General features: G+C 44.5%; 3 protein-coding genes across 14 annotated transcripts; 2 read left to right on the top strand and 1 right to left on the bottom strand.

Moving 5' to 3' along the window:
• Positions 1 to 86,044: 86,044 nt before the first annotated feature.
• RREB1 (ras responsive element binding protein 1) lies at positions 86,045 to 210,239 on the top strand. 11 transcript variants are annotated; one of them, XM_080639574.1, is made up of 14 exons: positions 86,304 to 87,105; positions 127,256 to 127,384; positions 130,135 to 130,507; positions 131,157 to 131,228; positions 141,521 to 141,640; positions 142,972 to 143,180; positions 147,805 to 147,894; positions 149,136 to 149,299; positions 167,737 to 167,881; positions 169,047 to 169,186; positions 182,993 to 183,182; positions 184,933 to 187,675; positions 202,567 to 203,310; positions 206,324 to 210,239. In XM_080639574.1, exons 3-14 carry the CDS (start codon positions 130,477 to 130,479, stop codon positions 206,848 to 206,850), a joined length of 5,175 nt encoding a protein of 1,724 aa, XP_080495700.1. In that variant the 5' UTR covers positions 86,304 to 87,105; positions 127,256 to 127,384; positions 130,135 to 130,476; the 3' UTR covers positions 206,851 to 210,239. The 11 variants fall into 11 exon arrangements, with proteins under 11 accessions (XP_080495701.1, XP_080495705.1, XP_080495700.1 ...); XM_080639575.1 differs by lacking the exons at positions 86,304 to 87,105; positions 127,256 to 127,384 and adding an exon at positions 86,045 to 86,292; XM_080639576.1 differs by lacking the exon at positions 127,256 to 127,384.
• An 8,064-nt stretch (positions 210,240 to 218,303) lies between these two features.
• Positions 218,304 to 232,449, bottom strand: SSR1 (signal sequence receptor subunit 1). Its single transcript, XM_080612019.1, has 8 exons — positions 232,223 to 232,449; positions 229,965 to 230,083; positions 229,012 to 229,099; positions 228,569 to 228,831; positions 227,867 to 227,943; positions 226,916 to 226,994; positions 225,806 to 225,899; positions 218,304 to 223,156 (listed from the first exon to the last, which is right to left on the bottom strand). The coding sequence occupies exons 1-8, from the start codon at positions 232,305 to 232,307 to the stop codon at positions 223,089 to 223,091; spliced, it is 873 nt and encodes a 290-aa protein (XP_080468145.1). The 5' UTR covers positions 232,308 to 232,449; the 3' UTR covers positions 218,304 to 223,088.
• A 3,468-nt stretch (positions 232,450 to 235,917) lies between these two features.
• RIOK1 (RIO kinase 1) lies at positions 235,918 to 252,271 on the top strand (the record flags this gene model as incomplete). 2 transcript variants are annotated; one of them, XM_080611124.1, is made up of 17 exons in its annotated part: positions 235,918 to 236,029; positions 237,181 to 237,376; positions 238,116 to 238,206; positions 238,933 to 239,002; positions 239,695 to 239,737; positions 240,949 to 241,041; positions 242,038 to 242,150; positions 242,276 to 242,356; positions 242,919 to 243,005; positions 243,541 to 243,678; positions 244,294 to 244,397; positions 246,179 to 246,285; positions 247,394 to 247,459; positions 249,139 to 249,258; positions 249,450 to 249,503; positions 250,506 to 250,646; positions 252,161 to 252,271. In XM_080611124.1, the coding sequence occupies exons 1-17, from the start codon at positions 235,959 to 235,961 to the stop codon at positions 252,269 to 252,271; spliced, it is 1,686 nt and encodes a 561-aa protein (XP_080467250.1). In that variant the 5' UTR covers positions 235,918 to 235,958. The 2 variants fall into 2 exon arrangements, with proteins under 2 accessions (XP_080467250.1, XP_080467251.1); XM_080611125.1 differs by lacking the exons at positions 250,506 to 250,646; positions 252,161 to 252,271 and adding an exon at positions 249,583 to 249,676.
• Between the last annotated feature and the right edge of the window lie 36,087 nt (positions 252,272 to 288,358).

Genomic DNA, 288,358 nt, shown 5'->3' with positions numbered 1-288,358 from the left:
TTCTAGCCAGATCCTCAGACAGAGGATATTTTTGTCCATCCTTATACCATTCTGGGGGCTGTAATTGGTGCCTGGTTCATCCTGCCCCTTATAACAGCCATGTTTCACTGAGGCAGATAGCCATCAGGCCCATTGCATGCATCTCCTTTATGACTGAATTGGTCCAGAGCAGAGAGGATGCTTTAACTCGTGCTTCTTTTTGCAGCTTTATTCTAACTGCTTCCCTTTATGCTTGGTTTAGTCTGGCTCCCAATCGCCCAGGACCACTTCCCTTTCTGTTCAGGAGCAGTTCCACTTTCTTGCTCTCATCTGCTGGCACGCTGTGAGTGTATTTAGGCTTCCATCTCTCTACAAAGAAGAGATTTAAAGATGGTAAGGTGTTCCTGTGGAAACTGTGCCACTTTTCAAACACAAGAGGACGCCAGTATTCATAGGAGGCAGGGAATCCCTTTCTAAAAAAGAAAAATCCACTGCATTTTTGTTCCTTCTTCTTGAAGGTGTTCCTTTAATAGCACTCAACAGCTGTTAAATGGGATAATCGCCTGTTATCCTCATGTCGCTAATTCAAATGCTAATGGCTGTCAGTGCATGACGGGTTATTCAGCCATCCAGCACCCCAGGTACACTTTGCATAAGGAGGATGCTGAAGCAATTAAGCTCCCTTCTGGGATTCTAGAAACATGAGAAAGAAATGCTTCCAGATGAACGCAGAGAGGAGATGTCCAGGACAGTGAACTTGGTTTGCGTGGCAAGGTTTTGGTAGCGGAGGGCAGCTACAGGGATGAATTCTGTGAGAAGCTGCCAGAATCTTTGTCTGCAACAGATAGAGCCAGCGCAGCCGGCTCCGAGATGGACCCACCACTGGCAAAGGCCGAGCCCATCAACGATGGTGCTAACACCTCTGGGATAACACAGCTAAGAAGCCGGGGGAGGAAGTAAGAGGGAGGAAAGGACCCACACTGGAGCAGTTCATGGGGGACTGTCTGCCATGTGAGGGACCCGACACTGGAGCAGGGGAAGAGCATGAGGAATCCTCCCCCTGAGGAGGAAGGAGCGGCAGGGACAAAGTGTGATGAACAGACTTCATCCCCCATTCCTTTTCACCCTGTGCTGCTGTTGGGGGAGAAGGCAGAGAAATTGGCAGTGAAGTTCAGCCCGGGAAGAAGGGAGGTGGGGGGAAGGTGGTTTAAGATTTGGTTTTTGTTTTCTCATTACCGTGCTCTGACTTGATCAGTAATAAATTAAATACTTTCCCCAACTCCAGTCTGTTTTGCCCGTGACAGTAATTGGTGAGTGAGCGAGCTCTTCCTGTCCTTATCTCGGCCCATGAGCCTTTCATTGTGTTTTCTGTCCTCCATCCAGTTGAGGAGGGGAGTGACTGAGCGGCTTTGGTGGGCACCTGGCGTCCAGCCAGGGTCAACCCACCACAGACAGAAAGGAAAACTGGACAGGAAGAAGGCTGGCAGGAAGGATTTGTGTGTTCTGATGCCTCAGAGGGGCTCCATCCCCATGCTGATTGACCCTCAGCCGAGCCCAGACTCTGTGCCAGCAGATTCAGCCAGGGCTCAGTTTGATCCCGAGTAACTATTACTTGTACTTCTGTATCCTGGGCTGCATCAAAAGGAGCGTGACCAGCAGGTCAAGAGAGGTGACTCTCCTTTAGTCTGCTCTTGTGAAACCCCACCTGCAGTCCTGTGTCCCACTCTGGGGGCAACAACATAAGAGGCACATCAACCTGGTGGAGTGAGTCCAGAGGAGCGCTACTAAGGTGATCTGAGGGCTGGAGCACCTCTGCTATGAAGACAGGCTGAGAGAATTGGGGTTGTTCAGCCTGGGGAGGAGAAGGTTCCAGGAGCACCTTAGAGCAGCCTTCCAGTACCTAAAGGAGGCCTAGAAGAAACGTGGAGAAGGACTTTTTACAAGGGCATGTAGGGATAGGACAAGGGGGAATGGCTTTAGGCTGACAGAGGGGAGATTTAGATTAGATTTTGGGAAGAAGTTCTTCCCTGTGAGGGTGATCAGGCACTGAAACATATCCCTCCCCCCTCCGCCCCCCACCCCCCACCCCCCGAGAAGCTGTGGCTGCCCCATCCTGGCAGTGTTCAAGGCCAGGTTAGATGGGGATTGGAGCAACATCGTCTAATGGAAGGTGTTCCTGCCCATGTCAGGGGGTTGTGAGACAACGAGTCACGAAAGCACAAAATGTAATCACTTCTAAGTAAGGTTAAGTTTGATGGCTTTGTAATGGAAAATAACTGAGGTGCTTGAAGGTAATTGACATAGTTTTAGGTCCTTAGGACCTTAGTACAAAAAGTGTAAGAAAAACAGCATAGAAAAACAGGACCTGGGGATGAGAAGTATCTGGGACTAGCAGATGTGCAGGATGGGCACAGCTAAACTAACTGATAGGTAGAAGGACAGGATGATTGCTATGTTTGTGGTGTTAATGAACCCATTAAGCTGGTGTAAACATCTACTGGGGAGTATCAGGGACTAGCAGATGTCCAGGATGGAAGTAGTTAAACTAACGGATAAGTAGAAGGATAGGATTATTGCTATGTCTGTAATGTTAATTGAGTTGGTGCTTCAAAGACTGCCAGAAGTGATGAAGGTTGTTGGGAGAAATAAATGACCCTCAAAGACCACTGCCACATTTTTGTATGCATGTGGGAAACTTTCTGGAAAATGATGTAATCCATGTGTAGCCTCATGAATATGTATATCTGCCCAGTGACTATGTAAGGATGGCCTGTGTAGCAATTCGGGGATACACGTTAGGAGGAGCTATCCCCCGTGTCTCCCGGCGCCGCAATAAAGAATACCTGCTTGTCAGCTTGAAAACCGTGTTGGCGAGTTTGTGCCTGGAGTTTTCTCTGAATCAGTTGGAACTGGATGATCTTTAAGGTCCTTTCCAACCCAAACCATTCTATTGTTCTATGTACAGTAGTAGTGCTCAGCAAGGCCAAACAAGGGTCATCTTTTCACTGTTCCTAGCTGGGGCACTATCCCAGCAGTGCAATATTTGCTATCTACATGGAAACTGAAGCACCTCTTCCTAAGGGCAGGTTCACTACCACAAGGTTGCCAGCAGCAAAGGAGCAACTCTGCTCCTGGCCAGATGACAGCAGGCTCAGAGACCCTCTGGCCATGTAACACGAAGTGCAAGCTGTTGGTGTGCTGTGGGCAAACTCTCTGGTGCTCCTCACCCCTGTGACAGGAAAGAGGCTGCAGAAAGCACCAGCAAAATCCTTAAAGATCAACATGGCTCTTGTGGAGCAGAGCTGGTAACTAGGTCCACTCTTCTGCGCATGTGTGCATGTGTGCGCATGTGTGCATGTGTGCACATGTGTGTGTACCAAAATGCGCTTCAATGCACTCGTTTACGTTTCACACACGCAATTTCCCCGAGTCTCTACAAAACTATGTCCTGGCTGTTACACAGCAATCCACTGATTGTATAGTCACACTGTTAGACAGGTCACACTATCACCTACCAGTTGTATCAACATAAAAGTAGAGCTGGAGTCAAGTCTAAAACAACTCTTTTGTTACGATACTGCTGATAATACACGACCCTCAGGAGCTAGGCTACCAGTGTCTGTCCTTCCTTTGCACAGAGACAAGAGGACAGTGTTACAGGTGATGCCAAAGGAAAAGAAGAGCAATGGCTTCAGTTTCCATCACAGGCACTGGTGGATGTGCCTCACTCATCCCTCCTGTTCTCCAAGGAGGGTACTCAGCTCCCAGACATTGGTGTCATTTGTATAGAAAGTGGCAAGTAGGAGGAGAAAAGGGGAATTAATAGGTCAGTGTAATACTCTGTAGGAGAAGATGAGGAGGGTAAATGGCTGGACAAATAAAGGATAGTTCTTCCACAGCTCTCACCTGTGATCACCTGAAACACTTGTGACCGCATTTTCCAAAAGGATCAATAGTCAATGAACACCCAGTTTTCTCATTTGAAAAACCTACTTTGATGTCAAAACATCAAAATGTGTTTCTAAACCCGGTCTTCAGCCCGCCGAGGCCACTATCGTTTAAGGAAATTCACTGGCCAAAGCACCTTCTCAGCCTCAGTGTCCATCCTTGGCTTATCTTTTTATCTTTGAAACGATCCTGCATTCAACTGTGCTGGCCTGGTGTCTCCAGTCCCCTCAGTATTTCATTCTTAAGTCTACTTCCTCAGTATTTTCTCCTCTGAAGATTACTTATGGGCAAGAAAAGTGAACACGCAATGAGAGAAACTGTTCTTATTGCATGTTCAGGAAAAAAACACATGTGTATCTCCGTTGCCATGGCAGTGGTGTGGATTACATCCAACCATTTTAGCCACACTAAGTTTAAAATGGTAACCAAGTTAACAACTCTTTTGTTTCCTCCTGGGAAGTAAAGAATCCATGCAGCCAGCTCAATAACAACTGCTGGGACGTGTTTGCTCTTGTGGGCTTAGGGGTGACCACCAGGCAGCCACGGCCGGTCCCCTCCACGGGCTGCAAGGCTGACCCAGTTTCTCCTCTGAGCTGTCATGGCAACCCCCAAGGTTGTGTTTGCCACTTTGCATGGCGAAACCTTCAATTTCTGGCTACAGCAAAGCAGGAACACAAAGCCAGTGGCGGTGTGAGCGGGAGGGCAGATCAGTTTTTCACCCCATGTCCTGCTCCCAACAAAACCTGTGTCCATGCGATAGCGAAAAAGTCAGACACAGCAAGCTGTCACTTACTCTTTCCCATTCTGGTGTGGCTTTATTCCTCATCAGGATGTATGTTCAGCCTGGCTTGATAAAGAAATGAGGTGCATGCAGTCATTTCATGTGCGTGCAGCATGGGCAGAGCCTGCCTCTCTTCTCTTCCAGTTCCCCCTTACCTCAAGGCCATTGCCCACACAGACCAAAGTCAGCAGTGAGTCAGTACCCTCAGATCTGTGAAATCCATGGGAAGAAGGACAAACAGGGTAGAGTGGCAGGGGGAGCTCAGCCCATGTTTGATATCAGAGAGTCTGCACACAGCAGCTGTGGCTGAGGGATGCCTGCCAGGGCTGCTCTCAGGACCTCTGGCTCAAAGGTGGTTGTGCATTCACCCATCCCCAGCCATTTGTTACCCAGAGAGCTGGCTGCCTACACCCACAAAGAAACATCAGCACTTCACACTGAAAACCTTGTCAGTCTAAAGGAGAGAGATAGTTGTTCCACACTGTGGGGCAGACACCCCAAAATCACTTGTGTGTTGTAGGAAGGAGAGAAAAGGAGAAAAAGAGAAAAAAAAAAAAAAAAAAGAAAAAAAAAGAAAAAAGAAAGGCTGGGAGGTTTGATTTATAGAAGGAAATGAGCTGTAGGATAATGTTCCAGGACTGGCTAAGCTGAGGTGGGCGCAGAGAGAGAAAAGCATCAGCCTGCTTGGAGGGAGCAAGAAGCACAGGAAGCGCATGCTAAGTAGGAGTACCAGGGTGACATTTGAAAAGGGGAGAATTTAGACTGAGCGGCAGGAAAAGCTTCCTGACAGTGAGATGCCTGCGCTGGAGCCATCCCGCGGGAGAAGCCCTGGAAGCCTCATCACTTGGCATGCAAAGACTGAGCTGGAGGAAAGCTGCAAGTCCTGGAAAGGCTTTATCCAAAGCTCGCTGGAAGTCAACAGAGAGGCTTGCATTAATTACTGGAGGCTTGGCTCAGAGACCAACTCCACGGCCAGGAAGCAGGGAACTCCCAGCAAGTGACTGGGTGGTGGCAGGTCCGTGCCATGAGCATCCCCACCCCAGGGGAGCTGGGAAACAAATGGGAGACCACGATGGGGAAATGGATGGGGAAGTAAAAACTCCCTTCTCCTTTAAGGCAACGTTGTCTGTCGGCAAGGAGCTGCTCCGCTCTGGCCAAGGCACAGCAGAGTCAGGGCTCAGGCTTCTGCTAGTCTGGGCCCCTGGGAAGGCCAGCTGCCAAAAAAAGAGGGCAATTTAGCTTTAGTCAGGGGGTAGGGCATGGGTACATGGGGAGGGGAATGAGGGACAGAGAACGGGAGAGTGAGGGAGATGGGACATATGCACCGCGTCCCTAGACGTGCAGAAAGAAGCCCAGGAGGACGGGGTCTAGGACTAGGGGAAGGAGGCAACGGCTGCAGGCGGAAGCCAAGGCAGAGGCAGAGGCACTCCAGGGACGATGCTGTTTCCCTCCTATCAAGAAGGAGCCTTGGCTGAAGAAAACCATGTTAAAAACAGCTGGGTCGCTGACTCCTTTCCCAGAGCTCACTGACCCACCAGCCCTCCTGTCACAAGAGGCAGGAGGCAAGTTCCCCTGTGAAGAGGCAAATGAAGCATTTTCTCTTGCAGGAGACTACCCCTGTGTCCCCATCCCTGGGTATGCTGTGCCCAACCAGGTGAGATGGAGCCTCTCCACATCATGGCTCATGGAGAGCTACAGCACATAGCCCCAGAGCTGCGGATGAGCTCACAGGTACTGGATGAGCTCACAGGTGGTGTGAGCTGAGCATCATCCCACTGATTCCAGTGGCCTTACTGGGAGCTGGCATCATGGCACCACCTCCACTGCATGAAATTGAATTTCAACCTCCGATCCCACATGGGTTCCTTCTATACCCAACAAAAGCATCTGTGCGCAAAGGGCATCCACACATTCACGTAAGAGAGAGCCAGGCATGGGCAGTTAAAGCAGTAACTGTGCTGTGCACACAGCATCCTTGGAAGCGCTGCTTGTGTCTGCAACATCTCCCGTCCACGCTGTTACTGCTGTGTTCCTTTATTCGGATACACGGCCTTCTCCATTTCAACAGTAAACTCGTGAGGGCAGGAAATGATAGTCCATGCTATTGCCAAGCCAATAGAAATGGAGCTAAAGTGGGAAGCCTAATCTGAGAGTAAAGTATGATGTAAAGAGGTTGCACTTATTTCCAGACCAGGCATTGCAAACCCAGGGAATTCAGAGTTAAAGTTATGCTTAAAATAAATCTGAACTTGTTGAAGTGTGGCAATGTGCAACCAAGGCATACAAATAGCCTTAATTCTGCCCTGAAGTGACACATAACCATATGACTGTGATTAAAATGTTTTAGTGCTTGTGCTCCTAGACTAGATTACCCTGATAAACACAGTATTTTTTCATATTCCCTTGCTTTGCCCCTCTCCCAACAACCCTGTGCCCCAGATATTGCCACTAGCACCAATTTCACTGCTTACCAGGAAAAAAAGATTTATATCACGGGTCCTTCGCATCGGTAATGGGAGCCCCAGGCTAAGCATTGTCTTGGAAATACCCTCCCTCCTACAGCCACCCATTCCACAGGCTCCGGAGAGCGCAACTTAAGCATGCACCAAAGGAGCATTTACTCCTGCTTGAGGAGAAGGGAAGGGCTTTCCTCACACCTTTTATACCACTAATCTACACTCACATATTTGTTTTACAAGAGCATTAAAACCTTGGGTTTAAAGTGTAGAGAAAATGGGAGACAAAGAAAAATCATCTGGATAAACAATTATGGCTTTTTGTCAAGGATTCAGGAGCTAATCGAGTCCAGACCTGTTCCACATTCACATTTACATGCAAAATTGTACTTACTGATCGAGAAAAAGTCAGATTAGCATCAAGAGTCAGATCTGCCCTCAGCTGTGTAGTACAAACTCCATGGAATGCATGGGGCTCCCAGGGTGTTACAGAGGGCAGAAGTTTGGCCCCAAATACCAAAGGACTGTTTGGCCTAGGTGAGCAGGAAAGTGGATGCTCTGCACTTCAGCCTGAAATGACTCCCCAGAAGTTGTGTTTAGTTAAGAGTGTGGGTGGCCTGAATTGTCACGATGTGATTAAATATTTGGCAGTAAATCACAGCTGTCCACTTATTTGCACTTTTGCTGCCGGGCAGCAGGAACACCCCTGGAATTAGTCAGCATCAGACACATTAATGAGTTAACAGATATATCATAGTTTACAGTTCAGACTTCTTTTGTTCACATAAATACACACCCCATCTCCTCTTCTTTCCCAGAACAGCCTTTCTTTTCAACCATGTTGACTTTCTGTGCTTTATTATATTTGGCCATTATTAATGAGCTTGCAAAGTTTTCTGTTATGTGGAAAAGCACCTTGCCCCTAGCAGGCTTTCTGCGCCTTACGCCCCATCCTGAGGAGACTCATTGTGCGAGGGGAAACGGTCCAGCCCCAGAGAAGTTCCTCTTCACAAGCCAAAAGCCATCCTCTGCATGCAAAGATCCAAAGTTAAATACGGAACCAATAACAACCACGGGCAAAGACCTTTGCACATGGAAAATATTTACAAAGCCTGTGTTACAAATCACAGTGGCTGGAGGAAAATGTACCTTTGCTGTGCAGAAAGCAGGCAATTTGTGTCACAAAAGGAAAGGAAATCTTGTTCTCTGGGTTAACACTCCCATATCTCATTCATTCCACTTCCCCACTGCCAGTAACCTTTTATAAATCACAGGCATAGCGTAGATCATGATTTAATAACTCACCGACAAACTGCATCCAGTGAGGGAGGACTGCGGTGTTGGTATCAGTTCTTTGTGACTTGTATGCCTAACGGATGCTAATTGCAAATCATTAGTTTTGATTAAACAAAACACTAGAGATTTTACCAGGGTAATGCTCTAGCATGGAATCAATGGGAGCCAGTTTTTTGTGTATGTGAATAAAACAGTTTTTCATCAAAAAGAAAAAAAAAATGCTTATTTGCTGACACTGAAGTTTCTTGTGGGAATACATCACTTTTGTAATTAAATTTTCATCTGGAAGATTTTTCAGGTCAAAAATGGAATTTCTAGTCAAAATCATAGCAGGGAGGAACGCACAGGAAGCCCGGCTCTGAACTGAGGGAAGTCAAGCCTCTCACATCCCAAGCACTTGGCTTAATTACAGAGCTAACAGCTCGTCTGCCACATGGGCACTCCTCGCCCGGTCATGCTCACTTTTGGCCATCCTGCTCCAGCGCCATTTCCCAGTTCTCCCTCCGGCCCCTCCCAGGAGCAGAAGGTGCAAAGCCATGGGCTGGAAGCATCTGCCCACTCTGCAGTTGTATTCACCGGGAAGCCTGCCTGAGCGGGTGGTTGCCTCCAGCTGGAAAAGCACGGAGGAGCAACCTCACCACCAGCAGCCACTCTCACCCGCACAGCAGGATCTGGGAAAGGATGTCTGGCCGTATCTGCCTTCCCCTCCGTGCGCAGGAATGCACCGTATCAGCAGAAAGCATCTTCTCTAAGGGTGGCTGCCCAGCTTTATCTGCAGCAGTGCAAGGAACGGGGAGAGCTGGGCTGCCGGCAAGCCTTCCTGCCCTCACAGCCTGATGCACCGCAACTGCCTGGCTGCTCTGTGCCACCAAGATGATGACACACCAGAGCTGCAAAACTGGTTTAACCGGCCAATTTATGACACTCTTGTGTCCACAGAGTGGTACAGAGTAGCTGGCGAGCCCCAGCATGAGCTCCCCTGCATCGCATACCTCAGCCAGGCTGCTGCAGCAGAGGTGGGGACCGAGCTGTCACCAGCCGCAGCACACATCCTCATCCTCGGTTCACCTGAAGGAGGGTGAAGTGGTTCAGCTCAGCCACGGCAGTCAAATGAGTTTGAAGCACTGCTAGGAGGGATCAGAATCACGAGTGTGTGTCTGTGTGTGTGTGTGGTTTCACAACACCTCCCTCTCCCCACTACCAGGCACACTAGTTTCCTCAAAGAAAAGCAGAACGGTAGAGCTCAGACCCAAAGCTACGCCGTGATGTATTAAAGCCTTGTTTTTCCCACTGCTTAAAGAACTGACCCAGCCCCCTCAAATGTTCCCAGCATACTTGAATTGTGAGTCAGAAACCACAATGGAGATACTCGCCTAGCTTGACAAAGTTTTAGTATCTCCTGCCAAAGAGTAATCGCTGATTTTTTGCTCTGTCACTCGTGAGTCCTGTTCCTGCCGCCTTAGCAATGCAAAGCGCACTCATAGAGGAAGTGAGGATTACTTCTCAGGTGCTTCCCTGTAGCATCCTCAACTTCGCGTGGTCCCTTTTGTGCAGATCCCAGCTAATAAACAGGATGGAAACCTGCAGGTATTGAAATCTCATGTCTCTGTACCCACAGTGGAAGCAATGGAGATAGAGGATGGAAAGAATAGCAGCAATATTGAAAAGTGAGGCCAGGAAAAACTTCATCTTTGCAGGCAGGGTCTAATATTTGAAAGAAATAGTAATTCAAGACCAAAATTTCCAAAGACTGGACTAGCACATCACTTAGTAAAACATCTTAAGGCTTAGGAGTTAATCTGTAATGGGCTGTCATACCCACCACAATAAACTTTGGAAAAAAGGGAGCAGCCAGGAGTAGGAAGCACCAACCCTGTCATTCACCATAGCTCGAGTCACTGCCTGTCATGAGTTAGCATCCAACGTGGCAAAGTTAATTTTCACTGCTTTCTCTTCTGGAGCAGCAGCAGGGCTGCAGCACGGAGCAGGGCTCTGTTTTCTTCCCCCCATCGTTAGAACAATTCACAGGGCCTTGCTCAGGGCAAAAAGACAGAATACAATTTTGATTATTATTTTTGTATAGGTCATGCTCATTTCTCAATTTTAAATATCTCCACACAAATATAAGTGCTAGAAACTTGGGAGTTTTAATTAGCTTTGTCTGTCATCCCCCCCCCTTTCTTCAGTTGAAAGCCAAGGTGCACTGGCATCAACTCTGGCAAAGAGGCACAAGGGCTTCAATAAATCCCTGAGTATCACAGTTCAAGGCTTGATCTGCAGCAAAGAGAGCTGGCAGCACCATGCAGCACTTCAGCGCTCCGGCTGTTGCTCCAGTGTAGTCATGTAGGGAGGATTCAGAGGACCAGCAGCTGAGAAAAACGCAGACACAACCAAACTATTCAGCGTTACACGAAGCCAAGGTCATGTGTGTGTGTGCTTGCTTTCTTTTTGTATTTCCACCGCAGCTAGACTTAATATTTCTTCAGAGGATTCATGCTCGTACTTGTACCAAGAAATCCTTCCCATTATCTTCTCCATCGCCCAAGCTGCAGTGCAAGAGCAGCCTGCTGTTCTCCATCCCTGCTGCCTGGGGTTTGGGACAGCAGGGCTGCAGGGCTGGAGAGATGGGGGAGTTTCCAGGCTCTGAGGTGCACCAAGGGAAGAGAGATCATTTTGTGCACTGCTAATCTTGCTCTGCAGGCACGGTGCCTTTTGCCTCCTTAGCACCTGCTATGGAGAGCTTGGGGGTGCAACATGGGGGCAGCAAGGAAACAAACTTCAAGCAGGATTTACTCCCTTCTTAACTAGTAACTTCTTTATTAGTTAATTGTTGCCTACAAAAAATGATGCAAAGGCAGGGGGGTGAATAGGTCTGAGTGGACGGCACATGGAAAATGCAAACATCACACTTCATCCCTCTGCTTTCAGGAAGGGGAAGTCTGTGACAGAAGCTGTGTCCAAAGCCCTTAGACAGCGACTTAGAAGGATGTTCCTCCCAGCTCCGCCTCAGGCTTGAAATTTCAGGACTGTGGTTCTTGATGACAAACCTGAGCCCTGCTAAACTGAAGATAAAATACCACTGATCCTTTTAAACTTCCCATCCCCCAGAGCACGCATTGCTCTGAGCTGTGCACATGTACTGACCTCTCCCAGCGCAGTCCTGGCGACAGGGTGATGCACAGCCCAGACCTGCACTCCCTGAATGCCCCACGGGCTTTTGTCTAGCATGGAGCTAATGCTGGAGGTACTCGAGAGGGAGCAAGAGAGTAAAATAAGTTGTTGCATTGTGCAACAAATACAGATCCTAGTATGCATCTTAGGATCCTAAACCAATATGGATCATAAGGCCATTCAAATCCATCAGTGAGGGTTTCCAATACCTTTACTGGGCTTTGTCTGAAAACACTAAAACCAGTGGTAAGTGTCATGGCAGTAGGAATAGATTTTACAGCTCATGGTTTAAACTATGAGCGAAACACTGAACTCATCCATACAGGTGATTCCTCCAGGACAACTGCACTCACAAAGCTATGGGAAGTGGGAGAAGGGTGGGAGAAGGGCGCTTGTTCTCCCACCCACTGCCAGTTGGTAGATGACCAGGTTACTAGATGTCCAAGCTTGTTAATCTTACATCATCTGTGAGCAATAAAATATGTCCATTAAAAAACACCTACACCAGCTAGAGCTATCGATGGGAGACAGACCAAACCAGCAGGCAAACAGTTGGAGCGAGAGGCCTCAAAGCCCCTTGCCTCACACAGTTCAGATGATGTTGAGCTAACCAAGCTTGGAAGGGGGGATGCTCTTGCAAGGAGGTCTTCTGCAACCAGCTGCATGAGACCACCATCATCTGAACTGAAAGAAAAACCCTGTTGTACGGCCATGGTAAGAGATTGGACCAGCTAGTGCAGAGGGATGTGATGTGTCTTTAAAGCATGCTGTTCTGGACAACACGTTTTGGACAGTGTTTCTGGAGGCTGAGCCAGCCTCACAGCACTGGCCGCAAAACTATGGAGCATGTGCCCTTCTCAAAAAAAGGCATTTTAAAGAAACCTGGATTGCAATCTGAATGCAAGCAGCTTCTTTCAGCTCTCCATCCTTAGAGGTAATGCATGCAGATGAAGCAGTTTGAGGGGCAGAAACTGGTGCTGGTAGAGTCTCAGCACAACATCTGGGCTTGCTCCTTCAGTCCAGAAAGAAAGAAGGCGGCTGCAAAACCATTGTGTATTCACCTGGAAAGTTTCAAATGCTGTTTGTCTCCCACCAGCAGCACACTGTGGTTGGTCCCCAGTAGTGTGCTGCCATGGAGCCATGGGCTGGGCTGGGCTGGGCTGGGCTGGGCTGGGATTGTCAGCTGTTAGTTAGCAGCCCAGGCTACTTGCATTACGAACTCTGGGAGACAGATAGGAGCTGAAACCAGAGGAGCTGCAAACAACAGGCAGCAGCCTCCCGCAGCAGAGCACTGCAGGGGTACCTCCATCACTTGGGACAGCACAGACTTAGTTCTGAGGACCCAGAGATGCTACATGTGCATTTGTACAAGGTACAATGAACCGCTGGCTCTGGGCAGATGACATTCAGACACAAGGGTTTCAGAGGCCTACAGCAGGGATGCACCTCCCTCCTGCTCCTGTTAACTCACCACAGTTGCAAGGAAGACCACTGCAAATGCCTCCCTTCCAACCCACTGCTGGCACCTCCATCCCCAGCCATGTGCCAGGTTGTTATGCCCTCACACATGGACTTGGCAGGGCACCCTCCCCAGCCAAAGGAAGGTTTGCATCAGGGGCTAAAGATCAAACTGTATCTATCTCTGAACACACCTTTGTTAGTTTTGGCTGCGCCCTTTCAGGTATCACTTGCCTCCCCGGGCAAACAACGTTCCTGTCCTGAGCACCACAAGCCTGCTGCGCTCCTCCGAGGACTGCTTTCTCCTGGAAGGTATCTGCGCACCTACCACATCCACAACAGCACAGGAGGAAGAGTGAGCCCCAGGACTAATGCAGCTGCAGCGAGCACAGTGCAGGGAGTGGAGGAAGGAGCTGGAAGCAGATTCACCGTCAGGCTGCTGTTTGGCTCTGCTGGAAACGAGAGTGGAAAGCTGGCACTGACATCCAGCCGCCCCAACAAACATTGCATTCATATGCAGAGCTACGGAGCAAATGATCTGTCAGTTGTTCATCTGGAGAACAGGTTTCACCAGCCTGGATTAAATGATTACATTGCTGCAGCATGTGCTTCTAGCTGCTCTGGGAGATAAAGGAAGTAAGGCGAAAGTACTGCAGAGGGAGGCCTGACCCTGAAACCCAGCTCCAAGCACCTTTATGCTGGAGAAGGTTTGGACCGGAGCAGGGCATGCAGTGCAAGTGCATTTAAAAGGCAGGACTTCGGTGCTGATGAGCTGGAATTGCTAAGCAGGAAAGCACCCCTTTCGAGTACAAGAGGTGTATACTTTGCCTCACGTTACTGCCTCCAGATGTGCACCAGACTGGCTGTATTTCTGAGCCTTCTGCTCCTTGTTCCCACAAAGCTGAAGGCAGGGTGAGTGCAGTTGGAGGTCTAACAGCACATGTGCAGCAGTGACAGGCTCCACCAAAGCCTGCGTCCTGCCTTCACAAAACCCCCGTTGAGTGACTCCCTTAGGATGTAATTGCAGTCGACTTCATTCCAGGCCGTGAGCATATGTCTGGCTACGGACATTACTGAGAGCACAGAAGGAAAAAAAAACAGAAAGGAGAAAGTGCAAAACAAGACCCTTGAAATCCAAGCCCTGTTAGGATAACGGGTGTTTTCCTCTATAGGAGAGCGTTACTTCGCTACCTTCAGTGGTCCGGCCAGCCTCCCTGCATTAGCTTTTTGCAAGGCAGAAAAGAAAGGCTGCCATCAGCTTAGCAGACTCAGAAACACAACATTGCAGCAAACCCATGGCCCCTGGCAGCACCCCCTGAGCCCTCCGCAGACCATGTGGGCAAAAAGTAGACACCCAAACAGCTGACACAGTAACTTTAGGACTCTCACAGACCTCAGGGGACCCTGAACCCTTGTATCAGGGAGCCCACAGCATCTATCTCTGCTCCATGGCCTTTGGCAGGTCACTGGAGCTTGCCCCTTGGCCCCGTGTCTCAGGTGAGGATGCATGTGTGGTGGGGGCAGTGAAGGACATAGGGATGCAGCTGCAGCACGCTGTGGGCAGCAGGCACCACCACCCTCTGCCACCACCTCTTGTATTTCGCAAGCGGAGTGGTAGCAGCGGCGCTATCGCTTTTCTGTTTGCCTTTCTCTCGGCCAGAACGAGCAGACCCATGTGTTGGTCCATAGCTCACCCAAGGGAGCTGTGCAAACACTGCTCTGCAGGAAGCTCCCCACAAATAGCCCATGGCAAGCACCCACCGCTTCCAGTCCAAGCAGTTGCAGGCTGGCAAATCTTTAAGTAAGGCCTTATCAATGGGAAGTGTCAGACAGGCCGAAGCAAAGCTGAGCTGCCCTCCCCACATCGAGTGAAAACACACAGGATTTGTCCAGCTGGGATGGCTCCCAGTCAGGCATTTACGTTTGTGACTCGAGTCTTTAAAAATACATCCCAGTGCACGTACGGATGTACTCCAAGATACACTTAATTCACAAGCACATGACCTAGGAGGTGGGTTCAAGCTAAAGTGACTCAGCCTCCCGGTTACAGGAACAAAATTAGCAGCCACTCATACACGTCTTATGTCTCAGATGGGGCTAGATGGCACTGTAAGTTAGTTAATGTGCAAGGCCTTTGCCTCAGGAGACTTCACTTTGGCATTATGATGAGTGGAAAACCAGGAAAACTGGTGCTCCTTAGGGTATGTTTTCCAGAGCTGGGCTAGTAATTCATACTGACAGCCTGATTCAACACATTTTCTAGGTGCCTAGTTAGGAGCTGTGTCCAATAATTTAGTCATTCCCTGGAATTTACTTGTTGGGGTTTTTTTTGAGCAAATAATTCTTGGCTTGCAAGCATTTAAACATATGTTTTCCCCCCAATACTTGGCCTGCATTTTTTCCTGCTTTGATTTATCCCATTTCTTCTCATTAACCCTTGTCCCCCACCCCCGTTGTTCCCATGCTGGATCCCTCTACCTCTCCCAGGAGAACAGTGATGAAATGACATTCGCCTCCCAGACCTCCTGGCACATCACCCCTTCTCTTTGGGATCAGCTTGGCAAGGCAGAGAGCCCTCTGGCCGGGAGCCCCTGATCCACTTAAGGATACACAGCTGAAACAGAGCAAGGCAAAGTGGCAGAGGGAGACAAGGAAGGAAGCGAGGACCCGGCTCACAGTGCAAGCATCTGGCTGTATTCAGGTCAGAGCATTCAGGTCCCATGTCCCTAGGCCTCCGCCTGAGCTGGTTAGGAGCAGAATGAGTAAGGATCTGCCCGAATCTCACACCCAGACCTTCCAGAGCCTCTGCACTCAAGCAATCACACCACAGCTAATGGCATTGTGCCACTGCAAGGGTATGGCATCCACATGCCTGGGGGGGCAGGAAGGGGGGATGCAGCACATCTGCCCCCCGGGGCTGGGAAGAAGATGGCCACCTCTTTAACTGAGGCTGTACCCATCACATCAAGTACTCAGATGAATATTTCTCTCCCATCACTTAGCAAGGAGAGCAGCCCTCTGAAAATAAACTTTTCCCAGCAAGGAATCCCATCAGCTTCCTGACAGCCTGGGTCATCCGTGCCTGTGAATCTGCCTCCCTGTTCCTCAAGTAACAGATTAGTCACGTACATTTGCAATGGCAGCAATCCTGCCAAATAGCTGAGGAGCAGGGCAGGAGGAGGAGAACGGCAGCGTAAGAACAGGCAGAGGAGAGGAGAAACGAAACGTTTCTTCCTCTTCGCCCATGCCCCTTTGGTTTTCAACAGCGTTTGCATGCACAAGCTGCAAACCAGCTGCATCACGTGCTGGAGGTGACATCCAGACGTTATCTAGCCCAGAGACTTGGGCAGCCCTGTGTCTCCTCTTTCACCCACAGGCTGGCAGAAGCATCTCGCAGCAGCCAGAACGCTGACAGCTACTCTGAGGCTGGGACCAGAAGCCTCCCTAAGTACGGGTGACATTTGGCAACTGGGAAAACCTCTCGCTTGAGCTCCCATCTTCCAAGTGACTGACAAATGCCAGATCCCTCCTGGCAGGGCTGGAAAAGGCTCAGGGCTGCAAAGTGTCCCTGCTCAGAGACAAGTCACTTGGAAAGGAAAACAAACAGGCAAAAAGTCCCCAAAAACCTTACTGCAAACAGTTACTTCTTTCTTCCACTAACATGCATGAAAAATCACCGTTGTCATTAGAACACCAGCGCATGGAGCCTGTCGGCAGGTCAGGCTGCTCCTCTGCCCTGTACATGCTGGTGTCACACTGTCCCTGTCCCAATATGCTTGCAGCTGCAAATGCCCTGGTGGGTAACAAAGGGGCAGGTTCAAAGCAAGAGCACCTGAGTGATCTAGTAACAGGAGACAACAAAAAAAAAAGGATGTTTCGGGTCATCTGGTGTGTGCATACATTCCCAGACGCTCAGTCTGTCACCTGTAGCTTGGGGAAATGCTAAATGGGGTGCATGGCCTGCAGGAACTGTAAAGAAGGGGAAAGTAGACAAGTGCCTGCGGGAAAGCAGATGAGCAGGTTTTCAAGACAAGAGTTGCTACTGCAGTAACAGATAGAGGCATACGTAGGCGGTCCCTATCCTGGTAATAAATAACAGCTACAAACCTCTTATTAACCTCTGTAAAACGTGGTTCTGCCAGTGTGTCCATCACAAAGCTCTGTCACATATTAGCACTGCAGTACTTACTTAGCTGTCCCAGAGAAAGACAGAATATTGATGGCAGGCTGGTCACAGCATCCCATATGCCAGTCAGCAGGAGTCACAATCTCAGAGGACACATCCTTGTTAGCATGAAAATGATGCTCTCTTCCTGTATCCTTCACCTTATGGGGCACAGCTGAAAAAGGAAAACAAAATACAAACATCACATTTGAGACAGGAACCTCACCATAATGTGAAATCATAGAATTATAGAATGGAAGGGACCTTTTCCCTGCCACAGGCAGGGCCACCTCGCACTAGACCAGGCTGTTCCAAGCCCACTCCAACCTGACCTTGAACACTGCCAGGGATGGGGCAGCCACAGCTTCTCTGGGCAACCTGTGCCAGGGCCTCACCACCCTCATAGAGAAGAATTTCTTCCTAATATCTAATCTAAATTTACTGTCTTTCAGTTTAAAGCCATTCCCCCTGTCATACCCCTACACAATCCTGTCCCTCTCCAGCTTTCTTGTAGGCCCCCTTTAAGTACTGGAAGGCTGTTATAAGGTCTCCCTGGAGCCCTCTCTTCTCCAGGCTGAACAACCCCAGCTTTCTCAGACTATCTTCACAGGAGAGGTGCTCCAGCCCTCTCATCACTGTGGCCTTCCTCTGGACTTGTGTTGTTGCCCCCCAGACTGGATGCAGTACTGTAGAGCAGAGCAGAGGTGCAGAATAACCTCCCTCAACCTGCTGAACACAGTCCTTTTGATGCAGCACAGGACACAGTTGGCTTTCTGGGCTGCAAGTGCACACTGATGGGTCATGTTGAACTTCTTGTCAATCAATAGCCCCAAGTCCTTGTCAGGGCTGCTATCAATCCGTTCTTCCCCCAGCATGTATTTGTGTATATTGTGTGAAATACCGAAGAAAACCTCAGAAATCTTCTAGCTTTCCTTCCTAGAAAAAAGCAGGCATGGGGCTAGGTGTAAGCATCTGGTCTGGCGCACTCATCTGCAGTCCAGTGCAAAACCGGCCCCATTCACCAGCGGGGATGGGAAGCGCATCTAAACACTGTCCCATTTCAGAAGCTGCATGCGCAAGAGGAGGAAGTACATAAACCAAGGGTCTGATACCTGGCACTACACCAGGACATAGATTAGACTAGACAGCACGTTAATTGCTATCCAACAGTAATAATCTATTTGTGCAGTTTACTCTAAAACATACACAGTGCTATGGTCTGTTTACAGTGCCATTTGGGGCAGTCCTGAACCAAACAGCCACCCTGGGTAGCACAGCTGTGTATCTGGGGGGTATTTTTCTGTTAACACATACTTGCCAGGCATCACAGGGTTATTCTCCCAAGGCACCCATGTCCTTTTCCTGTGCTGCGTATGTATTTTTGTACTCCTGCGAGGCCTTGAACGCTCAGGAAAGATGCCATTTTCAGAATTACTGGACCTAAGTAGCTGGAGGTACATAAATGAGCAGTATGCTGAGACTCGAGGGGAGCCAATGGCTTTACTAGCTCATCAGCTAACCCACACAGCCAGGAGTGCAGGATGTCAGTGAAGGAGATAAGCCAGCTCTAGGACAGACCCCAGCATGCCTCTGCAGGAGTTCTGTGCTCCACAGGAGCACTTTGCTCTCCCTTAAGGAAGATGGGACATCAAGAGATTTCCTCCCCCTCCATCCACACTGTTAACGCCTCTCTTACTGCACTGGGAAGGATATGTTGGGTACGAAGATGCTATTCCCTGCCACATACTAAGCAAAGCCACAGGGAAAAGGATAGAGCAGCCTCTCTTTTGGCTGTGTCCATCCCACATGTCAGTGGACAATAAAAACAGAGCACTGCAAAATAAAACCCAGTGCTTTAAAAAGTCCCCAGGAGCGTATCTTCAATGGTATATTTTTTTTTCTGTTTCTTTCTGATCCTTTTTTTTCTGCTGTTGAAGTTGACATCTTTTCCTCTTGCTGAACCAGCATTTCCTGACAGCAAACAATTGGCAGAAATTTTCCATCCAGCTCTCAATGGATTTCAACACTCGGTGCTTGTGCATGCTTATGAGAAGAGGTTAATGTCAATCTCAGAGAATTATCTACAGGATGTGCAAAAGGATGCCACCAGTGAGGAACAGTGCCTTTGTTTGGAGAAGTTCAGACAGTAGCTGGTTTCTTTGCCTCAAAACCGGGGTCAGTGCTTCTCTGCTCACTTACATCTGTAATGGCAATCCTCCTTCACGTGTTTACTGCCCGACTGACCTGTCGCTGGAAAGAATCCTCCCATGGGGAACACTGCCTTTCGTGACACAGCACATCCCCTTCCAAATGCCCTGGGGATATTTTGATGGTTTTAAACCCAAACATCTCGAAGAATAGCATTGCTCTCCCAATAAACAGCAGTACAGACAGCCTCAGAAGCCAAACAAGCAAGGCAGGAGCTTGTGGGAGGAGATGGTAATAAATGCAATAGCCAGCTTGTTAATCACTGCCCCTAGTGCCTGATAACCATTACCTTGTCACAGCTGCCCTGTGCATAGTCATGGTAGGACAGCTCTCCATGTTTGGTGGACTTTACCCAGGGATGAGCGTGCACTGAAGCGTAAGCACACACAAGGAACTTGTGAAGAAGTTGGAAAAGAAAAAGCTGGTGCCAGATCTGAGCCATGAGGCAGCCTGTGAAGGACAGCCCCCAGTCTGCAGCAGCAGCAGCCCCAACAGCCAGGGCTTTTTTGGGAGTGAGGAGGGATGCAGTGGAAACCAGCCGGTCCCCATCCAGAATTTCTGCCTGCAGGGCACTCAAGCCAAAGCTGCCTTAGTGTGCTTTTAAAGTGAGGTAAATGACAAGCAAGGCATCTTCCCTTTCAAAGCCCAGCGCTCCTCCTCCACTGAGACATCTATGACTGCTATCATCAGCTTAAGGGGCAATAACTTCACCAGCAGGTGAAGCTGGTTTATGAGGGGGAGGGAAAGGAGTTAACCCAAATTAACCAATCCACCCACTGTCACCGGCCAGCAGCTCTGAGCACACTCACAGGGAGAGGACGTGACATCCCGGCACATCCAAGAGAGGATGCCTTTCCTAAAGGACACAGCTGATTCACCGCCCTGCTGGAGTACCACGGGCAGTTTCAGCTCAGAGGGCTGACCTGTTTGGCACGTGGCCACTCAGCATCAGCTGCCATTGGAAAAGGGAAAGAAAACATAAAACCTTTGAAATCACAGAGTGAGAAGAGAAATGGGGGGGAGAAGAAGGAGGGGGCAGGTGGAAGAGTTGGACTTGCAGTCTCTGGTTGGGTAACAGGCTAATTCTCGCCTGCTCCCTGCCCACGACTCCATCTAATTACCCTGTTTCCTCTGAGCTGATTGGAAAGCGGCCTTGTGTCTGAAAAAGGCTGTAAGCATCTTACATGCATCTGTTCCACCTAATCCCTAATAACTAGTGCCTGTGTGCTCGGGGAGAGGAGGAGGAGGAGGAGGGGGAGGATGAGCTGGGAAGGGCCGGGAAGGGTTTCCCATGTGCACTGGCTGCCATGTGGCGGTGGGCAGGGCTGCCCTGCTGCCGGGGCTAGGGGCTGTCAGGGAACTGACGCTGTTCCTCTTCTGCCCGTTTCACAATCTGGAGCCCTTTCCTCCTTCCCCTTGCAAGAAATGAAAACCTACTCAAAAGAACAGAGAGGGACAGGGGTGGGAAGAAGGACACGTTTTGCTGAGCCTTGCTGCAGCTCAGATCTGTTTAAGCCACTCTTTTTCCCCTTGTCCTAATCCTGCCTTATCCTTTAGGAATGACGTTCAATTCCTGAAGGGGGGTGGGAAGTGCTCTCCAGGGCCCTGCCTGGTTTGCCCAGGAATTTGGATTGCACTTTTTATGTGCAGCTCCGGGAAGGGGCTGCGGGACAATTATGCAGCCGTTTAGTAGCAAGGCAGGCACATTTTCAGCAAGCTCTTCCTAGCGGGAGCTAATTCAAGGCGAGGAGAGCGCAGGGATAAACAGCTCCATTTGCCAGTAAAAGGATTGTCACATCTGGAATTTACACAAGTTACGAGGAGCCAGGAGCCACTATTTTGTTTCCCTCACACCGCGTCGTAAAACATGTTAGCACTTTCAAAGTGTTGCGAGGCAGACACACGCAGGACGATGTCTCGCACGACTCCGCCATGCCCTCACCCTTCCTTGCCATCAGTGGGGGACACTGGACTCAGCCCCACATCTTGCTCAACACCCTCAACTTTGCTCCAGCCCCTGGGAAGGGAGGCTTTTGGCTTCCGGCACAACCACATCGCATCTCTACGTGACCGCCCCGCAGGGCTCCCAGCTGGAAGGGGACCCATTGTTCCACTGCACACCTCGAACGGGACATCAGCCTCTCCCACCCCGGCTCAGCCCACATGGAGGAAGATTCAGTCACTGATCGCTTTAAAGTGGTTTCGAAAAGCTTGGCTGCGCCTCCACGGGGTGTTTATTTCCAAGCACTTTCTGCATTTATCCAGCCAGTTTTCCGCTGTTTTGCTTTGGGATTTCTGTAGTTGCAAGCCATGAACACTCCTCCTGCAAGAGCCTCCTCGCTCATCCCTCAGCAGGCTAACGATGCCAGAGGTGGTAATGAGTCCCATGGGCTGAGCCGCACCAGGTTCTCCATAGGAAGCCCATGTCCTCACAGCAACGCAGATGCTGGGAAACATCCTGTGAATGAATGGTGGGATACAGGCTGGAGAAGTCCTGTCCATTGACAGAGGAAATAAAGAACAGAGGGGAAGAAAGCTGAAGTCAATGGCATTAGCTATTGCTAATGGCATTAGCTGAGGTTTTCACCTTTGGTGCTTCAGACCTGCACGCACCCCTTAAGAACAAGCAAGGCAAAACCCAACGGCCTGCCTTTTCCAATTTGTTTTTCTCTCCTTTTGTGTCACTGAGCAGCGATTACTCAAGAAACCTGCTGCCTACTGCCTACTGCCTTTCGTGAAGGACTGAGCCAGCCTGGGTGGGAAAAGAAGTATGAGCACAGAAGTCATCTTTTGGCCTGCCGTGCCAGTTGTGAAACATTGTGCATAGGTAAAGGCCTGTAGGTTACTGTGTAGAAACCTGGCCCTGATTTACACCTCCTCCTCCTCATCCTCCCACCAAGAGATGAAGGGATGCCTCGGGGAGCATCACGTCACCCTGTGGAGGACCAGAAGCATCGCTGCTTGCTTTGCTGCCTACCAGCGAGGTGGAAACTCAGCTTTTGTAAGCTGTCTGCCTGGTGCATCCTGCAGCAGCTCCACTGCCCAGAGTCCCACCAGCACTCACACATGTCTGTTGGGGAGCAAAACTCACGCCAGGAAGAGGTTCCCCACACTGGGACACGCAGCACCAGCCCCGCGAGGGCAGTGCGAGATGAGGAGGGTTGGCTGCCTTCTGCTTGAGCTCTCGTGACAAGCTGGAAAAGTGAAGTGAAAGAGCACGACAGGAAGCTGCAAGGTCGCACTTCGCCTGTAGCGACATCCTCCCTCCCGCTTCACAGGCTTTCCTTTTTTGTTGTCTTTTAATCATAAAATGTTAGGTTTTATTTTCTCATCAAGATAATAATTTGTTGTCTTGATGAGAAAGATGATACAGTTGAACTTCAGCTTTGTTAGCGTGATGCAGAAGGCATCCCACATCACTCTAACTAGAATTTAAAACCCCTTGAGGTAACTTGGTGCAACTTTCCCATGAGGACAGGCTCCTGCCACTTCAAGATTAGCAGCTGGGGAAAAAAAAGTCTTCAAAACATCCATCTTTAGGTAACAGATAAGTAGTATAAACACTCAAATGTAGTGTGCCCAGAACCACCGTTCATTTTCTGTTAATTCAGCCTGGAGTGCTGTGAAAACGGAGGCCACCTTCCTCCCAGGCTGCAAAGATGGCTTCAGTGAGGAGTGCTCAAGGCTTCTGAAAGTCAGGCCATGCGCCTGGAGCCCTGCAGAATCTTTCAGAGCCTGCTTAGACACTTTCTTTTCCCCCATTCTTAAAAAAGAGAAAAGTAACTGTGAAGCATGAGCCCCTCAGCTGCAGAGGAACACCTGAAACAGGCAGGCAAACGCAGGTTCTTTTCCCCACCTCTGCCTGCTTTGGTTTGTCAGTGCCTGGAAGTCACTTTTTGCTCTCCTGGTCTCTGAGGCTGACCTTGTTCTGGCTATGACCGTGGGTATCCCAGTAGCACGGACTTCCCTGAATGTGCATGGGTTGGCATGGAATATCAACAGCAGAAAACAGATGGTGTTTTAGGACAAGGAAACATCCAGCTGATCAAGTTTACGGCCAGAGATTATGCTTCCAATTACAACTGCAATTTCATTCCCTCCGCCTCAATATCCCACTAGTTCCAGGGAGGAAGAGACCAGCCATGCCACAATGGCTCCAGCCCGCTGAACACCTTTACCACAGCCTGGTCATCATACCTATCTGCTGAAAAAACAACAGAACAACCCAAGCTGTTCCTCAAAAGGCACACTGGCAAGGGCTTCACCCCTGCTACACCTCCGAATGACAGGAGCTGCAGAGGGGTAATGAGGAAGAATCTTAAGCTTGAACAGATCTCCTCTATTAAAAAGTCAGCGCAGCAGGACATTTACTTGCACCAAAATACCAAAGATAAGGTGGGTATCCAAGTACCTCTGAAGACTCAGGTTTGTCCAGCTGGTCAAAACTTACTTGTAGCCCTAGGAGGAGACCATGGAGGCATAGCCATCTATGCTTGCCACACTTAGTGACTATAGCAAGTGACCACAGTTCAGAAGCTGTGTCTCCTGGTCCCATGCTCTACACAGAAATCTGCAATCAGTCCTTCAATGTCTTGCATTCTTTGAGATCCCTTTCAAGCCCTTTACAATGGTGTTTAAAAAACCAGAAGTCTTTACATGACAAATTCCACACGCTGCATGCACAGACATGTGATGGTTTTAAAAACTGCTGAAGGAATAAATCCCAATTCATGCTCTGCATGTGGAATGGTGCTCCCAGCCTAGATCCATGAGATAGAACAATAGCTATATTGTATGAAGAGGTTTAGCATGAAGCGGGCCTCTATTTTCTCCTCTGCTTTCACTGAGGTCTTATCATTTCAGGATGAAACCTTCACAAATTTCAGTTTGGGGACACTGAGCAGATTTACTCTGACACCTGTCTCTGGGGAAAGTCTGCAGCTTCCAAAAGATAGGCCATGGATGCAGCATCAGTAGGGTCACAGCCTACTGAAGGGCATTCATAATCACCCATCCCAACTGAGCTGATTAGTTCTCAAAAGCAATGGCTTATTTTAATGGTCTGAACTTTGTTAAGGCAGGACCGAATCCCCTTAACTCCTCTAATTCTAGGAGCTGGATTTTCAGCTCACTTCACGGTCTGTTTTTTCCTTTCAGTCTTGCATTGTCTTTGCACTAAGTCACACACTGCAGACCGTACTTTGGAAAAACACGTTTGTGCAGATACCTGTCCTGGCCAGGAAAAAGGCTGATCTAACTTAAAAGATGGCCATGCTTTGAAGGTGCCCCTCCAGAGGTCCTTTCCAACCAAAATGTCTCTGAGATGAGGGCATTATACTACTGAAACAGGGAGAAGCAGAGCTGAAGCATCATGGAACTGGGCTGACTCAGAGCACGGCTGGTGCATCAGGCTCTCCCATAAGCCTGGAGATACCTGACTGGGAGGACATCACCCGGCAGAGACACTCAGTCTCCTTCAGGGCTGCTTATGCTCAGCAATGGTTTAAAAGCCCATAATGCCGGGCCAGGAGGCTTCAGGACTGGGTGACTGCCTCTGAAAATCTCAGCTGAAAGAGCTTGCCCATTGCTAGGCAGTGACTGAACTGGCAGAAGCACAAATGGTGTCTCCATCATCCTCACTCCCAGGACTCTCAGGTGGTAAAACCTTAACTCTTGCAACTTTATATAACTATTGTGTCACCATTAGATTTCAGAAAGCACCTGCAAAATCCAGTTAGCTTACCGCACCAAGAACAAAAAGAGAAAGCTAAGGTCCTTCAGATGAAACAGTGGCACTATTTTCAAGGGTGAAGCCTTTATGGTTTGTATTTAAATATAACCCCTCATTTAAGTTATTAACACAAAACTTAAATGCAAATCCTTGAGAACTTATTCTGTAATGGGAAAATGTAAATGAGAAATTTCCAAAGCAGATAACAAACTGCTTTTATAAACAGCAGAAAGCATTTCACCCACACTCAAACATTACAGGCAATGCAAGTGAGGGGCTGAGCAGACACAAACCATACACATTTCTATTTCCTGGTGTAAATCAGGAAGAATTCGACTGGTCATCAAGCACAACAGAGATCTAGGGTCTTACTCTGGCTGTAGCTTATTGAACCTACAGGCTTTATATTTAAATGTTTTTACAGTACCTTTCACACTGGGGTTTTGGGGCTCCCAAGCAGTGATACAATTAGATAAAAGGTCAATTTAAGGGCTGTTTGACTTCTCATCCTTACTTCTTACTGCCTTGCATTTTGTGGGTTTAAAGCATCATCTTTTGACAAATTAAATACATATGAATATTTGTTGCCTGTGCAATGAATGCATAATTAGACACAAGAGAAAGATTATGTGTTCTCTAGCTGATACTAACACTTCAGCATAAAGGTACTCCAGACATCACTAAATGTAACCTATGAGCTTCTGCTAATAACATGCTGCCTCTGATCTCCAGAGGATTATCTTACTCTGGAGGTCTTATAGGAACAGTACATTGAAAGGAGCCTGAAACAGATACCCTGTAATTTATGACTTTGCTTACTGCCTGGGTGAGAAAAGGCAGCCTTTGCTTCAAATTGTGTTTCTTTCCTTCTCTTTTTTGAGGGGTCTGAAGTTAACATGTATGATCTGGAGGGAGCAGGAGGCTGTAAAGAACCTCTGTGTGGTTTCAGGGAAGAAAGCATATTTTGTCGACCAAGTTCCATCCTTTTGGGTTTTTTTTTCATGTCCAGAACCACTTTTTCACTTTAGAAACACAAAGAAACCTCTTAAATTTTATTAGGCAGGGCCCTTTCTCTCTGCTCCAAAATTGAAGTATGTCTGCTGCTTTATCCTCACTAAGCACATACTTTGTAAGCAGTACTACCTCCCAGTGCTAGTATTTGCTATACCTCATAAATATCGGAGTCCTTTTCCTTTCCTCTACTTGGCACTTTTCCCATCACTTTTAGGTTGCTGGGGTTTTTGTTGATGTTGTTGTTGTTGTTTTTTAGCAGAGGTTACCCTCCCAGCCACCCCATGATAATGCTTCCTCCTTCCCCGTGGTTAGACCAGCTCAGACAACTAGATAAATATTGTGGGGAACTGACCCTTAAATATCAGGTTTGCCTATATTTTTTCAAGGAGGTCTTTATTTCTTTAAATTGTAGGTGGTCTCCTTAAGACAGCAGGGAGACGAGCCTGATGTATCGAAGGCGGGGGGAAAGAAGAAGCAGAAAAATCCCCTCAGGATGTTTCTTGTGGTAAAAGAGAGCAAGGAATATTTCAGGAACGGTAAGAAGTATTTCAGGGCAGCTCCAGACAACTTCAAACCCAAATCTTCTGTGAGGTTCAGTGAACTCTGCGAATTGCGCGTTTCCTCCGACACCAGGCAACTTGAACCTGGTTTTGGAGTGAGCAGAGGGGACGCTGGCATTTCTGTACCCCTTGGCAGCTGTGGAGAAGGTTGGGTGGGCTTTTTTAAGATGTCTGTATTTTCAGAGCAAAGTTTGCTTAAAAAAACAGTGGGCCAGCTACTGGAAATGAGCCTCTATCAACTAGTGTCAATCAAAGATTCAGACAAGGAGAGGAAAAAGCTCCTTTACTAGAAGAATGGTCTCAGTGTAAGTGATCTGCAAATTACCCTCAAGTTAACACAGCGAATCATGGGGTAGCGCTGGCATTCTGTCACTTTTCTGTGGGGTCCAACTCCCTAAATAACTTCCTTTAGCAGGAGACTGGCTTACATTTGTTTTTGTTATTTACATTGTCAATAAAATATATCCTCTGCTGGCATTGACAAGAACTGTACCAGGGAAGACACAGGACCTCTATCAGTGTGCTTGATCTCCAGATTTCATCACACATAACATGCTTCACTGCAATTGCTTTACTTGCTCAATACAAAGAGGTACCTGAACTTCAGAGTCACATATCCATGCTTAAACTTCAAGGTTGACATTTCTGATTATGAAGAATGAAGCGTGGTTCTCCTTTATAGCCCCAAAAGCAAGCAACTTGGAAAGTTTGGGGATGAAGCAGGTACTTGGCTGTAGAGTGCTGTGTGTGGTCCCAGATTATCAACCAACTCAAAGTAACTCCGGGGGCCACAGGCAATCAGGTCAGCCCCAGTGCCACCCTTCTGCAGCACACCCTCAGACACTCATCACACTCTGCTTGCAAGGCCTTGATGGTTGCAGGTATCTGACATAAGCAGGCATTTGCTGGGACCCTTCATTCACTTTTCTAAAAGCCCTTTCCTTTTGCTGGGAAGCAAAACCCCAAGTGTCTGCCTACTCACATGGAAGCATACCAGGTATCTCAATCAGGGCTGCTCAGGCAGATTGCTAAACTTAATTACCAGTTCCAAGGGCTGAGACTTTGAATGACAGGTCAATTCATGCAGTGAGCTAGCAAAGATTGCTGATAAATGCTTTCTAATTGAAAGGATGATAAAACATCTATTAGTCACTGAAGAGTTTGAAGAATGAGTTAGTCCTGGGGTTTTTTTACACTACAGAGATCAAGAGGTGCTAATCTCATCAGCACTCTGCCATCATTTCCTACCAGCCTAGTCACTCAAAAGGTTCAGGAGGGATCTTGACATTGCAGCTGGGTGACCAGTCACAGCTTCCTCACTCCTATTAAGGAGATAATAATAGAAATAAGCATTAACAGCATAGACGAATTTGGTTGTACTCTGGAGAACATAGAATATTTTTGTGAGTTAGGAAGACAACAAAGAAGTAAAATAACCTCTAGCACACAGCTCCTTTGGAAAACTAGCTGTATTAACAACATGACGTATCCTCTGCACAACGCCTTTTAGCCTAAAGCATACGGTGGAGGCTAGTGGGCATTAGGAGTTAGGGTACTTAAGGCCCACCTGCAGCAATACCAATGATCTGCTGTATGCAAGCAGTTTGAAATGTGAAGGCTGGATTTTGCCCTAGAAAAACACTACCTAGGCACCAGTACCTGGCTTTCACTGACTCAGGCATCAGGCAGTCCTTCTGGCATTAGGACGCAGCAGTCATACAGGATGAGATACGCTTTTAAATGTCACAGTGGGAAAAGCTGCCAGAGCTGCCCTGCAAAAGCCCTGTGCGTAGATGTGACCCAAAAGTTACCTTCTGCAGCATCAAGTGACATGACACTCGCTGCTGGGAAGCATGAAAACAGCCACCACCCATTAGCAGGAACCTCTGCTGCCTTCCACGCTGTGCAACCCTAGGTGAATTTTTTTTTCAGCTGATTCTCTTTCCCCTCTTGCTCTTTTGCCAGTCTGCTTAGGCCATGAGATGTTCAGAATGAGACTGCCACTCACCATGTATTTGACCTGTGCCTAACACAATGGGTTACAGCTCCAGCTTGAGCCCTCAGGTACTGCTGTCATATAAATAATAATTCATGACACTTACACACACCACACTGCTGAAATGTAGCCACACTAGAGTTAGGGTTGGGATGTGGCCAAGTGACACAAGCCACAGAGCACGTATAAAGTGAAGTTTTGCCAAAGACAGAATGTCTACATCCTTGAGGAGCAGACATCACCTTATGTGTTAGGATGTGCCTTACTTTCCCCTTTCTCTCCATGCAGAATTCTCACTATATGGTATTTAATATCTACATTGTAAAGTTTGTCCAGGAGGCTGGAGCACTCCTGAAACTGTGCTTTACATGTTGAACTAGTGACAGATCTACTGTCTCTGCATCAAAAATTGTGCAAGTAAATTCTTTACACAAAGAAGAGCATTTGCTATGGAAACAAGTGTGCCTGGCTGGTGTGTCTCAGTAGAAACTGGCATGAGGGAAGAGGGAAAACAGTTGTACTAACCAGTGTGTGAAAGTAATCCAATGATGGCTTGATTAGTGGTGTTGTATTTATCAATTCCAATAGTGCAGAAACTTGTAAAACGGTAACACCCCATTCTTTTAATTTCAAATCCCCAAACTCAAGAAAGTACAGATCAGTCTTGGTTATCTTATTCTTTTTGTACTTGATATGGTTTGTCTCAAGCCTACAAAGGCTACAGACAGCTGTCCTTCATAATCAGATGCACAGGTATGTTTTTTGAGTGAAGTGCATGAGGTAAATCAGATCAGCAGCTCAGCCAGTAAATCTTAGAGATTCAAGACTTGAGAGAAGAGACAGTGATAAGCAACTGTGGGCAAAAGTTTCTTCCAGCAGCTGGGACCAGAACATGCATTATCCAGTACAGTAGAGCCTACAGTTTTACACTAGCATATAAAACAGCCTTACTTAGTGCCTGACCATGAACAAAGGTCATCTCATGTCACTTACTTTACAGCACATGTCTCAGACCTGCCTCCATACACTCCCCACATGTTATAATTATGTACCAAATATAGGTGGATGCTACTATATATATTTTTTTAATTTATGTGGTCTCTAAGTGTACTATCCCTGTTGTGCAGGTACCTATGCTATATATAACCGCTTTTTACTGACTTAGTATATTATCTTTCTAACTTGGATATAGGCCATGCCACTCTGTGTACATATGAACTACTACAGTCCCATTCTCACTGCAAGATTTCCTACTAGGTATTTGGAAAAATACACCTGCTGAAGTTGTGGTGGTTACACGCAAAACTTCAACATACATCCCAATAAAGGCTCCCTAGCCATTTTCATACATACAGTGAAATAAAACCCACGTATTTCAATGAAGCAGAACCTTTTCTCCCTCCATCCATGTTCTCGCCATTGGTGAATATCCTTTGGATCAGAAATTGTTGTTTGATCCCCAGGAGAGGCTAACAGTGACTGCAATACTTAGGCAGTTGCTCCAACAACTATTGGTGGGGCCACACTGCAAATCAGATCAGGCAACTGATCTTTTTTAGATACATACATATATATATGTATATATATATAAATCTCTTTAATTTTTCAAGGTGTTTTTTTTTTTCTTAAAAGTCTTTCTCAAGCCAGCTGCAGCTATAGCTGCAGCCTCCATCTCAGCAAGACACAGACTGAATTAGCATCCATTCAAATGAATAAGACAGATACCCCAAGTTCTATGTTTCATACTTACTGCAAAGATGAGCAGATGTGAAGCATGTTTACAAATGCAAAGACATCTTGGGAGTTGCGCTGTTTGATGTCTGGACTTGTTTTGTACACACTCCTTATATTGCTGCAAGTTCGTGGAGGAGGATCCTTCCATGGTGACCTTACTAAAGAAATAAAATGAAGCCTCCTTCTGTGCAAGCCAAAGGGAACTTGGCTTAAAGCTTTTCGTTGCAGTTGCAAGATAGCTCTTTAGCTTATATCTTACTGTGTCATCAGTAATTAGGCATGTACAGGAAATCGATCTTACAGGGATGTAAGATTCAAAACCTGCCAGTAAGCATTAGATAACAATTCTTTCAAACACAAGCTCTACAAAATGATGCTTATTAGTGAAATACAGTGTCTGAGTCAAACTCCTAGATAACCTAACAATAATTAATTTTGTTCAAAAGAGTAAGCCTGAACTGTGTTTTGGTGACCATAGGAATACAGACCACTAAGATAAAGTCGGAGTTCCTCTAGGCTGAGAAGTACGAATAGGCAGCATGACAATTGCTAGGAGAGATGCCAATGTGGAAAAAAAAAGAGACTCCGAACAGAAATTTAGGCCTGGAAAGTGCATGTCAGCCAGTAAGGAGCTCTGTTCCTGTTAGCATCTCCAGGCTAACAGGACGTCCTTACCAGGTGCAAACCACAAGGGGTGCTTCAAAGGCATTTGTTTCCTCCAGTGGTGGTTTGTGTCAGAAAGTTGACTCTGATGATAGTTACTACAGCTAAGATTTCCCACTTAAGCAGACAGGAAAACATGGTAAAGCACAGATATTTTGTGTTCATATATGTACTTTCATACCTCTAGACTCACAAGCGCATACAAACACACAAACACAGAGAAGGTCAAATGTTGGGCTGAAGGGACGCAGTGTCACTCCTCTGATTACACGTCTGCACAGGTAACATCAGGTTCAAACACTGAGATGATGTAAAATGGAAATGTTATGTTTAAGTGAGTAGAGCTAGGCCATTTGATGCTTATCCAAATTTTCTGCTTTAAGTACATAGGTAGGGCATGCCTTCCTGAATCTGAGCAGATCCACAGTGTCAGAGGTAGTTTGCAAAGAGTGAAAGCTACCCTTTTTTCCTTCCACCTGCAGCCTATTGATCCATAAAAGTTGGAAAATCATGAAAACCCATTGCAGCCTATTATTAGATTGTGAAAGGTCCTGCGGTCCGTTGGAGTTACTTGCAGGAGCTACATTAGCAAAGTCACTCTAGCAATACAATTCTCCAGATGCAGTCAGCAAGCCAAGACTAAAAGAAACAAAGAACCCACAAATCAAGCCCACAAGGACACACAGCTTGTTTCATTGCTTCTGACAGCAAGGTAGTTTAAGCCTCAGTTTCTTTTGAGCATGTGTCCTTAGTGATTTTGTGGCTGGAAAGGACCTATTAGATATGTTGAATTGGGGTACTGCCAGTAGCTATTGCTTTCAAGACCTTTACACACCGAAATGGGAAGAATGCGTCAATGAAATAGATACTGGACCATGTGTGCATGTGTGTGTCAGCTTCAGAGGCAAAAAGGCCTGAATGAGTTAGACCTGTAAACTTAGCTCCCTTTGGGAAAACTCCTTGTCCAGAAACCTTCTACTTTTTTGGAAAATACACATTCTTGTTACTCCAGCTCTCCTCATTTTATATACTTTGTAATTCAAACATGCAGTGAGATCAGTGTTTACACTGGCATAAAGGATTTCTGCAATTATGAATTGCACAAATGGGGAATAAAATACCAAGACTGCCCCACAGATACACAAACTGATCTATAGTAAGGCTTAACATGCTGCTTAACATTCATGAATAATAGTGCATAGGTACCTGTGTACATCTTCATCCTTGCACATAATAGTTTTCACTTCATTATTTAGTCAAAATTCTTCTGTAACATAGAAAGAGGCACTGGAAGACACTTTGAATGGATATCACAACACTTTACTTCTCTGTTTCCATCTTGCATCCATATCCTGTGGTTTCACTTCCATGTCCAAGTTGGAAAGAGACAGGAATGAAGTGGAAGATAAACCAGCAGCCCCTCCACAGAGTCAGTCTGATGGGGAGAGAAGGACGTGGGTGGGATGGGGAGCGACTCAGAGGATGATGCATAGCTGACTACGGTTGCTCTGCTGCACACCTTGATTCTGTGTCCAGAATCTTCCACACTTTCACTTTAGCTGTGGACCATGGGCCCTTTCATCAGCCCTAACTCACAGCAACTGTCTGTCTTCAGGATTTTAGAGCTACCTGCTCGCTCACAGCTAGCAAAGGAAGCAGCCAGCTGGATGGAGGGATAGACAAGTCCCCGTCACCCTCCCATAGGGTGGGATATGCTTTTCCATCCACTTGCAGAGCTGTCTGGACCAGGAGTATAAGAAGGGATGATGTCCTTCCCCACATCCAGCCACGGCAGCTGAAATCAGCTGGGAGGCGCCTGCAGGCAGCTCCCAGGTTCGACCCCTCCACATCCTGCAACCAGCATTTTGCAGATGAATGGTCCCGCCCTGGAGCTCACTCCCCTTGGCAGCCACTCAGACCTTGAGTCTAACGACCTTCAGGGCACCATACAAGCCTCATTCATTCTGCTTAACATTTGATTAACTGTTTCTGGGTTTCTCCTATAATATACTCTGAGACTGAGGCCTCCATGGCAAACAGGAATGAGGAATAAGCTTCGTAAATTTTTCTGCACATGACAGCATGGCAGCAAAATAAATACAGTTACTCCATAAAACCTAAACCAAAACCCAATGCTGAAGTGTATACAAGAAAACCACCTTAAAAACGATAAACCTAAAACCACTTTAAGGGGTCTTCAAAGAGTTGACTGCCTCTGCTTGTCTCCTTGGTAAAGAAAACGCTTCAGACACAGAATGGAGATACAGTAAAGGGCCAAATGAAAACACATAATTAATTTGTTTGGTTTGTTGGGGTTTTTTAAAGCACCTGTTATGCTAAGGATGCAAGAAAAGATTTTCTATTTCTTTTATCTCTGAGCAATTTCTAGAGCTGCTGCAGAGATATTTTGCAATTGTGAATACAAAAGGAGGTGGTTTATCTGGCAGTCAAATTGTGGTTCCCATGATGAAAGAGTCCGAGGACTCTGGCACAGGCATGCACATACCAGCTACTCCCTCCTGTGATCCTCTGTACTGCAGCTCACCCGTTCTCCCTTTTTTCCCATGTCAGGACTTTGTCCTAAAGTTTCTGAATGCCTCGACAGTGGCTTCAGATCCTCTTCCATCACAAATGAAGTAACTGCATCAGAGAAAGACAGCCTAGCTAAAGGTTCATGTGCAAGTTCCTAAGACAAAGTAGGGGAGGGGAGAGATTTAAGGGATTTAAGGGATTTAAAAGTATTCCGTGTGATTTGGCAGTTATTCGTCATGCTCTCTAAATGCCCCCAGCTCCTTCATAGCTTGGTATGTACCTGCAGAACTCAAAAGGTTTCTACAGAGCTGCATAAGGTGAAAAGAAAAAGTACTGAACGCTTCACAAAATTAATTGGGTAGATTATGCCATTGAGGTTTTCCAATAATCCTGACAATTTACATGGGACAAATCAGGGCAGAGCTGGCTTTCAGTCAGCAGGGTTGGAGCACATTGCGTTTCCTCAAAGATAAGAGGGAGAATCATTTCACACTTAGCCCAGATTTGCAGTAACACTGGAGGTACATGAATCATGATGAAAAGTGTTGCAATGCACAGCACACTCCTCATTCAAGGTCTTCTCTTTATGAAGTTTTCCTGTTTCTAACAGAGCGTGATGTAGCTCTTGGGTAGATCCCAGATGGTGAGAACCCACTTCAGCACAAACCCCACAGAGACCTTTCTGGCTGAGACAAGTCCTCTCTTCCTGGGCGGACAGTACAAACACAGCTCAAACATGCTCATCCTCTGTGGGTTTTTCCAGGTAAGACGTGGAAAAAAGAAGACACCAGGGCTACACTTTTTGTGCCTCAGCTGTAGAAAATGACAATCCATTGCATGACTAACACCTATTTAACCCAGCCGTTAATGGTGCATCCATTGAGCTTTCAGCTCTGCAGATTTTCAGTTTGATCCCTGGTATGGCAAGTTAGCATTCAGCACACATTCCCCTCTCACAGTTCTGGTGGAACCAAGCAAAACCCTGCACCTTCAAAACCTAGATCTGCACCCATATTTTGCAGCTTTTGCCCTGCCCTGCTTTTCATTAATAGTTTTGGAAAACACCATTACAAGCAGAAGGGAAAATCAATAGTTTCCTACTATTCCTGCAGACAAGATGCCAGGCATTTCACCCAGCTGAACACAAATATAGATCCCTCTAGTAAGCCTGCAGCTCCAAACACATACAGGCTTAAATGAAGAGAGGCCAAAAACAAACTGCAGCAAGCATGAGTAGGCACACTGCTGGGGAGCGTAGGGAAGCAGAGGTGCAAATCATTTAGCAAGAGTCCGTGGTGGGAATCTGAGTGACTCACAGGAGTAGCAGCTTTCATTATTTCCGACCACTGAAAAACACTCTTGGTTCCCACACCACGGTGTGGCTGCACATACCAGCGGTGTCTTAGGTGCCAAGTAGGAGCAGTGACTGTGGGGCGCTCAGGCACCCCCGGGTCTTCTCCTTGCCCCTTTGATTCCAAGGCACAGTAGCAGGACCCACGCAGGCTCTGAAGGGCTGCCTGCATCCCCACTGCTTCGGGCAGGCCAACACGGCTGGGGGTGCAGGTGCCCCACACAGGGGCGCGCTCCTGAAAGGGAATGCTGGCAAGGGGATCAGGGCCTGCATGTTGCTGTGAAGATAACTTTGATCTTCCATCTTCTGGAAGTAAGGTGGTGGGAAGGACAGAGGGGGAAGAGGAGATCACGGAGCATTTGAGCACCCAGATGTATTGCCCACCCCCTGGGAATCCCCCTAACATGGGAGAGAGCTTTCTTTGCCAGAAAGATCAGCCAGCTGTTTTCCCAAAGGGCTCTTTGAAGCTGCAAGTATCTATGCGTAACAAGGAGCATCTTTTAGCCTGCTCTGCTTTTTATTAAGGACATAGTAAGCAATTTCTTAATTTGTTTAATGACATCTTCCCTTCAAATCCCAGACTCAGTCATGCACTGAGATCAGACTGACCTTAGTTTAAAAGAAAAAAAGAGTATCACTCTTTTCATGGAAAAGCTTCGCATTATTTCCCAGTAACAAATGCAGATTCCTTGTGGAAGAAGCCAATTAAGCAATAAAGCGCAATAAAGCACAATAAAGTGCAGCCTATTACGTTAACATAACAATTCACACCTACAGTATTGCTACTAGAATCACACCTGCAGTGTTACATAAAGCCAAAAGCCAGGAACTATTAAAACAAGTTAGCCAGTTTATTATTACAACATAATTTGTGCCTGGGGATACACTGCAGAATTTATAAAATATTGATATGTATTTTTATTTGAGTGTGAACAAAAATCTGAATTTTAACAGGGAAATGATCCAGTGGTTTAAGGGTAAAATCAGATGGAGCTTGATTCATTTAGAACTACACAAGAAAAAATGCTGACAAGTAGCCAGTGGGGTGGGGGTCTGCAGCGGAACGGGGAAGGAGTGAATGAGGTGATACCATGGCATCTCACATCTGCTCTGTGGCCTGCTCTCATGGGGCAGGTACTCAGCTGACCTTAGCTGGAGGACCTCATTGGGGCCAACAGAGCTATTATGTGCATACAGCTAGCTGCTGGGCTGGAAGTAATTTGATGGAAAAAAAATTAAGCGCTTCGTCAGAGTATCTAAGCATGAATTCCCTTTGAAACATCCCCCAGTGATAACTATCATAATTACACTTCCTTGCTCAGATTGGTTACAAACGAATTAGGCTGCCATCATCCATTCTTGCTCTGCAAAGTGTTTCAGCTGAGTTCAAGGCATGGGACACGGCATTACTCAGCTGTGTCAGCAGCGGGTCTCCCCATCCTAAATCACTGCCGAGCAACAAAGACCTAAAACCAACAGATCTAGTCAAGACTACCTCTGTTATGACACTCCCCAGATCATTCAGAAAATGAAAACTGTGCTGTTTTCTTACACTTGCGGCATGAATGGGGCTGGATGTTTCCATTTCACTTGGTTATGACCCTAACTGAACCAGTTGCAGTATGTAAATGAGGGAGGGAGTTGAGTGGTGGTGCTCTGGCACTTGGGATGTAGCTTTTCCATTCCAACTTTTGGCAAGCCAGAGAGCAGATGTAGCCTGCTCCTGCTCTAACACCTGGTGGGTACTGGGGGGCATGGGGGAGTTGCATGCCAGCGTTCATTGTTAGTGCACCTGTAACACAGTGCCTGAAGGCATCCCTGGAATTACAGGCAAAATGAAGGCATTGCCCGTTCCTAAGCAATGTCTAAGAAACCATATTCATTACTGTCAGCTCCTTTGGCAGGCTGGGACCCTGACTAACAAGCCCCACAGCTTCTGTGTCTCCTCATCAACCTGATGGCCTGAGGCTGGTCACCTCAGCTGGCTATCACATCCTCGTCCTGCCTGACCTCCCATGCCTTCTCTTTCCCTTCTACCTACAGAGCTGCCACAGAAATAACCTTCCCCTCCTGCGTCTCTGACCTTGTCCCCAGGTGCCCCTGGGAGGCAACAGGCACACCAGGTCTGCGGTGTAAAGCCTGCAGCCACCTTCGCTGGTAACACTTTAACTCCAAGCAGCCAGGCAGCCAAGTGAAAGGTCAGAGTGGTCCCTGCATCACTGCTGCCGACTGAGTCCATTTCTCCAGGTCCCTTGTACAGTCAGCTTCCCCACACTGTTGTAAACCTGTCCATCCTGCCCTTGTCCTGGCCTGCACTCCGGATACCCTGCCCCAGGTGCCTTCAGGACAATGGCCAGTGATGGGTCTGGCCCCTCAGCCAGAGCAGAGGGCTGCAGGGCAATCTGCTTCAAACCATGTCCCTGTGCCCTAGGTGGCTCCTCTGAGATCTTCAGATCGTGCCAAACAGTGTCCAGGAGTCTATGTGCTAGAACGTCCAGGGGCCCACAGTCTCCATGAGGAGCTGAACACAGAACCCGGTGGAAACACCATAAATTACAGCCCACAGAGTTACTCAAAATTACCACTCATTAGTTAAACCTTAACCGCTGTGATTTCTATGGAGACTCAGTAGCCCCAGCCTCTGCTGCTTTAGTAAAGGTGCTGAGAAGTTATCAGGGGCACTTGGCTCAAAACTGGCCTGTCTTGCAACATGTTTCTGAAGTACTACTGCTTGTTTTGGCCTGCGGATTTGTGTGTGCAAAACAAAAACCAAACCAAGAAACAACACAACGAGCAAGTAGGTAATTTCTAGGAACAAACTAATGGCCGTAGGGATCAAGTTGGTGGAAGGGGGAAAGGAGAAAAACAATAGAGCTGAGGAACTTAGGAAATGCCTGAAGTATACCCAGAGTTTGTGCTAAAGTGAAACAGGGTGAAAATGGATCAGACCTGTTTCTTTTAAATTTGTATTCTACCTGTTTAAGGGGCTCCTTGAAAAGTTGCAACAGCCAGAAGTGTGTTTCACAGCTTTGAACGCTGAAAGGAAGTAGAAGAAATCTTGTCTTTCTCTGCCTGTGTGAAATAGCATCCCTTTGCAAAGGCACAGCGCTGTGCCCAAGCTGCACTATTAAACTACCACACATACATAAAACTAATTCTAAAACCTAGAAATATAGGGGAAGGGGGAGGAACACTCTGTTTTCTTAAAGAAGCCATTTCTAAACATGTGGCAAGGGGAAAAAAGAAAAAAAGCAGAAAGACACATTTTATATTAGGACCAGATGTGGAAAGGGGGAAAAAGTCAGGTTTGTGCCAACCAGCATTGAGGCGAACTCTTTAAGTTTCAGCTTCGAAGTTGAATCTGCAGCATGCAGCACCACATACTGATATCCGTCAGTCTAATGACTGTGGTGTATTAGCATCATAGCAGTCCTGCCAGCAGAGAGAAGGGAGTTGGTAAACTAAAAGCAACCTCTTCTCTCTATTACGGTATAAGCTTTTGGACAGTTAGTGAAAACCGCCTCAAACTCTGCTGTCGTCCAAACTTCAGACCCGTTGAAAAGCTTGCCTTGGCCCCAGGCCAAAGTCCAGTGTTTCATTACCAGTCTCATGTCTTTCTGCCCCTCGTCTTCCATTATCCACTTATTTTCTTAGCTTTTTAGAAAAGAAAGAAAAAAAGAAAATAAAAGAAAAAGCATCCTTATAGTACAGCAACTATCTTAACAAATCCTGGTACATGTCGTGGACCTCGTTAATTGATTCCACATCCAAAACACAAGACTTTGGGCTATTTTTGTTGTTCAAAGCTGTACATTGGCCAACATCCTCTGAATATAATTAACCCCCTATTTCCATGGAATCTCTGCATTAACTTATTACAGACTTGGCTGGTAATGAACTCCCGGGAGAAGTCCACATATAAACACTGGCCATTGGCTTCTCTGCCCACGTGGATTAAACAAAAATTAATCTCATCTATTTGGTTATTCATTTGGTGTCTTTAAATTGGAGGCATTTTTCTGCTTCGTTTGATGCACACAAAGAAAGAGGGATCTGGCTACTGAACTTTATCCAGAAACATCCATGTGTGGAGCAGATTAATGGGAACTTTTCATACCCATAATAGCTTTACAGCAGTGAAGTAGAACACACGGTTCTCCTTAGGTGACTATAATGCTCTGGGAGACCAGGAAAACAAATGTGGCTAAAAGATAGTAATGTTTTGCTCATCAAGTGCTGCTTAGTTTAGACATCGTTAAAGTGACATGTTTAGAACCAAACCTGTGTGGAAACTCAGCTACGGGGGGGGGGGGCGGCAGAGTTTAATGCTTTGAGGAGGTTTTGTGGATCACTGAAGCTTTTGGACACTGAAATAAAAAGAAAGATGTGACAGAGAAAGATGTCCCAAAGCAGCTGCTGGTGTCAAGTGACCACATGTAAAACGGCGAAAGGGAACTGACAGGCAGGCTAGTAAGGAAAAGCAGCAGCAGGGCTTACTGATTCCCCCTCTACCTGCTTCCCGCTGGAAATGGGGATTTCTAAATACAGAGAGCAGAACACTTATTTTTATGTATCTCACTTATAACTTAACTTGTAGCAAGCACCTGGCTGGAATCCAAGAGAGCAAACCCTTTCTGGGCCTTGCACCAACCACGGATCAGTCGCCTTACTGTTGCATGCCTCAGTTTCCGCATGGGTTAAGCCAGGGTAAGAATAACAGCATCCCCTGGAAAACACTCTGAGAGTTACTAGGGCTGAAGACTGTAAGTGGATAACTCTAAATGAACTCATTTCTCCTCTCCCTCTCATCAAACTCCTCAAAAAGAGCAAGGCTCCCGGGTCTTGGGGTTACAGTTCTCAACAGCAACCTTCTTCATACTGTGTAGGCATCCCTCTGGTCCATCAGGCTCACACTGAGGTGTCCTGAAAAGGTGACGCAGGGCTTCACGGTCTCTTCTCCCTGCCACAGACACAGAGGCTGCTTCTTAGCATGAATTGACTTTGTCAGGTTAAAAATACCAAAAAGTCAATCCAACTGTGATAAGGAGCTTCCTCAACTACACCTTTCCAAATCCATGGTCTAACTTTAGTAAACAGTACTAGTCCAATTTCTCACATGAGGTCCCAGCGCAGCAGAGCTGCCTCTCCCGTAAACACCCCTTCCCTGCTTCTCTTGTGATTTTGGTGTGATTTAGAAAGAATCTGTTACTTGGAAAGGTTGGAGGTGGGGGGCCATGTTCCGTAAAAGCCCACAATCCTGCCTAAGTTACCTCCTTGTATGATATTCCTTTTGTTATAGGAGCTTCTGGAAGAGAAGCAGACATGGACACATGCTTCTGGGTCCTTGGGATTTCCAATGGCTCTTCCTCCTCCAAGCCAAGGATGGAGCCCCTCAAAGATCAGGACCTTGAATCCACCTCCAGGGTGCAGCCTGGAGGACCCTCCGCAAGGCAGCCCATCTGTCACAAGGGAGCTGCCAGCCAGGATCAGAGCTGAACAAAACCTCTGCCTTGCTCTGCAAAAGGCTCATGTGGTACTCACTCAGGTGATTAAAGATTGGAGCAGCAATTCCCTGCCTACCAGGACCCGAGCCATCTGGATTAAACGTCACTGGTGTCTGCTGCCTACATGCATCAAAACCTTGGGCAGCCGTGCAGACATCGCCTTTGACAAGCAGTGAGAGATGGGCTAGAAGGAAGGTGAGCATGGTGGCCCAGCTCCATGGAGGCATTTCTTCCCTCCTGCTCCTAACTTACATCAGTAGGAAAGCTGCCAGACTTCACTGATGTATGGCGAGAAGCAAAAATGGTCAACATGCCACCCCTGCAAACAGCCTGGAGCCTCCAAAACACATGGAGCACACATGGGTGAAGCCCCTCGCAGAGGAGGGTGCTACCTGCCCTGCACCCCAGCCTTACTGAAGAAGAGCAACAGCAGCTGTGTACCCCTATAATACCCCTTTTAGATGTACCTGAACAGAAAGTGTTAAAAACTGCCGAAGTGCTCAGGAAAAGGGGGCTTAGAGAAAGTGCTCACATCCATGGCCTTAAGTGCTCTTCATCTGAAAACCACCAGATGACCCCCAGGTCATGATACCATGGGTCTCACAGTAATGCCTCCAGGGCAGTATGTCCTGGGGTGCCATGAACATTCATCTGCAGATTGAGAGATGAGCCACAGGATCATGACCGGGCTTTCTATGCCTTCTGCTAGGTTTTCAGGCTGGGTAGAGAACAGGCAGGCTTTGTTGATCCAACACATGTGTCAGCCCACTTCTGACAGCCTGTCACAACGCAATGCCAGTGTCTCCTGCCAAACAGCAGAAAGCAAAGGGTGTCCAGAAAATAGAAATCAGGGTTAAGACAACACAAAAGCCAGTGACCAAGACCCACCCACTTCTTCAAAGCAGCTCTGCAAGTTCTTTTGCCACCAATATTTAACCAGTCAACCAGTTCATCTAGTCATCTACGTCAGCAAACATCTCCGCTCCAACCACACTGTTCTTGTCCTCCACACAGTTGCTGCAGGGACATGAGCAGTGCTCAGGAGCACCCCAGCCAGCTGGAAACACACTTGCTCAGGTACTGAAGCTCTGCGAATGGGCAGCAAAGCACAGGGATGGACTAACTGCTGGAAGGCTGACTCAAGCTCTCCAATGAAGCTGCCCTACTCCTTTTTTCTAGATGGAAGGTGTCTCTGGACAGGTAACAGAAAGTGGAGCACAGCTACAATCACCCCAGCACACAACAAGAAGCAGCAAGGCAGAAGTGGCACTTACATTTACTGCATCAAAGCCAACATTTGAAGAACATTGCTGCTGTTGACTGTAAATAGTGCAAGATGGTTTCTGTGGCAAACAAATCAGTTGGACGTGTCCAGGCCCATGCTTATTATCAGTTGGAGACGAAGTTGGTGGGATGCTTGTAGTGCCAAATTACTTGGCTTGTCACAAGCATACATTCTCACACACGGGTTTTTGCACCAAACTGCAAGAATCAGTGTGCATGTATTGTGACTTTAGGAGCAGGATTGTGTCTAATCTAGCAGTCTTACTTCCTTTCACATCTCCCATGAAAACAACAGTGTGATTGCCCTTTATTCAACATTTACTAATGGTTCTAAAATACTGGGAAGAATTTTGCTAATCATCCATTTCCTTACACTTCACAAAGGAGCTGAAATAAACCCTTAAAAATTACAAGACATGCAACGACTAGCGGAGGTCTGTGAGCAGCACCAGTTAAATAACCAGCCAGCAGATCACAGCACAAAAACCTTTCAAAGGGAACTCGACAGCATTGCGCTGCCAAAGATGCAATGAATGAAGATTGCAGAGCTGTCTCTGAAGGATTTTGCTGCCACTGAAGTCAATGAGACCCTAGGGGAGAGATTTAAGGAATTTGCTTCTCATTCAGCCTGAAGTGTTCTCAAAGCAACTTGGATATCCACACTGATATCAAAAGCTTCCAGATCAAGCACCCAAAATTCAGACCACCCACAGCTCTCACACATGTGGAGGCCCCCCTAGCAGAGTCAAGGGGATCCTGATGGATACTGAGTTTCCCATTTCTCTGCTTCTCATATTCCCTGACCCCATGGAAACTACCCTCAGCACAGGAGGAAGCTGCCTGTATTAGCAGGGAGCATGGGCTAGAGAAGAAGAGGAGAAACCAACTGCTCTTCAGTTGACTTGACCACCCTGTGAGCCCATACAGCTTTGCAAAGCTCTGTGAGGAAGAAGATGAACCTAGGGTAATCCCCCAGTCACAGTAGTGACAAGCTGCCACAAAGGAGTCAGACATCCCACACATAGATGAGTCTTGACCTTGGCGGGTCCCTCAGAAGAGAAAGCACACTCTGGAGGGAGGTCAAGCTGTAGTTGCTCCACGGTAAGGTGCAGTGCAGTACATCTTCCTTGCCACCACCTTCCTGGCAGTCCATTAAAGAGAGAGCCAATGGAAACAGTGACTAGGCAGTGCACTAGTCACTTGGGAAACTTTGGGATTTCAAACACTTCCAGACAGTTTAAAGCTTGATGGCAACCATGACACATGCCCAAATCAGGCATCCCACGATCCTCATCCATTTTATCTTTACTCTCTCTCTGATGCTCTGGATGGAAGATACAAGTCCATCTGTAATAAAACACACAAAAAATGCTGTAAAAATCCTGATAAGCTGCTAGAACCCAGTAGTTTCTATAGATCACATTCACTGTTTAAAATCAGGGAAGCTAAAAAGAAAGTTGATCTACAGTAAAAGCAGACAATGCTGTATCAGGCAAGACTATAACTTCCTGATTTATCAGAGCAGTGTCAGATAGGGTTTTAAAACCCAACCTTTACATGTCACAAATGTAAAATTTACGGCAAAGACAGGTTTTAACAATTTTAAACCTTGCTTTCAGTCATGGAAAGCAACTCTCCCACAAAACAGAGGACAGGACAAGTTTTAATTCACAGCTTTGCTTATTTGAGAATTTCTGTGTGTAGCTATTCTTATTTTGGAATAAAAGCACTCATGCAGGGACCCAAATAATAAGAGAGTTAGAGCCCATATAATTATTTCCAAACATTTTGTGTGTACCCCAGCTTTGTGTCACAACACCAGCTCTGGATGCCAGTCCTGATGCAATGACATAACACATTGCAATAGATTCTTTGGTGATTAAAAACAAAACAAACAGGTATTATAAGGAAAAAATATTGCCACATGAGGGCATGCTTCATCTCTTTCAAAAGCTTGCCTTTTTGACTCAGATATTTAAGGCAAGATATATTTTAAGACATAGTTTTAAGAAGAGGAAAACTCAGGTTTTAATTATGATTTGCCAGGTTGCTTACATACCAATTAAGTGCAAAATTATCACAAACTTTGGAAAGAAATATTCCTTATTCCCATTCGTGGACATACTATTTTCCTGTGCTGACAGCAGCATACACTTCAGTCTTTGGGCAAAAGAGATGAGCTATCTGTAGTTTCAGTGAGTAATATTCGGTATTTGTACCATTTGTATTTGTATATATGCATGTATATATTTGTATTTGTATATATACAAATACCAATGGTATTTGTACCATTTGGTACAAAATAACCACAGGACACAAAATCGAACACAAAGCTATGAAAGACATAAATTTCACCTTTTGCCCAATGGGAACAGATTCCTGGCAATGAGCCACACCAAGGCAAAGGGTGGCACCTCTTCTTGTCTTCTTGCAAAAGAAGGGCACAGTTGCAGGGTTCCCGGGGTTCCCCACCTCTAGTGCATGGCTAGATCCCTCTCTACCCAGGAATGATCACTCATGCATCCCCCACATCCTCAGGCCACAAGATTGCTGCCAAACCTACAATGTACCTTTGTGGGATTCCTCAAATTACATGGTTACCCCAAAAAAGTCCAAGTGTCCCCACCAAAGTCCACCTTTTAGGCAAAACTACCCCCATCAGGCTTTCAGAGCCTGCCAGGTCATTTGTGGTAACAGCCCAGAAATCAATTGTGTCTGCAGGAATAACTGATGAGCAGCAAGAGGTTAATCTTTCCACTCAGTGAGCTGCACCAGAGCAGGAAGGATCCTCAAGGCCACAAACTTTCTCTGGTCTTCAAAGGAGGATTTTGGAGCGACACTGAAGCATGGTGATTAACTAGGAAACAGCAGCATCCAAGGCTTTGAGTCACTAGAGCTAACTTTTCTTCTTGTGAGTCAGAGTATCTGCACATCCCTTGCTTCCTGGAAACTTGAGTATTTAAACACACAACATCCCACTTGAGTATCATGTACGTATCATGGAAATGATTCTCCAAAACATTAGGCATCTCCCAGCTCTAGCCAATATCCACAGATGCTAGCAAGTTGCAAGACCTAGCCTCAGAGTGATTGTTAAAACCAAACAGGAAGGTGTTTTCCCAAATTCCAGAGGAGCAGAGTCACACACCAAGTTGCAGAGGCTTTCCACTCGCCTGACTTGGGCTTGGCAGCCGCTGCCAGAGGAGCACCATCTCCCGCTCCTTCATCCTTGACTGATCCTGGGAACCAGGAAGCTGCAGAAGCCTTAGCCCTAGCAACAGCCAGCTGCAGAATTGTGGCAGTTGAGGCTTGCACTAAGACGTTTGCACTTATGATAAGAGCCACCTTATGAGGGAATCTTTATTCAGCTTCTCTCTTTATCCCAGAGATTTAAATCCACTACGTGCATCTTTCACATACTCCAAGATGATTTCATCTGGACATGGAAAAGACAAAACATGAATGCTCTGATGCTTGTGGAAAAAGGTGCAGTAAAAGCCATAGCTGGAGAGGTAAGTAAGTTGAAAGACAGGCTTTTAATCCAATGACCCAGAGAATACTGAATTCCCACATATTTTTGTCATTGTAAACATGTTTTGCTTATCAAATTGGAAGACGCCAGGCTTTAAATTCTCACTGTAAAATGTAACAGGAAAATGCACTGTTTTATTGGATGGGAACATCGCTGGTATTCTGTGCTAATGGTGACCAAAATTCTGCTTGCTCTTCTGTGATTTTGCCAGTAGTAGTTTTAAATTTATGCTTCAGCACGTAAGTGAATGGATATTTATAAGCATGCACAGGCCAGGTACATTGTGATGATGAGTAGACATGAAGAAATGAGAACCCTGAATCACAGAATACCAGGTTGGAAAGGACCTCAAGGGCCCAACCTTTCCAGGCAAAGCATGACCTAGACTAGATGTCCCAGCACAAGTACGCACTTGTGGTTTAGGGAGGAATCATATTTCCCCCTAACTCCTTTGCCAGGCCATAAACTGGGTTTTTGCACATGGCCTGGTTTCCCTGCCAGCTTTTGGGCCACAGCTTGAACCCATCCATCCACTCAAGGCCACCAAGGCCCCACTGAGCCCTGCAGCCCCCAGTGGGGCAGCAGCCAGCCACTGCTGCCACTTCCCTGAGGGCCTTACCCAGCCACCTTGCTTCCAGAACCTGGAAGGGCCATGCTGCAGTTTGCTAATAGGGCAGAAACAGCAGCAGGATCCTTCTCTGCCCACCAGAAATAAAAGCAAGGGCAAGGAGATGCCCCAAGCATACACAGTGGTCATGTTATCTGCACCTCTGAGCATCCCAGACTTGCCTGGTGACAGAAGATAAAGGAATCATATTGTGTCTTTAAAGAGGGACAGGGCTGCAGGAGAGGCAGCCTCTGGCCCCATCTCAGACCTGGCAGGAAAAGGTCAGCAATCATACAGAAGCAGGAGCCCTGGACAATTGAGTCACACATGGTGAAGACCAGCCTGGTACAGGCACTGCCACCCAGTCAGAACAGTGGGATGGCCTTCTTAGCCAAATGATGGACTACACGCAGGGACAAGCTCCAGCACTCAAGGAACAACCTTCCCATCCAGCAGCAAGAAAGGGAGGTGCAGAGCGGGGTGAGAGGGACTGTCGGCCCAAAGCCCACTCAGGCAGGGAATTAAACGCAAAAGAACAAAGCAAAAATAAATATTTTTTTAATAGGATAAGATGAAGTAAAATAAAGTAAATACATTTTGAATGTAAAATAAAATGTGTTCCAGCTCATGGAAAGACAAGGGTGGGTCCCCAAGGCTTTATCCCTACCACTGGCGTATAGCCCCCACTGCAGTGGTGGGAATCCTCTCTATAGTGGGGAGCTGGCCACCACCCACCGCAGCCAAGGAGGCTGCCCGGTGCCCAGGTGGGTGGTGAAGGGGCCTCCCCTGTGCCCCAGCTCCCTGTGCCACCTCACCATGACTCACAGCGCTGTTTCGCAGGCAGCTCTGGCTGGCAGTCAACAGGAACCTGATGGCCCGGTCAAAGGCTGGAGCAGCTCGCAGGCCACAGCAGGCTTCCTGGCAGAGCCAGTGCCACAGGTGCTCCCAGGAAAACATGAGCAGATTTTGGTGGCAGAGGAGGGAAAAGTGCTTCCTTTTTAAGGTCATGCCCTCCTGCATTAGGGCTGCCCAGCATGAAATTTCCAGTGAACACAAAGGGCATGGATGTCCCCTTTCCCAGGACCACAATGTCAAAGGCAAAGGATGGCTTACCAGCTTCCCCAAAAGCTGCTGGCAGGATGCGCAGCTGGGGCAGCCTGGGAAATCTACAAGCCCTTGGCCTCACCCAAGCTTAGGTGGTGTTTCTGCCCAGCCACTGCTTCAGCAAGCGGCACTTGAGCTTGTGGGCAGTGTACGCACTTAGAGACCTCTCTGCTGAAACTTGCTGTTACTTCACATCACTGCAAGTGTAGCCTGTCTGGCAGGATTCCCCAGTGGCTGTAGAGGATGAGAAATGACAGCGTTCCAAAAGCTTACAAGGCAAAACCTTAGCAGGAGTCAGGTACTGAAGTTCCTTTGGTACCACTGGAAATCACGTCCTCAGGCCCAGCACAGGCAGGTTAGACAAGCTCACCTGCCCATACACAGGCACCACTATCACTAGGAATTTTGCCTCATTCACAATGAGTCTATTTATAAAGTACCAGCTACAGCAGCAGCGCTCACAGCATCAACAGCTGCAAGGGTGCTCCTTACCATTCACTCCTTGCTCCCACCAGGAGCCAGCAGGACAAAAAGCCTGCTCTGGTGAAGCCACTGTGCTCTGCATGGACACAGCCAAGGTTTTGGTTGCTTGATGGCTGGTAACCTGTGGCGGAAAGGTAATGAACAGCTGGGTTGAGAAAGATGCTTGTTCTTGCCAAGTGGACATGGTCACCGTAAGAGAAAAGTGAGAGGCTTTCCATGGAGTAAAAGCTAAGTTTGAGCCTCCACATCAGCCCAGAGACAACTGCGCCGGCTTCTCTCTCCACAGAGAATTTCCCTTTGACCGGGGAACAAAACAGGGAACAGGCATAAGGAAAACAGCACATGGCAGCAATCACGGGAGAGTGGCAAACAGCCATCCTAACTGGTGGTCACAAAGCTGTCCAGCAGCTGCAGAGAGGAGCCGGGGGGGTGGGGAAGAAATGAGCCTGAGGGAGATGGAGTGGAGGAGGAGAGGAGGAAGCTTTAAAGACAAGCAGATTGAGGGCAGCTTCTCAAACAAGTCAAAACTCACTGAGACATGGTCACAACTCCTGTTTAGCAGGAGGCATTCACAAATGAATAAAAAGGAATAAAATCTGGTCAAAAAATAACCCCAAACCTGGATGAGTAGGAAGTCAAAGTCAATCGGATTCATGCATACTTAACAGGAGCATTCATCCCAATAGAGGCCTGCCTGTAGCGTGTTGGAAACAAGTCACACTGCCTGGGAGGCTCACACAGAAAACCTCACTCCCAGCCAGAACAGGACAGAAAGGCAGGGGATTGCTCTCTGTGCTTGGGCAAAAAGCAGCCCCTGTGTGAATGGAGGAGAAGATGAAGGAGTGATGAAGTATCTCCTGCACTGGTGAGATGCTGGGGAAAGGGCACACCCTCTGGACCCCAACCCAAGGAGGGCAGGATAGACCATGCTCTATTTTGCAACTGAAACCCGCCTCCTGGCACATGCTGCAGGGAACAGGCAGGGCTTCTGCTTGTGGACTGGAGCAGCTGAGCTGCGGCCCAGGAGACAGCACAGCTGCGCAGGCTGGGATAGCCTCAGGAAAAAGTTTTAGCTCTCATTTTCTGATCCAGAGCTCCTGCTCTTAGTGCAGCAGCACGGTTTTGACAAGAGCCCCAGAAAGGTGGAAGAACAAGTGCCAGGATCATGACTGACATCAGGAAGACAAGGGATTGAGGGATCACATCTCCTTGTCTCTCTGGCAATGGCCTGGATCCAGGCATGGACCTGGGTTATAAACCTGTTGTCACACATCCCAGTGGGTCTTTTCAGACACAGATTAGTGGGAATTTAAGCCTAAGAGACCCACACCACACCAAACCACATTGCTTCTGCTTCACCTCTGCATGGACACTGGCTGAACCGATGCCTTTGGATAGGGCTCTGCAATGTCATGTCCTGTATCAGGGCAGTCTCCACAGCAGCCCTCAGTAACCCCTTGGCATTTGATGTGAACCCCATTAGTACACAATGGGAAGTCACCTTTGGTACTACTGGCCTGGGAAGCATCATCATGGGATTTCCCCTCCTTACTGTCCTCCATTGGCATCCCTGTTAAACACAAAACCAATTCCTACCAAGACAAGCTTCCTCTGTCCGGCACAGGCTGTCATAGGAATTCTGCAACCCAGGCTGTGTCCTTGCTGACACCTGCTCAGCCTCAGAGCCCTCCAGGGGTTTGCACAAGCACAACTGGCTGAACTCTCTGATGAGGCACAGGAACACGAGCACTCATCCCACAGGAATTGCTATGGCCATGTTGACACAGAGGCTGCTAGATGGTGTTTCCAGAACACATCTCCCTCTCTCCTAGATCCAGAGGCTCTCCCTTGGGGCAGAAGTAATGGCTTTGGTCCACCCTGTCACCAGTGGCAAACTAGCAGCAGTCAGACAAGGAGTGGATCCCATCTGGCAGATGGGAAGCAGGACATAGCTGCGGAAAAAAGGGGAGCACACCTACAGCACATGACAGTAGTACGTGATACGTTCCAGAGATATGTGAAAATGACGGTTATGAAAGAGACAGGAGGGGAAGGGAAAGAAAATAGTCTTTTGGCCCGTGTCCAGGGGGAAAGGTTCATTTCTGTCATTAGACTTAATGGTTCAGCTTAGGGAGAAATGCAAACGGCACTGGGTCCTCCCTTCCCAGAGAGGGAGAGCAGGGTCAAAGGCAGCACCACCTTTCCTCTCCCAGTGCGTGCCATCTGTCTCAGCCTGACCCGAGGCAGGAGGCTGTCCTGAACTGCCATTGTGGCTGGGTTTAAGGAGAACAGCAGTGGTCTGCTGACGGCTGCATCATGTGGGGAATCAGAAGTACTTTTGCCTCAGGCACCACGGTAAGCTCAGTAGGAACCAGTTTTCACGCATCAGATATATTACATGGATGCCACACATCCCATTTGGCAGCTCCCTCAAGTATCGCAAGCTTCTGGACAAAGGGACTCCAAACTCCCTGAATCTGGCACAGCACTCCCTGGACTTGAATTTAGACTTACATTCTTGGCTGGCAGCCCCGTGCGCTGGGAAGGAAGCATCCTCACCCCCCCTCTCCTCCCTCCTTCCCCCTCCTGCCCCCGGATGGAAAGCGTATTGGATTGCTCCTCTCTGCGGGTGAGGGAGAGCTCTCCTGGAATAACACCCTCTGCATGGGGAGCTCTGCTGGTCCTGCTCTTCTTCATCCACCAGGAAAAAATCTCTGCTGGAATCCTGTTCTGCTGGAATCAAAGCATATCACAAAATCCAGCTGATTTCAACAAGATTTTCCTTAAGAAAATCAGGAAAACAAAGAGTTCCATCAGTGCTATAACAATTTTAAGCATGTTTGAAATGCAACATAGCTGTCTTTTTTATTTCAAAATTACTTTCATTTTACTTTTGTGTCCGTATTGCAACAGGTAAACTGCAAAGCTCCAAACCAAAGCTTCCGACTGGTTCAAAACAAAAAAAAAAAAAAAAAAAAAAACACAAAACAACAAAAAACAAAACAAAACCAACAAAAAAAACCCACCCACACACAAAAAAATATTTTAAAAAAAGGAATAAAATAATAGAAAAAGGATTTTAAAATTTGCCAAATCAAATTCTGAAAAGTAAAAATCCTTTACAAAACTGAACCTAAATCTCAGTTTCGACCCTTTGTACAAATGTTCACTATTATGTGAATTCAATTCTCAATCCAGGTAGATTAGGCTGTAGATAAGCCTTTAGTACTAAACAGGAGGGAGAAAGAACTGTATTGTGTAAAAAGCTGTTATAAAATTGTTATAAGGCAAGACAGAAGCTATCTGTACATCAGGATTGACAGACTTAGGAATTACATAATCCTAAATGACACCTCCCAGCATCAGTCCTCTAGACCATGACTTTTCAAAACAGGGAAACAACTTCAGCATCATATTAACTGTGACCTCACGTGCATGTGTGCAACTTCATCGGTCTTACAGCTGTAAATTAGGGCAGGATTTAGTCTATTACATCCATAGCCATAAAGAACAATTGCAAATCCTTAAAGGAGAGGGGAAAAAAAAGAGACAATAGCCCTGAAAAAAATTAATGAGATTAGAGACAAAAGAAAAATAATAATGTTGACAAAAGCAATGCTATATGTTAACTTGATCCTAAATAAAACCTTGGAGACTGGCTAGTATGTTGTTGAGATCACTGAGCTGAACACTAAAATAAGGCCACTTTAGAGGAGGCAGCAGCTTTACATACCAACCGCAAGCAGCAAGTAAAGAACCTTGTGTTTAAGCAGAAATTGCAGGAAGCATGTGGGTGGCAACAGCCATCCTCCATGGTAGGTTTAGTGGAGGACACCACGACCATTCCTGTGTCTGGTTCAGGGAAATCTCCATGCCATGGTGAGGTACACTGCTAAGGCGCACCATGCTTTCTAAGGTGCACCCTCCTTTCCAAGTTGCACCCTCCTTTCCAAGTGTTTGGCAGCCAGGCTTGGGATGAACCGCCTGGAATCGCCAGGGACTGAAGCTGAATTAGAAGAGCCAGAAATTAATGGTGAGACCTTGGACCACATACAATAGATCTTGGATGCTGTACAAAAGTCACAGAGATCAGATGTTGCCCAGCGATTAGGGGAAGATAGGATAATATCAAAGAGAAGGTAAGCCAGATATGTTAAGAGGAAGAAACTCCTTCAATTATAGCCCAGACCTACAAGTCAGAAGATCTAGTTTATACCCTTGGCAAAGCTGAAAACTTCCTGTGACAACTTAAGCAAACTAGTTTGCCCTGAAATACAACAGGATAATAATTTACACAGTCCAGAGCTGTAAATTAACTGAAGACTGCAGACTTCTTGGAACTCCTGAGGTGAAAAGTGCTCTTACCTTTTTTAGCACTTGCTACTTAATGCCATTGACTATAAGGTCCCAGCACACTGCTTCCTCCTTTGCTTCCTTCCCTTTATAAGCAGCTATATCCCACCACAGTCTTCATGAATGGAAACTATTCATATCCTTATACTAGGTGTAGCCAAGTAAATAGAAAAAAACCAAAAGATTTGCTAGCAGGTGCTAGGAGAAGGGAGGAGGTAATGGCCATCAGAAGCTTTGGCAGCTATGTAAATGGTACCAGGCGTGGCAAATTTGTTAACCACCTCCCTGCCAAGAAAGCCGGAACTGTGGGGATTCCTATTTAGAGAAGGCTTTCCAACATGCTGTTGGCTCTTATCTTGACCCAGCGTTGCATATGCTACACATCACAGGTCATGACAGAAATTATATCAGCATCAGCAGCAACTAGAGGAGCAGAATATTCTGTATGGAAAAACACAATCACCAAAAAAACACCAGTGTTTACCACGAATAATGTCAGTTGTTCTAAAGTTTCTACCTTCCAGTTGGGGTTATTTGACTCTGAGCTGAAGAAAGCACTTTCAGAATATAGTCTGGAAGGCGGACAGCATCCAGATGTATTTGACAGGAGTAAAAACCTATGCAAGGGCTACATTTCTTGTCTAAAAGTCACCACCCCAAAATAGCTTGTGATCTAGTTATTTTTATTTAGAGAAGAGCCTGTGCCTTGAGTTTGGATCTGAGTTCAAATTCCACTAGAGTTTCAGACAGTTGTTAAGGTAGGATGCTCCATTCTGGCCCCATTTGGAAACAGGATGAGCAGTAAGTTAGGGATCTCAGTTAGAGCCAGAGTCAGAAATTAAGGTGGACCATTTTTACAGGTTTGTGTTGCACTATAAATCAGCAGCTTTACACAAAAGAGCAGGTTTGTTTCTTGATGAAAGGAGAATTTGAAAATTGTATGTTCGTTTCCATGTTTCAGAAAGCCTGCAGGTTCTTTTTGGGCTGCTGGGAAGACTCATGAGTCTCACCAGTCCTCAGAGGGGACCATGAAATAATAGAAAGCATGTTTCACTACCTGCAAATCATCAGCTCTCCATATTTAAGTGCTACTTAAGCACTACCAGCACATAGACATGTTTACCATGAGGCCACACAAAGTATTATAACTTACTCCATTTTGTCTCTGCATGCATCAAGGATTCTTTGACAGTTCAGTATTTTTTGATCTGGAAACCCTGTAGGAATTCCAGGATCTCTTAAAAAACACCTGCACCCACTTTTCTTCCCACCTCCTCCAATTTTTGAATGATCCCTTGAGCACAGGGGCTTTCTTCTTTGCCCCAGCTGGATATGGTTAAAGATTTTATTATAACTTGCTTCAACCACAGTGGTACTAACGTAATAATTAATACCAATTTCTTATGAACACTCTGTTGGTAAACTTGGATAATAATGATCTCTTAGTTACCTGAGCTTCTACCAGACTCCGTACCCATTGTAGAGGTCTTATTTACACAGGAGGCTGACACAGCTCCTAATACTCCATTTTAGTTGCTCCTGTAACAAACAAGTATTTCACATGTGCTTGGCACAAAATATCCAACTACATACTCACACAAATGAGGAGTAACATAGTCTATTCCAGTAGGTGCATCCGGTCCCACAAGCATGCCTTACCCATCTTTAGACCTGTAGAAGCAGTCTGGGGCTGGGAACTTGTTCTGTGGGAAAGGCTGTGTATGCAGCCACCTTCTCTCCCTCCTTTCTAAAACTCAGGGTAAGACTATACTTTCTTAAAGCTCTCTCTCAAAGGTGAAGCAATGCTATCTGGGTTAACTATCTGGTGATCATAGAATCACAGAATCATAGCTGGTTGAGCTGTCTGGTGTCCTCAACATAGAAAGGACATGGAACTGTTGGAACAAGTTCAGAGGAGGGCCACGAGGATGATCAGGGAACTGGAGCACCTACCCTATGAGGATAGACTGAGAAAGTTGGGGCTGTTGAGCCTGGAGAAGAGAAGGCTGCGTGGAGACCTCATAGCAGCCTTCCAGTACCTGAAGGGGGCCTACAGGAATGCTGGGGATGGACTATTCATCAGGGACTGTAGTGATAGGACAAGGCGTAAAGGGTTAAAACTTAAATAGGGGAAGTTTAGATTGGATATAAGGAAGAAATTCTTGACTGTTAGGGTGGTGGAAGAGGCACTGGAATGGGTTGCCCAGGGAGGTTGTGAATGCTCCATCCTTGGTGGTGTTCAAGGCCAGGTTGGACAGAGCCTTGGGTGGCATGGTTTAGTGTGAGGTGTCAATGCCCATGACAGGGGGATTGGAACTAGATGATCTTAAGGTCCTTTCCAACCTTAACTATTCTATGATTCTAACTACCACCATTTTTGTCAGCACTTAAAACTCTGTGAGGCTTCACCTGACAGGTTAGGAAGACTGTGGACCACCTTGTCTAATAGCAGAGCAAGAGGTACAAATGTCATCAGCAGAGAATTGGTAGCAAGGATCTGGAATGGCTCTAAGATCTCCAACCAGCTCAGCTGTTTGAAAATAAATGTCTGTCCAGAGCCTTATGGAACTGAGCTGGTACATCTTCAGACACCCCTTACATAAATCTCTTGTACACTCAAGAGATTTATAGTAAACACTTGTTCTTTCCTTAACCTCCAAAACCTTTTCCACCTGCTGAATAACACAAGATTCTTTCCCCTCAGCCAGCCTGTTCTATATCTATATAAAGCCTCTAGAGAAGATTCAGTGGCACCATGGACTGACTTGTCAGCAGGACACATGTGACAGCCATCTCTACATCACCTTCCATGCAAATAACACCATTAGCCAGCTCTTCAAGGGCTTGGCTGAGATCAGCAAATGAATGAAGAGAAGCTGGCAGAAGCTGAATTGTTGTAAGATGCTGAGCTGGCAATGGTATAGGAAAGTATTTCACATTTCCATAATGTCTCATCCGTTCTCTGTTGTTGGCATTAAGACTAATTGAAGATTTAATGTTCATCTGGACCCACTGATCCTGGAAACCCCAATAACTTGCTGCAACCCTTGATCTTCCAGCATCATTTCCAATCAGATGACTTGCTAGATTGAAGTTGGCTCTTATGCTTGATTTTTAAAACCTAGCGGGTTTAGAAATGACATCCTGTACAAGAACGCTTCAGTCCATTTACTCAGCAGCACAAAACCACCAAACAAGCTTAAGGTTTGTTCTGTGCTCTGGTGACAACTCAGGCCCACCTTAAATTCAAGGTTTCACCCTTATTTTCAAAGCCTTCATGAGCTTAGCAAAAGTAGGTTGAAGGGCATCCACACTTTTAGTCTAATATTGAAATCTGACAGTTATATTGCTCTGAAACAAAATGAATACCCAATTTGAAGGGTGTATGCACCAGGGACAGAGATTCCCTACTGACTAGGATACAACTATGGACTCCTGATCACCTGCAGGAGACAACTGTAAATCTCGAAAGTGCAGAACAAAGGAGAAACTCCAGATTTTCAACCCATCCTTCCCCTCTCTGTTCTAACCATACCAAAACCACCAGTATGAACAAGATGTCCATGACTGACAGAGAGGATGAAGTCTGATTTCCAAGGGCACACTCCAGTGGGGGTTCTCTTGTGCCTGATACAACATGAGCTGATCTGGCAATGCAAACAGGCTGTCTCACATACAAATCAGCCTCTCTCTTTCAGCCTTAAAGGAACTTCACTTTCAGATCTGTATTCTTTTGCCAAATTAATTGCCAACAGGCTCACACTTCTGGGGAGGTGGGAGGTAGGGCAACGGAATCATATACAGACAGACATACACACAGAGCATGAATTCAGAGGCATTGTTTTGCTATCAAATATTCTTTTGGCAAAAGTGCCCTTTGTATAAAATATGAAGGAAGAGAGAGAGGAATGTTGAAGATGCCTCATGTTCATTTTCATGAGCTCATAAAGTAATTTGAGGCAGATACATAAAGGTATCCAGGAACATCTGAGCAGTTTTTGCTTTCCAACACACCATTTGACAGTCAGGGACTCAGAACCTGGACAGACTCACACAAACATTTTCAAATGACAAATGAGTCACTAATGATAATCAGATCAGAAATTTATTTCCTTCTAAAACAAACACAAAAGCTACTTTTCAATTATATGAGATGCAAGATAAGTCAAAAAGTCTAGAAGATACCATTGAAATACACCTGAATCTATGCCCATAACTCACTGCTACTCATGAAGGGGAGTATGTTTTGAGGTTGCATTTCCATGTTACTTTTGAATTTCCTGACTGCTGCACAGTTGCAGTGTATTTACGTTTAAATTGTCTGTCAAGGAAAGTAAACCAGAAGTACCTCAATAGGGGAGCCAACCAGCTGTGTATCTATACAGTGTTCAGAATAAATGCTCTGATGATGCAGAATCCTCATGATGCATGTAGCATTGCATGAACCTCCCAGCTGGTTTTGCCTGGAAGGAAGTATATGTGTGTATGAGCAAGGATACAATTCAGAGACACTGAAACAGGTTTATAATATTCCATCCTGTTTTTCTCAGCACAAAAATAAGCCCTGAAGAATACGTCACATATTTATTTCTGACAACAACTGTCAATAACTGGGCAACTGTGCATTTCAAATGCCAGTTGGGCAGCTTTTCAAAGGCTTAAAAGGTGTGTGAAGGTTGAAAAGTTTGGAAGTCTTGCCAAGGATGTAAAACTTTGCTGAATTTGTTAAACTTATGTTTCCATGAAGTTTTCACCTCAAGAACCATTCAACTTGACATCTGCTTAAATTTGTGCAGACCTCTGGGCTAATCTGACAAGAAACAAGTGACCAAGCAAACCACCAGAAGAGGAGCTTGGAATCACTGAGGAGGCCTACTCCAAGCCTATACTGTGGTGGGGTCATATCTCATCACGCTCTTCCAGTGGTTGATTCCAGCAGCAACATTTGGGTTGGCACACCGTGCCAGTGAGTCAGCATTTTTAAGTTGCAACTGAGAAAATAAGCAAAAAAAAAAAAAAAAAGCTGGATTAATTATTTGGCAATGCAGCTAGCATCATCATAAAAGTGTCCAAATTTTGGTGCAAATCAACCTCCTCCCCATTCACTCCCAAAACCCCATCTCCTTTTCTTAAACTGACAATTCAGAAAACAGCCAGGGTGCTGCTTCTTTCTGCTTAGTATCCTCTGTCCTGCTTGCACATGTGCTTATCCAGTAACAGGCATCAATAGTGAAACGGGATTAAGTTCCACTGGTTTAGAGCATGAGCACAGCCCAGGGTGGGGCTGCTGGAGGATCAGCTCTTAATAAGGTGTCCAATTTATAATCTAGCAGGGTGAGGAGCAACTGGCTTTCAGAATGAATAGCTCTTCTGTGTTACCATCTCCTGAGGCTGGCTGCCTGGCCAGCCTGCTTCATCATTTTCTCTCTCTCTCACACACAGATGTTACTCTTTTCGCTAATATCTTTTGCTGTTTCCCAGACTGGAAATATAAAAGAGGAAGGAAGACAAGAAGTTTCCACCCGTATCTGGTTGGACGCTGCAAACTGCAGCAAAATGAACAAACTATCTGCTGGCTTAATAGGAAACAAACCCCTGGGATTTACTCATTTCAAGGAGGTTTCATTTCCACCTAGGACCCTACTCCCAGGGACTCTCTTTGCGATGTTGTTATAAGCAATGCTCTGCACAACAACCCCATATCTGTGGGACACCAGGCACTACACACAGCACGCTGCCGGTGGGGTGAGGAGGAGTGGTCAAACGCTGTAGAGGGCAGGAGACGGGCAAAAGGATGTGACTCCCAGGGTGATGCTCTCTTTGGTTTTGCTTAAAACTCTTTTGTTAAATGACTCCCGGTGACTCTGCAGAGGAGTGCAAAGTTAATAAATTGTTACTTCTTAACCGCCAGATCGGTTCCCTCAGCCGTTACTTCCGACACACAAGTCCCCGAGATGCTACCACCGCCTCACCCACCGCGTAGGCTTTTTCCCCTCGCAGACCAACATGGCCACAGGCACTTTCCTCAGGGGCAGCCGACCCGTACCCAACAGACACGGCTAGCCTGCAGGCCAGCTGGGTATCACCTCAGCGGGCTGCGGCGGGAGGTGAGGGGAGCTCGGCGAGGGCGGCGGTGGCGGCCTGGCCCCCGCACAGCGCCGTGCACTGCGCAGCACCCTCTGGTGGCGCGCCCGAAGCCGGCCGCTGCCGCCCGTCCGTTCACCCGCCCGCAGAGCGAGCGGTCTTGCAGGGACCGGGCCGGGTCCCGCCTCAGGATACACCTGCCACAGCACCCCGGGAGGCCAGGAGTTACCCCAGGCAGTGGTTTAAAGAAGCACCGTGACTTACCGGGCAGGTCGATGGACGAGTACCCGACTTCAGCTGCGCATAAACCTGCAGGGAGACATAGCGATGTACTGCGAAGACTGGCAGCACAGTTGGGCATCTCCCTGTCATGTTTCTCTGATCTCCAAAGCAGTTCTCTCGCCAAAGATTAACGCTGCTCCAGGAAACGTGTTGCAAAGCCTCACATACCTCCAGGAGATACATTTAATAGATTCCCTTTCCATATAATCCAGCCTCTCAAAAAGTATACATCTGCAGCATGCTGCATTCAGGAATGACTATAGTCCTCCTTTCTGTCTGCTGGCATTGCATTGTGTAGAATGACTCTTTCCTATCTGCAGCATTTAAAAAATACAACTCCACCCGAAAACTTGCCATCATCCTGTGCTTCCCCTCTTGCCAAAGCAAAGTGAAAGGTGATACAACCAGCCACATGATCAATCTTTGTGAGGGTCAGGGGCATCTGGCTCCTGTAGGATTTTTATGATGGGAGCCTGTTTCTAGGACCATTGGCCTTCTGCAGCAGGATGCTGTTTTCAGGATCTGATTTAAGCTGAACTCCAAAAGACCACAGAGAAAGAAGAAGCAGGGAGCGTGCCCTTGACTTCCTGGAAAAGACACCCGAGCTGGTCTTACAGCCTCCTGAAACCGCAGTTCATCCTCCCAGGCTCTACAGCTCATCCCGGCCATTGCCAGTACTGTGGGCTCAGAGGGCACAGGAAGCAGCCCACGGCTGGCCCAGGGAGCCTGCCTAATCTGAGCAGTGTTTTCAATTAATAGCCTGCTCAGCAGCCACATCATGGTCTCTGAGAAATGCTATGTGTCATTAGCAGCCTCTTGGTTCAAAATGTTTTGGAGAGCCACTGCTCTGTCCCATCCTCACAAGATCGTTGCATTTGGGAGGAATGCCTGGGATGGAAAACACAAAAGGACAAGCTGGACTGGAGTACCCGTTACACCATTGAAAAAAAATGAAAATAAGATGTCAACAACTTCTATAGGCCTAATTGTTTCTTCTCAAACAGATTGTTAGCTTATGTGAATCAGGGTAGCTCTACTGAGTAAACCAAAGAATGGCAAGGGGGAGGGGGATAGCCTTGGGATCAGAAAGGCACAATATGGGTCTTTATCCCCACTGCTTGCTGGCTACTGAGTAACATTAACTTATTGCCACCACCCCACCACCACAAAGAGATAGCGACACTAAGAGAGATGAAGAGACACAGGGTGGCAAATAGTAAGGCTGCATAACTTTCTGCAAATAAGACCATGCAAGGCTGCCTGAAGGACTGGGCCTTGACTCTCTGCGGCTCGTGCTCTTGCCCTGCTGCTCAGCTCTATTGTGAAACTGAACTGCACAAAACTGAGCTGATTAAAAGTCAGAAATGGTATTTTTTCTAAGCCAGATTGCTTCCCTGCTCTGGTCCATCTTACAGCTGCATGCACTCTAGACCAGTTATAAAGAAAATACAACTGCTTCTTTCAACATCAGTGCCAGCTTGAAGAATTCATCAAACTGCAGCCTGCTGAAACACTGGGAAATCCCACAGAAAGCGAAAGAGAAGGAAGCTGTACTTTAATTTCAGCAGAACACTGAAACAAAGAGCAGGCAGGCAGTGAGTGATGCAAATGCACCTAGTCAGATTTCTCCACTGGACCTTCAAGAGAAAAAGAGGTAAAACATCAGGCACAAAGGGCAGCCTGAGTCCTCCAAACACAAAATCAGGACAAGCCAAATCCTGCCCAATTGCACAACATTAAAGAGTGATTCTGCACTGCCTTACCTTGCGCTAAGGGAACAGCAATGTTCTGACCTGCAGTGATTTATGTGTAGCAAATTCGTGCTCATAAACAAGTGAGAGGAACCAAAATCTCATGCCCTAACCCTTCCAAGCAAAACCAAATTCTTTATGGGGAGCAAGCTTGCTGTTGAAGGAGGCAATGTTTATCCTTATTTGAATCCAATAAAAACACCAAAACAAGAGAAACAATGTTCAAAGAGCTCTTCTCCATTACATTTGCAAATAATGCTCAAAAAAAAAAAAACAACAACCAAAAAAAAAAAAAAAAGAAATTGCTTCACATGCTTTACAAACATTAATTAATTTAGCCTGATGTCTCCCCAGCTGGACAGGTGTTATAATCTCCACTGAACATATGAGCAAGCTGAGTAAGACACAACTGGCCCTGTTTTTTCTAAGTATCATCTAATTTTCAGTGCACTTCTGTGTTCAGGCTGCTTCTGTTAATTTTGGCTAGAGCTGTAAATGATTAATACATGTGCAAGACAGATTCTGCGTATCTCAGGCTACAAGGCTAAAATTAAAACCCATGCTTGAAAATGTGAACCTAAAGGATTTGCCCATGGCTGGGCAAGACAGGAAATATGTTGCCTGATCAGGAAAATAAGCCAAGCCTTCAGATTCCTTGGGGCTTGTCTCCACAAGAAGCGTAGGGAAGCAATGTAAAATTGCAGCACACTAGAAATATCCTCCACAAGTGGACCCTTTGGTGTTCACTACTTTCAAAGAGCAAACTTTAACCCCTCCGTAAATTCACCACTTCTACGCAAGCGTAGAGAGACCCACATCTTATTTACTGCTCAATACCATATCTTGTTGCCACTTTCTAAACTGAAAGGTGATAGTGACAAGAGAAGGATGTGGTGACTCGAGAGGCAGCAATAAGAACACCAAGTTTCACTTTGGTTTCAGCAGAAAGCTTCCCCATGAAGATGCTCTTGGTTTGCAATCAGTGATGAAATAGCTTACCTGCATTTCAAAAAGGGGTGAGCTACCCCCTACTTAGCATACATAAAGATTATGTCTACCCATGTTAAGCAGACACAGACTATCTGAATAACTGCCCCCAATTAGCTGGAGCACAATGTCAGCCCAAAGGAGGAGATATGTGGTTTCATGCTAGAAATAATCAGCAGGCCTCTCTGCAATAAACTCTGTCAAGATAATCTAACAGTGTTCACGCAGGGGGTTGGCCTACAGATGCACATCCGCCCAAGCAAAGGTGCTGGTGGAAAAGGCTATCCTCCCAGTCTGAGCTTACCAGCCCTTCAGGTCTGCTTTGTTGAACTAAGCTTGAATGCTTCTCACATTTTTTCAGTCTGAATGACGTAGGTTAGCAGAGGTTATTAAGTACCACTAATCCAAGATGGGAAGTGGTCACCCCACAGCCTCCTCCCTGCATCTGAAGCAGCAGGAACCTCCAGCGCCAGGGGAAGAGCTGGAGACAGTAACTTCTGTCAAGCCTACATGAACATCTACAGCCTAAGTGTGAGGTGACAGTGTCCAAGAAGTTCATACTTTGACTTGTCCCATGCCAGCTTTCACATGGACATGAGCCTGGTGCTAATGCATTAGGCATGGCTAGCATTTTAAACAGTGCAGGCATAGCTTCGCCATTGTTTACATTGTCAAATTGGTATGATACAGCTGAACAGTGTATACAGTGTATGCTAGGCCTACAAAAAACAGTGGGTCCACAGGAAGACACTGTGCTGCAGCGGGTACCCTACGGTGAATATGGCAGCCAGTAGGATGACCACCTAGTAGGTGAATACACTGTGGGGGCAGGTGTCAGGGTGCTTTATGGTCTTGACGGACTTGAGAAGAGTAGGAACACCAGAACAGATGTAACACTCTTTTTGCCACTTTGAGTTACAGACATACGTCTGTTCAGACTAGAGAGCCCCTTGGTGTAGCTCCCCTCATCCCTCACATACCCACAGAGACACACCTGCTGCCCATGCCCCCAATCAAGTGTTTGTGTAGCTGAGCTCTAAAGATTTTTTTAAGGACTTTTGGGTTAAAAAAAATATAACAAAAGACCATAGATGCTCCTTGAAAAGCACGTCTTCTCTTTTAAGTGGATCGTTTCACCGAACCAGCCCAAAGGGCAGCTAGACAAACAGCCGAATCAGCACAGCCGATAAAGCAGTAACCTAGAGCAGCGCAGAAGGAGCGGACCAGAGCAGCCAGAGCTGCAAGCTGAAGCAGGACACTTGACTGCAGCTCAGCTCCAAAAATGTGTGTTTGGGTTCGGATTTTTGTTGGAGCTTTTTGTTGTGGATTTTTTTTCCTTAGGTGATAGCCAGTGCTACCAGTTAGCTGACACACAACTCTGGCCTACAGTTTTGGGGGGACATGGAGGGAGCTGAGGTGGTGAATCTGATGCTCACATGAGGCCAGGCTTTATCACTTTGATTGCTTATGCACAGCCTGCTTTAATCCAGACTTTTAAATTCATGGTGTGTAGGCTGCAGTGTGTACTTGTGTCAGAAGTTCCTTCTGTAAGTCATTAAGATGTAGTTAATACTTTTAACTCTATCCAGTGATTTCTGTATCGAGCTATTGTAAGTTTAATTATATTAACAACACAAGTATTAACAGATACCCTTAGTGCAAAAAAGGGTGATATTTACTCCCGTGCAGGGGCTTGAATGTAGCATTTGCGCAATATGATGCCTGATGCTGTATTTATATTGCTAAAATGCATTTTCTGAAGGTAGCTCAACGTTGAGATGAACTCCATCTAACATGAGAGGAAAGAAATAACTTGTCTGCCGGATAGGTTACTCACTGATCTACAAATCAGAGAGGATAACAATGTATACTGTATTTCTGCCTGTTCCCACACACTTCTTCTTGTCATCACAAGAGGTCTTTAGTACCCTGAAATATAGCTTGACAATAAAAATTAATTGAAAGTGCGCTAGAATCATTAACTTTTGGAGCTTCACAGTTTGCCCATCCTTAAATAACACTGGTTATAAAATCCTGTTTGTTCTACAATTCCTTGGCTCTTTGCCATGTAGCATGTACAGAAATCAGCAATATGTGCAGCAGGGACTTAGCTGGCTATAATGTGAGTGCACATTACAGACCTTCTTCTTTAGCTCAGCAGCAATACACTGACTCAGATCTAGAGACCAGTTATAGTCCCAGCAGCTTTTACTCCATGTAATTAGCAGTATCAAGTGTGTTGTCTTTTGGGTAGCCTGATTGTTTCCATATGCACAAGTACCTCCTGTGAACGTAGACAGGGCAAGAAGCAGACAGCATTCAAAGCACACACAGTGCTATCGGAAGCACATATGTTTTAAATACATTATCTCTAGAATTAAGAAGAGTTTATAAATTGGACATATAAATCTTCAAGAAAGTGGCCAGCAGAGAGAGAAAAAGACTTTCTTTCCAAGCATGAACTTTGCCTGGGTAATTACTCGCACCCAGGTCCCCCAGATGGAGCAGACATCTCCCTGCTTGCTGATCGGAGAGCAGCATGAATCAGTAACTCCAGCAGAGCCTTTCTCCAAAGCCGGTGTGCATTGCTCCAGGCGAGAGAAGGCTGTTGGTGCTGTGTTAGGGCCTGGAGGAATATCAGGCTGGTGTTCGTGGTGGGGCGTGCCTGGGAATGCTGCACAACATTCATCTTAGGGGCAGGTACTTGCTGAAATTCCAATTACCGAGAGAGAAGGCTGAGGCAGAGTGAGGCCTTACCTTCGCTGTGTAAAGAGGTGCAGCTTTTTTACCTCAGGGTAATGTTTCTGACCTGTCCCAAGGTAAAAAAGCAGTGAAGCCAAGTAACTTCAGCCTCACTGTAAGGCAAACCAGGCAAGGTTCACCCCAAATGGGGGTGTGCTGCTGGCCTCGCCTACTTTGCCATATTAGTAGCAGTTACAGCAAGTTGTTTGGGCTTTTTTAAAGATCCTTGAGAGCAGGAAAGACAGGCCCTAATGTCTGTTTTGACATAAAGGGTATAAAAAAAGGGTTTGTTTGGGGTTATTTGCCTCTTGCTCTCCCTCTCCCTTCCATGTGCCGCCCTGCTGCCACGTCTGATGGGCTCTCTCACCTCCAGCCCTCAGGCCTTCACCCCACAGCTGGCAGCATGGCTGAAGGTTATGGGGAAGCAGGGAGGAGACAAGGAAGAGATGGCTGGAGGTGATGGGGAAGTGCTGAAGCTTGGATCCTTCTGCTCCACACTGTTCTCGGGATCCTCCACGCACCTCTCATTACAGCAGGGCCTCCACACCTCACCCTTCATGGTGGTGCGCCTCGAGGCATACCTTGCTGTTTGGGAAAGGCCCTCCCAGGATATTCCCTCACACGCCTATTTTTATGGTTGCAGTAGGTGCTTGAATAAAGGCCGTCTTCAGTAACTGACTCGGCCTCCTGCCCTTGGCGTGCTCCCTTGTACCATTCAGAGTTCCAGGACAGCCTAAAGAGCCTCCCCGGCACGCTCTTCTGAGCCTTTCAAAACCTCCTACATACGCATCTTCTTTATCACTTCGCTAATGATATTTCAGTATCTGTTCTGTAGCAAACCACTCTATCCAGAACATGAACTCACCAAAGGAGAGTACTTGTGCGGAGTATTACAGCTATCATCTTTACTACAGCAGATATGGTAAAGATTTAACCTTGCAATGCAGAAAATACACCCCTGCAAAGCACCTTTAAATCTGAGCAGCTGGGGCTGGGCTCTGTGTCTGTACCAACTTGAATGATACAATTTCACTTCCCTTTCTCCTCTATCTCTAGGGACTGTCTCAAGAAGCTCCCCAAATAAGCTGTTTATTTAATAAATCTTCACTATAAAGTACTGCAAAGCAATATGTTATGTAACAAATCCAGACAATCCATTTTTCTGTACAGTTCTTGGAAATATCTTGCAGTTTGTGATTTAGAGAGGAACTTTGCAAGCCTATTGAGAACTAAAAATCCTTTATAGGAAAAGGCACACGCTGCTCATTGACAATCATTCTTTAAACAGCCTAGCAGTTTTTTTGAAACGTCTCTTCTGACATTAGGAATGGGGATGCTACCATTTTAATAATAAGCTATCAGTGTTGGAAATAGTCACTGTCCTTTCATTTGTAGAAAAGCTCTGAAAAGTTGAAAAATGCCCTTGCAGCGCAGCTACTGCTGTCTACTGAGCCGTGTGCTTTATCTCTACCAAAAGATTTGGTTATCTCAGTGAAAAATACTGCACTCAAAATTAGTTTAGCAGCTTTTACATCTGTCACTGTTGTTGTTTTGCATTTATTATTTTCTTGGTGCTTTCTCCTGGCTCTTTTCTAGTTTTTATTTGCTCATTTCCACCTAAACGTCTGTCACTGACAAATGTACTTCGCAGCATGCAGTTGCTGTCATAGTCACAACAGACACATTGCCAGGGAGGGAAATAATCTGTGTGCAGCCCTGTGTCCTCACATACACCCCTGCAGGTGTGTAAGTCTCCCCTAGTGCATGGCTAGCTATAGGTGTCAACTCACTGTTGTGCAGAAATACCTGAGGAAAGTTTAAAGATGCTTGAGCTACCAGCTTAGTACTGGCAACACACAGGAGAGTGCATGCTAATTTAAAGCTTATGTAAATAATAAATATGGTTTAGGGTCCTTTTATGTTAGGTTAAATGAGACGTATGAACATTTAGCTCAACTATAATAATTAAAAATATATATGTCCTACATAGTACCTAGAACTCTGCTACATGAGCATTTATAGAGAGAGTGTCTGGAAAACCACCTTTTCTGTCATGATGGAAATAATGTACTGCTTGTGTGTCATGTTGTTTTGAGTCATTATTAACTCGACTAGTTTTGTAAAAGTGGTAGAAGGCTAAAGATTTAGGGTGACATTGAAGATTCAGGCCCCCTACTCTGCAGACATAAGCATGTGTGTAACATGTGCTGAAGTGCTTACAGAATGGAGCAGAAATATGTATCAAGCCCAAACTTGAAAACAGGTGGTTTTAAGTTATACAAGCACAAAGAACAGTGAACAGTTTCTTAAGCAGCCGCTTTTTGCGTTCAGAAATTAAAGAGTGATCTTTATTCCTGTTTCCACCACCCAAAAGAAAGCCCCCAGCTGAGATAGCAGCACATCAAATCTAAGACATAGATTTAGTTGAGGCTCAGGCTCCTTCCCACCACGGAGAAGGGGGTCAAGATCATTTTTTCTGCCCTCTTATTTTCCCAGGGACCTCCCAGCCTGTGTCAGGGGCAGAGGATATCCAACACTGTGGGATGTGGGACTGGGATGGGAGTACTTCCCTGGCTGGAACCAGGGCACACTCACAGGGTCACCCTCCGTGTCACAGCTGGAGGACAACCTGCTCATGGTCATAACCGGTGTTTTGCAATAACTGAACAAAAAGAACCCAACCCGAAATGATTCTATTAACACCTCTCACAGCTGCTGCAGTAGGATGCCACATGTCCCAGGAGCAGGGCTTTCCCCATAGTCCCAGAAGGTGTTCCGCTTGGTTCCTGGCACACCTGCCTCCTCAGGCACTGCTCCCCCGCAGGTCCGGGTGAGGAGGGAGCTCTGAAGCCTGCCACCTGCCCAGGGACCGGGTGCCACACTCCAAACGTTGGTACCCCCAGGGTGGCACATAGACCCCCACGCCATGCCTGCACCCCTCCAGGCAGCAAGGCACACCCCGACTTATCTGCACGTCCCCTCCCAAGCAGCAATGGCCTCCTGCGGCCTGGCTAGGCCTGTGGATTCCTGTGGCATAAGGCAGGGCACATATGGGCAGCCTTGGTGGCAAGGTGAGGTGAGGTGAGGTGTGGCACAGGGGTTAATGTCTGCCCCCAGCATGGAGTGAAATCCCTCTCAGCTGCCTGCCCGGGAAGGGAGTGTCCGTCCCAGGGTGACAGACGGGTGCTGTGAGCAGCGGCCAGGATGCAAAACCAGTCAGGAGCTCCCTCCTCTTACTCACCTACCTGCCTGCCTGCCTGCCACGGTGGGAGGAGGGAGGAGGTTTTGCAATATCTGGGCAAAGGGATGAGCCCCAGGAGCATGAGTGGGAGAGGAATGGCAGGGTTACATAAAGGAGGTGGGCGAGGAGGGGAACAGGCCAGCCAGATGCACGCACCCAGGCTAATCCGGAGGCGAGGGGATGGTGGATGGGGTGTTGGGAGAGGAAACTAATGCTTGTCCAAGCATGGCTGGCCAGCTGGGCAGTAGAGGGAAGGGAAACAACTTTACACTGCATTTGGTGGGGGTGCGTGCTCTAAAGAGAGTGCATGAAAGTGCCGGACGAAAGACAAAAGACAGAAACACCATCACTGCACATAAAGGGTGGCGAGAGGGAAGACCTCCTTTCCGGGAGGTTTGTGGTTCCCCCTCCCGTTCCCCAGGCGCTGCTGAGGAAACCTGCGCTTCTGGTGCTTGCTAGGAGACAGCACACAGCTTGGTGGCTGCGGGTGTGTGAGGCTTGCTAAATGGAGGCTCCTGCTGCCCTGCTGGTTGCTGCTGTGTTCAGGGAGGGAGGAGAAGATGGAGGAGGAGGAGGGAGGGATGTGAAAGTGGGTCAGGAATGTAACTAGACTCTGCCCCCCTTGTTGCAGGCGCAGGCGGCGCTGCCTTAGCGATGGAAAGCAGGCATTTCACTGTTGATGTTCCCCAGTCCTACCGGCTGACGGTTACTAGGGGATCCTGAAGGATGTGTTTCCCTGTGACCCTTGGAGAAGAAAAACTTAGTTGCCGGAGTAACCGAGTTTGGCTTGGATGCAATGATGCAGTAAATTTCATAGGTGAGCATTGCTAATGGAGGAGGAGGAAGCTGAAACTGTATAGGCTGGGTAACTCTTGCAGTCAGGTCAGGAAACATTTTAAAAAATGTCCCGACAAAATGCATTAGTTAAGTACTCCATGTTTACATTTCCTGATGCAATAAAACGCTTCAGGATCCATCCCCTATGTATTGTGAACTACTAAGAAAACAGAGATACAAATAAACTGCCTTACAGATACAGCATGAGGTGCAGCGCTGATGCGCAACTCTGTAGTAGCTCTGTGCAGCTCTTTTGCATGAAAGTAATTTTTTTTTGATGGCCTGAATTTTTGAAAGTGAAGGGGTGTGAAAGAAGTTGAACACTGACTCTAAACCTAAAGTTTGCATCCATCTTAATTTTCAATATTGTTAGTTAGATTAAAAGAGACCTCATGAACTCCGCTCCTACGAGAAATCCCCAAACTAAATACTTTCAAGGTGGAAAACAAACTAAAAGAACAAGTAAAAAAATGTTCAACTTGAGGCCCAGTCATGCATCATTTCTCCTTGCTCCCTCCAGTTCTTATCATCTGATTTCCATCTTGCTCTTACAGTGAAATAAACCTTTATTCACAGGGGTGGGGCATCACTTTTCAGAATTAGAATGAAGGATTGCATTAAAAACACAGAAGACAGATACCATGATATATCTGTTTCTCCTTTAGCTTTCTGCCAGAGTCATGTTTTTAATAAAGCACTGGCATTCTGAAGAAAAAATGGGTTGCTGTACATGGGACTGATTCTACTCCCAGCCTGAGGATTGCCACTGAGCTATCAGGCTGACAGATGCAGTAGGAGTGAGAGAACACACCGAGTGTGTCAGTGCAGGCCATGCAGCAGATAGGTATGCATCCAGTCGATGGATGTGGGTATGCGCGTGCATTTCATTAAGGGAACAAAAGTCACTGGAGTAAACCGTGCAGCTATTCCTTTTACTGCTTTGAATTATGTGTCAAGGAGGTATTGCTATAAATAAACATCCCTTTAGCTTCTTTCATCTCTGAAAGCTACTCTCTGTTTAGAAGCAACCGTGCCCTTTAATTCAAGGACATTCAAGGATGTAAAACGAATGTTACAATTTTGACTTTTTATGTGAGATAAATTGTCAATTTCCAAAATAATTTGCTACTAAAAGCCAAATTTAATAATAAAAGTTACATGGACATGAGCAAATTGTGTTGAAATATAACTAATTTATTGTACCACTACTCCTATTTGAAGAAAAAATTAGAAACCAATAATGGTTTAAGTGCTGTGGGCCACAAGGCTTTTCTTAAAACAAACTCAACAGAGGGCCTCGGTGACACCTCATAGATAAATGTAGCCCATTGCCTTCAGTTATTTAGAAATTATTTAGAAAATATCTAGAAAAAAATTAGAAAATATTTAGACAGTCTTTATCCACGGTTTTAAGATCAATAATTGTTTGGGCATGTGATGCTTATATTTTGTGGAACAACATTACTTCGGTTTGTGAACTCTCCTGGCAGTACAGACCAATCAGTGGACACAGTCTGTCATGCCATCTGCTTGCATGGGCCTCTGTTGCTGTGCAGTCTTGCAGATCAGGGGAGGGGGGACCCCACAAGTCTCTCTCATTATTGGGTGAAAAAGCCAGGTTAGAAAGCTTCCTCTTCTGGGACTGCCACAGAAAGTCTTGATAGTCCCACCTATTATCAGCATACTTCCACGTGTGTTAAGGCAATCCATTGAGCTGGGAAAACTAAACATTACAGAGAAGAAGCACTTGTGTTAGCAACCATTCCTCCACTTGCTGGCAGGGAGGGTCTGATTTCATTGTTAGGCTGGGCCAGTTTTATGCCCCTCTGGACAAGCAAAGGGCATGTTAAGCCTTAAGCCTCACGAGAAAACCCTCCTGTGCCCTGTAGAAGCATGGTGTTTCCTATCTATTCCCCCCGCCCTTTTCTGCAGGGAAGATGTGAGGAAGGAGGCGTGGCCAGAAAGTTGCTGCTTTCTAGTTATTCTTGGCTCTGGCAAAGGCCTTTCTATTCAAGGGTAAACGGCAAGGACCTTGACACAGCTCTAAATCTGTATTGATATCTTAGAGGTCCCCAGAAGGACCAGCTAATATGACTAGGCACAAAGCACAGCTTAGGTATAATGGAGAATTAAACCTAAAACCTGTGGCTGCTTTCTACAGGAGTTGATTACGGCATCTTAGACTAGTCCTTTACTGCCAAGCTTTGGGCATGGACATAGTCTGCAGTGGGAGGCTAGTTAATGCGAAAGTATGGAAAAGGAAACATGGAAAAGTTCCAGCTCTGGTACCCGAGCCCACCTGCAGGAGTGTTTTTGTTTTGTTTTCACTTTAACTTGTACACTGGAAAGTTAGGAGATAAAATACACCAACTATTTAAATAAGGCTTTTCCTAGCTGTGTCCAGTAGCATCACCCGGTTATTAGAGAGAAAAAAGATGTATAAACTTTTAACAAATCATGTTAGCAGGCTAGTAAAATTACTTCAATGAAATACTTGTTTCCTGAGTAATTTCAGTGTGTTTTGGCTTTTAAAATAATCATTTCCAACATAGATAATAATATTTAATTTTTTTTTTTTTAAAAAGTTACTAGTTTATCTTGTTTCCACCTTGCAGGGGAACTATTTTGCATCTCACTAAAGTGGCTGACTGGCTTCAGGGAGAGGATGGACCCTATTAGGATAGATGTAAAGATTCAGCCACATGCTATTTTGGAAATTTATTTCCTTGGTTAATATCTTGTTCTTACCAGACTGAATTGCAGAAACTTCTGTGTAAGCAGGATGAAATAACAGCAGCAAAGGTGTGATGCCATACCATGCTGCATAGGGACCTCAAAGCTAATTACCATTTTAATGATGGCATTGTTAAGCAAAGTAGTCTCATATGAAATCGTTTACTTCGTTAAGAAAAACCATGCTATCTATTGAGTGTTTTACCTTTAGCAACCAAAATACAGCAATGTCTGTCTTGTGTCTGAAACAAGCTCGTGTAGTTTCAAAGCTGTTTGCAGCTGGAGACTGTCTGCTACTCACTGTACTTACAAAACAGCTTTAAAAGCAGACACGGTTAACAGGATGTGACATAGATTCTCTTCAGCACAGTATGATGTGATGCATCCCTGTATTTTTCTAATAACTTTGAAAGAGGCTGCTTAAGCTTAGAATGCAACAGGTCTCCTTAAAGATTGAATTCAACACAAAAGCCTTAAGAAAGGTATATTCCACATGTGTCTTACTGAGAATTATAACAATGAACTTTTGCTTATCAGTACTGAAAAGATGTGTTAAAACCAGTCTGACAACTTTTTTTTTCTCGTAACGCCATGTGCTGGAGGGCCTTGAGAAAACAGTTTTGAAACAATATCAGAGTCGAACTCCTGAGACGCTTTGAACAAGAAGAATGTTCATTAAACAGATTTCCCTGGTTTTTGTAGTGTCCCAAACAACAAAAGTGAAGTATTTCATGATTTGTAGTCCCTCTCCAGTGGGATGGTTCAGAAGGAGCTCGGAAGATTTGCATCTTGAAAGTAAGAACATGGTGGATTTAAAATGCTTAGCCTACACTATTTTTTCAGAATTTTAGCTGTGTATTTACCGGATCCTGTTTCAAAACATGCATATGAAAGTCTTAATTACCCACCCAGTTCCCCTTATCTTAATTCACTGTAATTCAGCCAACACCCACGGGAGAGGCTATGCAGTGACTGGACCATGGGAGATGCAGGCATCTTGTACTTCATTGGAAGCAGTCACTGGGGTATAATCCTGCTTCTTCTGAGTTCACATTAACTAGAACTCCTTGGAGGGAAATTAGGTTTCATTGCCCAAGGCTGTACTCTCTTCTCTCCTGCAGAAGGGCTGTGCTTCAGGTCACAGGACTCTGCATGGGTCTCCCACCCAACCCCAGGGCATAGTCAAGAGTGCCTGACATATCAGATCCCCTGCAGACACCTGGCAGTGCTTGCTCTGTGCTGGAGGTCTGAGGGGAAAAGATGTGGATAAGGACTTTGCAAAGCACACCAGCTTCCTGTTTGGTTCTCCCTTTCCAACTGCAGATTTCTTAGTACTTCTCAGCACCTCTTTCTTCGATGTGTAGCAAAGCGTTTCAGGTCAGAAAGGGTTATTCAGCACCTCTGAAAAACACAGTCTCATTGTATACAACTTGCTCTGAAAAATCAGAAGTGAGTGGCACCAAAATGCAAAATAAGATTTAGAAGAAATTGTAGGTGTCATTTTTCAGGATATGCTTCCTAACACAAAAGATGATGCAAAGAGTAGCATCACGTTAGAGCAAATGGAACTGGATTTGAACTATACCAGCTCAGACTAAAAACTAAATTCAGCTAAAGCGGAAGGACCTTCTAGTACAGCTGGTTAGCAGCATAAGAATGTAAGAAAAATCACAATAGTGAGAGAAACGTACATGTTGTAATACAAAAATGTAGGCCCTGACTCTAGAAATGTACATGAGTCACTGGGGATGCTACCCAGCAGGGAATGGTAAAGGAAGAATTGTATTTACATCTAGGGCTGTTTTGAAGAGCTGTTGATGGTACTTCCTTCTAGGCATTCCCAGGAGCTGTGTCTGCTTTGGCAAGTAGAGAATAGATAGAGGATCCTGGTATTGGCAGGACCATTCACACATCCGTCTTGGTATTTTCTTTGAAGTCTTGGGTAATAGCAAACAAGAGTCTCTGTAGAGATGATTTTTGCAACACAGGAAACACCTGTACACCCTCCTCAAATTATTTCTCTGCATGACAAACGCACTCCAGCTCTGCTGTGTCACAAGGCCTTTTTACCCTAAAAGTTAGGGTCAGGAGTGACCTCACAGAAAAGTACTGGAAAAGCAAACTCCTTCCCCTAAACCTTCCATCCTCTCACCTCCTAATCTATGTTTTGACTCTGCTCTTTTCCTCGCTATTCCTCAACCCACAGATTGCCTTCCTAAAAGCATCAATCCATCATTCCCTATATTTATTTCTGTGTCTGTTCCTGAGTTGTCAAGGACTAGCAGACTCTTTTTTATTACCAGTGTGTGTAGAACAGAGGTCCAGCTACAGGCTGGTTTGCATTCAAAAGCTGTAAAGGTAGAACTCCATCAGTCAGTGATAGGATTTCTGCTATTTCTAAATTTTTTCTTTAAACATGGCTATAGAGCTGACACATCTCTTCCTCTTTTAATGTGAGCCTATTTCATGCATGTTTGAATGCATGAAAGTGCGCATGGTTGATATAAGCAGGCCTAGAGCTAGGAGAGGGGGCTTCTGTTCCTGGCCTTTCTACATCGTGCTGATTAGTTCTCCTCTCACTGCCTGTTCCTTCAGCTGTGCAATGGGGCTCACAAAACTGTCCTTTTTATTATAAAGTGATTTGACTGGTCAAGAACATGACATGAAATTAGACAGCAATAGCTGTTGCAGAAATATTACATACCACCACTACTGTGTGGGGAGTTCTCCAACACCGTGTTGCTATATACAAAGCAGCAAAACTTTTTTCAAGGTTAGCATCTTCTACTCTTTGGCCTGGCTATGGTACAACAGCATTGTAGATAAGAAAATGTTTGCCAAGCGCGATGTCATTACTGTGGTCTTCTTAAGATCCTGTCAGGATCCTGTCAGAAGTTATTTGCAATAAGGAGAAGGGGAAAAAAAAGGCAGTTTCTCTTTTAACCAGTTACTAACCTTGAGACAGTCTGTATTTACAAGGAGGTAGTAAATATCATACACACAGTATTTATTGTATTTATTCCTTTGTTCTCTGAAATCAGGATGGTTTCTAATCATTTAAGTGTTGTTATTTTATTACTAGAGTGCTACTGTGTATCTCTTACAGAAAACCTACAGTAGGTGAATCACACAGTTCTGCAATTCCTTACAGTTGGGTATATCAGCATTTCTGTGGCTTCATCTTTTCTCGGAGCAGGCCTCAAGAACTAGTCTTAGGATATGTAGGAAACACCAGAAGAGTTTTGTAAGCATTCAGACCTGCCAGTTACACTGCCTTATTTTCTTGCTGATGAATATGCCCAGCATGGCATTGGGTTTGTTTTATGAGAAACTCAAAGTAACTTGGAATGAAAATCCTTCCAATTAAAAAATAAAAATAAAAATAAATAATAAAATAATTCTTCATTGCACTGAATGGTGAACACAACTTTGATACCAGAGGCACTGTTCCTCAATCAGGTATCTCAATTTACTGATGGATAGATTTTAATTTTGTTTATAAAGTAACTGAAATGCACATGCAGATTTAGGGTTATGTTGGTCCTTGAGCAGGGAAGAAAGTAATTGCATTGTATCTATACCCTCCTCTGACTCATCCTCTAAAATAAAAATTCTCCACCAAAGCAACAGGCTACATAAGCTGTGCAAAGGTGTATTTGTTGTACATTTTATTAATGTGAAGCTGAGCCTTTTCATCTTTACTCCATTTTGTCTCCAAGTCCTGTAACAGCCTTGCATGGGATCTGGCACACGTTTTCCAAAGAACACCCCAGAAAGCACCGTGTGGGTGATATTCTAATTCTGTATATTCCTACAATGGAGCAGTGTGTCTGTGTAATGGGATCAGGAATTTTCTTTGGACAGTTAATGTGAATGCCAAATGATAAATAAAATGTTGAAATGAAAAATAGGCCCCAAAGAATGGTAAGCATTGTAGTAAGACAACATTTATCTTTCTAACTGTGGGCCCTCTGAAGTCTGCAGAAAGGGTTTATGGATGAGACATGACCAGCAGAGAGCATGCAGGATCATTGCTAAGAGCAGATCACCAGCATTCTGCGGAGTCACAAAACACACAGTTATTTAATGTTCAAGTTAATAACTCATAGAACCTTGTGTAGTATTACTGGATTGCTTAAAGATGTTTGCAGGTCACATTTACAGGGGGGTGTCTGTTATCTGGCATTATTATGTGCAGTATTTTTAACAGCTCTTTTTGCTATTATCTGCACACTAACTTTGCACTGTACCAGGAAACTGTATTCCATTCCTATATAGCTGACTCCATCCTCCCGTTTTTAATGCATAAAAGGCTATAGCAGAATATCTCTTCAAATCATTTTGTTATCCTGTTTCCAAATCCCTATTAGGAGTGCGTGATAATCAAAGAAAACCTTATTAATCATATACATTTTCAAATTATCTATATAAACAGTCTTATGTTACCTTTCTTTAAAGTTCAATATATTCATTCATTAGTATGCCTAAAAGCACTTTTTTTGTGTGTGTTCATAGCAACCTTCCTATCTCCCTTTAATCACAGTAGCCTCCACCACTTTTCCCAGCTGCTTAGAATTCGTTGGGAAGAATTTAACCTGTTTTCTTAGCAACAGTTTTTCAAGTGTTTCAACATGCTGCAGCATATTTGACAAACGGTAGAGGTTTCCAAATGAATATTTCTTACTGAGTTTCACTTTTAAACTAACTTCCTGGTATTATACAGAGAACAGGCTATTGGTAAGAAGATTTGCTCTGGAATTTTTCCACAAATTTCTGAGATGCGATTTTAGTTTTACATCCCATTTTTTTTTCAGTCAAATATTTGAGTGTTGATTAAGCCTTTCTTCAAGAGTTTATTGAGTCAAAGGTGACCATTCAACACCCCAGTAGCTTGGGCAATTACCTGAAATGCAGAAAAGCATTTCCATTCATTTCCATCAGAGACCACACAACTAGTTATGTACATTATGCTATTAATCTTTAAAATGGGATGAATACAATTCAGCATCTAATTCATACTCAAGTGCTTAAGTTTCAGGGTTGCTCAGCAGCCATAGAAGTAATGAACATGCTCTGAGGATCAGGCTATGTAGGTGCCTAGAAAATACAAAATCAAATATCCAACTGCAGGCATCCTAACTGGGATTTTTAATTTGTTGGACATGAATGAAGTATGGGTTCCTAGCAGAAGCAGAGCATATGGATTAATAGATCTTTTGCTCATTCAGATGTGGTAAATCTGATACGTACATTTATGACGTTTAGCAGATGTAGTGATTTTTCTGTTTAAAAATTAAAATGTAGTTATTAATTCTGTAGCCTGATTTTCAACATATTTGTTTCATTTCCTAAATTTGAAAAAAAGGTAGTGTTATGTTCTGTAAAATTTGGGGAGAAAACAGCTGGCAGTGTGAATTGTGACATAATGTATTTTACTGATCATGAAAGCTTAATTTAGGCCTTCCTAATTACATGAAATGCCCTCTTCTCACACAGCTCTGGGATAATTGGATGGTATGGCAGCCCAAAGCCTTTGGGATGCTAAAATAATCATGCATTAACCCTATAAACATACTTTTGCTTTGATGTTATCACCACTAGCTGCTAGCTGAATAATTACAGTTCCCTTGTGATCAACTTTCATATGATAAGAGTGATAGCAATAGTAGAGAATGAAAAAAGTTGCAAGGCAGTTGACATGTAGTTTTAGTTTGTATGAAGAAAGGACATCAATTTATAGGAATTGATGTGGAGCATGCCATGTAATTAAAGCTTTTGGTCCCCATTTTATTACTGCAGCCAAATAGGGCTTGCACTCAGTGGTGGGGAGCAGCTACAGGAACTGGTTGTGGCTCTCTGGCTGAGATAAGTTTATGCTGTTCCCTTTGGCAAATTATTGTCTTTTAAATTCCTCAACACTTTGTTCAAAGTACAGCTGTGTTTCAATAATAACTTATTTCTGTATAATTCCAGTTCGGTGGTTTTTGTTACATATGCTGCTAACATTTTCACACGAGTACTCCAGCTGTACAGCGGTTCTTTGCAGTCATAACTACTTCCAAATCATGCCAGGAATTGTCTCTATTAGTTTCCATGTTACCAAACTTCTGTATGCTGAACTATTATACACCATTCTCATCTTACTTTCTCTTCACCCCTCTGTTGTCCTAGCATTCAAAACCTCTCCATTTTTATGATTAGCTCCAATTTGCTGCCACAAGATGACAAGATTTTGCTGTAGCTCCTATTTACATGCAACATTACCAAGTTTTCCAGATATGAAATCTGAGCCCATTTGTTCTTTTCCAGTATCGTTGGGTAATACGGTGTTCATCATAGGACAGGACTAATGATACGAGCTCTACTGAATCACCACATGCAAGTAAGCACAGGGAATGTTTCCTCCCTTTTGCAGTGTCAGTAACCTGGAGTCTAGACCAAAAACATCATCTTCGGATCTGTCTTTAAGATATCCCAAGAAAAGTGTGTGGACTGTGGTGAGACGTGTCCAATGGCTGGTGGATAAGGGCTTTAACAGCTAGCACAGAAACACCAGGGAGGGTTTTTACTGAGGAAGTCTGTGCCCGAGACTAGATCTTCTGAGGTGAATCATCCCCACTTACAGCAGAAACCACAGTTCCGAATTTCATGTCACTTACGAGACTGTTCACTACTCAGTTCTTTATTGCATGTAACTATAATCATAGCACAGCTCCTATAAATGCCAGGTAAAAATGAACAGGAAACAAAAGCAAGCTTACTTGTCAGGGAGTCCTTTCATGCCACTTTTTAGCCTTATTTAATGTGTGTGTATGTGTGTGTAGGGGATAAGTAATTGTGGCGGACATTGGTGTTCTTCACAGATAGTATTTTTACATGTGGACCACTGCTCAGAAGCCTTGAAGGTGAATTGTTCACATTCATTTTTATATGCATTTTAAATCAGGCTTTGCATCCAGATCTCTAGAGGTAGAAAGCCACTCCAATCCACTCTGCTACTGAGCACTTTAGCAGTGTTTTCCTCAGCCCTTCTCTTGGATTGCCTTCTGTACAACTCTTAATCTAGTGATGTTTAGAGCTCTACCCTCAGGCCTCTTCTTGGGTTTTGGTTTTGGGTTTTGGTTTGGTTTGTTTTTTTTTTTTTCCATTTCTTTGCATTTGACTATTTTGTAACTATTTTTTCTGTACTATTCAGGCTACTCATCTGCAGTCTAAGAATTACCTTTAGCCACTTCTGTGAGGAAAAGGACATAGAGTAAAACAGACAGCTTAATGAAACAAACTCAGAAGGTCTGTGTGAAGTGAGTACATAAGATTGTTCAGAAAATTATACCAGAAGATCATATTCGCAGTTGCCATTTCATCAAAATTCCTAGCTGAGATTACTCCACCACTGAGTTTAGGGAGCCGCAGTAGTCTATCATCAGTTCCCAAGGGGTTGCAGGGAAATATTTGCATGACTGTTAGGATGTTTTCATAGACATTAATGCCAAAGGATTTAATACTTTGCTGTAAACACATGGACCATTGATTGCAAGCTGAAAATTTTGAGTTTACGTGTTTTCTGCACTTTCCAGTTACCTGGAGTTCTTTTGAGGAAGATGCTGAGATCTGTGCACTGTTCTTAGAAAACACTTGTTTCAAGAGTCGAGATTTCCATTCAGTGAATCATTTCAGGTAACAGCTCTCTTATGCTCATTTTAATAACAGTGGCTTGGACTTCTTTTCCTTTTCAAGTTTCATTTTAGATAGAGCACAGTCTCATCTGACCACCAAAGTAATTGAAAGGAAAAAAACCAAGAAAGTTTAGTAGCACATCTACCCGATTTACCAAATCTTTCCTCTCTGAATGCTCATTAAGAGAGTTTTCACTTTCTTTGTATAGCACAGGAGGAAACAAGATTATAGAATGTGTTATCTATTACGCAAGTTGAAGACAGGAATGCAGAAAAATGTATGGAGAATATTTTATTCTCAAGAATCCTTTATTTAAAAATGAAAATAAGGGAATGGTGAAAGATAAATGAAGGTAGAAGTGTCACTATTAGGACTTAGGTGCTCTTATACACATTTTTCTAATATTCAGACACTTTACAACTACTGAGTTTTCTTTTTGTAGAAGCAAGTATTTTCTTATATGAAAGCCCCAGAAGTGATCTAAAATATGTCCCTATCTTACACCACTCTGGTCCACAGAGCTATCTTTTTCTGCCAGGAGAAACCTTCTGCTGGCAGTTTTTGCTGTTGTTGTGGAAGTCACTTTATTATGTCAGTGGAAGAATTCCTTTTACCTGTTTAAATCATGTCCCTGTAATACACTATCTGCTGATATTGTAAGGCTGACTTGACAATCAAAGAGCTCTGCTGGTGTAGTTACACTCCTGTACACTGCAGCAGAGGTTATGTGTACCCCTGATACAATTTACACCAGCAAAACTGTGCTTTTGCCAGTGTCACTTATCATCGTCTGAATGACACAAGCTGCACTGGTGAAAGTATAGTTGTGACTGCATAACTTTGAACATTTGCTGCTTTTTCATAGCGAGGTAGCTTTAACCTCAGTTGCAAATCATGTCCCTTTGTACATCTGACTAGCGTAAGTAGGCCTGCACAACTTTATATCCTATACCTTTCCCAAGGCAATTTTGCCTTTGATTTAGGGAGGCATACAGCACAATTTAAGCAGCTACAAAAGCACAGGTGACTATTTTCATGCCCATTTACCTGAGCCCTACCATTTTCTTGTGCTTTTCCCTTAATCTTTTGCCTACTACATCCACTGACCATTTCTTCCCTGGTAGCTTGGCTCCGTTCCTCTCTTCTCCAAATCCTGTCACTGCAGCCTCCCCCAGGTTACATTAATCTCTGCCCTCGAAAGTTGTCCTGCTTTTTTCTTCCCTGCAGGGTAACTGTTCCCTTGCATACTTTCTTCATGACTTCTGCCTCACTTCCTATTTCTTCACCTCTCTGCTGCTTGCTGGCCCTCTCTGCCTATTTTCTGCTGCTGTGTGGTTGCATCTCAAAGCACTGTCTACCATATTTTCCTTGGTTGGGGTTTCCTTAGTCCCCATCCCTTTTTCTAACTTGCACTTTTTGAGCTATAATTAGCTGTGACATGAAGAAAATAGAAATTTAGGCTGGAAAAATCAAGAGAAACATCCTAACAGCAGAATCTGCAGGTGTACAGACCAAAATTTGCGAGTATCCCAACAGTAGCTGTTGAATCCTCCACGACTGGGGAGATTTAAAAGTAAACCAAGGCAGTACCGAAAAGTACATTGCATAGAGAAATACAGTGGCAACCTTGGGGAATGAATAGCAGGTATTTTCTGTCTCTAGCCTATAATATTAAAAGATAGTAAGTAATGCTTCTGCTGGATATTGCTGCCTGCCTTTAGCTGCTGCTGTCTCTGCTGATGCTGCAGCAGTTCTTTGAATGACTGAACACGAAGGAGTCACCATTAGTGTGAGCATCTATTTTGTCTGTGAGACGCTTCAGATTGAGGTCTCCCTGGCAAACAGGACACAGGGAAACACACAGCTGGCTTAGTACTTGCCTTCAGGAGAGAAAATAATCACATTTAAACTAACTAGGTGTGAGAGGCTGGGTGGCCAGTAAGAATGAAACATGTCACGTTCAGTACCTAATCACATTAAACACTAACTTCTTTTTTTGCACACCTGTGTTTTTTGCATTACCTGGCAACAAAAGCTTCTGGGCAATGATGTAGAGTCTTAAAAGAAGTGAAAGTATTGCAGTGGGTGGTTTTGCTTGCCGTTGCTGTTTTTCCCACTTTGTCTCCACACAGACACACTTGCACATGGGCTGTACAACCTGTTTTTGAGGCTGTACAGTAGTGATCACAGAATTGTTTGAGAATGTAAATGTCAAACATCTGCTTGCTAAGTTTTTTTATGCTATGTTTTTAAACAGGCTGAGGAATAAGTAGGCTGTGCTGTTCCAAAATTTGCTAAGTATGCAGGGGCAATCTTAGTTTTATGCATGTAAAACATGCTATTTTAAAAAATTCTCCTGTTTTAGGAATTTTGGTAATAACGTTATTTTGTGCCCATTTTCTGTTTTGTTAAAAGGCTGAAAGACACGTCAGCTGCTTACGTATCACTTTAGCCGTTCTCTACAGTTACCATCATATGGCAACTTGAAAGAGTAGGTTTCAGTTGCCGATCTTCCCCAGAAAGGATTTAGAAACCTTGGTCATTGCTAAAATAGTTCAGGGGAATAGTTCATGCTACTTTTTACACCCCAAAAATTAGGGCTGTGGAAGTGACTAGGAAGAAGAAGATGGGGCCAGCAGTTACTGCAGGCAGAGACTTCAGGTAGTCCTGCAATATGCCCTACAAGCTGTGATCTACAGGGGGGGGAAAGTGATGTGAGTTTCCAAAATACTGTCTTCACATTGCCAGATAAATCCTTAGACAAGAGGTAGTCTTACCTGGCTGGGTGGGTCAGCTCAAGGTCTGATTTGCACTGTTGAAACGGCTCAGGGCAAACAGGGGCCAAATACTTAGTACCTGATCTTTTCTTTTTGCTGTGTGTTATCAGTACAATACAGTCTGGTTAGAACAGGTCACAAAGCAGAGTGGATGGCTTGGTACCTGAAGAACTACACCGGGATGTGGGGAGAAAGACAGGTTTTATTTCCAGCTTTGCCACTGCTAGCCTGTTGCGATGTGAGGGAAATTGCTTAAACACACTGTGTTACCTCAGCTTTTCTTTCACTCACTGAAGGCTGCTGTTAAGGTAAGTTTGGACTGAAGCTTTGGCCTTGACTTTCTCACCATCCAATGCTGCCCTTGGAGATAATGGGTGGGGTTGCTGCAGGAGCAAGTTCCACCACTGTGCTCATTTGCTCCCCAGCTGCCTGATTTCCAGAGGCTGAGCACGTAGCTGAGCACAGTGGTGCATCACATTCACTCACATGCAGAAAATGGGAATGCTGTATGATGCTGTGTCATCCGACAAATGCGCTGAGAGTTTGCATTTGGTCTTACGTGATGTGCTTTTCTGTGTGTTTTTCCACTGCACAAATTCATCAAGTTTAGTTTTCCAAGCATGTTTTAGGAAAAATATTTAATTGAATCTCCTCCCTTTTATTCTGTATAATTACCCTGCCTGTATGGTGGTCACCCTTGTCAGTTCTGCATTTGTTCTTGAGCAGTTTTTGATCCAAGAACCCTGTATCTCAGATGAAGGAAAAAAAACCCTCAAAAGAAAAACAAAACCCCAACCCACAAGAAGACCCGGCAGTGACATGTTTGTTCATTTCAAGAAGTACCTGGTTAAAATGTAAAGGAACTTTGAACATTTCTCTTGGTCTCAGGTTTTATAAAGACTTACTTTTCAAAGCCCTGAGGCTGTGTTCTCTGATCCTCCAAACAGGCTTTTCCCTGTCTTTGTATGTCAGCTGAGTTCTGCCTCTTGGCACAAGTGAGGACACCAGGAAAAGGATGGTGGTGAGAGGACTCCGGATGCTGCGCAGGCATAAGCTCCCACAGCAGATGGGGCCTCCAATGCCTCTGACATCCTCTGTGGCTGCACAGCCACGTGTCAGGATGAGGGAGCTGGCTCCTGGCAGCTGCCCTCACCCAGCAGTTGTGAGGTGTTAGAACGTCAGGGCCCAATGCTGCTTCTTATTGCATGATAAATAGTTCTGATTAGCAAGAGAACTGCCTTAACTCCAAACTGCTTTGGCTGAACAGGATGTGTAAGCACTGCAAGAAATCAAAGTAACTTCTAAGTACTATGATCTAAAGCAGAGGACATCGATAATGTCTAATAAGACAGAGGGAATATAGATTTTCTAGCTAACCTTCACCCCCTCTTTTAATGCCAATGTTAGCTTTAGTCTCTGCGTTTTAAGACATCAGTGTATCCTTGCGTTGTGGCCTTCATAAAAGATACACATCCTGTTTTTCTTCTCTCCTTGAATACCTTCAATCAGCATCTCTGATATATGAATTGTGGGTAGGGGCAGAGTTTTCCTTTTCTTGGGGCCGCAGCAGATGGCTTTTATGTCACCAAGACAACTACGTCACCCAGTGGTTTTAATGGAATTGGTAATGCACAAAATACCTCCACGAAACTATTGGGTTTATTTCGACTATTGTTCATTGCAGTTAACATCACTGTGTAGGATCAGAGAGGTCTGTGAGGGTTGCATAGAAGCTGGAAGTTATACAGAAATTAGAGATAAGCTTTCTTGCACCTTATCGTATCTGTTATATATGGATACATATACATATATATGTATAGCCCATCACTGTTAAGTTTTGATGTCACGATACCCAGAAAGTATACAAACCATGTGCAGTCCTAGGAAAAAAAAAAAGACTTAAACTGTCATAAATAGAGTGATCAGAGGAGATGGGATAAAAGAGCAATGCAGATGGTAGAAAATGCACAGTGAAAAGGATAGTTCTATCGTGAAAGCATTGCAGTAATTTTTGGAGAGTGATTTTATTCAAAAAGTGGTTTTTATTAGACAAAAATTATCTCCACTTTTACTGGAATAAAAAAAAATAAAACCATTTGCTCAGAATTTCACATTCAGCCTTAGACCACAGTTTTGACCTCTCTGGAGAATTATAAAAGTTGGGATGATGGAAAGTTTAGAAACCAAGTTATTTTAATTTCTCTTGCCCTGCGATAGCCCAGAATTAGAATTCGTTCCTAAACTGTTAGATACATCACTTTTTCTATTTCATGAACCCTTTTTTTAGTTACTACATAAGGGGGTTTTGTTTTGTTTGGGGGGGTTTTGTTTCATTTACAGCATTAACATAGCATATGCTGGCTCACCCTTCATTACATCTTACTAAAAGAATAGGGATGTTTAAAACAAAAACATAAATGCGATTAAAGTATACCTACATATTTTCTCCAGTCACTGAAATCCTGATTTAGTTCTTGAGTGTAAGCTTTACAATACCTATATTATTTGCGTTTTTATGCTTCTGGAGCAGATTTCAGATGCTGAATTGAATAATGCTGTTATCCTGTTCTGTCCACCCGCTTGATAAACTTCCCATGTGGAAGGCTGCTTACACACCTCTGAAGTTAGAAAATACAGCAAGGGGGATCTTCATGCAGAGGTGCCCCATGATGCCTCCAAGACTACTCCAGAGATACCAAGCACAGACCTGTGAGACATGGGTCCCCAGCCTCCAAAGATGATTATCCATACAGGAATTCGCACCAGTTTCAATTACAGCAATTCATGCAAATGTCTGTGCAAACACAGCCTGAGGTTGTAAACTCATAGGCCTAATCTCCACCAGTTTATATGGATGCGCCACACAGGCTTAAATCCCTGCAGCCTGCCAATGGGAATAACATGTTTCAAGGGCTGAGCTTGTGATGGGAAGCTGGTCAGGTTATTGTTTAATCTGATGCATGACCACCAGAGATAATGAAGTAAAGATGTAAGCTGGCTATAGAGCAGTTGGACTCACCGGCAGTTCTGTCTCTGTGGCTTGGCCAGGTGTAATGGGGACAGAGATGAAAAGGTTAAAGATACCTTGCAATGAATTTATTGTTAATGACTTCCCTTGATTGTTTGTTTTGTAAAATAAGAACATTGTAACATAACAATCAGAATGCACTTTCTAATGTTTGCCCCTAATATTGCGGGCAATATTAGCGGCAAACTTGGCTATTATGTAGCTCTTCTGTCAGTCAGCAGCCCTGCTTTAACAAAGCTGAATAGTGTTGAAATTTATACGCAAAGCTCATGTGTAATACCGCACAAAATCCAGCTGTCAGAAAATTCAGCCTGCAGAAACAACCACGACAACAAGCACACGTAAGTTAAAGCTGCAGCTTCGCGTCCTGAATACACGTGTGCACCTCTTGGGCTTGCAGGTTTGGCATTGCCAGGTTCCGTATCACCAGACCTGCAGGTGTTTCACTTGGAAGGGAAGAGGGTTATTCCTGACATGAAGCGTAGCTCATGTCTTTGAGACAGGTCCTGTGGGTTCCTGACCTTATGCCTTCATCCAGTATTTGAAAAGAATGGTTCAAAGGAAGTCAATAATGACACCTTAAAGACAAAAGACTGTGAAAAGAGCTGGTTGAGGGCTTGCTGCCACATACCAGGAATTTAGCCCTCCTTTCCATGTGAATCCCTTTTCAACCAGGAGATAGGATACCACGTAAGCTGGTACCAGCCTTTCACCTACAGGCCAGGACTTGATTTCTTTAAGAAACAGCCTGTGACTTCAGTTTCCATTTCACCAGTAACAGCTCTAAAAGGCCTGGGTTTTTAATAGCTCTGGAAATCGTGCAAGTAACCATTTATTTAAAGTGTAAACCGGTTCCTCCCATCCCCATCATCCCCACTCACCCTTGCTTTGCTCCCCCCCTCCCCCCCCCCCCCATCGAGCTTTAAGGACGGAGTATTTCCAGCTACTTTTTTTTCCCCGTACTGTTATTATTTGTCACATAACTCTAAACCGGTACGGGCTTTAAAGTGCAATCCCCGCGACTCTGAACACCTCTCCATCACTTGTTGAGCCTTCTACATCTTTGAGCTTCCCCTGCAGTGACGGTGCCGGGAAGGACCATACGTGCAGTGCCACACACCGCGCCTGTGCAGCTTCTTAACTACCTCTGGTTGCAAACGTCCCGGTCTCGCCTTTGATTAGCCACGGGGATATTTGGACCTCCGGTTCCTCTGCTGATGTGCCGGGTCTCTTTGGATTTCACGTCCTTCAGTTTCCGGCAGCCAGGTGGACGAGTGACCGCCGCAGGGACCCGAAACGCGCACGGACGAAAGTTTCCTAAGGAAACAAACAAACAAACCAGCCAACGCAGAAGCCGAGTTCTGCGCACGGAGCGGCGGGCTCCTGCCTGCGGCCGCTGTACCTGGTGAGGCGCCGGGCTGGCAGGAGGAGGAAGATGATGCAGACTCTTCCACGGCCAGCGGAGAGCCCCGATGAATTCTTACAGCCGGCAGCCGGCTGCGCGGCCGCTCCGGATGCGCTCCAGCGCCGAGCGCACGCCGGCTGCCGGGGGACACGCACGTTCGGGAGGGAGAGCAGCGGAGAGCCCCACGGGAGAGAGGGACGGAGCTGGGAGGGGGGGCGGAGGAGCCCCGCGGCGCGGAGCGGCGGGGAGGGGGGGGGTGTCACGGAGCGCCGCGTGGCACCTGGCCGCCCCCCCGCCGGCCTGGGGCATCCCGGCGCTGCGCTGCGCTGCCCTGCCGGGGGGGCCGGCGGAGGCCGGGCCGGTGCGGAGAGGGGGGGCCGGGGCCGTGCTCGCTGCTGTCTGTCCGGAGGGGCGCCCCTCCCCGCGGCGAGGGCGAGCGAGAGATGCTGCGTGCAACAGGCGGTCCCCGGGAGAGGAGCCGGAGCGACACGTGATGTGTCTCCTTATCAGGGTGCGCGGGGCAGCGCGGGGGGCGGGCAGGGGGCGGGCGCGGCGCGGCGGGGTCCCTAACCGTGCCCATCTCTCCCCTCCAGGGAGGCGCGGAGGACGGGAAGTTCGCGCGGAGTTGATGAACTTTGCACACATCCACAGAAACGCCATTTTGATTCCTTTTTCCGGAACAACTTTGCGGCTCCCTCCCGTGCGCGCTCCACACACACCCCGCACACCATCCCCCTCCCTCTCCGTTTCTCACCGGCGCGTCCCCGCGCCCCCCCCCCGGTGGCCCATCCTCCCGGCATGTCGCGGCGCAAGCAGCCCAGCCCCAGCAAAGTCCGGCGTAAGTACCGCGGGGGGACCGCCGCCGCGCTCCTTCTCTCTTTTCCTCTCTCCCTCCCTCACAAAGGGCAGGAGCTGACCGAGCTCCAGAGGGGTCTCTCTCTTTCCTTCTTTTTCTTGAGGAGGGTTGGGGGGTGGGGGGAGAGGGAAATATGCCCTCCCGGGCCGGGGCAGGCGCGGGATCGCGACGTGTCGGCCAGTCGTGAGAGTTCTTTAAACAACCGAAACGGTTTTTAGAGGAGGAAAAAGTTTCCTTAAAAAAAAAAAAAAAGAAAAAAAAAAGAAAAAGGAAAGAGGAGGAAAAAAGTTTGGCTGGCAGCGGTGGAGATGATGATGAGTTCGTGCAGCCTCCCTCTTCCCTTCCCCCGCTCCTCCCTCTCCTCTCCTCCCTCCGCGGCTCCTGGGGTTTTTTTTTTTTCCTCTTTTTTTTTCCTCTCTCCCCCTTCCCTGTTGCAGACTTTCTACCAACCAGCGGCACCAGCCGCGGCGTTTTGCCTTCAGGACCTGATGCTCATCCATATTAAACCGTCTGAGCTCAGGAATCCGGCCAGATCATCCCCCCCTCCTCCTGCTGCAAAGTTTATTTTTAACCAGCCACCGCCACAATTTGGATGGGGCTGCGAGGAAGCAACATCTTCTAGCCCGGCTCGCTCCAGAGCCCGCAGCCGCTTTGCCTTTTAAACTTTTCCTTTGGGCTGCTTTTCCTGCCGCCGGCAGCGGCGGCGGGTCCCGCGGCCGCCCCTGCCCGCTTTTCCCGGACGGGAGGGCCGCGCCGACGCTGGGAAGTTGGGATGAAGGCGACCCTTCGTCGCAGGTACAGCCGCCTTGCGCCGCGCATCTCTCCGCTGACTTTACGCCGCGAGGCCGGCCGGCCGTGCCTGCCCTTCCCCGGTGCCTATGCCGTCGCCTATATCCCCTTCTTCTTTATTTCACTCCATTTGATTCACTTTCCTTCGCTTTTTCCCCCAACTCCAAACTTCCCCCACCCACCCACCCCCGGTAGCGACGTGCGTGTCCTTTCCCCTCCCGGCCTGCTAGGAGGCGGGGGGAGCCAGGCCCTGGGGGGAGTAGAGGGGGTGGGGGGTCACTGCCCCCCGCGGGTCCCCCCTGTCCCGCTGCCTTTATGCGGTGCCAGTAGCACATCCCAACGCGGGGAGGCCAGCGGCGGGCAGGGACGCCTGGGCGGCGTCACCACTACAGGAAGAAGCTGGGCAGCATCCGAGGCGGATGGACGGCGGGGGGGGGGGTGTCCATCCCGGGGTCGCTCTTGCCCCCTTCATCCCCCATCCTGGCGGGGGGTCAGTGGAGTTACCCCCCGCAGCGCCGGAGTTTCGGGTGAAAACAAAGTTTCGGCCCCCCTGTTCCCCCCCCCGGCCTGTGCCGCGGTGCCCGTTGCGGACGGGCTCCAGCCGCGACCCGTCTCTCAGGCGACCCATCGCTGTTGCTACGGGCCCGGGGACACCCCCTCCTCTTTCCCCTCGTTGGCTCCGCGGTGAGGATGTGAGGCAAAGTCTCCCGCCCAGTTAATCGTGCACGGGGCTGGGATGTTCCCCCCCATCGCCCCGGTGCGGTGCGGGGCTCTGGGGTACCGGGCTGGGCCGGGCGCAGGGGCCGTGGGGCAGAGTCGGGCCGGGCCCGGAGCTGCGAGATGCTGCAACTTTTCTTTCGGCAGAGGAGGGAGGGCGGTGGATTGAACTTTGTCATGTCGCAGATAAGTTTCCTCTGGCTTCTTCTCCCTGCACTTCTCCCCGCCTCTCCCCTCCGCACGTACGCTTGAGTTTTTTCATTTTTTCTTCTTTTCCCTGCTTTTTCCCCCTCCCATCCTTCATGTTCCTTGTTTCACCTCCCCGTATCTTCTTCTGCTTGGCATCCTGGCCGCGTTACGCAGCAGCCCGAGGAGGAGGAGGAGAGCGCTTCTCCTGGCTCAGCACTTTTCCCTGCCTGCCCCGCTGAGCTTCCTACCCCACGGAGGCCCCCACTGGTCGCCTCCGTGCCTGCTGCCCTCCCGGCCCGGAGCTGATGCTCTGGTCCTGCCCACCTAGGAGCCAGCATCCTGCCCTGGAATCACCGATTTCTGGTGGGAAGGGGGAAACACACCAACCATCCAGTCTGGATTCCCGACTCCCTCTTTCCCCTCTCTGCTGTTGCAGATAAGATCTGGTGTGGTTACGCGTGTGAGAAGGTAGTTAAAACTCGTGGTTCAGTGTGATTTGGGAACAGTGGAGAGAAGGCAGATGCAGCTGATGTTTCTTGCCATTCCAACATCCAACCCTGTGCCTTGGAAGAAACAAAAATGCTTATTAACGACAGGAGCAGTTGCTAAATAACACCGCCTTGTCACCCCTGCAGTGCACAGTAGACAGCTGTTACGATGGCTGAAGTTTTTCGTTGAGCTCTGTCGTTTTGACATGAGCACCGAGTTTTGTTACTGCAGTTCCTGTTTTCCACAGGGTCAGCGTGCGTGAAAGGGATGCAGTGACTCAGGGTCATGCCAGCCATATTTGTTTTAGGTTTTAATTTTCTCTTTGAAGACTTAAGGGTATATAGTCTTTTCTTGGTGCGCCTGCATAATGCCGATTAGCCTTAACGGGAGCTGGGTACATCCAGGGAAGAATAGGCCCTTTTGTTTGTTAGAAACCCAGGAACAGCATGAATCCATCATCCAATCAATCAGAGTACCAGGGCTCTCCCTCACCTGCTGCAGAGGGACACATCCAGCCTCCTCTCATGCTCCGGGGCAGCTGTGCTTGGTGCGGTTTGGCCTCTTGTTACTCCCTCACCTTCCTCCTCCTCTCAGTCATATTTGGAACTCAGTTCATGTCATATAGTAAAAAATACCATCCTTCAAGTGTAATCAATTAAACTTTTGTTTTGCTCTAATTTTGCACCTTCTAGTTGTTAAGCTGTTGTATGTCCATCAGGAGTGACTGTTTATGTAGCCACTCTTACACATGTCTTTTAATAATGATAAAAACATGCATTTTTGGCTTGGTGTTGAGACAGAATGTAACAGGGTGTTTGCTGACTGGTTTTAGCAATTGTTGCTTTTTTGTTTGTTTGCACCCAGACCTGGGTGTTTGAAGCCTTATTTGCTTACAGGCTTCAGTGTAGTGAAACATCTTACTCTGGCTCAGCTCGCCCAGGTTGTGTGCCCGTTCTTCACTCTTTACAGTGTTTAGTGTCCCTCTGACCAAATGGCTTTTTGTTCTGATTTCGAGGGTCAGGAGATTCTTGAAGTTTCCAGACTGGGGAAACTGAATGTCTTCATTATCTGTTAGTAATATCTCTAATCTCCTTTGGTACCAAAAGCACGTGTAGTGTTCCCTAAGGCATACAAACACTGGCTTCTGTAGTGCTTTTTCCAATCCTTAAGGATTTTATCACTTTGCCTATGTCAGAGTTACACTGCAGTCGTAACAGTAGCTTGACTTTAGTCTGTGAAAGTTTCTTCTTAAGCAGAAGTAGTTTGGATTGCTCTCTGTTGGGTTTCTCATTTAAATAAAAACTTTTCATGTACTTACACTGTATAGATTAAAAACATATAGATAAATCCCTTTGATTATATTCATTATCCCCTGCAAAAGTAGGCGGTGCTTAGAAGGTCATAGGATAAGTGTTGCTAAGCAGCTAAACAGAAGGATGCTAAAATTAACCACAGCGTTTTTCTAAGGGACTCACTTTTTAAGTTGCAGTAATTTTTTAATTTACTTAAAATACATTTTTTGATACTGAAACATCTGGGAAAAAGTACTTAGATGCATGAATAAAACCTTCCAGGGGACCATGTTGAGTGTTAAAGTTATCGGCATACAGGAGAAATTCCACCCTCCCCTAGTATGCCTACATTTTACCAGCATTGGGCCCTCTATTTGTGCCCTTTGCAAGTGTCCTTCCAGAGTTATCTGTTGCTCCAGGAGCATCTGATATATGTTGGATAGCAGCCTGTAGGGACAGTCTTGGGAAAAAAAGAAACTGCAGAGGTTCCCCAGGAACAGGCAGAAAACAAGTAAATCCTGTTAGTCTGAAATCCATGCGTGTGCAGAAAAAGCCCCTTTTAACTTTTTGATGAATGATGCCTAAGTTTGGAAATCTGTGTTTTAGGTGTACACTCTTAAAACATGTGAAATCATGTCTTCTTCTTTCAGTGAAATAAAGGTTGTTCTGAAATGAGTGTATTATTGGACCATGTTACTGGACCAGTTTGAGAAGGCTGCCTTGATGATGTGGTAGCTTTTCCCTTGGGAGATAATTGTCTGTAGAGGAGGATGGTAGTGCTGCTTTCAGTTCTCCTGAAGGCAGTGGGAATGCCTGTTGCTCTCTGTCTTCTTCTTCTACCTCCTTTCTGAATCCAAGCAAGACGGTCAGTCATGGGATTGCAGCTTTAAAATGCATTTTTTTCAAGAGTATTCCTGCAGCTTGGAAAGAGGCCAGGAACTGCTTTGTGTTCTTTTGAGCACAGCTTCACAGTAGATGGGAGTGCTCAGGTACCCTGCAGCTTTGCTGGGAAGTGCCTCAAGGAGCAGATGTAAACTTTGGTGAGAAGGAGTCGCTTTCTGAGGCCATGCACCAGCTCGTTTCTTTTTTTTGGGGTGGGAGATCTGACTTGCCAATTTGTTCAGCAGTTAAAGCAGGTTTTCTTTAGCCAGAGGAATCCTTTCTCTGTGTGTTGAGGTATTTTGTTTTGCTTTTAGTATCCTACATAAAGCAGCACCTATGGGAGCTGCGGCTTTCCCCTCTCATCCCTCCCCCTCTATTTAGAAGCGTCTTTATAGGCAGTGATTTCAAAGGCAGGACTTTGGTATCTCTGGAAGTGCTGCTTTCTGGTCGTACACTGAAAAGTTAGCTATTTGTGTGGAGCCAGGAAGGGCTTGAAGCTTGCAGAGCTTTGCCAGGCCAGGTTTGGTTATCAGCGTTTGATTACAAGTGAAAATAGGTGAGGTTGGCTGAGGTGGGAAGTGCTGGCTTTGTTCTGGGGTACTTCTTCCGAACAGGAATTTCAAGAGCACTGGCTCTTTATTCTTCTTCGGTGCAAGAAATCTGATGATGGCTTATCTTTGATGTCTGCCAGTCATGATGTTTTTCCCACCTGAAGGTGTTCCCTCCACTCCACCCTATCCCTCTGTTTTGAATAGCAACATTTGAGGGCCAGGGACTTGGAAGAGTGTGGGCTTCCAAGGCAGCAGTACTAAAGCATCTCAACCCCCTTCCCTCAGGATTTTACTCAGAGCAGGGTGACAAAACTTACTTAGAGCTGGTACCAGTGCTGTATTATGTAATGTTAAAAGTACAAATAATTGCCAGCTAGGGCATATGCTGTGAACTCCTGCTGAATGACTTTTATGTGTTGTGCTGGAAAAGGGTCAGAACAAGGAAAAGAGCCTGGACTAAAGGGAGAAGATTCAGTGGGATATTTGGCTTGTGGCTGTGACGGTGTTAAACCTGTTAGAGCAGCCTCCTGCAGTGAGAAAGGAATTGCCCTGATGCAGCGCCTGGACCTGCTCTTCCTTCAGAAACAACACAGGCCTTCTGCTGTATCCTGCCTTTATTTTACTTTTTAATGGTGCCATTTCAGCTTAGCAATCAATAGAGGTGGTTGCCTTTGAATAGGTGCTTTACACAAAATAAGTAGTTGATGGGTGGAGACTGTTTATTCAGGGTGATTCAACTAAGTAAGACTAAGAAAATCTGAATACCTCTTTAAAGATGTAGAGAAAGGCAGCTGTTTTAACAGCAGGATTCACCTGCAGAGTCACAGCCACCCTCAAAGGTGCTACAGTCAGGGAAAAGAGAAACTGTCAAAATCCCCCACGGGCATTGTTAGGCTCTTGCACTAAAATAGGTATTCCAAGGACTATTAGAGAGGGAGGTCTTTCAGGCCTTGATTACCTCCCCCATCTTCTCTGCCGATCTTCCCATAGAAACATGCGGAATGCAACTTTCAAAGTCCACCGTTTTCCCGAACCTAACCTTCGTAAGCAAAAATGTTTTGTCTTTAAACTTACTTAATCTCAGGATTTCAAGAGATCCCTTTCCTTTTGAAGAAGACATCCCCTCATCCTGCTGCCTGAAGTTTCTTTGAAGATCCATTTGCAGGAGGGATGCTATTTGTGTAGAGCTCTCAGAAAGTGTGGGAAAGCTGCTTGCACACAATGGCCAATGACTTCCTAGTGTAATGTCTGCCAGCTTTGAAACACCAAATTTTTACTTTTAAGTGACTCTGGGTAAAAAGTATGTTTAGTATCTTGGACATTTTCTATGCTGATGTGCGTAAGTGACTTGTTAATTTGATTCTAAAGGAGAAATATATGTTGTGGTTAATAGTGGAATTGCCAGCCTCTGATACATGTAAGACTTCTCCATTTGCCATCTCCTGGTGGATATTTTAACAGGCGTTAGCATGTGCTTTCTTGAAACAGCACAAACGTGCTCGTAGGTGGTTTAGGAATGGGTGGCCTGCATCTTCTGCCCTTTGAAAATGGAGGATGATCAGCCGCTGACAGGCCTTTTTTTAGTTAATTTAGGTATGTGCTTCCTCTCTGAGGGTGACAGAAGCAGACTGTTCATGTTGGAAGCATAGCTGGCCTCTGCTGCTACCGTGTGTGGTTAGCTGGCTTTAACTTGAGCCCTTGTTAGTCCTGTTTCGTACAGCAGGTGATGTCAGTGTTCAGGTGTATTGGTACCTGGGAGTGCTTTGCTCAGAGCACTTGCATCACAGCAGTAAATTCCATTCCTCTGTTCAGGCTGTACTCCTTCACACTGATAACGTTACAGCTTGGTCAAGGGAGAACTGCTTTGGATTTTGCACCAATAAGCAGCAGTAGTTCCCTGTATTTCGTTTAGGGAGCAACATCCCTTTTAATTTGGACCACTCACAGCTTTGGGTAGGGGAAAGAGCCTAGTTCAAGTTCCTCTTTTTGTTACACAAAATGAATTCTCTCTGTTAATTTAAGTTCATTATGTACATTGTTCTCAGTGTTTTGAGAACATGAGAAGCAGCCAGGACATGAATACCTGTGTGCTGTTCTTGATTTGTGTGTGTATTTTTTTTCTGATGCTGGTGCAGTTGCCTGTGTATTGAGGGCAACAGGCGGCTGTGGTGTCTTGTGCATGTGCTTGCCTGCTTCGCCTCCTCTTCCTCCCCAAAAGCATTAAGGTATCGTGAATAGGTGTTTACCCGGATAATTTGCCACACAACTCAGGTATTTTGCTGTCTATACATCCTGATGCTTTTGGGTGGAAGGGAGGAGGCTTGCTTTTTAGGTGAGATGCTGAAGGTCCAGGAAGTGGAAGCGCGTGCCATAGAGGCTGGTGGTGGAAGAGATGTAGCTGGGTTACTAAGGGCTTCCATTTGTGAGGTTTGACTGTATTTTCCAGGGGAAGAAGTATGAGTACAATGACAAGTGCTTCTCTATAGAGATGTAACTTATGCCTTGTATTTAGTTGATTTGGAGGGTGTATTTCTTTTGGTCTGCTTTTCTAATGGCTGCAGGTACCATTTGTTCTTCCTCCTTATCTGATGGCCCAGCCAGGTGTTGCTTAGTACATCTTACTACATTTCCAAGTAAGGTTCAAAGCTGTGGTCCTTGGCAACTTCTGGAGCAAGCCTTGGAGCAACTTCCAGGTTTTACAGCAGATTGATGGCTTTTCTGCTTGGTAAGGTTTCCTGGCAGTCTTTGAACTGGCAGTAGCCTAGGTGTCCATGTTGCAAAAGGTGAAGAGAGCTATATCACAGTGCCCCTATTTCCCTTGTGTAAACTTGGTTCATTGTTGGAAACTGCGCTTTTCTTTAAATAGCAAAGAATTTATTTTAGTATCAGTGCTACCTGTACTTTGTGGGAGAAGTCTTCTCCATCCTCTGCCTTCATTCCTCCTTTTTGGGAAATGGCAGCATCTTTTAGCTGAGTGTGAAGTGGCCACCACATTCGCCCTCACCAGAGGGTGAATTTCTAGGGGTGAGTGAAATGATCTGTACCTCAGTGGATGCTGGTTACCTTGGGAGGAAGCCGTGCAGATTATAAACTCTGCAGGAAGGAACCGGTGGATTCTGTAAACTACGCAGCTGCACTAACTGCAGTTCGAGCAGCTCCCAGCCTTGACTTGCAAAGCTTTTGGAACGTACAAATTCTTTAAATCTATTGACTAAGGATTTTCCATGGCTTCCTTTTCCTCGAGAAAGAAGAGATAGAAATAAATGGTAAGCTATTCATTTTCAATGCTCAAAAATCAGTAAACAGGGTGTTCACAGAAAGGTGGGCCAAGCTGAACACAGATCGTGGCCCATCGTCATCGCTGTTATGTATTTAATAAATCAGTAGACGCGCAAATAGTATGTAGATGTGGAAAACATGGCTTCGTTTAAATCGACAGCAAAATTCTTCCAGGCTTCACTGGACTAAGATTACATGTGGGGTATATACAGCTGAAAGCTCTTGAGCATTCGCAGCATGAAAGATGCCAGGAAACTTTAAAAAAACTGAAGCACTGATAGTGTCTTTGTACTTTTCTGGTGCTTGAAATTCCTACAGGTGTAGTTACAAAGTCAGCGCATCTGTTCTAGGAGGTTGTTTGATAAACAGCAAACTGAATTTGCAGTGTAATAGCCTATGTGACTAAATTCTCTTCCATCCCAGTTTTGGGCATCACTAAAGCAGTGTGGCCATTGCTGCATCCCTTTTCTAAATCCTAGAAGCTGTGCTTTAACTTCCTTGAGTGTATTTGCTCTGGTGAGTGGGAGGAGGAGGGCTTGTCCTTCCCAGGCCTGTACTTCCCTGTAGGAAAAGGGGGAATGTAGAGAATTCTCCCCAAGGATGGATCTGGGGCAGAGATGGCCCCTGCATGTTTGGGGCCAGAGTTTTTATTTACACCATTGCATAACTCTTAATCTCCATAGAAAAAGATGCGGGTTAGTAGATCTGCAACACCACAGTCTCACATGCGGACTGCCTGATAGCCAGAGTGTGCTACTATTGCATAGTAGATGTACTGATGACTGCCTGGGGTGGTCCTGGAGTATTGGGTGACCCTGTGCCGAAGGATCTGCTGTTGCCTGACTTTCGACCTTGTGCGCTGGCAGCCTCTCTTGTGCCCGCACTGCCTGAATGGTCTTGACTTGCAGTAAACGTTTCAGTTTGTGTGCTCAAAACGATTGCTGAAAAGTAGTGCGGCCAAAAATAACGTACCGTGGACAAGAAGATGCCAGCAGCATGTGCAAATTGCGCGCTGTAGTTACTGTCCTGGCTAGTTATTCAAACGGACTGCACAGATGTGGGTTAGGAAAGTCCAGGCTGCTGATTTAAAAATTTCCACTATTTGTGGTAATGGCTGTTTATATGAGCTGCCTAGTCCAGAGACCCCAGAAATGAGCTGGTGGTGGTCTTTGTTTAATTCCCAGCATACAGATGCCAAGTGTTATGCTTTGATTTCCCACACTGTAAACTCTTCGGGGCAGCGATCAGCATTCAATTACCAAGTTTTGAAAAGCCACCTAACACATTGTGGAACTGACCTGCTCGGCACTACCTCACTATAAATGTTTAATTATAACTATCTTCTTACCCAATGGAGGAGTCTTTCCAGATACCAATGTTGAGGCATGCTGGGAACCTGTACTGCTGCTGAGGTGTCTGCTTATAAATAGAGAGCTTTGGTTGCCAGGCAGAATCTGTGGGAGGGTCTCAAAAATTCCTAGTTTGCAGTATAGTTGAAAATATATACATGTGTTCTAGGGTCTGTGTCTGGTTGTTTAGCTTAGAAGCAAATACACTCCTAGCATTGATACATGTTTTAAAGCATCACGGTCAGACTACATCCTTCTCTCTCCCTTTTGCTCCTTTTCCTTTAGGTCTGTATGTAAATGTGACATATGTAAAGGTTCTGAAATTGAGAAATTAGAAGAAGAAACTGGGAATAGAAAGATGTCACCCCTCAGTAGGTCACCTTGCCAAAACTGAAATGAAATACAATTGGTGGTTCTCACCACTCACAAAATAATCTAATTCTCTTGCCTTGAGTGACTTGTGTTGTAGCTTTAAACCGAATTCTTAAATCATCCCAACAGTGATGTATGTACTGTTTGTTATGTTTATACAACATGAAAGCATATGGAGTAATGGAAACATCTAGAAATTAGACCTCCAGAGAAGACTCCCATTTTAATCAGGTTACTTACTTGGATTAAACCAACCCAAATTTAAAACATGTGGGCTCATGTGCTAAACTAGTTGCATTTTCAGCACTCTGGGGGTCCATCTGGGAGTTTATCAGTGTGTTGTCTTGGTCTGTTCCAGACAGCTTTGTAAGAGCAGTTTGGTGTTACTAAGGTTGGAATAAGCTGATGTCAGATTTTTGTCCACAGTGCATAGCAAGTAGAGGTCAAACACTTGTACAGCCGGTGATACTATGACTTGTTAAGAATGTACGCAGCAGGTTGCTTTTCAAAACATCTTTTGAAAAGCAGCCTGAGAGAGCAGTGCCATGTAGCAGAGACATGCATCTTTCTCTGGCATCAGCAAATGGATGCATCCTATCACATTGGACTGCTGAGCATGTTTAGTCATGTTACTGTAATAAGCTCTGGGAACAGGAATGGGTTCTGCCCTGTTGCGCTTCGGGAAGATTTGAATGAATTTGACTGGTTTGTTCCAGGGAAACTCGTGTTTGTATCTACCTCTTTTGTGCTTGGTACGGAGAAGGAAGGTGTTGAGTTTGTTTCTTGGCCGAAGCAGGGTTTCTTTGCAGTGTAGGATTGCTAACGTGACTGAACTTAAATTCTTACTCCTTTAAAGAGGTAACATTAGAATGTGACTCCCAGAATCATCAGTGTTTTTGGTGCTGATAGTGCACGGATCTGCTTGGCTGTGAGACTCTTTGCCCAGATAAACCGAGTATTAGGGACCATTCTCTCACTTCCAGCCATAGCCTTCAGGCATCCCTGTTTCTCCTGCCCTGGTGAATCATTCTTCAACATACGCAGATGTAAATTTTACATGTGCTGTGGTGGGGGTTGTCGTCTTTATCCTTTTCTTTCTGTCTTAACACAGCTTAGCCTGGTGGCTCTGAGGGCATTTTTTTCAATTTGCATCCGTGTGTGTCTGTGTCAGAGGTAAGTCTGGTTGAAGCCAAGCACTGATCCTGCAGACACTTTAAATACAGGTATAATTCTGCTTGAGTAGGTTGTTCCATTTAAGTTAAAATACTGGCATGGGTGAAGTTGGAGGAAGCGTTTCGGGACTGGGGCCTGCATTTAACTTCCAGAAAAAGTATTCCTGACACAAGCCAGAATCTTTAACCCGTGTGAGCTGCAGCTCCAAACTCGTCTCACTGATTTCAGTTTCTGACCTACTTGAGCAGGTATTGCTCAGCCCAAGGAAGTGTCACAGGTCTGGCTGCCTGAGAAGAGCTGGCTTTGAAGGGAGATGGCAAGAAACGTGGCTGTGAAGCCAGACTCCTTCAATATACTGTGTGTGCAGGAGTTAAACCAAAGTACTGCAGCAGCTCATGTGCTCTCTGTGTGTGCATACTTTCCTAATCTTGACATGGGGTCTGAGCTGCAGGCTCCGAGGGCGTACGTGAAGTTGGCTCGGCTGTCACCTTTCACTCCCCGGATCTGGCTGTGGCTCAGTACAGGGACGCTCCCTGCCGCTGGGATTACTAGCTGCAGATACCCAGCTGCCTAAAACCAGCCTCCATGGGGCTGGCTGGGCCCAAAGGTGCCCTGGCACGCCTTGCCTGCCCTCGGGTTGCTTCATGCCCTTGTGGGGAGCAGCTGAGGGAGGAAGAAGTGCTGCGGTGGCCCCTTTGCTGCGCCTGGAAGATGTCTTGCACCCGCGCTGCGCTTTCGGGTGAGCTTTCTGCTGCTCTGCTATCATCATTTGGCTGGAGAGCAGCTGCCCCCAAGGATGGGTCTGCTTTAAAACAGGGCAACAGCTGTATGGAGTGGGGCCTGCTGCAGGGCTTGGTGAGATGGAGGACAGAGCATGTGTTTTTTTCCTTTCAGTGACAAAGTCCTAAGGGCGACTTGGGCCTTGGCTGCCCGGGAAGCCAGACTACATACAGCTCCTTCAACCCACAGCAGGCTGTCAGAAATCACTTGGGCGTTTCTGAGCAGGGGCTGCACACGAAGAGCCGCCTTCTTTTCCCTTTCCCTTCGCCTACGTTTCCTGGGAAGGACTGCCCCAGCCACCTCGCTGCACCCTGCAGACGTGTGGGAGGGAGCCGGGGTAGCCGGCAGGAGGGAACATCACCAAAACGGCAGAGCAGCTTGGCTCGGGGCCACGCACAGGAGCAGGAGCAGCTGCCGGGATGGCCCCCGGAGCCTCACTGATGTCAGCACAAGCCGCGCTCCTCCTCGGGACGCCGTGCCGCGTGCGGGGGGCCAGGGGAGCGCGGCTGGGAGCAAGGTAGCGGGGTAAGCAGCGCACAGAGCAACCTCCACGCTGCTTTTGTTGTCCCCCCCCTTCAAAACACCTCTGCTTTCTGTAGGAATGGGAAGGGTTTGGGTGAGTTGGAGTTACGAGAGATTCGTAAAAGTAGCATAAGTTACCGAAAGCAAGGAGCAGAAAGAATACGTGTTGTAAAATCCGTGTGTGCGCACGGTATGTCTGTTTGCTTGTTTTTATTCCTTTTCAGAGAAGTGTGGGTAGGAACAGTTCGGCGCTGTTGGATAAATCGGTCAGTGCCGTTCCCTTCTCTCTCCCCTGTGTTGTCTCTGAGAACCTGTCACACTGTGACAGATCACACTGTCAAACACCATACTGTGTTCAAAAAGTATCTGGCTTGCCTTGGGATGCCGCATGAAATACGGCAGGATGTGGCATCCTGCAGGGAGCATGTCATGTGTGCTCACTTGGCCTCCTGTGCTTGCTTAAGCAGAGGAAGGGAATGCACATCAGAAGAACACAATGGTTCGCAGTTCCTTTCCACTCCTCTGTTGTTCGAGAGAGATGGCACTTCCCGTTACCCATGAGGTTTACTGGAACTGGCTTTCCTCCTGTGTTGGTACCAAGGGTCCCTCACAGAGAGAGCCTCTGTTTGGTTAAGGATGGTGGGGCTCTCGGTCTTACCTCCGCGACGTGGGATTCACCCCGGTGGTAGGTACTGAACTGAATGGGTGCGAGTTCCTCTCAGGCCTGTGATGACTTCTTCCCATTTAATAGCTAATACAGTAGTTTCTAGAAGTCGCAAGAGGACATGTAGCTGGAAGTGCTGAGGGAGGAGGATACCAGCTTTTCCAGAACTGTGCAGCTCAGTCACAGAACGAGGTTGAACTGGACATGGAACTGGATTCCAGGGTGACGTGGTGATTGCAGCCTCCACTGGCTTTGCTGCTTCCCACAGCTGGGGAATTGATTTTCCCAGTAGGCCTGTGCCAGCATCATCCTGCTGCTAGTCTTGTGGTGTTACCCCAACACAGAAGTTGTGCTTGAATTGCTTGCAAGTGGTATGCAGTGCACAGATGGAGGCGACAGGGGTAAGCCAGCCTATCTGGGCTTGTTGCAAAGCTGAATTTGCAGAATGCTGTCTCCATCAAGGCCAGTGTAATAATAAGTTGCAGAGACTCCGTCTTGAAAAACAAACAGCGTAACACAGGCCTTTGGGGAGGAGGGTGTTGTGCTCCTTTATAAGGCTCTGCTTTTTGTTAGCTCAGGTTGCCTCTCTGTCAGATTAACATTTTGTGTATCATTCCAGAATTCTTGTAGTAATTAGCAAAAAATGACACAGGGTCACAGCAGTTGCATGGGCTGTAAGCATCTATTCACAGCTCTTTTCAACGGGGACAGTGGCATGAAGAATTTATTTACTGAAGGTCACAGAGGGAGACAGTAACAGAGGCAGAAAAAGAACCCAAATGCTCTAAATCCAGTCCTGTGTCCTTGCCATTAGATCATGCTTCCTGCCTAGGCAGATGAACCCACATAAAAACCTTGGTTCACAAACAGATGACATTCAAGTACTACCAGCATTGTAAAATATGGCTAGGGCTAATATATTTGCTCTGACTTTCATCTTGAGTGCCTGGTGGAACACCTGTAAGTATTTACATTTTAACATGAGCTTTTGTGCTTGTGAAAGCAGACAGTTTGACAGCAATGACCTCTCGCACAAAAGCCTGAATAAGTGATGAACTTCCAACAAATCCATGACCTGAACTCTGCTGGATGCATGTTGAAGGTGACAAGTTAATATGGCCTCTGGCAGTACCAACAAGAGGCCTGGCTCTGTGCTGGACTTTTCTGCTGGAGGTGGTCTGCAGACAAGCCTCTAACCACAGTCCACGCCCAAAGGCCCGAAAGTAAGTGTGCTTGTACTCGATGCCTAGGTGAGGGCCTCAGGCAGATGCCTGAGGCAGAAAAGACTTCGTTTTCTCTGGAGGTTTCTCATCCTGCTGCTCTGCTCTGACCCAGGGTGAAGGGCTTGGTTTGTGTTGCAGAGGTGGCAGAAGGGTGGATGTGACTCTCCCCTCCCAAGTGGTACACTTCAGAGCTCGCTGTGCTTAAGCTGAATTGCGTGGTAGTTAAAACTTCAATTATGGGCAGCTCTGGAGCTGGACGTGTCTCTGCTGCAAGCGTGGTAACCGCTGGCCGTCAGACAGGGAGGACAGCCGTAGTATGGTAACTAACCTCTGAAGTCACCCTGGCCTGAATCACGCTGAAGCTGCGGCTCTGGTGACATTTCCTCAGGACTGCCCTGTCCTGGAATGAGCAGTCCTTTCCCCACACCTCTCAGGACTTTGTGGGACTCTGCTCTATCACCGCTGTGGCCTTCCTTCCAGGTTGGACTCCCGATCTGAGTATTGGTTATTGTGCAGAAGTCGTTCCGTGCTTTTGATTACGTTGTCCACCGACACTTGTTAAAGCTTCAGTTGCCTTGTTAACATCTATCACAGGCACATGCCAAAAGTACTTTATTTGCCTGCATATTTATTGCTCTAAGACATATACTTGGACAGGCTTAAAGATTTCCAGGTGCTGCCAGAATTCTCCTCTTCAGCAGCTTTTTTGGGAAACTTTCTCAATGTTGGCAGGTTACAGGCAGAAGATGCTGTTTAGTGAGGGTGTTGGCAGGTCCAGCTCAGTTACTTCCATCCTGATTGCTTGAGAACTGCTTGTTTTAAATGGTGTTTCGCTCACTGCTTTTCTTCCCAGATACCCTACTGGTTTTGTAAGAGCAGTATGCATGTATCCCTCTGCTTAATATTCCCCCCCCTACAGATGGCAGCCTGAAGCATGCCCTGTGTATCTGAAACCTTAGTGAATGCAACTTATCCAGAGACAAGACAGCTCCACTCAAACCAGGGGATACTACCCACAAAAAAGTTTGCCTGCTTTCCAGTGCTAGCTTGCTTATTTGGGATACTGGTTTCAATTCACCCATCTGTTTGGTCTCAGCAGGTATTGAAGGAATTGTTTAGAGCTTTCTGAAGTAAATGTTTATTGATGTAACTCTACTGCATTCCCATCCCTTTTTTTCTTTTCTGGTAGTCCCACTTCTCCACCTGTAGGACTGCTCCATGTTCGTGGACTTGGAGATCTTAATTTTTGCAAACAAAAGAGGTTTTTTGCTTGCAGAAATTAACCGTAGAGCTTGTATTTATTTAGTTAAAGGATGCTTTACAAATCGGTGCCTGCACTGCTACTGAAATGCAGCCACTCCTGAAGTGGAGAGAAAGGAGAGGTTTAGATCAGGTCATGGTAACCCCTTTCTCCTCTGTGTAAAGTGCTGAGCATTCTTCAGTACTGACATAGCCTAAAAAGGAACCTTGGCTTTTAAAGCTCTACCTTAACTTGCCTATCAAATGATGCGTGCGACTTGGTTTGTGTTTAGCTTATGAAAAACTTAGTCCAACTTGCCAGAACTGGGAACGTAGTTGCAAGGGTGGTGCTAGCAATTTCAAACCTTTTGGTAAAAAAGAAACCCTTTTTCACAATGAGAACTCAGCTTTATCTAGGTTACTTATTCCTTTATTAAGCCTCTGGAGATTGGTGAAATACTGTAGTTTTAGGAGAAACCAGCCCTGTTCATCGTGTAGTACTGATTTATAATTAGAATCTCTCAGTGTCACTGCATATAAAACCATTCTAATAAGCTGTTCAGCATGTAGTGCTGGGCCCTGTGGGCTCTGTGAATTATATAGTGCTTGGAAGTAGCAAGCATGTATGTTTGGAGAAAGGAGGCAGGGGCTGTCCTTTTAAAGTATCAAACTGTGATTGTGGTTCTGATTGTTGAATCCAGAGCTTGTCTTGTATTGCTCTGCTGCTGCTTTACACATTTAGAATCCTGAATTTAAATTTAGTATCCTAAAGGCCGCGTGAGGACCAAGGAATGGAGTCCTGGCATGGCATAGGCTTTGCAGGTATCTCTGTGCTCCTGGGTGTAGATCAGGAAAACCTAAAAGCTAAAATAAAGTCATTGCATATGGAGGGCATGTTTATGTTGCTTTAATTAGAATATTTTTTAAACTGCCTTTTCTTTTTTTTTAGGGTATATAACCTAAATTTTAAAGATCTTAAATATCTTAAAGGTATGCCCAAAAGTGCTAGGCCAAGAAGCTGATAAGGACTGAAAGTTCCGTTTTGGCTGGATCAGTTCTCTGATCTGACTTGCTATGCAGCTAATTTTGCTGTGCTGGCACAAGGAGGCAGTGGAGAAGACATAGCAGAAGAGAATAGGACTTCTGATGGCAGTGCAGGTAGAACAGATTTTAAAAGTCCTTGCAACCATCATTAAAAAGACAGGTGCTCAAAACATCAAAACCACCATGTCTTTGTAGTGAAGCAGAGGCCAGGAGGAAAAGTGGAAGAAGCAGAATGCCTTTTTGCCAGTCCTTGCAGGGGGGCCTTGAATCAACCTTGGATGAAACAGGAGGCACTGCTTGCTGGGATGGGTCTTGGAATCCGTGCAGCAGTGTTGCTGGGTTGATTAATTCCTGCACACAGAGCCTAATCCAAGCTCTGCTCTGTGGGTCGGGGAGGTCATTAGCAATGTGTGTTCTGTCCTTGTATGTAGGAACTGCATCTGCTGTGGTGTTGGGCTTGGAATCTTTACTGGCTTGGAGTTGTGATGTTGAAAAACCAGCACAACCGTTTTTTCTTTTCTTTTGAAGATGCTTCATTTTTAACTTGTATATTCTTACATGCATTCTGGCTTCTAGCTTTGTTGAAGGCTGCGTGAGCCTCCACTCCATGGCTGCTTTCAGTTATCGGGTGTCTGTACCATGATGCTAGTAACTGTAAGAGTGGCAGGCTTACCTTAATAGAGTCACTTCCCCCTATATCCCTCCCCCTTTTGATTTTCCCACTTGCCCCTGTCTTTCAGGTCCATGGTGGTGTTTGCCTTCAAAGGCTGTATTTAACACCACTTGTATTTAAGGCTTTCCCCCACCACCACTTCAAGGCAAGTATTCTTCCAGGTATGTGACTACAAACAATACAAAGGGAGAAATCTCAATGGAGATCTATGTGAGATCTTTGAAGCTGCCTTTTTCTTAAGAGACTTCTGATTTCTAGGTGTTTCCTCCCAGCTTTCCCCTTTCTGGTGTGTCTTTGCCTGGGTAACTGAAAAAATTTGTCCTGATATTGAATTAGTGACTTCATAGTGCTCTACTGGGCAACCTGAATGTGTGTTTGACATCGTAGGATGCAGAAGCATTAAAACCAGCTTGCGGAGAGGGGGTTGTCTTTGTTTGCAATAATTTTTTTACCCTCTCACCTCTAGTAGTTCATTCCTGTTGTTGCAGTGTAACTCACTGCCCTTCAAAGATGCTGGTACAAGGGTTTGTGGGGTTTCTCTGTAAGCCTTTATCTCTCAAATTATCAGGGTAGCCAGTCTTCTTTTCATTGTTTGTGTCTTTCAACACTTATACCTCACCAACTTTTGTTCTGGTCACTAAAAGGAAACCAAAGTAGGCTTTCTCTGGCATAAGAATAAGCAGCTGAAGGAAGGTGAAGAAGTTCTGGAGAGGTGTTGACCCTCAGCACAAAAACTACTTTCTGTTTGTGTCAAGAGGCTTGATAGTTTCAGCTCTGAAAATGGTCTCATCTTCCCACCTTACCACACATTCTTGTCTGCTCTCTTGGTGCAAATCTCTTTGTTGCATTAGCCCTGCAAAAATTCTGTTGCTTCTGTACATCAGGTCTCCTTTAGCTGTTCTTTCTGCTCCCAAATTAATTCCCATCTTAAGAAAGTATCTTCCTTAATTACGCTTGATATTGTGTAAGGCAGTCATGTTTCATCATGTAAGACTGCGGTCCAGGTTCTGTTCTGGCTGAACAGGTACAAATCTGGTGCAACTTTGCCAGTGTGCAGCGTCTTTTGTAGAAGAAGTTGGTTTAAGTAGCCAGGAGCAGAGTGTCAATCACTGTGCGGGGATACCAGCTTAAAGACAATAATAATGAAGACTGATATAGGTTTTACTGGAATGCCCAGACTTCTGTTGTAAGATACGGAACTAAACATATTCTAATGGCTAAGTAGGCACAATAACTACAACAGCGGATTTCCAAGAAAAAAGTCTTGTTGCAAAGGAGCATGGTCTGTGAAGGGGCTTTATGGCATCTGCACACTTAATACAGTCTCTATCAGTAGTTGTCATCAGTTACAATAGTCCATTTGTTTGTAGATTTCTGAAGTTGTTTTTTATAACTCTTTGGGGGAGTAGCACGTAAAACAGGGCAGCATGCAGAAATCTAAAACTCCAGCCAAAAGACACCTCCTTTTTGTGTCTACGTGTTGCAGCTGTCTATCTCTTGGCAGCAGGCAGCCTGTGTAGAATGTGGGGTTTTAGCACTGAAGTGTGGAAGAGCAAATTAAGGAGTTCTGAACTTAAAGCATTCTTCTCTAGGGAATTTTAGTCCTCACCATTGCTTAGTTATTTGGAGACTATTTGTAGGATGTTGGTTTTTTTTTCTTTCAGTAACTCTTTATATTCACAATGTGGTAAACTGCAACAGGTCACTAACTCTTCAGTTTTCTTGGTTATTCTGCAGTTGAGTCGGAGTCAGTTGCATAGGTACACAGCTGTGAGGAAATACGAAAAAGAGCATGCATGTAGTTTTGGGGAGGGAAGGAGGGAGTTTTAGATCAGGTTTTGTTTCAGGGATGTCAGCACAGGACATGTTGTTTTTGCATAAACTGTGGATAGCATCATAACACCTGTGGTATAGTTACCTTTTATGGTACTTAATACACCTAGAAGGGCAGGGGATTCTGTGATATATGCCAGTGCAGCAGCTACCCTGCAACAACTTTACATACACTATGAGTGTTTGCGTTTTGGAGTAAGTAGATGCACACTTTTGTACCGTGCAAGCAAACTGACAAGGGAAAGGTGTAATAACACATTGTGTGGCTTTCCTTTAAAACCTGTATTTTTAACAGTACATCGTGCATTCAGTTCACAGAGGTGTTGTCAGAATAGAGGGTGGAAAATGCATCCTTAGCACTCTGGGAAATGGGATTTCGGTGATGACCTCCAGCTCCCTCACTGACTAAATCCTTGCCTTTTGCCCAGAGTTTTCATTATTCCAGGCTGGTCTGGGATACAGTTTTCCTTTCAGCTGAGACACTTGTACTGCTGTAGATGTTGCATCTCCGGTGAGGAGGGTGGAGGAAGCCAGCACAGTCAGTTATGTACACCAGTAGTACTGCCTTGCTGGCGAGGGCTGAGCTTCTCTGACTGAAAAGGTATGGTTAGAATGGATCAGCGTTTGTGTGCATGGATGAAATCTGACTTTTTGCTCCACAGAAGATGTTAAACCTTCCCAAAACATGTGTAAGTTGAAGTGTGTAAAGGCAGTATGGTGGTTCAGCAGGTTTCGGCCTTTCTGTTGTTGTTGTTGTTGTTCCTAACTTCTGCACAGCTTCTGAGCCCTTGGTTTTAGGGAGGCTGGCATTGAGAGGAGTGGAAATCATCCCGGGGAGAGGAAAAGGACAAGCTAACCTTGGCACCTGGGGCCTGCCTATTATGTTGCACTTCCTCTGCGGAGCGGCGCGGGGCCGGGGCCGGCCGGAGTGATGTTCTCACAGCAAATGGAGGAAGTTGCTCTAGCAGAAGCAGAGCTTCTGGATCTCCTCTCGCCTGGGGGATGGGGCAGGGTGGTGGAAGGGGAGGGGGGGGAACAACCACCCTGATCCCTCAGCTGAAGGGCAGAGCTCGACAAACTTTGTGGAGAGCTGAATGCTTCGTCGAGGCTGCTAGGGGTTGGGGAGCAGAGATTGTTTTTTCCCTGCCGGCCGCTGGCAGCAGGGAAGGTACCAGGGTAAGGAAGGAGCCGTGGAAGGATGGAGGGGGGCGGCTGCTCCTCTCCCTGGTTGCTGACTAAACAGTTATGTCAGCTGGCAGTCGGCGCGGCCTGGGGATTTGCGATAGAGCTCCTGGAGGGTGGGGGTGGCTGCGCAGGGGGAAGGGAGGGGAAGGGCTGGCCCTGCCGTAGCAACTGCTGCTCCTCCTGCTTCCCTGCCCCAGGGAGGCTTGGCCGCCGGTGCTGCAGCATGACCTCCGGAGGTGTTCGCGGTGATGCCCGAGCGAAGGTGCCTCATGGCAGCCCCAGCCGGCCGGGAGGCTGGCCTGCGCAGGAGAGCGTTCCCGTCTGACTGGTACCCGTGCCGTCCTCGCCCGCTGAGTCAGGGCCTCCCGAGCACGTGCCGCTGCCAAAATAGCCGGAGCCTGTGCTGAGGCTCCCGTCCGAGTTTGGTGCTGCTTCAAATGTGGGGGGAGAGGGGCAGTCCTGTGGGGCAGAGCTGCTGTGTGTTCATCCCTCTACCCGGCTCTGGCGGCAGCTCGTGTAGTGGTGCAGAGGCAGCAGCAGCCACGGTTGTCCAGTGCGCTGCTGCCACAGGTAGACACTTTCCCGTCTCAGCACAGCCCGGCGCTGTTTGAAAGCAGACAGTGCCTTCTGGCTGCTGTTCAAGTTCAGTGTTTCCTTTCTTGGCCTTGAAGGCAGATGGAGCCCAGGGTAGCCCTTACACAGAGCAGGAGGTATTTATAATGATCCTTTCAGGTCGGTAATGTTCAGATCCTATTTTTCTGTTCTTCTTGTTTTGTTTTCCATAAATCGTGTACTGTGAAGTTGGAACAGCCCTGGAACAGCTGCAGCTTTTCACCCGTGTGCTTTTCCTCCCCTCCACCCTCTACTAGGAGTAGGTGAAGGATGGGTTGCATGTGAATCACCTCCATACCTATTTCACTTCTCCTGTCCCAGCAGTGCAAGACAGAGAAGGACCCTGTCCTGACAGGCAGAAAGGGTGTGTGTCTCAATTGTCTGAGGTCAACCGAGTTAGCTGAACACAATTAAGGAAAAAAAAAAAAAAGAAGTTAAAGCTCTCCTGATGCTCCTTAAGGTACAGCCTGCTGTGTCCGAAGCCATGTCTGTGGGTGTCGAGACCAGTTAGTGTGTTAGCCTGCATCTTAATGAACATCAAGATAGATTTTTAGCAATATAATCTGACTCAACTGAGCTACCATGGTTGGAGTCGTGAGTGAACCTGTCTGGCCCACATGGACAAGCTTGCTGGAGGCTTTAGCTAGCAGGACAGCACCAGTCACTGTTTCTAATGGTCTAATTAAGATGCTTGCCTTCTCTCTTTCCCCCCCCCAAACTGAGTGCAGCATGAAAGAGGAGAGAAGGTTGTAGAAAAATGTTTATATTGCGATGTGGAAATCTACCAATCTTGCCCAGGAGTTGCTTTGTTGTACCTTTGTGCAGCTCTCATCACCTCAGCGCAGTTCTCAGCTGGGTGTGTTGTGCCTGGCACTCCTTCACAGCACACCTGGATGCTCTTTTATGCACGAATCAAGCGGTAGCATGATCTTGGAGGACCTCTCAATCCTCTGCTGAGCGGCCTTACAGACAAGCTGGGCAGCTGGACTTCTGTCAGCTTGTTCTCAGTGACGTAGATAGGTGTCTGCTAACTGGTGTGGGAAGGTTATAAAGCACTGAAGTGCTTGAGTGATGCCTCAGTCTCCCTTGTGCTTTAAACACTGTGCCTGGCCACAAAAGCAAGCGCCTTGCAGGAGGGTGTTAAAATTGATAAAGCCTGAATCCTTAAACATGTAGCTTTTTTCCCTGCTTGTTGCATGTAAGAAGATCTGTTTGGTGGTGGGTGTTTTGTGAGTGGAGAAAAAAGTCTCCAGGAGATAGGAAGCCACTCTGAAGTTATTGCTAAGCCAGGTGTACATCATCTGGCTTTTTTAAAGCAGTCAGATTGTCTGTTGCTCTGCGAGAATGGAGTTATTTTGGAAGGAGAGAGGGGTATGTGAGTGCTTGAGTGCTTAGACATAGGGTCTGAAATGCTCAATAACCACAATTCTCACAAACTTCACAAGGAGCGCTTCTGGAAACGGCTCTTGATGCGTTGGGTACAAAGCACTACAAGTGCGGGTAAACAGTTCTTTAAAATATTTTGGCACCCTGAGAAAACTTCACTGAGTGCTACTTGGAAGCTGAACACTTGACTTTCTGTGGATAAGATCAGTTTAAATAGGTGCGTTTTTCATCCCTCTGTGTGCATGAGAGAGGGGAACAGGAGGGCAAGTGAAAAAATGAGAGGAAAAGACCTCATTGCTGACTTGGGAGACTTGCTTGACCTTCTGAGCCCTGTGCGCTCGTCTGTGGTTTCCAGCCAAAGGCTCTCACTTTGAGAGTGCCCTGCTTCTTGTGCTGAACTATTTTTTGACGCAGTGAATGAATGCAATATGTTAACACTCCTGTAAGTCCCAGAATTGCTTGGCTGCCCCTTGCCCTGCCTGCCTTGCGCTGGCTGAAAAGGTACCATTGTTTGTTCTGCAAACAGTGGGTGATGGTTGTTTCCAAGGTGACTGTGGTGCTGTTGCTGCCCTCTAGTACAAAGGCAAAAATTGGCTTTAAGCACCTGAGCGCATCCGACTGTCACCAAAGAAGGTGGGAGGGAGGAAGGAGCTGTTTGGTAGTGCTCTCTGGGCTGGGTATTCGAATACAGGCAGGAAAGAATGCAGGTGAGCTGAGAAAGGGCAATGCATGAATTTGGTTTACGCTGCAGAACGTTCTCCTAAATAGTGCATGGTTACAGCTACTGAAACAGGTGATTATTTCTAAGGATGTGTCACTGGTGAGTGGAAATGATGGTGAATTTAAGGTCACAATCATAGTGATCTATTGTATGATCTATGCTATTGTAGTTTGAGTTTACAGTAGTAATAGTACGCTTTTTCCACTTAATTGAGAGGATGTTTTGAACACTGCTCAAGCAAGGGTATATGGATTTCCTACAATGAGCACCCAGCAGTTCTGCTAGACTCGTATGTTTTCGGATTGTTTTGGGAAACAGTTACTTAGGGATAAAGTATGCATCCCCCCACCCAAAAGAGAACCCAAATAGTCAGTTCATTGATCACTTTTGTGTGTTCTTGGAAGGCCTGTGGTACTCAGCACAGTGACTTATTTTGATGTGTCTAGGTGGATGGATGAGAAGCATTTTTTCAGCCAGAAGAATGTGCTGCCTGTCCGTCTACTGATGCAGCTGTTTCGGGGGGGGAGGGGGGGAGTTTAAAAAGAAAAACAACCATCACTTCTTTTCAATTGGTCATGGATGCTGCTAGCAGAACTTTGCCTTCCCCTGCATCAGGTTCAGTACAGTTCATACGCAGGTTTCAGTAAACATTAACCACTTTTATCAGGGCTCGCAGCATACTGAATGGTTAGCAAAGAGCATGTACTGAGAGAGACAGAGAAAACGAACAAGTCCAAGGTCAAAAGGATGGTAGGTTTTCCTTCATTAAAATGAGGGGTGGAGAAGATTGAAACAGCTTTGTGGAAAAAGTAGGCCCATGTGAAAACTGTGGTTCTTAAGCTTTCATCCAGGTAAGAGCACGTGGTGCCGCAAAGAGGATGTGCATCTTAAGTTTTTCTGCTGCTTTAGTGAGGCGATCAGAACACATCAGCTCTCCTCGTGCTCTTGCTCACTGACAGCATGAACTCCTCATGACTCAGATCAATCAAGAGCAGAGGATGATTTTTGTGATCGCTTGTCCCATCTTTATATGGGGCTGCTCCTACCCAGCATCCACAAAGCTCCCACTGATTTCAGCAGTGCACAGCCCAGAGCTGGCTGCAGGAGATCACAATGTCCCCCTCTCCCTGCCTGCATGAAGCAATGGTGCAAAGCCATCCTGGTTAGGAGGGGTTGGTTAAGGAACCGAGGTTTAGCAGTTTGCCTCACCTTTCTTTGTCTTGGGCAACCTGGATGTTTCTTTATTGCTTTTGAGGGATGCAGTGCTGCTAATTTTTTTGTGCAAAAGTAATTGTTGTAGTGATTGAAAAATAGTTGATGAGCTTAGGAGTGAAAATGAGATCATTTGCAGGTAAATTAGTGAAATGATTTTTAATGATTAGTTGATGTGGAAAAAAAGCATTTTGAGAAGTGCATATGACCTGCGCTAATTAAATCTGTTGAAGCATCTGATGCCAGAGTTCAAGTTATAAGTTATTTTTACTTGTGCAAGTCTGCATATCCTGTCCCTCCTAGCTCCATTCAAATGGTACTTTGCAAAAGAAAAGCAGTAGTGTTCACCTGCATGCTTCCTAGAAAACAGCATCACTGAAAGGTTGTACCTCAGTGGAAAAAACCACAGATTTACTTAAATGATACATCAAACACGGAAGAAATCCAAACCGTCTGTGGCTGATCTGACAGTAGTTTGAGAAACACCCTCCTCTGCATGCCCCTCAAATAAGAAACGTGTGCGCACATTTACAAATCTCATCTTTGTGGTGACACAGATGATTCAGTGCAGGAAGCGAAAGGAATCTCATTCAGCAGTTAAGCATTTGTGGGGCAGGGGTGTGAGGAGGTCATGGTGTTCAGCACACCCGCTTAGAAACCTGCGGGCTCCTTTCCTTACTGTCTTTTATACTGATTTAAATCGGGGCCGATACTGGGAGCATCACCACTAGGGCTGCAGTGGTGATCTGTGCTCTTCCTCCTACTGTGGCTGCATGGTCCTGGGGGTGGCAGAGGGAGATTCAGATGCAGGCTTGCAATCACAGCTTCTTGGAAGGTGCCATAGTTCATCTAAATATAAAATACGGACTGTGGTTTTGGTCTTAAATATTTGTGGGATTTTACCAAACCACTACAAACAAGCAAAAGTAAACAGTGAAAAGGGACACATTTCAGGCAGGATTTATTTTTTGTTTTCCTTTCACAAGGTGATGTGCAGACTTGTATTCTGTGACTCAGTGCTCAAGGGAAAGACATTGCTCAGATTGAGAACTTCTTTCTTTGTCTCTTATTCACAAACTTCCCAAAGTGCTTTATTTGAAAGCTTTTCAGGAGGCCGGGGTGTAATTTCCTTCTTAACTCTGATGTTCTCCCACAGCTTCCCAGGTGTTTTTGCCTTCTCCAAATTTAAAGCAAAAACAAACAAACAAAACTGGCTTTCCTAATAAGTTGACTCTGTGTTGTAGTAGAAGCCTTTGTAAAGTCTATGGAGGGAAACAACATCATGCCTGTTACTTGAATTCTGAAATACATCCACTTAGTTCTAAGGGCAAGTTTGATGGGAGCACGTACACAACATTTATGTGTATGAGTAAACTTTTGCCTTGCCTGGAAACTGATCAAGGAATAAAGTCAGAAGGACAATTTTTAGGTTGCTTTGATGTCACTGCAAAAGCATTTGCAGTTTCGTATTTGCTGTAGGTCTCTGACTGATAGCCGGTGCTAATGAAGCGGCTTTCCATACAGTTGTATTGAAACTATTTATGCAAATACAGTGCAAACTTTATTGCAAAAGCAGTCATTTACAGTGCACAGCAGGTAAACAAAAACATTACCATTCATTCTCCAGTGCTTCAACAGCTTCTGCTTGGTTCTCCCCGCTGTAGCTGGCTGTGTGTGCTCCCAGCATATATTCCTCGACTCCAGCAGTGCTCTACTAGCACTGAGGTGCAGGGATGGCACTCTCTCTTGTACTGCCAGTCTGTGCAACCACAGTCCTATCCCCCTCTGAAATTGCTTCATAAAAGGTTTCTAAAGGACCTTTAGGTGCACTGTGGGTGGGAAGAATTGCATGCATCCCTCTTTTAGAGACCTTTGCATAGGCTTCAGTGCAAGAGTACTCTCTTCAATCTGTAACACACAGAGTCTTTTGATAATATAGTGAAGAGACTCATTCTGTAAGCCATTACACAAAATTTCTGTCCTCCATCAGGAGGATGGTCTCATTGCTCCAAGCTATCATGGTCAGGTTTGGCAAGGCAAGATGTGAGAGACCTCTGTCCCATGTGAGTGTCAGGAGAAAATGAGGTGGATGTCCCATCACAACCTTGGGGCAGCAAGGAGTGATTGGGGAGACTTGGTTCTTGTTTCCTGTCAGTGTGCAGGTGGGTCTCAATTCGTTTCTCTTCTTACAGAAACTTTCACTGGCACTGAACTTCAGTTACAGTGTGTGATTTGGGTTTTTTTGGGGGGGGGTTTAATTACTGACCTCAGTAGAGCAGAGCAGGTGATGGGTGTTCATTAATAAGCCACGCTGCTTGGCAGTCATTTAGGGGCACTTTTGCGTCAACTTCTGTGGGTGTCTCCTGTATCTTGAGGGCAAGCAGGTTTGGCTTCAGCCATACAGATGCCAGGTGTGTTTGGGGCAGGCAGCAGTGCCTGGCATTTCAGCTTCCGGAGCCGTTGCTCCCTAGGCTGAGGGCAGGCCATATGGCACGCTCCCATCCTGCAGCATCCATAGACCTGTCTGGGCCCACCAGTGCTGACCAGACGAAGCATCTAGATGGGCTACACGTGGGCTGGTGGCCATGATCCGAGCATCCCCAGTGTGGGGTAGCACTGGAGCCTGGAGAGGTGGCCTGGCGCACACCGCAGTCACTGCTCTGCCTGGCTGAAAAGCCTGGATTGTTTCAGTCTTGCAGCTCTTGTGCGGGGTCTTAGATTCAAAGCACTAATGACTTCCTCGTTGGGACCCAGACTCTTTAAATTTTTATTAAAGGGATTGTCTGTGCTGACATTTAGCTAGCACCAGATGTTGGCTTTGAGTTACCAGTGTGGAGGTGGCATAGCTAATAAAGGCAAGGGTAAGAAACTTGTGAGAAACCGCCTGTCAGATGCAGCTTTGTGTGCTGCAGCCTGTGCGATGTCTATCGCTTCTTCATGGGCCAGCGTTCTGTAAGAAAGCTTTTTTCTTTCCTCCTTTTTCTTCTATACTCTTGACTGGCCGAGTGTTTTCTAAGCACATGTCTTTTTCAGGTGGCCTTGGTCTTTTGTTAGAGACTGGCTAATACAGGGAGAGTGCAGAGGGAACGGAGTGGCGTATCTGGGGGATTTCCTTTATATTTTGGTATTTCTTCTGTACATAACTTTCCTGTAGATCATACTTCTCCCCCTCAACCTCTTTTGGCCATACCCTCCCTCAGAAAATGTCAGCAAGCGATTGTTTCCTTTGCAGAACTGTGAGCCCCTAGACAGAGGCTTTTCCAGTTTTATGAATGCACCATTTGTTGCTGAGGGCACAACTGTTCGATATAACTGGCTGCATCCCACTCTGCTTGGGACCAGCATGCACTACAGCCAGGCTATGCATAAACCAGATTTTTGTATTAAATGGCACCATTTTGTCCACAGCAGCAGTCTGTCTGTCTTTTGTGTGTGCACGCGTGTGAGACTTGCAGTTTTCAGATGCAGAATACATAAAGAACAGCAGTTCTGCAGACGTACACGTTACTCAGTGTGCGTACCGTGCTGTTTTAAAGTTTATTTTTCTTAGGGAGCTCCTGATGAATGATATTTCTTCATTATCCTGTGGAGGCGGGCTGAGGCAAAAGCACATTTTAAAGTGTTTTATAAAATGGATGCATGGTGTAACACTACAAATGTAGTAGTTTCACTGGGGACATACTCAATTATAACTTCACTGAAAATACATGTAGCGCTTTGAAAGTATATGTTTTTATGTTTTATTGTATGTCATCAACCCAGAACCTTTTCTCCCTCTTTTTCCTGTTAAGTGCCACAGGGCTGGAGATGTAACCGCTTAAAGATGTGCTGTGCTTTATGTTCTTAACTACATCTAGGACATGTCATCTGATGTCAGACCTGCAGCTGGAGGGGCTACATGGCCATCGAGCATGACTCCCATCCTAGTTGAGATGCAGTGCGGTATTTCCCAGCACAGATTTCTACAGCACGCACACATCTGTGATGCTTGGCTTATACTTCAACTAACACGACTCAGGCCTTGCAGCAGATTGGGAGGTGCATGAGGAGGGGGCTGAGGAGCAGTTGGGGTTAGTGGGTACTGCGCTGTTTGCATGTTGTTTCTCTGTCATTTACCCCTTGGCCCTGAAAAGTAGCTTTGGGAAAGTGCCGTCCACATCGTCAGTTATGTGAGTGCAGACTGTGGAACAGGGAGGTTGCATGAGGCTCTGGTCCCAGCAAATGAATCACAGCTTAGGCTCATAGTCCACGCTGCCTGTCTCATTTGTCTCAATGCCAGGAGTTTCTCCTCCGAAGCACAGTGGACTCTTTTCCCCATCTCTCCTCTCTCATACCTGTTGAGTACCTCCAAGCAAATAAGAACACTTCCCAAGCAAACCCACCAGCTTAGAAATTGCCTGCTCACGCTTCAGTAAAGCCATTTTCTGTGCTCCATCATCCTTGTGTTTAAGAAATGGGGGAAACTGGAAGCATCTCTAATTTTCCCTCTTTAAAGAAGATGGTACTGAGTGGGGAAAAGGAGGATTCTCCACCTCATCTTGTTTTGGGTACCTGAACGAGTCTGAGCATTAGGCAGGCTTGCCTGAAATGTAATAATCCATATACCAAAAAGGAGTAATAAAGTCGAGCTTTGTAGCCTTTCTGTGGAGTTTCTCCCCCTAACTCACCCTATTCCTTCATATATTCACTGCCCACATAATGTTACCCGTGGGATGAGGGTGGGAGGGGGAAGCTTGTTCTCTTTCATGTGACTGCAGCACAGTTAATAATTGTACCAGACTTCAGGCGCTCGCGTGACCAAAGGGATTGATTGGATTCTGAATTGGACAGAAGTTTTTTCAGGCGCATCTTCATGCCTCAGCATCCCAGCAGAGTCAGAGAAGGAGCTAGATCTGCTTTTCTCCATGATTGCTCATTTGTTATGAGCTGGCTAGCATATAGCATGTGAGACAAAGGCTGTGCTGGCCTGAAAAGCCTCCCCAAAAAAGCCAGTATAGTAAATACATCTGTAAAACGGTGTTCAAGTTACAGACTGCATGCATGTCATGTGCTCTTGCTTGCTCCATCTCTCCCCACACTGCCTTAAAACAGGGATGGCAAAATAGTTTGATAGAATGCATCAAGTGCTATCCTGTTGGTATGATTTTTCTCAAGCACGTTTCCAACGCTTTAATCTTTTATGGACTGCATACTTGCTGTGGGAGTGGAAGGGGATGTTGCAGGCTTACTTTCAGTGTACTTGGAAATCTTTCCCACAGCATGAAAACTCCCCAGAAAACATATGAAATGATGGCCTGGAAACCAGGAAGTTCCTGATGCCTAACACTCATTGCTCTGAGGGATTTACTGTGCTCTGGAGGTCATGTAATAGTCTTCCTTCTTTGTTGGTTTAAGTTTATTTTATATGTGACGGATGGGTAGGTGTGTGTTGCTGAGCTTTTAGGGGTCCTCGTTTCTGTAGCATAGTTTTGCCCCTGGTTCTTTTTTACCAACACTCTCATGATTAATATGTCTGCTGCTTAAAATGGCTACTGAATCACCACCAAGTTCTTCTACCTGGTTACCAACTGCTTAACCCCTGTCAGAACCCACCCAGCACATCTTTGAGTTGATGCTTTTGTTGCTTAGCAAATACATTTCTGATCTTTGGTCTGTCCATTAACCCTGTGAATACTGTACACAATGAAGACATAAATCTGCTGTGGTGATGATGGTACATCCTGATGCAGTCAGTGATCACTGCTGCTGCTCCAACGTTGCACTCTGGTTAGATTAACGTGGCATGCAGTCTTCTGGGTGTATAGTTCTGGGTTTGGGCTTTTTCTTTTTGCTTTGTTTTCCCACCCCTTTACCACTTTGTGTAGTTTGGGGGTTTTTTTTGAGGAGCTGCAAAAGTTGGTAATGTGGAAAAGCAGTGACAGAGACAGGAAATCTGACACTTGAGGGCTGGCGGTCCTGGTAGGTTGGTAGGGAAGATCCAGTGATCTACAGAAATTGTGCATCCCGTTTCAATCTGTGATGGAGTCTTCTAGTGTCTCCTTTCCGTGTGCCTATGTTTGTGCTGGAGTGCAATGGAGCATGAAAGGAGTCAGAGAAGAGAAGGGCTGGAGCTTGGGTCTGGTTGCCAAAATTTAAAACAACCAACAAACTGGACCAAAAGAAGAGTTAACCGGAACATACCACAAAACAGGTTAGGCAGGACGCTGAACCCAGATAAGAATCTTCTCCGTGCTTTAAGGCATCTTCAGTACACCCTGCTCCCTCTATCCTTTCAGGGTTTCCCTCCATTCCTCCCCACTATGAAATAGTCCTGTGCCGACTGAGTTTGAAGGGGGGCAGGAGGACGGTTGCAGCACTTGCTTGCCTGCTGCCAGCTGTCTTAAGAAATAGAGGGTGCACTTGTCCGTGCCCATCATCCCTTAGCAGAGGCAGCACTCTGTGTGGCATGTGCCCATGTGCATGCCTTTATGCCCTCCGCTGAGTTGCCTTGTGAGCAGTCCCATCCCCGGAAAGTAGCGAGGGAGGAAGAGCAGCAAGGAGACAGGGAATGCTGGCAGGTGGAGCTTGGAGGGCTGATCCTCCACATAGTTAATCATTGCTTGCAGCATAACCTGTTCCTGTTTTCTAGAGGTTTCACTGGCACCCGCAGCGAGCAGCGTATGAGGAGTATGTGACAAGCTGCTTTCCAAGCAGGATGGTTTGCCTTGCAGCAGGAAGCCCAGAGTCTCAATACAAGACATCGTTTCTTCTGTAACTTGTTTATGCCCGATCCTTCAGTAAACATACCATATATAGTCTGGATTGTGCTCGCTATAACACCCTGCTGCAAGGCGACCTTGCTAGTACCACACAGATTCCTTAGCTCCTGGTAACCGGCTGACAAATAGGATGTTGCCATATGTAACATAAATATTCCACACAACTGGGGTCTTTTACACCCTGCTCGTAGTGCATAAAACACATGTTTCTGATCATGACATGTCTGGCACTTGGAAAATGAAGGGTATTCTACAAAGCAAGGTGCCTTACCAAAGGATGGACCAGGTCCCACATGTGCATTTTTGTTGCAGAATAAGGATTCTAGTCTTTCCATAAACAACAGATGAAGCTCGCATTTACGCATCAGTGTTTCAGGGACTTTTTTTTTTTTTTTTCCTTCCTTTCATTCCTCTCTCCACTTTTAATGCCAGTTGCCTCTTAGGTCCCAAGCTAGGGCTATGATTCACTGGGAACTTTCTCTTTTCATGTAGCATCTTCTGTAGAATTTCTTCCTTTCCTCTTTCTCTGCCTTCTTTTTGTTTATACCATGCTAGCAGGGTGCTGAGCATGGCAGAGGATGTGAGGAGCAGCACTGCGGCTGGATTCATAGCTTTCTTAATCAGCTGTTACATATGATTTGCCTTCAGCTTCTTTCTTTCATTTCACACCATGAAATGACTTCAGTAACATTCTGGTTCTTTAACAGAGATTCCTTTGCAGATTCTGTGCTAGCAGAAGTGGCTTCAGAGAAGGAGATGGAGTCTGCCTGCCTGGGCTGGGGTGGGGTATTCTTGCCTTTTTGTGCCTTCTACTTCTTGCCCTTGATGTGTGAGAAGACACCTTAGCGGTGTGGACTCCTGATGACCTTGCACAAAGCTTTCTGGCTGTCTGCTTGGTGAAGGGCTGTTAGCGCCTGGGTCCAGCAGTTTAGCGACTGGCAATGAGTCCTGTACCACTGAGGCAGTTGCTTAATCAGAGAAGGTGCTGGTTAGATGTAGATTCATAGAGGTGGATTTTCCTTTAGCGACTTGTTCCTTAGTTAGGCAATGCTTCCCTAAGGGAAAACTTTGCAGGGGGGAATGTTTGGGCATCACGTAAATGGACGAGACATGCATTTCTCTGACTTGTCTCTCATTGGCCTCGTCAGAGTGAATTATGTCTGACTGCTTGGCAGTTAATTGGACCATCCTTCCCATTTCCTAAGCTGATAAGCCCCTCACTGTCTGCCTCAATCAGGCTTCTTTGTTTGAGAAGTTACTAATGCTGCAGCAGGACAGAATAACTACTTTCCTATGTACTGTAACCAAAAGTGAGGTGCTCCAATCACTAAATCTTTGAAGATTGATCATATTTCGTCAGCAAAATCCTTTCACGAGACTTGTACCATAACACCAGTAGCAGTCGGCAGAAAAGGCACTGAAAAGTAGGTGTACTTAATACACGCCTCATCCCTTTTTGAAAGAATTGCATTTGTGTTTAAGTTACCTTGTGAGCAGCTTTATTCTGGCAGATCCTTGTAGCTGTGCGGAGTACCATGGGTGTCTGTAGTTGTCTGTCCATCAGGCTTGGGGCTCAGAAATGGCTCCCATTTACCACAAAGCCTTCAGACTGGGACTGTCTTTCTTGATGTGTCTGGAAGGTGCCTAGCTTAAAGTGGGTGTTGCCAGAAGGTGAGTAATAAATGATGATTAATCGTCTCTGAGCTATGGATGAGTTTGTATGAAAAAGCACTTGGCTAAAGGCTCTGCTTCAACAAGCTCATCAAAATCAACCACGCAGGAGACAGTGGCGCAGCATCCTAAAGGCCTGGTTGTCCTGGCTCTTGTCTGATTTTGTTTTGACTTCTGTGGATTTACTACATCTGATCGGTGGAGAAACATGGGTTCCTTTGTCTCCAGTTAGAGATTGCATATGGGCTGAGTGATACAGAATTGTACGCACTAAAAGTAAACACCCTTTTGTTAGATTGCTCAGTAATCTTTTTAGTGCAAAGGTGTGGTTATGAACCTTGCAGGTATGCATCCTTGTGTTTGCACCACTGAGTCTATGATATGAGGTATTGGAAAGATGCAAAGGTACTGATTCCTGTGTTAATTATATCTTGAGGTTGAAAAGTAATTTTATTCCACCACTTGTCCTTTGCTGTCAAATCTGTAAATAAATACAAGTAGAAAACCTAAAGCCATAATGATTTTTAAAATGATTTACCCTCTGAGTTTGCGTACTGATTTGAGCAGTGCATTGCACTTGTTTGATCATACAGTTATTTATAAAACCTTTTGAAAAGTCGGGTTCATCACAGAAATCTTCTCTCCCCATCCTTAGGCTATTTCTGGCAGCTTTCAGGGCCCTGAGCACACAAAGGGAGTACTGGAGGGTTTTCTTCTTGCACAAAAATCGGAAGGAGTGGGCTTTTTTGTTCTTAAAAAGCTTTCCAAAATGGAGTTTGTCTTGACTTAGGCATAGAGGATATTGTGCGTGCAAAGAAAATAAATGCATATCACATTGTGAGCCTACATTTGTAGGTACACTTTGACCTCAGGAGGTGACCACCGTTTTATTCTTCATTGTACCTCTGAGTTGGTGGTGTTGAGCCCCAGGATGTCTGTGGCATCACTGGAGGAGGAGGAGAGAACATGGATGCTGTTGAGTTCAAGCTGCTGTTAGTGGCATTCAGCTGTTATTTGTTTATATTTGTTTGTTATGTCTGGGAGATAGAGGAACTCCGATGAGCTGGACAGGGGCCTGCCAGTAGGGCAGGGTCTGGTGGAGAGGCTGAGGGGGGCAACTACCACTGGTGGCTGGATTGCTGTCCCTTCCTCCTGAGGATTTGTCAGCAGTCATCGAACCCCAGACAGGTTAGCTGATGGCCTTTCATAGTCTGCCTTATTTTATTAGCATTGTTACTGCCTGACATTGAAGGTGATGGGTGGAGAATTTGCATTTGGATTTTAAAGTTTGTAGAAGAGTGTTTGTACTCTGTATCTTGTCTGAACCTTACCCAAACTGGATCAAGACCAGCTAGCAGTCGCTGGTTCAAAGGCCTTGCCATCTACCATGCGATCCAGTGAGCTTCAGCCTTTCTGAGTGGAGGTGATGAGCAAAGAGGGGGAGGAGGTGTCTGTGTCTTGAAAGAAGAATTGAAAACTGGAAAAAAGGCAACTACTCGCTATGAAGTTCTTGGAAAGAAACATGCTGTGTATGTAGTAGTTAACGTGAATTGCATTCTGCATGCGTGGTAGCACTCTTACGTGGCTTATGGGAGAGCGGCTTGGTAGGTTGCAGTGGCGACTGAATGAAGGAAAGCAGGAAACACCTTGACTTCCCTGAAAGAGGTAAGGGAAATATCAAGGATGGAGAAGTTTAAGAATTGTTTAGCCTCAAAATTAGGGCAACTTGAAAATGAATTAACTGCTCGGCCTGTAGCAATCTGTGCGTTCATGTATGTATAGGACCTTAAGCACAGAACGGTTTGGGGTGAGTCTGGAAAGGGTCCATGTTTAAGGAATGTAGTTCTTCTGGCTTCCGAGATAGCTTTTTGTGTAGACAGCACGGAAAACAATTACAAAAACAAGTATTGCAAGACACTTAATGAGATGGGAAACTGGCAGTGCTGAGGTTATGGTTCTTGAGCTCGAGTGATTGTGAGAGAATTGCAGTTTTTTGATGCTTTCTTTTTCCAGGCAAGCATTTTCATACTTGTGAACAACCACGAGTGGAGTTTATCCTCCAGGCTTAAAGTCAGTAACCCCAAAAATGCATTGAAAATCTCTCCTGACTTTTGAAATGAGGGGCTATGACAGCAACTGTACTCAAGGAAGAAAATACACGTTAATGTTTGCTGGCAGTTCCACCAGCGTAGTCTGAGACTTACTCTGCTGAGATGTCAGACTGTCCTCTTCCACCATTTTGGAGCAGGGGTTACTGGGCCTGAGCATACCAGTTTTTAGAGAACATAGCTTCCTAATCTCCAGATATACTGGGAGATTCATCAGGGACAGAAAATGAGGCAGAAAGTCAGAGGTTCGTCTGCATGAAAGAAGCTGGACTGCCAGGAGGGTTTTCAGTTGGACATCACCAGGCAGCTTTGTTAGGGGTCCTTTCTTTTGCAGGCAGCTCTACCAAGCTTTGTGCTGAAACACGATGTCAGGTGTTTAGCTTCAGGACGCATTTGTTTGAGTTGAAAGAAAAATAAGTAATAAAAATTAATCTCCATCCATTTCTAAGAATGCAGCTAAGGAAGAAGGCACTTCAGGTTCATTTTTTTTTCTTTCCAATAAAAAAATCACAACAAACCTAGAATCCCTAAAAAAGGGGGGAGAGAGTCTAACTGGTTCTTCTCAAAGCTGTAATGCAGGGGCATTGAGACTTGGGAAGGGTGAAGCGAGTGGTGGGAGATTGCAGTTGCACCTATTGACTGAATAAGTTAGCTATTGATTATCATAGCTGATAATCATTGGCAATGATGATTTCTCCAGTGCATTCTGCTCTTAATGTCTGTTGCTGTATGGATGGTGAAAGGGGCTGTGCATGACCCAGTGAAAAGCCAAACATCCTCAAGTCCCTTTTACTCCAGACGAGGGTTCATTAGTTCAGCTCTGTCAGTAATGAAGTTGGCATCCTAGTGCCACATCTTAAAGTAGCAGTTTAGTGATCTTGTATACCTCTATTTGTCTGCTCTTCCACATGCAAAATACATGTGGGGAATGTGTGCCTGTTTCTTCTGGACTGTGATGTGCAGGTATAGGTAGAGGATGTGTTTCTGGTTGAGGGGTTTGTCAGCCTAAGATGAAAACACTGTTCTTGTGAATGTGCTTTACTTTGTAGGCACTTCTGTTCTGTATGGAGTAAGGGTACTTTGAAAGTTGTCTGACAAGATTTGCACACCTTGCCAAACATCTGGGTTTCCCAAATAAAAACAAAGGCCCAGAAGCTGGTAAATACCTGTGCATGTGATGCAAACAAACTTCCTCATGCAGGGGCTACATAGCAGTCCCTTGCAGACCACAGCTTGCACTGGGACCTTTGTAGCTTCTGTTGAAAGCTATGGGGTCTCTTCCATAGAATGCACCTGTAGGTATCAGTTTATTAGCTGGACTGAGGCCTTGATTTGTAATGAGCCCTGAAGTGTAATTTGCAATAGTCTCCTGACTGTATCTTACTAAGCTGCAGTGGGTACAAGGGGGAAACAGATTGAGGCTGGAGTAATATTTACCTTCGCTTCCAGTCAGGAGGAATACCTAGAGCAAAAAAGAATGTGCCACACCTAGGATCTCTGGAGCTGGCATTTCTGGGAACTTGGGCTGCAGAGAGCTAAATACCCCTGATGCTGTATACACTGGGCTGCTGTCTTTAAAAATGCGCATGTGAAAATGGAACTGGAAGTTACTGCAAAGCTGCATTTGCAGGTATCACAGCAAGGAAATGTGTAGAAACCAGACGTGAAAGGTTGTACAGCAGTGAGTATCTCACGATACTCCCTGACAGTTCTGATTTGCTTTGCTGAAGTGTTAAATCCTTAGTTATGGGTAGTAATTAATTAATTAATTCAGGCTTTTGTTTTGATTATACACAGTGTGTGTATATAATATGTATTTTAATATGCATTTAAAAACTGCTTTTTTTCTTGGTCATGGAAGGGGAGACTGTGGAAAGAGTATTTTAAGTTCTTTGAGAAGACATTTGATTGAAGTAATTTATTCCTGTTAAACACCCCAGAGCAATACTGAATAGCTGTGTCCCCCTCAGTTTCGACAGACTCCTCAAAATGAAAGGAAAATCCTTTCTTGGTTTGTTTTCCAAGAGAGAAAAACCTGAATTTCCAAGTGGATTAAACAGTTTAGCAATCCTTGTTCCATTTCTTGCAAGCTTCCCCCTCCCCACCCGAGCCAAATCACTCTTCCCCTCTGCTCTTGTCCACAGATTTACTATTCAGCTAACTTTAGAGGTGGGTTTAGGTGTTTGTTTTAAAAACGCTGCAGTCTCCATCTCTGGTAATCCACCAGGTGGAAGCAGATGTGTAGAATATCTGTACATGTATGTGTAAATCTGAGTTTGAGCAGAGGGTGTTTCTAGGAGGGCAGTGTATGTGCAAGGGTGAGGGAACCCTCAGCACTATAATGCCATGAGTAAGGCAGAAATTTGCAGTTAACTACCAGCTGGATTCGTTGGTGGTTTTTTGTTCATGTGGTGGGCCAGGTGACATTGTGTTAGCCAATTCCTCTGATGTATGGTTAGAGATCAGTTGCCCGGCTGTTCTGAATTACAGCAGGGAGAAGGCTACCGGGGAGGGGATGGAGAGAATAAGATAGGAAGTGGTTTCTTGGAGATGGGTGCTCTTCTGCTAACAGAAGTTTTGGTCTATTAGACTTCAGTGTGCTTTTCTGGCCTGCAGGCTTGTTCGTAGCTTACTGATATCTTCCTTTCTGCCTGCCTTCCCATTAACCACCTAGCATCCCTGTACCTCTCTGCTCTTGCAGAAAAATAGCATATTTGAAGTTTGGGGGTTATCCCTTTTGTATTCAGCCCTTACAACAATTTTGCATCTGAGTGCATCTTTGTCTGGAAGTATGCTAAAAGAGCTAGATTTTTATTCAGTTTGGTTGAGGGATGGGTGGAGGGCAGGGGGAGTCCACGTGGTGTCAAACAGGAAGCTTGAGGTAGCTCTGAGGGACCTCCTGAAAGCATCCCTCCATCCTGCAAATGCTCATGGTCTCTTAAAGGGAGTCATTTGGAAAGGGGCTGTGCCATACAGGTTTGCACTGCCTGCTCCGTTTCATGCAACAGAAATGCTGTGGCTGTGCACTGCTGCAGGATTTTGTGCTGTCCATTTACAGTTTTTGTCATATCTCCATTGACCTGTTGCACTAAAATTGTCACGCTGCCTGACAAACTATGCTCTTAACAACTTAAGCTTTGCTTACAGGGCAAAGCTAGGGCAGTAGGACATGTTGAATATACACTGGCTTAAATTGTTTCCTTATTGACTTGTCCTCTTTGAGCTTTGCTTAATTCTGAACATGTTACAGAAGCAATCAGGGTGCCTAGAAGTGAAGTGTTCCTTTCCAGCTCCGTCAGTGAGGATGTTTGCATTTTAAGCCCAGAGTTGCAACGCTTAGTCCTGTACTTGTACTTGATGCATGTTAGGACAAAAATAAAATGGAGGAAGAGCTGAAAGAGACCATTTGCATCACTTGAGGCCCAGTGGGAGCTGAGGGTCAGGATCACTCTGAGAATCAGTTCACTAGAGAATATGATAATACGAGGAAATGATGGTATTGCAATATGGTTTTCTTTTTTTTTTTTTTTATTGGTAGCAGAAACTTTAAAAATAAAAAGAGAGCAAGAGAAAGCCTGGGAGCAGAAGTAGCCTGAAGGGGAAGTGACCAAGACCAGCTTAGAAGTGCAGCGAATGGTGGTTCCAAGAGTACTGTTTTGCTGTGTCTTTGTGGGAAACTCCTTTCTATCTTGTGGAGGGAGGAGAGAGCAATCACAGCCCTATGAAACCTGACTGCTTAATGCTGCTTTGAAAAAGTGCAATAGTTCTGGGCCTTCTGCTTTTCTTGCGGATTGAGGATTTTAAACAGGGAAAGATGGGCCTGCAGAAAAGCGAGTGTAATCACAAAGCTGAAAGCGGTGTCTGGCCTTTCTTGTCATTTTTAACAAGCCAAAACGTTGCAGAAATCTGCCCAGGCAAACTTTTGGTCCTGCTGTGCCCCAGTGCAATAATTATAATGCAGAAACAGCTGATGGGTCACGTCTCCAGCCCTGCGCAGTGTTATGACTTGCTACCTACATTCCATGTTTAGCTTTGAGCGATCAGATGGTGCAAGCAACGTGAGCTAGCAGCGCCTGAGGACATGCAGCCAGGCAACACGTCCTTTCCAGCAGCTTTGGTTTCTTTTCTCTACTTGTGTCTCATCCTGTCCCCTTAAGGTGATGCATTTTACAATAGAGGCTGCTCTCTGGAGAGGGTCAGCCGCCCATGCAGGAGCATGTGTGCCATTCCCACTGTGCTCTCTGTTAAGTCCAAGGGCCCAAGGTTTGTAAATATTGTTTCTAAAGTACCTGAGAACTCCAGGTGAGCTGCTTGCCCTACTTACCAGGGAATCTGGAGCTGTGGTTGGTACATGTGGTGGCACATGGTGGCAGACTGCGTCAGCCCTGTTACTGATGTGACTTAATGAAGCATGAGTTGTGTTGGAGGGATAAATTTTCTCTCTGTGCATGGGGAAAGGGTCATTTACAGATGTTTACAGACAGACAAAAAAGTTGAAAATGATGCTTTCATAAAGAGCGAGGGAGGCAGGGAGGGAAGAGGGATAGCTTGGACTAGTGTTTTGTATTGTGCTTAGCACTGTGCAAAAGGTACACACAGTCCTTGAGCTAGGAAAACTGAATAAGTAAGCAGTAAGCATTCATTGTCTGGGACTGCTCTTGCTCTCTTGAACTCCTCCTCCAGGGATGCTATGGGAGAGGTGCAATGCAGACATGTTGCTTGTTGTAGTTTATATTATTATGAACTTACATTCATGTAAATGGGTTTAATTGAAGAACTGAACTTCAGATTGACTTTTAAATGATAGGAGTGTTCTTTATGGCAGAGGGGGTGCAAGCAAGCTCTGAGCTGGAGAGAAGGGAGCGACAGGGAGCAGGAGGAGGGAGTCAGGAGATGGAGTCGGCTGTGGGTACGTTCCACTACATCTTTTCATCTTTCACCGGTACTGCAGCACCACGGGAGTAGAGTTACCAGCAACATTCTTGCTCAGGTCTCTCATCCCTCACTCAAATAGAGGGTGTAATTTGACGATGTCTCAGCTCCCCTGTGTGAAGGCTGTCGATGAAACTATATGTACATACATTTTTAAGTGAAAAACAAAACAAACGCCAACAAACGTAAATCCCAAACCAGATCAGTTCTGTGATTCTGGATCACTGTGTAGTTGTTCAAACACCAGGACTGGCACAAGGCTGGAGGGGGAACTGTGGCTGGAGCTGTGGGGTGAAGTGAGGACTGCCAGCCTGTCCTTCTGAATGACAGCCGTGGCTTACATCAGGTTGAATCAGTCTGTGCACCGCAGGCTGAGGCGAAGCAGAATGGATTAAACCCAGGATTTCAGTTCTAGCCTTCAGTTCCCTTGTGACTGCAATTCTGCGTCAGCTTGTGGGGGTGCATGTATTTCTGCATCTCTGCTGCCATGGAATATGAGAGGCATCTTTTTACAGGGCAGTTCTCGCAGCCGGTGTTCACTAAAGTTTTCTTTATTCAGACTGCTGTTCCACAACTTTTACAAATAGGTTGTGAATCTGGGCTTTTATCTGCTCCTTCTCCATCCGTATCAGCTGTTATCGGCTGCAAACAGGTTAACAGTGAGGCCTGCCGGGCTGCTGAATGGGTGGCCGCCTGACGCTGCCTTTGGCTGATGCAGATCATTTCTATTGGCCAAGGTTATCTCCCTGCTGACCTTGTAGCCAGAACTCAGCCTCTGGTGGCACGGTAATTGAGGGGAGCTTCTGAAAGAATTCGTAAAGGGTGGAATATCCTTTCTGCTTTTGTAAAAGCTGTGTTTTATTTTCATCATTGCTCTGAACAAGGAAAGAAAGTGCCTTGATGTTAAGTTTGTAAATTCAGAGAAGGTTGTATTTGAAGGTTCTTTTCTTCTAAAATCCACTGTGAATACTCCCCTAATTTAGCATGGCAGGAGGCTGCTGCACCTTCGTCATTTTAAAGGCCTGCTTTTGCTACTGTACTTTCTCAGTTTGCTCGCTGAGCACTGCTAGCTTGCTGTACGTGATGCACAGCATCTGATTTCTTCCCAGCTGTAGCCTTTTGTACCCGAATGTCTTTTCCTTGCTTGCAATTGGTTCAGTTTAGTGGACTAAATATGTTTTCATGGTTTTGGGATGAAGAGGGACTTCTGTTAGCTGTGTAATGGAATGAGGCACAGGGATTAATGGGGAGATGGGGAGAGAGGGAGGAGTCTGGTGGGTTTTCTTTTTGGTTCTTCCAGAGGCATCAGGCTCCTCCCGTAGCAAGGGAGAGCATAGTACATCGAACCTAAAGACCTTTAAAGTACATGCTGAAATGGATGCTGGGAAGATACAGTACAGTGCTTGGGCACAACTCCAAGGCTCCCAAGGCAAGTAATATTTAAACAGGCTGAACAGCCCCTTTCGGCAAGCAGCAGGAAATCCAGCACTGAGCTTTGTGTTGTTGCATGGTCAGCAGAAGATAAAAGCTCAGGCTATGCAGCTGGGGTTCCCTCCTATCACTGGATGGCAAACTGTTAAGAAAAGATAAAAGGAAAGAAAAGAACAGGGGGTCGTCTAACTGAAAAGCATTCCTTCGTATATTAAGCCGTCAAAGTACTTTGAAATACATTGGGCCTGATGTTAGTCAGAAACAGCACCATCGGCAGCTCTGGTGCGTGCTGGAGCTTTTACATCAGTTGGCAAGCGAAAGGTGAATTCATCTTTCTGCTTCACCAGAGATAAATGTTTAATGTGGGTATGACTGTGATGCGCATAGGTGCCTTGCTGCAAGCCTCACAGCAGGCAGGAGCTTCCCAGAACTATTTTAGGAACAGGGTGTGTAACGGTGGGGCTGCTGCTGACTGGGAGTTTGGTGCTGAAATGCAACCAACATTCAGCCGTAGATAGCCTTTCCAGGTCCCCCTTTCTGCAGCTGATCCCCTGGTTAGGGGCCATTTTAACAATGAGGAAGAGAACTTACATGAACGAGATTGATTGCTAATTCAAGTCCTCTTAATTATCTACTGTATTCCTCCCGTCTGTCCCTCCTCCTTTTTTCCTGCATCACAGCACTGGTGTCTTGGGAAAGAGAATGCTTCAGAGCATTTGTTACCAATTTAGCAGCAAGTACGTGCTCAAATTTGGGATTCTGAGATCTGTGTGTGCCATATGTAGGCAAAATGTAATATTTGCTAGTTCCAGTAGAAGGGAACAAACACAAATTTGCTGTTCTGCAGATAGTGTTTCTTTAATCTAGTGAGACTTACATTTGTGCAGCCTTTTTGTTTTGGTAAGACGGTTAACCGTCCTCCCTAGGGTGCCTAATTGCTTATCATGAACTAATCAGTCCCCTGGGTATATGAAGGAATGGAACACTGCCAAGATAGAGCCTGTGACTTCCCCCAGAGTTGTGATAACCCTCCCAGTTACCCCACCCTTCAGGGAGCTCCCTTACTGCTATTTTAAAGTCCTCATTACTTCAGAAGTTATCCATGTTTAGAGATTTTAGGAAGTTCTAAAGGGGTGTATTTGCTGAGAAACCTTTGAATTTTTCAGCTTCCATATTTTTATGTCAAATCTGTATTGAATAATGTTTCAAGTTTGGTGTGAAATATGCTGAACATGGTGCTGCTGCCATTTCTGTTTATGAGAGTGCCTACCTCCATAGCCTTTGTGGCATGCCAGACACTAATAGATGAGGAAGAGGCCAGTTTCTGTCTTCAGTTCCCAGTAAGTAGGGATGGTGAAATCTTCGAGCTTCAGAAATCCCATTTGAAGTCTAGATGAAGGAATGAGTGAAACAAATCTGGTGGTAACTCTTCTAATTTTTGTTTGAATGATAGTTGCACATTACCATGTGTGAAATGAGTGGGTAGGTTAAGAAAAATTTTCACCTTACAGTGAGAAATAATTTATTTAGCTGGTGGTTTTCCTTGCTTTTTCCTCTTAGTTTCGTGTTTTAACTCATTTAAATACATGCTTGTCTGCTCTACAGGTGAGATGGCTACCTATTCCTTGAATTCTCTTGATTCTCTTTATATTGAATGGTTGAGCTCCATAAGGCATATAAAACTTGCTACAAAACAATGATGTCTGAACTGGAAGTGGAAGATAGCTCCTGCTATTTAGTACCTGAGTGAAAGTATGAGTTCTGGTGTAAAGGTTTTCTTTTTTCCTTTCCTTTTGCTCTGAAAGAGCGTAATTTTTTATTTGAAGTTTGGAGGATGGGATCTGTCAGTTGGGTAAAAATAGTTTGTTCCTTTAGAGGACTGTAACCTGATCAGAGAACAATAAAAAATTTGTCTTTTTTTAATTATTTTTCCTTTCGTGGCTCTTTTAAAACACTTCAGATTTTGTTCACCTCTGGTCATAGAGTAGATTCTACACAACCTCAGCAAAATTAATGTAAATGTGTATATATAAAATATATGTGTGTATATGTATATATATATTGCACGTACTGGTTTAAAACTGTAAAGCAAGGTGGTTTCATTTTCAGGATTAAAAGAAAGTGTCTGTGTGGGTGTGTATGTATATATGACTGAGAAAATGTTCACATGGAAATACCACTCCTCAAAAGAACATGAATTTCAGTATTGTAGGTCTGATTATGATACTTCAGTGTTGCTTTGCTATGTGGGCATATATGAAAGTGATTAGTCAAGGTCCCACTGGCAAACTTTTGCTGTCCTGCTGCAGAAACTGGGGCGGGTGTGTGTGGGTGCACAGGCCACTTGGTTTATTTTTTTGTTGTCATTCATTTTTCTCTATGCAACTTGCAACTAGTGTTTTACCCAGGGTTGGGTTGAACCTATGCATAATTCATATGAGTTTGTTTCAGGCTAACTTTATGGTATATTACATGTCAATGGGAGTCAGCAGAAGGAAATGAGTTTGCCTTTTCATACATGAATTGTGGGAAGAATTGTCTGTGTCATGTGTTTGATGGCAGTGTGTGAAGTGCTAGTGGTGGAATTGTTTTGTTGGAAGAGGAGGGTGGTTTTGGACTAGCAGCAGACGTTTTTGGCTGGAGAATTAGCAACTTGAAACTTCATTTACTGAAGAAACCTGTTCACAATTTTGTCTGTTTTTTTTTTTTTTTTTTTTTTTTTTTTCTTTTTTTTTTTTTTTTCCCCAGCGTTCCTGAAATAAACTTCCTGCAATTCTTTGCAGTGTGCAGGTGTCCAGACTCCCCTTTACTCATGGTCGCCTGTGCAGCCCGTCAGGCGACTGAAGGCTGTACCTAAAATTCTGCCGGCAGTGCAGCACACACTGCAATGGTCCTGATATAGTTACGGTGGACACCTTGCACACCTACTGGTTGTAGCATCCCCTCCTAGTCCGAACGACTGAGTGTTGAGTTCCAGGAGTCTACACGTGTGGAGTACTGCCTGGACTAGAAAAAGGAAAGCTGCAGAGATTGTAAGCTGCTGCTTGATCCGTGTGGCTGTTGTGCCGAAGAGCATCAAAACTTTGCTGGATGGATCCGACAGCTCGTTGCAGAGTAGAGGGTCAGTCTCGCTGGTTACTTACAGTTATTAACATTAGTGGATTGTAATTTTTTTTGTTGTTTGCATTGTCTTTATATTTTTCTCTGCGTGCGTAAGAGGATTGTGGCCTCGCAACCAGAATGCTCATGTTCAGGAAACTTAAGGCTGTTCCTTCTGACGGGCTTTGAAGATCAGCAGGCGTTTCCTCCAGGGTTTACAGCATTGTTGGAGGAGCCAGTCACTGCAGAAGTCTTCAGGCCTGTCGGCCTGACTTTGGTCATTCCTTACCTCCCCAGCATGTGGATTATGCTGTTTGCAAACTGTCCAAGCTCCACGATGACCTCCGTGGATTCCTTATGAGCTTTAACAAGGCTGGGCCTGTGTACTTTGTAAAATCCTTTAGAAACGCCTGCTAGGCTTTAAAGTCCCAGAGCTAAGGCTGTGCTATAAGGAACATGGAAGGTCAGCAGCTGGATGTGGTTGTGGATGAAGGGGGATTTGTGTGTATGTTTGTGTGTATGCAGTTCTTGTTTTGAAAATGCATCCTTTCTCAAATCAGATAGAGATATGTCATTTCTGAGGCTTCTTCTACTTATTTGATAAAGCTGAGGCGCTTCTGAATTCCATGAGAAGCTGCTGAACTGGATCCCTGTGCCCCATCTTTTTGCAGGAATGTTGAAGTCTATGAAAACTAACAGATGCTGTTTCATTTTGTCAAGTGTGCAGGAAGCACCTCCCACAGGTTAGTTTCACTGTGTGTTCTTCAAAATAGAAAGAAAACTCGTACTGAAGAATACCACGGGCAAGTAGCATTGCTGTTTAAAATTTTCCTAGTGGCTTTCCTGTGAGGATCTCAACTTGGAGAGGCTTGCCAGCACCATCTGCTGCTGTAATTAATTTACCTAACTAAAACCAAGAAAGAACTTTGTATTTCAGAGTTCAGAGCTCTGCAAACAACCCTGAAGGCTACATGTCCAGCTGGTATAAGCCAGTGGGCATGCTCACAAGACTGATCATCAGTGACAGCTTGATCATCAGTGATGGGAGAGAGATGTTTTTCTAGGGCTGAGTTCTCCTTTTACCTAGAGGAAGCAATAAACATCAGTTTGAGTGATTTGTGGTACTCTAGTATCTATAACAGATAGATATTACCCCAGGTAAAATTAAACTTCCAGCTTGTATCTTTTAACTCTGGTTCAAAATAAGAGGAGAATAGCAACCAATGGTCATATATGCTGAATATCACATGGAGATGATGTTGATGGTGTATATCTGTTCCTGGTCCTTAGCAGACTGTAGGAGATGGTTGACTTGAGACGTGTTTGTGCCTCATAAGGTGCAGGCAGGGGTTGGCTTTGGCTTATGGGTCTGCAGAGAGTTTGCCTGGTGTGGAGATGTAAGCTAGGAAGAATTGCTACAGGTTACCTTGTTCATGAAAAAGCTGTGTAGCCGCTTTGGATATTGCAGTTGGAGGCTGGCATCACAAATGCCAGTGAATGGGAGAGAAAGGGTTGTACAGCATGCTTCTGAATCCCTTTGCTCCAGCACAACTGTCTTTCCTCCCTGTGGCATGTGGTTTCCCCTCTTAAAATTTCAAGCTAAAAATAATTGAAAAATCTATTTTGGGGGGTATGTGCGTTTCTGAATGTTTTAGATTGTCTTGATTGTAAATTTTTGTTGCTGTTGTTGTTTGGGGAGTGTGATAGGGGGAGTAGTTCCTGTGCTGACCAGAAACAGAAGACAGGAAGGTAATGATGTTAACAAGGTGGGGGAGAAAAGGAGATGTTTGTTTAGGAAAAGCCTAGTCACTAAAGCCTGTGGAGCAGAGGAACCCTGCTGATAACACAGACGAAATAGTCTGCCTCTCTCCTAACTTTAGAGAAGTGGAGCTTTGTAGTAAATGGCTGCCATGTGGCAGCTGTCTCCCAGCTTCGTGACCCTGGCAGTAGTTAATCCTGTCAGCAAGTCATGCTCCCTGGAAAACAGCAGTGAGAAAAGCTGCAAACTCTCAAATCATTCTCTCTGCAAAATATTTGCATGTTGAGTCTCCTTCTGCTGAAAATGAGTTTGGTAATGTGGCAGAGGTTCTCATCTTTAAGTAGCATTAAAGTGCAGCTGTGCTGGCTTTTAACTAAAACACTTGAAATGTGCCGAAATGCAGCGATTCTTTTCCCTCTTTAAAAAATAAAAAAAGCCATTTCAGTTTTGGAAGTTGTATGTTCCAGGGTACAAAACGTGCTGCAATAAAGATGGGACACTGTCTTGCTGTTGGTGTGTTAAGAAATTACAGGTTGAGCATCTGAGATGATGATTATCCTTAAAAGCTGGAGGCTTTAAAATTAATCTGTTCACTTCCATTTGCTTTTTGTATTCTGTTGAGCATGGAATGTTTCTGTCTTTTCTCCACAACACTGAAATCTAGAAGTTTTAGTTAAAAAAGAAAAAAAAAAGTTTGAGATTTTTGTGCAGTAATGTAATACCATCAGATTTTTACAGGGCTTGTGATAAAATCATGGTGGTTGACAGCGCTAGCACCAGGAAATGAGTTTTAATCCCTGTAATTTCTACTCTTCTCAAGTTGTGCATCATTTTACTACATTATCTTGCAAGGTGTAAAGTGCTTCAGCATGCTACCTGGTACTGGCTTCAAGCACAGAGTGGTCTGACACATCCTGCAAACACAGTGCAGTTGGGATGTAAAGGATGTGTTGGGGGCTCTGTGGTAAGCAACTCCATGCTCTCTCCGTTGGGCTTGCCTGTGCAAGGAAATTTGCTAGCATGTGGATGCAGTTACAGTGGTGAAACACCATGTGGGACATCGCTACTCCAAAAGGAGAGTCTTGGTTTGGATTACCCTGTTTTGTAAAATTGCATGTGCATTCAGGCCCTCTGTGAAGCTCTCTCTAAATCCATCCTGGAGGAAAAGGATTGCAGCCAGGGTGCCGCACGAGAAACAGGGCACTAGCACAGGAGATTTTCTGTATCTTCCTTGGCATGATTTGTCCTGCCTCTCTAATCCCTGCTCAACTCATCCTGCTGCACACACAGAGCTCTGACTGCGTGTGAAGAGCAAGCATGAAGGGGGTGAAACGTTTCTTGTTTCTCCCAACAGAGACTAACTTTAAACCTGCACTTCAGGTCCTGGGTCTGAAGCTGCTCTTGGCTGAGCTGCTGGCCGTCAAGGCGAGGGACAGGGAAGGTGATGAGGACAGGGACAGGCCCTCCCTTTTTCCCTCCCTCCCTCCCTGACAGCTGCAGGCACCAATTGCCAGCAAGCAGGGCAGCCTGCATGGTTTCGTGGCTTTTCTTCCTCTGGCCACTGCTGTTCCTTCTTGTTTCCATGATGCTGCGCAGAGGAACAACCGGATGGATTGTATCCTCTTGGGGTGGGTGCCTGGGCATCTGCACAGCCAGTTGGTATGGCACAGAAGCCCCTGTTTTTTCAGTGACACCAGCAGCTATTGATGGCAGGCTAGGACTGTGCTGCTGCTGCTGCACAGATGCTTGCTCTTGGCCCACCTTAAAAGGACAAGATATCCCGTGGTTTAGACTGGCCATATATTCTCGGGGCTCTCCGTCACAGCTACCCAGCCAAGCCCAGTGTCCCACTTTGCCCGCCCCATGTCCCTGCAGCCTCTCCTCCAGGGGAGCCAAGGGATGCTGTAATTCAGACTGTTTGGAGGGGAGGTCGCTTTTCTTCTCTGTTACTCAGAAATGTTTTCCATTTGGCTTTCCCAAGTGCAATCCATCCAGCTCACCCCTCAGGCTCTTGGACAAGTATCTGGTTCCCCCAGCACAGTGCTTGCTTAGCCATGTAGGTGATGAGATGTCAAGCTATAGCTTCCCCTCCTCCAGTGTTTTAAGTTAACTGGGTTTGGCAGGGCAAAGCAAAAATGAAAAAAAAACCCCAAAACCCAAAACACCAAGCAAGCCCAAACCCACACAGCTACGTTTTAGATTGTTTCCTCATTTTGCATCTCTCATTCCCTCTCTCTGATCTGAGGCAGCAGCACCAGCAGATGAGGTTTTGTTTCGTGGGCTGGGGCTCCCCTCGACAGGCACGCCTCCCCTTCCTCGGCTTGTTCCGCAGGGAGACATGCGTGATAGAGATGGCACTCACTTTGGCTTCCCCTTGTCCCTCTGCTCTCTCCCCTTGTCCTTGGCTCCATCAGGGCCATGCTGTGGTTTTGGCAGGCAGCGTGATGCCGCTTGCCTGACCCATTCCCACCTTCCCAAGTCACCTCCATCCTGCCTGCCAAGAGAAGAGCCTTCAGGGCCTGCTCCCTCTGGTCCTGGCTCTTTTCCAGGCTCCCACCCTCTCCCACGCTGTGTCCCAGGGCTGTCCCCTTGCCAGGTGGGGAGCGAGCCAGCCCTGGCCCCAGGGAGACATGTGGCGGCTGTACTGGGGAAGGCCAGTGGGTGTGGGGAGAGACCCCTGGCCATGTCTCAACGAGCTGTGGCCAGTGCCAGCTCAGGGGGGACGCGAAGGGACTTTCTCGGGTCGCCACTTCATCTAAGGCAAATAAACTGGATTCAAAGCCAAGAAACACATCGACTTCCTGGAACTCTGTGAGCCGTCCGCACAGCTGTCCCTGCTCCCTGAACACATGCAAAGCAGAGCTTATAAGGACAGACAGTATTGCTTTTGTGTCACTCCTCAGCCAGTGGGGAGGGCGCAAGGGAGGGGATGTGCCCAGTAAGGCCCAAGGCCCATCCTGTCCTCTCTTGCCACTGCATTGCTGGGGTGCCCGGTGACGGGGGGAGATGCAGGCCCCCTCCACACTGGCCTCCTGGCAGCGGCTGCGCAGGCAGGCAAGGGTGGGGATGGAAGGGTGTTTGCAGTTGTCTGCATGGGAAGGAGTGCAGGGATGTCTGCTTACAGCCACTCTGCTGTTGCTCTGACTTTAGTTCTTTTGCCTGTTTTAAGGTAGTGCTCATGGTCCCAGGTTTGTTAAGCTGTCTTCAAATCTCAGAATCCTTTTTGCTTGAACAAGCTCTCAAAGCTGCCTGCAGTTTGGTGACAGAGGCTTCCTGGTGGGCCAGATGCTCACCCACAAGCTGATGCGAACAGCGAGGATGAGGAACAGCTTGTAGATACTTCTTCGGTCAAGGGGGCAGGAGGGCTAAGGCGTTAGAAAAATCTCAAGTTTATCATCAGCTGTTGAGCCTAAATGTGGCCGCAGGTTTTTGCAGTGCTGATCAGGAGCTCAGTGCAGGCTCAGATCAAGCTCTCTGCCCAGTGTGATGGCAGAGACCTAGGCTTTCCTGTTGGGAGCCTGGGGGCTATTGGGTTTTACTTTCGCTCTCAGTGCTGGAGCAGTATGTTCCTCAGTTCTCCTTTCTACCATAGTAAGACCACGGGCTCCTGCATGAGGGCTGTTCCCACAGCACACCTCTCGTGAAAGGAGCAAACATGTTAGTTTGCTAACTGACAAGCAAGCAAACTGCGCGCAGGGCCCAGAAGATAGGTACAACTGCATCTTATATTAAAGTTGTCTGGTGTCTCTGTGCATTGCTGTAAAACTGTTGGACCATATAAGTGAATTTAATCCAGGAAACGCCTGCCTGCATGGCATCTCACTGTTACGTTGTTTACCCTTGTTTCCAGTGTATTACATCAATGTAATACCAGAGTATCATGATGATTCAAAGTTGTTGTTTGCTTAAGACGTTAACGAAGTTCATATTCTGGTATGCTTTGTAGAGAGGTGCTTTTGGTCATCTGAGCCAAGATCCTGAGGATCATTAGTGGTCCATAAGTCATGAGGATGTGATTTTCAAAACCTACATAAAACCTACATAAAACCCAAATGCACACACTTATCCCATCATGCAGTCAAGGAAGTAGAACAGGAGGAGTAAATATGTTTTGAATATTTAAAATGTAGCCTGTTAGATGTTATAACAACGGCATACAAAATAATCTAGAAATATAGGGATCATCTTGTTCTTGTTTGGCGTTTCTTCCCCTGCACCACTCCCAAAACAGAAGGTGATCACTAGCTCAGTTTTAAGGGATGGCCATGAGCATGGGCTTCACTTGTTTATTCTGTGTCTGGGTGTGCTTGTCTGTGTACATGCTAGGTATGAAAAGGCATGTGGATGTTGTGGACACATAGGGTTATTTTAGAAAGCAGAGTATTACACGTGCTCTAGCACGGATAAAGCAGTTCTAACAGTGGTAGCTCAGAGAGTTCATAGCAAGAGGAGCAGTCTGGTTTTTGATGCTTGGAGAGCACCTTTCAAGGGGTGCTGCTCCTTTTGGTTGTTACCTTTCTTTTGATTGGTTTTGGTTTTCCCTAGAGGAAAACATTAGTTACAGGTACAAGTTCAAAACCTTAGCGGTAACATTCTTGGCTTTTACCGAACTACCACCAGATACTCCTGAGCAACTGTCTTTTGTTTTATGCTTGCCCTCCTTTCCCCATAGGCTGCTCTGTGCTGATGCTCCAGCAGTAGTGACAGTGAGGTGACGCTGCCAGTATAATTCTCTACCACTGGGGTGCCGAGTCAGCACCAGCACTTCAGTAGCAAGGGCAGAGTTGGTATTAAAAAGGTCAGTCGGGAAAACATTTTTCTTTGCCTTGAGGCAGTGCTTTGATTAGTGTTAACCCTTTTTTCTTCCCACATGTTGCCTTCTCACTCGCTTTCCTTCCTGACAGCTTTGATGCAAAATCACGTTCAAAATGGAGTGCGAGTGATCATGTGCATCTCTTGGGGTGGTAGTGACCATTTGTGCTTGGCACCGTGTGCTCTGAGAGTAAAATCTCTGTGTAGAAGCTTAGTAGGAAACCAGTGCATCAGAAATGGTTTGGAGTGCGGTGTAGCAATCCTTAGGTATTACAGTCTCAAGGGGAAACGGTAAAGTTTGTTTATTCAAATGCGATACCCTCTTTGAAGTTCTGTTCTCATCTAAATTTGTATACTAGAAGGTCTGGCCTCCATTTAAATGATCCTTGGGTTTTTTTCCTACCACTTAAAAAAAAAAACAAAACCGAACAGTGGGAAAGCCTTGAATAAGCTAATAGCGTTGCTAAGATGGAAATGATGAAGGCAGCTCAGGATTCCTGTTTGGTCCTCACGGGAAAAAGTGGTTTGAAATGCATGTGTGTGGGGGTGCACATTCCTAAAACTGTCATTTGTTTCCCCTGTTCCTCCTCCCTCCTCCGTGTTCTGTAATATGTACTACGGCATGTTTAATGAAACCAATAGAAGTATTTGGCTGAGAGTGTTAATCTTTCCCTGGCCCAATTAGTGCATGGCTTCTACTTTAACGTTAATGTGGATTTTTTTCGGAAGGCAGAACAATGAGCAGCTTTGTGCTACACATCAGGTTTTTCCCCTCCTTGCTTGTATTGTGTGTTTCTTCCTATCTATTCCAAAGGGAGAGCTCATGTGCAAAGACAGTGGAGCAATCTGGAGCAGAGACTTATACCAGCTCCCAGGGGCCAGGACATGCTGCTCTGTGCTTGTGTAGCCGCCTCTCGGCAGCAAGTCAAGTGACTGTGACTCTGAAGACTCATCATTTCTTCTTTCTTCTTCCTTCCCCTGTGGCCAGTGTTCTTCCTTTTTGCTTCATCCCTGATGCTCCCCATTAGAAAGAGAAGCACCTATAACTGTTGAGAGTAGTCTTAAAACAAGAAAATTAAATACAAATAAATACACTTGAGTTAAGGAGGGAAGTAACTGTTGATGGGCTCAGCTTTAACGTTCAGTGGAGTCACACTTTATCCCAAAGGAGGAAATAGGTCTAGCAAGTGTCTTCCTGTACAGACTGAATGGGAAGCAACAAGGCTTTTTTTTCTTGTTTTAGCTCTCTGCTTTCTCAGTAATTCTCCCATTAGCTGGTTATGTGGGGCATCAGGAGTGGGCCTCTGTCAGAAACAAGAGCTAAAGCCCCTCGGGTTTCTCTCTAGGATCAAGGTTGCCCCGGTTTCATAGTTTCAGCAACATCATCAGGTAGAGGAGACACCTTCCTGCAGAAGAACCAGATCTCTTGGTGTTGTCTGTGAAAATAGGACTGCTGCATTGTTTTGTTTGGTCCTGTTGTTTATGTCCCCCCCACTCCATATATTAGTGCTCTTGCTCTGTCACTTGCTCTCTGCTTTTCCTCCTTTTCACAGAGGATAACTGTGTCACTGGAGGGTTTCTTCAAAGTGGAAGATGACTTGAATGCTTGTGACTACTTCCCTGTTTCCTAGAGGCTTTGGTCCAGTGTTGAATGCAACCTGAGGCTGCACTGTTTACCAGCTTATTTCTTCTTTGTCCTCTTTCCTGGAGGTCTTTGTTTTCTTTTGGAGGGAAGGAGGAAGAAGGCTCCATCAGCATGATCTCCAAGCAGGGACATCTGGTGTGAGCTGAGAAGGCTTGCAGTCCTGAAGGCCCCATGGCAGAGGGCATCCGTGTTGGTTGCTGCCTGTCTGATTCCCTGAGTTTCTTAGGTGCTGTGGGAAAAAACCCACTTCCCCATCCTTAGTGATGCATTTATTTAAAGGAAAATAATAAAAAAAAAAAAAGCCCGCAAGAGAAATCTCTCAGTATGTTCCTGCCTAAAGGCACTCTGCCATGGGTTTTCCCACAGGAAGGAGTGATTTGGCCCAGTATTCTTATTGTTTCTATATCCTATTGCAAATAGAAAGTTATGCTTCTGAAATCAGTGTGTGCTGCTCATGTAGTTGTCTTTGTTTCAGTGGTGCATTTCTGCTTCATGCAAGAGATTAAAAGAAAAGCATGCAACAGTAATAATACCTATTAAGGCTTTTGACTGCTTCCAAAATAGGAGATTTTTGATGTACAAAAAATGGTTTTAAAAACAAGATCTGTGACTATACATCTTGGTTTGCATTATCAGGAAGATTGTAAAATCACTGTTAAGTTCGTAGGAAATATGAAAGGCTGTAATAGCACAATACATAGTTTTCTTCCTGGAAGAATGGAGAACAAGCTGGCAGATGTTCTTAAACCAGGAGGTAGGTTTGTTAATGTGTTCATGTATTCATTCCTCTTCTCTGTGATAACAGTTCCCATTTTCACTGTTGCTAAATGCAGCACTAGGAATTCTGACTCTAGTTCTCTGGGAAGCTCCTCAGCTACCTCGGCCAACACAGGAGTCTTCACAGTTGCACAATAGATTTTCTTCCTGGATGAATCAGTGGTGACGTTAGTGTCCTAGGTATTGACTGAAAGAGGAATGAATAGGTCTGCTTTGGAAAGAAGAGTTATTTTGTTTGGTTGGGGTTTTTTTAAGCACTTAGTTGCATTGTTTTAGCGGAAATCCCTCCAAATAATTTAAACTGGTCCTTTATATTTGGTGGTACTAAGAAGATACAGCAAGCAACTTAGAAGATTTGGCCACTCTTGAAAGTGACTCTGTTTATTCTGTTCAAAATTAAGTCAGCTACCACATAAATGGCTAAAAGAAGATACGGGGTGGAGGGGGAGAAAGAGAAGAAATGACTGTGTTGCTCTTCAGTGAGATGGACCTTTCTCTTCAAGGACAAAAAAATAAAATAAACATGCCCCATGATTACTGAAGAAAATAGTAAAGGATGGGTGCTTGGCCTTGCCTTGGATCAGAAAGTCCCTGTGTCACAGGGACCACTAGTGTTCTTTCAGAAGAAAAGTAGAAAAAATACAAGGGAAGAGTTACTTTGAGTTGTTCAGGGTAGCATAAAAGTAGTCTTTCTGCCTGTTTTTGAAGATGCAGGATGAAAGCAGTGTTAGCAAGTTGGTGTTGTTAGCCTTAGACACTGGGCTTAGTTGGATCCTAGGTTTTGTCTCTTGACTGTCCTAGCTCTCTATGTCAAATCATCTGTGTGCTGCTTCTAGGAGGGTCAGCAGTTAAATGTAGGAAGCTTGAATCTGCTGCTTTGTCTGGCATTGTGTGAAATAAGGAGCTGCTTGACACAAGCTGGGCCCTTTCTCTTTGTCTGCCGTTTCTTGTGTGCTTTAAAATGTCAGTAGTTGGGATGATGTAGTCATTTATTGTTTGCAAATGCTGTTCAAACAGCATTTGAAGATGTGTTATGTGACTGATTTGCATGTCATCCTTGAGAATATGGGGTTTTTTAAAGGAAGAAACCCTGTTGAGTTAACCACAGTTTGAGGCTGATGGCCTCTGCTTTCAGAAAAAAGGAAAACCTGTATTAAGTTTGCTGAATTTATAAATCTGAGGTGATGAAATGTCCCCAGTGTCTTCATTTCCATAACTATTTTACTTCTAAGGTTATACAGGTATATTTCTCCATTAAAATGTATCAGTAGTTTTCCATATTACAAGTAACTTTTTCCAGAGGCTATTACTGTGGGTGCCCTGGGCAGAGAACTCCTTTCTTCCTCATGGTTGATCATTCCCCGTCACCTCTAAAAATGATGTTTAACTGCCCTGTCACTCAGCAGCCAGAACAGGCATCCTTCCTGAAACCCCAGCGATAGCATGATAAGTCTGTGGTTTCAGAAAGGGGTGTGGAGAAATTCTGTTGGCACATATGGTGGTTGCTTATGTCTTCAGTTCATCTGGAAGCCTTGGGCAGTGGGTGCAAGCAATGTGCCAAATGGCCCCAGAAACCTCGGTAGTCGTTTCACCAGTGCTAGAAGGAAGAAAAAGGACACCATGAATTCATGTATTGGAGTAAATGTTCATCCTCCGAGAAGGGGGGAGGAGCGTGTGTGTGCGTGCGTGTGTGTGTGTGTGAAACTGAACTACTTAAATTCTCTAGCTGCATATTCTTCCAACTTCTTAACCAAATGTCATGACCGTCAGTGATTTTACTGGCTGAATACTGGGGACCAAGCCAGTAAGGGTTTCCTTTCTTTGTCTGCCCAGGTTTCATCACTGGCAGAGGCAGCAGCATCTCCCAGCCCAGTGCCTGGCCACTTGCGGGAGTAGGCTGCGCTGGTACTGTTTATATGCTTCATCAGACTTAATGTAGCAGTCAGGGGAGCCCTCAAACTGAAGCCTGTAGTCTTATTTTTGCTAAAATGGCTTCCAGAAAAACTTAACTCCCTTTTTCTTTTCTCTTCTTCCTCACGTAGTGCTAGAGGGTGCTGCTGAAGAAGAGGCTGAAGAGCCAGACGCTACTATACATACTACACTAAGTGAGGAGACCAGCAACCAAGGAGAGAGCCCCAGTCAATCAGGGGACAAAAATGAAGGTAACTGGTTTGACTAGCTCTGTTTGACTGTGTAAAATTAGGGCATTGATTAAAGCTTGTAGAAACATTTCTTACCCATCCATACCCCTAATTTGAGTGACGTGTATAAGATACATTAAGCAGAAGCACTGGTGCATACATTTCTTTAGCCATCCCTAACCTTTATCTGTCTGAAAAGTATAAAATAGGTTAGCAGAAGCATGGGCACATGAATACTCAACTACCATTACTTCCAGACTAAGATTTTCTTGGCTCCTGGTAACTTGGCACCACATTACTTAGCCTCAAAAAACACCTGTTTGTAATACTCAAGCTTATCTTCCAAAGACAGTATTATGCAGAGATCAAATGTTCACTAACATGTTCCTCCTTGTTCATCCTCACACCCTCTTGTGTTTCAGTGACTTTCTCACATCACACATTAAGGTTTTTTGCTCTCCATCAGAGTTGACAGAGCAATAGACTTACAGGGTGTTCCTGTTTGTTTGGGAGACTTCTTTTTGGGAAACGGAATGTTCAGTTTGAAAGCATTTCCCTTTTCAAACTCATAAAGAGGAAAGTGGAAGGCCTTACCTGTGTGTTTGACATGTCTGTATGTTGAGAAACCGGAGATGAGGTTTTAGTTGTATTTTGAATTTGTTAGAATCCTTGCTACATACAGAGTGTGATGAAGAAGTCTGAATCTGAACAGCTTTAGCTGTGGCATTAGTTGTGGATGTAATACGTATGCTCCATGGACTAGCATGGCTTCGTAGACCAAAAAGAAAAGAAATCTAAGTAAATGCCAGCTGTGGTAGTAAAGAGGCATTTGGGGGAATTTGGTGGTTTATTTTGGTTGGATTTTTTCTAAGTTAGCTTACTCCGTATACAGAGTTGGATTAAGCTATACTATAAGGAGGATCCAGTATCCTACACTGTGTTGCTAATGCCTTAATTGTGCAGTTCTGTTCAAATAAGTGCTTGCTTGAACAGTTGTGCTTGCCAGAGCGTGCATTCATCTGTACTGCCCTACTAGTTCATGGTGATCACAAGGTACCACAAATAATACCATTTTACAGCAAGTGTGTATCACTCTATAAGCCACATACTGAATAAAAGTTGAAAATGAACATAACATGCATATCCTGTGAGAACGTAATGTACACCTTGTCCTATGCGTTCCAATACAAGAAACTTCTCTTGTTACAAGAATTGCAGTTATTATGGGCTGTCGCCTGTACTCCGTGATGATCCAGTAGACTGTGTTGCAAGTTACAGGCAGCTGAAAATAATGCGGGGGTTTGGGCTGATTTTGTTTTAGATGGCATAGAAACTCCTATGTGTGTTTTTAGTTCCAGAGAAACAGCTGGAAAGCTTAAGCAGCTACCAGGTATCACCAAGCCCACCAAACAGTTTGGACGGAGCAGACTTGTCCTCCATTGACGCCATGATGTCAGCAGTGATGAATGTGGGGAAGATTGCTGAAAATGGCGGGAGCTCTCAAAGTGTCAAATCTCCCTTGAAGTCTCCTGCACCAAATCGGATTGGCAGGAGAAACCAGGTATGTAAACCCAAATGCAGGGTTTGTAAACCCAGAGGGATGGCAAAAGGGAGACAAACAGCTGCATGGGAAGTGAGAAGACATAATGATGTTCTTCGACTGTTTTGCCTTCTTCTCCCTCAGTGGGTATTTCTTGCCTCCACCATTGCTCTTCTGTGTATATTTTCTGGTGGCTTTCCAGAACATAACTTTAGAAAACTGGGAATCGAAGGGGTCTGCTTGCTTCCATTCACGCGTAAAACATTTGAGCATGAGCTCTCGTATCATGCAGTGGCAAAGCCACCAAAGAATTGCTGCGTCTTCCCTGATGCATCCTTTCTTCAGGCTCTTGCATTCACTTCATCCGTTGGGGGACCTGTTAATTCATGAAACTAGGGAAAAAGAAATAGTTGGAGAGAAGCAGAGCAGTGGGGCAGGAGGCTTGATGAGGCCATCATTTGGGACCCCTCATGAGTTGTGTGGCTGTCCCTGAGGAAAATTCAAATGGTGGAAGATTAAAGGTGGTACTAAAACGAAACATCCGTCAGGACACTCATTTCACAGGTGCGTAGTGTAAGGTGCCCTTCGCTTCATTGATAATAAGACTATGAAGAGCTAATGCAGAATGCTTTGTACAAATCTTGCAGAGCAAATATATGTAGCTTTTATCAGTTTTTTTCTATTTACCAGTTGATGGCACTAGTTGATAGCAGTATTAATCTAAACAAATGAAAAGAGAGAGTCGTATCAGTTAAAGCTGTGATTATTTCTATCCATGCTTTTCTCCTGCTGAGCCAAGCCCCTACCAATGAAGGTGCTGCAGCCTATCAAGAAATTCCCCAAATTCATGTGTCCGTTTGACTTTAGAGCTTGCAGTGAAGCGTGGAAAATTTATAAATGAATCAAGATGTAACAGGGACCAGAAAGGTTGAGAGGCATGACTCATGTGATGTTCCTATAGTAGTTTATTAATAGCTTGTCGAGTAGCTGCCCAGTTGACAGACTTATGACTTGTCTTGGATTTTTTTTTTCTTGGAAGGAGTTAAAAGCCATTAACTATAAACGACCATTCTTAAATGAAGAGCTTGGGAAGTATACAAGCAACTGTGTGGGATTGTATTGTCTAACACCTGGCTTTAAAGGTCTATTTGCAGTGTTCCCACTCAGGGGCTGCCCTAGTTCCTTGATTTCATCATGTGAAGTGAGGCACTGAAGTTCAGACTAGTCTCAGTAGCAGTGCTATTACACAGCCGTCCGCCAGTACACCATGTGGTTTGGCTTCAGGGAAGTTTATTAGTGTTAGTGACCTTTATTCCACCTGATATTTCGACGGGCATTGAATCAAAGGAAGCTTGAGAGTAAATGTGACAGGATTAAGAGGGATTCTTAACAGCGTAAAAATAAACAAATACATTGAAAACATAGTAAATAGCCTATTTGTTTTTAGGCTGAAAGGTCGTTATCGCCAGAGGGGCAAATAGCTACACTGCTGAGAAAATAAGAGTGAGATGTGAAATATTAAGTGAGTATCAGTCTGGTTAGAGAGTTCTAATACAGCAAATTTCCACTTCCAGCATAGCAGAATGAAAGCACTGGATTGTTTCATTGTGTAGCAGAGCACAGATCTCAGATTCTGGTCAGAATGTGCCCCTTATTATAATTTTAAGGATAATAACAGCTAGTTTTCTGGGCCTGACCGCTGTTTCCCATGAGTTGGCAGTGAAACATTTTGTCCTGAGCCTTTGTCCCAAAGTCTATGGTTCTCTTTATAATGCTGACTTTATCTTGGCTGTAGTCTACCTATGGTCTAATAAACATGTTCTCACATCAGCCTGCATCCACTTTAATTTCTCATTTGCTTTGCTCTCAAAAGAAAATAAAAAGCGTGGTGAAGGGGTTTCTTTGTGCTGGATTAAAACAAACAGACCTAATGCACAACTGCAAAAGCATTTACCATGAGTTGAATGCAGAGCAATCGTGCCAGCTTGACTTACTGAAGGGAGAGTAGCTAACAAATTAGCTGCTAATTCTATCTTCCAGTTCAGGAAGTGTGTTTTCACAAACCTGGCTCCAGTGGGGTAGCCAAGTTTTAAATGTTTTAAATTTGTGAGTGGGGGTGCTTTTACAGTAGGGATGCTAATATTATTTGGTCTGGATTGGGTCAGTCAACAGCAATCGTGTTGTAGCTACCCTGGATTTGCTTGAGCTGTGTTATGGTATGCGGCATGTACCCTGTGTGACCATTGGAGAAAGTTTGGATTTTAGTTAATAATAAACCCCAGGTTCAATACTAATCAGCTCTGGCTGAGCTATAGTGTGTTTCTGATCTTTGCTTCAAGGTGAACCAGTAATTACTCTATCTTCTGTTAATTTGCTGATTTGAAGAGCAGGCAGTCTAGAAAGCAGGCTTTGAAACAAGTGCATTCTATGTAGAACTGCAGCACTTGGGTAAGGGGGGTGTGTGTGCAAATAATAAAAGTAATAGGTTGATAATTTCATAGAAATACCCTGGGGATTAAACACCATCTAAACTGTCAGCACAGCTGCAGGGATTTTCCTCATGGCACAGTGTGTTTGTTCTCTGTCCTGAGCCAACTTTAACAGGGTTGCAGTGTAATTGGAGCTACACATTACTCCACAGAAAGGTGGCATATAGTAAAATTAAAATTGTATAAGTAAGATGGAATGAGTGTGTGCAAATTATATGTTTGCATATAAACAGGATGGGGGGCACTAAGATAATGAACTGGAGATTTCTTGGGATGTTCAAACTTCATAATGGCAGCCTTTCTTGCTTGCTTTCTAATGTTTTGCAAGTAAATAGTACATTAGGCCTTGGCCTGTGTGTGTGAGCTACAGTGATTACCTTTAGGATGGAGAGCCCTGAAATACAGTTAGAAAAAGATGTACGTAAGAAATGGTAGGGAGGAGTGGGAGAACCTGATTGTTTCAGTCCCAGTACTTTTAGAAGTGAAGCCACAAGTTTTGTTTGCTTCATGCAAAATGGAAAAATAGCTCTTCATCCATGTCCACAGGTCACTGAAGTTAATAGAAAATTATCCTGGTGCTGCTTTTGAAAACACAGTGTTGGGTTTTAACAGGGGTCTCTATAGAATGGTTCCTCAAGTCATATAGGAGATGATACTGCTTTTTTGAGACTTAAAAATGCTTTCTAGAACACTGTGTCAGCATCTTTCCTCCAAACATGCCAGGTAATTTGTCACGGAGACTTGGGTTAGTCATTCTCAGTGTTCACCACAAACGCTTGTGTCTGACAGTCTGGAAATGGTTGCTTCTGAGTTGATAACTTTTGGGATGGCAGAGGGGAAAAAAGTTGTGTGGAGAGAGGAAATGCATAGATACACGCATACCCATCAACTCCCTCCTAAATAAAGAGCTACTACTAAAGAGCTAAAGCTTCATTTTTCACTTGTGTTCATGGGTTTACTAATGATACTTGAAATAGTCAGCAAAGAGGTCCAGTAGAACATGTCTTTTTGGCATAATTGTTATATTTTCCCATCAGTCACGCAGAGATGGTTTTTGTACTCTCTCGTCACCAGAAGTGTAGTTAAGAGGCAATTAAGAGCTTCTATCTAGCTGGTGAAGATTTGCATCATTCTACAGAAAGCTGACATTTAATTTTCAGCAGCTTTTAATATAATGGCTTCGGTGCAGAAGCTGTTCTGTGCTTCTTAGTGAGGTGGTGAAAATACCCTCCCTTTATGTCACGCAGTAGCCATCGTTGCGGACAATTCAAGCAAATGCCTTTGGTTCCTGCGAGAGTGCCATTTCATCTTTGGCTGAAAGAGTGGTGGCTTTGCTCGGTGTCTCAAGGGCATACTTAAATCAGGCTGAGCTCTCAGGTTGGCTTCATAGTTTGTACTCATGGTTTAAGGATGGTTACTCCTGCTTCTCACCTGGGTGGAGAATAACCGAGTTCATAATGTGTTCGTTTTGAGTCACGTACGCTCCTGTATTGTCACCTCTTTCTCGCTATGATCTCATCAGATCCTGCAAGCTTGTGAAGGGTTGGGCCTGGCTGGTGTGCCTGGATGGGATGCTTCCAGGAGAAACACAGGATGCTAAGGGAAATGGTGCTGGTGATTCAGTAAACGCCGCTCTTCCTTCTGAGTCAGCCACGGAGCAGAACACACAGCCCCTAGAGAAGGGCACTGAGCTAGTGTCATGCTGTTGAGATGGGGTGGAAAACCTGAAGTCCCTGAGATTTATGCCCATTAAAGATCTTTTGCGAAGATTAGTGGCATTTGCTCACATATTCTGGCAGTATTCTAGGGATTACTTTCTGCTCACCTAAATTTCTCCTGGCAGTTTGAGCTGGTTGCGATAATTGCCTTCACTTCCTGTCCTAAACTGCTACTGCTGAGTATCCGTGTGCTGTTAAAGCAGCTGCTGAACTTCTGCAGTAGTTGAAATGGCCCCTATTTATAAATTCAGAAGTTTCTGAAGCTTCCATGAGGGGTGTAGCAGGATGATAAACATACCTGTGCAAGTTATTTTGTTAGCAGCAGCAGTAGCCTTTTATACTTACAATGGATGATTTTTCCATCCCCAGCAGTAACAGCTTTTAAGTTCTTTTATGTCAGTATTCCTCCTGATTTGTTTTGTTTTGTTTTGTTTACAGGAAACAAAAGAAGAGAAGTCTTCCTATACCTGTCCTCTGTGTGAAAAGATTTGCACTACACAGCACCAGCTAACTATGCACATTCGTCAGGTATGCAGAATACTAGCTCTTGATTTCTGACTGTTATTAAGAGCGTCTGGTGTGCCAGGATGCATTTTGCAGTGGTAGAAACCAATTTCATGTGCAAACCAGAAATGTTTCCAGTATAAGTTTGTTTTGCTTTTCTTTTAGCCTTCCCCTTCTATTTTCTATTAAACCTTCCCCCCCAAACTGAACCCCAAGGTGGGTACTCCACTTCCCTCCCCAACACTAACCCCCATCTTAGCTCAAACAAGGATGTATGTCCTGTTCTGCATAGCGTAAGGTATCCCAGGGATCCGGAAAACCACTTCCATCATGAGGCACAAGTCCTGTTTTGTTATCCTGTTTGAGTACAGATCTCTCTACTGATCATGCAAATTAAGAAGCAGGAAGGAACAATTTTTAAGTCCTCTCAGTGTAGGAGAGGCTCTCAGTCCTTCAGAGGGTCTAGCATTTAATTCTGCCTCACAATCTTGGGAGGCAGAATTAAAAATACACTTTTTAAATAGGTGATGCACATTTTTGTCAGCTACAAGCCTTTTCTTACTCCTCTTGAAATATATGCATGCCTAATAAGGAGGTTTGGCCTTTTCTGTGTCAGAAGGTTCTGCTTTGGATGCTGAGGCTGTGGTTCACCACTGTGAGTCCACAAGATCCTTACTACCTCAGTTCTCCCTCCTGTATTGTAACCATTATTTTATTTTATTTTTTACTCTCCTGGCTGTTTGGGGGTTTTTTGTTTGGTTGGTTTTTTGGTGTTTGGTTTTTTTTTTTTTTTTGTATGTGGAGAAATCTTCAAGTCTCTGAATGCAAGAAAGAAAAAGTGATGCATATAGCACAGCAACTAATGGCCATAATTACTTTCTCTTTCCTTTTTCCCCCTTAACTACTCACCCAACCCCAAGCCACTGCACAGCTCAAAGTATCCCAAGTTACCTTTAGTCTGATGGGTTGTTTCTGAGTCCCTTTCTAGCCTCTTCTGCTGCACACCCAGCAGAAATGCTGCATGTGGCAGGCACTGCAGGCTATATGAAACAGCTGCTCATGCTGGTGCATTAAGTAGTTAAAAATGAAGGGTAGGGGTGGAGTTGGGGGGCAGGGCTGGGAAGGAGTGGTATATACAGAGCACACCTTAATATAAGGTGTTGTGCCTAGTGGCTTTGTAAAGCTGCTTTTTAAATGTTGTCACTAATATTTGACTGGCACTTCAGAAGGGTCATTCAATGAAAAAAAATCGTTGCTTTCTCTAGCATAACACTGACACTGGAGGGACAGACCATTCCTGCAGCATCTGTGGAAAGTCTCTGAGCTCAGCGAGCTCCCTTGATCGCCACATGCTGGTGCACTCAGGTGAAAGGCCTTATAAATGTTCAGTATGTGGACAGTCCTTCACCACCAATGGAAACATGCACAGGTGAGTGCTGATCGTGACCCAGGAGTTTTGAATGAATCAAAGGACAGGGGCTCTTTTGTTTCCTTGGAAGGACTTGCAGGCTAACCAAAGACATTTACTTGGGCAAAAAATGTAGACTGTCTGTGATCTGCAAGTGTGGCGTGACACACACACACACTACAACTACTAGGATGCTTAAGTTGTGGGAGGAAGTCAGAATTGAGAAAGGTCTTCTAGCTCTCTTCACATATTACCAAGGGTTGCTACAGGAGTAATGCTTTTTTATTTTTATTAGTAGTAGTACTATTATTTTGACAAGTGGGATGGATTTTTCTCGGAGGACAAAAATATATAGCCAAGCCATATAGAAGCTTCTCATTTTGCAGCTTCACAGTCATGGGTGAAAGTGGTTGTAGTGGAACATTTGTGGTGGTGGTGCATGTTATATAGTTACGTATCCAACAGCTGTCATGAAGAAGATGCCTTTTCGGAGTAATTGTTCTTGTTTCTAAATGCATGCATCAGTACTTGCTTCTACTGTAGACAACTTACTGTACTATAGATCTGTGAAATTCTCTGTAACCAAAGTTGTCAAATATATTTCATGTAGTTCCCTTCATAGGGATGTAGCAATATGTACAGTTGTCAACTGGGGAAACAAAATGTTAAATTACATGGATGTTCCTTCCTCTGTCTCATCCCCTGATTCAGTATTCATGTATTTACATGGGTGGAACACCTTGGAGCTGATTAAGACTTTGAGAATTCCCACATAGCTTTAGTCCCCATATCAAAGAGCTTACAAACTAGAAAGAAACTGCAAGACAGGTGGGGGAAAGGAATATCACTTATAAACAAAAAGGCAAGAGTGATGTTTCTGTGTGGGAGGGAAAAAAGTCTTGTTTCCTTGATTATTACTAGTCATTTTTCAAGCAGTGTGTTATAGATGGAGTGAAAAGGGTGATTTCAATGACAATGGGAAAGATAATGTAATGCCATGCAAAAGAAGCAATAGCTGCTCGCAGATTTACATTTTCTGTACCATATTGTCCAGCTTAAACAGTTACATGAAAACAGAGGAGAAATGGGAGGGAATGCAATTTTGGAATTCCTTATTTATTTAACTTTTACTTGATTGGAATTAGGGAGAATCAGAGAGAGAGGCGTAAAATGAGAAGGGAAAGACAAAGATGTTTGGAGGAGATACTGGCCTTGGGCATTGAATGAATCACATGTCTGACTCATCTGACCAGAGGTGTTGCAAGCCACATGTTTGCCAGACTGGATCATTACTCTGTCTGCCATGAGCACGGCAGGGTAGCTGCTGAGTTGCAGCTGATGCCACTGTTGGCACCCAAGGATGAATCCCAGTGCTGGGACTCTGGGGTAGTCAGACACTTGTGTCCAGGTCCTCAGCCTAGGCTGCTTGCTGAAGGACTGCTTGCATGATTTTTTTCCTCTCCCAGAAGCAGGAAAGGGTGTCTTCCCCTGAGACTTGCCTCCAGGCTTATCAGATGTTGATGTAGTCACCTTCACTTACACAGGTTTCCCCTTACAGCAACTCTTACTGTACTTTAGTAGCAAATTTGCTAGAATGGCCAGGCTCAGTGACTTACCCAAAAGAAGTAAATACCTATCAGAGCCTTCTGATGAGAAGATCATTTGGTTTTAATATTTTCTCCTAACGAGATGTTGCTTGAAGTTACCAGGATGGAGTGCTGTGTTTCCTGTCTGCACTAAGAAGAGCCTAAGTTCATGCAAGGAAAATCGTCCTTTTCTTTCCATCTATTAAGTTCCTGTCTGCTCTTTAAAACTTGTCTAGTGTAGGCCCTCACCACAGTAGCTTGGTGGGACACTGCAGAAACCTGTTACTGACCTTGGTGGCACTACAGCAAATGACCCCAGATAGGCAAGATCCTGAGCAAACTGAAACAGGCTAGTTTCGCTAAAGGAGGGTTAGGGTTGGCAGGACTGTGCCACCATTTTTTTGTAGTAAATAACCTTTTCTTGTTGCTATAGTAGAATATAATAATGAATCTTGTTGCTGAAGAGGAAAACATGAATGTGCAAGTAGGCAGATGAGGATAAATGCAAAGTGAAATGAAATTTGTTATCTGGTGCTATGACACACTCATAAGGAAGATGTTCTCATTTTGCCCACTGGATACCTCCTTCTGAAACAGGTATTTCTAGATGGTGTGAATCAAGTTCTTTCACAGGCATCTCAAACTTAGCAATAGCATTAGGTCCAATGGCCTGCCAGTGCTGTGGCTGAGTGCCTTTCGCATCCCATTCAAAACTGCTTCTGCCTCAAGATCCTGGAGCAAGGAGCTGCTTGCGAGGTCCTGCCTTGTGTGCAACTCCCGCAGGCCTTGATTCTGGTGGTGCCATGTCTGTTCTTCCATGACAGCTGGATGATAATACAAGTCCATCTTTCTCTGCTTTTGGGCACAGTTCCTTTATTGTTCACTATTTTTGTTCTATGGTATCTAAGTAGTGACAGATATATGCCCAAAACAGCAAAGAACAAGATTTCTAACATGCCCCTGGTAGCCAGCATGGTGGTGTCCCTGAAGCATTGCACATAGTGTGGGGTCAGAGAGAGAAGTTGTAGGGTTAGCAGAAAGTTGTAAATGTGCTGGTGAAGAATCAACATACCTTGTGAAGATCCTGCAGGAGCTTCCCAAGTATTGCTGCATTTGCACCACATATGCTGAGTGCATAGGAGACGAGTGAGGGAGAAATTAGTCTGCCAGTGCCTGAATAGGGGGAAAGGTTCATAGGCACGTGCTAGGCACATCCTCTCTTCTTTTTGTACCCCTCTGCGTTGTTTTAGCTCCTATTTAACTGTCTATACTGTTTTTTTAATCTGGACTTTTAAAAGATCGTTCAGGGGAAAAACTCCAATGAAATGGTTTTGTCCAGAGAAATACTGTGCCACATGAGTGCTTCTTGCTTCCATTACAGGATGAAATTTCTGACCCGTTTTTCCACCTCATAGGAGCCAGGTCATTAGACATTCAGCTGAGCGGAGGAGGGAAGGAGACAAGTCTTGGTTGGTTTTTTTGGGTTAGAAAATACCAATGTTGCTACACTCTCAAGTGCCCATCATCTCAACTGAAAGTATTTTTTCTCCACTTTTGCTTTATTCATGGATAAAAAAACACTTCCAGAGTTCTTATCTTTGGCTCCTTTTCATGATGGCAAAACTCTTTTTCAAAAGCCAGACTCTTCATGGAATGGGAATACTATTTTCTGCCCGTCTCTTCTCTGAGTTAGTTTAGCTGTGCTGGGGTGTTGCATGTACTCTTCACCTGTGAAACTGGTGCTGCCCTTCCAGATTCCCGCAATGCATGCAACACTTCATTTGTAAGTGAGTCATAGCCTCTCACATAAAGCCCAGTTCTTTTTGTTGTACTCCTTGGCTCCTTGTCAACACATCAAGTTGAATGGGCAGACAGGGGTGGAGGTGGAAGGTTCTCTTGTGCAGCACCATTCAGAAAAAGAGGTTAAAATCTGCTTCCTTTTGTGACCACGGTGGCTCTTGGCCAGGATTTTCAACAGGGAACGGAGAGCCCAGGGCATCCCAGAAAACTCTCATACAGCTGCCAGACTGCTCAGGAGCAGCCTGTGTGTATAGTTGCAGTTGGAGAGAGCAAAGGTCTCTGGAGAGTGCTCAATGTCTAGAGCAAAAAGCTGGTGTTCTCATTCTTCCGAATGTGCCTTCAAGCTAACTGCTTCCATATCAGTGTTGCTCCTGCTATTTGGGGAAGGTTGTTGCAACCTGGCACAGTAATGAGGGATCCTTCAGCATCTGGTGTCAGGAACATGAGTTGCTCTGGAGGAGCAAAGCTGGAGATGATGCTGAATCTTTTACAGAGATTTCTCTTTGACCAGTACTGGAAAGAGCAAGTCTTCTTGGAAATAACAAGTGTTCTCTAGAATCAGGAACTGATCTGGGGGGAGAAGCGGGTGGTGTTTTCTTGGTGATTTTTTGGAATTTGGAGTAAAGAGATCGTAGTAATTTTGAGTTCTTAAAGTTCTGTGATAATCAGTACATAAGAAAGTCTGCACTTCAGGATATGCTAATCCTTACATTTTCATACTAGAGACACAGACACTGTGGCTTCCTCTTGGTCACAGAAAATTAAAGTTGAATATTATCAGTTCTCGAGCAGGAGCATAAACTATATGGAAGGAGTGTGTGTGACAGGTTGCAATTATTAAAGGCTTTCTAAGGGCTTTCCATCTGTACTGTCACAGTAGCTCCCTAGGGAGTTTGTCTGCAAATAGTGGCAGCTCTGAGGAGCCTTTTGGGTCTCAAGACTGCCACCAAATAGGAGGATGAAAGGCTCTTATTCCATCTCCACTGCTGCATCTCCCGGAAATTCAGATAGAAGAGTTAGGCTGCTGCTGTGGGTTTTAGTGGTGGTGGTGGTTTGTAAGCATTAACAAGGGACCTTGAGATAAAGACTTTGCTTGACTTACTGTGTTGCGTTCCAGCAGAACATGAAGCAAGCTTCAGGGGGAAGGGCGATGCCTCCACTTGCTCCAGAAGGGTTTCCTTTGCGGGTAGGAGACTTTGCCAGCAGCTCCTTTTCCATTCCTGTGACTGAGGATGGTCCGTGCCTATCACTTTAAAATCACGTTTTCTTCCCTGCCAAAGACATGCTCTCCACGGAACTTGAAAATGTTATAGGATATAAATGCCAGCAGGGAGATGAGGAATGATCTTACTGCCATTTTCCAGTGGGCAGCTATTAAAGGCCCTATGGCAAGTCTGAAAAGAGTGAGGGGCTAATATAGGTATTACAGCCACAGTTTCCTCAGTTTGGTAAATGAAGCTGCAGTGTCAGTAGCTGGTGTTTGCCAGGATGTTCATGTAAGTGTGGTAATGAAAACTGTTTCACTTGAAACCAAAATATCGCAGGCACCAATCTTCTTTCTCTTTCTCCATTCTTACCTCATACCTAGCAAAATTCTTCACAATAGCCTTTTATTTACATCCTCCTTAGGTAGTTGTGGGCTGTTCATGCACTGTCTCAGGAACAGGTCTCCAAGTTTGGGGATTTTTTTTCTTTTCTTTTTTTTTTTTTCCTGGCACGTGCAAAACACCACATGCAACAACCACATGCAGAAGTCTTTGAAACTCAAATTGGAAGATCTGGATCGCAGAAGCTATGCTTTGAAGCATGCTTACAAAGGGTCCTATCAAAGAAGGTATTTCTTCTTTTAATTAAGAAGGCACTTTCATTCTCAATCTCATTTTCAGTGCTAGATAATTTTCCCAAACTTCTCTTGTTAATCTGCTGTGGAGAGACAAACAGCTGTTTCTATTATCAGGGGATGGTACTACTCTGATGTTCAAATTGAGTCTTTATTAGTGTCACTTTATGAGTGTATATATGTTGCTGAGTGGGTTTTTTTGAGGAAGATAGAAAATGGATGTGCTGAAGGATAACCTGTGAATTTTGATGTTTTAACTGGCCACCTTCACTGGCAAATGAAAAGTGCCCGCTTGTAGGAGATTGTGACGTCCTGGCTGGAAGAGCAGTGTTGGATCCTGATAAAGGCACAGGGGTGAGATGTGTATGCTCCAATGATTTCCCCACTCTCTTTAACACTGCTCTGTGTTTCATCAGCAGGCATGCATACAGGCTGCCTGTGACTTTGCAAATGCCCAGTAGGCAGAGTGTCCTCAAGATCTAGCTGAATCCATCTTCTCCCTTCATTCCACCTGTGAATTGCTCCTCTCTTATTTATGGCATTGGCTTGCTTCCAGTAAGTTGTATGTGCTTTGTAGGGTGCAGTGCAGTAACAATGGCCAGCCTCTAAGTACAAATAGGATCTCTGCAGTCTAGCACGTGTACTCTGGCATTTGCTTAAGATGGGAGTTTTTGGAAGCAGAGCATAGCCAAATGTGATGATGAACTATTTGTCTTCCAGAAGAGGAGATGAATTGCCTTATCACAACGCGGTTTAGTTTCTGGTGGTTTTAAAGATGGCCAAATGGAAATTTGGTGTTGAACGTTGGGTAGCTTTGAAAAACTGAGCGTACAAGATCTTGAAGCTGAAAACAAACTCGCCATGCTGAAAATGATTGACACTTCGCATGTGTGAAAAGGCCCTCTCTTATTGTCTTGCACAATAGAGATGTCTCTTTGGTCATTTCCTACGGAGCTTGTATTTCAGTGTAGTAGTTGGTAGGTAGTACTCTTAAATATGAAGTAGCAGGCTGTATTACAGGCTTTCAAATTCATTCCTTATACATGGGGGGTGATTTAACCACTGTCAGCATGCCAGTGAAAGATAAGCTTCTGCTAATGCAAGTGCCCTAATTCTTGAACAGGGATAACAAAAATAAAGGACTAATTTCTGTTTCTAGTGATTGATGACTGTAGTTGTAGGAGACAGGTGAGATGTGATAGCTATTTTGTTTTTCTTTGCAATTTAAAAATTTTCCTTATATTTTGGTGATGCATTTTGTAAATGAGGATGGGGAAACAGTTGGAGGAAGTTTTTTTAGTCTCTTTCACATCAGTAGATAGATGCAGAGTAAATGTTTGGTATTCTGCTGGGATCCCCATGTTTTGAAGAAGATTGGGGTGGGGGCAAGAAGGAAGGAAAGAAGGAAAGAAAGAAAAGGTCAGGCATTTTCAGCAACAGTATAGCAGCAAGAGTCTGTTTCTCAGCGTCTTTGATGAGAATTAGAGGACTTCAGTTTTTTAATGGTCCCAGGCAGAATCTTTCTTCTGTCTCATTGTTGCTGAGTAGATTGCTAATTTTTTTGTAAAGACTATATAAACTTCTGTTTAATTTATATGATGTATAAATACAGTGCTCCAACAAAACGCACCATAGATGTCTTCAGTGGTAGATACTCTGAAGGAGCTCTTGTGCCACAGTATCTCTGTGAGAGCTGAAAGAAGATGCCATGGTTTCAGATGTGTTACATGCTGCTTGTAGCCTTGGACAGTATCCCCCTTCAGTTATCATTAAAGAACAGCAAAGGAAGTTAACACAAAAACACGAATGCTGAGATCTGATTAGAATCAAGCAAAGCAAGGAAGTGCAGAGTTAAGATTTATACGCAGACCTTAATTAGCTCCATTGTTCTTGAGAACCGAAGCGTACACAATGAGGAACATTATACTTGCATCTCCAAAGCTCTTCAGTACCTAAACATGAGAGAGACTTCAGTGTGCTTTTTGGTCTTAGATTTTGCATGTGTTGCCTTTAAGTAATAGCTAAGTTGGATCTTGTGCCTTGTAAGGTGATGGATTTTTATGTCTTGGTTTTCCGCAGGTGAAAAAAGGGGACACGCTGCTCTCAGTAAGTTCAGGTTTCTGATGTGGCTTGTGCCGAGGGGATGGTGGTCTGACACAGCAGAGTAATACCACCCTTCTCATGAGCAGTAACATAAATCTCCATATAACAGAGCGTATTGAGCATAGCTTAGTGCTGCTTTGTTACCCATGTCACAGTTCAAATAAGCACAAGCCACTTGACAGATTAGACTCTAGTCGCAGAGCACATGGCAGCGCGAGACCTTGATCTTTCCGCGTAAGTACCCTTTCAGGAACATCACCTCCTCTGAAGGTCTAGTATTCTCAGGGATGTTACCTCCCCTTCTCACCTTGAAGAGTTACAAAATAAATACAGGTCTTTACTTAGCAAGCACTACAAAATCCAGGAAGTCTTTGTGGGAGTTGAGGTGCTTTTAGTCGTTTGCCGTAAGCCCAACATAAAGTGATTCTTGAGGAGATGTTAGCTCTCAAGGTTAACAAGTAACATGTTTTGCTGGCATTTCAGTTGGGGGTTTATCTTCCACCTTGTACTTCGGTTGTGTGAATCTGTGTAGTGAGAAAGTTTGCTGGGAGAGTTTGCTCAGCGTGTTGTGCATGCACATCAGAAATACCTGCATTGCTTCCCTGATGAACGTGTGTTCACTCTGTTCCTCACGTTGTTTGAAAAGACTCCTGGGCCAAGTGCCCACGAGAATGAGGTAAAGAGCTATCTCAAACTGCATTTGTGGTTGCTGTCGTTCCACCTTTAATGTATGTCTTCCAGCTTTACCTTTTCTCCCCCCAGTACCTAACCTGCTCAACCTGTTCTAGTTCAGCATGCTGAAACCAGCAAACTGTAGAACCCTGTCTCAGGGTCATCAGGTTTTTTCCTCTTTCATTTCTCCCCTCTTTTAAAAATAGGCTTATTCGTTAACAGCAGATTGTTAGCATTTGGGGAAATGTCTCTAGCTGTAAAAAAAAAAAAAACCAAACAGGGGAATCTGGTGTGTGGGCTTAGCCAGAGCCTTTCACTCGTGTTTTTGAGCCATGATGCTCACTTGCTTGATGCTCACAGCTTAGGCAAAGACATAGTGTAAAAGTAGTACTGCCATCATACAACTGGTAAATAGCACACAATATGCTAATACTGCTTTTTATTTCTCGAGGGCATGTATAGATATGCTGAGTTCTTCATGCTTCTGTCTTAGCTGAAGTTTTCCAAACACTCTCAACCCTCAGCATGAGCTCTCATGTCTTAAAACAGAGGAGGTGTATAACTTTGGTGTGTCTCATTTCTGACATCCAGCCACCTCAATGTGTTGTCTTTTCTTGACAGTCTCAAACTGAGCATAAAGAGAGTACGGCAATCCATGTTGCTTATGGACTGCGCCAAGATTAATTTCACTTGGGGGCGAAAGTTCCCAAACTCCTGTAAAGCAGCGCAAGTCACGCTGGGAATTCTGTTTCCAGCTACTACGCTTGACTAAACAGACATGTAACAAGATGTGAAACCTTTTGCTATTGCTTCTCTGCTCAGTGGGGGCATGCTGTGAGATCACCGCTGGTGAGGAAGGAGGACCACATGTTCAGGAACAGGACAGGAAATGGGCTGAGCACGTGAAACCTCTTTTGCTAGGATGCCGTCCTCAGCGCTGGGAAAAGTTTGCACAACTTGTGTGTTGTGCAGTGATAACCTCTTACTTCCTTGCCCATGGAGTCACTTGGTGACTGCTGATATGGGGGTGATGCAAAGACCCTGCTTTAAGGAAGATGTGCTTCTCTTATCTGATGTAGCTTCCTTGCTTGCTTGCGTGTGTGTGTGCCGGGGAGGAGAGGTATTCGGCTCCATCTACATAGCATCCCCAGCATTGCTGTGGCCATCTACTTTTTCCTCCTTGAGCTGTGTGACGCAGCCAAGTTGTTCTGTGCTGTGTGCCATCAGGATTGCTCAACAGTGGAGTGTGAGAGGGAAGCAACTGCGTAAGGGCTTTGCCTGGTTCTGGGAAGTAGCTGAGGCTTGTGTTTGCTTGGTTGGTAAAGGGGTGCGGTTTTAGAGGGGAGACAGGATGTACCTGGGACTTCTTCAACTGTGTTTGCTCTTAAGGATAAAACTTTTCCCTCTTCTGACATCCTTTCTCTAATTTTCTTCATTCCCGCCCCTTCCCCCCTCCCCCCGCAGCCTCCTGATGCTAAGATTTAAAACTGCTTTAATTGTCCTCCACTTGTTTTCTTTAAACATGAAGTTTCCTGAAAAATGAGCAGTGAAGTTGTTGACCAAGGTTATATACCATGATAACTAAAGGATGCACCTGAAAACCACAAATTTCCAAAAAGATGATGGAGAACAGCAGCTGAGAATGTCCCAAGCTAGGTTTTTGATGCACCTACTCCTGCTTAATATTTTTGTAACTAAAAAAGTTTTGTCTCAAAGCTTAAGGAAGTACAGGGGCCTTAGAACGATCTTGTTTAATGCTGTCTCTCATGAAAGAGCTCTTATGGCTTGGAAGTCTCCTTGCAGTATTTGGCATTGTTAATTTAGCTCTGAATTTAATGCAGACTGTGGGTGAAGTGTTACTGGGAGGCTCACACTGCATTTCCCTCTTGTTTTGCCCTCCCATATGCAAGGACTGATGCAAACTGCAAATGAATGCCTTCTTTTGCTGTCCTTTGGGAAGCTTTGCTTTGGAGGCATGGTTTGAATCACTTCCCTGTCACAGCATCATCAGGCAAATATTTGTCTCCTTATTTTCCTTTGAGGTGTCCTGACAGCGCTGCTGGTAGGGAACAGGAGTAACTTTAAGCCAAGATGGGAATGCAGTTGTATCAATCTCAGCCTGTTTGAACTTGCTGATTCTGCATAGCAAGTAGTTGCTTAAATGTGAATACAGAGTAATTATTCAGCAGTGGTACCCCCCCCCCCCCCCCTTTTGGATGTGTAGATCAGTATCTTTCCTCTCACTCATGCTTACAACTTGCCTTTATTCACAGCAAAGCAAAATTTTACTCTAGGATAAAAATACAAAATGCTTTGCGTGCATGTGTGTGTATGGTATATCCTTAGGTGTCGTGTATTGACAGCTACATGGTGGTACTGGTTAACTTTGCAGACTGGCCTGGTAGCACTGAAAAGGGACTTCTGATCTGTCATTTGAATGTAATCATAGGAGGCTTTTGCAGCCTTAGCACACCCAGTTAGTCTTGGTGGATCTAAATAGTAATGCTCATGTCATCCTAACGATGCTGTCTGCTGCCCCACTCGAAGGCTGTTTTTGCTTTGCAGGGAGAACCTCATTGCTCAGGGGGACAGACAGTGCGGCAGACCTCTCTGAACCAGAGGGGATGCTTGCGGCACATCTCTGTGGTACTTGGGCTGCAGCAGTTCCCGAGGGGAAAACCAAGGGGGCTGCTACACCCACGTACTGCTGCATGTTGCTGTGTGGAGAGGCTCACCCAGCCTCCACCCTTATAGACAGAGCTAATCAGCACTGGGGCCTCCATGAGGATAATGAGCCATGCCACTACACCGGCAGGACTGCTGCGCCTGGGTGCCATGGGGAGCACTATCTGGGGCATCTCCTGATGTGCCTGGTTGCAGACACACGGCTGAAGGGAGTCAGTGCTTCCCCATCTGATCCTTCCTGGGACCTGTGCGCCCCACCCTGCTCATTCACTGCATGCATTGCAACGGCTTTACTAGCATAGCTATGGAGGTATCTCGCTCTTCAGCTTAGTTTTGTTTATCTCATGTGAGTGTTCAACACTGGTGACCACTAGAATATTTGGTGGTCCTTTAAATTTGTTTTGATACTGCTTCACAGTTGTAATAGGGCATTTCCCAAATGGTTGGGGTTTTGGTATTTGAATGTCTCTTGACTTGCTGTGAAGTGTGTGTGTGTGCCTGTCCGAGGGCTTTTTGGGTCATTTTGGGTTTTTTCTGAGGATGCAAATACTAAACAAGCAAGGAAGAGAAGACAAACAGAAACTTGTCCGAGTACAGATTGTGTCTTGATTTGCAAAATTACGTGCATCTTTCTGGTTCCTGTGATTACAGCTGGCAAGAGCTGAGTGGGTTGCTCTCTTAAGTGGGTGATGTTGGTAATTAACAGTGGAAATACATTGTCAATACAGATTCTCTACATGTTTTAACAAACAAACAACTGACTAAACTCTTTAACCTAAGGGTATAATGTTACTGCACTTTTGACTTAAGGTCCAGTCATATTCACGAGACTGTCAAGGAGGGTGTTAGCAGCTGTATATTTAATGATTGTTCTTAAAAATGGTGCTGCTTCTCTTTCTGTTTGTTTAGGATTTACTTCCCATGTGTCATAGAATCACAGAATCAATAGGGTTGGAAAGAACCTTAAGATCATTGCTTCCAACCCCCCTGCCATGGGCAGGAACACCTCATACTAGGCCGTGTCAAATGGCAGAAGCTTTAAAGATGAGCTCCCTGTGTTCTCCTGCATTCATAGAAAATTTGGGCTGAAGTAACATTTGTTACGCAGAATGAAACAAAAATAGTGCCCAAGATGATGTGACACAGAAATCTCTGAAAAGAGTCATTCACTATCAGTGTAATTTTGAAGGCTGTCTTCTCTTACTCTGTGATCCACTTTCGTTGGTGCCTGAAGAATGTCATGGTCCAAATTTCAACTTGTCTTGGATGCATCCTGCATTTTTGCTGATTCTGATATGGTGGCATGAAATTGAAGCTTAGACAAGGCAGACTTTGATGTTTGGTCACCTTCTGTATAATATACATGCTTTTTCTTTACTGTAAATTATTGAAAACATGGGAGGTTTTGATTATTTGGAGATTATTTACTGTTATTTGAAGATAGCAATAAGTGAAAGATCTTGGGGAAGAAAACAATGGAAGAGGTAAAGCAGTTGTATCAGCTAAATTGTACTTAGGGCATCTGATCAGCTCAGTCCTTCCCAGACCAGCTCGGTGACCGTGAATAACTCTTTATGCTGAAGGGGAAAACAAAATATATCTTAAATAAGGTGAAGTCTGGAAAGCACTAATTTTTTATCCTTAGTCTCTGCATGGTTGGATGTGTGGCTCCCTTGTCTTTAGATAAGCATCAGATGAGGATCATCCCTTGATTTTGATACCAAACTGTACAGAAATCATGAGGGAGATGAGGAACACCATGTGCAATATAGTAGAGTGTAGGGTACATCTAGTGGTAAAGTGGAGAAACTTAGAATAATATGTGGGATGTGAAGCCAGAACTTGAACATGATACTGTCAGATGATCTTTCTGGACTGATAATGCCTGGATTCATTGGCCTCCCCACTGCGTTTCCACAGGCGTGGAGATGTGAGGGAGGAGGAGGGTGTTTATACACTGGATCCTGCTGTCAAGAATTAATCTTGATGTAGATGCTGGGACTTTCCCAACCAGGCCTCAGTGAAATTGCTTGCTGCTCCCCCTCTGGACATGCTGCTCCTTCTAATCAGACCTACCTGGCATAAACCTCTGCTTGACTGAAAGCCAGCAACGCTTATGCTGACATAGTTATAAGGGAGAGGCTTAACCCTGGACCCTGCTCAGAGGCTGCAGATACACCCTTTTGTTCCACACCTTCCTGTTGCCCAGGCCTCTGAGCCAAGCAGGCCTTTTCTCTTAGGGATGTGGAGCACATCAGCAGCCGTGGAAACCTGGGGTGCAACTATGGTGTGGTTTCTCTCCTCAGAGTTAAGAGGTGAGGGATTCCCACGCATGCAGAGGGATGCTTCCTCTCCAAGAACCAAAGTGGCGCTGATCAGGTTATCTGCATGCAAAGCAGGAGCTCCTGGTTTTGTTCATAATTCAGTGGGACCCGGAGATGGGAGCAGCTGCATCTTGCAGTTGCCTCTTTCAGAACGCTTTGACTCGTTGTTCTAGCCTTGAGCCAACCAGTCAAAACCTGCCCACATTCTGGTTTTGGCATTGAAGCTGTGGGCTGCCTTGTTTCAAGACCTCCAGAAAGCTTATATGATCAACATGCAAATCTCCTTGGCATTAAGAAAATACAGCAGCCCTTTTTGGAGTTGTGGTAAAGGCTGGGCTGTGACCAGCAGGGACTGCATGTCACTTCAGTAGGACACATGCCCTTTTTTTTTCCCCTCCTCTCCTATGAGTCACCTCTCTGAGGCACTCATCCAACACCATCCATGGAGAGAAAAAGGAGTAAGACACTTCAGTTCTGCATTGGTTTGTTATTACAAAAGTCTCTTCTTCGACGTAAAGTAATGAAGTATTCACTTGCCTACTGTTCTGGTGGAATAGTCACCCTTCTGAAATCATGCTCTGCATCACAGTGTGTGGCTGGAAAGTTTTTCTGTCCATCTGCTTTAAAAAAGGGGGAAAAAATAAGGAAAGAAGCTGGGGAAATGCTTGTGCAGTATCAGTTTGGTCATCCTGTTCACGTGACTATTAGAGGGGAGAGGAAAGTTGTGGCAGAAGAGGGAAGAGGAAGGTGAGTCTCATGGGGAGGATGGAATGAAAGGCAGTCCAGCCCTTGAAAAATGCAGCTGATTTTATTGGGAGGGCTGACTGGCACAGAGTCGTAACACAGTTGGATCCTCCTGGCTCACCTGAGAAATTCCTTGTGTGAGGAGAAGGGAGGAGATTACAAGGAGAGCTTTTCCACATACATCTGTGCTGCAAAAAGCATAGTGTGTAGCAAGTTACCTGCATTTTTGCATAGCAGTTGTTAAACATTAGGAGTTTAGATCAGAGGTGGATCAGACCTTGTTTGAAAAATACTTAATTTCTTCTTTCAACTTCGGGATTATTCTTTGCAAATTCTTCTGACTCTGGTCTCATTTTAAGTAGACTTCCACCACGTTCTCTGAGAGGTTAATCAAGGCTAGCTAGCACTAAGTGCAAGAGAGCCCTCCCTAATATTAAGCTCAAATTTTTATCTCCTTCCTTTCATCTTGTGTATTGTAGTTGCATTTTAGTGTTACACCACTGGTACAGTCTAAGTGTATGTGTACTTGCATGCATGCTGGGGAGACTTAACAACCACCATACAAAGTTCAGGTTTCAGCGCTCTGTACCTTCCTGAGGTTGGGTTCAGTTCTTGAGTTGCTCTGTAGGATGGCTCAGAGCCACGATTCATTTATTTATATTAGGAAAAAGAAAAGCCAGGTTTCATCTGCTGTGGCTCTGGCTCTCTTCTGAGCTGCAACAGTGGTCACTTCAGAGCTGCTGGTACTTTACTGTAACTTGCATCTGTGGCTGAATATGAGCATTTCTGTGCATGTCGTTACTTTGCCCTTTTTTTTTGCACCACATTCTCACTTCCAGTGTTGAGTGTTTATCTTTATTTTTTTTTTTAGCTGATGAATGTCATATCGTTTTCCTTTATCATTGTAAGATGCTGAAAGCCAGGCTGACTTATGAGCCTGGCTTTCGTATTCAAAGTATGCCAGTGTTGTCAGGCCAAAATATGTTGTTATAGTCACAATGGGAAAATAACTTCTAAGCACAGCTTTGTTCCTGTTCTCCTTGTATCTTGGCAGGCTAAACAGTGAGGTCGGGCATTTTCAGTGTTAGATGTAAGATCTAATCAAGACAAACTCTTCTAAAGGAGGATAAGGCAACATAAATACTTCCCCGCTTTCTCCTCTTAATTATAGTTAGGAAACTTTTTGAGTAAAAGAAGCCTTGGTGAAGGGAGTGTTTAGCTTTAAAAGAAAGGTTGTGGATGTGGATATGACTTGGCATCTGCTGTAGTTCAGTCCAAATTGGGTGATAAATGTTTTCTTGAGGCAGAATGACATCCATGTTGCAAAGTAAAATAAAGATGAAGATTGTGTCTATCCTTTGTACTGCTCAGCTTTATCTTCCCGCTTATCTTGGGCTCTAGTAATCTCTTTCCTCTCCACCCTTGCCTTGATGTAGTGAAACTCGCTTAACCTGCCAAAGGAACAAACCTGCTGGCTGTACTATGGACAGGTTGTGACTCTTCTTGAGAACTCTGGAACCTGCTGCTTTGGTTTCAGATTCTTCTTTTTGCTTAATGATCGCATGCAGAGAGCTATCACAGCGGCTGTGATATTTGACCTACAGACTAAAAGTCAAAGGTGCAGTCAGGGTGTCTTCCTGTTTATAGCTCAATAGCTCAGGCTGCTTCCTTTCAAATATGCAAAACTAAAACACGAAGGGATTACCACATTCCTTGCTGTGGGTACGGATTCCACTTTGGCTTTTAGAGCATGGCAAAAGCGTGTGCATTGCAGGAAGAACTGCAAGCTGAGGGCAGCCAGTGAGTGACACCGGGCATAGCAAAGCCTCATCGCTGTGGTGCTGCGTCCATGTCAGCAAGCCCTGCCTTATTAGCATACATGATATTCAAACACAGCTGGCCTTGCTTCTGGGACTTGCAGGAGCCAGTGTGTTTGCATGCATTAGGTCATGCCAGGCAGAGGTGCCAGGTTGGACTAGCACTAACCTGGAGGTCTCAGCAGTTTCTCCCGTTGATATGCTGTGGATGTGTCATTGTACTCATCAGAACAGAGTTCAGCAGGTAGACATCAGTCGGAGGAAAGAACTTAGCCCTAAGGAAGCTGTTTCGCATAGGTAGCTACTAAACAGGAGTTCTTCATACTCATTACTGGGAGAAAAGAGACTTTAAAAGAAAATAGGAACGAAAAGTCTCACACTTAATACATAGCAGTTTTTTTTTTGTTGTTTGTTTTCTGGATTAATGTGATTTAGCTTGACTGCTTTTGCTCTCTAGCTATGTGAAAAGTAACTGGCCAAGTAATACTAGCTGTGCATCACCCAAGCTGCCAGAAGGTTAAGCATGCAGGCCATGTGTGTGCGTCTGGGGTGGGGGAACAGAAAGGCACATGCAAATCATTGCTGTCTAACTTTAAAGAGCTCATCGAAACTGGAAAGCAGTCCTTACCAGAAAGAAAAACAAAGAAGACCAACAAACCACCTTCCAGGTTTTGCTTTGCCTGTGCTGTTGCACACTACAGTTTTTTGTTCCCAGATGTTTGTGTTTTATCTTCAGCCATTGCAGGCAGAACAAGTAACTGGCTTCTTCTCCCTTATTCTTGCATGAATACAGGCAACTGCTCCTCATGCTGTTGATTTATGACCCACAGGAAACTCAAGCTAGCACAAGCAGTTAGATCAGTGCCATGGGTGTGAGAGGGCAGAGACTAAAGAAAATGAGGCAGTACAGTACCTGTAGATTCCTTCCCTGCAGATTTTGTGAGATCAGGGAGCACTGGATTCATGCACATAAATCAGTTAGCATTGGTGCCTGTGGTGGTAGGGCTACCAGAAGGCGGAGGCAGGGGAGTGCATTGCACTCCAGAGGCTGTGTCAGCACTCCAGCTTCTCCCTGGGTCCTGTCAAACCTGGAAACCCGCACAGCTTCAACCTTCTTTCTGCTCCCAGTTGGACAATAGGGAGGGAAAGAGGTCACAGAAACTAAGCAATGTTTCTGTGATGCTGTGCCCAACCTGCTGGGCACATCTGTGCGCAGATGCTCTCTCCTAATGAGCCTCCCACAGTGTGACTGGCAGATGCCACCGATGTCCATCCACCGTTTGTGTGACCAGTGAGGGTTACTGGCGGTTATGTGGACCTGGTCCTTCAAGCAGCCCCAGTCTTGCTGGGTGTTGAAAGCAGGCAGTAGCTGACAGCACTGTAATGTTGCATCGGTTCTGGTACATGTGGTGCTTTTGGCTTGAGGCTGTTCCTGAGAATACCCTCAGAAGCCTGGCTGTAGTTTGAGGTGGTAATTTAGCTGCCTTCCCTTTATTTTGTTTTTTTTTTTTTTTTCTTAAAGGTTCAGCAGTTGTGAAAGGAAACATTAAAAATAGCATTGTGTGAAGAAACAGTCCTTCCAGCAGTTCTAGTCCTATTTTGCCTGTAGGTCAGTTTGGTCCAGTGTGTTATCTTGAAGCATCATGCTGTTGGCATCCAAAACTAAAACAGATTTTATGTCATAACATCCAAGCAGTTATGAGGACATAGGAGACTCGTCTAGGTTACAACATTCTCTCATGTTTGAACATGATAGTGTGCAGTCGAGTTAAATGGCATGGTCCTGAGCCGAGCTGTGGGTGTGACTTCTGAGAGATGTGCCCAAATGCCATTGACATTGTTTCCCTCCTGCTGCTTTGAAGTCAGTCATATGGACAAGGGGCAACTTTCTCCTGCATTCCCATTTCTAGTTATTAGAAGCAAAAATCTGCATTGCCTATAAGAGCGTAAGTTTGATTTTTTCAAAAGCACTATAAATTTGAAGTGAGGCTAAAGGCCCTACATAAAAAACATAAAAATTGAGCTTTGAGAGTTCAGAAAAAAGCACAGGCACAATACCCTTCATCTAACCGAAGGGAACTAGACAACAGTGTCTTCCTCAGGTTGCAAATACAGAAAACCAAGAGGCAGGTGGGTTGGGTGTAGACGTTCATGAGATTGCTTCCTGAGCTGTTTTGACCCTCTCCCCTTCCCAGTGTCTTTGTGACAAGAAATAGTTGTTTTCCTGGGGAAGAAGAACATACTTTGGCAATAACGGAGTTTTGCAGGCCATACCTGCTGCAGCTTAACAGTGTGACCAGATATATCTTGACTTCAGAGTTGCAGTTGAAATTAAGTTTTGGAGTACACCAGTGTGTTAAGGAAGAGAAGGAAATGAATGCATTTAAGAAGTGTTGCTCTGGTGTTGGCATATACAGATGGCGTATAAAAGCTAGAAAAGGGGACCAGCTGAAGATTGAAGGCTTTTTTTGCATTGGGTGAAATGGATGCTAAGCTGTAGGCTTTTACTTATTGGACCTCCACCAGACTGGGAGGCAGGGCATGTAGATTACTGTGCAGTATTAAGCAGAAACAGGGCCTTTAGGATGACATCAGAAGGGCAGGGTGCTCCTGGGGCTAGGTGCCAGCAGAGCAAGTGCCATGCTGTGGGCTGGGACCTGGGGAAGAGCTGTAGGGTTCCCTGCTGTGGTCCCAAATGGTCCCACGTGCTGCAAAGGACCGATGCTGGACTGTGCCCCAGCTGTTTTGCAGAAATTCCGTCCAGTTTATGGGATCTCTGCTGGTATCCTTTAAAGGCAAACCTTAGAAGTGGTGTTGGCATTAAAATTTACTCAGGCTGTCTGCCCCAATTTGCTGCTGACAGCATCTTTTTCCCCCTCCTGCCCAGGCACATGAAGATTCATGAGAAGGATCCGAACAGCACAGTGACCACAACTCCCCCATCACCACTGAAGCGCAGGCGATTGTCTTCAAAACGGAAGTTTTGTCACGATGCTGAGATGGACAGAGAGGAGAGGATACCTGCAAAAAAGGTTCTTTACGGGGCATGAAGCAAAAGATGGTTATCTCCTAAACTCTGTCAGCTGTTGAGATCATGCAGTCTGCATGGACATACTCAGATATACAGCCCTGTATATATATTTTGAGATGCCATGCTTGTCCTGTATAGGCAACACTGTTGTCTGAGATTGAAAAGTAATTTCTCATTTCAGAGATTGAAAGAATTGATTTATTTTTTTTAATTCTTTATTATTTAAATTTGGGTTTGCTTATGATTTATATTAGATAATTGATGTTGGATGACAAAAGAATGAACTATTCTTTTGCTACTGCAGTTTTCCTCTAGGTTGTTTTTTTTTTTTCTCTTGTTTAATTCATTATAATTTTGCTGGATAATGATTTGAACTTGTAAAAAACTAGTGTTTACTTCAAAAGCAGCAACAGCCTAAGTCTGTTTCTGTCTTGAACTGGAGAAAAAAATCTGTAGTACATTTCCCTTTCACAGTAGCATAATTCTGCATTACTGGAGTTGCAAAAGAAACCAGAAAAATATTTATTTGAAGGCTAGACATTTCCATTAGGGTTTTGTTTATGAAGCATTTTAGTGCATTTCAGTCATTTGTACAAAATGTATGGTGGCTGCCAAACTTAACTCTACCCTTTCCATTTACTCTCTCTAACTGGCCAGCTAGTAGCAGTTCCGTTTAGCACAGTATCCCTTGTTTTGTGCATGCTTTTCTCACTGTAATCAGAAGAGGGCTACAGAAAACTCATTGCTTTTCCCTGGACCACTTGAGTTAGCAATTGGCAGTATCTGAGTGGCATAAATAATTTAGGCTGACAGCTCGCTTGGCTTTCTAGAGGGTGAGGGTTGCTGGTTCAGTGGTATATAAACATACAGGTTTATAAGTTGTTCAGATTGCAGTTTCTCATTAGAACTGATGTATTAATGACTTAGCTGCACACTTTATCTCCTACTGAGCCTCCTTTTCTTCCATGCACATTCTCACACACACACAGAGGCTCTGTTGCTTACCCTCTCTCTGTTACCAACATGAGTCATTTCTGGTCGCCTGCAGCAAAGTTATGGTTGAAGCCTGCTACTTTGTTTTTAAAAGAAAGACTTCAAATGGATTTTATGTTTGGTTTGTTGCTTAGAATTTGGTCTAGTGAGGTTTTTTTCCCCTCTCTCTGAAGGTTGTCGAGGATGGTCACTCCTGTGAAGGGGATAAGAAGGCTGAGGAGGAAGTTTATCATTGTCCAGTGTGTTTCAAAGACTTTTTTTGCAAGTATGGGCTGGAGTCCCACATGGAGACACATCCAGATAATTCTCTGAGGTAAGAAATAGTCCTGAGAGTGTTTCTGGTCACCTGGTGGCCTGAGAGAGCCTGCTGGGGAGGGGCAGGAGCCATTTACCCCTCTGTTCCCTTCCTGACTTTGTACAGATTTATAAATGGTTCTGCCTCATCTTGTGTCACCAGGGTGCTGTAGGGCTTGGTTTTGTTATTTTTTTTGCAAGTACGGGAAATCTTGCCAGTTAATAGCTGGGAATGTTTTTAGAAGAAATTAAAGCATCCCTTCCTCCCCTCCAAACCCATTGCTGATGTTTCATAAAATCGCAGAATGCCAACATGGCAGAATTTTCACAAGTTAAACTAAAGATGCTTAAAACATGAAGCAAAACTTGATAAAAGTATTCAGGTACCAACCTCTGAGATTACTCTGGGGAGAAGGCAGCAGCTGGATATAAAGGTTTTGTTGTCCGTTGTGGGAGCAAGTGAAGATAGATGAGTTTCTGGTTCCAGACTTCCAATAAAATGTGTTATGCTTTTCTGCCTGTTGAGGTTAGGGAATGGTGTGGATTTTGGCTTTAATCAGCTTCTTTTAACAAGGAAAAATTAGTTATTAATTGCTTGGGAAGGTGCTTGGCTGTTGTGTTTTAGTTCAAGTAATTGCCTCTGGGACTCCTGATACTTTTTTATTTCCTGTTTTTTATCGTAGAAAAATGTAGAGCCAGATACATGAAGATATAAAAGATATCCCAGGTCTGGTTTACGCATGTAGGAAGGCTGCTGTTTCAGAAGAGGATATTGTCCATTTGCAGAAGCTTGCCAGTGTTTTAAGCTTATTTTGGGGCATTGCACTCTAATGATTTTTTCAGAAGGGTGTACAATTCGCCATCTTGAAGTGCCAACACCCTCTCCTGAATGCAGCTTCTTAACAGAATGGCATGGAGCAGAGCCATCCCGTTCTGTTAAACGGGATTACTTCTATTAAATTTTCCTTCTTTAAGAAAACCTTGGTAAATACGTGTAAAAACATTTTTTAAAGTCATTGTAAGTGCTGTAATTATTGGGAACAGGAGTTGGAAAGCTCTTTAAGCTTGGTCCAGCAAATAGTAGAGAATTAAATGGAATTTGCTGTTTCTGAAGTAAATTTTCATTATAGAGCAAAGCTGAAACAATTGTTCTCTGGCAAGAGCTCTGCAATCCCCACAAAAGGGAGTCAGAGAGAATTTTGCCATACACTTTACACTTTATAGAAAGCGACTGCTATATTAGACTTACCCTGGCATTAGCCTCATTTTGAAGCTTCTATGAAGATATGACCTCTTTGCAAAGTTCTGTGCCATGGAGCTGAGAGGACAGGTGGATTCTCTTGCTCCGAATGATGGATAAAAGTTAACAGAATGAATACCCTTCTAGCATGGCAGCTTTGCAGTCTGCTGTGGCAATACAGAAAGACACAATGGCTATGCAAACATGCTGTTCCTCTTCATGCAACTTGTTCTCTAGGATTAGGAGACTTGGTTTTGGATAATATTCTCCTGAAATGGATTTTGCTAGCCTTGACTGGGTTGAGCAACAGAGACTAAAATGTGCCACTAAGTCAAAGCCGTGATTGTCAAGCTGTGTGGGCATCAGTTAAGGGTGGTGCTGGGATGCTGGTCTTCATGGACTTGTCTAGATTATGGTAGGGTTTTTTGTCAAATACTTGCTTTAGTAATTTAGAATGTGTCAGTGGAGATAGGACAGAACAAGGAAGCTGTGGTTCTCCCTGGTCAGCTAACATATTCAAACACAGCTTGCCCTGCCTGTGTGGTTTAAAACACATCTTTTGTCCTAGTCTAGACAAGTCAAATGACACTGTGTGCTTGGCCCAACCAAACAGAAAATCCTCTGGTAAGCAGAGCAGTCTGGGCTGCTGTTAAGGTGACTCATCCCAAAGGAAATGGGTTAAAACTCTTTGCAGGCAGAGGCTATAGTCCTCTGGTTCCCAGGGTTCTGCAAGACTGTAGGAGTCAACAAGATAACGCTGAACATGGCATGCCATTTTGTCCTGAGTTCATGTGAATGAAATGATTCCTCTTGGTGAGGCTTAAGGTTGGTTTTTTGAGTGAAAGAAATGAAGAAAAGGGAAGATTTTGCTAGAGTGTCAGAGCAGAAGGTATGTGTGTATGGGTGTGCTTGTGGCAGGGGAGCAAACTGCAAAGTGTTAGAAGGCATTCATCAAGTCCTGGTGTTTCCTTATTGCAGAAGACAAGGAGGAAGAACTCTCCTCAAAGTTCAAACAGACAAGCCTAGCAGCTGTGTTACGAGCAAAGGACAGGGTGCAGAACACCCTTGGTTTATTTTTATTGCCAGCGTTGTAAAAGTAGAGTCACTTTACCAGGACTTCTGTGCTTGGTTTGGAGCTACGGCTTTAAGTAGCCCAGCACAGACTGTTTTGTCATGTGATCATGTAAGTGATGTGCAGTCTCCCTAACCATGCCTTTTTTTGTAAACCACAGGGCAAACGTCTGACTCCTTTTTGCTCTCCCACTAGTTAGTATAGAAACGATTACGGACATCATCTCTGGAGTGGTGCACCAGCATGCATTACCTTGGTGGTGATACCAGCCTTCCTCCCTCCCTTTAGGAATGCATCCCCAGCAGCAGCAGCAATGTGCTGGGGTGGGCAGAAGCTTCTGCCTAGCTTCCTTGTGGTCCTTTAATCCTTCCATTGTAGTGCTGTTGTGTAAATACAGCCTCTTGCCCTCAAGAGCTACCCGAGTCTGTCTGTCCCAGCCCCCCTCTGCTAAGCAGCAGAAAAGGTAAGGCTGTCTGGCAGTTCGATGATCAGTATGTGAGCAGCTAATTTACAGGGTGGGTCATTACCCTTCCAGATACTGTCAAATGAACAACTTTAAATCACAGGGTTAGCTGTTAAAAGCCAGATGAAAAGACACCCTCCATTGTCTTCCCCAGTACTGCTTTTTAATGTAAAGCCCCGAGCAGGGAGCACCTCATTGTTTACTTGCAGCAGAATAAACAATACTTAATCCACTGATTGTATGAGAGGGGCTCCCCCTTGGGAGAGTATCTCTTGATTATGTAAAATCCTAAATCGTGCATCTTTGTCTTCTAATTACGGTAAGAACTGCCCTGCTCTTGCGAGCAATAATAGGGCCCTTTGTGCTGCTGACAGTAGGCTGTGGCACTGCATCTCCTTCACGACATTACCCCTCCTGGTCAGTCTCTGTTCCTTTGAAGCCCTGGGACCTGCACCCTAATTAGTGACATGAGCTGGTTCCTGAAGGGTTGCCTGCAGTGGGAGGTGGCTCAGGGGTGCTTTCTGACCCCCTTTGCCCTCTCTACCTGGATTATTTAAAGAAGATGCCTGTTTCCCTGCAGCTGGGGCCTCAGGACACCGTCTATTTTGGTGAGTTTGTATCTTGAGTGCTGATATAATTAGCAGAGCACTGAAACGTTCTGCAGCCAATAGGGAAAATGAGAAACCTCTAGGAGTGGGGGAACTTCTCTGGAAACTTTTGTGGTGGAGGGTTGCTGTCAAACATGGTAATGTGCTTGTAAAGGTCAGCTGACAGACAGCTCTGAGCAACATCAGCAGTGCAAAGGAGACTGGAGGATTTCCTGGGGAGAAATGATTTGAGGCACTATGTGAGGTTTCTCCGCCTTACTTTGGCAAATACAGTGGAACAGGCTTAAAGTAAAATGTGTGGCTTTTAATAAAGTACATGCACTACAGAACTCCTCTGTTGGGGTTCACTGTAACCAGAGCATACCCTTTATATTTCCTCTCCTCCTCCAGGATGCTTCTTACAGTGCTCTGTACCTGCACCTAAGAGTGGTTTAATTTTTCCTTCCCTGCAGCAGCAGTGGGATGTTTATGCTGCCTCTTGTGCCTGTGTATTTTCCTGAGGAGAGAAGGAGAGAGATGGGATATTGTGGCAGTTACCTCCTTTCTTGGAGACATGTTTCAACATTAGATCTTGGCAAGGATAGTTGTGCAATTTGAACGTGGGAAAAGCCTGGAAATTAATGAGTGTTATGGGGGCTTTTTAATGACATTTGGTTCAGTGTGGCATTAACTTCGGTTATGGGGTTTGGTTTTGCTGACTTCTTACAAGAAGAAATAGACACTGCAGAGTGTGAAAGACACTGTCTGCCTCAGTCACTGAACTGACCTAGTGACCAGAACCAGTAGATGCCTGTTGCCATGAATGGATTCAGGGCAGATTAAGTTTTTTGACCTTTTACAGAGCATGTCCAAACAGTGATATAATATATTAAGCTTTGTAACTTGCCAAATCCCAGGCATATTTTCACAAGGACAGCAAAAGCAGCTCTCTTGCCACAGGGTAACATGCCTCTGTAGAACTTCCAAACAAAGAAAATCAAAAGCCATTCACAGTCTACCTTGTTCTTCAAAACAGCTGACCCAAGTTTTGCTGAAACTTGTACAGTCAAATTGGCTAGAGATTGAATGCCACTATGGAAAGCTGTTGTTTTGAACAGTTAGATCAGTAACAGGCATAGCAACAGAATAGCTCAGTTCCTGGAATGGAATGTGTCAGGATGCCCTGACCACTGGTGACTGTTTTCATTTGCCTCCGGTTTTGCCAGGGTAACTACTGTGAGCTTTTGTTTCTGAAAACAGTCCCAGGTGGAAAATGTCATTGTGTCTTGTTGTTACCTGGCTTCACACCTGGGAGGGGACAACTTAAGTGCTCTAGGAATGGTGTTCTGGACTCTGTGCAAAAAGTGTTTCATAAGGTATGAAGTGCAGCTTCTGATTCAGTCAGACTGGTCACCAGGTTTTCCCCTTTGCTAGCACATCCCCATTCTTCAGTGCATGGTGCCAGCTGGTGGGATGCTGCAAGGCACCCCAGGCCTGTGTCCCTGGGTAATGATCTTAAATCATTATAGAATGCACATGATGCCTTTTAAAGTCAAGACAAAAGGAAGTGGGTTTGAGTCAAAATGATTCCAGCTACTTAGAACAGTACATGTTTATTGCCCAGTTACTGTTCTTCAGCACAGTTCTGCACATAGGCTTTGGGGAGATAAAGTGACCAAGAAAATAAATGAATGGAAATTTAAAGTGTGCAGAGATGATTTCAATCATTAGCACCAGTAGAAAAGACTAGTACAAGATGTAAGTTGTGTATGGAGCAGCAATGTGACAAAATTAAAGTACATGGTACAGGATGTAAAAGAAAAAAACACCAGAAAAAGCCCCTTGAGTTTCATTCGTGTTTCTTCCAATGCCTACTTAAGCAGCTTCAGGAATACACTTTCTATCTTTTCTCTCCTTATATAGTAGGGAATAATCCTGCTGACTTAATTCTTGTGAAGCATGTTGCTTTCTACGCATTGTCAGCCTTTTGTGGGAAGAGGGTGTTAGTGACACCCTCTTATTGCAAACTCAGAGGGGTGAATATGGCTGAAAACTAAATGGTGTTTGCAACGTATATTACTTGTGAGACAAAAATGGTGGGGAGAGGAAGTTTTTTTCCTAGTAGTTGACGCTTCTGCTACTGGAAGCAACTTGAAGCATGAATGACAAGTAGTATTCATGCACCATCTCTATCACAGCTGTTGGTGAGCGTGTGGATAAGCCTCATTCTTTGTTAGCACTTCAAAATACGTAATACTGTACTCTTTTAATGCAGCTGGATAATTCAGAGGTGGCTGTGTCTTACATGATTGTTGAGTACCAAGAGAGGAATGGAGAGCACTCTAGCATAGAGGTTCATGGACCAGCTCTAGTAAATGCTAGCACCAAAAATAGGCTGTGGTACAATGCAACTCTTGATGTTGATAAGGCAGAGGAGAGGATATGCAAGCAAGCTGGTGAATGCATCCTTTTACTGAGCAAATGGAGAAGTAAAATTAGTGGGTTGAGCACCTGCATGCTGGCTTGCCAAAGCAAACCAGAACTGCATTTTAAGTGCTTTCTGAAGTTTCTGTTCAGAAAAAGAATAGGAAATATCTGAAGAGCAGCACGAGTCCAATGCTGGCCTAGAATTGGTCAGCTCACATCAGGGAGCTCGTTGTGTGAGGAAACCGGGAATCCAGAGCAGCCGGGTAAAAATAACGGGTAGTGAATGGACACAGGGAGTAATGCTCTCATGTGAAACTGTGGTGTATCACATGGTGTTGAATATCTTAGCTCAGTTGCAAGAATAGAAAGTGGGTAAAATGCAAAGCTGGCTGTAGAGGAAAGCATCTCGTAAAAGGGAATCCAGGAGGGAAGGAGGATTGTGCCAAAATAGGTTGTTAGCATGCCTGCCTGATCCTGGTGACCAGAGTTTGTTTGTATGCAGGCTCTCTCAAAGTGTTGCCTGCTGCTTACTGTGTTAGCAGTCATGTCTGCGTGCTGAGCATAGCTTACCTGCAAATGTTGATAAGGGCGAGGGTGTTCGCTCCAGATTGGGCTGTACCTATTTGTGATCCCTGTTGTCGTCAATGGATGGTTATAGGATAGACAAGCACCTCTAGATATGTTTCTACTTGTGAAAATCGGTACTGCTTTTCTAACGTGGTCAACACATAGGGTTTGGCTTTTTTTTACTCACTCCATTGTGCATTTTAAAACTGCACAAGTACTTGGCTTACATATATGAAAGATGTGCTGAAAGGCAGGAGGGGCTTTCCTTTTCTTACCCTAAAAGAATACCAGAAGGTCCACTTGAGTTTGTATGCACAAATAGTGAGTTTTATTCTAGATGCTGTGCAGCTTCCAATTTTGGTACCTATAGAGAACAGGTCAGGATTTTTTATTTCCCGGGTATTTTTCCCCTAATTATTAAACTCTTCATTTTTACTTAAGTTGATCTTCAGCTCTTGCTTCAGGATTCTGTGCAGCCAATTTCTTGACACGTAAGTCATTGGCTAAATTAAAAAGTAATTATGAGCAAATGAAATACTTGTTTGTGCAAGTGTCTTCAGGCCATCCTCCATTTTCCCCTTATTTATTGTTAGTAGCATGAGAATTCTGTTCAAGTAAATGGTAGAGTGAGCTACTGTTCCACTGGGGCAGAGGTATTTAAATATGGCACTGTTGAAGTATTGCTGGTACATGCAATTCATTACAGTTTTGGGAAGAAGTGAAATCTTTTCCTGATTTTACTTTGCTTATATACAAAGAAAAAGATGGCACAGGATGGCTTTTTATTAAATCTTATAGCAGTTAACTTCACTAGAGTTACTCCGACTGTGGGAGTCAAAGTGTAACTGGTATGCTAGTATGGGCACTGGCTCTGCTGTATGCTGACCAGTTTCTGAAGCACATCACCCTGGTTTATATCAGATCTGTCCTGGCTCCTACACAATACTTTTCTTGCCTGGACCACAGCGCAGCTGTAGGAATTCACATAGCATTGTGCATCTCTCTATTAATAGAAGGGCTGGTGCAGTGGTTTCAGCCTTTGCTGCACTCAAGGGTGACTTCTTTAAGGGAGAGGATTACAGGGAGTGATAGAACACGTTGGTAACAGAGTCCCACAGCCAGTGGGGAAGGGGGAGGGAGGGAGAGTTAAAAGTCAAGTCCCACCTTTGCTGAGGAGGTGAAGCAGCATGCGCTGAGCTTCTGGTGAGCTGTGTCCATCCCCCCACACACTGGAAATGGGAGGGGAGACTCCAGCCTGCCAGGAAGTTGGTTCCTGGTGCTGCTGTGCCACTAGTGGTTTCAGCACAGACCCATAACACTGGGCAAGATGGAGATGGGAGAGTAGCAGGTCCTTTGGGGTGAGACACGCTGTGATGCTGCAGGGAAAGGAGGCAGGACCGGTCATTGCAGGACAGCAGGAAGGACCCACAGGGATCCCTGGGAGGCAGGCAGGAGCAACGTTCACAGCACTGCTGCTTTTCCATCACTCATCTGAAGCAAGTGGGAGAGATTAGTGCAGCTGTTGGATGTTATTTCCCAGGGCTCTGGGTGGGGAGGCCAGGAATGGTTTTTCATCCAAAAGCAGATAAGTATCTGGACCTGGGTGGGGTTACACAGGAGCAGAAACCAATTTGCTGTCTCTCATCTCCCTCCCTTTGCCTTGCCCCCAAAAAAGTGAGAGAGAAGCAAAGGAATCCTTTCCTGAAGGGGAATGTGTCTATAACCAGCTAGTTTTTCTTCCATAGGTGACGAAAGCCCTTATGTTTAAAACTGTCCTTTCCCTATCTCCCCCTCCTTGTCGGCCTCCTCTGCAGCACGTGTTACTGGTGTGGAGGCAGAGAGCCTGCTCCCATCCCTGGTACGAACATGAGTCAACAGCAGGGAAATTGCCCATCTTTCTCTTTTGCCCAGTTGTATTATTTTTAGATCAGCACAGGATTTTCTTTGCTCCTAAGGAGAGCTGCATTAATTCTGCCAATAATGTGAGACAGAAAGAATAACAACAAAGGTAGAAATTTATATACGTAGCTGACTTTTATACTTTAGCTGACTTAATGTAACTGTGTATTAATGACTTCTGTCTCAGGATGTGTTTCATTCTTGTTTTGTTTTCCTTGCTTTTGTTTGTGGCAGTTGCTAAAGAGCACAGACAGGAAAGGAACAAAATGGTATCAAGCTTTTTATTTTAGATAAGGCACAGAAAATTAACATTGTTCTTATTTGTTGACATCCACAACATGGGCAACATAGTGTAAGTGAGCTGCATGGGTGAAAACTTTAGGCTTTGGTCTACTCTTACGTGTTTTCCAAAGTATAAGTAGAAGAATACTAAATGTCACTTTTCCGCTGCCAGTCCAGGGTAATGCATAGCAAAGTGTTTGTTTAATTTCTTGGTAACAGAATGATGGATATAAATATTTGGCATTTGCATCTTGACTACTGAAATATGAAATTTAGAAGGATTGAATGTTTGACTGTGTTAACCTTAATTAAAATTAAGGCTGATTAATTTTGCTTTAAATTTGGCTCTGCATTTCCGTCCTAAAATGTCTTCCCTTTTCTTAAAGAAAAAAAGCCATTTCCAGTGTTGACAAATTGGAATTAGCTCAGTGAAGAGTGTAATGCAAGGCAGCAGGCATCGCTTATGTAAACTTTCCTTGCAACAGGCAAGGTGCTGCTTGTTGTAAGTGTAGCAAATCCTGGCTTGCTTCTTAACAAGCTGCACAAAGCATTGATTATTTCTTAATGCCTGTTAAAATGCTTTTATATCTTAAGTAGCATTACAGATTTCAAGAATACTTACTTTAATAGAAAGCTTTTTAATGGTGTGGTTTTAGACAGAGACCTTGTCAGCATTAAAGAAACCCAAACTTTGAGAGGTGCACTGGTGTAGTAATAATTAAAGAGACTCTCCTGGTATGATACATGGCCTGAGCCCCAAGGTCAGCCTGGTCATTGCACTGTCATTCTGCAGTTATATCTTAGCTCTGTTTTTGTGTTTCAGCATTTCTGTTTTCCCACCTGCTTGCTTTGTATACTTCTGCTAGCAAGTCAGAACTCTAAAGTTTGCATTGAGCAGATAGAAGTTGACTCCAAAATGTAAAGGCAGTTGAAAATGAAGTTCACTTTAAAGTGTCCTTATCTGCCAGAATCAACTGAATCTCTGTGCTTGGAACCAAACAGCTTTCTGATCTTTGTTCTGTAATCGTATTTATAGAAAAATGGAAAACTGTGGCCAAGGCTAGCAATCACATGCATCACAGCAGCTTTTATTAGCTACATCTGGAAACTTACCTTGCGAGTAGAGTGCTTTTATCTCCACTCAGGTGTTGAGCCATTGCTCTGCCTGTTCTGCTAACAATGTCAGAATCTGTTCCCATCTCTGTTCTCTGCGTCCATACCATCCCTGTTTGACTTGGCACTATACATGAGCAGACTTGTGAATTTGTAAGGAGGGGGGGAGTTCTTTGGTGTTTTGTTTTTTTAAAGTTCATCATGAGCAAAGTATTGCCATATGTTTCAGATACTTTATTTGATATGCTGGACTTTTCAAACTTCCCACTATTACTTAACTCTGTATTTTTTAAAGCAGTTGAAGCAATATGAAAAACTGGCCCTATCACCTAGGATTCCTCTCTCTTATCCTTCTTAGACTGTAGGTTTAGATTTAAAGATACTGAAGGCATTGACACTACCAAAGATGGAAAATAGTACTGGTGGCAAAACAGAGAAATTAATGGTTAGGCTTCCTTAAAAAAGAAAGAAATGCTCCAGTTAGTGCATTGGTAGGCATGGCAGCTTATTCCGTTTTAAATTAACACAAGCCTTAGTCAGTGCAGCATGATGCTTGCCTTGACTACTTAGGTGTTGAAGTTTAGTACCTGTAAGTTTTTCTTGAAGGTAATACACATTCATAACTGCATCTGTATTGCTAATTGTATTCAAAGTTTAAGCCATGTCATTTGGGAGAAACTCGGACTGCCTTCCTACTTAAGGTGAGAGGGAGAGAACGCAACAAAACCACACACAGACATGGACACAAAAAAAGATGATGTACATACACTTGTGCAAATGTTCCATGTATTTTAAATAGCTTGCATCCGCAGCGAAGACTGACAAGCCCAAGTGAGGTCTGCAGAGCCTGAGAGACCTCCTGAGCCAGCGACATGATGGCACCCATCAGTATCAGGAAGAGCTTTACAATGACCTCCCTTGTCCTTGGCGAGTGACGTGGGTGCAAGGTGCCAGCACTGTTGCTGTAGCCTGACAGGCCGCCTGCTCGCCTGGAAAGCCTGCCCCAGAAAAGCTGCTCCACACGTTTCTCAGGCTGTTTTTATTCCAGCTCTCCAAGCTGTGGCTGCCTATACAGGTGTGCTTGGACCATGGAGGAAGGGAAGGCATCCACAGCTCCTTCCAGTGCTTCAGATCTGTGTGATCCTGTAAACTGTGATGCCAAGGGAAGGTGGTGAGCCAGGATGCAGTGCAGAGCACCTACATCTTGAGATGACAGGAGTGATATATCTGGATTTTTCCTTTTTTCAGCCAGGAGCTTCTTTTTGACAGAATGGAAAAAGAGCTTAATCCTTTTGCTGACTTCTCCTTTTTCTTGCTGCTTCTTCACTCACAGCAAGGAAACTAAAAGAGAAGACTAAAGCAGAAAGAGAAAAATAGAGGGGTTTTTAATTCTATGCATTGTAAAAGACAAAGTACTAGTACAAGATACTGCTTCTGTTTTGGGGAAGGGGGTGCGGTTCCCTTTGCATAGAAAACAGCAATTTTAAATTGCAAATTTTTATTGTCCTGAGGCATAGTAGTTGATACAGGTGTACTGCAAAGGACTTTCACACGGGTCTTTGCTCTGAAAGATTAACTCTGAAGTGCAGCTTTTGATGGGAGCCCTAAATAAACCAGTGCTTAAAAAGTCTGTGAGGTGAAGGAGTGTAAGATGGATGAGGTGCACTTTCCTGCCGGGGTGGGTTGCTTGGCCAGGAGCACTGACTCCTGCTTGGCCCAAACTGACAGGTGCCAGCTCTCCCAGTAGCCCTGTGGTCCCATCAATGGTAACTGTGTCTCCCCTGTCACACACAAGGGGATATGGCTTCTGCATTGGGTTGCTGGCACAGGGAAAGCTAGGCACATCAGGGACTCTGGGGCTGCATCAGCATACCCCAAGGTGAGGGTCTGTGTCCCTCTGCAGAACAGCTGGCCCCACAGGCCACCAGTGATGCTTCTTTGGCGCAGGAGCCAGAAGCACAGCTTGCTTTCATGCAAGGCGTTCTCATCACCTTTAAAAACCAATTTATTTCATTAGTCTGCAAGTTCTTCAGGTGACTGCTGTAACCCTTTAATGCCTTCCTTCTCCAGTGGTTTTGGTGGTTGTGTGTTTTTTGTTTTCACTGAAGATTAAAGCCTTGCATCATGGAATAGGTGCTGCCAAGCGAGCTGGAGGAGAGCCGTAGATCTTGACACTGGGGGAGAGCTATGTGTTGGCATTCCCCCTCTACCCCACCAGAGATTGTTGTCACATTTAGCAGACCTCTTTAAGTAAACATTTGCTTCGTTGGTGACCTCATCAATGTTTACAAATATGTAAAGGGTGAGTGTCAGGATGATGGAGCTAGGCTTTTCTCAGTGATGTCCAGTGACAGGACAAGGGGTAATGGGTGTAAACTGGAGCATAAGAGGTTCCATGTGAACATCAGGAAAAACTTCTTTACTGTGAGAGTGACAGAGCACTGGAACAGGTTGCCCAGGGGGGCTGTGGAGTCTCCTACGTTGGAGATACTCAAGGCCCGGCTGGACAAGTTCCTGTGTGATGTACTCTAGGTTACCCTGCTCTTGCAGGGGGGTTGGACTAGATGATCTTTTGAGGTCCCTTCCAACCCTCGGGATTCTGTGATTCTGTGACATTGGTTCGGTATTTAATGGAATGCAGGGATTATGCTGGCAATAATTATAAAGGTAGGATGCAAGTGAATTGACAGGGGAGAAAAGACGGGAGATATTAAACCTGCATTGCATAATATTTATGTCCCAGCCTTCTGGGTACTGTGATAATGAAGGCCATGTTACATATACTTCACACTTGCTTCTTTCACCACTCTGAGTCCAGTTGCTTTGTTGGTGACTTGGTTATCTCTTTCATTTTCAGGGAATAAAAAAGGTCTGTGGAAGTTTATGTAGTGATAAAAAGAACAACAATGGGAGTTTGTTAGGGACAGGACAGGGAGGGGGTGGTTTCAGGATTTTGTCAGGAGTCATTTCTAATTGCAGGATGTTTTTTTAATGAGTAGGCACATGTCCTTTTCCTTGATGTGGAGGGTGAAGACAGTATGGGGAGAACTAAGGCAGGGGAGACGTGAAAAACTCCTAGTGAATATAATATTCTTACTGACAAAATCCAACTGCTTCATATTCACTCGTGTTTGCGTCTCTGAAACTCATGCTTTGATTGTGAACTGGAGCTGTAACCGCAAGGAGCTGTGTTGAGTGAAACTGCGTGTCACTTGTTGAGTGCAGAGGGGATATGACCTGTCATGCTGCAGAGCTCAAATCCCAGATATTTAAAAGGCAGTAGGCTTGTTTGTTGACGTGTTGGCCAAATATTGCTGAATAGTGTTTATTGCCTGCAGCATAACTGCATTTTCTGTATTTTTGATTTTTTAATGCAAATTTACTTTATGTGGGAAACTTCTGTTTAACTGAATTTGGGATTTGAGAAGTTAGGAGAAACAAGAAATCATAGCAATAAAGTGTCAGTAAGAAAAAACGATGCATCTGCCTTTTTCTTTGGGGCACTGTGACTGTTAAGGGAATGTATGAGTGCAGAAGTACTGAACATATTTCAGGTCTTTCTCCTCTGACCCTTTTCCCCTTCAAGCAGCACTAGTTTTCCTTTTAAAACAGTGTATTTCTCATAACAGCTTTGAGAAAAATCAGTGAAAACTAATGGAAAAGGCAATGCAGAGGAAATTCATACGTGTTTCAGCGGTGTGCAGTAGTGAAAAAGAAGGTGCTGTTTATTCATTAGCAGCAGCTTGCTACTTAGGTGTGATTTAGGCCCTCTTTGTCAGTGATTTTTTAAAAATGTCTTTTAATAACACTTTTCAGTAAAAATGAAATGGTGTAAAGCTATTGAAATATTTTGTGTTGGACTATGAGAAGATTCTCAGAAGGCAGTGGTCTCAGCTGCCACTTTGCTGTCTGCCCACATGGGACGCTTGGATCTCATGTGCTATATCCTTTAAACTTCTAGTGAGCTTAATGGCCAGAAACTGGTAGAAAGTGACTGTGATTAAAATGGCCTTTCTGTGGTCATAAGTTTTTGACGTGCTGTGGCTTTGTTTTGCATTTAGCAGGTTCTTGGTATCATGGGGTAAGAGGAAGAAGGCTGTTCTAATGCAAGAATGCTAGTTGTTAAGCTTGTAGCAGTCAGTAAGGCATTTCTGTTTTATTCCTTTCCTTTCCAGGTGTGACATCTGTTGTATTACGTTTCGTACTCATCGCGGCTTACTGCGCCATAATGCAGTTATCCACAAGCAGCTTCCCAGAGATCCTATGGGAAAGCCTTTCATTCAGAACAACCCTTCGATTCCAGCAGGCTTCCATGACTTGGGATTCACGGATTTCTCCTGTAGGAAGTTCCCCCGCATTTCTCAGGTACTTTCTGTTCTTCATAGCTTAAGGTAACAGCTGATAACAGCATGTATCTTCTGAATTCATTGAAAGATGTGTCCTTGATGAGAAAGAGATGGGGTGTAGAATATTTTGTGGAAAGCACATTACCACTATCCATGCAGGCTTCAAATGCTTTATGCTTTTCTTTTCTACTTTTTAATCTAAAGAATATTGGGATTGGGGTGGGTTTTTTTTCAGCATTCCAGTGGATAACTGTTGGTGTAAGGATATGTAAAAATATTTTAAACGAAAACTTTGGTGTTTTGAAGTCCTTGCCCCTTCCAGCATGCCCATTATTTGTCCTTCCCAAAACCATCCCACATCTAAAATAAGTAGGGAAGATACATGGTAAGGAAAACATTATTTATTTAATTTCATGTAAAAAGGGTGTAGTTGTGGTGTGAAAGATTTTTATCATGAAAAGCTTCAGAAAATCACCTTACTTACTAAATGGAGACATCTTCAGTGATTTCTTCACGAAACACTCCCAGGCACCTTTCCACTATGTTCCTTATGTGGGGTCTGAACATACTGCATGTTTGAGGGCCAGTGGCTGGGGAAAGGCAGGGAGGTAGTCTGCAAATATTTGTGTGACAGCCATAAAGCTTTCTATTGGATAGTGTTATTCCTCTCTCTATCACACCTTGCCTGCCTTAGTTTTGGTCTTGATGAAGCTGTGTATCTGTTTAAGAAACCCAAAGAAATAAATCAACAGCACAGCCCAGCAGGACCATGCTTATTCAGCGACTGCACTTTTCTTATTCTACTTGGATTAAAGCACTGATTTCCAGTTTTTGTGGCTTAAAGCTGTTAGACCTGAAATTTGGTAGGTAATTCTCAAGTAGAGTTTTGGTGTAAAAGTTACTAAATCAGGACAAGAGATAACTTTTTAAACAACTTGGGTTTATTTCTTTTGTAATTAGTGGCAGACATTTAACATTATTAAGGGTTTTAAATGTTGTGACTTTCCTTTTGTAACAATTTTGCTTGCATTGTGAGGCAAGACCTATGAAGTATCAGAAAAAAGTGTGTAGAGTATATAAAGATCTTTCCAGCCCTCTAAATTTATCACTTGTGTTCCTCTTTGATGTGGAACCTCTGCAACATGTGAGCTATGTGGGTAGCATTTAAATGCAGCATTTGGATTCATGATTGTTTTTAGCGACAGGTATAAAATCCATTTGTGAGCCTGCCTTCCTTTGGAGAATAAATATGATTAGACTTCAGTAGCCAAAAGCCTTTCCACTTTGGGCTCTTTGTTTCATTGATTTGTTTTAAGGTGTTATTGTTTTGGTTGGTTTATGTTATTTTGCCTTCTTGGATGCCTTTTTTTTAATCCTCCTAGTTTCTTTGTAGTACTAAGACTAAAGGAGGTAGTCTCAATGAAGTTTGCTGTTTAGTCCACTGAGGCTCCTGTCCTGTCAGAGAAGCGAGAGAGGTTCCTGGAGGGGAAGTTAAGGGTGGAAGAGTATTTGAGAGTCTGAATAACTGTCTGGAGGAGTTTGCCTCTATAGAAAGAAACTTCTGGAGGATCAGCCCCTAAGTCAGGTACACCACTTAGGTGACTAAAGGCTGTGGAGCAGGAATGTCTCCATGCCAGGTAGGTGATGGCTGCTCTAAACTCCTTAACTTGGGCACTGGAAGAGACAGTAAACTGGTTTTGTTTTGCAGAAGCATGTGGTACCTTTCCAGTTTGAGATGTCTACTCTAAATATTTTTGCATGTCTTGCAGGTCTGGTGTGAAACAAATTTGCGAAGGTGCATCAGTGACTTCCATCGATTTATTTGTGAGATGTGTAACAAGGCATTCCCCATGCTTTCGGCGCTCAAACTGCACACAGAAACTCATGTGTTGGATCAGGGAAAAGACAAGCACAAGCAACAGTCCATGATCCCACCCGGTGAGAACCCAGACCAGAAAGCCTTCATGGCATCCTTGGGCCTACAGTACACCAAAGACATCAAACCTGTCAAGCAGGAGGACAATACACAAGATGAGGTCCAAGAAATGCGGCTCAGAGCACTGAAGAGTAACCTACCTCAGGAACCCGGCAGCACCGGTCTGCTCAGCCTCTCTCCTCTGGAAGCTGCCTCTATGGGAGGGTCATTTTCAGTCCTTCCCCCTACAAAAGAAAACATAAAGCTTCTCTCGCTGCAGCCTTTCCAGAAGGGTTTTATCATTCAGCCTGACAGCAGTATTGTGGTAAAACCCATCTCCAATGAGTCTGCCATTGAGCTGGCAGACATTCAGCAGATCTTGAAGATGGCTTCTTCTGCTCCTCCTCAAATCAGTCTTCCTCCCCTTTCTAAGGCACCTTCTGTCCCTGTGCAGTCCATTTTCAAGCATATGCCACCACTGAAGCCAAAGCCTTTGGTAACGCCCCGAACTGTCGTCGCAACCTCTACACCTCCTCCTCTTATCAGTGCCCAGCAAGCCTCCCCTGGCTGCATCAGCCCGAGCCTTCCACCTCCCCCTCTGAGGCTGATCAAGAACTCAGTGGAGTCCTCCTCCAACTCTCACCTACCCCAGCCAGGAGCCAGATCGAGCCCTTCCTCGCAGTTGCTCCTCCAACCCAAAGTAGAGCCTTTAACTCAGCATGAGATGAAGACACAACTGGAGCAGGACAGCATCATCGAAGCTCTCCTGCCTCTGAGTATGGAAGCCAAGATCAAGCAAGAGGTCACAGAAGGAGACCTCAAAGCCATCATCGCAGGGGCAGCGAACAAGAAAGCCCCAACCATGAGGAAAGTTTTGTACCCCTGCCGTTTTTGTGACCAGGTGTTCGCCTTCTCTGGTGTCCTGAGAGCTCACATCCGTTCTCACTTGGGTATTTCCCCATACCAATGCAACATCTGTGACTACATTGCAGCTGACAAGGCAGCGCTGATCCGACACCTGCGGACACACAGCGGGGAGAGGCCTTACATCTGTAAAATCTGCCACTACCCGTTCACAGTGAAAGCCAATTGTGAGAGGCACCTGCGAAAGAAGCACTTCAAAGTGACCAGGAAGGATATAGAAAAGAACATTGAATATGTCACCAGCAATGCTGCAGAGATGGTGGATGCCTTCTGCTCCCCAGACACTGTGTGCAAGCTGTGCGGTGAGGACCTGAAGCATTACCGAGCCCTCCGCATTCACATGAGGACGCACAGCGGCTGCCAGAAGAAGAAGCCGTTTGAATGCAAGGAGTGTGGCACAGCCTTTTCGGCCAAGAGAAACTGCATTCACCATATCCTCAAGCAGCACTTGCATGTGCAAGAAAGGGAAATTGAGAATTACATCTTAGCGGTGGACTGCAGTGCCCAGGCAAGCCAGACAGACCCTTCTTTGTTGGAGGACAGCACTTACATGGACCATAAGCCCATGACGCCTTTCCTGGAGCCACAGAATGGCTTCTTGCTTGGGACATCATCTCATGTTCCCATCAAACTTGAACCTGCAGGCAGCTTTCCAATGGATTTTGATGAGCCATTGGATTTCTCTCAGAAGAACAGAAGCCTGAGTGCTGTGCAAGTGAAGCAGGAGAACCTGTTTGGCTCTTCTCCCGTGTCCTTCTATGACTGTTCCATGGAGCCCATTGACCTGTCCATCCCCAAAGTCCTGAAGAAGGATAAAGATGATGTCCCATATGAAGCTAGGAATCAAGAGCTAGCTGCTTCTGGGAACAGTGATAAAGCCTACAACTGTCTGCAGTGTCCTTTGGTTTTTGGTGCCAGTGGGAACTCAGAAAAGAACAGGGGTGTCAGACATACCCAGCCACTGAAAGGTTCATTGCATTTGACTGTCCCAATCATTTCCCCGGCTCTCCTTGGCAATTCTGCCTTGCTGAGACCCTTGAGGCCTAAACCACTGCCTCCACCTCTCTTGCCAAAGCCTCCAGTAACTAAAGAGCTGCCACCGCTAGCTTCCATTGCACAGATCATTTCATCTGTGTCTTCTGCTCCCGCTTTGCTGAAAACGGAGGCTGAAGACACTGGTCCCAAGGCAGTGAGCAGCTCCACTGGGTGTGACAAATCAGGGAACGCCAAAGCAAAAGTGACAATCGTGACCGCCGTGCAGAGAGACTCCAGCCTGCCCAGTGACCTGGCTCAGGCATGTGATGCAGAGCCGTCTCCCGTTGCCGAACCTGTGTTGACTAAGAGAAGAGGTAGAAAGAAAGGAACGAAAAATAAGCCTAAATTTAGCAGTGGTCTGGATCTGGAGTCAAGTGGGGAATTTGCCAGCATAGAGAAGATGCTGGCTACCACAGACGCTAATAAATTCAGCCCATTTCTGCAGTCCACTGACAATTTCAAGGAAGAAAGCGGCAGAAATGGAACAAATGAGGATGAGAAGGGAACTGCTGAAGATAAGCTGCTGAGAGGGAAGAGGAATGCTTACTCAGACTGCCTGCAAAATATCCCCTGTCCTTACTGTCCTCAAGTCTTTCCATGGGTAAATTCCCTACAGCGGCACATACTCACTCATACAGGTAAGAGCGCCTTGTGCTCACAGTGGATTGTAAGCCTCTGAGAGTATTCCTTATGGAAGGCCCTCCTCATGGAGGGATGTTCATTTCTTGTCCTCTCTTTAATGTCTGAATGGTATTCTTGGTTATTTTGGAAATCCCTAGCTTATGCTTTATAGTGATGGTGGTACATTTTTTAGTAATGGAATAATCTCTGTGCCTTTGAGTACCAAGAGGGCAAATTAAACTGCAAAAACCCATTTGACTTCAGTGGCATAACTTGGCATACCTGGGTTTGCTAAGACTCTGGTTTCAAGTGTTCTGACTGTCTTATCTTGAACGTGAGCATGGGTGTTGAATATTTCACTGTACTTTACACAGTTTGTTTGGCTGCTTCCAGCAGCTGCTTGTCTGCATCAGTAATGATAAAAAATCCATAAAAATGAGAGTAAATAAGTACAGAATTATGGCAGGAAAATAAAATAATACTGTATTTAGCTTTTTTCTTTTTTTAATTGTGGTGGCTTTTATTTGACAGATCAAAGAAGGAGGGTGGAAGAAGCATGATCCTGATCATTACATAGTAGCTCGCCTCTAGGAAATGTTTGTTCTCAGTGCTAGACAACTAAAGGTGGGCTTATGCCCTAGAGCGTAGGAATGTGTGTGGAGTGTTTAATACTGTGCAACTGTGTAAGTAGCCTCAACCCTAGTGTAAACAAAAGGAGGAATTGGGAGGCAGATTTATACTAGGTTTGGGGTTATTCCTCATTCTTCCCTGTAAAGGAAATACTTTGTTGAATGCTGTGCCGATTTGAAGTTCACTCCTTTTTCCACCCACACTGTAATAAAGTAATTAGTAGATTCTCATCCTGCTCGGAGAGAGAGGGAGGACAAAGCTCTGCTTGCTGTTGCTCCCTTTTAAGTCAGTCACAGTTGTTGATACTATTTACTTTGTTACCAATCTCAACTCCTGGTGTAAAGAATAGAAGCTGGGGATATTTGTAAAAAACATAGGTGACCTGACCACAGCCTCATAAAACATAATTTTGTTTTTTGGAAGGTATGGAGGTTTCCTGAAGCAACTGATTCATGTCTATGCTAAAGAGGGAAACCTGCTGAAGAGGTAAAAGAGGCTAGCTAAGAGGTTTAAAGGCAATCTGAGCTGTGGAGCAGTCCCTATTACAGTTTGCCTTGGGTGACGCGAGGACATAACTTGCAAGGTATCAGTGCAACAGTGAGGCTATTGTTTTCTGGCCCACAGAGACCAAGTTATTTCATCTTATTAAGCATACAGTTTACTTTCAATGGTGAAGGAGGGCTCTTTATTCATATCAATTGTTTTCTAACACCCTGCTCTCCAAAACAAATACATAGTTACTGAAGAACTGTTCATGAGACAGAAAACAATAGAGAGGCTTTTCCCAGACTTAAGAGGTTTGACCTGCTTATTGATGGCAGACTTCCAAGGGTAGCAGCACTGGTGTAAACCCTTACTGAATACAGGAAAATGCATTCGGACATGAGTTACACTGGTAAAACTTGTCTCCCCTACGACCACTGGCCTTGGAAGGAGACACTGTCCCTTCAGAAGGCCTGTGCTGCAGTCCCCACAAGGAAAGCAAGGGCTGGATCCTCAGTGCAGGTACAGATTTATGGTGATACTACAGCAGTGGCTATAATCAGATTCTGGTTGGTGTGTTCTGGCAATGATAATACTGAGCTCTTTCCTAATCATGATCAGTGTTGAGGGAGACTTGTTGGAGGACCACCCCCCAGCAAGCTTTGACTGGCATCTCCTTCCAGGTGACACTAGCACTCTGTTTCTAAACTCTGGGAGTTTGCAGCAGCTCCACTGTGGCAGCAGTGTAGATGAGACTTACTGGAAGGAAGAAGGGAAAGGTAAGCAGGGAATGCAGAGATTTAGGGAGGTGATGCCAAAGCAAGCGCTAGAATACATTCAGGTGGAGTGAGCCCTATGTTTTCGTGGTGAGTGTCAGGTGCTGGTGGCATGGGAGGAGTTTGGCAGCTGTGGGATACGTGCAGCAATTTGTTGGGCTTGTGTTCAGGGTGGGCGAGTTGTTTTTCTGATGGAGACATCTACAGTGTCGTAGTGCAATGCACCGTTTCTGTCCCCACCTGTTGCACAGGCAGTGACTTGTTAGATAGCTCTGTTATTTCAGAGGAGTTAATTAAAAATTCTATTCACTAATATTATTGTAAAGAGAAAAGGAGGACTTTGTTGTCTGGGCTTGATAGCTGCTCCCTTGACCTGGGGAGAGAAGGGGCCAAGAGGCTGATGTGGGTGGGATAGATGAGAGTCCTGGTGATCTGCTTAAAGAATGCATGTGTTTGGTGTCTGCTCCATAGGGAATCACTGCAGACAAGTTGGTCCGTGCTCCTAGATTTATGTAGTATTCTGTTATAAAAAAAAAAGGCGGTCATTTGAGCAAAAAAGTGACAACTAGCTCTCCTCTATCCGTTTGTAAGGAAGTTGGAGTAATCTATGTAAGTGGCCTAAGCTAATAATGAGTGAGCATGGTTGAGGAAAAGTTATTTATTTTTGAGCATTTAAGTAATATCTATGTATTACCAGTCAGTTTTGACATGGTAGACTCCTTCCAAGCAGTGTCAAGGTCATATTTGCCTTCTGTGAAACTGCAAAAACACACATGCTACTGGTAGTCCACGTCTTTTGCACAACCAGAAGGCACTCTTGTGAAAGCTTTCACCCTGCTTATTCTTGCCTCAACACCACTGTGTATATTTTAGTTCAAAAACATTTCGCTGAAGAAGCACACACTTTCCTCACTGGTTTTTATTTTAATGCAGAGCTCACAAGTGGGGCACTGGGAATTTTGCATGGCTTGGATTTATACGGCGTTTAGCACAGTACCTGTGTTTTGTTTGAACATGCTTGAACACTTGCTTGTAATGCTTTCTTTCTCTTGATGGCTTTATTGCTTAATTTACTCTTCTATGTTCAGCTTGGTTTGCCTTTCTTTTTTGCTCTTGCCTCCTGCTCTTGACTTTACTCATTCTCAGAGCATCAAGTAAAATGTGCCCTGCAGGTGGTGCAGTTAATTTTGCTCCTTTTATGGCATGTGCATCAGAACAGGTTCAATATAAAATTTTAAAAATCATCTTTTTTTTACCATTAGTTTGTTACAGGCAACCTAAATCTGCAAAGGGTCGCTTAAGGATATTTTCAGAGTGATACATATTTGGCTCAAGTTTATTTTGTGTAGAAAGTGGCAGAGGATGATTTTTTTTGTTGTTTGTTTTTGTTCTGTTTTGCAGTTACAACAGACATGAATGGACAAGAAAAGATCTATAAACAAAATAAAGTAATAAATAAATAGAATGCAATTATAGCAGCCCATGAACCTGAATGTTTCCAGTTGATTGGAGAACATAAGTCATAACAAAAAGGGACTGGAGGCATTTTTATTCTTTGCTTTTATGGCATAAATCAAAGTGAAATGGTAGACAACTTTGCAGCATTTGTCCTTACCATGGCAAAAATGTATTTCCACTAGGAAAACAGTGGCAGGTGATATCTGAATTAAGGGATGATCTTTTTCCATGCCGTGATTTAGATCACTTTTTACATTGAAAAAGCCTCCCTTTCAATGACTGTCTTCCATGAAGTGCCCAGCCTAGACTAGTCCTGCTATGCTAACTGAATTTTACAGTTGGTTCTGAGTCAATATCTAGGCACAGATGTATTCTAATCCAGCCCATGACCGTTCTTACAGAAGAAGCTACTAAAAAATCAAGAACTGACTGTTCTGGTTACCCTCCAGTGAGCAAGTATAATTTATCAGAAGAGCAGTTGCCTTTAAGGGACAATACAGGAAGCAGAGAATTATCTTTTTTTTGTGCCTTTAAAGGTGAGATTTTTGGAAAGCAGTCTCGCCTCCTTTGGGAATAAGACTGCAACTTGGGGTGGGAGGATTGGAGTTTGCATGGTAAGCAGGATTTTTGTGTTTTGAAACTTCCAATTCGGACGTTTGTGTGTAAAGGATATCTTATCTGTTCTAAGTATTGGTCTGTATGACAAATACTTGGTTGATAGAAAAGTTTTAAAGGCTGAAAATATGAGAAAATTGTGACGTGAGGTGCAGGTTGAGTTTCAAGTAATTAATCCCCAGCTAATCCTGTCATTGCATGCTTGAAAAGAAATGTGGAAAGGAATTGGGCTATCATGAAGCAAAAGGATTTCTGCTCAACTTTGAAGTTCTGTTTTGTATTTGCATTGTGAATGTAGCCAAATAAAAGTGCAGAAAGTGGTGGTGTTTGTAACCATAAATTTATGGTTGACTTAGCAGGCAACTAAAAAAAAAGGGTGACTTGAAAGCCTGCAAAAAGCAGTGCCTTAATGCTTCTAAAAAGTTCTACTGGCGGTGGAAGAAAATTAAGAGAAAGAAACAGCACCTGAGGTGTCTGTGAGATGCGGGGAATCCCTCGTATGGGTTGAGATTTTAATTAGAACAGAGCCAGCTTGTGGAAGATTAAAGTGAGAAACACTGTGGTGTATCAAAGTGGCTGCTGGCTGGGAGAGGGTGTGCAAGGAGGTGTGTGCACACGTGTGGGTGCATGTGGGGGGCTGCTCAGAGGTTTTGAGTGTGAGATGGAAGGTGTGAAAAGCACTGACCTCCTTTTACATGTAGCTGTCCTCATAATCTCTGTGTTCATCACAAAGATGTCTTGCAGGACTGCTTTCCTCATTGCACTGCATGATCCTGGCTTTTCTTTCAACTCTTCCTGTGCTCAGTCAGTTCCCTTGTTCTAGTCATTTAAATGAATTACAGATGTGAAAAGCCTTCTCCTGTGTGGAAGTAATTGAAGTAATTGATTTCTTATTCGACATGCGGGGCTTGGTTCCACTGAAGTCAATGAAAAGATGCCCCATGGCTTTGATGGAAATTGCGTCAGATTCACATGGGTGATAGACTTCTCAGGAGAGAGCCTGCTGTTGAGCTTGCAGTCAGGATGTTGTAGTTGGTCACTAAGCAGTAAAGGGGAAAAGGAGTTTCTTACTTCACATTACAAGGACAGGTAGTCATACTTTCTTCCTGTGTCAGGCCAGAAGCCCTTCCCCTCTCAAAAGTGTGGTGTTGTCTTTTCTGCCAAATCTAGCAGAATTTGCACAACGCTGGACTTGCCAGCTGCTACCTGAGGAGAAACATGCTTATCCTCCAGTCTGAGGAAGAGGATGCTGGGTCTCAGTGGTACATGCAGTTTTCCCCAGCTGTTCAGAATAGCAAGCCCAAGCTGTGTTTGATCAGACTGAACACTTCAGACAAACAAAGCATAAGGACATGAGAAGTGCACTGTCGTGTTAGAGCAGTGGTACATGCAGCCAAGTACTCGTGTCTTTCATGGTAGCAGTAGGATGTGCTATTTAGGGTGAGCATGTGGGCCTGGCCGCTTCCTGTGATCTGTTCCTCTTAATGCTCTATCAGCATCCACAACTGCTGCATTAGGGCTGCATGTTCAAGGGCACATCCCTGCCTACTCCCTTTACTACCCGTTTATGGGCCTGCTGTCTGCAAGTCTCTCCAATGGCTTTCTGAATCTGCTGATGCTATCTGCCTCCAACCTTACCTGGCGTCAAGCTTCAGAAGTTTACTACCTGCTGTGTCAGGAACAGCTGACCCCTACTATCTTCAGAGATTCTCCCTTAGTTCCAGTATTGCAGGATTTGGTGAATTGCCATTCTGTGTGTGTGCCCTCTCAGATGCCTTCATGGTTTGTAAACCTCAATCATAACACCCTGTTCTTCCTTCAAAAGAGAAGCCTGAACCTTTCTGGTGTCTTCTCGCAGGGCAGCTGCCCAATCACTTGGGTTGGGTTTGCTGTGTGCCTTTTGCTGTCTCGTTCTTGTGGCGTGAAGACCAGAAGCGTACACACCACCTGAAATAGGGGCACACCAGGGCTCTAAACAGCAGAGAAGGGAGACACCCTTGGTCTTGCTTTCAGTACTGTTGCTGATGGTACCGTCTTTCTTGACTTCAGTTTGGCTACTGCTGCAGGCCACGCCAATGGTCCTGGAGAGATATCAGCGATGGCTCCGAGACCTCCTGCCTAAATGCACCTGCCAGTACCACATTCAGCATCACATAAGCATTTTTTAGATTATTTTTCCAGAGCTGTCCTACCCTGTATTCATCTGCATTGAAGCTTACTTGCCACTGTATTGCCTCCTCTGTTTTGAGAGTTTAGCGGTGAAGGAGATTGATCGTCAGATCACGCAGGCTTTGTTGTAGGCAGCAAGTGGCATTTAGTCAGAAAGGACAAGCTGACACGAAACCAAGGGTGAGAGCAGTCAGTCAGGTTTTTTATTTGCTGGCCAAATGGGATAGGGGCAAGAAGGAAGCTCAGCAGATGGTGGTGCATGTCCCTTGCCTGAAAAGTGTTTGCACAAGGGAGCTGTTGCTGTAAAGGTATTCACACCTCCAGGAGAGATGACAAGGGTCCCTTTGTGACACTTTGAGTTGGTTTCACAGGAGAGTTGTTGAAGTAACAGACCTAAAAGCAGCAAGAAGTTGGCTCTGTGCTAAAATGACACGAATGAATTGTTACTCTGAACCTCAGGGTAGCTGCTGATCAGAGTGCACGAAAGTGCGCAAAGGCTTTTCCTGTTACATTTCCAAGCTCCAGTTTGTTTGGGAAACTGCTGTCTTCCCAGCCTATCTCATCCTTTCTTCTGTTAATACAGCAGGTTTCCTTGCAGCGATTCAGATGTAGTAATACAGGTCTCAGTACTAGTCTGGCATTGAAACCAGCCGTGCTGGGGACGTGTTACGACGTGATTTGATCTTGCCTATCATGAAGAAACTAAGTTGTCTTGTTACCATGTTAACAGCCTGTAACTTCACAGGGCTGTAGCCACGGTATCTGGGGTGTCACGTGGGCTCATCCTGCCTATGCAGACAACAGATGGCTACAGCGTGAGAGAGGAAGACTCATGTTATAACATGATCCTCTCACAGAACAAAAGTCTGCAGAAGGATCTCTGAAAGTGCTCACCTCTGACGATCTTCACGGCAGAATGAAACTAAAACCATCCATCTTGGGTCTAATGAAAACTTTCTTTGTATTCAGAGGGGGGTCAGCACAGCTCAGCTGATCTTCAGGGTGAAGAGGCAAGTGTTTCTGAAGCCTCTCCAGTGAGCGGTGGCGTGGCATGGCACGTAGGATGGGTAGGACTTTGGTGGAACGTAGATGTTGTTCTTAGCAGCCAGCACTGGGCTGGTCAGAGTGGTTTGACCTGCCCGTGGCAGACAGAGCCTTGGGCCACGGTTGGATAACACAAAGCACTTCTCAGCAGTACTGGCTCAACCTGTTCCCAACTGTTCATCCGCACAACTATAGCTGACCCAGCTGCCCAAAAAAATGAAAAGGACAAGGGGAGGGACCAGCGGATCCATGAAATCAGTTCCTGGATCCGGCTGGCAGCACGGCCCTGAAGGAGCACATTGATGCAGCTGAGGTGTGGAGTTGGCAGCATCTCCTGGGAGGTGCTGGGGATAGATGCTGTTGAAATTGGCTTTGCTGTCAGATGTTTTGTGTCTTCCCTAGCAGCTTTAGACAGCAAGGAAGGAGCCCAGATCCTATATTGTTATAGTTACCGTGTGCACTTTATAGCACAGCTTAGTGTTTATAACTGACTTCACCAAGTGGTGCTTAATCATGGTCCAAAGTCATTCAATGGCTTTGGACTTGTGGTCTCCCTCTATTGTCCAAGAAAAATGGATTTCAAAATCAGTGGAAGTAAATTAACAGTTGGAAACTGTGGCTTATTTTTAAATGGGGTCATTTCTCTCTTTGTTTTTAAAAGGTGGGTAAGTAGCGTGCTTGGGGCTCACATGCAGACCCCATGCAAGGGCTGTACTTGCAAGAGAATAATCATCCAGATTTCACTGTATGCCAGAAGGCAAGCGAATGAAGGGAGATGCTTATGTGGTGTTTGGTCAGCCATAAATGAAGTGAAGCTTTAAGATGAGGTGTAAGACAGGAAGCTCAATTCAGTAGAGTGTCACTGGGAGCAAGTTTATAGAGGGTTTCTTTTGGTCTTATTTTAAACCAAAACAAGCACAGGATGGTGGTTTTGAATAGGATTCAGAGATGAGGAGGCTGTTGAAGTGATGGGGCTTGTGTGTGTCCTTGCTGCATGGAGAGCATGGGAAGCAAACTGAGAACATCTCGCCTGGTTCGTAGCAGCGAGACCAGGAGAGACTTGTACCGACAGAGGCGTACAGTGAAATTGTGGGGCAACTTAATGAGTCGCCTGCTTTCATCACGTTAGAGCAGCTCTGCCTTTGTCTTCTTAGGGCTTTCTGAATGCTCCCTTCTTGCAGCAAAACACAGTTGACGGAGGAGAGATGTGGGATGAGGAATGGGGTAAGGGATTATCAGTTACGTAATACAGAGAGAGACTGTGCTAAGGAAGGATCTCTTTCTTAAAGAGGCTTACCCCTAATGTGAGAGGGTCGAACACAACTGCTCTGTGCTAACTAGGCAAATATTGACAAAGTAAGTATACTCAGCAGTGAATTTTACAATTAGCATTTTAGCAGAATTCATCTTTGCTCTAGATATCTGCCACTCTGTGAGCCCTCCAGAAATCATGTGAGCCCTGGGTAAAGCAGAGACTTTTTGTTTTTCCAAACTGCTCTAGTTGTTTGTACCTCTGAACTACATTTGTGGGTATTTCCTAGAGGCCAAAGGCCTTGAAACTGCATTTTCAGTGTCAGACAAAGTTTAACAGACACTCCAGAGCCACAGCTCAGGGTAAAGCAAGAGTTGCTTCCCACTGGGGGTCGGCCTGAGTGCTACAGCTGTTGTTTGGAGGATACCGAGAAGATGGTATATAGCTTGCTGATTGTATTGCTGGCTCTATATCAAAATGCCTTTCTGCTAAACAGTGGAAATCACCATAAGGTGAAAGTCCAGCATTCCCCATGCCCTCCACCTCATCATCAGTGCAGTTTTCCACTTGGTAGGTGCAGTCAGAGCTAGTCCTGCACTTTTTCTTTGTGTCAGTGACTTCAGGTGCTCTCTTGAAGATACTGGCTGGTCATTCTTTGTGTCAAAGGCAAAAAGTGGTTTTTTCTCCAGGATTGATTTTAGAATCATAGAATAGAATCATAGAATAGTTAGGGTTGGAAAGGACCTTAAGATCATCTAGTTCCAACCCCCCTGCCGTGGGCAGGGACACCCCACACTAAACCATGACACCCAAGGCCTCATCCAACCTGGTCTCGAACACTGCCAGGGATGGAGCATTCACAACCTCCCTGGGCAACCCATTCCAGTGCCTCACCACCCTCTCAGTAAAGAATTTCTTCCTTATATCCAATCTAAACTTCCCCTGTTTAAGTTTGAACCCGTTACCCCTTGTCCTGTCACTACAGTCCCTGATGAATAGTCCCTCCCCAGCATCCTTGTAGGCCCCCTTCAGATACTGGAAGGCTGTTATGAGGTCTCCCCCTCAGATATATTCCGTTCCATTTACTGCAAATAGTCCTTTTCTATCTCAAATATTTTCATTTCAAAAGGCATGCAGATATGACTGAAGCTCCCTCAACTGTGAACTAATAAAATATTTGTGTGTGTGCATGTAATATGATAAGGATGGCTAAATTTTAATGTTTAGACTCTTTATAATAGAAATAGGCAAAGATAACTCCCAAAGTTTTTCAAGTTGACTCCACAGGTTGGAAAGATGTTCTCCAGATCACGGGTGGAAGTAGGAGCAGCATTGCGTGAGTGGGTCCAAAAAATGCCAAATTTACTGGACTGCTACCACCTAGTGGTGTCTATGTCTGTTGTAAAATACAAAATTGGCTGGGGTTATTTCAGTTAATGTAGGCAAATAGTAAATCGTTGGCTCATCTGGCTGATAATGCCAACTGCTTGTACAACATCCATTTCCAGTGCTCTGTCTGCTCCAGTTTTGAGCATTATTTAGGTAATGGGTTTTCTAGCACTTCTCTCAGGATGCAGGAACGTTCGTCAATAAACACTTGCTCTAATCACAAAATAGTTTCTGTTATAACACACTGTTTTTTCTAATAACTTCTTACCATCTCAAGCTCTACTCTATTCCACCTCAGTTCCAGGAAGAAAGGAAAACCATAGGAAGACAGAATCAAACCAGCAACCTCCCCACCTTGATCTGTATCTGCTCTTTTATCTGAAACTTTCCACATTTGGTGTATTTCTTGCTAATTCGGTTTGTGTTTGCAAGAAAGCAATTTATACTTCTCTTTTTCTTTCTTGACACCTATAAAAGATTAAGCGGACTCTTCCAACTAGGCTGGCTGAAAACTGCAACCTGAACTTCAGCAGAACAGTCTTTTCTTTCCAGAGTTTGAAGGAAAAATGATTTTGGCTACAACTATATAGTGGTTTCTTTCATGCAAGTGGAAAAGTTTCTGGATTCTCAGATGGAGGCCTTGAGGTTTTGCTTATGAATATATCTCCTGAGAAGTTCATTTTTTCCCAGGAGCTGACGAGGCAGCAGCTGAGCTCCTGGTGGTTGTTCTGTGTTGCCTTCCTCTGTACCTCCCTACCTCCCTGCTTGTCTCCTCTCTTGCCATTACCTTGCCCACGTTCTTTGGCTCTGGTGTCAGAAATGGCATAATCAAATAGTGTCGCCCTCTGATCTTCTCTTCGGAGGAGTGACACAAACTCTGGTTGTCTGTGAGAAGGTAATGTGTTCTGCTCCCATGGTTGCTGAAGAGGTGGTGGTGGTGGGAGCCTTGGCAAGCAGACCTCTCCACTCTTGTCCTCTTGACTCACTGAGTGTAAGTATCTGTGGGATAACAAATGGACTGGAAAGCATTTTACAACTTTGGTAAGTGAAAGATGGGAAAGGGGTGAAAGAAAGGCAGGCCTTTCCCATGCACCCTGCCTTCCTCGTCGCCTGGATGCAGGTGACTGCTCTGCACTATAAATCAGCAAAATTCTGGAAATGGGAATTACCCTTCTGAGAGGAGCTCGGCCTTGCTGGAGCAATGTTTGCCCGGATCTGGAGGCTCAGTTAGAATCCTCCTCTTTGTGTAAGATACAAGCCTTCTGGAATCATATGGCCAGTGAGGTTTTCGTTGCTGCAGATAGGCATGTAAGCAGAGAAAAAACAGTAGTGTAGCCAAGCCTAACTTCTGCTGGAATGGATGGAGTGGCTGCCAGTGCGGCCATCCCTTGCACTACAGGAGAAATCCCACACGAGACCTGACACAGCTGCCTTGACGAAACATGACGTCATGTTTCCCACGCACCTTCCCAGCTCCCCTGCTGATATTCCAGTTCATCTGCAGCAGAACTGGGCAGATTCTCACGCATCCCAAACAGCTGGGGCTTGTGCAAAGCAACTCGCTTCTTCACCAGCTGCAAAACCAACCGCGCAGGTTGGGGTAACCACAGAGCAGCTCAGCTAGTCAGGAGCTGCCACCTTACAGTATGCATGAGGCTTCATAGGGGCCTGTAAAACTCGGCAGAGAAAACAGCAGGTCTGGTTTGTGCAGGTAAGAAGGAAGAGCGCTCACCCAAGCACGTACATGTGTCAGCACGTTCCTGGCTGCGTCGCTACCTGAGCTTTGAATGTGGTCATTCAGGGATGGCAGGCCAGCTTCAGAAGAGAAAGCCTGCGTGCATCTGTGTTCCAGGGGTCTGAAGTGGTCTTTGCCCTTTGTGAAGTTGTTCAAACATCATGTTTGCTTTTCTTGATATTAACCTCATCTGTAGTAAGGCAGCCTAACTTACCTGTGCACAACGTATCCCACCTATCCCTTGGTGCACAGGAAAATGTAATTGCAGGCCAGCCACACAAGAACAGAGTAACAGCTGGGGCCCAGGGCAGAGAGAATTGGAAGAAAGGAGATAGAGCTCAGGTATGATTCACTGAAGGATGAGTGTACTATAAGAAAAATGGTGTATTTTCTTAAATACTGGAAGCAGAAGAAGAAAAAGTTATGGAAAATTAAGGGGAAATTAGAAAATCATACATGATACACGTGTTGAATGTAAAAGTCAGGATTTCTGCATTTGAGAGTTTAAAGACATTGTGGTTTTGGCTTGCTCTTATTTGAGTGCTACCAGTGTATATTCCGCTTGTTCACTTTGCTCCTGATACTTCCTGTTGAAAACACAGTTTATTCTGCATCTGCTGTTTTCGATTTGGCCAACAAAGTTATAGAACATCTCTCTGGGTACACTAGAAGGAGAACTGTCTCCATCTCTGTCTCCTTTCGCTCTTCACTCTTCTCAATCCTAACTGAGCTCACACAGTTTTCTGCCCTGCTCCGTAATGACCTCCTCTGTGGTGTGCTTGCAGTCTTTCCTTGGCCTAACACACATCCCGTTGGGGAGGTGTTTTCTTACCTCAGTTGGGATGGGATGGGGTGGCCCATGCCTGTTAGGAGGTCCCCCACACTTTACTGTGGATGAGCACTGATGGCAGGGGTACAGGAGCTGTTCTAGGTGCTTTATTTTGGTGTCACATCAAGGTCTTTGTGCCTCAGAGCCACTTTGCTACTTAGGTTTTGTCTGTATGACCCACAGATAGGTCTTGGTGATGGTAGCAACCAAAGGCAGCTGGGGAGGCTTCCACTCCTCTTAACTGTTGTTTCCCTTCACTTCTATCCTTAGCCTAAAGGGAGCGGTGATTATGGGGTTGCTTTGATCCAGCAGAAACCTGTGCTCTGGTGAAAAAAAACCTGTGTGAATGCTAGGGAGTGGGTAGCCAAGGAAGGACAAGGACCCTTCCAGCAGCAGCAGGAAGTCACATCAGTTGCCATTAATCCATGCTTTCATCCCCACTCTTGGGCAAAGTTGAGGTGCTGCCAGTGAGAGCCAGATGTGCTCATCCTGCCCCTAAACACAGTGAGTGGAGGAAGGCAGCAGGCTCATAGCTGTGCTTTCATTTTAAACAACTCCCCTGTATAGATATAGCCTGGGATTGGCCTCTGGGGTCACTCCCTTGCCTGTGCCAGCAGCTGTGAGACCCAGCTACCTGCTTGTAACGAGGAGAACCATGCATGGGCCTGGTTTCTCATACATGCCTGGCTTCTGTTTCTCGGGGTTGTGAAGCAGTGCTTCCTCTTAATTATTATGCATTGGCGTTTCAGCTTGGTTTTTAGAAGTGGCCACTCTTTGTTTGTAATAGCTTTTTCTTTTATCCTTTTTTCGGCCTTACTATAGCTAAGAGATAACAAACCAAAACACAGAATTCACATGGAGATTCATAGGGCACTTGTAGGTGACCTTTGTTTTCAGATGCCCACATCCTCAAATTCTCCAGCATTATACACAGATTATGCCTCGGTTGCATGTTTTAATGGGCAGATAATTAGATGAGTGCTGAACTTTGTGGAAAGCTTTTGTGTAATCCACTGTCTATGTAAACGGATCTGTTTTGATTAAAAAGTGAGATTATTTTTTTTGACAAGGCACTTCTTCCCCAGGAAAAAGGATACTGAGGATTCTGTTCTATTGAGTGATTGTTCATGATTACCGGAAATGCCGCTAAGCTGTGACTTTTATTTAATGGCCATTTATATCACTTGTGCAAGGAGATGGCTCGATGCAAGTCATGTTGCAAGACTGCATTCAAACTACCAAGTGCCTGAGAACTATCTTACCTTCTGTAATTACTTCTTGCTTATGAAAAAAGCCTGCAATAGGAAATCTAGGTAATTTGGAGGCAAGCACAAGGTGTTCTGTGTCAGGTGAAGAGCTTAAACTGCTCTACTAAAGTTTCTAAATCCCTGTAGTTACTCACCAGCTATTGCGCTTGCAGATGAATGCTGAAATGCCGGGTAGGTTGTGTTGCTCCCTTAGCTGCATGCTGTCAACAAGAATGAGGTGGAGGACTTAAAGCAAGAAAAGTTTCAACTTGTAGAAAATACAGCTTGCAAAGTTCGTGTCCTGGAACATTTGCTGGGAAGTGGCACTGGAGATGCATTTAGATGCTGTTGCATCATTGTCAGCTTTGGCCTCCAGATCCACTCCAGCTTACTTCCTATTTACACTTAACTGTTTGTAGGGAGCTCAGGAAGGGTGCAGCTCCAGCCCTTTGTTCTCCTGAAGCACCTTGTCTGTTCTAATTTTTTGGACACATATCCTCAGCAACATTAATCATTAATGCTACAAAATGCTAAGGAAGCAGAGGAGGTCATTAAGGTGAACATCTCAGGTGTTTTGTTTTCTTGCTGTTGCTTGAAACAGCAAAGGGTGCTGCCTGTTACTGCATCTTGGCTTTAGGTTTTGGTTCCAGGTGATGTATTGGTGTGTGTCAAAGGCCCACATGTGGATGAACTTCTTCATCTTTTGCTTTTGTAACTGACCTGTGTCATCGTCTGCACTAACCTATAACATTTAATTGTACCAGTTGGTTGCATGAGGCCTTTATGTTCCATTTGAAAAGCATTTCCTGCTACTTATAAATCACTTTGATTAATATGTGGATCCATATTACTTTGATCTGTGTCAATATTTATCATATGTGAGTTTATAAATAACACATTCATGTGCCTCTGGAATGGTGTATCTGTAGTAGTAGTGACCTCAACTCTACTTTGAGTTCAACAACATTTTGAGTATCAACATTTTTTATTCTCTGTTTAAAGTGATTATATTAAAAATTACTTCAAGAAACTGACAAGAATGTGAGTGTATTTTGGAAATGAAAGCCTTCTGTTACAGATTTTTAATCATCTGGTTAATTGGCTTCTGGGGTTTGATCTCTCCTCAGCTCTAAGTTACTGGCCTGGGTCACAGATAAGAGAAACAGATGTTGTGAGTCTTGACCAGAAGCAATGCTCATGGGTCTTTGTGCAGCCTTACTGCTGATAGTTGTGAATTAGCAGAGAGCATCCCACTGAAAGTTTCTCTCTGTTTGCTTGCAGACAGCCAGTCTGATGCAGAGACACTAGCTACAGGAAATGAAGTCTTGGACCTGACCTCCTGCGAGAAGGAACAGCCAGAGGAAATAACAGAGCTACCAGCGAGTGAGTGCGGCCCCAAGGAGCAAAAGGCTGACTCCCCTCCAGCAGAACAGGATGCCGAAATAAAAGCGGATGGATATGAAGAGGGCCCTGAGGAAGATTCTGTAAGTAACAAAAGTCTTGACCTCAATTTTGCCAGCAAATTAATGGACTTCAAGCTGGCAGAGAGTGACCAGAGTGCAGGCAGCAGTACTCAGACTGAAAGGAAACATGCCTGTGACATTTGTGGCAAAACCTTCAAGTTTGCTGGCACTCTTGGCCGTCACAAAAAGGTCCACATTCGTGAGGACAGAAAGGATGAAAGGAGCAGTGAGGATGAAAGCAAAGGCATTCAGGATAATGCAGGAGCTCCCTCGATGCAGGACTCTGGTATTGAGCAGGAAGAGTCTCCGATGGACTTGAAGGTAGTGGAGTCTCCTGTGGACTATGAGGCAACAGGAAAGGAAAATGAAGAGAGCGAAAGCATCTCTGAGGGGGAAGGCACAGAGAGAAAGTCCACTGAGAAGAGCAGTGATGACAAAAAACCAAAGACTGATGGGGCTAAGATTACTGCAAAAGCAGACAAAAGAAAGAAAGTCTGTACTGTGTGCAACAAGCGTTTCTGGTCTCTGCAGGATCTGACGCGACATATGCGGTCTCATACAGGTAAGAGGAGGCTTGAGGGCAGAACAGATCACAAGCAGGTCTGCCACCAGACTGTGGCGTCTGCTCTGTAGGTGCACGACTGCTGCTAGCACTTGAGGTTGGAGACAGTGCTTTTAGTCCCACAGGTATCTGTAAGGTGTCTGCCCCAATGCCCCATGCTGTATACACAGCCTGTCAAGGGGAGTGGTAATTGTCACCACTGCCTTATCTTCAGTTCCCAAACTGTTTTTCCCCATCTTGCTTGCAGGATTTAGAGATGAGGGCCAGTGTGGAGATCCCTGTGCAGTTGTTCTGCCCAGCTTCTGACTCCCGTCTTTTCATGTGCATGTGGCTCTACCTCTTCCCAGTACTTTGATGAGCAGTGGAGAAACCTGTCAGTATATGATAAGGCTTCATCTCTGAGAGAAAGTTGAGAGAGAGAGAGTCTGGTTTCGTCTGATTATGTAAGCCTGGTATGGGCAATGTGTTAATGTGCTGGTCATCTGCATGACCTGCTGCTTGAGTGAAAGGCAAAGCAACAGTGGGCACTCTGCTCTTCAGGCTTGGGCAGGGAAGGTGGAACACAGGTAGCAAACCACTTGTCTGATGACTTTGACTCGTCAGTTAAAATACGTGAGGTTGCTTTATGTGATACACAGTTTGCAGCAGTGCCATGCAAATAAGGTGAAGCCATGAGCCAGCTGAAAGGTGAATTAATCATTCATCCTTATTAATGCATCCTTATTAATTATGCATATTACTGTCAGCAAGCTGCTCTGACATGGGAAAACTGGTGCAGTTTGACATTTTGTAGCTTTTGAAGGTGCTCTCTGCTGAAGACATCTTTGTGATTAACAAAATATTTGTGCTGTAGTTGACTGAGATGTTTAGTAAGCTACACCAAAGAGTAGTACCTTAACCAGACTTTTTGCACTTCTGAATCATAAATACTGTTCCCTTCTGGTGTTGAGCCACATGTGAATATAGGACAAGTCCCACTCTTGTGCCTATTTTTCATACTAATTCAGAACCTTTGGGAAGATGACAGTATATAAACTACTGAGTTTTATGTCCAAATGGTGAGTGCCCAAATGATAATTCAAACAAATACCGTATGTTTGAATTGTTTTCATTGCATGCTGAGCTGTGTAGGCCTTGTCAGTGTGTTTTTTTCCTGTTTGGTTCTCTTCCTTATTTGACACTGAAGGATGTTTTAACATAGAATAGGTATTGAAAAGGAACCTGGGACAGTGCTTTTTTCAAATTTAATAAACATAAATACCACCTATAGCCAATACATTTTCAACTGAGGATCTTCCCTCCATACTGTGGGTTCCCTCCGTACTGTGGGTTCAACTGAGATGATCTTCACTCCATACTTCTCCTCTCTGTCCCACTTGTTCATCTATATTGATAAAATACCATCAAGTTGTAACGTTGCTTATACTTTGAGTTTAATGTGTGGGGTATTTAAAGATAACTGTAAGGTTTCAGAATTACTTTACTCAGAAGAGGAGCGTTTGGGACACGCCGAAGTGTACAAGAAAGCTCTGCCCACCTGCTGAACGGCAGTCAGGCTGGGAGCATCTCATTCTCCCAGTGCCGGCTGCTTCCCAGCAAGCATTTGTGGAGTGCTCTGGTGCTGCCTTAGCAATAGCCAAGTGCTAGATGGGCAAAGGCTGTTGGCCCAAAATGCTCCTGGGGAGCTGTGCCCTCCCTTGACAGCAGCTGCCTGAGCAAAGCACCCAAGAGAAACATTTCCCAGGCACAGCAGGACCTACTTGCACAGGTTTATCTTTTAATGACACTAAGCATTATTACGAGTGAGAAATGAGCTGCAAGTGTCTCGTTCCGTGTGCTCATAGGCACAAGATGGTGTCTGGATGGAACTGCAGCACTGACAAGTCTTTAATAGGCACAGTCAGAAATAGAGGATGGGTCAGGATGGGATCTTTGGTTCTTCAGGGCAGGCACTACCTTGGGACACTGTGCTTGGTTGGGACTTGGGGGAATTCTGTCTCCAGGGCTGTGGTTGCTTTGTTTTTGATGAGCTCCTGCTTAGGGAAGCATTCAAGCGTCTCAGGTGTAAAAAGCTGCTCTGAGAGCAGAGCAAACTATCAGTTGGTTACAGCAGAGGATGCCTGCAGCTGCTCTGTGGCTTAAGAGTCCAAAATAAGAGGAAGAATTTTGTCCTGCAAGTGGCATTTCTGGAATGGGCATGAGGAAGTTTTTCAGGGGCTTTCACAACTCACTCCTGTCCTGTAGCACCAGAGGGCTGGGCAACACCAGCAGCTCTGTAAAAACATCCCGAGGCAGGCATTTTTCACTTGGACAGTAGATTTTGGTCACCTGTAACAGACACCTCCCGTGACCCATCGTAAGTCTAGGTCCTTCAGCCACTCTGAGTCCATTCTGAAATGAGGTGATACTGTCTTCTGCTTCACAGAAAGAGGAGGGACTGTTGTAGCAAAGGTAGTTCCTGACAGCTTGAGGTTGGTGATTAATCTGCACATTTGATCCTTGCCCATGTGTCAGCATTTGAGAGAGGGAGTTTGGTTCAGTTTGTAGGCGCTGTGGACCACAGTTACCTGTGCAGTCCTCTCTCTCCGCGTGTATCAGGGCTGACCTGCAACAGGAAGACCCCATGGTGGGCTGTTTTCACAAAGGCTTTTGAGGTCCATAGGACAAAGTGCAAACTTCTTTCAGAAAAGTTGCTGACTGAACTAGACAGGATGCACCTGGGGCCTGCGTTCTTTCTCCCTCCGCAGTGCAGCGCCATACCAAGCTTGCAGAAGTCTCAAGACACTTACAAGTTTTGATTTTTGATTTGTGCCTGAGGGGATTTATCCGTACTCCTGCTTGCGTGCCATCAGCTAGTTCGCTAGTACAGAAGCAAAAAGTCTGCATAAAGGCAAACATCCATGTTTGATATAGGTACTGAATTTCCAAAGCAAGGAGTGTCCATGCTACTTGAAACAAGAGGGAGATGTGTTTGTGACCTTAGTTCTGACTTTGTATTCTAATTGTCTTCTAGGGGAGAGACCTTACAAGTGTCAAACCTGTGAACGGACCTTCACTCTGAAACACAGCCTGGTTCGCCACCAGCGCATACACCAGAAAGTCAAAACCACCCGAAACCATGGGAAGGAGAGCGACAAGGAGGAGACGCAGTCAAGGTGTGGAGAAGACAGCGAGAACGAGTCAAGCCACAGTGGTGCCAACCCCATCTCAGAAAACGAGTGCGACTCTGCCGGGGGCATCGGTGACCAAACATCACCCCTCATGGGAAGCCGAAGAGAGTCCCTGGCTGGCACGGTCCCGGGCCTCTCCCCCTGCAGAGAGGAGAGGCCGAGCGGGCGAGGAGCCGGCACCTGCCTGGTGGAGCCCACCAAGAGCGCACAGAAACAGACCGCAAAAGACCAGGAGCCTCGGGGCAGCTCGGAGCTCGAGAGGCCCTCGGGTTTCATCCAAGACTTGCTGGAGATGCACAACAAGAAGTCTCCCATGAATCACATCCTTGCCTCTGCAGACAGTGCGCCTCAGCTCTTGGGGGTTGAATGACTTTGCTCAGAGGTTGGAGCCGTCCTGGCACACAAGCTGAAGCCAGCAGAGCAAGGTTTCCTTGGAGTCCTGTTTCAGAAGAGTGACCTACAGCTGTGGGGAGAGTATGGCAGACTGGATGCGGTGCCATATGCCTTTCAGTATAATAATGCAAGAGACTACAGTATATACTGATTTGAGTGCCTTACTACTTTATTAGATCTTTTGGTATTATAGATTTTTTTCAAAAATGATTTTTTTTTTAATATTTTAATGAATTATTTGGAGAGGACCTTTTTCATTTAAGCATTAATGTTACCTTTTGTATTGGTGTGCGTGAGCTTGTTCTTGTATATCTGTGATAGTCGCTGTGTTTGTTCTCTGAGCTGGAAATGGGGGCAGTGGGGTGGGAGGCCCTTGGATACCACAGCCAATAACTGGAAGAAAAAATATGTGAATTTCATATGAAATAGTCAGAGGAAATGCAGGCGAGGTGTTGATTTGTCGTTTTTTCTCAGTAGATGTTCTTGCATTTGCCACACGGTGGAGCATTAAGCCTGTTCCAGGCCTGAACAACGTGGCAGCTGAAGGTGTTCAGAGTGGTTCAAGCCAAAAAGCAGGAAACACAATGAAATTTCAACCTCACGCTTGTTTCCACTTTTCAGCATTAGAAATGGTCTTCTGAATCCTAGGGGTTTTTTCTGGCCGTCATGGACTGAGCGTGTATGCAGAGAAGAGTTACATAGCAACGTAACCTATGGAAATTATGCACCCGCTGTTATATATGTTTGATTTGCTTCAGTATATTATTATTATTATTTTATTGTTATTTTATAAATCCATCAGTTCGCTTGTCTCTGCAGTCAGCAGAAACCAATGGGCAATATTTGCCCCCCCGCAGACGTATAGCGCCGCTTGGATCCCCTCTTGAAATGTTTTTGACTCGACGCTTTCACCAGCTCCTCTTCTTATGTTGCAGCTCTTCTACTGTACTTTAACTGAGACCCTTCCTCTGGCCAGAGAGTCAAACGGAGGCCGTTTGCGAGGTATCAGCACACCTGTACAGGCAGGGGAGCATCTCACTCGTGTGCGTGCATGTGTGCGTGTGTGTCAGGGGGAGGCCCCTCCAAGTGCATGGGAAAGGCGCTGCGAGTGCTGAGGTTAGTCTTGTGGCCATCACACCGGTGACAGCGCGCGTTACTCAAAGAGCAAAGTTATCCCGTCTTCCAGCCGAAAGCAAGCCAGGGAGAAATGCGAGCCTTACCGTCATCTTGCTACTGTCATGTTCTAGAGCAAGAAAATACTACTGGTAATAAAACTACAGATTTAAGACATGTTAAAAAATAAATAAAATAAATTAATAAAAAATAAATTCTTCCTGAGATTTTGGGGTTGATGCTTGAAGACTTGAGGTGTGTGTCTAAATTTCATATCAATAATTTAACCCCTTCAATGCTGGCAGCTGGAAGTTCTTCTCCCTATGGCTCCTGTTGCCGGCAACAGGCGACACTCCGGCCACCACTATTGAAGGGGTTGAGTGAAATGTATCCTACTGTAGCTGTGCATTTCTAGGAGTGCCCAGCATTTGTTTTTGTTGTCTTGTTGTTGTTGTCCTTGTTGTTGTTTGTTAATTGTCCTTCAGTCATGACCTCTGGGACAGACAGAGCCATAATAGCATGCCGGAGCCTCACTGTGCTATTCCACCACTGCAGACCCCCAGCCCAGCCCAGCCCACACTGTGACCCCCCTCTCCTTCCCCCCCACCCCTGCAGAATCGCTTTTCCTGCTCTCACAAGACATGGAGGAAGTGGGCCTTGGACCCAGTCTATATTATATAATATATATATATCTATATATAACTATATATTAAAGAATTCTCCGAAAATTTCTGGAGACTGAAATCTCACTGTCCAGAATGCAAAGGAAGAGAAACGTTCTCGAGTAATATTCTTGCAAATAGAATAAGAAAAAAAAAAAATACAACAAATGGTTGAGGTATATGATGTGATTTCTATTTTTTTGTTGTTGTTGTCATTTTGATTTTTGGTTCTTGTTTTTAATAGGGATGTTTGAACCAGTTCAGAAACGAAGCTAACGCCACATAAAGATAAATCAATCACAACCAGTGATTCATTTGAAACTCTACCCAGGTGCATTCTACTTAATTAAAACCAGTTCACACATCCCTTGAATTGTTATTACTATTATAATTATTATTATTATTATTTTGGGTATTTTTTTTTTTTGTTTTGTCTATTTTTTGTTTTGGGTTTGTTTTTTGTTTTGTTTTGGGGTTTTTTTGCAACTCTCCACACTAAACTGCGCAATACTGTGGGGGAGAAGCCATTACTAAACTATATGCTGCAGAACGATGTAGCAAGTAATTAATTCCCAGCAGCCTGCCGGGACATCTGCTAGCAATAATCACTATTGATTTAAAGCTTTATTTAGCCTTTATCTATATCCTAGTAGAGTATAAGGTCTTGCCACATTTTATTGACATTTTTATTAGTTGAGTTTGACTGAGAACCGTTGTTGGGGTTTTTTTTTGTTTCCCCTCCTCCCCCAATATTAAACTGTGAAATTTATAATGTGTTTAAACTATGGGTGAATCGTAGGCTTTAGTTTGCATGTTCAGCTAATTTGTCTCTATACGATTTTCGTTTGAATCTTTTTATTTGGGGGGAGGGGGGGAGGTTTGTGTTGGTTTTTTTGTTTGGTTTTTTTTTTTTTCCTCTCTCAGGGCTTTTACAAATAACAAAAAAGAGAAAAGAAACGAGAAAAAAAAAAAAAGAAAGGATCTTCTGAAATTCTTTTGCCTGAGTTGCAATGGACTCGTTGACATTGAGAGATTCAATCACTACATTGAGCACTTGACTGTGAAAGAGCAAAAAAAAAAAAAAGATACAAAAAAAATAAAATAAATAAAGGAAAAAGACAAAAAAAAAAGAGAGAACTTTGTTTGAGGCTGTTGTGAAACAACTGTCGAGGCTACGTGACAGTCTGATTCCATTTGCAGAATGATTCGTCATCTTCTCTCTCCTCTCTGTGTGTCTCCTTTCTCCCTCCTCTCTCTCTCTCTCTCCACGAAGGAAGTTTAATCCTAGTGATTTCATCCCATGCAGGAAACAGTAATAAATGTGTAGAATTCATATTTTTCTAAAGGGAACTTAAACTGCTGCTACGAATTGTGTACAAGACTGGTTTATGCCACATGAACAGAGAATCACACATTTGTTTTGGTACTTTTATTCCTCTTTTTATTCAGTTGTACAGTACTTCCAAACTCAAAATAAAAAGTAAAACTTGTTCTGTATCAAACCATCTAAGCAATAAAATGTTATATTTAAAAATTATAGGTTACAAAATGGACGTGGCTCTTCTTGTGGGTCTGTTGTAACTTGCCTTGAGATGGCTCTGCTGGAGGACAGCACGCAGAGCTGCTCTGTGCAGACAGCATCCCAGTTTCTCTTCCTAAGGCTGAACTGAGTTTGAATTGGGGATGATCGCAGTGCTTTGAAGATGCACATTCACTTTGACCCCCCATTTCCTGGTAGTCACGCCCCTCAGAAACAGTGCTTTCTCTTGGTGCAGTTCCTTAATGTAGCAACCAGCAGGAAAGTGCTTTGGTGCTGATATTCCTGCCCAGGCAATGGGCCAGGGTTCTCTTAGCCCTGTGATCACAGAAGTGAGCATCCTTCCAGCTCAGTGTGGTGATTCACAGTGTTACCAGTCATTTTCTGTGTAAAATAAGTAGGTTTCTGCAGCATAGTTTTCTTCTTGCATGAATGTGTATGGACGTGAAATCTTTACAATGTATTCAAGAGCCACATGCAGGTGTCAAAAGAAAGAGAGAAATCCTTGGGTTTAGCTTGTTGAAGCTGCCTTAGCTGCATTTTATACGCTTTTCTATAAATAAAACACATTGCACAGGACAGTGAGCCAAAGATTCATCTGGGTCGTGTGTCTGGCTCTGGAGGCCAGGGCATTGCAGCGAAGCTGAAGCACCCGCATCTTGCTAAGTCCTGGCAGGGTGGTTCTTCCTGGTAGAAAAGGGAACCGGGTTCAGAATCGGAGAGACATACCCAGGCAGTAACTGCTGCTGCTGCCGCTTTCCTCCCTCCAGCCTCCTGCACCTTTGTGACAGAGGTTACAATTGCACTTCCTCTGGTGGGATCTGGTCCCTCACCACCAATCAGAGGCAGGTTCAAAGCAAAGCAGGCAGCCAGCTGTGCCCCAAACCGAGGGTGCCTGATGAAGCAGGGCTCTGTGAGCGACCGTGGGGTGGGCTCAGGGGCTGGGAACAGGATTTCTGAGGGAGGAAACCCGCAGAAAATCACTTTCTTGCCTCCCCCCCGCTCCCCGGCCTCAGAAATCTCCCGTCCTCCTGTGAGACTGATGGGAAACTTGCACTCAAAGTGCGTGTGGACCTGTCATGAGGTGTAGGATCAAATGGGATGAGTTTACGTGACAAGGAAGTGATGGTGACTGATCACTTACGAAATATAGATGGGTTAGCACTTGGCTGTGGCAGGGTGTAATCGGTGTGCCCAGCCCTTTGCTTCTTCTACCGCAATTTGACTGTGACCATTCCCAAGTTGTGAATTTCCCTGCTCTTCTTGCCTTTGGCACAGTAACATCCTGCAGGCCAGCTGAACTTTGCTCCTTGTTGGCATTTCCCTCTTCCTCCTCCTGCCTCCGCTCCTCCCACACAGAGCTGGCCTGAAACCTCAGGTTAGCGGAGGGATGGGGAGGTGGTGGTGTCTCCCTGTGCTGTCTCCTACTTGCTGCTTCCTTGCCTCATTCCCTAATGCTTTTTACCCATCTTTTCAAAGGTGAAGCTGCAGGTTAGCTCTTGACATGGCTAGAGACAGTGGCACAGCCCCTGCGTTGTGCATCCGTCTCACAACAGTGCCTCAGGTTTGGAGTCATCCCAGAGTATTAAGGTTTGGGGAAGACCTAGGTCCGTGCACCGGGAAGGTGTTTATTTCCAGAAGTGTGGAGTATGAACCTGTAAACCCAAGAGGATGGCAGGAGGGCTGGTCTGAGATAGGAGGCTTGGGTGGGAGTTGGCTGTCCCAAAGCAGGATGCGGAGCCCGCATGGAGCATCTGTTGCATTTTTACTGCTACTGAAATGCAAACTGGTAAGGAGAAAGGAATAGAAGTATTTGTTTTCATTATCCAGCTGTCACAAATACCCAGCATTTGAGGGACGGGAGGGCTGCATACCTACACTGAGACCTTCAGAAAGTGTGTATGATGATTCCCTATAATACTGTTGACATCAGTGTTTTGCCCTGCTGTGTTGCAAAGAGTCTTTCTCAAACAAAATTGGGTCACAATTCCACTAGCACAGTGAGAAGTTTACTTGAGACCTTTCCTTGCAAACAAGCCTCTGGTTCAGGAGTCACACGTGCCTGTTCCTTTAGGTGTTGCTGTAAAGTTACAAGGGCATTGAAAATGTCACTTCTGGAAACCCTGGGGCTTGGGACTATCTGCAAAAGGGAGATGCCAGACCCTGGCGCCGGGTAACTGGCACTTTCTGTGTGTCAAACAGTCTGAGAGGCACCATCCTTCATCATCCACTCTGACAGTGCAGGAAAAGGCCGGAGAAACACATCGGGTTGTTTGATCAGGACATCGCTAACTGCTGGGCTGCGGGAAAATGGGCCCCACCAGCGCTTCCCAGACGTGTACCCGAGCAGCCAACATCAGGAAGAAAAGTGAGTGAAACCTGCACACCACTGCATGGCCACTCGAGCTCGCCAGTTTGGGACCTGTGTCAAGTACTTTCCCCTCTGATTCCTTTCCCCTCGGCCATGCAGGGCAAAGGCTCGCTGCACCCGTGCTGCGACAGCCGAACGGGCAGTAATGAAGATGCTGGGTTTTGCTCTCCAGTGTGTTCAAACAAGGGAACACAGACACATCTTGACTCTGAGGGCTTTGAAAACCTCCTTCGTGTCAGAGAGGAGCTGAACATTTCACAAGAAACAGCCCACGGCCTGGGGAAATGTCCCCAGAGTGACAGGAGGCTCAGCACAGCCGGGGCTCCTGCGCCGGCAGCACTGCTGCAGGGTACACAGTAACTCTGCACGCAGCCCCTCCAGAGCCTGAAGCGTGTCCTGCAGATGCAGGGGCTTGTACTCGGTGTTTGGTGCTCTTGGCCTTTCTCAGCACGGCCTCGCTGGTGTCTGCCCTGGTCACCTCAGCTGAGCATTGCGCTGCTGGGAATGCAGCTGTAGGTGTTCAACCCCTCATCACCCAAAAAGATCGTTTATACCAGGTAAGCACAAGGTATTTCTCCTGTGGGTGCCAGATGCTTGTGGTGCCTGCTCGTGGTCCTGTGGAAAGCTACAGACTCATTCACACTGTGTTGTGCACGTTTGCCTGGAGGAAGGAGGGAGGAGGATGTGTGAACAGCACAGAGAGGAGTGCTCCAGGGAAGAACCATTCGGTGCTTTAGGACCTCTCACCAGCTGCACCTTGTCCAGGGGCAAAGGCTCCGAGAGCATCCCTGTGTGCTAGGAGGCCTCATCAGTGCCATCACCTGGGCAATGAGGTCTATGTAAAGCAAGGCAGGGAGGGAAGAGTAGGATAAGGAGACTGGGGTTGTATTGGTGTGCTGCTGAAGCAGCAGCAGTTTCTGTATTGTAAAAACATGTTTCTAGAATCGTTTTTCCAGGAAGGTCTTTTTTTCTTTCCCCCCAAACAATTGACTGGATTCACACCCAGGACAAAGACGGAGGAGAAGGACATAGGTCTGCTCAAACATGCAGGCTCCTGGCACATTCCTGCATGGAATGGGATGCTTAAAGATACAGGAACATCTACTTTGCTGTTGCTGGCTGCCTCAGGTAAGTGGTGTATTATCTGCACACATGTGCTAATGGAGTGCCTGACAGTGGAAAAAGCTGATAGATTTCTCTAGGGAAATGAAAACCCTCAGGATCTTCCTAGGTAAGGGGTTAAGGAGCCTTCAAGCCTTCATTTCAGGATGAGTCTGAAATAGCCCTGTAGAGCTGAAATGAGGTGAAGATGAGTTGACAAGCATTGCCAAGGCTTTCCAGAGACTCTGCTACTGCCTCCTGCTTCCAGTGCTCAAGTCCCCTCAGTCTAAAAAACCCCATTCACAGGAAGCAGGAGTTTTTCATATGTTAAATACGAGCAAGTGGGAAGAGTTCTCTGGCTCACAGAACCTCACTGTGTAACATGGTAGAAAACTTTGCAGCAGTCCTTGGAGTAGCAGAACTGAAAATAGCTTTCTCCTTTGCTGTGCTTGTTTATTTCTCCTGTGCCAGATTCATCTCATCTGGCAGGGAAAACTGCCAGGAGTGTATGAGGAAACTGGACGATGGGCATTTGGAATACACTGTTGTGAAAGTGCCCGGACTTCCCTGCGGCCTTTCTGCAAAGGGCTGTGAGGCAGTTTGCAAACATCAGTGAACAGGAGGCTGTAAGTAAAAGCAGTGTGCTGGGGAAAAGGCTTTTCATCATAGAAGGCCTGATCTATTTTCCTGCTCCCAGAGGCAGAGGTTAATGCAGTAAAGGCCGGCTCTGCTGTGGGCTCACCTCCCATTGGTAGTTTTTAGCCTGTAAGCACACAGAGATCGTGACCGAGGTGCTTCTACAAATGGGCAAGGATTTGGACAGAACGTCAGCCACAGGGGCTGGTGGCTCTACTGCAGCACATGATGCCCACAGCTGGGATGGGAGGAGCAGCAGAACATAGAATCATAGACTCATAAAATGGTTCAGGCTGGAAAGGACCTTATCATCTAATTCCAGCCCCTTAGACGATGTCACCCAAGGCTCTGTCCAGCCTGGCCTTGAACACTGCCAGGGATGGAGCATTCACAGCTTCCCTGGGCAACCCATTCCAGTGCCTCACCACCCTCTTTGCAGCAAGTACGTAAAAAAATGATCTTCCACAAGTGTGTGTGCACATAGGACTGGCAGCCCCTGCCCTCAGACAGGGAGTGGGCACAGGAGTTCAGTCACATTTGGGTAACTGAAACAACGGCTTTGTTAACCTTCCCTCCCATCTCCTGTTATCTGATTGTACAGAGAGAGACAACGGCTTAGATTTGCAGCTATGTTTGTTGTTCTAAACAAGCAGCATCTGATTTCTAATGAATCTGCACCCAGAAGTATTTGGATTTCATTTTAGGGTGGTGGCAGTGCTAGTTGTGAGACATAGGCTTGCTTTGACCAGTAAGTACTTCTCCCAAGTGTTTGCAACTCGAGCTTTTCCATGTAACCTGTGCTTAGGAATGGAAAAGTGGGTAAAACCTGGCTGTAAACAAAAACCCGTACCTTTTTCATTGCCACTTTCCTTTGTTTCTACTGAAACACAGCCCTACTTGGTACACAGGGGTCCCAGGCAGTGGCTGGGGAAGAGGTAGAACATGGGAGGACACGTGCTGCGTGATACTTGTGCATTTGCTCACTTTGTGGTGGCAGGATACTTGACACCATTTCATCCACCACCTTTGAGCTGCTTATATGACTGAGGCTTCACAGGCTTTAAGGTTACATACATCAGGTCCATTTTACTCCACAGCTGGAGAAAATCAAAGCATTGAGCTGCCCGTGTGTACGCAGCAATCTGTGAAGCCTGCACCACTACACAGTGGGTTTGATTTTTCATCTCCTGTCTAGGTGGTTATCTGCCAGTATCTTTTGGAGTTGAAATCACCAGACATTGTAGTGCAGCTACCTGAGACCCAGCATTAGCACTGAGCTGGTCAGAAAAGCTTCCCAGGGCTGCAGGTAAGAGAGAGGAAGGGAGCTGGCGTACTGAGGAACCTGTGCACCTCATGGCAATGCACTTTGGCACAGGATACAGAGCCACATGCTGCTTTTAATGCATTTGGTTATTGCTTTATGGTGAATGCACCTCTCATAAACAGTTCTGAAATGTTTGCCTGAACCAAAATATTCTCTTTAGCAGCTGTAAAACACCTGCTAATAAATGAAGGTACTTATTTGGAACAACGCTTAATTAAAAGTGATAGCAGCTCCTCCCGGGGTTCCTGTGCCAGTGTCTTATTGAGCTGCAGCTGAGGGATGTTTTGCAGTTTGTCAGTGGGTCCTTGGTGCCCTGTATTTATTACTGCTGCAGTGAATCAGTGCCATCTGTTTTGGTGCAGTTCTACAAATTCAGCAAAATAGCAATGATGGAGCCAATGTTCTTGGGGATCCTCACTAAAGGAAAAATGGAGTAAGCACACAGGGTGCTGCACCTAACTGAAGGACCAGGACACCCAGTGAGACACTTTTTGTTAACAGAGGCAGAGGGAGTTCAGTCTCAATGGGACCTAGGGGGAATGTCTTGCCCTGTATGAGAATGGAGTAACACCACTGAGTGGAGCCAGTGATAGTTCTGGCTGTATGACTGCAACTGATGCCTCACACATGGTCCTCATCATGCCTTTCCGCTGGGAGGGTGAGTGGCAATAGGATGCTGCAGTAGCACAACCTGTCACACTAACAATACATTGAAAGGAGATGGTCCCTGTGTAGTGTGGTTTTTAAAGCACAAGCTAAATCCTGTTTCATACATTTTGTTGGGGGTCTTTTTCTTTCTGAAAGCTTGCCTTTCCTGTGGTGCCTGACAGCAAGATGTGCTGCTTAGTTTGCAGCTTGCTTATAGTAGCAACCAATTAGGATTAGTTGGGCAAAATGCCACTTCCAGCTGTGAGAAACACTTCCGCTCTGTATGAATGAACCACTAGTACCACTAACCAAGCATTAACTAAGTCTTAAATAGTGGCTCTAAGGAAAACATAACACATTTCATAATCAAGTTTGTTAAGAGTATTTACACTTGCTTCTAATTATAAGCCGTTATTTTGGTGGCAATGTTTGTCATACTGTATGCGATAGTCACCCAAAGCTATTTAAATCCTAGCTCTTCCTTTCCAATGGAAACCCGCAATAGGCTATTTTAAGACTTTCCTCCTTTCTGTGCAGACTCCTACTACAGAAGACAGTTTGTTCTTTCTTTCTGTCTCTTTCGGAAACTTACTGGTGGGCCTGCCAGCTGAAGCTGGCATCAAGCATGGTCCTGTGCACTGCTTGCTTTGTAGTGCTGTGGATCCAGGCTCGTGTTAAGAAGTATATATGTTTCAGGGTTCTGGATGGACAGGAGCATTTGATTCATCTTCCATGGAAAAATTACTCCAGCAGAAGACAGAATGCAGACCTATTTGTGTCTCAACATGGTCCAGGTTCACATGGAGTTAAAAGACCCAAATCAATCCAGCTATAATTGCAGGAAACCTTGCTGAGGAGCCCAGGACCAGGAAATCAGATGACAAAGAGGTAGTGCGTATGCAGCATCACTATTATTGCTGCTTCTGAAATGCCCTCGGCTGGGCCTTTAGGTGGCTATAGCCCTGATTTCTTATTTTTGGAAGCAAATGCAGGACACTAGTATTAACATCTTTCAGAGTTTCAGCTTCACATTGTCACAGACTTACTTAAAGGCACAGAAAGGCTCAGACTTAATTCAGTGACCAAGGCAGAACAAAGAATGATTAAGAAAAGCCAGACATGGTTGCTCTGGCCCATCTACGATGCTGCTCTTCGAGACTGGACTGAAGCTCTCCCGAGCCCATCTGTTACAATGAGCAGCTGTCACTGGCTTGGGTGATCCCTCACCTGGCAGCTTTTGGTATTGCTGGCTATAGTGATTCCATTCAGTGAACCCAGCGTTGTATTTTATCTTCGGGGTAAATCCTTTAGTCACACATGGTCCACCCATACAGCTTCATCTGAACGAAAATGTACTGCCTCACTCCATCCAGGCCCTGCAGGGAAGGGCTGTATCTGTTTTACTAGAACTCTAAATGAAGTTATCTTGAAAATTCCTCTTGCTTGTGCAGCTATGTACATTTAACTCCTGCTGTGTGAAAGATACAGCTCTTAAGTTTCATTATGTCAATTTAAGTGGTACAGGGAAAACTGAGTTAAGGCAGGACAAACTGTGGTTTCCACGTAAGCTGAACAGACCCAAAGTGCTGAGGCAAGGTGTGGTAAGTTTGTTTGCCATCACCAGTTAAAAGACTGGAATGTTGTAATGCTGAAATCTTACTGCATCTTGGTTAATATAAATTTATCACCAAGATTACGAACATGAGGGGACAGAAAGCCAGCCTACTGAAGTTAAAGACTGTAGCAACTGACTTGGAAAGAACAAAGGCCAGTATGAAGTCTCAAAAGTCTTCATCTTTTCAAAGAAAGATGAGGCAGACTTCAAATTTAAAAGTTGGTTTCATGTTCTCTGGGAGCTAAAAGTACAGCTTAATAGATCTGCTTTTAATTTGCCCTTATTTATCCACAGAAATGGTTCACAAATACAGGCGGGTTTTATTTTTACACTGTTTTTTCCTTTTGTTAGCTTCCCCCCCCTCCCTCCCCCCCCCCCCCCACTAAGTCTTACCTTCTGCTTGTATGCAGTACACCTGCTTGAACCGCTACTGTCAGTATTACTGCCTGGAATATGAGTGCGTTCTTGGTCGGACAACAGCATGCACCTAATGAGGTTTGTTACAACCTTATACTTCAGCAGCCTTTAAGAATCTTAACAGATTCTTAAATGGTGCTTACAGTTCAACAAGAGGCTATTCTTTCTGGAAATACAGGGGAGTATGGTTCAGTTTGAATGGATCAGGATTCAAGAATTTACTGCACATTTTCCCAGGGCCCTCCCCTTATTCTTACAGAATTCTAATCTTACTATTAGCCCATTGTCCAAAACATCACAGAATACTTCCTCATTATTCCCATTCCAAATATGCTTGTACCAAAGCAGCTTGTTAAGAACAGCATGTTTTCACTCTGTGTATTTGCTCTTACAGGTTGGTTATCAAGGACAAGAGCACCAGTTCCCACTCAGGCTTTTTAGTGCCATTCTCATGCTTTATTTAAAAAAAAAAAAAAAAAAAAAAATAAAAGCTACACAATGCTAAAAAAAGAAAATCAAGTTTACTTTACAAAAAAAAACAAAAACAAACCTGCAGTCATTTTTTTTACCCCCCAAGAGACCTGATCTCACTTATAAACACAAGTCAGCAGGTAAGAAAGTAAACGTTAACACTTCAGTTGCAGTACATCATCTGAACTTAATCATCCAAAAGAGTCATTCTTAAACTGACTGTTGATTGTATCAACACAAGCAATCATAAATGATATAAATATCACTTGATTAAAAAACATCCCTGGGAAAATTTAAAGATAAATGGAAAAATGTCAAAAGAATGTTATTTAGCCCACCTATAAACTCTTGCAGAAACTCAGATCTTTCTGGCCTTGCTCTCCTTTGGAACTGCAATTCCTCTGTTTAAGAAAAGTCCTGGTGTAAAGCTGCTGAATTCTGTTCAGTGAGAGGATTAAACGGGTATAACATGAATCTATGTAGTTACCATCAAGCTACACTAGTACTATGTCTTACTCTCCCCATGGACATGTACTGTGCAAGTCTCAAGTAACATCAAAACACTCCTGAAACAGCCCTTGTGTCACTCGTATGAGGTAGGTACTGTCTTTCCTTTGAAGAAAGAAAGAGAACAGATTCTTAACTGCTGCTCAGTACATCAGGCACACTGAAAAACAGGACAACCAGCCTATCCTAGTACTTGACTTTCCTGCTGCTTCCCTGAATTCAGAGCTTTCAACTGCAACAACTGGTTTAGCACCACACATTCCAGGAATAAAGAGTCAAAGAGGCTTTTAATTATATCCATTACAAAGTAAGGAAGATGTTCAGCATAAGTGTCTGAGACAGGCAGAAGCACTGCCATCGATTCTGCTCCATTTGTCTCCATGGCCTACAATTTGATTATTTTCTACATGAAGAATAAGATGATACTTCATCCTTTAGTTTGACGGCAGCCACTCTTCTTTCTCAGGTTAAATGATACAGGCTCAAAATGAACTGCTGTCACAAAGCAGGCAGCATACAGATGGCTACAAGTATCAAATGTGGTTCAAGTGTAGCTAAGTTAATGATTTGCTACCATGGTAGACATGAACTCTAAAGCCGTTTCTTACCCCAAATATAGACTCATTAAGTCTCTACAATTTTTTGAATTGGCTAAGGAGCTGTGAAAGGTCCTTCACACTAAGGCCACGGTTTATTTGTGGTCTAAAACTTATTTCAGCATCTCTTACTAATATGGAAGAAACCTTAGCCCACATCTTCTTTCATAGTCATTGTTCCTCTTCTCATTACCTAACATGAGCAGTTGTGTGGTAGTGTAGTAAGCTTGCTGAAAACTAGGCTGCTAAGAACGTTGGATTATACAAATGCTTGTGCTGCCACATGGAAAGGGATGACATAGAGACAGGCAGAACTGTTGCTTTTCCATCTTAAAATCAATGAAACTGTACCCTACTCAGCTGATAATGATATCTACTAACATATCTCTGACACTAAGCTATCAGTATGTGTTTAAAGACTGAGTAGAAAATTCAAGTACCGAAATAAAAATTGTTAACCGACAGGATAAAGCAACAACTGTGCTCTCCCATTTGAAGAAATCCAAGTGTAGCAGAATGTCTTATTTACTAGAAATAACGTAAGAGATGCCAAAGTTCAAATACCACTGTACACAATGTTATTGCTAAATTTCAGCTACAGCAAATTAACAAGAAACAAGGAATTCAAAACTGTTACTTCATTTATCATGAGCAGTAGTGGACTGCTGGCCACTGTTCCTACGAACTGCACTGGCTGAGAAAGTTACTATGAACCCTCCACAGTGAATGCCAAGTAGTATGATCAGAAAGACAGTTTTGGCACAACTGGACTTTCCTATTGCTAGTTCCTATGTGAGTTGCTAAGCTATATACTCTCTTCTTTCACACTTGGAACTTTAGCATTTGGATGTTAACTGAGTACAGAGAAGAAAGCCAAAACCTTCAAATACTTATTTCTTACTTGTACAGTGCTTCAGTCCTTCAGCTTCTCTTCAGTCCTGGCCAGTGTAAGATTTCTGAAGGCCTAACTTGCTCCAGAACTCAATCTGTAAGGACTAAACTATTCATCTGAAGAAATAAAACTAGGATATTACAAATTAATACCCTCTGTTCTGATCCTCTGTCTTTTCTTCCTGGAGTACTACTGTATCTGGCGTAACTTTTATCATCACCCTCTCTAAACAGTACTTTTCCTTTCTTGGGAAGAATTACAGTATACAGTTTAAGATTACCCATTACAAGAAGATTCAAAAACCATCTTGATTTCAGGTTAGAGATATAATCCAAGAGTGGGAACTTAGTTCAGTACATCAGGTGCTGCAATAGCTATAGGGCTTTACTATACAAAGCATGTAGTACAAAATACTTTGTGGAATCAATACAAACTGGAATATAAATCCATAAACCTACCACAGGACCAGTCAGATTACATCACTAATGGCAAACAAAGTTGTTCCACACAATCTGAGTGGAGATACCTCTTACGAAGGTAGCATGCAACTGTTTGCTAAACAATCTGTATGACAATTCAACAATCTTAACTATTAAAAATACTCTGCCTGTTATACTATCAGGAAGCTGAAGCATCTTTGGGGTTGCTTTTCCTATTTTTAATCAGTTCCATAGCAAGATGAGTCAAGAACATCTTCACAGTTCATTCTGAAAAAGTATATAGTAAGATATAGTGCCAGTACAGATAGTAGTTTCAGAGCTCAGATGCATCAAAATTGCTATGACATGATTTGGAAGTATTGCTCAGCATTCACTGGCTCAGAAGCTCAGTCCCTACAGAGCAAGTTTAGATCTAAAAAGGTGCTTTCACATATGGGGATCAGGAAGGGGAGAAAAAGAAGAAAACAGAAGTCTCAGATCAGTGCCTCTTCCTGAACTCAACAACCTTCCAGACAACTTCACACCCAGGAAGAGATGCAGCTGAGAATGCAACAACTGAAGCCTTGTCCAAGTGCCTGAATGGCAGCTGACATCTCTGCATTATCTACTTTTTACTGTCAGTTAAGTTCCTGAATGCAATGGATGTGGATCAGCACCTGCCAATCAGAGCTGTTTCTGCCACAAAAGAAAATCCCATTTTGACTGCATATAGCTTTTCTGCTTTAGTACTGAACTAACAGGTAGTTAACAATGGGTATGCATCTGTGTTACTAGCAGGAAAGGTGATAAAATAACTCTGACCAATGTACTGACCAGTGGAAAAAGGTTTTGAGATTCAAAAACTGCAAAGGGTAAATTAAATAGTTTGCATTTTAAAAGATTATTTGAAGCCAACAGTTTTTCAAATTCAGTTTCAAGTGTGTACAGAAAATGCAAAGTCCTTGCCTCATGTAAAGCTCTAAGAAAAGTCCATATTTTGATACATATGACATTCTAGTTTTTGTGAGAGAACCAAGAACTTACTGAAAAGTTGCTGTGGCTTATTCAGTAATTTCTTGAGTAAACATTGCAGAGCTACCACTATAACAGGAATACCTAAGATGCTGGCACAACTCAATAACTAACATTTAACAAGTTGGGTATAAAAAAGATTTATGTAGTAATACCAATTCAGCACACAAATTCCATGCTTCACAAGTTTTGCTGCTGTGTAAGAGTATTCCTAGCATCTATGCAGGTAAGTTCAGATCTTTAGGTCACTGCATGCCCAGATCAAGCCAGCAGCAAAATATCTACCACTACAAGCAGTTATACCCAATTGTGCCTTTAGAATGCAAACTACGCAGAAACCTAGATGATCAGTGCCTCAACCCTGAAGTAGGACGACACACACAAACTTCAGTGTGTGCACACTGGAGAGAATAAGTTACTTACTGAAAAAAATGCATACAGATTTTGATACAGACATGATACAATCAAGACTGATTAAGTCACTCAACATTCAGATTAGGGGGAGGAAAAAAAAACCTTCCAAGACAATGTACAGATGACAAGCCAGCGTTACAAAGAACTCTAAAGGCACATTTCAGGTAACATAGTTCTGTTAAGACCAACTGCTTACACACGCAGGCACAAATCTTAATGGCTACAACCCCCTTCCATCCCCCCAGCAATCAAAAAAAAACCCCCCCCCAAAAAAAACCAAAAAACCCCAAAAACCAGAGAAGTGCATTTTCAGTAATATTAACACCATTCAGTTAATCTGTTCAGTCCAAATGTTTAGCAGTATTTTCCTTATGGTGGTATGGATTCTCTGCACTACTCCAATCCAAAAAACCCAAACAGGCAGGATTAGTAAAGGTTCAACTGTTGTACTAGTTAACATTTACTCATCAGAGCCCACTGATCTCTTCTGTGCCCTCTTGTAGGGCAACCTCCTTGGTGAGGCTTTATCTAGAAAAAAAAAAGAAGATAGTTCTATCAGCTGCTACAGTTACTTCAGATTAGATATGATACGACCATGCATTTTTCTCCCTCCCTAACAGAAGCCAAGCTGCCCTTCTAGTGCAATGCACCACCACAGAGAAGCCACTTCAAACAACTTGTTAAGGCTTTTTAACTACTAAATCATTAGCATACTAAATAGAAGGTAACAAAAAATAATGTTCCTATTCTGTAACATGCAGCTCCAAGGAAAAGGTTGTTCAATTTGCCAGTTACCAAAATGCAAAAACTGAAAAGTCCAACGCAACAAAAAACAACTTCCCCATTTCCTGATGAAACCCCATGCTCTGCTGTTTAGAAAAGTGTCACGTTTAATAATTACACTTTTATAAAGCGAATTAATTATTTTGATCAATACTGGTTTCATTTGTCTGCCTGAAGAATGTGACTGACCCTCCCTTAGACATCTTGTTCATGAAGTACTGCCATGTCCATACAGATTAACAGCAAAAGATTGTGAAAAAAACATACTTCCAGGAAGCACCTCCATTTAACTATGAAGATATCACTTTGTGATCAGATAACCCTTATGGGGAAGCCACCCAGCTTTAGCTGTATGATCACTGGATGCCAGAAACTTCATCAACATTTAAGACTTTATGACAGGCTTAGTTGCCCTTTACAATGATGGTCCTTATGCAGGTAGAATTTCAGTCCTTGTAATATTGTAGAGAAGCTACAATACTTCATATGAAGTGCTAGAACAATTGCTAAGTGTATCTGTTCACTTAAAAGTGCACATTTTCTTAAACAGAACCATCTCCAGTAATTTTGCTGTTTTGAGTATGTGTGAAGACAAGGAGCTTGTCATTACAAGCCAATCAGTACAGTATGAAGAGTCTTTAATAAAATAGTTAAGAACCTCTGAGGATCTTGAAGGCCTTGTATTTCAAAGGACTGTAGTGTAGAGTTCCAATTAAAACTAACCTGGAGCTAGAAAACCCTCACAGGTTTTAATCAACTTCAGTTATTAAGATCTGAATACCTATTCATCTTAAGAAAGGGATGGAGAGAGTACCAAAACATGCCAGGATTTGAGCCCATTTAAAGACAGTTTGCTCTTTGAAAGAAAAAAAAAAACAAAAACAACAAACCAACAAAAAGCAGCATTTAGAGCTTCTGTCTTCCTTGCTAGATTGAGACTTTTCAAATTCCTGTGTCTAGATTTTATACTGTCATTCTTGTGTCTCACAGGAGACAGTGTACAAGAAAGCTTACGTTTTCTGAAGTAAAACACTTATAGGTATAGTCCTTATTATACCTGTAAGTACAGTTAAGAAGGATGAAGGAATCAAAAAGTGAAGTCATCAATTCCTGGCACAACTTCATATCAGAGCTAAGGTCTCTAGCCCTTCTACATTGAATAAAGATCAAAATATGCTCATTTCATCAAAACGGTGGTCTTTTTCAAGTAAAGGTAGCTCCTGCAAAGGGTTTTCAAAGCACTTTTCTTTGTCTAGGATGTGCTTTAAGAGAGGCCATCTAGCCAATGCTACTGGTGATAGGAATTCACCTGGGATAAAAAATACCAAGATAAGCCTCACTATTAAACTATTATACCAAAGGCTCAGGTTTGTTTCTCACTGTGACAATATGTGCTCAGCCATTGGTCATGACCAGTACTCCACCTTCCTCATGTAACATCAGCCTGACACTACACTAAAGTAGCAGGGCAGACAAGATACACATCTGCATTTTAGATAAAGGGTACTGGGAACCGTTAAGAGGAGACAATAGTACTTCAGCAATATTCTACTGAAACTATGTTACTACAATATAACCAGAAACAATACATACACATTTTTATAACATAAGAAAATATAATTCATATGTATATAAAATGTTTTTGTGTGGTTGCATGCATCTGTTCTGTAATCTTTTACTGTTCATGCTGCATCACCAATAACTGCATGCAGGAAGCTGTTGTACTCCTATCCATGCCTTCTTATCACATGGACAACACATTAAGCACTTCCACTCTTTAGATCACCAGTTTGCCTCACCTCTTCTACTCTGCACTGAAGCCATGGGAAAGCAAAACAGAAGAAACAGCAAGAGAAGTTAGAAATACCCACAAACACACAAATGGGCTAAAGAAATCAGATACTGGGTTTACTGTTGGCATTTCAGGTATCAAGTAGAACTTAGTCATTCTGGACTTGTGAAGGACATTAACATTAAGTCTTCATGTGGCTTTAGTTAATACACACTGTAATGCTTATTTAAAAGTCTGGTCTAGAGGCAAACTTCCAAGCAACTTCCAGAAATTTTGAAATGACACATATTTTCTCCTATTTAAACATCCTTTGTCATCCAGGTTTTGGGTAAAGATTTTATACTGTTGAAAAAGAGTCTACAGAACAAATTGTTAAAGTAACTGATAGTCATTAATGTATCAACCAGTGAAGTTTGTTCTATAAAAAAATAGGCTGCTGATATAATTAGTCTACAATCATTAAGCACAGCACTTTAGACAATTTTATTCCCTAGGAGAGAGGTATGCTGCTCTGAGAAATTGGTATCGGCTACTTATTCAATTACAACTAATTGATTACGGAAGTTTGGTTTGCTCTGGTTTGTGGAAGGCAGGCTACTTACTTATTTGATTTAAAGTTTCTTGGGGAATCCAGCTCATATCAACATCGTTCTGATTTGATGTTCCCATTTCTACTTTCTGTACTGGTCTTTTCCTCTGAAAATTCAAGAAAGAAGTAAGATTTTTCTTTCCACAAAGTGTTGGTAGCACAAGTATTAGAAATAACATGTAATGCTATATTTAGTCAGTTGCAGTTATTTCACTAAGACACAAACTTAAGGCTAGTCAATTTATGAAGCCATCTTTGTAGCTTAGCTTTAACTATCTTTACCATTAGCAATTTATTCAGCCTAAGTTTGACATTACCCCTTTTAAGGACTTGCAATACTTATTCTGCACAAAGATATCAAGATTTCATGCATGCCTGGGGAAGTTCATTATAGCTGTTACAAAAAATGGCTGATGATTAATTAACCTGTGATGATCAATTTCGTTATACTTTCTCAGATTGGAACAATATTCTCACGTGTCACCTTGCAAAATAGATTTCAAGGCACAATAATTACTCCGTATTTCTTCCCAAGGGAAACTTCAAAAGCATCATAAACCAGACTGAAAAAAGACATAACCTATGCACTGAATGCAGATTGAGACTTAACCTTTCAATGGCGTTTACTTGCCAGACCACTTACATAAACAAACCTGTAGTTGTTATAGCATTATAAATGGAATCCAGAAGGCCCTAATCAACATTATGGCAAAGCATAAATAAGAACTAAATAAAGGACTAGACTGGGGAAAACAGCTAGGTTCTACTCAGATTAAACTAACAGAAATAGAGAGCATGGGGAAAGTCTATCCAGTAAGTATTGAATGAATAGCTGCACACAGACAGTGGCTGGACAGTATCAAAAGTTTGTCTCAACCACTTCAGTGTGATGCCAAAGAGCAGATCCAAAGAGCATTAGATAAGCAATCCAAATGTCTCTAATTATGAACATCTTTTAAAAACTCTGGTTTTCCCAGTCATCTATAAGGTCATAGTTCTAACTGCAAAGCTTCTAAAAGTTTTACCTGTACCATCGTATGCCAGAAGCAATTACTAAATTGCTTTCTTTTTGTATCAGTCAGCTCTCGTATCAACAATTACACAGACAAAATACACTACCCACCTTCCTAGACTCTAGTAACTGATGCAGACCAACAATGACAAGTAGACCAAGTCCAGCAAGGAACATGTACATGAAGATCCTTTAAAAAAACAGTTTAAGAAACCATTAACTAAAAATCTTAAGTGAGAGAATAAGAGAGGCACAGAAACTAAGCCTAGCTTTGCCCCCATGCCCACTCGATCTTTCCCAAGAACTTTCATACATGGCAGGTGGGGAAAAAAAATTCTGAAACTGAAGTGCTAACAAATATTAAGTAATTATTCTGACTTCGATTTCAGGAACTGTAATCCTAAATTTAATTCTGAATAACACAACACCTGAAAAATGCTGAATAAACTGGGAAACTTAAAAATAGTTACTGAAATGTGGTAATTGCTAAGACCTCTTTTGCAGTACCATGTCTCAAGATGTTGGGTCAAAGGTAGTATTTGTTTGTGACAGCTTTAACCCCTTACAAAAGCCTTAAAAATCTTTCATATGCTTTTAGTACACTCCTGCAAATTAGGTACTGCTAGGATACCAATTTATTGGCAGCAGAGCTTTAAGAGGCCTTGATTATCTGGCTCTGTGTTCCACAGTTAGAATTTTAACTATGCAATCATTTTAAAGTCTGCGCATTTTGGTTTGAGTAATTTTACCTGAAATACAAAAGTTGAACACAAACTCTGTATTCCAGGCTTAAGCTCTGTGAGCCAAAGCAGATGTGTAAACTGCTCAATGACACAGTACCAATTATGAAGATCCCTAGTTACTAATACAGTACTTAATTTGGGGGAAAAAGTTTGTATTTTCAGTCCACTGTTGTAAAAGTCAAACGCCTGCTAAACCATCAGCAAAACACAGCAGACCTAACATTCAATAAAATCAGGATATAAGAACTATTCTCACTGGCACCATCAATAACCTCTTCTATCGGTATACCAAATAAACTTGAATCCCCAGTCTCCTTACGTTTCTCCATCCAACCCATCTTCTTTTTCAATTATTGTAACAGTTTGATTGAAGACAGCATCTTGAAACACATTGCCCTATGAAAAAGATTCCACATAACATTTTAAATTCATTTCTTGAACACATAACACAGATGTTTATCCTTTTCCATGTTCTTGGAAAAACTCTAGCAAGTACAAACTGCTGCACAAAACTTAAGTTTATAAGCAGTGCAAGTCTGACTCAACACATAAACATGCAAACTTTTTGGCGCAAGACAAACAGTCTTAGTATAAGGAAGAAAGTCACATCTAGCCTTCAATATGTCATTTCCTATAAGATACTCCAAAGGGGTTTTACTAGAGCAATCAAAACACAAAGGTACAGAAGCCTGTTAAGCTTTGATCTGCAGTGAAAAAGAATCCCCTATTTTAATCCCCATTTATGCTTTCGGATAGTCTTCCCCTAGGTTGCAACTACTGATCTTTCATTTGCTCAAAGTCAAGTTTGCAGATGGGATTCAGGTTGGTAATATACAGAACCAAGCATACATGGGGGGATGTTGTGAAATATGTAGACAGTAGCTTACTGTGCTTGCGTATACCGATTTGCTTAAAAACCACAAGGTGGTCTCTTTCTGAAGAGCAACTTGACTAAGCAGTTCCTCCCTGACATTTCCACATCAACTAGAAAGATTAAAATTAATTGCAACATCAGGCTTACATTTACATCTCTGTAGTTGAGATTGATAACTAGTCCGAAAGGACGACCACCCATAGGCTCAGCAGGGATGAAAGAGTACTCGAATGTGGCTTGTCTCTGTGGTGGAACTACTGTATTCAGAGGGAGAGCTGTGAAGTTCTGGATATAAAACTGGTAGTCTTGAGGATACCGGAAAGAAGCATCGAGAGACTCAACAATGAAATCTTCTGTACCCTTGTTGGTGAAGCCCACCAGAAATTTTACAATGTTGTTCGCTGGGAAGTCTAAAACACAAAACATATTCAACCATTAGAAACTTAATACACCAGACCTGCTCCTAAACAGTGTCTAAAACGATGCTTCTTTTTTTCTTTTTCAATTTTATGGGTTTTTTATTTTTATGCATGGATTGATGCAGCCTAAGCAACAGTGAAGAAGATGGTACATTAGCACAGGCCTCTTACCTTCACCTTTCACAAATAAGATGGTTGTATCAGCGTTAGGTGAGGCTTTAGGTTCTCCTGACAAGTCTTCTTCCTCTTTTTCTTCTGTCTAAGACAAGAGACTTTTTTTGAAAAAATCCTATAATGAACAGTGAAGCAAAGACCACGCTTGTTTCATGAGAATCCCATCTATCAAAGCATGCAACAAGGGCAAGCATTAGTACCAATTCCTGCTGTTGCTGGATTAGCACACAGTCTTTTCTCCCTCTAGGTTCGATTAGCATCGTTTTCAACATTTATCCTTTTACTTGTATTTGACACAGTGACTAATCAGAACTGCATTTAGCTGTATCAAAATGTTTATAATCAGAAAACAAAAGTAGTATCTCTCTTTGGGGGTGGAAGGAAAATAATAGAATCTAAATGTTCAAGCTGAACTAAGTGACCCTAAACAGCAGTATGGCCGCTGGTACAACAGACATACCATGCAACAAGTGTCAGAGACTGGGAAAGTAGTAAATGAAAATGGGCTGCAAAACCAGGTTTTCAGAATTAATATTGACATTAACTAAGTAGTAAGATTCTGTTGCTCCTTGAAAATCAATATGCACTAGACAAGAATGATGTAGTGCTATACCCCAACATCCTTCTCAGCTTACTGAGGGACAGCTTAAGCTGGAAAACAAGTACAAGGGGCTTCTAGGAGAACCTGGTTCTCTCACTTGGTGTTCTTTTGTGTGAACTGCAGCTTTGACAGCCAGAAACTGGGCTGTCCCCACGTGGTTTTTCACGTGGTAATTCAGGAAGAAAAGATAAATCCTTCTGAAACTTCAAACTGAACATGAGCTTAATTGGAAATAGCTATGTGGAAATAACAATGTAATTTAACTCATATTTAAATATACCTAAAATATCTAGCTTCAAGCACTTTTAGTCTAATTCCGGCTAATGAAGTAGCATTCATGTACAATTACCAAGTCTGTTGGCTCATCTTCTTCAACTTCAGCTTCATCATCTTCATCTTCAACTACGGTATCTTCCACAGCTTCCTCATCTTCTGTGGCATCTTGAGCTGCAACTAATAAACCTGAACCTACCAAAACAAAATGCAAATACAAGAAAGCCTTATCAATGCCTAGTTAATCAACAGAAAACTGACATAACACATTTTCAAACTAATTTTTGAAGAATTTCTTAAAAATCTGTCAAATACAGCATTTTGAAGCCTCAGCTGCAAAAACCTCACATTCAAATGATCACCTGTGTGCATCTTTCAGCCTTTTTCCTTCTCTAACAACTTTCTGAACTGCCTATTTATGTGCCATTAAGTTCAAAATCAAAAAGTTTACAGCTGGATGACAGAAAGTTCAGCATTCACACAGCAATGCTTAAACTCACAGAAGGCAAATGACTTGCCTTAAAAGCTATTGTTTAATTTTTGAACACACCAACGCATGAAAAGATTTTGCTGTGTCATTACCAATGAGAAAAAAACCATTGCTATTGCCTGAAAATTAATAAGTACTGTTTCTTCTAGGACCAATAAGTTTAATAAATAATTAGTATGTCCCCTTTCCGTCTGTTAGTATCAGAAGACTACACTTCCACAGGTTCTTATTTTGCACTTATTTTAATTGAGATTTTAAAACATAAAGAAGTCTTTTATTAATATGTTCTCATCAATATCATTAACTACTATATCCACATGTTCAACAGAACTATAACACTAGTCTGAAAAGAAACCTGATCTAGAGCATGGCTCCACAGCACTGCTCCAAGACAAGTGCAACCTCGACGTTCAATGACTCTTTGCTTTTATGGAGCCGAGTCTCAGAAATTCAAACACTGGGTGGCTATGACTAACATAAATATTGACAGACAAAGTTCTGTCTGTCTGCAGTTTAGAGCACATGCAAGCTAGGCTGAGAACTTTTAAAACATATAAAAAACTACAGATTTTTGTTTTAATAAAGCTAATGTTTTCCAAAAATGAAAGAGTAGAAATGAATGATGTTTTGAGTTACACAAGCCTGAAAACGATTTAATTGCTATGAGTACATGTTTAAAACAAATACTTAATAACTTTTAAGGAGAATAAAAATCCCTGAGCAGAACACATACATACAAGGACTTCAGAACTGTCAGTAAGAGCTAGAAAAAGCAAATACAATCTCTTCTCTCAAGTGTCTTTAGAAGGTACACTCGAAGACTTTTGCTCGATCACGTGCAATACTTAACCTAAGGCTACGTACTGTAATTTTATTTGACCACGCTTTAAACTTGATAGTCTACAAATGAAGATTTTTACAAACTATTTCTTTTTATTAAGACCCTTATATCTGAACAGCATACAGGCAGGAAGCAGGCATTCTTCAGAAGAAACTGTGCTAGCACATTCTCTCAGCCCCCTAATTTACAGTCTTTCAATGGATGTCAGAAGGGCTGATGATGTGGCAATAGCGGGAAAGGAGAGCTGCCCGCGGTGGGAAGGAACTAACGCATAGGGTGGGTGTGCTGCAGCCCACTGGAAGCGCAAGGCGAGATGGTTGCGCTGCCGCCTCTCCAGATTTAGTAGCAGGGAGGCGATTTTCAGACCGTGAATCAGATAACGCGACAGTGTAAACAGAGATTAGTACTCGTCCATTTGAAGGACGCTCGGGGGGCGAAGGGAGGAGAGGTGGGCAGGCAGGCTGGCAGCCCGCGCATCTGCTACCCGTTCACCGCAGAGAGCAGCACCGCCTGGGAAGGGGAGCCAAGACAGACACAAACCAGTTACTACATCCCCGAGTGGGCTTTAAGCGGGGCAGTCGCGCCCACGTGGCTTCCCGAGGCCGATTTCACGGATGGGCCCGAGCCCGGCGCCCAGTCTGCCCCAGACTCGCGGTTCGCTGTGCCGGAGAAGCCCGCACACCCTGCGGGGACACAGCCACGACTCCATAGTGACAGAACCCGGCACGTGAGCCCCAGCCCGGACCGAGGACACCCCCAGTGGCGGCCTACGTGCGCGGGGGGAGCCGCACCACTGCCGTCCGCAAACAGCGGCGATGAATGAGCAGCGCCCACCGCCACCTCCTTCTTCCGATCGGATCACGAAGGTGCCAGTGGGCTCCCCAAGCCTCCCCAGGCCCGGTGAGAGAAGCCCCGGCTTCCTCTCCCCGCCACCCCCTACATCGCCCAGGAGAGCCCCACTGCTCAAAGGCCGCTTGTCTTTTCTCACCGGGTCCCCCCTCACCTGGGCCGCCGCGCGCGCCCCCAAGCAACAGGGCGGCGGGGAAAGCGAGCAGGGCGAGCAACAGCAGCTGTGACAGGCGCCTCATGGTGACTGCGGCGGCAGCAGCAGCAGCAACAACAACAACTGCCCAACACCCCGTACCGGCCGGGTGTCTGCCGCTGCGGGCGATCTAAATGGCGGCGTCGGCCGCCTCCATCCGGGCCCGCTCCCACCGCGCCCCCGCCCCGCCCCTCAGCGCCGCAGCGGACGTGGCTCCGCTGGGGAAAGAGGCAGGGAGGTCACGTGAACTTAACACACGTCTCCCCTCCTCCGGATCCGCCCCGCGCATGCGCCACCGCTTCCGTTTCCAGGTCGGGCTAAAAGGGGGCGGGAGGGAGATGAGTATTTGTCCCCATCAGGTAGTGCGCATGTGTAATGTGCTAGTGCCTCCTTGGTGGTGGAAGTGGGAGTCTAGTCTGTGGGGGAAGGCAGCTAGGTGCATGGGTCTGGGACCTCACATTGTTAAGGAAGACCTGTTGACAGTCCTCAGCGCCTGAGAAGTCGTACTGGGGCTGTGGAGTTCCCGCCGCAGGGGCGGTGTAGCCTCTCGGCGCCGGGGCATCCCCTAACGCTTTCTGCCCGAAGCGCAGCGCGGCAGCTTGGGTGCCTCTGTGGGGAGGGCTGCTTGTCGAGGCCACCACAGGTGGATGGATGGGTGGGAGAGGGGGGGCACTCGGCAGCTTGAGAAGCTGTGCGTTCAGCTTAGGTTGCGTTTAGCGCAGGGTATGGCAATTGGGTTTGTCTTTGCTGGTGTGCTGCGAGGGGAGAAGAAAAATTCAGGGAACGAGGTGTGAGGGGTTTGTGATTGGGATTTGTTGGGTGGTTGGTGGTTTGTTTTTCTTCACAGTATGCTAACATTCCTCTGGAAGGAGCAGGGGTAAAGTGTATTACTGAAACAGAGGTGCTATTAACATCTCGCACTTCTGCATTGCTTTAGAATTAATTGGTTTTCAGGCATATATTTGATGGTTTAATTGGAAAAGTTTCCCAAAGTGTGTTAGGCAATGTATATTTAAATCATATGTTACCTCTATCTCAGTGGCTCATTTGTTAGATGGAAATGATTTTTTGTCAGATGAAACTGAAAGAGGGTAGATTTAGATTAGATACCAGGGAGAAATGCTTTACTGTGAGGGTGGTGAGGCATTAGCACAGGCTGCCCAAAGAAGTTGTGACTGCCCCATCCCTGGCAGTGCTCAGGGCCAGGTTGGATGGGGCTTTGAGCAACATGGCCTAGTGGAAGGTGTCTCTGCCCATGGCAGCAGGGTTGGAACTAGGCAGTTTTTAAGGCCTCTTCCAACCTAAGCCATTCCACAAAACATAAGGTGTTTTGAGATGGAAAGCTTTCCCAAATCCTACAATCAAAACACTGAGTGGAAAAAAAAAAAAAAAAAAAAAAAAAAAAAAAAAAAAAAAAAAAAACAAACAAACAAACCACACAACAAAAAAACCAAAAATAGGCCCCAAGCTTTCTCTTTTCTCCCACAATTGATTCACCGATTTGTATACAGTGTACAATGAAACCTGAGTCTTGTTATGTCACATCCCATATTTTGAAGTAACTTCAACTGGTCATTTCTGCATATGCAGCTTGCTGTAATGGCAATAGTAAATGTAGCCTTGAGTCTTTTGTCTTCCATTTTCCACATTATTTTCATTCATTCAATTTTGAACCTGAAAATTACACAAAAAAATCAAAATCTACCTTTCTAGCTAAGTTTTATCTTAATCATGTTTTTAATGTGCTGAAAATAATAGCTGAAATGCTGTTGAATATTGACTGACAATGAAGCATGATTATGAAAGCTGGAGAACACCCGCTGCTACTGAGAAAAGTATTTCTAGTCAGATAATACCCACCCAATGGTATAATATTACCTTTCCTGTAAAGGTCTTCAAATTTGTTTAACTTAATAATCTTTAGCCAAACATGTTTGGCTTAACCTAGTCATAGTTTGGTTGTTTTGTGGGGTTTCATGTGGTTTTTGTTTGAGGGTTGTTTTGGTTGGTTGATGGTTTGAGGATATATTTTTTGTTTTTTGGGGGGAGGGGGCGGGCAGGCAAATATTTTTCCTTGGGAGAAGTGAAAGAACACTAGGATGCTATAGAAGTTTTTCCATTTGGAAAAACTGTAGAATCTGGAATGTTCTGTGTCTTCTAATCAGTGACTATGTACTTTATGTGCTGCTTTTCCATCTGGGTTAGCAGATCCTGGTGTTACTAATTAACTGGTGTGGTGCTCAAACATGAGTTTGTGTGTGGTGGGGGCACAGAAAGGTGTTAATTAAGAGTGCTTGTGAAAATAATTGAGATACCTTGCCTAGCTTTAGTAAAACGCTGAGCCCAGACTGCAATATTAAAGCTGTGCCTTAAAGCCTACTAGGCTGCAGTTGTTTTGTCCTAAGTACTCTACCCATATTAAACAACTTAAAATCTGAAAGACACTGTGAAAAATGAAGTAAGCTGCTTTTTGCACAGACTGCTCTATGTATTCACAGACTTAACAAAATAAGTATGGAAAATGATGGCCATTATTAAAACTTTCAGATTTGCCACAGGAATTCTGTGTGTGGTCACAGTTATGTACAAGCATTGTATCCTTGCATTTTAAAATTTTTCATTTGGAAATTACAGGTAAAATTGTTATTTGGGGCAAATGCCTTCAATTTCATAACATGTATAACAAAAAGGTGGAGCATTCTTCAAGTCAGTGGACTATAAAGTTTACCTCATGTTTCCAGTTTCTACTTTGAATTTCTTAAATGGTTCTCCTAGATGTGTGTGCTGCTTCAAAGATATCAGCAAAAGGCAAATAATGGTTTATGTACATAAGGGAGAGACTATTTCTGCATTAATACTTGCTTTTGCTTAAGAATCTATGTGACTGCCTCTTCAGTATTTACTCCACAGCTCACGTACTTTCACAGTATCACAGTATGCTAGAGATTGGAAGGGACCTCGAAAGATCATCTAGTTCAATCCCCCTGCCAGAGCAGGAACACCTAGATGAGGTTACACAGGAATATCTATATTGATAGATAAAATGTTATTGTAACTCATCTTAGTGCATGGCAGTTGAAATCCCTCTCATGGTGATGCATATAGACCCAAAAATACAGAAATTGCTGAGCTCCAAATTGCATAAACATTCAGTTATAGAATGGTTTGGGTTGGAAGGGACTTTAAAAATCATTTAGTTCCAACTCTCCTGCAGGCACTCGGCTCCACTAGACCAAGTTGTTCAAAGCCCCTTCCAACCTGGCCTTGAACACTGCCAGGGACAGGGTATTTACTACTTCTTTGGGCAATCTGTTCCAGTGCCTCACCACCCTCACAGTAAAGAACTTCTTATATCTAACCTGAACTTTCTTTGTTTAAGTTTGAACCCCTTGTCCCGTGTCCAATCACTGCAATCCCTGACGAGCAGTCAGTCTCCGGTATCCTTGTAGGCCCCCCTCAGATGTTGGAGGGCTGTAGATGATCGCTCATGTTTCTGGAGTAACCGCCTATGAACCTGTACCGCAAATACCCATTTCAAGCCTAGAGGCGTGCTCCAAGGCTTTTTAAGGCTTCTGACGCCAGGAGTTCGCAGCCCACCCCCGTGCCGGAACCTGAGGAGCGGGCGGGTTGGCTCCGCCTCATTTGCGAGCTCTCGCTCGCTCTCAATGCTTTCGGTCCCTCTGCCGGCGCCATCGCCATGGATTACCGGGCGCTAGCCATGAGCCAGGCCGTGCCCGGCCAGTTTGATGATGCAGAATGCTCCGACGGGTAGGAGGAGGTGGCGGAAGGCTGGGTGTTGGCCCCTTAAGGAGGGGGGACGAGGTCGTACGGGCCTGGCTGGCGTGTCCCGAGCGGTTCCGGCAGGCCCTGCTGGAGTCGCCGGTGTGAGGAGCTGTTCGGGTGCTTCTCTTCCCAGGCTTGGCCGGCTAAGAGCGCCGAGCGGGGAGGGGACCGGCCGGTCGGCAGGGCAGGAGGCCCGGCGGAGGGGGTGGGTATGTTGCCCGAGGACTGGGAGCATGCGTGAGGAGGGGCTGCGTGCGCGCTCTCAGCTTTTCTTCTGAGTTCCTTGTAATTTCTGCTTCACCTGTAAAATGGGCAGACCCACCTGCAGGCTCGGGGTGGTAGAGGCGTTCTCACCTTGGTAGTATTTGATTGTAACTGAGCATGAGAAACAGTATAAGAGAACAGTGAGTTGCTAAGGACAGCAGATCAGTTCGATTCTCTTTGGAATTAAAGCCCATTTTCTGCTCGACTGAAGGCCTAGAGCTTTTTGTATTTAGCAGGGAGTGAATAAGGAATGGTCTGTGTTATGGGTGCAAGCCGTTTTCTTTCCAGTTTACGATTCACTTAATTAAATGTCACATACCAGCAGAGAGTCTGCTTTTGGATATAGTTGATCTGGCAGAAGAAAAGTGATGTACTACGCTAAGGCACGAGTAAGTCAAAATGGTTCATTTCTCCCACAGATTCTTATTTAGGTCTAACTGGTTTTTTTTATGTAGGTTGTGCTGGTGTCCTAACTTACCAGCAGGTTGGCTGGCTGTCTCTGGTGGACTTTTGTGTGATTCTTTGTCAGGTGGTGATTTGCTGTGGCAGCAAGCAGAGTGGTTCATCTCAGATGAAGGAGCCAGATGGCCTGATCTAACGTGTTTGTCTGATTGGAATCAAAGGGATCTAAATATGTGTAACTACAGAACAATTTAGAAGGCAGCACTGCTGTAGCGAAGAAGATAATTTAAATGTAGTCCAGCCTTTAAAGGCAGTGACATACTCATATATGCTTGCTTGTAGACAGGTGAAGTGAAAAACATCTCATGGAGAGCTAACCTTGTGAAATCATCTCTTGAGATAAGTGTATTGAGATTCTGATGACTGTAACAGTTACATGTACTTACACAAACATCTGTATTTGTTTAAAGTGAATTTACACAAGAAACAGAAATAGCTGAAGGAGGTGAGGTCACCAACTGCCAGTCACGCATATGCGAAGAATTTAACACTGAGGAAGGAGATGGTGGTGATGATGATGAAGAGGAAGATGAAGACTGGGACTGGGATGATGAAGTGGGAAGACTCACAAAGCGCCACAGTACTGCTGGTGGATGCAATCCACAGGTACGTTGAAGGCTACTTTGTGAGCATCAAGGGTGCCTGAGAGCAAATGGGGCTAACCTGAAGGCATTATTCTTCATTAGTATTCTGCTGAGCATAAATTCAAACAGAAAATTTTAGCTTGAGAGAATGCCCTTCCTTTGATTCTTGTTCATCTGCCACGCCATGTGTATATATACGATGTAGGCAGAGCTGTGCTTGATTTCCGTTTCTCAAACTCTTATTGCTGGATTCTCTTTGTCACTGCAGTTTTCTTTATGCTCCTTACCTTCCTCAACTTTCCTTTCTTTGCCTGGGCTGATCTCTGCTGATTTTGCTTACTTTTTGATATTTATCCTCCGTGGTTTTCAGCATATTCCTCATCCTTTCTACTTAAATTTAAGACCATACCTGCTTGTCATAAGCTTTTTGTTTCTTTCTCTCATTTTTCTCCTTGTTTCTGTCTGCTATTTCTCTTACTGTTACACATAGAAAAAGTATTAAAGTGAAAGACTTGCAGCTCATTTCCAGATTAAAAAGAACTCTGAATTGGGGCAGTTTTTTGAATTTTACCTGGTGTGTCACGTGTATTTTCATTTCTTGAATTAAAGAAAATCTGATGTTAATTCATTTCCTCACCTTTTCTGTTTTTCTTTCTTTAGCTGTAGGTATAGGCATTTGAGCTGACTTTTCCAGTGGTGGTGTCTATATTTCAAAGGGCTGTTTAGGAAGGCAACTTACATTAACAAATCTTTTGTTTCAGGCAAATAGACAGACCCCTAGTTGCTATTCAGCAAAAATGTCTACCCCTACAGACAAGGCTTTAAGGAAATTTGAACATAAAATTAATTTAGGTGAGTATAATTGCATTGTTGTCTTTATGAAAACAGATACCTCTCTGTGATATTCTCAGACTAATTCTTCTTACTTTATGCCAGAACTCACTGGAGTGAGTTAACAGTTGCCAAACAGATGAAAAAACGGGGTAGACTTTCTGTGATGAGCGAAGAGGTTGCTGTCCTAGCCAGTGTAGTTTGGTGTTTACCATGTGATGGAAATGGCAGCTCAGGTCAGCCTGTTAGGCTGTAAGGTTAGATGTGATTGGGGGCTTTTGACAGGGTAGTAAGTAGAGGCTGTGTTCTAAAATGAAGGTTCAAAAGAATGGTGCTGGTATACGTACCAAAATACAGCAGCTTTTACACATTTAGCAATTAATGAAACACCGTTTAAAATACATCATGAGGAAAGAATCCTGGAGGATATTACTTAAAAAATTGCATTTGATTGTCATAGGAAAAAGGAAGAAAAATTTAGTGGTGAAGCATTATCCAAAAGTCATTAATTCTGGATGGCATTACATCTCCAGGTCTGTGGGACTGTCTCACTCATCTGTGTAGACAGAGTGGAAAGCTAGGTTAACTTTGGCATGTAGCTAAGCTTCTGTGCTTGTCACTGAGAGCTCCACCTGTCTTTTGACATTGTCTTGTGGTGTATTGACTGGCCACAGAATTACAGGAGCAATTCTGAAACTTCTTTGGATTTTTTTTTTTTTTTTTAATTTCTTCTTACGTGTTTTTCAGATAAGTTAAATTTTGATGACTCTGTTATAAACAGAGTCACAGAAAAGTCTAGACAGAAGGAAGCTGACATGTGAGTATTACTCGTGGTTCTATTTTCAATCAAATAATTTGAACCCAGAAGACTAGTTCTTATTTCCTAGTGTAAACCCAAGTTTTGAATATATTTGTTAAGAAAAACAAAATCTGTAAGGAGTCTGCATGCAGTTTGCCATTTGGTTTCCCAATCAGTTGCCTGAATCATTCCGAAGTTTTGATTCTTCTGTTGCTGATGCTGGTAGCACATCTGATTGTCTTGGTGTAGTAAGACAGAAGTGATGGGTGTCATTCCACTAGAAAAAGACTATTGCTGCTGTCCTGTTTTTAAACAGAGGTTTTTAAGCAGCTGGGCTAAAAAGGTACTGAAAGCCTTTTCTGTTTCTTCATCAGCTCCTTCTGATGTGATGAGGTGAGGGAAAGGTGGTATTTAAAATTTATTTTTAAGCCTGCAGCTTACAGCCATAAGTTGTTAAAACAGATACCATTTTCTCCTGAATAAGCATAATTCAGAGGAGGCAAGAAGATACTAGAAAAGTGAAGGGCACTGATGTTTATGAGTTCCTCCCACTACTCCCTCTCACCTGCAGGAGAAACCTTTGCTTTTGTATGAACTGAAAGCCTTACTTCTAGAGGCTGTCATCTTGTCTGTGATAGAGAATGTAATGTTTTACTCTGAAGTACTGAGTCCATATGTGGGTTTGTGTAATTTTTTTTCACTTTTGCTAGGTACCGAGTCAAAGACAAGTCAGACAGAGCAACAGTAGAACAGGTAAGTCCCTAATTCATCAAATTTATCTTTTGACTGGAACAAATAATGTGGAATTGTGGAATTGTGGAATCAATAGTAAAATGGTGATGAGGTTTAACCCCAGCTGGCAATGTAGTAGACATAGCTGCTTGTTCACTCCTTCTCCGCCCCCTTAATGGGATGGGGAGAAGAATAGTAAAAGGCAAAACCTGTGGGTTGAGATAAGAAGAGTTTAATAATTGAGATTAAATTAATTATAATAGAAATAATAATAACAATAACAGGAAAAAAGACAGGAAGAGGAATAAAATTTGGGAAGCACAAGTGATGCACAATACAACTGCTCATCACCTGCTACCTAGCTTGTCCCTGAACAGTGGTTGGTGGCTGCCAGACAGATTCCCCAGTTTAGATGCTGAGCAGGATGATCTCTGGTATGGAATATCCCTTTGGCTTGTTCAGGTCAGGTGTCCTGGCTGTGCTCCCTCCTGGCTTCTTGTGCCCCTCCTCACTGGCAGAGCATGTTAAAATGAGAAGTCCTTTATTTAGAGTAAGTGCTACTTATTGACAAGTAAAACATTGGTGTGTTATCACCATTATTCTCACACTAAATCCAAAACACAGCCCTGTACCAGCTACTAGGAAAAAAATTAGCTCTATCACAGCTGAAACAAGTTATCCTGAACAGACCTGTTTCTTCTTTGTTTCTTGTATGAAGGTTGTACTTGTTTCTGTAAACGTTTTTATCTTATTTTTGTGCTTAGTATTGAGTTTTGCAAGGCAGAATTCCATCTTAAGCTCCTACTAAATTCCAAACAGCAATAAATAGATTCTGGGTTTGGGTTTTTTCTTCTTTAGCAAGACTAAAATATTACTGGCTGAAGGCCAGATAGCTGCTCTATTTCAGTTACGGTAGCTGTATATCAAGAGAAAACTTTTTTTAACACATTGAATGCAACTGTGGGTGGGAAATTGTTCTGTTATGTCTCTTCTAGAGGTAGCTCAAGGATATATGCTTAGTTTAAGAAAGAAAAATGTTGAAAGAGAAAGTGAAGTATCATTCTAGAATCATGGGAAAATTCAGAGTGGTTGCTGTTTGGATTATCATATGATCCTTAAGAATAGTCTGATGCCATGGGTCCTTTAATATGGTGCTAAGTCTGGACTGTATTATTAGGTTTTCTCCTCTTCAAAGATGTTGATTGTGCTGACTATTCTGTATTAAATTTGAGGTGTTAGATCCAAGGACCCGGATGATTCTGTTCAAGATGCTAACTAGAGGTGTCATATCAGAAATCAATGGCTGCATCAGCACAGGGAAAGAAGTAAGTTTCATTACAAATGGTGTAATGGTCGTAGTAAGCTAAGTAAAAGCTTACGGTGCTCAGATGATGAAAGATGAAATACCTGGGTTTAGCACTATTTCTTTCTCTGTGTTGCTTGATTGGTTGGAAGATTAAGATAAAAGGTCAAGATAAAATGCAATTTATATTGTAGAAAACAAGTTTCCCCAAGTATGAAAGATCTCTCAGAATACCTTAATGTTACCTTATATTTGTGGATCTTGTTAATTGTATGCTGCAACTGAAACTTTTGGTCAGTTGTGTGTATATGTACACATGATGCTAAACAGTGCATGAAAAAAACATACAAAGCCAGGTAATTCTTTCTTCATGCGAGACTGTCTTGCATGCAGATCAGACCAGCTCCACATGTCAGCAGACATGGAAGTATCTAAATGGTGTAACAAAATTCTCTTTAAAATACTATTAAATTTTCATTGCTTTTACAAAATGAGCATGTTTGTGTGCTGTTATTATCACGTAATATTGCAGATAATTAAAACCAGAAAACAAGTTTCCAAGTAAATTAATAAATGAGTCTTAGAATACATAATCACCTGGGCTGATCTGCTTTTCTTCCAAGTCTTTGGATGCTGATTAAAGGCATACTTCTACCCTGTGTAGAGGAGTCGATATGAGGTATTTGGGCTATGCTTTAGAGCCAAAGTAGTGCAGAGACTCAAATTAACCCTTTGCACAAGAGCTTGTTTCAGTCTCCAGAAGAGGAGCGAGGTGGAGTTTTCTTGTGCATTGCTGTTTTTGTCCCATATGCATTTTCACACCCCTACCCAGTCTCGTGTACTTCCTGCAAACTGCCTCTGGTAGAAAGAGTGATTGCCCTTGTGCACTCAGCTGGATGCTGTGTATAGGCTGGGGTGAGATCAGATCTTTTCCAGGTGTCGGAAAGAGAAAAGGAGAGGTTATGCTGGTTGAAAGAGTTTTTATTTAATCTTATTTTTCCCATTTTTAATCTGATAGGCTAATGTGTATCATGCCAGTACTGCAAATGGGGAGAACAGAGCAATAAAGATTTACAAAACATCTATCCTGATGTTTAAAGATCGGGATAAGTATGTGAGCGGTGAATTCAGGTGAGTTAACTTCTGCCTGGTTTTACTGGGAAAAAGGCGTTGTTTGAAAGGTGATAAAGTCACTGGTGCTAATACCTCATTGTTTGGCTAAGAGTCCCTGTTGTCTTTTACTTCTTTATTTAAAGATTTCGTCATGGATATTGTAAAGGCAATCCAAGGAAAATGGTGAAGACGTGGGCTGAGAAAGAAATGAGGAATTTAATAAGGTGATTCTTCCAGTTTTTATTTCAGCATGAGAAGGTAACTGAAACTTTTAAGTTTATAGGAGGTACTCTCCTGTTGCTAGATTGTGGGTACCTGTACCTTCTAGGGTCTCTAGAGTATTCATAAAGTGTCTTAAGCTTCCCTGTGGGAGAGAAGAGGAATTTTCTCTCTCCCTGTGAGAGAGAGGAATAAAGATACTCTTTTGTCTTGCTCTAAGCTTTTCAGTGTCTGAACTCCCAGTCTGACATGACTGAAAAATGAGGAAAAGCTAGAAATAACTGCTGCTGAGTAACGACATGCTGCATGATATAGGTTAATCTAGGATTAACCTGAACTGTGTAAAGATTCTTTGTCTGACACAAGTATGCTTAGAGAAGGGTCAGAGCCAGAATGGTTGTGGCTTTTTTTTCATTTCCTAGTTGTTTTTAACAAGTAAGAGTTGCCTGAGTAGAGGATCTCTTACTGTGCATGATGTTTAAAGCAACAGAGTTCCTATAGGCACAAGTGCAATGCAAACAGTAGAGTTTGGTTTAATTTTTCTGTGGCTTTGTTCCTGTATTACAGGTTGAATACAGCCCAGATACCTTGCCCAGAGCCAATTATGCTAAGAAGTCATGTGCTTCTCATGGGCTTTATTGGTAAAGGTGATAGGTAAGTAACCATAGAAAATCAAATATTTATTAGTAGCTTTCCACAAAGGTTTATTAAAACCAAACCAACCAATTCTCTGGCTTTATCTACTATTACTTTAGGCCTATAAAATTAACATGTTACACTTACATGTGCATGTAACTTTTAGAATACCCAGACATTTGCCAGCTACTACTGCAGACAATCAACATGATTCTGAAGTCTTTGCTGTGTGCATAATGAGTTCATAAATTAGCTTACTTGGAGATAAAGGCTGGAAAGGTTTGCTAATCATAGATGAAGATAGCTCATCATTTTGTAGTACAAACATCTATGTGACATGGTCCAAATTAACTCACAAAACAGAGCTCCAGTATCTTTGGCAAGCATACACCATGCTTTGCTGCCCTTCATGCTGGCTCCATGTACTTAGCTGCTCATACTGACTTGCTTGACGCACTGAGCAGGAGGATCAGGTACAGGAATTAAAGCATTTGCAGCTGGTATGAAGAAGGAAAAAGTATTCACTTTCTGTTATTTGTATTACAATTTGAAGGCCTGCTCCTCTGCTGAAGAATGCTCAGTTATCTGACTCCAAAGTTCGGGAGCTGTACCTGCAAATCATCCAATACATGAGAAGAATGTACCAAGATGCCAGACTTGTTCACGCAGATCTCAGTGAATTTAATATGCTGTATGTTTCTAAACTTTGCTCAAAGTTGTGACATCTAAAATGTACGCGTTGGCAACATCTGAGTACTAATCTGCCTCTAGGGGAGGGTGGGGCCCCTTTTGTGACTTGGTTTTGTAACTTAATTAATTACGTAGCTTTTAACCCAGATCTGAGCTTTCTCTGATTAAAAAAAAGCCAACAAACTCCACAAGAAAACACCCCAAAACCCCAGCCAACCACCAAAAAAACCCCAACCCAATTCCAAACAAAGAGGAAAAAAGAAAGCTAAACACCAACAAACCACAACCCCCTTGCCAACAAAAACTCTCAACTAGAGAACAAATTAATAAGGTACCTTTATTTTTCCTTTTTCTCCCCCTACTCGTAATGCTGCTTTTTGTGTTCATGGGAAGATGATTTCTTTAAAGTTTAATAATAAAGCTCATGTAGAGGGTGGGAAAGGTTTGACACAAAAAAGCCACTTTGGTTCTAATATGTGAGGTGTATGATAGAGAAATACGTTGAGATTGCTGGTTCTTAAGTTTGAAGCATGGTTTGTTCCATGCCCCTTCATAATCTCTCATGTAACAGTGACTGCTCTGCACGTGTTGGATTTTTGGGGGCTTTTGTTTGCAGGTACCACAGTGGGGATGTGTACATCATTGATGTGTCTCAGGCTGTGGAACATGACCACCCACACGCACTGGAGTTCCTGCGTAAGGATTGTGCCAACGTTAATGGTGAGTGGGCTGCGCTTCAACTCTGGTTCTGATAGCTGGTTTATTTAGGAAGGTGAACTGTATTCACCTATGTTCTTTCAGGTATAACTGACTGTAAAGGCTGTCAAACTTCCATTAAAATACTCCCTCTTCTAGGCTCTCATGACTTCCTCAGGGAGAAGTGTACTGTGCCAAGTTCAGAAGAGTGCAGCCTATACTGCCAGAAATCATCTGCCCAAAGTGAGGTCTGTCCCTGGCAGTGTTCAAGGCCAGGTTGGACAGAGCCTTGAGTGACATAGTCTAGTGTGAGGCATCCCTGCCCATGGCAGGGGGTTAGAACTAAATGATCTTAAGGTCATTTATAACCCTAACTATTTTATGATCTCAGAAATATGATAGATCTGAGGTCAGTCCCAGTCTGCAGCAGTGCCCACTCCAGTTTTAACTTCCCTTCTTAAAGGACTCTACCCACTTACTCATGTGTTTCTTTCTGTGGATGGAATCCACATCTGGAATTCCTCAGCTGGCAAGAAATTACCATGTGTTACAAAGTTCCCTGCACTTACTTGTCCAGGTCAGATGAGGGGATCAAGGCATGGAGTAACTTATTAGAGATGTTACCACTTGTCATAGTATTTTGATAAACAAGGTACCTTCATGGTATTTTTCTTTGGAAAATTTGGTCTTCACGTGTGACTATGCATGTTGTGTAACAGACACACAGCTGGTAGGGTGTGTTTCTCCCTGAAAGCAAGAAATGTGTCCCTGTGGGCTGCTTTTGGCCCCCCTTTCTTTTTGCATTGACTTTTTTTCTCATTTTTCAGAGATTTTTGAAAGTCTGTGGGAATAGAACTGTGTGCATTTTGATGCTGTGTGTTGATAGCAAGTGTGCTTGCTTTTCCTTACTCCTTTTCTGTTCATGGATTTCTAATAACTCCCTTCTGGCTCAGATACTTGCACCCTTGCTCTTCATGTCTTTTAGCTTGTTCTTGCTAAGTATCCTAATGCCTCAGTGAGCTGCAATGGTTTTGCTGTTTTGTTTGCTTTCTGTCACTCCAACTCTCTCTGTAGTTCTAGGGAGACTGAGAAACAACTTGTTCTGCCGTAGCTGTGATCATTGCAAAGACTTGTGGTTCCATGAGCACAGAGAGCTGCCTCCAAACTAAATCTTTTCTGTTCTTTCTGTGATTATTTTCTCATGGTGAGAAATCTAAGAACTTTAGTGGGATACGCTTATTAAGCAGTACGCAGTGTCTTTCATTACTGTTTTTTAGTACAAAAGAACAGCCTCCGAATTTGGTTATACTTGAACCAAGTCTGAATGTGTTATTGAGGAAAAATCTAGTATGTTAATATCTCCTCTTTTAGGGAAGTAATTAGTCTGTACTATGTTTCAGTGGTTACTTCTATTTTACTTTTGCAAAAGTTTGAGGTCTCCATTCGTTATTCTTTGAAATACGTTTTTCATCTTAGTCACTGCAAATACTATGCCTGTCTTGAATTTTTTACTACTTAGCCCCTACTCCATTAAGTCTGGCTCCTTGCTGAAATCAATTTGGCTTTTGTATTTACCCAGTTATTCTCCTTTCTTTGTTTGTTGCATCTGGAAGATGAACAGTTTTTTTTTTCAAATGGCTAAGAATCATTGGATAACTAAACCTAGTATGGTGCTGTACATGCTGCTGAGACTTCACCTAGTTGTCAGGGCCGCTGGCTTGCTGTAACTGTCACTTTAACATCACAGCTGCATATGTTACATATAATTACTTACGGTCTTTGTCTCTGCCCTTGTTTTCTGGTAGACTTTTTCCAGAAACACCATGTTGCAGTGATGACTGTGAGGGAGCTGTTTGAGTTTATCACTGATCCTTCTATCACAAGTGAGAACATTGATGACTATCTGTCTAAGGTAAGACCTCATGGCCTTGTTGCTTATGTAGAAAGACATGAACAATAAAATCAGACCTAGTTCAAGCTCCTTCATGTCCTGTACTCTCCATCCTGCTATTTAAGGAAGCTGGTACATGACATCATATTATGCTGATCATATGCAAAAATGCATACAGGTCTTTTCTGTTTATACCATTATAGAATGTCATCACTTTCATTCTATGTTTTCTCTAAATGTCTAATCATGAAAACTCAAATGGCTGTTTCAGGTGCTTTAAATTAGTTCTTTTGGCAACGAGAAGCTCTTCAGAAATATGACCATGCTTATATAGAGAATGGGGTTAAGAATACAGATTTGAGCAGGGTGGGCTGAGGGAGGAAGCAAATGACTCAGGGCAGTGTTACTCCAAGGTACGTGGTCTTGCTAGCCAAATTTAGCGGCTGGCAAAACACACTGATTTCAGGAGGTGGAAACTTGCTAAGCAGCACCCATGCATTTAATCTATAGCTGTCAATATTCTGCTCCCAGATGGATATTTCTTTAAAAAGGGGTGACTGTGTGTTTGGGGGAGCTTTCTAAATTAACACAAGATAAATGTGGAACACACATGTCAGAGTGGAGATTTCGTGTGGTCTTGACCAGAAAAAAAGACACGTGAGTGTGGTCAAAATACCAGTGCAGTGTGGAGTTTTCCAGATGCTCTGTACTTTGTATCATGTTGGGGGTTGAACAAAACAGAGCTGTGCTGTGTCGTTCCACTTACTTGTGGTCCTCTTGCTTGCTCCATATGTGTGCGAAGAGCCAAGTTCCAGGACTGAACGCTGCTCACTGTATTCTCCTTGGACTTGTACGTCCTGTAGTCATGCCGGGACTGCCATAAATTGGTTCGGGAGGAGCAGCAAGCATGTTTTCCCTCTTAATGGAGCGGATCTGCAGCTTCGAATGTGCTTCGTAGAAACGTTGTTTACCACTAGGTGTCGCTCAAGGCATTGCCATAGGGAAGGCTGGAGTATTTGTGAGTGACAGGATGGGTGGAATACAGGGAAAAACACAGATGGGAATGGTTAACTGGCTTAAGTAATGCGATTCTAGAGTGATAACTTCGTATTGTTTTATGTTTCTTTAGGCAATGGAAATAGCATCGAAAAGAACAGAGGAGGAAAGATCCAGTCAGGATAAAGTGGATGAAGAAGTAAGTGGGAATTTTTGCTACGAACTTAATATTTACCTTGCCTTTTCTAAACAATGAAAAATGTTCTCTTCTATTTGGCAAAGTGTACAGTTGGTAAGCAAATCACTGTTTGTGATAGAGATGTCTTGAGCTAGTTGAGATGTGAAGCATTAAGGGATGCCATGTGTAAAACCTGACAATGATAAGGTTTTAGAAGGCAAATAGTCCATTTCCTAAACGAGTGTTTGCATGAAGCTAGGTCCCTTGATATATCTCCAAATTCATGTTCAGTTAACAAAAAAGCTGGAGTGGAGAGATATGATTTGCAGGTGGGTTTAGACCAGTGATTCAGAAGCAGGATATTTGGATGCATGTGTTGACCGAATTGCCTACCTAGCTCCAGTCCCAGTCTGATTGAGTTCTTCCATGTACTGATTCTCTCTTTTGCTTTTACAGTAAATGAAGCCTTTTCAAGTCCATTACAGAAAACTGCTAACATTCTGAAAAGGCTTGATGTAAAGCAGAACAACTTCTATCTTTGTCTTACATATCTGTTTCAGAAAAGTTATTCCTTTCTCCCAAACGAAACAAACAAAAAAACCCCCAACCAACTCTATGTTGAGCAGAATTTGTATCACTGAGAACTTATTTGTACTGGTTCACATGGAGAATATCTTTGGAGTCAATGCTACTTGTTTTATCAGAGACTTTTTTTCTCTTGGAGCTCTGCAGGTTTTACTAACTGCTGCTGGCTCAAGCTCGGCCAAGGAAAGATTTTTTTGGTTTGTTTCCTAAGATATCCTCAGCATACAACTTCTGAACTCTAGGGTCAGATGCTAGTGTTTTGCTGCAAGCCCGTTTTTTGCAAACCAGTTATTCCATTGCTTATATAAAGGTATTGACCTGTAAGACAGCTGGTTTAGTAGCGTTTAAGTTCAGTTTGTTTCTCTTAGACTTCTCATATGACCATGTTGTCAACTTGTGTTACTCCCTTCATCGCAAGAGCGGAGCTGATTAAGGGCAAGCTCTGTGGAGATGGAAGCCTCTGCTTTTTTTTGCAGCACTTAGTCTAGTAGTTATGACTGTAAAGCATACTGAGTTTCTACTGGAACTGAACTGATGCCAGGAAGAAGAGAAGCAAAATACTCCCCTCTGATCTGGTAGTGACTTAAGTTTGCTGAAAGACTGTTTCAGAAAGAGTACATGACAAATTTTAAGCTTGGTAGTGTTGATACTGCAGTTAGGTTTTACCATACTATACTGCTGCAGGAACCTTTTTTGCGTTGGATTGTAGGTTGTAGCAGGTATTGTTATATACAGAGATTAAGTTCTAACAGTGCATTTTAATGGAGTTTCCTCCTGGAGGCATTGTAAACATCACAGTAAAAACATTAGAGGAAATCCTTAGAATACAAAATATTATGGCTCAAGTTAAGAGGAATTTGGAAGGATTAGAGAAGTTTGTAAGTGCCTGGTGGTACTCATGCTGAGAGAGCAGCCTTATTAGTCATCATCGATCAATAATATGTAGCTGGCATGATAAGTCCCCTCCTGCAAAAAACCAGATACTCTGCGTTTTTAGTTTCTCGGATCCATGAAATGCTTCATGATTATTCTCTTGAGGATGCATAATTTGGAGGAAAGAACATCATGAAACTATATGTAAATTAGAAAGCCTGTGTTTCCTTTCCCTCTACTAGGTGTTTAAGAAGGCTTACATACCTCGAACTTTGACTGATGTTAAAAACTATGAGAGAGATGTGGATATAATGATGAAATTGAAAGAAGAGGACATGGCACTGAATGTTCAGCAAGATAATGTAAGTAGCCATTTTGAGGCACTGTAAAAAAGAGGGAGGGAATATGAATAATTCACTGAAAACTGATAGCAACAAAACCAGAAGCCTTGTTACCAAGGTGTGGAGTACTGAATCTAGTGCCATACTTTAAAACCCTCTGGTTAGACTCACATTTTGATGATGTAATTTTCTTTCTCTCTCCCTGGTTATAGATTCTCTACCAGACTGTGACGGGACTGAAGAAGGATTTGTCTGGTGTTCAGGAGGTAAGAGGGTCTTTTTGAAATCCTTAATTTTAGCCATTCTCAGAAAAGCAGGGACTACAGTGAATGCATTGTCTTCCAGCTGGCATCAAGAAAAGAAGCCTCTTGTCTGCAAAGTGACCAGACAGTGTGTCTGTGCACCTCATGAATTGCTTCCATGCACTGTGGCTGATGATGGGTTGCTTGAGAATGAAATGATAATCCTTACTATGGCCATGATCTCTAAGGTGGAGAAGAGGGCAGATGTTTTCCAGTTATGGAAAACTTAATTGATTTAAATTGTAGCATGACTACAAGTATTCTTATGTTCAGGGTAGCTTTGTTGTAATTACTGTGTGTCCTGGGTTCAAAGAACAACCCTGCAATATAAGGTGTAAGGTATTACGCCTTACTATGTTTGAAGTACTTGACAGTGACACTTCTGTAAAGTATGTCGGATAAGAGGTTGCATACAAATCAGTCTGTAGCAATTAAATTAAAGGCAGAAGCCCTATGTGGATTCTCCTCTGTAAATGTTACATAGCAGTGGTGTAGACTGGATATATAAACATGGATGGGATGAGGCTGTGGCACAGTGAATCAAGTGAATTTTCCAGTGTAGATATTTGTGCTCACAATAAAGTGTACATACAGTGCCCCCAAGGTGTAGATTTGGGTATGATCCAAGCATAATTTAAAATTGGCTTCCACATATGTTAGCAAATCACTGATTAACTTATTGAAATTAGTTTGGAAGTGCCAATACAGCTTCAGTGTGAGCCCTGACCTAAAAATCTATGTTGCACATTCTAGATTCTTTGTTCTTAGTTTGGATTAACCTACTTTTCATTCTTTTTCTTGAGACTTGGGTGATGGCTATAGTAAAGGAGAACAGACAAGCTTGCTCAAGTATTTCTTTGCAGCAGATTCTGGTTTGGTTTTTTTATGTATATAGTATATATGTGTCTGTATATTGTCATTAGTCTTTTTTGGTTTGATACAATTCTCTTTTGTTATACGTTACAGATTCCTGCCCTTCTTGAAAAGAAGGCAGATGTGTCAGAAGCAGACTCTGATGATGATGGCAGTTCAGAGGACACTGATTCAGGCTGTAAAGAATCTGTACATCCCAAAGATAAACCTGCTGAAGCTGGCATGGATAAAAAGGTCAGCTGGCCAGGAATTGTTGACTTTTTTCCCATTTCTGCTGATGCGATAGGAAAAAAATACGAATGTATTTCTGAGTGGTTCTTGCTACTTACTTGTCTGAAACAAATTATGCATGTTTCCTGTTGTGCAGAATGAGAGCAGAGAAAGTGAATGTCATTGTGCATGCTATATTAATGTGTTTTTTTTAATGTAGAGGAACGTATAAGATAGCTCTCTGTAGCCTAGACAAAGCTAGAAGGGAGATCTCTGCAGGGAATTCTAAGACTACACAAAACAGAATTTAGTGAAGCCTGGGCAGTTTTTCAGTGCCTCTGGCTACTCTTCCAGGCTTTGTTGTTCAGGTTTGTGGTCCCTGATTAACCTCCTTATGCCCAGGGAGCTGAGCCCAGTTGATCTATAGAACTGGAGACTTAATGACAATGTTTGTATCACAGTGGCTTTTGCCGTACCATTAGTACAGACTGGCTAGGTTTGCTGTGGGCAAGAGATGTAACACAGTCATGCAAAGGGCTTATGGTTTGGGTTTGGTGGGTTTTTTTAAGGTTTCATTTTCCAAAATGCAGAACAAGCATGCTCTGTTTTCATGAGGCTTTTCTGCAGAGTATCAGCCATGGGTGAGAGCTTTTTGGCAGCTTTTTAGGTGCTCTGGGAAAGAAGAATGAAACTTGCTGGGCTTAACGGGTTTGAGATTAGGGTGTTTGCTTGTTAGGCTTTTCTTCCTAGGAAAGGTAGGCTAATTCATTCCATATCTGTGAAATAAAATGTAGTGCTCTACTAGAGACTTTCTGTCAATCTAGAGCTCCTGCCTCTCAGATACGAAGCAGGCAAGTCTTGATCATTTCTGATCTATAGGTAGGTTTTCATTTGGACTTCTTTTTGAGTGAGTAAGATGAGAGTTTTGGTAACCTGTGTGTTCAGCTGTAGGTTGAATAACTGATAAGCAGGAATTACTTTGGTCCCCATGTCTTATTAGGCTGACTTGGTGTTTCCTAGTTGAGTGTAGTCTATTTACTGTCTGGCACAAATTATAGTGTATTGCAGTAGCATAGCACCTTTTCTTGACAATCTTGTTGATGATCAGCTTGTTCTGAGTTACCAGTAGTTACTGGGTCAGTGTTTTTGCATAACATATAGAAACACATGCTATAATAGCCCTGTGGGTAGCAGAAAACCTAGATCAGGCATCCTGTTGTAATCGTCAGTGTAAATAGCATGAGTTAAGAGTGTCTTTTGTTCCCTTTCTTCAAAGGTTGCTTGAAGCTCAGGTTCTAACTGGTTTGAATTTTGCTTTGTCATTACCAGTGTGCAGCTTGTAGCTCCACCTCCAAACTGTACTTCCTTTTTTCTTTCCCCTCACTATTCCTTATTGACTTTATTTTAGTTTTTATTTCTTCCTCTTGATAACCTCACTTTTATGTGATGTGTTAACTAACTTGTTAATATAACGATTGATTGACCTGCTCAAAAATCTCTCTTCTGGCTTTAAATGATTGCTGTTTGGCTCTTTATAGGAAAGGAAAAAGATGGTTAAAGAAGCCCAAAGAGAGAAGAGAAAAAACAAAATCCCAAAGCATGTGAAGAAGCGGAAAGAAAAGACTGCAAAAATGAAGAAAGGCAAATAAAGTCAGCTTTGGCTTGGGGAAAGGAATGGTTTGTTGTGGGTTATTTAGTCACCATCTTTTTTTAAATTAAAAATCCTTTATTTATATATATACAGTATTAATTCTGAGAGTGGTTTTGTTAATAACATGGTGTAATTGTTTGAACAGAGTAATATGCCATTGGTTTTTTCAAAGGAAAGAATGAGTTTAACACTTGTGCACGTTAAAATCCTTTACCTATGCAGGTTTAACCTGTTGTTAAACTCGCATTGATTTGTTCCTGGGATCTCTATTCCCCTGCCTCGTACTGCATACAATCTAGTTCGGTTTGTTCCAAAGCAGAGTGCTATTCAAAGAACAGAACAGAGTTCTGTTCGAAGATTCAGTTCAAACATTTCTGGAGGAGGTGGAATGGCCATTCAAAAGCCCATGCCTTCTTTGCTGTATGGAAGCAAATTTGTTAGCTGTCTTTTGCAGTCACCTGTGGATAACCCTTGTGCCATTGAGCTTTTGCTGCCTCCCTGTGCTTGCATCACCTTTGACATTTTCTTACTGAAAGCTGAGTTTCACGATTTGGGAGGCAGCTGTCCTCATTGCCCGATGCCCTTCTGAAGCTGTCATCAGGTGGACTCAAAGAGACCAAAGCCTGATGATCTTTTCTTTTTTCCTTAGATCACAACAGAGGGTACTCCTTCTCTTAAAAATGATCCAATTATTTTGTGAGCTGGTCAAATAGATGGGTGTTTGCCGTCAAGATTAGTCATGTATGTTTGAATTCAAGGCTGTCTAAAGGCTTGTGACAGGATCTCTCTATGATATGGCTCAGCGTTACCAGTCCATGTTGTGCTGTGGTGCCCCAGCTCTTCAGTAGGGAGAATTTGGCAGACCCACTTGGGCTGAGGCACAGGCGCTGTGCTGAAGACAGGTCACCTTCTCTCTTGGCAGCCTCTTTGGCTACTGAGGTTGACAAGTCTTGGGAGACATGTCCTCCCCATGCTGTAGCACATCAGCTGCCTTCTCCCACTGCCTGTAGTTTCAGAACTCCCTGTGCCAGCACAGAGGAAGGTTCTGATTCTAGTAAATATCTTGATATTTGCATTATCCCACATTAGGGGTGGAGTTGATTACCTTAGGGGTTTATGTTTACAGGACATGCATTCTCTGTTGACAGAAGACAGCTTTTATCCATCAATGGATATCCAGCAATGATGGGTTGGTCAGGGACATGGTGAAGCTTCCTTCTCTCTGCTCCTCAACTCCCACACCCGAAAGAGAGATGATGTTGTCCAATGGCACATGTGGTTTATTCCCTAGTGTGACCTTCACATCCTCTTTGGCTAGAAACCTGATGAGGGGGAAACTGGTCATCAATCTCTCTCTGCTCCCTTTCTCCCTATCCATACAAGTATTTGTATATATAAGTATATATATACAAGCGCTCTTGTGTATAGTATTCATTAAGTGTAGGCAGTATTGCTGGGGCATGTTGGGAAGCAAGACTGGTACTTCCCATGGTATTGCTGGGGATGTTGGGAGACTGGGGTGAAATCCCTGTTTTGGAAAATGGCATTACATCAGGTTGTAAGAAAGGGGGCAGCCTCTGACTTGTTAGTGAAGGGAGGAGGAGCTGCAAGATCTGCATTCAGAGGTGAGGGAGTGCTGTTGATGGCCATTCATCTTAATGCCAGGGGCTGAGATGCTGCTAGATGTATGGCATTATTTTCTGCTTTTCCTTGCTAACATGGGAGTTTGTGTAGTGACATAGTCAGGCAGAGGCGGCCTTGGTAATGGCTGCCCTGAACCTGACTGGTTGTGTTCATAGGTGCGGTGTTGAAGGTGACTGAAACAATAATAGCTTTGTGTGCTATTATGTCCTTGAAATCCGATTGTTTTGAGGATTCTTCCTGCTGACTGACAGTTACGGTGTATGCATCTGTGATGGCCGTTGTGGTTCATATAGGTGTGTGCACCAGGAAGCGTATGTAAGGGTTAGGGGGAGGTTATGTCCAAGTTGTTGCCTTCCTCCAGCAACAGGTTGTCCATTGAGCAGACCTTAGTGTTTTTGGTGAAGTGGGCTAAGTACAAGTGAATCTCTAAGAAGCTTCATGTAGCCCAGCAATGGATGATTCTACCAGGAAACTGGTCTATGGCTGATCAGTGTGAGTCAGGGGCTGTCAGACACAAGACACAGTAGCCCTTTCATTTGGGCTGGCTGCTCTGAAGACGAGGATAGATGCTAGTTCTTGGCAAAGAGGCTGAAAGCCACAAGAGCCCAAGTGTGTGTCCCACTGTAGAGTGTTTACCTACTTTACCTGAGGAGACGCTTAAGAGAAAGGAGGCTGCTATCATCCGTGCTTGAGGAAACATCGCAGCCCACGTAACCTTGTCTACCCTTAGGCTGTGCACCACAGCCTGATCAAGTTTGCCTGGCTCTAGCCATTCTGTAGCATGAAGGTGGTCCCAAACCAGTCATCTAAGATTGCAGCCTTGCTTGCAGTGATGTGCAGCAGGACTGTCTGTGCCGGCTGTGCAAGTAGGACCTATCTGCCTCAGGTGTTTCTCTAGGGCATGTTTACATAGTCAGGGTGTTTGCAGAGTAGCTGAGGTGGATGCCAGAAAAGCCCATGTCCTAGTGCAGATGGCCTGGGAATAACTGTTGCAGCTGGGTATATGCTTGTTGATGTGGGTGGTAAGGGCAGTTCATGTGTCCTGGCCATTGCAGGCTTGAGATGTATAGAAGTGAGGCAGTTCTCAAGAATGGGGTGGGTTGGGAGCTCTTTGGGCCAAGACCCTGAGATGAACCATCTGTCTGGTGGTGGCTGGAGCGACAGAATGGTCATTAAGAAATGTTAGACACAACTGCCAAAAGGCACTGGTCTGATAGAGGAGGATGTGGATGGGATGGCATGGCTTTGTATCTTGTGCTAAAGAAAAAGCTTCCAACTTCAAAGCAGAGGAGATACTTAGTTATGCTCTGTTGATATCAATGTATGATGGGGTAGGGTTTTTTCCCCTCCTCACAGGTATTAGGATCTGACAAGGCCCACACACTTTGTTTGCCATACCAGCATGTTTACAGTGTGCCCTGCTGCTGGCAGCTGTGTGGACAGAGTAGTTTTGCCAGGGCAGGAATGCCAGTACCTTGTGTAAGAACATCAAATTCTCAGGCACAGGTCAGATTCTTGGAAAAATGCACTTCTGGGAATTTGCAGCCAAAAGATTTAGTGACATTTGAAAGCTTAAGTATGCGGAGTGGGAGTATTTACAACTCTGCTATCAAAGATAAAAACATACAAAAGCAATTAATCCTATCTTCCAGGGTGTCCCCAAGTAGCCTCATCTTCCCAGCCATTCACTAGGACTCAGTGGGAGAGGGATGGGGTGGAGGACTGGGAGGGAGATCCTCCTAGCTAAGATACGCTCAGCTGCAAACAAGTTCATCAGTGAGGTGGTGGAGTTTTCGCCTCTCATCTCGCTGAAGTCCCGCAGTACCATATGGCTGGTTTGCAACTCTGAGCAGTTGGCATCAGGCTTCGTCTTGGTTCTGAGGCCTGTGACAGGTATGAATTTGTTGTTTCTCCCACACAATATATTATCTGCAGCAAGAGAAACATTGAAAGGTGGAGTTCTGCAGATTTGGTTTCCCCATGATGAAGCCAGTAAAACCAGCTTTGTGCATAACAATATGTCTCCTTAGAGGGTTTTAATTTCTGTGCTGAAATATTTTGGTTAAACAATGCAAAACTGCTGTGGCAGGCTGCATGCTTGCTTTTGGTATGTGTGCTCAGGCAAGAGTCACACCTGCAGTCCTTCCAAGATACAAAAGCAGCAAGGCCAACATTTTCTGAGGACCAATATGTCCTGCAGTTTGTGGTCCAAAGCTAGTGGAGAAGCTAATGATGAAGGGGTGCAAAAGCAAGAGGTGGATTCCAGAATGCTGGATATCTTACCTGATTCTCCAGCTGAACTTTACCTGCTATTTTCACCTTCAGAATTGTATAGCCAGTTGGAGTATGATACTGTAAATGTGATGCACATATACAGGACATGGCAGGTGCTTTGCCTGTGTGTACCCTTCACCCTGGGCTTCTCCCCGGGGGTGTGCTTGCAGAATGATGGGGGACCACTGGGGTGAGAAAGCCTGTAGGGGTCTCTTGGCAGATTACAGGGACCTGCCTGTCATCACCCCTTCCCACCAAAGAAATGAAAGGATTTGGGCACTTGGTGAGTGAAGAAGGACCTAAAGAAATTTCTGTCACTCTCAATGAACTTTTAATGTGTTCTGTAGCGAACAGCTTCACAGATTTTTTAAATGCAAAAAGCAAATTGAGAATTTACTTTGAGCTTTCTAAGGCATTGCTGCTAAAATAAATACATAACTTTTTAACTCTGCTGGTTTTGCAGGTGTAATTTTGGTCCTTCTAAAACACTACTAGACAAATTTTCAAAGCAAAACCTGACCCTCTGCCTTAGCATCTCTTTATTTTCCTGGTCTTGACATAATCTTATGTTCCTTGTGCTAGTTTTCATACCCTCTAGGGGGAGAAGTAAGTTCTTGCTCAGACTATGTTGGACTTCCTTCATACATATAAAGCGCTACTGATATTTCAGTTCTCTACATAACTTTCTATAAATGCTGCTGGGTTTTCACATGGCATCTAGACTGGATATGTAGGTGTTGGAGACAGTTTTATACTTTCTGAGGTGCTGGGGTTTAATTTATTCTGGGCTGGGCCAGGCAGGGGCTGCAGTAATAGTATTAGTGCTGGGTTTAGGATGAGGTTCTAGATGGCACATGACAAACACCAAGGGATGTCGTGTGTCCTCCCCCCCCCGTAGGTATGAAGGCTCATTGTGAGAATCTACAAAATGGTAAAGATGCTGTTCTACAATTGTCCAAATTCACAGGCATAAACACCAGTCTTTTGTGTAATGCAGTAGTTAGCAATTGTTTTGCCACAATAACTAGCCCTAAACACAGTTTGAGTTGAAGCTGCTCTTCCCCACCACCCCACAGCTGTTTTATTTTCAAAGGATTGACGTAAGAATAAACTTGGCCCTTTTTCCTGATGTGCAGCAGCCTGCCTCTGACATCTGCAGCCTGCACAAAACTGTAAGCTCTCCTAAGCAACATCATGAATGCTAGACCTAGCCTACAGCACTAGATACAAGACACTCTCTCTCTAATCTAGTCCAGACACCCATGTCTGCCATGGAGTTCGCAAAGGCCATGAGGCTCGGACTGTTGGGCAGGACTTGCAGCGGGCAGGTATTGTGTGGGGATTTTGAGTGTGTGCTGTTTCTTTCTGGTTTATTTTTCAAGACAACAAGTTGTATTGCGGAGCAGAGCAGGATGAAACACAATGACCCTTCTGGCATTAGCACTGGGCTGAGGGCTGGCATGAATGCTGGTGGTGGGGATATGAGGACAGAAAGCTTGGTTCATAGCTATATTCTGGGAGCCTGCTGGATCCAGAGTGTTTACTTGGCATTCCTGCCCTTAAGTTTTGCTTTGCATCCCTGTACCTAATCCGAACCCCAACCCTTGAAATCAGTCCGACATGAACTCTGGGCTGTCACCCTCTTCCCAGACTGAGCCAGGGCTGGTATTCTCTCTGTAGCCAGCTGCAGCCCCTCACTATTCCTCAGGGTCCAGGGGCACATCTAGCTTTCCACTGCCTCCAGCCTTCAGCTCTAACCTGAGTTCCAGCTCTAGCCTTACCCTGAAACAGGAAAGTCCTGTATTCCCCAGGCATCATCCTGAGATGTATGATCAGCAGCAGCTGTCATCCCAGTCCTCTGGCACCTAAAGGAGCAAGAAACAAAGCTGGTTCTTCAGCCCCTTCACTGTCTAATCTAAACCCATGATTAGATGCAGACAGCAGCTTGCTAGGCTGGTACTGCTCAGAATCAGTGTAGTTTGGTGGTACTTACAGGATCCAGCAATGAAATTAATCTGTTCATTCTTCTCTATCCTTAGCCCTGACTGTGGGTTGCCTGAAAGATGGGTGGGACTTGGGATGGCCAGCTCTGGAAAGTCTGAGTGAATGTTTGTACCATCAAAAATCATGCTGAATTTTGAGCAGGGAGATGTTGCTGGTCTGTTACCAACACTTTGGTTAGAGATTGGGACAGTAAGTCTTAAAAGGTGTAATTTCTTTCTGGATTCTTCACTGTGCAGATTGGTGTTCTTAAGATGTAAAAGTTAAAGTGGTAAGATTGCTGTTAGCCTATAAAAAGTCAAAGCAGGTTGGAGACAAGGTTTGGAGAGATGGGGCTGGGTAAACAGGCTTCTCGCTGGATCTGTTAAGGGTTGAGTGTTGAGATGGGGTCAGGTGCATAAGGTTGTTTGGGGTAAGGTTTGCTCTGAGGAGGTAAGAGGACCAGTTTTGATCTGCATACCGGGGTTTGAGTTTGGGATGTACAGAGCCTCAAGCTGTGAGTTGGCAGGACTAGATGAAGGCTGATGCTAACTAGAAATGTGATGCAGAGTGTTTGCTGATTTTTGCTGTTTAAAGCAAAATTTCTAACCTGTGTGCTTGAGATAAGGTGTTATTTTTCATGGCTTTATACTCCTGGTTAGAAAAGAAACTTGAGGACTTGTTTGTCCTCCGTCCTCGTCAGGTTTCTCCTTCTGTGGTCCAGGCATGAGCTTTCAGAGTATGTGTGCATGTGTTGCAGAGCATTGTGTCTCTTTGGGCTACAAACAGGCCTTTATGTGGACTTGAGGGCTACCACTATGCATGGTAGACCTCAGATCTGACAAATAGGTGGGCCATTGAGGAAAGAAAGGAGGTAAAACCATAGTGCGTGAAACACACTGTTAATGCAACTTGCTTTGCTCTAATAGTGGCAAATACAGGAAACAGTTGTTCTTTGGAGATGGTGATAGCTCAAGTGATGAAGCAATGTCTTGGCAGACAAAGCTAGAGGGGAAAGAGCAGTTGAGGAGGAGCAGAAGGAGTTGCCACTCTGTGGTTCTCCAGCCCCTTCTGCACCATTGCTCATTCTGGATGCTGGCTCCGATCTATTACTGAGTGTTTGCCAGTTCCCCTCCCTTGTTGGTCCAACCTGACCTCGGCTCCTCACCTTCATCATAGACTACACACCAGCTACACATGGGGTAGAACAAAGAAACAGCAGGGAGAGCTGGCTGGAGACTCTTCTCATGGCAGTTTTGACACGTTTGAGAAGCCACTCCCTGCAGGGGTACGTGACTGAGGTGGCAGATCTGCAGTGACTTGCCTCCATGACATCAGGAGCATCAGTGCAGTACGGGGTGCGATTCATTGTTGGGACTGGGGAGGGACCAGAGAAGGGCTCAGTTCTGCTAAAGGCTCAACTCCTGGTGCAACCGATGGGAGTAGAGCTTTAAGGCTGACTTAAAATGGGGCTGAAGAGTTGTAGCCAAGTAGGGGAGACAGGCACATGGTTTCTTGAATGTGTCACGTTTTGGGTGGTCTTGTACATTTAGGATTAGTGCAGCAGGAGAAACTGAGCGGTTCCTTCAAGGTTGCTTTTAAAGGATTTAAAAGGAAAGTCCAAAAGAGTCAGTTACATGCGGTATTTATTTTCTTAAACTTCTAAGGATTACTGCTTATGGCATTGCAAAGTACTGAGGAAAGAAGAAAATACCCTCTTTGTAGTGACCTCTCTCAGTCATCCAAAGTGCTTGCATGAAGATGTTTTGACCTTATATAGACGATAAATGGTGGAGAGAAAAGCCAGTCTTGATCTTTCTTCAAAGTTGAACAAGCTCCAGCCTGCAATTGTAGTACTTATTGAAAAAAAAAGGGGCAAAATTTGTTATTGCGTAAAGGAGTCACAAAACAATTTGAACTTGCCTTCAGCGCTGGCTTTCCAAGCACTTAAATACCAAACTTTCTCGAGACACTGGGAAATCCCTGTCAAACATGTTCTGTGGACATGGACCTCCTAACACAGGTGAACCAGGAACTCTCTTTTGTCTTTTTCATTTGGGGTAACCAGTAGCAGTGCCCACAGATGCTACTGCTAAGTGAGTTCCACTTAAATAGAACCCAGACATCAGCCTTCTGTGGTCAGCCAGGCCCTTTTAAGGGAGAGTCCATCAATTACACTGAGTGCCCTGTGGCTGCCTATGGGTTATGCTGTGCAGGACTGAAGGATTACCATTTATATGGGATTAACAATATCTGTGCTTTTTGTATTGCTCTGTGCATAGCTTTGAAAAATGCTTAATGAGTACATTTTATTGATATTTGGTGAGGCTGGGTGGCGCAATGTTCTCTTGCTTTGTACTGACTGGGATGCTAGAAGTGTTAGAAATGGGAGCTGAGTAACGAAATTAGTTTGGTGGTAAGGTTTAAATGAAAATGAGATGCACTTTAATCAAGTCTTGAAGGTAGCTGTTACTGGTAGCGCAGCCAGGAGAACCTATGAGTTCTGTACTGAAAGGGAACAAGTGAAAGAGAAAAATAAGATGACACAACTGAAATCCTTCAGCGTAAGGCACAGATTGCATAGAGTTGTCAGTGTGTGCCGTGCTGTGAGCCATGCATGCCTTTAGGGTGTTGGTGTATGATAAGAGCACCTTTGGACTTGAGCCAGCTCTCAGCTGATGCTTTTTGCTATCTCATAGTCACGTTAGCCAGGACCACAAAGAGAGACAAGCTCCCAGACCAACACAGCGGCTCTTGCAAAAGCCTCCAGTGGGTGATACCTCCAGGGAGTTTGCTTTGTACACAAGGGGCAGTACAGGCAAACGACACAGATCTGTGTGGGAAGGAAGCGAACAGCGGGCATGCCAAAACTGTAGCTCATTATGAGCGGTTTTACTCCCGGGATAGCTGTAGCCTCGCATCAGCATTTGTGGGAGAGGTGAATTTAAAGGAGAGGTTTAAAGGAGGATGGATGTATGAAGTTGGCACCTGGAATTCTTCTCATTCGTAACAGGAGGACGGGCAGCAGCGGAGGTAGGGCTTCCTCTGCTATTTCAAAATGAGGATTCTTCCATATCCTCAGTGAAACTCTTCCAAGTGCTACAGGCCAAATTTTGTTCCCAGTTACACCCATGCAACCTTACTGAAGTCAGCAATTGTCTGTTTTGCAACCATTGCCTGATGCAATAACTTGAGGGCTACATATCTTAAAGGTTTAAGATGTGCTTGTATTCCTAGCACTGTGACGGCGAGTAATGATGGACACGAAATCACTGCTGCCTGAGTAATTGCTGAAGAATAACTGAGGTCAGTGGCATTGCACAGTTGTAACTAACTGCACAGGACCGAGAACACTCATACGCAGTATCTGTGAGTTCATTGGGACCCAGGAGAGATGGGACTGTCTCTTCCTCTAGCTGGAATGCCACTTTCCCACATCAGACACGCCCTGCAGTAATTATACCCTTTTTAGACTCACCCTTTAGCAATTAATCGCCTAAACCCTGCCTCAAACTGACATCATTGGGAAGTCCAATAAAAATACGGCAAACTTTCAAACCATCCCAGGAAAGCAGAATGCTGTGTTAGTAGTAGTAGTTCAATGCAGCTGTTCGCTGATGATTTTCTCAGCCTTATCGCTTAACATGAGGAGTTCGAATTCGCTTCCAGCAAAATAGCCTCCAGGGTTATCAAAGTCCTTGTCTTGTCTATGGTGATGTACTGGCCTCAAAGGGTTTCATGTCCATTCATTTCTTTTTCTTGTTTTTAACTCCTCTTTGCAGTACTGAATACCTTCTTCTGGAAGACTCAATCTTGAGCTTCTCAGACCTCAAAATACCAGCAATCGCTCAGTCAGTTTCAGTTGTACTTTGAAAAACGACAACCAAGACTTGTGTGTTCTTTCTTCCCTCCTTTTAAAGTTTTATTTTCAAGTTGACCACCTCTTTAAAAGCATAAAGGCATATTCAGAGCTTGCATTTGCTCCGGGGGAGAGGAGAGCAATGGCAGCTTGCTCTACTTTTTAAATCCCTTTTTTCGGAGGGGGTGGAGTGTGTAGTAAAACTTCAAATGACTTCATTAATTGGACCCTGTATAAGGACACAAGAAGTTATCACTATTTTTATGACAGGTAAAGCTGAAAAGTTGAACCTGATTCAGAGCAAATAGTTGGGGTTGTTTTGGTTTTTTTTTCCATTATGCTCCTGTCTGAACTGGCATACACAGCTCATCCGATGAGTTTTTTGGGGTTTGGGTTTTGTTTTTTCAGTTCTTGGTTTGCGTGGGAACAGGACTCCACAGGAGAACTTTCCAAACAAATCCTAAGAAAGGAAATGACATGTAGAAAAAGTCAAGGAAGGCAATTGGAAAATTTTGCAGAGAAGGATTCCTGCTCTGTAACAGCTGATGATGGAAGCATGAGGCTTTGCAATTGTAAACAGAATTTCTTTCCACCCTGCTTGGCAATCATATTCAATTTTTGGGTGTAACCCTTTCATGTACGCAGCTGCACTCCCCATTCCCATGGCTAGGCATGCCGGGTAAACCTTTTGATCTTGCCTTCTAGCCTTTGCTTGCTTGCAGTGTGTTTATTACAACTTTTTCAACTCCTCCGGACCAGGGTGTGATGGATGATCCTGGAGGAGCTGCCCTCTAGATCTCTGTGATTACACCGAGTTGATGGTTTCTCCCTGACAGGTGCAGGCAAGTTGATTTAAAACCAAACCAAAACAAAAAATCCTTTTAGTAAAGCGAAACCTACCTGGTGTCAACTCCTTCCTCTGCTGTCGTGCTCAGGTCGGGAGAGAGGAGGATTTACTTGGCTCCCATTCCTGCCTCCGGCACACTCATCCCTTTGAATCGCAAATATCTTCGCATCATACTGTGTCATGTCATTTGGTAGCAGCAGTGGTTGTTCATCCAGAAGCTGGGTGCTCCAACCTCTTGGAGAGCGCTCCAGCTCTTCGCAATTTGCTTTTACCTTTTCCTTTCCCCTCTGTGTGGTGTTTTGGTTTGGTTTTCTGTAGCACTGACCCACCAGACATGAAAATCAAGGGGCTTCTCCACAGTTTGCATCAGGCTCTAGGGAGGCATTGGACTGAATCCTACACTTGTTGCACATTGAATGCCCCTGTTAACATAGATCTCCATCCTGTGCCCTGTAGATGCCACAGACCATTCAGAAAGGTACTGTTGGTATTTTGAGCACATCCCCTGCTCCTGAACTATGGTGGGATTTGGAGGTGTTTGGCATGTTTGCAAAGCTCTGTAAGTAAAAACAACTGTCTGATTTTTATCATTCCCTCCTACTTCCCCCTGTTTAACTAGTTTAAAAACTAGTCACAAAACTCGGTCTCCTTGCAAATCTTTACTGTGTCTTCTTGCTGGTTTGGAGGTTATAGCATAGCTGTGATCAGCCAGAGCAGACACTCTTGGAACATGTAGAATTCCCTGCGTTTTGACAGTAAAGAAACCTTTTAACCTTTGAAATCCTGCACATGTGCTGTTATCAGGTTTCGAGAAATAGAAGAGTAGCGGTGCACAGGATACTTTGATTTTGGAGACAGCCAAGCACCTTTCCCGTGGGCTCTGCGCAGAAGTATTGGCAAAACTTTGGTTATTGTAAGCTAGCATGAAGCCATCATTTACATATGTGATTTGTGAAGCAATACCAAAAAGCACATTTCATTAAAAAAATATCACTATCTTGAATAAACTGGAGAGACATGGATTTGACAGATGGACCACTCAGCGGATAAAGAATTGGTTGATTGACTCAGAGTTGTGGTCAACAGCTTGATGTCCAAGTGAAGACCAGCGATGAGTGGCATTGCTCAGGGATCGGTGTTGGGACTGGTCTCATTCAACATCTTTGTCGGTGACATGGACAGTGGGATTGAGTGCATCCTCAGCAAGTTTGCCGATGACACCAAGCTGTGTGGTGAGGTCAACAGGCTGGAGGGAAGGAATGCCATCCAGAGGGACCTTGACATGCTTGTGAGATAGGTCAATGCCAACCTTATGAAGTTCAGCAAGGCCAAGTGCAAGGTCCTACACCAGGATTGGGGCAATCCCATGCACGCAGTCTGGGCAGAGAATGGATTGAGAGCAGCCCTGAGGAGAAGGATTTGGGGGTGCTGGTTGATGAGAAGCTCAACATGACCCAGCAGTGTGGGCTTGCAGCACAAAAAGACAACTGTATGCTGGGCTGCATCAAAAGGAGCGTGACCAGCAGGTCGAGGGAGGTGACTCTCCTCTGCTCCCGTGAGACCCCACCTGCAGTCCTGCGTCCAGCTCTGGAGGCAACAACTCAAGAGGGAGAAGAGAAGATGCCAGCGAGACCTTAGAGCAGCTTTCCGGTACCTAGAGGAGGCCTGCAAGAAATCTGGAGAGGGACATTTTACAAGGGCACATAGTGACAGGACAAGGGGGAATGGCTTTTAACTGAAAGAGGGGAGATTTAGATTGGATATAAGGAAAAAATTCTTCACTATGAGGGTGGTGAGGCGCTGGCACAGGCTGCCCAGAGAAGTTGCAGATGCCCCATCCCTGGCAGTGTTCAAGGCCAGATGGGACAGGGCTTTGAGAAACCTGGTCTAGTGGAAGGTGTCTCTTCATATGGCAGGGGTTCAGAACTAGGTGATCTTTAAGGTCCCTTCCAGCCCAAGCCATTCTATGACTGAATGTTTATGCAATTTGGAGTGTGGTGCTTTCTGCATTTTTAGGTGCGCACAAATCACTTTAAGCTGATTCTTTAAAAAAAAATATTGGGGGTCTTTCTTTTTTTTTTTTTTTTTTTTTTTTTTATCAAACATACACATTCCCAGTCCACCATTTGATGCCTGAGGAGTCTGGATTGAATCGTACACTGAAAGAAGATGATATTCAAAGCACATGCGTCAGCTCAGCTACTTTTTAATCTGTTCCGTGAATTGTCCACACTCAGCAGCTTTTTTTTGGCTGCTGCAGAAGCCAGCAGAGTGCTGCAGGCAAAGGCGTCACCCAAGCTACCTTAGTTGATGAAACTAAAGTTGCTTCCTGAGTGTTACTGTCCTGTACGCTGTTGGATGAGCTGGCTCTGCATCTGTGGCCAATTTGGATCTCTGCAAGTGATTTATTGTGCTCTGAAATGCAGCTGCTTCATGTACAGCATCTGATCTGGGACCACCACTGGGAGCCGTCCTTGCTGAAAGTGAGGGAGAGATTAAAGCCAGTTGAATCAAAAAGGGATTATTTTTTTTTATGACCCTTCTTGGTAGTTTTTTTCCATTAATTCTTTTATAAAAAATGGGAAACTCTTAACTCTCTGAAACATCTGAGCTCCAGTCCTTCCTGGTGGTTTCCTTTTGGTTGTGAGTTATTGGGAGATGACACGAAGACTTGCAGACAGCTGCCTCTTCTGAAGCCTGCACAAGGGATTTCAAAACATGAATTCAAAAAACCCATTCTTGTGAGCACTCAGGCCTGGATTAACAGGGGAAATTCATCAGCACGCATTTGATCTTGATGAGTTGAAGGCAGCAGTCCTTCAAGGTTTTGCGTATGAGTGAAACCACACAGGGACAAGCTGAGAAACAGTGATGTTACAGCAGGGATCCCATCTCCTTTTCCTCGTACTTTCTCATAGTTATCTGAAAGACACTGAGTGCCTATCAGAAAGGTTTGATGTGCCGTCATATTTGTTGGCAGTGGAGTTTGTGTTGTGTAGGTGCATGGGGAAACAAAATTTGGCATAAATATTGCCAAGACTCCCAAAAGTATTACCTAGCTGGTACTTGGATAGCAATGCTTACTTGACCTATTCTACGACTAGTGTCACAGAAAAGTATGGACAGTCATGTATGAGTGTAGGTATTACTGCAAGGGTTAATATGTATTTCCTTTACATAGAGATGCACTGACCTTGTCTGTGCTGGTTTGCGATGAAGTATAAAACCAGTTATTATCAAAGAGGGTCATCAGAAAAAAGTCAATAGAGAACAAGGTCAGAAAATACCTTGCTTAATTTTACTGAAAACAGATGGTGTTTCTCTAACTCCAGAGTCACTGTAAGGATAAAAAACCCACAACAACTATTTTCTGTCTCTTCCAGTTAAAATCATTCTATGTAAAAATGTGCATAAATGTCCTTCTCCTTTGAGCCACAATTTATTAATGTAAACCTCATGAGTCCGGTATGTAGGGCATATCCAGCTCTGAATATTTAGACAATTAAAAAGAAGAAAATCCATTTTTCTGTTTTCTCTGCTGACAAGTGAAGATAATGCACACAATGCTAACATGTTTACAGGATTCAACACTCTTGGCACAAATACGGAAGTATCCTAAAAGAGAAAAAACACACACAAATGTGTAGTACTTAGCATGATGGTCTTAGCATTTTTGAAGGAAATAGATATATTTCTTAGTTATTTTCATGCTAAGTTAATGCATGAAGGGCTGTCTCACCATAATGTTTCTGTCCTGATAATCACTGTGTGTGGGCATGCACTTAGTGCTGAGATGTGTGTTTGCAGGCTTTGAGTAGCAGGGAGGGGGGTGCATAGAGTCAGCATGTTTCTTGTATGTTTCTTGGGCCTGAATGTGTATCTGACCTTTCCCAAATCTGATGAACTTTCCATGTCAGAAGAGCCTGTTTTCCACACACAGACACTGCGCAGCCTCTGGGAAGAAGGGCATTCCTTAAGCAAGTGTGGAAGCATATTTCATCCACAATTCTGTGTCTGGTACCACTTTGTGGCTGCCGTTTGGGGTTGAACAGCAGGCTGGCCTGAACGTTAAATGCCTTCACGACTGAGAAAGACCAGGCTTTTCCTGGTTGAGGCCCTGCTGCAGCGTTCCCTGTACCCACCTGCCTGGTTGATTGGTTGGTTGCTGTCTGGGGAAGGGATGGGATCTGATGCCATAATTACAAAAATCCTTTAATAATGACAGTGAATGATTGGACTAAGCTTTGTTTCAGGCACAGGAAAGCAATGCTCACCAGTGACAAATGCAGCGCCAGCAAACGTGTTGAGTATTCAAACCACCGGTCTGGTGGTGCTCCAGGAGCAGCACATGGGCTTCTGTGAAAGCCTCACTCAAGTGGGAGATACCATGCGCAGGTTTGCTGTCCGTTGCTGAAGTCAGCATTTGGGTGGAGTAATAAATCTTAACTTTTATACGTACTCTGTGTATCTCTTGTCCCACGTATCCACTACACCCATAAATACCTGCACAGTGTAATTACTGAGAGAGCAAAGTCAGTTAAAGAGAAGATTAGTGCTACGGCAATTAAAGAATTATTGAAAACCAAGAAGCCTTCACCAACTGCTATGAGAGATGTCACCCCCCGGGGAAGGAAAAGTGAATGCAGAAGCATGGCCATGGAGGCAAGTCATGAGCCATGTCTTGCCTGAAACTGGGCTGTTCAACGTATCTGTAAATGATGAGGGAGAGGATGAGCTGTGGTGTGAGAAAATCTGCGGGCTATTCTGAGCTATCAGGGTGAGGAGGTTGAGGGTTGGTTGTGAAGGGCTGCAGAAGGACTTTGTGACACTGGCTAAAATACCAGGCAAAATACAGTATAGGTAAGTGCAAGGTGATGCAGCTGATGATGAGGGGGGAAACAATCCCAATGTTATGTACACTGTGATGGGTACCAGCCTGGTGGCTGAAACACAAGAATGAGGTCTGGAGTTATAACTGAGCTGTGAAAATCTGCCTGATCCTCATTAAAAGAAAAAACCAACAAACAAACCAAAACCAAAAAACAAGTCCAGTAATTTTTAGGAAAGAGATGGTGAATGGAAGGGAAGGCATCAGCTTGTCACTGCACATCCATGGCTCTGGTGTCTCTATCTCAAAACCAAATTTGTACGACTGGAGAAAATACAGAGAAATGTGTCTGGGGTGATGAGAAGCACAGAATAGCTGCTCTGTGAGAGTTCCTTCAATGGCCTAGGGTGTATCAGCAGAGAAAAGAGGGCCCAGACAGCAGCCTACAAGGTTGTGGAAAGAGAGGAGGAGGTGGATGAGGAATAATGGTTTTCTGTCATTTCTAACGCAAAGCTGAGCATTTTGACAGCACTCTTAGTGCGTTGCAGTTGCCTGGGTGGTGCACTATTCCTTCTGCATTGCCGCAGGCCATTTGGGCATTCCCTGCAGTGATTCTTGACCAATTCATGTGGCTTTAATTGCAAACTCTGTGATTTAACTTGGCTGCAGGCATGGATGTACACCAGCTTTTACTTACATGGCAGAGGGACTTGCTTATGTAGAGCTCATTGGGATCATTTCTCATTTTCAGAGGGTGCAAAGCATCAGAAAGTCACGTGCTACTGTCCACATAGAACGTTCATTTGACGCTCTCACACCAGTCTGTGGCAGAAGCAGACAGAGTGGAGAACATGATTTGAAAAGAAGAGTTGTTTAAAAACCATCTACAACTTCTCAGTTATTAATATGCTTCTTTCTGTGAAGATTGCCATCAGTGTGATGGGGAGCATGCAGCTGGAGAGGTTCCTGTGCTGGCTCCAGGCAGCACACAGGCTGCTGGAGGCTACTGCTGACACATGTGATGGTAAGACGTGAGGGGAGCAGGTTCCTGTAGTTCACTCCTGCCTGTGCTCTTTCGGGAGGCTCCGTGTAACCACAGCAGCCTGTTTTGCTCTGTATTGAAGATAACAGCATAGAGTCATAGAATGGTTTGGGTTGGAAACGACCTTAAAATAATCTAGTTCCAACCCCCCTGCCATGGGCATAGTAGATGGGAGGGAAATGCAAGACATTGCAGGACTTGCTCCTCCATTTTGTAGTACTATTTCTTGCATTGTAGTGACATTTAAGCAAGTTTGGGGTACCTTTTGGCTGTAGGCAGCCTTTTCCTAGAAAAGCATGGAAGCTTAGTAGCTGTGTGATAAGCAAAAGGTGGGGGAAAGGGAAAAACGTTATCACTACCACATGCTGCTATGCAGGATCACATTGTGGTTCATCAGGGGCCAGGTGGGAGCTGGGGCACACAGAGTGCCTCATGAAGGAGTTGCTCAGCATCTTTCCCAGCCAGATAAGGCGGCTTTCAAATAAGAAAATTGATGAAATAAACAATGAAATCCAGCAGGCACAGACATCTGCTGGGAACTGCTGCTTGCCTTTTTCTACAGTGAGAAGAAGGAGGCAAGAGGCAAGAGTAGGACCGGGCTTGTGGAAGCCATATCCTGAAAGATTGGTTTTACACACTCCCATGGGGGTGGATCACAGTCTTGGGCCTCATAGCAGAACGGGTTGGACTCTCCTGACATGAGACGCCATCCTTCCCTGTCCATTTCTGAGATGGAAGATAGTTCTGCTTTTACTGCGGCCAGCCAAGAGCGTGCCACGTCGGGACTAGTTGTAAAAGGATATGTTCATCCATACAAAAAGTTAACGTACTAGTGAAAAAAATCTTGGCATGGAAACATAGCTGGGCAGCTTAACAAGCAACATCTCACTGGGCAATGCGTTGATGGGTTTTCCCTCCTTCCCCCTTTGACCTGCTGTGTCACTTGTAACCTCTACTGGCTAGTGATAATGTCTAGCTTGGCTTTGATCTTTCTGCAATATGAAAGTGGTTATTCAGTGCTCATTGTGAGTATTGTTTGCTTGGATTACATTGTCTTTTCAGGTTGAATACACCATGCATTAAAACACATACAGTAATAAAAAGTGAAAGATAGTGAAACTATAAATGTATTTTGGCTTGCTCCTCAGGTGCTGTAAATTATTCTGTATGCACTGAAACCTCCTGATAAAATACTGCCTTATTACGCGGCATAGTAAAAGATATGTTTAAGCAGGTTTAGTAAGAGAGATTAATAAAGTTAAGATGAAGTGACAGGCTATTTGATAAAGTAGCTTGAAATACAAAGCTTTCAACAGAGATATTCCGGAGGATGGGTTTATGAGCTCTGCTCTGCAAAACAGAGCCAGAACACCATGACCCCTTGCAAGTTTCCTTTCCCAGAAGTCCCTGGGGCTGCCTACAGAGCTACAAGGCAGGTTGCTTGGCTCTGGGGCTGCAGCCGTCACTCAGCGCCTTTGGGGCTGAATCGTTGGTGAGAGCAGTGTCTGCCAGCGTGGGCTGCTGCGGCACGGCACTGGAGAACACCAGGAAAGGGCATTACAGCAAAAGATAGGGCTTGTTTGTACTGGTGGTGCTGAACTAGGCAGCAGAGAGCTTCACTCTCTTCCTATGCTGATCACATACCTCTTGAGGGTGAGAATGTGGTCAGAAGTAAGGCAGGATTAAAACTGGAGAGTGTCTAAGAACAATGCACAAGGATGACATGGGGTATTGGCAGAAGCCATCAACACTTAATGTCATTTAATGTTACACACCAATCATGTTGTTTCACATTGCATCAGTTAGGGGGTACGAATTGGGCAGTGAGTCCTTCCCTAAGTTTCTTACCTCTTCTTCCTTGGCATGGTATGCTAATGAAAGCCCTAGCCTGGCTCTTTCATCTTGTCCCACATTTTCCTCTGTTGATGTGGAAAAGGAGCAAGGGAGGGGGCCCAGGCTGGAGAATGAGAGATAAAGCAAGTTTGTTTATGGCTGAGTCAGAGGACAGTCAGATGGAGAGTTTTCCTTGTAACTTAATAGCAGCATTAATCACTGGGACTGCAGCTACTCCCACTGATGGCCAGAAAAGGGCCCCAGCGTCTCACAACTTTGCTGATACTGAATGAGTTCTCTGGAAGGGCGCTCTCCTAGCAGGTACAATTACAGCGCTTTAATAGGCATGCAAGATGTGGAAAGATTTTTAATTATCTTGCATTAAACACAGCCAAACCTTAGCAGGAACAATCTCTCTTTATGCAATTTCAAATAAAGTGAATTTATTCTGTATAGTAGTGATGTAATAGAAGCATCCCTGGGCAACTGGCTAAGCGTGGTTGTTTCTGTAAAGGAAATAAGGTCTGATAATACCTTATCTCATTGCACATGGGATTTAGTGAGAAGCAATGAGTTTAGTATAGCTGAGGTGAGAAGCAATCAGTTTAGTATGGCTGAGGTGAAATCATCAGTCAGACTTCCAGAAGCCTTTGACTGTCTATGCTCAAACATGTGTGTCACAGTTGTATAAATAAGGGTTTTTTTTCTACCCCAGGTGTCCTTTAAATAAGGAGAGGTAAGATTTCTTTGGTGAACACTTTATCCCAGCAGAAGGAAGTTCAGCACTTTACCCACTGGACTTTGGTAGGTGCCCGTCACTGAAGCTTTCTGGCCTCACACCTTTCAGGTGGATCCATATCCCTCAGTGCCAAGAAGAGGTAAAGGAACTGTCTCAGTACCTATAAATCTCAGTGAAAACAAATGGGACTCACTAAGGCATCTTTGAAGTCTTCTCTTAAATTGATGACAAGCTGGGGGTTCTAAAGTGACAGATTATCCATTCATCTGAATAAGAATAGTACAAGAATGGGGGGAAATGGGGTAAAAGATCACACCACCATCACCCCCATATTATTTATTTTAGCCCTTCTCTCCTCAGAGAGACCGTGACCACGTTAAATCCCCAGTGCTGCATTGTCCCCATTTCTGACTCTTGGGGCATGCTCAGCCTCTGCTGTGGGCAGGGGCATGTTCACTACCTCTGAAATCAGAGCTGCTTTTCCTTGCTCCCTGCTGGGTCTCCTGTCAATGCCCACACAGGCAGCAGGTTGCAGCAGCGAGTGCCAGCGGCAACCCAGTCCAACCCTCCGTTGCCTCTTTGACCGGAGCTTACCTCCTCCTCCCTGGCACTGCTGATGGTTCCCTCCTAGCCTTGGCTTTCCTCTTTCACCTGCCCTGTGCTTGCTGGAGCCAGGGCATTGTCTGCAGTGTGCATAGCACACAGAGTTCAGGGTTTCTATTTATCTGATTGCCAAGTGAGGTGCTTTTTTAAAGCCCCCCTTTAAAAGTTACATCTTCTCAAGTCCCATAGATGACTGTGTGCAATCCCACCAGCATCACAGTGGTTGGCAGTGCAGGCACTGCTCTTACCCAGCCCCATTGCTGCAGGCTTCTGTTTTATACCACCCTTATTTTTTACTCCCCTTCACTCCACTTCTTCTTGTTGGCAATGTGATTGCCAAGCTGGGCAGTCATTTTCAGTCTGGAAGGTAAGCGAATGGCAGGGAGGAGCTGGAGTGTGTGCAGATAGAGTGGTAAGAGCTTTTGGCTCTCCGGTGCAACACTGCAACGGGGTGGACCTGTAGCTGCGGAGGGAAGCAGGCATTTCCTTGAGGTCAGAAAGTGGAAAGCTGGCTGGATCCATATGCAGAGAACTCCCTCTCCACTGGCGGTTGGCCGTGTGGGTTATTTTCAGCTTTTATTGTGGTCCCTATATAATTGCAGCTTGCTAGACCCATAAAAATAGTGCCTCATGCTCTCTGCAGGGCTAACTGCTAACCACTTTCAGCCATCCGTGGCAGAACAAACGCAGGCAGCCATCCACACAGCATGTTGCTACCTGTGACCGAGCGTGAATGGTTTGATAGCGAGGGGATGGGGAGGATGGAAGCCGCCTGCCTTCCACACCCATCGCTCTGTGCTGGGACAGCCTTATGGGGAGCTGCCTTGGGGGTGAAAGAGGAAAACTCTCCCCTCCTAGCCCAGGACAAAGGCATTCATAAAGGGCTTCATAAAGCTTAGACCCATGCAGCTTTGAAAAGAGTAAATGGGAAACAACTTGCCCTGGAGGCGTTTGGCTCTCATGTCAATGTGGTTTCTTGTGAAGGTGGCTATACTCTCAGACTGAAAACTGCTGGCTGGTCAGCCTGAAAGTCCTTCACACCTGTGTGAAGGAAATACGTGTGGACAGCTTTTGCTTCCAGGTAAAGGCTTGGAAAACATGGAAACTTGTACATGCCAGCTGCTTTTTGTTTCTTCTTTGCAAGTTTTCTCTGGGAGTCCTCAAATGTCACCTAGCAGAGGCTCTGGAAGATTCCCACCAAAAGATGGATTTCAGTGCCATTGTCTGTTTGTTTCAGATCACTTATTATTATAGATACTAACTACAGATATTATTATTATAGATAACTTATTATATATATGGGAAAATTTTCCTTTTCTCCTCTTGAAATAAAAACAGTTCTTAGCACTGTTACAATTATATTCATAGGGGAATTATCCAAACATTTCTTTTGTCACGAGAAATGTTTCTTTCTGAAGACAACTGCACTGGAGGGAGAGAGCTGAAGCTAGATGAACAGCAAGTCTGGGCCAAATTTGGAGCCTCTGTGCTCCTTTCCACACTGAATTTGCTCACCTCAGCTTTCTACTTCCCACACGCATACCTTCCTAGCCTCACTGTTTCAAATGGGGTTGATGTTAAATACAGTTGTTCCAGGAATAACATAAATCAGGGAGGTGTGCTGAGGCCAGCATAGCCAGGACAGAGAAAGCAGATAAAACCACACAATATTTGCAAACAGCAATGTCTTACATCCAGTGGGTAGCTGCAATGCAACGAATCCATCCCTCATACACAGCCACTGGTATCAACAGATTTAAATGCAAGATGCGTTTGGCTCAGCAGGTGGAGTTGAATATTTATCTCATCTGCTCTTGTGGCTTTTAGCATCCAGGATGACAGGTTGCAGGCAGACACCATTCTTCTTGGACCTTCCAAGCAGGCTGCAGGAGCCTAGGGAGTAGGGCAGAGGCCTCAGCTCTCCCAGGTGATGTGGGAGAGGGCAGAGGGCCATATCCTTACCCCCTTCCCACGCCTTTTAATTAGCCACAACTCAAAGGAGCTTATTAAGGCCTAGGGTCATTTTCATTTCATATGTTGGGGGGGGGGGGTGGAAGCCTGTCTCTGTTTCCCACTTCTCCAGGATGTGTGAAGATGGCAGATACAGTGCAAGTGACCACGAATGCATCGCGCTGTAAAAAGAAGGTAAGTTGTCTTGATCAGACTGCAGCTTACAAACATAGCAATTTTGTAATCCAAAAGGAGATTTCTGTGCCAAATTCTGCTATGAAATCAATAAACCATTTTGCTATAAATCTCATATTTCTCCAGGTTGCATGTTTGTACAAACTGAGCAGATGTACCAGTCACTGAAATTGATTTCCAGTCCCTTTGCATCTCGGTGAGATCTCTTTGCATCTCACTTCGTGCAATTGCACGGAAGTGGAAGAACTGAAAATTATGCCTGCAATGTGGATGAACATTTACACGCGTTAGTCTAAATTGAGATTTAGACACAGGAATACCTAACTGGTGCCAGACAGTACCTAATCCTCGATAAGTGTACCATAAGCATGGAGTGATACTTCACAAGCTGCGAAAGATTAAATCAATTTCCTTTTCTTGTATTAATCTGAGGAGACCAGGTCAAACAGTTAGTTCTCTACACCACTCTTGACCCACAAGAGGCTGACTGTGCGCTAACAATGACCAATTATATTTCCAGTTCATTTTGGAGTGCAGGAAAGACCCAAGTTTTCTTTCCACTGATGGGTTGACAAATGCAATGGAAAATCCTGCTTGTTTCCATCAGAGCTCTTTTATCCTGGAGGCAGAGGATGGAGCACCATGAGGAGTCCTGCTTTGTCACCATGCCCCATCTTATCCCTCCTCTTTTCAGAGGTAAGTTCGGTAAGAGCTAGTGTTCTGCTGTCCCAGGCTTCTCTCAACATATTCTGTTTGGCCATAGTAGCAAGGGGAGGGGAAAGGCACAGCAGCTCCCTGTTGAGGCAGCACCACTTGAATGAAGCATGCCTGGAAAGTTCTTAACTGCAGATCTGTTATTAGCTGCAGCAAGATAAAAGCTGTATTTTATGAAAGAAACACATTCCAGCATTGCACATGTGAGTTGAGATGGACAGCATGCATGTGAATGCATTGCCTGTTTGAATGCATTATTTTACATCTGTAAGATCGCATGTTTGTTACTTATGGAATGCTTAATAACAGATCTTGAGACCATCCTACCTGGCTGCAAGCCACGCAGTGGGGGTGTAATACACTTTGGTATTTTGCTGTGGCTTTCTCTTTTGTTGAATGACATTTTTATTGTGTATACTGTTTCCCAAGGTGAGGTGCGAGATGCAGGGGTAGAGCCGTGGTACCTGTGATGATTTAAGGATGAAAGAGAAACAAGGTTTGTCTAGAGACTAAAAACCTTTTGTTAGGTCAAGTAATATGATTGGAAAGACAGATAAGCTTTCCACTTCAGTATTCCTTTATCATGTTTCTTTTTTCCCCCCCACCTAAGCTTTCCCAGCTGGTCCCGTACAAGGTATCACTTCTCTCACAGCTGGGCAGGACTGAGGTGCTCTCACACTGCTTGCTAATCCAGGGATACGGGAGGTTAAACTGTCAGCTCCAGAGACGTGTGATCCAAAATGATTTTATGGAGTTGATATTGAAGCTCCTAATCACCCCTGTCATACAGGCATCTGAAGTAAAATCAGGATTGCCTATCTTTCCAAAAGTTGTGCTTTAACTGAGCCACAAAATAAAGGTTTGATTCAAGATTAGATTTACAAGGTGAGATTACACAGCCTGTCCTGTGCCAGCGACCAATTATATTATCAAAACCATTCCTTCTGGCTTTAAAATGTTCATCTCTGTGAAAAGTAGCCAGCTGTTTTGTCAGCTATGGCTGTATGCAGGATAGGGCATGACTTAGAAAATGGTCCTGTTACATTTCTGACAGCCATCTCGTGCTGGCACATTATTCATTGTGCTTGCTGTTTTTCTGCAAGGCAGTGGTTTGCTTTTCATGGATGAGAGGAAGGTGTGGAAGAAAATCCTTTATGTGTTGTAAACTGGGGTTCCTGCAGTTGCGAGGCTGGCAGTCCCCAGATCGATGGGTCTCCCTTGTCCCTTGCACTGGCGGCACAAACTGCATGTTTGCAGGCTGTGGCAGCTCACCACGGGATTCTGCCTCTTGGTAAACCTGCTGTGTTTCAGGCAGCAATCAAGTGTGCCTTCAGCTCTGCATTGCTCCTGAATTTCTGAGTCACCTTCCAAGACACTGCTTTCTGCTGCTAAGGCTCACGCTATACCTCAGCCCTACTGAAGTCTAACTCCTTAATACAGAGTCAAACTGCCCTCTGGTAAATGAGTATTGCATGAATAGAAAACCATGAACATTGCATGCAGAAATATGTTGTGTTGCTCCTTTCTGGGAGCAGTGATCAGCCCTCCTCTTGCAGGTATTAAAGAGAGAGGTAAAGTCAATATGTCAGGGGAAGGAAGTTCTGTAAATCATTCACAGATATTTTTTTCTGAAATCCTTTAAAGGACAAAATTTATTCTCTTGTAGAATACATTTTTCCTACAGAAATCATCTGTATTTAAAACTTGTAGGAAAAATCAAAATGGTGCCTTCGTAAGTCCTTGCTTCCCATCGTGGATTAATCCTAAGTGCAGATATCGCTGAAGTCAGCCTCCCTTCCTGACATACTATCCTCCTCACACTCCCTCTCTCCAGGTTTTCCTGTCTGTCTGCACTGAGTTTGAAGCCTCTTGCCTTCACAAGCTATGCCCTTTGTGACCCCTTCTCTCTGTATCTGCTCACACATTCCTTCCTTATCTCACTCTTATGCTGCTCCAGATTCTCTCCTGACCATAGACCATATGTGCTTACAGATCCCAACTTCATGCCTTCTAACAAAACTGGCTTTCATCCTGACAGAGTCATAACGACCTTCCTCTCTTTTTTTCCAAAACCTTCTGTATATGCATGAACCCTTTAAACAGTGGCATCTGAAATGTTTCCTCACCAGTCTCCATATTTGTATGTCTGCTTATACGATCAATGTTTATATTAGGCTCTGAATCTGTTCTAGCTGTATTTTGACTAGACTGTGGTGACCTTCAGGGAAAGGCTCTGCTGTGCATGCTTATACATCACTAAATACACTGTTGATGCTCAATAAATAAGAACATTATTCATCTTTGAAATTACTTTCAGATGAGGAAGCAGCCTAAGAAAAATCAGTGGGGTGAGAACTGGGTGAGAATTGGGTCTATCAATGGGAATTCTGCCACAGGATGGTTTTGAGTACAGTCTTAGAATTTTTGTTGTCCTGTCATACTTTTCAGTTATTAGTTTGCTTTGTCTTTTATATAGATCAAATCTTGTCTATATAAAGTGCCCTTGCTTTCTTCAATGTTGCAGGTTCTAATGACTTCTGGGTTTGTAGATTTGTAAATATCACTACGTTTTTGTTTTAAAAATAATATGACCTCACTGAAGTGTAATATTTTCCAAAATGGGTCACGTGAGGCAAGAGCTCCTCTTTTTAGGGCGATACTCAGCTTCAAGGCCGCAGACTCTGAAATACGCTGAATACGTGTTGCTGTAACGCCTGAGCCTAAATATGCAGTGGTGTTGCAGACTTCAGCCCTGTGGGGACCCTAGTGTTTATCAGTGTGAAAGGCCCCACCCCAAAGAGTAATTAGAGCGAAGCTCACGTCATAAATCTGCTGGCATCCCAAGTGAGGCCGGTGTTCCCTGGGAAGGGAGGTTATCTCCTCCTTTTGCTGCTGGTCCTTTGAACTTCCTGTGGTTAGGGAATCCTTCTGTTTTCAGCTAGAATAACAATTACAAAACTACCCCTGCTCTCCTGGCTGGGGTTCGTGTCTAATTAACTTTAACAGGAGTCATAATTTTCAGAGTGATTTCTCAAAAGCGTTATAACTCAGGACAATTAATGCTTGAGAGAGAGCGCGAGACAGGGAGGAGAGGAAAACAGAGGCACTCCTTGGGGCAGGGCACTTCATGAGTATTAAACAGATGTGACTCATTCCTGCCTCTAGTCCCAGCAGCAGTAATACCTTTTGAATAAGTTCTGCGTGCTAGATAAAAACTTGTTTGCTGGTGCAAAAATCCTACCACGCGTGTTAGAACAAGCCCCGTGATGGGCTATTCCCATTAAAAACAAGGGCACACAGCAGTGGATTTTTCAGTCTGTTGGTATAAATTGGACACAGGTATTTTTAGCTGTGGAAACTTGTCAAAGTCTGCAGAAAGAAGGGATAAAGAGGAAGGAAATGCAGATCAATGAATGAATGAATGAATTCAGTTGCCCTTCTGGAGCAGGATGTTTTTATTCTTGTTACACATGAAATATGAAGTAGGGTATATAGAATACATCCATCTGCCAATTTGACAGGCAAAACCTGATCTTCTTGAGGATGTGTAAAACTGGAAAGGATATTATAGCCATGCAGGAGAGAAAACGCTGGGGACTCCTAGGTCTGATTTTTTGTGTCTTCATTTAAAGGTAGCTCTACATGAAGTACTGAAGCCTTTGTGTACATGACAGGCATCTTCTTAAGCTGAGGCATTCAGTTTTATCAGGTTTTATGCATCATGTTTTATGTCCAAGGGTTGTACGGAAATCTCCTGCTGCTTTTATAGGGATGATCCCTATCTTAACCAATGGCTTGAGGATTCTAGAGGAAACTGGGTTTTTTTTTACCACAAAATTGGCTCAGAGCAAGGTTAGTCGAAGCAGTGGTTAAAACAGAGCCAGCCAGCCTACACAAAATCCTTACCAGTATTCCTGGGGATAGGCTGTTGCTAAAACAACAGTGGACTGTTTCACTTAAGGGCTATATCCACAGAAAGAATGCAAGATCTGTATGGAGGGTGAGGAGGTGACAGCGGGAGGGACAAATGATGTCATGCATTGGTATGCTGATTACCATATGCCATGAGCAGCATGTCCATACTGCAGCTGAAGGTTCAACTGCAGCACAAGCGGACTCCATGGGCTTCATCTAGTGGCACCAGTTCAGGTGGTAATGGCAGGATAACAACATCAATATCAGCGTGTAGCTGCCCAAGACCTCAGACACATATTCTGGTCTTCAGCCATGCTGTGTCCTTGCTGCAAGAGCTTCACCACTGCTGTGCTGCAGTCATGGGCAACCCCACAGCTGGCTAGTTAGCCCTGGTGGTGGGTTGCAGGCTGCTTCTGGTACAGCACAACCACACATGGGCCCTGCTTGCAGCACTAATCTAGCCAAGAAACAGGCATATGTTCTCCCTGAAAAATACTGAACAGTCGTGGTACAACAGCAGGTTTCTCTACTCAGCTCCTTGTAGTAATGCTTCCCCCCATCCTGAGAAATCTTTGTATTTCAGCCATTCAGTGCTGCATCTCCTCCAGCTGTTCCCACAGCTTCTTCACTGCCTTCCAGCAGCCCTGGAGAAAACTGCTCATCTACTCCAGGTGAAGCAACACAACAAAATGAGTATCTTAGTATGACAACAGGCTACCAGTGAGCCTATACAACCCGTGGTCTGCCTGGGAAGGAAACCCTGACTGCCTCAGGAAGAAAAGTCTGACCTGTCAAGCAGTGGAGTGTCTTGTGTCCTTGGAGCTGGGACTTGGGAATTTTGTGCCCTCTGGGAGGGAGAGAGTTGATTTTCTAATTGTGGGAGCCTGGGGACAAACCAGCATGTAAGCAGTTATGGACAATCAGGGGCCCAGGAGTGAAACAGGGAGCAAACCACAATGATAGTGTAGATGTGTCCTAAGGATGATTCTTGATAGTTTTACAACATATTGTTGTAAGCAACAAAAATGAATCTTAAACTGTAAATCAGTTTGGTTTCCATTTATTCTTAAGAATTTTGCATTGTTTTCTGCTTGTTACATTTCTAATATTAGCATAGCCATAATGTTGTCTCTTTTCATTAGGGTGGCTTATTTGGCATTTCTCAGAGATGCCGAAGTACAGGGAAGGTTTCTGGAAAGTATTTTGTTAGTATTGTTACTGAGGAAATTATGACCAGCTCTAGTGTTTTAACAAGCTTGAATGGATATCACTTAACATTTGGACACATCTGTATCCCTTATTCTTTCATTATAAAAACCGATGCTGACAGCTCTACCTTCTCTTAAAAGCTATCATCCAGCAACAAGAACTAAATAAAAATTAAAAGAAAAATCCCCTAGGGAAAGTATTGTCTTCATCCACTCAGATGATAGAAGCATCGGGGTCTTTGCTGAGTCTGCTAGAACATGTGTGAATGTTACTGAATAACAAAGGAGATGATTTATTCTGGCATAAGGACATTCCAGGGAAGATACGGTGTATTCATGTTGCTATCAATCGTTTTTGAGGGACAATGGTGAATGTGAAAGCTTTGTTACATGAATGAGAATGTGATTGGGAATAGCCAACATGAATCTACTATGGTCAGATTATCAGATCATGTAGGCTTTGTGGGACTTCTACAGCTCTCTCATCCCACTCCTGCTCAAAGCAGGTCCAGGTAAGGCAGGTTGCTCAGGGCCTTGCCAGCTGGATGTTGAGTATCTCCAGGGCGGAGACTTCACAGCCCCTCTGGGCACCTGCTCCAGTGTTTACCCTCATGGTAAATCTATTTTCCCTAATACTGAGTGGGAATTTCCCTGCTTGACCAACCTGATTGTTCTGTACGATAACGGAAGAGCAGTGCTTGTTACCTACCTTGACTTTAACTTAATGTTAGACATGATCTCCCACAGCACATTTGTATCTAAGCTGGAACATTGTGGTCTGGACAGACAGATTAGTAGATGGATGAAAAACTGGCTTGTTTGAGCTTAAAGGGTTCATATTCTACCTAGAGGTCTTTTCAGGCAAAGCTGTTCAGGGATCTACTCTGGCAATTTAGTATCTCTGTCAGTGATGTGAAACTGGAGACAGTATGCACCCTTATCACGTTTGCAGCCGACACCAAACTGAGGAGAGCAAGCAACACACTCCAGGGCAGGGCTGCTGCTCAGGAGGGACCTGGGCAGCTAGAGGAAGGGATCAAGAGGAACCTTTCAACACTGGACAAGGACAAATGCAAAGTCCTGCAACTGGGGTGAAGTAGCTCCCTGCAACAGTACAAGCCACTGGCAAGCTCTACAGGAAAAGACATACGGGTGCTGCTGAGCAGTAGGCTAAACATCAGCCAGCAGTGTGCTCTGGCAGCAGGGAGGGCCAAGAGCCTGATGCAGCCTAAGCTGTATCAACAGGAGCACAGCTCCTGGGTGGAGGGAAGTGATTATCCTCCTGTATACAGGAGTCATTAGATCCATCTAGAGTACTGCATCCAGATTTCCACACTGGTTGATTGTTACTAAGCCACTAAGGTGGCTGGGGTTTGGAGACCAGCCCTGTGAGGAGAGGCTGAGGGACCGCGCCTTGTCCAGCCCAGGGGTGAAACATCTTCAGAGGAACCTAAAAGCAGTCTGTCAGTAGCTATGAGCCACCAAAGCTCTTCACGGTGGTGCCTGGCAAGAGGATAGCAGACAGTAGGCATAAATTGAAAAAAGAGAAGGTCCGAGTGCATATGAAGATGCACTTTTCCCCATGAGGACAAGTGGTGGAACAGTGAGGTGCACCATCAGTGGAAGTTTTCAAGACCTTGCTGGATGAAGCCCCAAGCAACTTTGTTCTCGTGGCTAAAGGGCTTTGAGTCAGAGGTTAAACTACAGGCCTCCTGGCATCCCTTCCAACCCAAACCTTTCTGTGATTTCTTGTTAAAACTGGGAAGAGAGACTTTATCATTTAAGTCATTCAGTACCCAGAAGCCCTGGTGTTGTTCTAGTGATATCAGGAACTTTCCAGTGCTAGTCAGAGCTCACCTACAAAAGTCCAGAAAAACTTATGGCCTAATGAGATGCGTCTGGCAAAACTTTATAGCAAAACATATATCCAACATACATGACAGTCCCTTCCTCCTCCTGCCCAGCACTGTTGCATAGGAGCTGTCCTCGGGCACAGTGGCTCATGCCAGTTCCCATTCACCCTTTTCCCAGCTCAGAGGCAGCCGGAGTGAGCCTTGAGTGCTTCTGCCTCTCCTGGGAAGAAGAGCCAGGTTGTGGTTCCTCTTGTTCTTGTCTGCATCAACAGAGCACAAGAAAGCACAGTGGTGTAAACAGTAGCCCAGTTCATAATTATTATTTTATTGCTTTCTTGCAGACAAAACTATCATTTTTTCAAGGATGTGGCTAGAGTCTGTCCTGGAGATGAGGCCATACCTGTCATGCAACTAGCAGGACTGAAGTTATTTTTAATTTAAAGTCATACTGCATTTAACAGAGAAGAATGGACAAGTGAGATTTCTGCTTGCATTGAAGGAAATCACATATACAGTGTATTGCATAGTGTTCCACATAGACTGGTCTTCCAGTAACTATTCACAGGTGCTTACGGACAACTTGAGCACACTTAGTTCACTGAGACATGTGCACAAGGAGGCATTTTTACAGGAAGTTGATCTTTTTTCCTACAATGCCATTTGGAGGTGATTTCTAGGAACCCGCACAGAAAATATAACTAAGGAGAGCTGTCAGTCCCTCAGCACTGGCACAAGAGCTCAGAGCTGTGCCAACAAGGTTAAAATGAAGCAATCCTGTTTCTTCTCTGTTTCCCAACAAAGTCCTTTATTGATGTTAGCTTTGCTGGTTCTTAATGCTGAAAAGATTAGCATTTTAATGGAAACAGCTGACTGTGTCCTAGAGGGGGTTAAATCCTCCTAACAGAAAAGAGGATCTGAACAGAAAAGGAGGAAATAAAGTGATCCTTTTTTTCCCTACATATCTGACTCAGACCTGCTTACATAGAGGAGACATTATAGATACCCACAGACACATCCAAATCAGATGGGGAGCTGGGAAGAAAGCATTAATGCAAAGTAGCCTCTTTACCATCTCGTATCATATTAGGGCTCTAATCCTCTGGTCTCTTTATTAGACTTTTATAATTACATGGAGCGGAGAATGAGAAGGTAGAAAACCAAATGCAATTGATTCTGCTACTTGAACTACAAGGTTCGTGTAGGTGTTTGGGGGAAGGAAGTAAAGCATACCAGTCCTTGAATGCTGAGCAGCAACACTATAGTAATAATTGACGGCTGAGGAGGAGAATATTCCATTGCAAGTCTAATAAAACCTTGGCAGGACTGGAATTTGGTCTAGACAGGAGAACACTTCCACATTTACATTGTCACATCTTGAAAGCTGCAGTAATCACAGATGTTTCATGATTCTCAGTGGCTGCCTCGTGGTATTCTGGCCCCACTGATGACAACCACTCAAGATTTAAATGAGTTATAGTGATGCTTGTGCTTTTGTAATGGAGGAGAATACAGCTGTAATAAAAGAGCTCCCATTTTTTGTTCAACGTGTCTCAGCTGGAGGAAGGAGAAAGGCTAACTTCAACTTTTTACTTCAGAGAATTATGTGTGTGAGAGAGGAAGCTGACTCTTTTTTTCCCTTCCTTTTCTCATTTGTATTGTAAACTTTATATTACCAAAATTCCCTGTCAAGTGATTGAAATAAAGAAGACTCATAGGAAACTTTCTTAAGTCAAGTTTTATACATTTAAAAAGGCTTTTCAGCACAGAGCAATTCTTAATATTGCATTTACCATTTAGCCTGAGGTCCCTTTGGTGTGGGGAGTTCTTGCTGGCTGGGTGTACAAGCAAGCACAGCTGGAGCATACAACACTGTGATAACATTTGGAGTTTGTAGAGAGGTATCTTGGTAAGGAGGTTTCCAATTCTACCAGGAGATAAATTGCCCTCCATAGCCTTGGGGTTTTAGAGAACTTGGGGTAAGGATGACACTTCACTCCTCAACTGTGAGAAGCAGAGCTTCTGGCACTGTAAAGAATGGAATCTTTATTTTCTCTGGTTGTTATCAAAATAGTTGTGGTATGACCCACAAATGAACATGAAACAACAGGTCTACTTGCAAAAACTAATGCGAAGTGAGTTAATTGGCATTCTTTTGTACATATTAGATCCAGTTCTCCATTGTCCTCCACAGCCTGCAGCCACTGAATGCCACAGAAGTTCAGCACAGGGGAGATGTGCATGAAAATCTGTTTTAATAGTCTTACTCCTCTCCATTAAGTTAGTAAAGATACTTGGGACCTTTATAACTGCTCTGATCTGATGTTCCCTCTTACAAGATACAAGGTATTTTTAATTACGGTGGTAACATTTTAATAAGGCTATCAGTTCCCTAGGGCTAATGCCATAATCCAGTTATTTGACATGTTGGGATGACAGGCATCTGTTACAATGTGCAACCTTGCTAATGGAAGTCACGCTAACGAGTGGGAACCCTAAGTGTCTTCTGTAGCAGTTCCAATTTTACCCTTCACTCCCATTTCCAAGAATGAAGGCACAAGCATAAGAAAGAGATGGGTGTCAATAAAATCATTGTGCTCCTTATCCCTTTGGGCTTGCAACTACATGGGTGTAAATTAGAGTAGCCCCAGTGTGAAGCAAGTGTAAGGATCCCTTGAGAGCTTCCACTGTTACACTTCTCATCACGTATTGCATGTGCCCAAGCTGCACAGTGGTATCTAGCACCAATTATCAAACTGTCTGAATAATGAGGGGGGGATGCACCTTGTCAAAAGTTCATGGTTTATTAAAATAATTCATCCTCACAAATGAATACATTTTGCATGTATTTAATGTAGCTGAAAAGATTTTTGTCCCACTGCTAAACAATAGCTAGTCAGAAATAGCCTTGTACTGCTCTCAGCACTATAAAGTATCTTCCTATATGTTAACTACTCAAGCTCCAGCAAATGTCATCAGGTGTTGCTGAAGCAGAATTGTGAAGAGAGCTTTCAAAGGAACAGAAATAGCATAAAATTAAGTAATTGACCTTGTACTGTCAATGCTGGGGTCCTCTGTGCATCACATGGAATCAAGAGCTGTGCAAGAATGTTGTGTGCATGCTCTATCAGTCATGGTGGAGCCATGGTGGGAAAAGGATGTCACGTGTTGGCTTCCTCCACCTGAAGCAAAACAGCAAGGCATCCAGAAACTTTTTGTCTGAGTCGTCAGTCGGGTTTGACAAGGCTGACACATCTCTTACCACACCCTCTGCTTTTGCATGGTACAGAAGAAATTGTGCAGTCCTAAGATGCATTCCCTCCCACTGAATTCAAAGACATTTTTCTTCTTAACCCTAACAGAAACTGGTAGCATAACGTCCCAGGGACTGTTTAAAAGGAGCACAGTGGGTGCCCAGAGACCTGGGAATGACAGCCCTTGGCAGGCAGTCCTGGGTTTGGCTAGTCACAGGCTCGCACTGAGCACCTTGAGCCAGTCATTCCCTGCCCTCCTCAACCCCTCCAAACACTTGCTGGGGCATATCTACATTTTAAAATGGATTGTGTTGCAGGGCACTGTAAATCTGCCCATAATCAGACACCAGCTGTGAGTGTATTTAAGATATATATTCCTCATGACAGGGATATATTTGAATAAGTTGTCTGAGACCTCTTGGTTTGTTACTAATGACATTTCAGACCATCTCTGCAGTCGCTATGGAGGTGTTGTACTGGTACCAGCTGGTAAGCCTGTCTTCCCATACAGAGAAGAGCTCAGACTGTGGACTCGGGGGTGCTATCTAAAATTTTCTGAGCTGAGTTCAGACTGAGTAAAGTGAGGAAGTGGAAATTCCTAGGACTGACCTTCATGTTGGAATAAACATGGACTTTGTGAATGCTGCCACTATGCCTAAGCTGTTGCTTCCCAGGCAGCCCTTGCACAGAAGTGGTGGTGCATCACTTTACAAAGACACATAGCCAGATTAGTGTATTGCACGTGCAAACTTGTCCCTACTGCCCAAAACTGTAGGAGTAAGGCGCACAGGAGTCACATGCCTGTTTTACCTGGATGATTTGATCTCTGTTTGGAATGTTAGACTTGGTTTTTCACAAGTTGCAATAATGGAAATCAGTTACCAAGCCATATCCAGATTTGTCCTTTGAATGCTAGATGTCACTGGTTATCAATGTGTTTTAGCTATTTTAAATTTATAGGATTCCTTGCCAAGCAAGGAGGGCATTAAAAAGAGGATGTCATTAAATAAGCTCAGAAGATAGCACATGAAATACAAGGGGCTGGCAGCTACTGTTAAAAGTTGATAATTAATAAGCCATTGAAAGGAATTTCAGTGTCCCCTTGGAAATACAGTTCCTAAGTTAAAATACAGATGTCTTCCTGGTATAGGCAGGGACAAACACAGCTTGTTACATTCACCTGAGATAGTGTCCTGAATAATTAAAGACCCACTATCCAGTGGCCTAAGCCTGAAGTAGAGCTTTTGGGTACACCATTTGGTGTTTGAAAGGAAACCTAAGCCTTTTGTGAAACCTAACGAGATAGATCATGCCTAGCCCTAGTGTTATTTATAAAGGAGCTTCCATCTGTTTACTAAATTGGTGTGTGGCTGTAGTACCTTTGCCTCTTTGCAGTTGCTTTTTCCTAATATCTTCATGGTGTCTGCAGTTCCAAAGGTGAATAAGGATGCATGGCTGCAGCATGGACTTTGGTTCTAGCTTGGTTTAAGGTGCTCAGACGGAATATTACATTACATCTTCTTTAGACTAACTTGCTTAAAGAAGGTCTTCTAAGACCCAGGCAGTTTTTATGAATCGATGTCTTAAGAACTACACCTTCTGCTAAGGGAGATGAGCAAGAAACTCCAAATAACTGCATTTTATTCTGTCCTGCATGAAGTTTTTGTCTGCAACTTGCAGAGTTTATGGACATTTGCTCTCATAAGCTCTTTGAAGTCAAAGAAGTCAAGGAATTCAGGATGTTGAATTGGGCGCATCAGGATCAGACCTTTCCAAAAGTAGTTGAGCAAGGTTTAAGCAAGATCATCCAGTTAAGAAGCTGATATTTTCCTGTAGTTGGTAGAATTTTAAGCAATAGCCATGTGACTTGATCCTGCTTCAAGATAATCGGGTCCATCTGGGGTAAGCACACAAATAAAACTGACTGTTTCAGCAAATAAAAATATTTGTGTTTACTTCTTTCATTTGCCCTTGTATGAAGACAGAGAAGATGATAGGAGCACTGCACTGTTGTAAGTATCAGTCCTCTCCACTTCAGCAGGGCTGATTGTGCAACCAAGACCAGCAGAATCCACTTGCTATTTAAGTACATTTTTCTACATGTCCAGGTAATAGTGACTCATCCAGGCCTCTGGGTGTATCACATACATGCTGTCTCCATCACAGATAATGCAGTGTCTCACTGAGCTGGCACACCAATCCAAGCTGAAAGGTGGGGCTGATTGGAGGTGGTGCTAAAACTCAGCAAGAATCTCAGATCAGTGTAATACTTTTGAATTTCTAAATATGCATACATATAGATGGACAGATTTCAAAGGGACTTGCTGAAAAAAATGGTTTGTGTTCATATGTCTAAATACAAGTGCCTGGCTTGATGCATCACCACTCAAAAAACCTGACTTTTAGCTATGCTGGTGGTACTAATGCAGTGGTAACTGTTTATGTTTCAAAAAGTTTGAACTGGAGTATCAAGGCACAAAGTTCAAGTTTCCCTCATTCTACATTTCCCTTCTATTCCACATCTGTTTTCTACATTTTTGCTTCCTTCTTTACAGCATTAAGCCTATGTGTTTGTTTTTCTTACTCATCCTGGACTGCTTTTGTATTGTGCTCCCTAATGGCTTTGGACTGTAATATCAAATCATCAAATTGTGCAGACGTAATCTGTATTCAAAAAGCACCCCAAATTCATGTATATATACACACATTTATATGTATGTATGTGTGTGTGTACATATTATGCACTGATTCATGTTATATATATGATTCACGTTACACATAATACAGCATATATATTACAACACAGAAGTCGCTGTATGACTTCACAGGTAATAGCCAACTTGCATTCCTCCTCTTTGTAGCACTCCATACAGCTCCGGGCAGTGCCATCAGGATGCCTTTTGGGACTAAGCAACCCCACGTTTGCTTGGAGGAGCTCCTATGCCTCTGTTACACTGCCCACCACGCTCTACTCTGCTCTCGTGAGACCTCACTTGGAGTATTGTGCACAGTTCTGGTGTCCTCAACATAAAAAGGACATGGAACTGTTGGAACAAGTCCAGAGGAGATCCACGAGGATGATCAGGGGAGTGGAGCACCTCCCGTATGAAGACAGGCTGAGAAAGTTGGGGCTGTTCAGCCTGGAGAAGAGAAGGCTGCGTGGAGACCTCATAGCAGCCTTCCAGTATCTGAAGGGGGCCTACAAGGATGCTGGGGATGGACTATTCATTAGGGCCTGTAGTGATAGGACAAGGGGTAATGTGTTAAAACTTAAACAGGGGAAGTTTAGATTGGACATAAGGAAGAAATTCTTTACTGTGAGGGTGGTGAGGCACTGGAATGGGTTGCCC

This window comes from Psittacula echo (assembly GCF_963264785.1).
Source record: "Psittacula echo genome assembly, chromosome: 2".
NCBI lineage: Eukaryota > Metazoa > Chordata > Aves > Psittaciformes > Psittacidae > Psittacula > Psittacula echo.
The sequence above is the reverse complement of the archived record's forward strand: the minus strand, read 5'-3'. Positions and strand labels throughout refer to the sequence as shown.

Coding starts and splice junctions, on each gene's coding strand:
- RREB1 (XM_080639575.1), top strand. CDS start 130,477: ATGGATCCGACAGCTCGTTGCAGAGTAGAGG. Junction 147,895..149,135: donor TAACTATGCACATTCGTCAG/GTATGCAGAATA, acceptor TGCTTTCTCTAG/CATAACACTGACACTGGAGG. Junction 203,311..206,323: donor ACATATGCGGTCTCATACAG/GTAAGAGGAGGC, acceptor ATTGTCTTCTAG/GGGAGAGACCTTACAAGTGT.
- SSR1 (XM_080612019.1), bottom strand. CDS start 232,307: ATGAGGCGCCTGTCACAGCTGCTGTTGCTCGCCCTGCTCGCTTTCCCC. Junction 229,100..229,964: donor AAGATGAGCCAACAGACTTG/GTAATTGTACAT, acceptor CTCTTGTCTTAG/ACAGAAGAAAAAGAGGAAGA. Junction 228,832..229,011: donor CTTATTTGTGAAAGGTGAAG/GTAAGAGGCCTG, acceptor TTTGTGTTTTAG/ACTTCCCAGCGAACAACATT.